General features: G+C 42.9%; 2 protein-coding genes across 2 annotated transcripts; one reads left to right on the top strand and one right to left on the bottom strand.

Moving 5' to 3' along the window:
• Positions 1-3,081: 3,081 nt before the first annotated feature.
• On the bottom strand, positions 3,082-58,930 carry LOC124551192 (myb-like protein X). Its single transcript, XM_047126181.1, has 2 exons — positions 58,693-58,930; positions 3,082-4,541 (listed from the first exon to the last, which is right to left on the bottom strand). The coding sequence occupies exons 1-2, from the start codon at positions 58,928-58,930 to the stop codon at positions 3,082-3,084; spliced, it is 1,698 nt and encodes a 565-aa protein (XP_046982137.1).
• An 8,750-nt stretch (positions 58,931-67,680) lies between these two features.
• LOC124551194 (G-protein coupled receptor moody-like) lies at positions 67,681-208,687 on the top strand. Its single transcript, XM_047126182.1, has 11 exons — positions 67,681-67,842; positions 77,814-77,981; positions 90,093-90,168; positions 98,900-99,182; positions 150,976-151,186; positions 153,743-153,896; positions 169,126-169,267; positions 171,265-171,439; positions 188,778-188,889; positions 192,903-193,154; positions 208,462-208,687. Exons 1-11 carry the CDS (start codon positions 67,681-67,683, stop codon positions 208,587-208,589), a joined length of 1,863 nt encoding a protein of 620 aa, XP_046982138.1. The 3' UTR covers positions 208,590-208,687.
• Positions 208,688-236,043: the final 27,356 nt, after the last annotated feature.

Consider the following 236,043-nt stretch of genomic DNA (forward strand, 5'->3'; position numbering starts at 1 on the left):
CTTTCGAATTCTAAAGGTGGCAGGGGTAAAATACAGGGAGAGAAAGGCTATTTACAATTTGTACAGAAACCAGATGACAGTTCTAAGAGTCGAGGGACATGAAAGGGAAGCAGTGGTTGGGAAAGGAGTAAGACAGGGTTGTAGCCTAACCCCGATGTTATTCAATCTGTATATTGAGCAAGCACTAAACGAAACAAAAGAAAAAGTCGGAGTAGGTATTAAAATCCATGGAGAAGAAACAAAAACGTTGAGGTTCGCCGATGACATTGTAATTCTGTCGGAGACAGCAAAGGACTTTGAAGAGCAGTTGAACGGAATGGACAGTGTCTTGAAAGGAGGATATAAGATGAACATCAACAAAAGCAAAACGAGGATAATGGAATGTAGTCGAATTAAATCGGGTGATGCTGCCGGAATTGGATTAGGAAATGAGATGCCTAAAGTAGTAAAGGAGTTTTGCTATTTGGGGAGCAAAATAACTGATGATGGTCGAAGTAGTGAGGATATAAAATGTAGACTGGCAATGGCAAGGAAAGCGTGTTTCTGAAGAAGAGAGATTTGTTAACATCGAGTATAGACTTAAGTGTCAGGAAGTCTTTTCTGAAAGTATTTGCAAGTGAAACATGAACGATAAGTAGTTTAGACAAGAAGAGAATAGAAACTTTCGAAATGTGGTGCTACAGAATAATGCTGAAGATTAGATGGGTTGATCATATAACTAATGAGGAGGTATTGAAAAGAATTGGAAAGAAGAGAGATTTGTGGCACAACTTGACTAGAAGAAGGGATCGGTTGGTAGGACATATTCTGAGGCATCATGGGTTCACCAATTTAGTATTGGAGGGAGACAAAGAGATGAATACACTCAACAGATTCAGAAGGATGTATGTAGCAGTAGGTACTGAGAGATGAAGAAGCTGGCACAGGATAGAGTAGCATGGAGAGCTGCATCAACCAGTCTCTGGACTGAAGAAGAAGAAGAAGAAGAAGAAGAAGAAGAAGAAGACGACGACGACAACAACACGTTCGTTGTATATAATGTTGAAATACGCGTCCGTGATTGATTCATTTCGATCATTTAGTTTTAAATAATCGGGTCCTTCCTGTTTGCCGTTTTTATGTCTAGCTCCTTTTAATTTTAAACCTGAAGATGTCCGTTGGAAACACTTGCAACCCGTCATCTGTAAAGATAATTGTGGCTGTGTAGTAAAATAGAGTCTACATATTTATTCTCTCTAGACCCTTCTTCCAAAAGTCTGTGATGAGAAATCAAAGTAATTAAGGATCACATGAAGACTAACCGACTGTCATTTTTCCCAAGCACCGTTCGCTAACGGAACAGGAACGGCGAATTTGTCAACTGTATAAAAAGCACCCTGTGTCACACCCCATAGTGTGGTTTCCGGAGCTCAAATGTAGATTATTTCACATTTGCATTGTTCGTAATGTGTCCATAAATGATGGAAACAATCTTAGAACCCATCCGAGATCAAACCCTGAAGCTTCTGATATTTCGCTCGAAAGTGGCTAATTTGTTTCTGTTGTATGGTAATTTATAGTTATATTTATGGTATTTTCTCTGTGTGGTAATGTGAAATTGAACTCGTGATTAGAGAAATAGTTAAGCTCGTATTTAAGTTCGTAAGCAATTTAGTGATTCTCGAAAAGCGATCAGCAATGCAAAAGTTAAACAGAAATGAAACATTAAAATGTGTGTACTGCAACGCTTGTGGGCAGAGTACAGTCTCTTCTGTTAAATTTGAGAAAACTGTCCTTTTAGCAGTAATACAAGCAATCTGACTTCCAGAAAAATATGAAACATAAATAACTACCAACAATGCCCTGTCTAGAAGGTACGTCACTGTTGAAATGTTAAAGTGTATCACATGTTAATTATAAATGGCCTACCTGTTGGCGCAATGAATAAACGCCATTCTGTTGTCTTCAATCCGCTGTGGCTAATGCTGCCATGCTAATTGAAAATAAAAATTCAGACTACTGGCAATGCGATGTGCAATGAATACTTTAAACTATGGAACATATACAAAAATTATCTGCAAATAAATCTCATTACTGTAATGATCATTGTCAATTAAAGTTGAGGCACTGATGACCCCATAGTTTGGTCCCTTTACTCTCCAAACCGACCAACCAATTAATGTTCTGTTCCTGAGAAACTAGGGAAAAACAAAATTACGTATGTGACACTTGAAATAAAGAGACGAATGCTGATTGATGGAAAAACAAAGTAACCAAAGTAACTAACTGTATTGACAAAGGTTTATATCACTAAGACAAAATATTTTAACACTTGGTATATTAAAAATTCACTTGTCATTAATAGTTGAAAAACGTGAACAAATTCTCTTTACTTTCATACCAACACTTATGCTATCCACCTTTGAAGAAAAATCAATAAATCACACTCTGCTATCATAAAAATCTCCAATTCTAAATCCCTGACCTAATCAACTACTACGCTTGAATGTCTCGGCAAATGGGCTATTACAGTAACTTTTGAAGTCTTCTGAATGAATTTACAAAATATCTGTCCATAAATGAAATATTTTATAAGAAAATTATCGCCGGTGTACAGCACAGCCTAAAGACATCTTACCCTATCACAAGATACAACTCCACACTCACACTCCCTCTCCCCCTCCCAAAGACTGCGTTCTACTCACAAGCAAAGGTTGTACTAACAGCCTCTCGCAGCGTAACCTCGTTGGCAGAGTGGTTGCCCAGATGCTATTGAAGCTTTACTTTTCCGCGTGATGTCCAAAATATTAACAAAATTACAATTTTCTGTATAAAACAAAACCCTAACATGCTAGACGCTTAGCGGTAGTATTACACCATTACTACTAGAACCTCATTATGTAAACTCCTGCTGCCACTAAGAGCTAAAAGTGAAATTTTTCGGACCGTGTGCTTTTTTAATTTCTCAGCTCATGATTGATCACGTCTAAGGAGCCAGCTAATCGAGAAACTGAAATACGTGTCTGCTAAACACTATGACAAACACACTAACGGAAAGGTTACCGAAGGAAACTGTCAAGATTCACGGTGCATCGATGTGATTCACCATGTGTGTGATAGAAATAACTGATGCAGTGGGTAAAACAACTCAGCTGTTTCCTTCTCCTCCTCCTCCTCATCATCATCATCATTATTATTATAATACATTTCCTCTTCCTCCTCCTCCTCCTCCTCCTCCTCCTTCTCTTTCTCCTCCTCCTCCTCTTCCTCCTTCTCTTTCTCCTCTTCCTCCTTCTCTTTCTCCTCCTCCTCCTCCTCTTTCTCCTTCTCCCTTCTCTTTCTCGTCTTGCTACTCTTTCTCGTCTTGCTACTCTTTCTCGTCTTGCTACTCTTTCTCGTCTTGCTACTCTTTCTCGTCTTGCTACTCTTTCTCGTCTTGCTACTCTTTCTCGTCTTGCTACTCTTTCTCGTCTTGCTACTCTTTCTCGTCTTGCTACTCTTTCTCGTCTTGCTACTCTTTCTCGTCTTGCTACTCTTTCTCGTCTTGCTACTCTTTCTCGTCTTGCTACTCTTTCTCGTCTTGCTACTCTTTCTCGTCTTGCTACTCTTTCTCGTCTTGCTACTCTTTCTCGTCTTGCTACTCTTTCTCGTCTTGCTACTCTTTCTCGTCTTGCTACTCTTTCTCGTCTTGCTACTCTTTCTCGTCTTGCTACTCTTTCTCGTCTTGCTACTCTTTCTCGTCTTGCTACTCTTTCTCGTCTTGCTACTCTTTCTCGTCTTGCTACTCTTTCTCGTCTTGCTACTCTTTCTCGTCTTGCTACTCTTTCTCGTCTTGCTACTCTTTCTCGTCTTGCTACTCTTTCTCGTCTTGCTACTCTTTCTCGTCTTGCTACTCTTTCTCGTCTTGCTACTCTTTCTCGTCTTGTTACGCTTTCTCGTCTTGCTACTCTTTCTCGTTTTGTTACTCTTTCTCCATACTCTTTCTCTCTTCTCCTTCTCCTCCTCCTCCTCTTTCTCCTCCTCCTCCTCCTCCTCTTTATCCTCCTCCTTCTCTTTATCCTCCTCCTTCTCTTTATCCTCCTCCTCTTTATCCTCCTCCTCCTCCTCCTCCTCTTCTTTATCCTCCTCCTTCTCTTTATCCTCCTCCTCCTCCTCCTCTTCTTTATCCTCCTCCTCCTCCTCTTCTTTATCCTCCTCCTTCTCTTTATCCTCCTCCTCCTCCTCTTCTTTATCCTCCTCCTCTTCTTTATCCTCCTCCTCTTCTTTATCCTCCTCCTCTTCTTTATCCTCCTCCTTCTCTTTATCCTCCTCCTTCTCTTTATCCTCCTCCTTCTCTTTATCCTCCTCCTTCTCTTTATCCTCCTCCTTCTCTTTATCCTCCTCCTTCTCTTTATCCTCCTCCTTCTCTTTATCCTCCTCCTTCTCTTTATCCTCCTCCTTCTCCTTCTTTTCCTTCTCTTTCTCCTCCTTCTCCTTCTTTTCTCTCTCTCCTCCTCCTCCTCCTCCATCTCCATCTCTTCCTTCATCCTCTGTATTTCTTAGATATCCCTCACCAGCAGCAACTAAATGGACAAGAGTGATCTACGAGCTCCTGCTGCAAGCAAGTGCACAGTACATACATGAGTACATTTAATTAATTTGCCGGCCTGTTGTGGTGTGCAACACGTGTAAATTTCCCCTTTGATGACTGGTTGCACCACTCGCAGTAACACACACTGTAGCACGTCCCCTGTTGTGACTCGGCCCTGCTTGTCGTCCCTCATCCGCGCGTTGCTCGCATGTCACCACACGGGAATGCCCTCTTCCCCCCGCTCCCCCCCCCCCCCCCTCTTTCACGCGGAGAGAGTTAATCAGCGCAGGAATCCTCGCAATCTCGCCGCGTGCCGTCGACCTGGCCTCCCCACGCGGATTAATTTTCCTCTTCTTTTTTTTCCTCTCCCCTCCACCCTCTCCCACGCACGTGTATGGCGTTCCAGCCCGTCCAGTCCTGGCAGTTTTATCTTCTGCCGCCAGGGGCACGCGCGTAGTCTTCTCACCTCTGCAGCGCTTACGAGTGTGTATGGGGAGTGTGAAATGCGAGTAATTTGAGAGGGAGGAGGCGTGCGCCCCGAGTTTAGGTATTTAATACTTCTGTCTCATGTTGCCGACGCTACAGGGGGAGCAACAAATGAATATTTCCTGAATTCTTGCACAGACTTTCTGAATTTGGGGTGTCAAGTGCCGTACCTATCACTGATGTCCCTCAGCGTTTCGCTATTGTTTCGAGATATCGATAGATGCCCTACTTCCTGTAAGACATACCTGTCTGCGAATATGGTACGAGGCAACTTAGAAAAAGCAAAGAGGAAAATTCTGAGACAAATTAAGAGCAACGAAAAAACTGATTGAAGCCCGTCTCGAGGAAGGTCAGTTCGAGGTCCGGCGAAAGTTTAGGAACACACGAGGCAATACTGACCCTATGACTTAAGTTAGATGACAAACTGAAAAGAAATAAAACCGACATTTGTAGCATTAGTAGATTCAGAGAAAGCTTTCGACAACGTTGACTGAAATACCCTGTTTGCGATGCTAAAGGTAGTGGGGTAAAATTAAAGCAGGCAAAGATTTTTTGCATGTTGTAAAGAAACCAGACTGGTGAAACTTCCTGGCAGATTAAAACTGTAAGCCCGACCGAGACTCGAACTCGGGACCTTTGCCTTTCGCGGGCAAGTGCTCTACCAACTGAGCTACCGAAGCACGACTCACGCCCGGTACTCACAGCTTTACTTCTGCCAGTACCTCGTCTCCTACCTTCCAAACTTTACAGAAGCTCTCCTTTCTTTCAGGAGTGCTAGTTCTGCAAGGTTCGCAGAAGCTGGCGGTTGAGAAGGAAGTGAGACAGGATTCTAGTCTTTGCCAGATGTAATTCAGTCTGTAAATTGAGCAAAAAGTGAAGGAAACCAAATCTGGAGAAGCAGTTAAGGTTCAAGGGGAAGAAATAAAAACTTTGAGATTTGCTGATGACATTGCAACTCTTCCAGAGACAGCAAAGCACTGGCAAGAGCAGGTGAACGGAATGCGTAGTGTCTCGGAAAGAGATTGTTAGATGAACATAAACAACAAATATGATAATGGAATGTACGAGGGTAATCCCAAAAGTAAGGTCTCCTATTTTCTTATAAGTACATAAACCTGTTTATTTTTACAGTGGTTTACATCAGTTTACAGCTTGAACATTTAGCTATTTTTCGACATAATCACAATTTCTGTCGATGCATTTTTGTAGACGCTGTGACAGTTTTTGTATGCCCATGTCATAGCAGCTCGCCGCCATGCTGTTCAGAAAGTTATGAACCTCTTCTTTTATCTCGTCGTCGGAGCTGAATCGCTTTCGGGTGAAATTTTCTTTTAACCTAGGGAACAGGTGATAAGTCACTGGGCGCCAAGTCAGGAGTATATACTGAAACTGTTGCAGGAGAGCAACGGTTTGCCGAGTGATGTGTGGGCGAGCGTTGTCAAGGAGAATGTGGACGCCCTTACTCAACATTCCCCTTCTCCGGTTCTGAATTGCCCGTTTGAGTTTTTTCAGAGTGATGGTACTGTCAGCGTTAATTGTACACATTCTGTATTGTGCTCCCCTGTAACAGTTTCGGTGGCGCCCAGTGGCTATCACCTGTTCCCTAGGTTAAAAGAACATTTGGCCCGAAAGCGATTCAGCTCCGAAGACGAGGTGAAAGAAGAGGTTCATAACTTTCTGAACAGCATGGCGGCGAGCTGGTATGACATGGGCACACAAAAACTGACACAGCGTCTACAAAAATGCGTCGACAGAAATGGTGATTATGTCGAAAAATAGCTAAATGTTCAAGCTGTAAACTGATGTAAACCATTGAAGAAATAAACAGGTCTATGTAAATGGTTCAAATGGCTCTGAGCACTATGGGACTTAACATCTGAGGTCATCAGTCCCCTAGAACTTAGAACTACTTGAACCTAACTAAGCTAAGGACATCTCACACATCCATGCCCGTAGCGGTCGCGCGGTTCCAGACTGAAGCGCCTGGAACCGCTCGGCCACAACGGCCGGCCAGATCTGTGTACTTAGAATAAAACAGGAGACCTTACTTTTGGGACTACCTTCGTAGTTGAATTAAATCAGGCGACGCTCAAGGAATTAGAGCAGGAAAAGCGACAATGGAACAGTAGACGAGGTTAATATTTGCGCAGTGAAATAACTGGTACTGGTCGACTTAGAGAGGGTGTGATATGCTGATCAACTACAGCACGAAAATTATGTCTGAAAAGAAGGAATTTGTTAACGTGAACATAAATTTAAGTGTTACGACGTCTTTCCTTTTATTGATTGTAGTGTAGCTGTGTACTGATATGAAACGAGGGAGATAAGCAGTTCAAAAGAGATTGCAATGTTTCTTTTTTTCATTTAGAACGTGTAATAATGCGACTGCAATGAAAAAAGATTTTCAAAAGAAATGTAGGAAGACCATACGAGAGGTGGAGAACCGAAGCTGGCAAATTGCGTAATACATGAAGCGAAGAAGTAGTAGCCTTTTGTGATGGTACAACTTCTATTATACCAAGAACGGTTTCGAATCGCCTAGAGCTTCGTCTCCGGCTGGTACACACTTCAAATGATTTAGTTTAGGATTGGAGATGTCCGGTGAGTTAGTAGCATTCATCTCACTCTAGAAAACATAATTTATGTCAATTTCTATTACAAGCTGATACTGGTAGTCCGTGTCAAACATAACTGATCTCCCAGTGAAGCTAATTCTGTCACTGTAAACCCGTACACTTTTCTTTCTGTTGTGTGGATTGTACATTAGTCTAGTCTTATTGTAGTGGATTTTTTAGACTGATCTGAAACATTCCCTACTGCATCCTACTATCAGTTGTTGGTTTTTTGTGACGGTAAATTTAAGTGAACAACTTGCAGCTGTGAAATTTTGTTTTCTGCTCGATAAAAATGCTGCTGAAACTGTTTTAATATTGAAAACAGCTCACCAAGATGACGCTATGGGAAAAACTCAAGTTTGCGAGTGGTTTGCTCCGTTTAAAAACGGCGACATGTCGATTGCTGACAAACCTCGTTACGGACAATCATCTGCTGTCCGAATCGCCGAAAATGCTGAAAAAATTCAAAAAATTCGAGGCGCGCGCGCGCACGCACGCACGCACGCACACACACACACACACACACACACACACACACACACACACACACAGACACGTGTGCCCGAGGGAGGACTCGAACCTCCGACTGGGGGAGACGCGCGAACCGTACAAGGCGTCTAAGACCGCGCGGCGACCACGCGACCTTGGACAAACTGTGTTGGTCATAAAAGACCCGATTTGTGGCAGACAGGAGACTAGTTCTTTCACTCCGACAACGCACCTGCTCACACGGCCATGTCTCTTTAAGACAGTTTTTGGCTGGAAATGGCATAGATGCGCTGCCCCACGCACCTTACTCACCTGACCTGGCTCCGTGCGACTTTTTCTTATTTCTACCAACGAGAAGGAGCATCAAAGAACACGGATTTGACAACATTCAAGAATTCAAGGAAAAAAAACTAGGAAGGATGACAAAAATTGTTCCGAACAGTGGAATCACCGGTGGGACAAATGTATCAATTGTAATGGAGAGTATTTTGAATGGGATAAACGTTGTTTTGTAAACGATTAGAAAATAAACAGCTTTTAAAAAATATTCCGTTATTTTTGGGTACCCCCTCGTAGGCGTACCCGAAATAGCTAATTACGCTGACCACTAGTGATGCCGGTCCATCTTTAAAAACACCTCTCTTCGTTTCGCTACTTACGTGTTAGCAGTTCGTAGGGTGTGCACATATTTTGGTCTGCCATGGAGTTTGCAGCCAGATGTCTCATAATCTTACGCTGACGTTCACGAATAGAAGAAAGGGGTTCCGGCAATTTTGTCTCGACGTAATAGCAGAATTAGGGTTCTCTCTCTCTCTCTCTCTCTCTCTCTCTCTCTCTCTCTCTCTCTCTCTTTTTCCTCTCCAAATGGTTCGTGCAAAGAGAGCAGCGGTGCTGACGTGTGCTACACGCTACGCCTAGTGAGTTGGTGATGAACAGCAGGCAGACGGGGGTTGCAGCCAGGCAGCTGCCTAGCTCGGGGCGGTATGAGGTGCAGCCGACTGCAGATGCAATTTTTCTGCATTGTCTCTGATTGGCGAGCCGAACGTGCGCCTCTGTGTGCTCCGGTCTGCAATTTCCAGCGCGGCTGAAAAGAAAGTGGGTGGAGTTTGGGAGCTCTGGCGTAGCAGCATTGGTGGACGGGGAGGGGGGGGGAGGGGAGGGGGATGTACGTTTGGCTCGTTAGCCAGCGATACAGCTTTGTAGCGCGGTGAAAGGGTGGGGGGGGGGGGGGGGGGGAGGGGAGCGATCTCGCCTTCAGTCCCGTAGCAGAACGAGGAACGAGAATGTAGGTCGCTGGGATCCTGGCTGCTGCAACTCCTCATGCTTATACTGCCTCCCAGTTCAAGAGACACGACTTTTCAGGGTTCCGTGACTCAGTCTCTAAGGACGGAACCCTTTTGAGGATCGCTTTGCTGTCCGTCTTTCTGTCAGTCTGTCCGTCCGACTGTTCATCTACATCTACATACATACTCCGCAATCCACCATACGGTGTGTGGCGGAGGGTACCTCGTACCACAACTAGCATCTTCTCTCCCTGTTCCATTCCCAAACAGAACGAGGGAAAAATGACTGCTATATGCCTCTGTACGAGTCCTAATCCCTCTTGTCTTATCTTTGTGGTCTTTTCGCGAAATATAAGTTGACGGCAGTAAAATTGAACTGCAGTCAGCCTCAAATGCTGGTTCTCTAAATTTCCTCAGTAGCGATTCACGAAAAGAACGCCTCCTTTCCTCTAGAGACTCCCACCCGAGTTCCTAAGGCATTTCCGTAACACTCGCGTGATGATCAAACCTACCAGTAACAAATCTAGCAGCCCGCCTCTGAATTGCTTCTATGTCCTCCCTCAATCTGACCTGATAAGGATCCCAAACGCTCGAACAGTACTCAAAAATAGGTCGTATTAGTATTTTATAGGAGATGAACCGAAGACGACTATCCGCCTTTCCCACAACTGCCATTACATGCTTGTCCCACTTCATATCGCTCTGCACTGTTACGCCCAAACATTTAATCGACGTGACGGTTCAAGCGCTAGACTACTAATGGAGTATTGAAACATTACAGGATTCTTTCTCCTATTCCTCTGCATTAATTTACATTTATCTATATTTAGAGTTAGCTGCCATTCTTTACACCAATCACAAATCCTGTCCAAGTCATCTTGTATCCTCCTACAGTCACTCAACGACGACACCTTCCCGTACACCACAGAATCATCAGCAAACAGTCGGACATTGTTATCCACCCGATCCAAAAGATCATTTATGTAGATAGAAAACAACAGCGGACCTACCACAGTTCCCTGGGGCACTCCAGATGATACCCTCACCTCCGATGAACACTCACCATCGAGGACAACGTACTGGGTTCTATTACTTAAGAAGTCTTCGAGCCAGTCACATATTTGGGAACCAATCCCATATGCTCGTACCTTAGTTAGGGGTCTGCAGTGGGGCACCAAGTCAAACGCTTTCCGGAAGTCAAGGAATATGGCATCCATCTGATACCCTTCATCCATGGTTCGCAAGATATCATGTGAAAGAAAGGCGAGTTGCGTTTCGCAGTAGCGATGCTCTTGCCGTGCTGATGCAGGGACAGCAAACATCTCTGTCTCAAGGAAATTCATTATATTCGAACTGAGAATATGTTCGAGAATCCTGCAACAAACCGATGTTAAGGATATTAGTCTGTAATTTTGAGGATCCGTCCTTCTACCCGTCCTATACACAGGCGTCACCTGCGCTTTTTTCCAGTCGCTCGGGACTTTACGTTGGGCAAGAGATTCGCAATGAATGCAAGCTAAGTAAGGAGCCAATGCAGTAGAGTACTCTCTGCATTAAGAACCCTTTTTCTCAAGAACAGTTAGACGTATCAAGTTGAAACTTGTCACCTATTGAGGTCTATGGTCCCTTGGCACTGTAAAAATTTTAAACTCTAAATCAGTTCATCCAAAAAAAAGGCCGTTTATGTCACATGGTTTGATACTCGAAAACCCGTTAATACCTATAGTGAACTTCGAGTTCACTTAGAAACAAGAAATTTGGCAAGAAGCAATGGTTCACAGTACAAGTAAAGGGAAAAATCTGCAAGTTCTCAATTTGTCATATTAAAAAAATCCTTTTTTTAATCTGTGTGTCTGTTGACCTGTGAAGAGCCCCTTCTTTTCTGGAACAGGCTGGCATATGAAGCTCAGATGTATGTAACATACTAAAGTCTGTGACCCTTTAGCGGTGTAAAAACTTCTAAGATCATTCAGTACGAAAGATTCGGCCATTTATGTCATATATTTTGAAACTCGCAAAACCACTCATCAGAACCTATAGCGTATTTCACGTTCACCTGCAATCATAAAATTTGGCAATAAGCAATTTTTCATAGTACAACTAAAGCAAAAAAATCTGAAAATCGTTGAATTCCAACTGTATCTCATAAAAAATGTCTTTTTACCATTAGAACATACACTGTATTCATCATCCGTCAGTAGTGTAACAGACGAACATTACTGCATGGAAATATAAAATGAAAGTTGTAGTCATGTCTTAGTAATTGACACACATTTTAGTAAATGTTCTACAAACTCAAGCCCCGTGCTCGCTTCTTTGTGTATGTCCTGTATAGTCTGAGACATTACTAGACAGAGTTTCCTGTGGTCTTGGAATTCCCAGGTACGATATCTCCCCTTATCTCTGCCGAAAATAGGCAAAAATCGTTGAGATCTCGATTCCCACGAAATTTGTGCGACGAAAGTTGTTTCTAATGTGAAAAACAAAATATGACAAAATGTAATGTAGTAACATATTGTAACTACTACATAATACATTTATTATATGTGTATTAAGAAACAAGTATTACAGGCCACTGCATATATCTCATCAATAAAAGAAGCAAAATACGTATGGCAAAAAGCAAACTGCCTTTCACTCACCTCCGTGAATATCTGCAAGTTTGCGAGGAACCCTCAGTTGTGTGTGTGTGTCCTACTTGGACTTGGCCTTTCTTTTATTCGTTTCATACAGTCTCATACTTACAGTAGTTTGTTGGTTTTTGCTAGCAGCAAAATCTGTTGAGTCCTTGTAGAACTGAACTAAGTAGCGTGTTACCAGAGCTGTTTGCTGTACGATAAATGTTAACTTCGTGTTAATACATGAAAATGTTTTTCAAATTGGATGACTAATTTTTGCTTTGTACCTGTTAACTGTTAATATGGATGTAATAAAATTTCAAAATGTGTACATATATCTAATTTTCAGGAGGGACTGAAAACTTTATTAAAATTTAATATATGGCCACAGTAATTGTTCAAACACAAGCAGCAATGTAAGGATTCTGACACTGACGTCGCTGTTAAGGGTGGAGTTGAAGTAGTCAGTGTGGTGCGAGGGTACGTCGATAGGTGTCTACATCTGAAATAGACAATACAGACAAGATGTGTCTAAGGGAGAAAATCAGAATAACAGATGACAGATCTATGATACAGGAGAAAGGCGCGATATGTGACGGAAATGTTACCGGGTGTTACCCGCTGCACTGGTAGCTGCTTTAAAATGACCTCTGAGAATCAAGTACTCGAACTGCGACCGCACTTTAAATTCATATCTTTTGGTAAATAATAATGTTCAAAATCTAGTCCTGGTTTCTGTTAACAATATTGGTTTCTTAACGGTCAACCAAATTATTTTGGTTAGTACTTAATCAGTAGTTACAAACATTAATGTGTAAATCCAAATGTTTGCAAAATATCAAAAAAACTATTGCCTTTCTTTTTGCATGTGTTGGAACCACTTGTATCGTACCTGTAACTTGCAGAAAATAAATTTGGATGTACAGCATTTAGTTGTGTGTTTCAATCACTTAACATGCCTCACTTAGTTTCTGACTACCCACTTTTTACATACTTTTATATCTTCCTATTTTTGTGATAACGACATTGGTAAGTTGATGGTACAGTGGACTCAATTCCTCTACCACATAACAACATTGCATGTAATGTCTGAAATAACCACAGGCGTAAACGAACAGATTGGCGTTCGTAGTATACGAATTGAGTAGGAGGAACCAGGGAAAGACTTGCAACAAGTTAAATCTTCGAGTGCGATAGCGGAGTTCGTGGAGCAGTTCACGTGAGAACGCTGTAACGGCATTATGATATTGATCCAGTCCACAATACTAATTCACCAAACACACCCAAGACGACAAGAGATTGTTTGTAAGACTTCCTGGTAAAATTTTATTTGTATCCGTGTAAGAAGCCGGCGAATGGAGAGTAGGAATCCATGCAAAATTTGTATCATATTCAAAAGTCATAGTGTGATTTGTACAAAGAATAGGACGGGTAGGATGGCTCTATTTCTACACCCGTACTCTTCAAATCACTGCAAAGTGCATGACAGAGGCTACTTTTATACGACAAGTTAAGATTTATTCCCGCCCCTTTCACAGATGGAGAGAATGGAAGAATGATTGCTTGAAAGCCTCTGTACGCATCGTAATTATTCTGATCATGTCTGCCGGATATGCAGGAAGGTGCAGTGTATTCCTTGATTCGTGACTTAATGCTGTTTCTTGAAACATTGTAAGTAGGCATTCAGCTTTCATGGGATGGTTGGTGTCTGTCTGTAGCCGTCAGCCAATTCCCGGTTTCAGCGTTTCCGTAACGGTCTACCAGGCATGAAACAATTACGTGACGATTCGTACTCCCCTTCTCCGTATTCCTTACATTTTACGCGTGATGATACAGTTAAAATTAAAGAGAAATGATTAAAATATTTTTATTTATTTAAACGTTAGCGAATGTAAACCGACTCAGTAAAATTATCCATGTTATACTAAAAATTGCCGGCCTCTGCGACCGAGCGGTTATAGGCACTTCAGTCCGGAACCGGGCTGCTGCTACGGTCGCAGGTTCGAATCCTGCTTCGGGCATGGATGCGTGTGATGTCCTTAAGTAGTTTTAAGTGTAGGGGACTGATGACCTCAGATGTTTAGTCCCATAGTGCTCAGAGCCATTTGAACCATTTTTACTAACAATTAGTGTTATGGAAACCTCTATAGATCTGTCAAGATGTAAAAGTGTTGTTTCTGTGATAAACGTTCGTTGGAAGAAAAGGGTGTTTTGTGAAAACAAAAATTTTATGGAAAATAAAATGCGGTAATGAATGTTAGTTGTAAATATACTGACTGTAACATTCGAAGGATATTAGAACATGTAATTCATTTAAACCAACTGAAATCTTAAAAGTATGGGATCCACTACAGGTTTTCGACCGCCAGTCTTTTGGATGAGCTGGGCGCGAGCACTGCGTGGGAGGAAAGAACGGAAAACCAGAGGCAGTTGCGGGCAGCGTGCGTATCGTGGCGTGCCATGTCTGCCGATGTGAGGCTTCAACAGGAAAAAAATTTGGTGTGGCAGTGGCTGACAGTTCCTGAACTCGTCTCCAGTTTACTTTGTGTCGGAAAGCTAGAACACCTGCTTTTATATGATGGCGTAAGGAGCCGATGATACAGCAAGTTAACGTGGCTACCCCCTGCTTGTGGTAGTTATAAATTAGTTCCATCCCTGGAGACGTGAAGGGACTATCCAAATCGTCACATAGCACGCAGCAACTTCAACACCGACACGACTACAGCCAACAAGGCAAGACATTTTCGTATTAACCGTATCTAGCAGTGTATTAGGATGTTACAGCCAACCCCATAGTTCGCCAAAGTTTTAACATAGTTTTGTTAGAAGTATTTGTTAGAATCATTGTCCCAGAGTCATATACCTATCCAAAGTTGTCCGTAAATTTTGTTGAATGTAAATTTTCAGTCATTCTATATGGTCAAATGATCTTAATTAATTTTGATGTTACGACAATCTTTCCAGTGTCGTTTAAAAGTAACTTGCAACAATAATTGTTTACGTTCATTCTGAAGGGACAAAACATGTGGTCCGTTTCATATGTCACTGTAAAGTTCAATTTTATAAGATTTCTTACCTCTAAATTCGCTTTATCAAAATATTAAATGTGCGCAATTATGCAACGTAAAGATGGCAGCCATTAACCCGCGAAAGAATGTCTGCATCCATCTTGTTTCCAAGTAAATTTGTTCAGACAGGAGTCATCGATGTAAATTTGCATCTGCTACATTTAAAGACACAAAGTATTGAAATTGCTCCTTCAGACCTAGCGGCCAAAACAATTTTAGTACATACAGTTTTATTTCAATAGATCTGTCGTAAGGTAAAGGTACGTACACCCGTTTACATGGGGCTGCCAAAGCTGGATTTCGTAAACCGATTTCCCAATACCGGTTCTGGGTGGTCATGTAAACACCTAAAAGTCGGGTCTGAAAATCCACTTCTAGTTGCGGGTTTTCCAATTTCGCAATCGATTTTCGCTCGCATTTAAAGACAAGCGGTTGTTCTTACGAATTTTCGGCTATTATGGATGGAGTGACTTTTTCTACAGTGAAGGATAAGTACGAGGGTAAGTCAATTATTATCCGAAAAGCAGTTATAAAATTTTATTGTAATGAAATAGGAAACTTACAAGAACATCATTTTTCGACACAGTCTCCTTGCGTTTCAACTCCCTTGGAACATCGTTGTACAAGCTTCCTTATGCCCTCATAAAAGAAGGTTCTCGGTTGACCTGCGAGCCAGGAATGCACCGCTTCTTTCACTGCTTCGTCCGAGGCAAATCGACGGCGCCTTAATGCCTGTTTGAGTGGACCGAACAAGTGATAGTCAGAAGGGGCAAGATCGGGACTATATGGAGGATGATCCAGTACATCAAATTTGAGTTTCTGAAGCGTTTCAGCAGTGTGGGCAGCAGTATGCGGAAGGGCATTGTCGTGCAGCAGCACAACACCCTCTCACAACAATCATCGGCGTATGCTCCGAATTGCAGTCTTTAGCCTGGCAGTGAGCATCTCACTGTAACGTACACTGTTTATTGTTGTGCCCCTTTCCCCATGATGTTCCAGCACTGGACCCTGTGCGTCCCAGAAAACCGTAAGCATCAGTTTTCCTGCGGACGGTTGGGTCTTGAACTTTTTCTTGCGCGGCGAATTTGGATGTTTCTATTCCATTCTCTGCCATTTACTCTCCGGCTCTTAATGTTGGATCCATGTATCGTCACTAGTAATGGTCCTGTCTAAGAAGTTGTCCCCTTCGTTACCATGGCGATCCAAATGTTTTTTGCAGATGTCCAAGCGCGTTTGTTTATGCAACTGTGTGAGTTGTTTTGGAACCCATCTTGTACAAACTTTATGAAACCCAAGTCTGTTGTGGATGATTTCGTAGGCAGAACCGTGACTAATCTGCAGACGATGTGCCACTTCGTCAGTAGTTAATCGTCTGTCTAAGAGAATCACTTCACGTGAACGCTCAATGCTTTCTTCATTTGTGGCGGTAAACGGTCTTCCGGCTCCTTCATCGTGCGTAACACTTGTGCGACCATTTCGGAATTTCTCAATCCATTCCTAGACACTCCGTTGTGGCAAAACACTGTTCCCGTAACCTACCGAAAGTCTTCGATGAACTTCGGCCCCCGATACGCCTTCTGACAACAAAAAACGGATCACTGAACATTGCTCTTCTTTGGTGCAAACAGACAACGGAGCCGCCATGATTAACAGCGCGTCAGCGATAACGAAACTAACCTAGCAACTTGAAAATTGCAAAGATATAACAACAAATAAACAAAGGATGCCCCATCAACGTAGAACGACAGTGCTACCAAAATAAACAAAAATACAACTACATTGCGGATAATAGTTGACCCACGTAGAAATATTAGACTGAAGCTGTTTACACCTCCTCTAATTGAAATAGCGAGTGTGCTGACTAAACCACAAATTGTAACAGCTGTTCTTCTCCAGGATCCATATTTAACTGGGCTAGCAAATGCACTTCAGGCCTTGACATATAAACGCAACAGCGGAAAACGGTTTCCGAAATTCAGTTTTCGGCTACCGGGTGATATATCGCATGTAAATGTAGTGATAGTTGCAAGCTGTTGGCAGCATGGGTGCAGATGAGGCCAAATCCAAGTAAGGCCACATAAAGTGTTGTGTGTGTAATAATTGCGTGGTCCACCAGTTCTGAAAAGCTAACCCCATTATTCGCACCTCGCTTTGCAGCGAAGTTTAAATCATAAATAGGTGCCATGCTAATAACAGTATTCTGTTAAGTAACATGTATCAACATTTGTTTAGAGATTGTTGGCCATTTTAGTAAACACAGTGCAATGTTGTGCGGTTTTAATGAAAATGCGGTACTGGGCCAACTAAAAACCGTATTTTTCTGAGAAGCGACACGTAATTAGCGCGGGAGGAACTAAAGTTTTTGTCCGTAGCTCGTGGTCGTGCGGTAGCGTTCTCGCTTCCCGCGCCCGGGTTCCCGGGTTCGATTCCCGGCGGCGTCAGAGATTTTCTCTGCCTCGTGATGACTGGGTGTTGTGTGGTGTCCTTAGGTTAATTAGGTTTAAGTAGTTCTAAGTTCTAGGGGACTGATGACCATAGCTGTTAAATCCCATAGTGCTCAGAGCCATCTGAACCATTTTTAAAGTTTTTTTTTCCCTTACGCGACCACCAAACTGATTCTTTCTCCGTAACGCGGCCAACGCCGGGCGGGGCGGACAATTCGTCTGTTAATTTACAGGGATTAGTACAGCTGACTCTAATTGACTCTTTGGTAGTATTTCTGTCAGTAATGAAAATTTGTTAATTAATTAGTCTTGTTGTATACCTGCCATTATGATTTTATGTTTATTTCACATTCTATTTTGTTGTTACTCGCCTAACGCAATACCATTTACTGCCTAGTTCTGGACCTTCGTTCTAAAATGTTACATCTCCGCGTGTACTGAAGTAAACACGTGGTATTTGTCCTGCTTAAACGAGCTAAAACCATGACAAGAAACTGTAAGAAGTAAGTACTAAAGTTTAAAAATTGTATGTGAACACCGGTAGATACCAAAAGCCAGTAAATTACCACTTCGATTGTAACGTTTTTCAATGCTTGCACCACGTCCTATTTCGCGCTATTACATCCCCATCATCAGGTGTGATACTGAAAATAAACAAGAGACCGAAGCTAATGACGATTTTTTACACACAGTATTACACATGAGAAAACAAAGTATCATACAACATACTTAGAAAACTTCGGTCTGAATAGATGCGGTAAAATACACAGCCATTCCACGCCTGGGTGATAAAGTGTGGTATGAACGCGAGGGCACTTAGACTTCGTGCTGTGAATTCGTGGACAAGCATAGGACGCAGTGTTCCGCAAGAGCGCATGCCGCTCCTGGAAAGGCAAAAAGGAATTCTACTGTGTTTCACGATTTACGCATAAGCTTTAAGTCACCGGGTTTCAGTTGGGAGTATTGGTACAGTTCTGTACTGCCCATGTTCGGTATGTTCCTTTACCTCTCAAAATACACTCTTAACCCTATCATGCGACTTATTTGTGACATTTTTTTTGTTCTCATGTAAATCACTCACTGAGATTGTGAACGGCCGGGCTAGTTGTCCCCGCACTGGGGCAGATTGCAGTACATCTGCCACTCTGGTTTTCCAGTTTGCTTCCTCCTCAACTGTACGCTACTCCATGCTCTGCTCTACGTTGGTGCTGCACCGCGCGTCCCGCACTCTTCCACCGCAGCGCTCGGGGTCACACCACGAAGTGTTGAGCTGTCAGGTACTCACATATAGTTAGAGACGCTGCTTGTAGGCGCATGCTGTTCTCCGTGGCACAGTAGAAGGGCACCCACAGTGGTGGCTGACGGAAGCTGTAGGTTGTGTAGTGTGCAGAGGCCAACTATTTGTAAACAAAAAGTCGCGGAACAGGCAATGTGCGTGTGTGTGGGGGGGGGGGGGGGGGAGGGGGGGGGTGTTTCGCTCCCCTCCCTGGCGTCGGGTTTCACTGCGCCGCCTTCAGACCTCGGCGGGGAACCCCGCAGCTCTTTGAACTGGCCGCCCACAGCAGAACTGTTTGTTTCCTGCCCGTTCGAAGCAGCACTTTCTCTCTCTCTCTCTCTCTCTCTCTCTCTCTCTCTCTCTCTCCGAGAGTGAGAGGACTACATTGCCGCCTCGACAATTACACCGCCCTGATCATTGGTAAAGTCGTTGGACATTAACGGTAAGACGCGAACAATAAAATACTGCACCGAGTAATAAAACAAGGTCTGACGGAAACTTTTTCCCTACTAGTGAAATATCCGATACCGCTTAAATTCCGGCCAGTTTGGTCTTGTTTCCGTTTGTAAAGTACGTAATCCATTACTGTGGGTGTTTACCAACGCTTCCAACAGTAGAGCATAAATGTTGTCGTAAATGTATTTATTTGTTTATTTATTTATTTTGGTTATGCATGGATATATTCACTTAATTTAACGATGCAATTTGAATATGTGTTTACAAAAATCCGACAGAAAATTCTATTTAAACAGGACTACAGAATTTATAAATAATTTCAACAGATTATTTGAACTTCAGACAAAACTTTTGTCACCATTTATAGCCGCGCTGGATTAGCCGAGCGGTCTTAGGGGCTGCAGTCATAGACTGTGCGGCTCGTCCCGGCGGAGGTTCAAGTCCTCCCTCGGGCGTGGGTGTGTGTGTCTGTCCTTAGGATAATTTAGGTTAAGTAGTGTGTAAGCTTAGGGACTGATGACCTTAGTAGTTAAGTCCCATAAGATTTCACACACATTTGAACATTTTTTTTCACCATTTATATTTTTGTAGCCGGCCAGAGTGGTCGAGCGGTTCTAGACGTTACAGTCTAACACCGCGTGACCGCTACGGTCGCAGGTTCGGATCCTGCCTCGGGCATGGATGTGTGTGATGTCCTTAGGTTAGTTAGGTTTAAGTAGTTCTAAGTTATAGGGGACTGATGACCTCAGATGTTAAGTCCCATAGTGCTCAGACCCATTTGAAAAGACAGACTGCGAAACTAGTCTCCAATGCGAGCTGCTGTTCCAGCAGAGGTAGTGACGGGACACCCGAAAAGTTTTAATAACCTTTGGCCAGTTAATCGCTTTTTTCCCCAGTGGAATGAAACGACCGAAAGAAACTACTCTCTGCAAAAACGTTAGCTATATGAATGTTTCTGTGTCATTCAGCGGGTTTGGTAGTCCTCTGGTGGTTTATGTCAATTAGTCGAAAGTTTCCACTGCCTCCGGCAGGAGTGTTTCCCTTAATACGCTTGTTCACTCTTTTCGGTTACATGTTTAGCCGTGTCTAGGCATGCCTCTTTCTTAGAGATAAAGATGTCTTTTGTTTCAGTGACAGGAAAATGAAAAATATATTTTCATAAATGAAGTATTTTCAACCTTTATGTATAGACTTTTTAAAATACGAAGTTTCCTATTTCTAGCAGTGCATATCAATTTTTGGATTGTTTTAAAATTTTAATAACTGGTACTACATTGTAAATTTATTTTTACATAAGTGCTATATTACTTTCGTCATTTAAATTTATTGAAGCTTTGTCTCTCTCTTCTTGCTGCTTTGCATCCGTCAACGATAATTCTCTTTTGGTAAATGCAGAGGTGGTGTGAACAGAAAACATACAGGATGTCTTTCTGTACATACAAAATTGAAATACCTCGACCGAATGAATGAGAAAAGGCTAAGGAAAGCAATAGTCCTGTATTTCTGGAAACAGAAATCACGCCGTTGACTACACACAAAAAAACTGTCATAGATAGATATCAAGGAAACTTAAATAACTGGATGAAGTTGTTTTAAGAATATAATTCGAAATTTAGAAAGCGTTCGAAAAAATAATACATTGGGACGAATAAGGACTGAAGAAAGAAAACGAGAACATGGGGAGGAGGTAAGCACTGGAAACAACGAAGAGAAAGAGGCGTGGAATTTGTTAAGTGACCTCAGTTTGTCAATAAAGAAGGGAAAAATGTTGAAACTTACCGCAATTTTTATCTGTCCTAAGGATTTCATATTTTTATCTTATGCTGTAACATGTTGAAAGGCCTAATTCGATTTTACGTACGAAAATCTGTCACGTTTTCCGTTGGTATTATTCGTTTCCTTACGTTTTCAGACATTGTGTTGTGTGTAGTCAGCGACGTGAACGCTTCACTGGCGATGAGGCAATCAGCTAAAATGAGATGTTTAACGCGAGAAATGGGTTAGATGTGACGGCAGAACCGTTTATTTATACATTGTCTTATTTCTGTATAGAAGTGTGGCCAATCTCAAGTTGGCCTTCAGTCCCCACCACCCCTATTCTCTCTCTCTCTCTCTCTCTCTCTCTCTCTCTCTCTCTCTCTCTGTCTCATTTCATCTCCAGTGGTTTCAACTGAACTAAGTCAGAGGATTTGATCGTCATAAAATTTATAATCATAAATTTTCATAGGCTGTGATTAACTACCTAAGAGAAATCAACAACATCGTATAATTCAGGTACAAAATCTGCGGTACATGGACTATTAAGAAAATCGAAGCTACATTGTAGATACTACTCGTAGTCAGACGTTCAATTTTTTGTCTGCGTGTGATATCAAATTAAATGTCATAGTACTGAGCACCTACAACAGTGACTGCACACGTAAAGTATCTGTGTTTCTGTCACGTTGCCTCGTTATTGACCATTTTTATGAGGGTTAACCGATCAGTTTTATGGTTTTACAGTTTTCACATAAAGTTGCTAGATGGGAATGGGGAATGTACGGCACCCCGGGTTTGTATCATACAGCACAAGTGGGGAGCACCTGGCTGGTCTATGCGTCCTGTCTTTGCGCCGGAAGATGGAGCTCCAAAACTAACACTAGCTAATATACATGAAGGAAGAGGTCAAAATCGTCGGTGCTTAATACTCTGTAAAGACACAACGATAAGCAGTTCTTGTGTTTACAATACTGTAAAGGACATATGGAGATCCTCTTCGCAGACTCATTTCAGATTTGACAACTCGACTTTTATCGTGTGACAGATTCTCTGCCACGTAATGTAAATCCATATTTCAATGTTTACGAGTCCTAGGCCGTGACAATATCATCATTGCTTCTGGTTGTTATTCCTAGTGTACATAGAGCGTTGTTTATTGCTCCCTCTCTTACCACGCAGTAATGACCCTTCTGTATTTCTTGCAGGTAATGGATAGCAGAAACCGCATACGCACGCACCTGCAGCGACGGCGGATTCTAGAAGCAGAAAAAAGGTCAGACTGACGAATTTACTTCTCATTATTTTCGTCGTAAAAAGTATTAGTGCTTGATATACGAGACTACATACCGATTTTACCTGCGAGTTTCTTATATGTACACAAATTATGTGACGTAGAGAGACTCCTGAGAGTGTGAAACAGACGTGACACATCAAGGAAACCGAGAATACCAGCTTGTCTTCGCGAAAAACGCCGTCGATCTCACATCCTGACAGGAATCAAAACTTCATTTATCGACACCAGTATCTGGAAAGTATCCCTAGTTTACTGAGGTGGCAAAAGTCATGGGGTAGTGACACACACACACACACACACACACACACACACACACACACACAATGTGGCGATGGTATCGCGTACACATGGCATAAAAGGACAGTGCATAAAAACTAGACGTGATTGTCTCAATGGGAATTCCGCGATCGTTCATTAAATAAAATATGGCGTTTCAGTCTTCGATCGCTATTCTTTATTTTCAGTTACTGGTTTAGGGCTAGCTGCCAATCTCCATGTCATGACAGCGAACCGTGTGTTCCGTACGGACAAGTTACTCTGTAACTACAATATATGATCTGAAGATGGGCAGCTAGTCCGAAACCGGTAATTGAAAATAAAGAATAGCGATCGAAGACTGCAACGCCATATTTTATTTAAAGGACAGTGCAGTGGCGGAGCTGTCGCTAGTACTGAGGTGCGAAAAGGTTTCGGATTATGGCCGCACACCAGGAGTTAAGACTCTCAACGCGGAATGGTAGTTGGGGCTAGACGCATGGGACATTCCGTTTTGGAAATCGTTAGGAAATTCAGTATTCCGATATCCACTGTGTCGATAGTGTGCCGAGAATACCACATTTGAGGCATTGCCTCTCACCACGGACAACACAGTGGCCGACAGACTTAACGACCGAGAGCAGCGGCGTTTGCGTAGAGTTGTCAGTGCTAACAGACTGGCAACATTACGTGAAATAACTGCGGAAATCACTGTGCGACGTATGCGCAAAGACAGTGTGGCGAAGTCTGGAGTTACAGGCATCTGGCAGCGAGTGCCTTTGCTAACAGCGACTGGAAAACCGTGGCCTGGTCAGATGAGTCGCGATGTCAGTTGGTAAGAGCTGATGGTTGGGTTCGAGTGTGGCCCAGACCCCACGAAGCGACGGACCCAAGTTGTCAGCGAGGCACTGTGCGAGCTCCAGAAACGTGTCGGCTGTATTTACATGCAATGGACGGAGTCCTCTTGTGCAACTGAACTGATCCGTGACTTTCCAATGGTTATGTTCGGCTAATTGTGAACCATTTGCAGCGACTCATGGACTTCATGATGGAATTGTTGTGGATGGCAAATGCGCCATGTAAACGGGCTACAGTTGTTAGCGATTGGTTTGAAGAACATTCTGGACAATTCGAGTGTGTGATTTGGCCACCCAGGTCACACGACGCCAATCCCATCGAACCTTTGGGGACGTAATCGACAGGTCATTTCGTACACAAAATCCTGCACTAGCAACACTTCCGCAATTACGGACGGCTATAGACACAGCATGGCCCAGTATTTCTGCAGGAGACTTCCAACAACTTGTTGATTCCATACCAATTGTAGCTGAGCACTATGCCGGGTAAAAGGATGTCCGATACGATGTCAGGCAGTATCCCATGACTTTTGTCACCTGAGTTTATGTAGCACACAAAACAAGTCGAAGAAATATCACACTGCCTAATCAATGTATAAATTAAAATGTTTGTGGGCGAAGTTGACAATACCTCCAACACAACCCGTCACCAATAAATTTTGTTTTACTGCGTTTTATTTTGCCGAAGGAGCTGCAATCTGTTTTAGGTAATAACCAAAAGAATTTCGTTAGAGTTTTAAAGTTTCGAAAATTGTCCAACGTTTTTACCAAGATTTTATGGCGAAGGTTTTAATTTGTTCACAGAGTAACTGGCTAGCCCATATTTTGCGTAAGTGGCCGGGAAGTGACATTTTCCTGCGGCTTCCTTCTAGCTTCTCTCTCGTTTTACTCATGTTTTAGTCTCTTGTATAGCATCCCACTGTCTTAACGCGCATGACCACATTTTGTGTTCACATTCGTTTCATGTGTGCAAGGGCGCTGATAACCTCTGCGATGAGCGCCCGCAAACACTTTTATTTTGTGTGTGTTGCTACTTTTGGTTCCCTTGTTGCACACTACAGTGGTTGTGGAGACGTGAGTGAAGTGGCCAGCATCACATCGTAGTTTTCACCAGACGCCTCCTGTATCTTTCGCAGCAGTGCATTTATAAATCGAGCTTTCTTTATAGTGTTACCGAGCTTTCAGGAATATTTTCGAATGTTCTATAATTTAATGTTCTACAAAACAGCTTGGAAACGATACACAGTCGCATTGTTCCGCACGCCAGCAAAAGCTCCTTAAACTATGAGTTGCGCAACGTAATAGATACAACTCCTCGAGGAAGTATATCTACTTATTGAGAAAAACTACGTAAATGTAGAATGGTTGTGTGAGTAAACAGTTTAAGCAACAAAAACTGATGTAGCTCAATAAACAAAATCAGCGAATATGAAATACGATACCAGGGAATGGAAGAAAATAATACATTTCAGTGCATTGATACAGTGATAACGCAAGACGAGTGGATAAACTTCCCAACATAATTCCTAAATTCGCTCAGTTTTCCTGGACTGTCCTCACAGAAAGTGCTTGCAAACAACACCATAGAACTGGGAACAGTAGCTGGAAAGATTGGCCGAGAAGATTAGGGAACAATATGATCGTCAATAAAGTGGTCCGTTAAACCAGTTGCGAATGTGCAAACCATCAGCTGAATTACTGAATGGCAAAATTTGTGCCGACCGGGAATCGAACCCAGATTTTGTGCTTATCTCCACTTTCCATATTCACCGCCATCCGGCAGGCGCGCTCCAATTAAAATGCCTCCCATGTATCGGAATATACAGGGTTATTACAAACGATTGAAGCGATTTCACAGCTCTACAATAACTTTATTATTTGAGATATTTTCACAATGCTTTGCACACACATACAAAAACTCAAAACGTTTTTTTCGGCATTCACAAATGTTCGATATGTGCCCCTTTAGTGACTCGGCAGACATCAAGCCGATAATCAAGTTCCTCCCACACTCGGCGCAGCATGTCCCCATCAATGAGTTCGAAACCATCGTTGATGCGAGCTCGCAGTTCTGGCACGTTTCTTGGTAGAGGAGGTTTAAACACTGAATCTTTCACATAACCCCACAGATAGAAATCGCATGGGGTTAAATCGGGAGAGCATGGAGGCCATGACATGAATTGCTGATCATGATCTCCACCACGACCGATCCATCGGTTTTCCAATATCCTGTTCAAGAAATGCCGAACATCATGATGGAAGTGCGGTGGAGCACCATCCTGTTGAAAGATGAAGTCGGCGCTGTCGGTCTCCAGTTGTGGCATGAGCCAATTTTCCAGCATGTCCAGATACACGTGTCCTGTAACGTTTTTTTCGCAGAAGAAAAAGGGGCCGTAAACTTTAAACCGTGAGATTGCACAAAACACGTTAACTTTTGGTGAATTGCGAACTGCTGGAGTTAGCTTTGTTGAACTTCGTGCTGAAGAGTCGTTGCACTGTTATGACTGACTGATGTGAGTGCATTTCAAGCACGACATACGCTTTCTCGGCTCCTGTCGCCATTTTGTCTCACTGCGCTCTCGAGCGCTCTGGCGGCAGAAACCTGAAGTGCGGCTTCAGCCGAACAAAACTGAGTTTTTCTACGTATCTGTAGTGTGTCGTGACCATATGTCAATGAATGGAGCTACAGTGAATTTATGAAATCGCTTCAATCATTTGTAATTGCCCTGTACATACTGGATCCACGAGTGCAGGGTGTGGACACACACGGCTGAGGGCGTACGGAAGTTTGGAGCTGGCCGTGAGTCTTGCTCGGCTAGCCTAATGGTAAGGCGACTGCTCGAGATAAGCGCGAAACCTGGGTTCGATTCCCGGTCCGCACAAATTTTCCAAATTTTGTCATTGAGTCATTCCATTGTACAGCCGAATGAGTCCATATTCGGAACAGCGAATACATTTATTTCGTAACGGCTGTAGTTGCTGCAGTGCGTGTTCCTTCGAACATGCGTGCTTCGAACAACATAGGGACGGCAATAACGTAGTTGCCTAGATTTAATGGAATGGACGCATACAAGCCTCTGTGCGCGCTCTAATGTTTGTCTTCGTAATCTCCCAATACGTACGTGAGTGAGTCTTCCAGTACTACTTGTTGAAATCTACACAACTAGGTTACGTGGTCTTTCTTACATTTCTCATTTGAGTTCCACGAGCCTATGTTTCTACACTTCCATCTTGTCTTGGTACGATCCTAGCATCCCGTCCCGTTCGCTGCCTGCTACCGCATCTAACTGATACATACTCTAAACACTGGGACAGTACAGTAGACTGTGTGCTCTTCTTCCTTCCAACAGAACTAACTCTGCTCTGTACGCTGCCGAGCGCGTCTGCTGCCTTGCGAAGAACGTTTCTGTCCCCCTCATGTACTGTTAGTCACAGGAACGTTTGTGCCCTTCATAGTATTGCCGCTACAAGGCTGCCGAAACTGAATGTTCCGCGGAAGAGTGGGGACACCTGCAGTGGCTCCGGCGCTTTGGGAATCGGTTGCTGTACCGGTGGAGGGAACAACAAACCATCTCGGGGGAATTCCTCGGGGAGCTACGGTGGCCGGCCCCGGGGACCTTGTTTCTCTGGGAACTGCCGCAAGTTTCTGGCAGTTACGACCCGACTAAAGAAAAGTTGGCGCAGCTCTCGGGGTTTTTCTTCGGAGGCGAAAAGCGGGCCGACCGCAGAGTACGAGCCGGAGCAGCCCAATCTGCCGAGATCTCGTCTCAGCGGCGTGGGTGGGAGGGAGGGAGGGAGGGGTCCTCCACCGGCGTGTGCAGCCCGTAGCAGTGTCTCACACGTGGCACGCGATACGCGTGCACAGCTTCTGCCAGGAGACTGACCTGCTTATCGTTCTTCTCCTCACTTAATTCTGACATAAAATACTTCAGATCGTTTGCTACGATCAAGCATAACAGTCTGCAGCCGAAAGGGGTTACTTTACCGTAAACGGGGAAAGCAATAATGTGGAAAATAAGAGACATATTTGTTACTAAATCTATTCGCTGATTTCGGAAGCGGTTACTGCACAATTGCAAGGCGTGAAAGAAGTTAAAGAACGGACCAGTGAGTACGAATTACGGGTCCTAATCCCGTAGTTTCAATAATGATGCAGTAAAGAATAATCAAAACTCAATCCCAGAGATGATGAGAGAGCTTTCGACTACGTTGAGAGAGCTTTTGACTGTGAGTTTGAACAACGTCTGTTCTGACATCCGATGAGGAATTAGGTGCTGACTGAACATTCGTCGGGAGATATTCAGAATTTAAAGAGGAGTTGCGCAATGAGATTCCACATCAGCAACAGACCATAAGGCTGTTCCCAAGCCCTTGAACTGAGAAAACGCAGAATGGATAGATGATAGTAGGAAATACTCGTAACGCCATATTCTTGTTGACATTATACTATTTGCCTCTTTTTCTTCATCAGTGTTTCGATTGGTTGGCAGCTTTCCGTGTGGATGTACCAGAAGCTAATTTACTCGTGTCTGCATACTTAGAGACTACGGCATTATGTGTAGCTTGTTTTAAAAAGTCCTTGCGAAGGTTCTCTTCGGGGTGCCTTCCCTTGGAATGTTCCTTGTAGGAATTGACATTTACGAGGAGATGGTTGTGTCCTGTTATGTGACCGATAGATTCCTCTCTTCTTTACTGTATCCTTCTCCTAATCACTTTTCTTGGCCAAATTCTTTCCAGGACTTCCTGATTGTGGTATGATCTGCCTGCCCTCTTTAAAAGGCATCTCCAGCACCACGCCTTGAATTCAACCGATTTCGTTTCATTTTTCACTGTTGTCCATGTTTCACAGCCATAACGTGCCATGCTCCAAATCCAGTTTTTAACCACCTGTTTCCTCCATTATCAACGTCGTTTGAACAAAACATTTTTTGTTTATTCGTGTACATCCTTTTGCTTCTCTGATTTTTTTTTTATGTCTTCTCCGTACCTTTAGTCTTGCTTCTACTGCAGATAAACTTCTACAAGCGGAATAGGTGAAGATTCAAAATGTGTCCCAGAATCAGTCATAATCGGACCAACGGAAAAATGCTCCTGTCGTAGCACAAAGATCGCGAATACACTCCTCATTAAAAGATTCTGACAGAAAATTAGGGGACCAGCTGGTTTAAACTTCATTCCTTCTTGCTCACCAAAAATTTCGTCACGCGAACGTATTCGAGCGCTTTTAACACAGAACATTCTATATCTTCTGGTATTACGCCTTCATAGTCGGCATCTCGCTCTCGCTGCCACTGTCTGTACAGGGCGATTCACGAAGATAAGCACATATTTTAAAACGTTAGTCTACAAATGAAACTGAAGAAAATAGTTCATACAAACATGGGTCAGCAAATGTTTACTTACGGAGCTACGGCTAATAAAACCGTTTGCCTGAAATTCAGCAACTTCCCTAATAACTGTACCAGGTTAAAGTAAAGCACTATTTCCATTTATTCTGTTATTGATCTGGTGAATCTAATAAAACATTTCCCACACCTGTATCTGCAGTAGTTTTCCAGAACGCAAAGCTTACTAGAGAAGTAAATTCGTTTACTTTCCATTAAGAATCGAGAAACGTTTACGTGATTGTTGGCAACCGTTAGTGAGTTGTTACAATCGTTTTCTTACCTTCAAACGAGTTAAGTTTTCTGTATTGCTCAGTGAAAGAACATAATAACAGCAGTGTATTTAAGCGAAAGCACATAGTAACTGTTGTAGTTTGTAGATTATTTGTGAAATAGGGATGCCTTTTTAAACTTACGACAGGGGAATACCCCGATATGGAGTTTACTTACGGCAAATGTGATGGTAAAGCTACTGCTGCAGTTAACAAATATCGCGTAAGTTATCCAGATCGGAGGATTCCGAATGCACGGACCATTAGTGGAGTATTTCCGATGTTATGGGAGACAGGTTCTCACTTAGCGTTCATAATCAGTACGAGCGCTCGATACGTGAAGACGATGATGAGGATGTTATGGATGCTGTTCAACGTATCCCGGGTACCAGTGCACGACGTATCTCTCAACCGTTAGGCATTTCACAATCTAAGTACCGTAATCTGTATCATTACCATAAACAAAAAGTGCTTCATTTACATCCGGGAGATCCTCCCCTTCACTTGCGAGTTGTGCAACTGGCAGTGGACACATTTTTGAACATTTGTCAATATATTGTGAAATTGTATGTACACTGTACAACTTCCTCAATACTGAGCTTTGTTTTTCTCGATTTAACATGAATTCTCGTGTGCCATGGTATTAATGAAAGCAAATTATCTTACACATTCATACAGTCTCAGTTAAGGCTATTACCATTGTTTTTCCAAAATTAAATTCTGTACAAATTCTGTTGAAAACTTTGTGCAATTGCCTGGAACTTAAAAAACAAATTGGCCCAAGTAGTTAATAAATTAAAAAAATTACGAAATTAGCTCTTTGCTTCTCTGGATGTTCAGGAAAGCTACTGGAGATACACGTCTGGGACACGTTTTGTTAGATTCTCCAGATCAACAAAATAAATGGAAATCGTGCTTCACTTTAACCTCGTACAGTTCTATGATGGCTTCATATTAGCGAAGTTGCTAAATTTCAGGCAAAATCTTTTATTAGCCGTAACTCCATAACTAAACATCTGCCACCCTTCGTTTGTATGAACTATTTTCTTTAATTTTATTTGCAGAATAATATACTAAAATATTTGCGTATCTTCGTGAGTCACCCTGTATGTCTCTTTCGGGACTGCCACTTTTTTTCTCCCATTAATTTACAGTGTATCCCACTACCATTACTCCCTCTCTCACTTAGGCTTAATTTTTGGCTGCAGTCCAACTTTCTTTTTACGCTGTACCCACGCGTATCCCCTATACACACGCGTTCAGTTGGCCAGCCTGGAGGGTCCATAAACCCCCCCCCCCCCTCCAGCCTGTGTAAGGTCTCCATTCATCCATGTTTTTCATTGCCACTGTCTCTTCTCCCTTTTGCATCCAATGCTTCATCCATCTCTCTTTCTCATTTACTGCCATTATCTCGCATTGACAATCAATATCTCTCTGTTTTCGACCGCGACTGTCTTCAGCCGTCTCTTTCTCTTCGGCTCCCAATTTTTCTCCCCCACCATCACTGTCTACTCGCTCTTTCTCCCCCACTGCCACTCCCTCTCTTCTACCATTACTGTCTCTCTGCTACTCTCTTTCAGCACAAAAAAAGAAGCAACGACCACGGTGGCACACACTGGACTCTCATTCGAGAGGACGACGGTACAAACTCGCGTCCGGCCCTCCTCGTTCAGGTTTTCCGTGATTTCTCTAAATCGCCTCAGGCGAATGCCGGTATGGTTTCTTTGAAAGGGCTCGGCCGACTTCCTTCCCAATTCTACCCTAATCCGATGGGATCGATGACCTCATCGTTTGATCCCTTCCTCCAAATCAACTAACCAACAACAAAATCTCGAATATGTTCGCATGCCAAGCTTTTTGGTAAGGAAGCCAGAATGAAGATTGAGAGTGTCTTTTCAACAGGAACATATTCGCCTGTTTTGCTCTCTGGCAAGAGCTTTTCTTCGTACGTTCTCTTCTTTTCCCTGCCGCACCTGGATGGGAACCTTGTATAAAACGAATTCTCTAAGTCTGTAGACATTTTATTTATACACTTTGATAAATATAAGCGACAAATAAGTACACACAATTCAAGGTTAACACAAAATCGTTTGCTTCACATTTTTTTCTGGATCTTTTGCTTATTGATTGCAGTTAATCGAAAACGTCCGACTTATGAATTGTAATTTAAAAATTAAACATGTTGTTAGAAAAAATTTGCAGTCCCTCCAGTTTTCCCATTTTTAACGACAACACTGCCGCTTTGGGCGTATTTATATTGGCGTGAAGTGCCCATTACGTAAAGACAACGCGTCGGTAATTTTTATCGGTAAAAAAGAATGCTGACTATAAACATAGTTCAGTGGCCTCAGAAACCTTGCCATGTTTTCACTTCGTCGGTTAAAATCGGATATTACGAGAATATTTTATGTGCGTCAGTATGGTATATTGTGTTAACCTCTGCATCTCGGATTCCAGCTTCCTCGAGAACAGCGGCTTAGAGAAGAATGGTAAATATTTCGACGGCCTGCCATGAATATAAATTACGGAAGTGGCCACCCCCCACAATTGATACTTATCCTTTTGCTCACGAACCGCCCATACACACAGTATGCTTTCACAAGCCGTGTAAGGCCCATTCTAAGCCGATCGGTGTGGCCGAACGGTTCTAGGCGCTTCAGTCTGGAACCGCGCGACCGCTACGGTCGCAGGTTCGAATTCTGCCTCGGGCATGGATGTGTGTGATGTCCTTAGGTTAGTTAGGTTTAAGTAGTTCTAAGTACTAGGGGACTGACGACCTCAGATGTTAAGTCCCATAGTGCTCAGAGCCATTTGAGCCTATTTAAGGCCCACTCTATACCGGACGTAATGCAAAAGAACCAACCGATTTGCTCAATTTGCCTGGGCTGGAGGCAGTGTGTGATGTTTAAATTTTGACACTCTGCTGTAGAATAGCTACAATATGTCCTTTCTTCAGATAGGTAGACAGATGCTCGCTAGGCGAAGAGCTGTCCAGAGCGCCTTGATCCCTTATCTCTGTGGCCGACAGAACCGGAAATATGACCCCCAGTCCCAAATAACCGCACATTCGAGATCAGCTTTTTGGAACATTTTCGTACCGTGCACCGATACTACAGTTTAGCGACAGTGTGGGCCATTACCGAATGACTTTCACAAACCTACCGGTTCAGCTATTATTGGCAAGATACGGTGTGTGAATAAAGCAGTGATTTCCGCTGAATCAGTCTTGACTCTGAGCGAAACTCGCTTCCCTTCAGGAACGCCGTAATGCTTGGACTGTTTTAGGAACCTACGATAACCCTAAGACAGAGATGTGCGCCGCGTAGAGTTGAATAGTAGATGACGGATAAAAAAAATGATGATGATCCTGAACATAGGATGAGTGTGCCTCTGTCTGCAAGGTATTGTTCAACAGGATTTACCGCAGACGTATTGTAGGTTCAACCAATGTTTGAGGTACTTATCTGGTTCCCGACGAGTCCGTTAGAGGCGCTGCAGTCTCGATTGTCGTGCGTGCAGAATGACAGCGTGGCGGGAGAACACGGGAGGGGGTCGGCTTCTCCAGTTCCAGCCGCCGGAGGCAGCCAGCAGGCACCCCGTGGAGCCGCCGGGAGCTGCTTCCAGTCGACCGAAGAGGTGTTTACACGCCGGAACATCTGCACTCCGTTTCCACGACTTGTTTGTAAACGCCGGACCGCAAGCGGCGCTTCGCCACCAGCAGCAAGCAAGCAGCGCTCCTAGACCACAGAGGCAGCCGCAGTGGGGCTACCAGTAGAGTCCCAACGCTACAACTACAACTACTACTACTACTACTGTGAGAGGTGTGAAACTGTAGTGTACACCACAGCATGAGCTGTCACTGTCCATCTCCCGCACTTACAAATTCTTCTCTCATACAGCTCTTTCCATCCACTTTTCCCATGTTTTCGTGCGGCGTCCTCTTCTGCGATTAGTTCGCATCCATTCCATCTCACGCCAAACGGCGCACGGCATACATGCCCCTACCATGTCCATCGTTTAGCTTCCATTGTACCCAGTACAATCGCTTCAAGGTTCATTCTCCTAGCCGGCGCTACAGTCTGGAACCGCACGACCGCTACGGTCGCAGGTTCGAATCCTGCCTCGGGCATGGATGTGTGTGAGGTCCTTAGGTTGGTTAGGTTTAAGTAGTTCTAAGTTATAGGGGACTGATGACCTCAGATGTTAAGTCCCATTTGAACCATTTCTTCACTCTCCTACAATATCATCGTTTTTAATTTTGCGCCGTAAAGTCAAATTACCGCAGTATTTCCCAAGTCCTATTTCCAGAATACTAAGTTCCTTTTAATTCTTTCAGCTATTCCTCATGTTTCTGCTCCATACGTTGTTATACTCTCTACAATAGTTGTAAATGTCGCGATGTTCATTCCTGGTCTAATGTATGTGCTCCGTAACATTCGATCCAATTGTATGGCTGCCTGTGTACTTTAGCCAATATGGTTCTTAATTTGGCTTCTACTGGATCCATTCTCCTTCCGTCATCAGGTTTCTTACGTCCTTAGTTACCTGCTGAACGTATTCCAATCTCTTATCTTCCTCTACGGTTTTTATCCTCTATAGCTCCCTGATGTCTTAAGACATTGCCTATCATCCTGTCCCTTCTGCTTATCATTGTTTTCCATATATTTCTGTCCTCATAGATTCTGCAGAGAACCTCCTCATTCCTCATCTTATCAATGCCCATAATTTTCAACATTCTCCTGTAGCAACCAGGCCTGGATCTAGGGAGGGGGTGGGGGAAACGGGTCATCTGCCCGGACGGAAATTTCACGGGATGCCAAATTCATATTCTTGAAGAAAAAAACGTTGTTTCACAAAGCGTCTAGCATCTAGCGCACGTTGGTCTATTGATTATTCGTATAATTTTAAAACGCATCCCGGATGATTTCTGAGCATTTTTTAACACATTCCAAGTTGATTTCTGAACGAATCATTAGTTTATTTTTGAATGCGTGCATAGTGTACGTGACGTCTCTGCCAGGGGAATCCCCGTCGCATATAGAAATAAAAAACTTTTCCACAGACAAGAGGACAGGGCTACACGAGCTGAGCCGAATAAAGCGGAACGGGTGAATGCCGATCGCTGTTTCTTTATGTGCCTGATTGGGTGTGCGAATGATCAACATTGTTATAATTATTAGCGAAATCCATAGATTCAGACTAACAGCGTCGAAATAAACGACTAACAGGAATAACAGGTAAGAAAGATATCCTTTCGGTGTAAGCAAGAAAATGAAATTTTGAGAGAAAATTTTTGTCAGAACGCCACACTACAAAGGGCCAGTTGTACAGTCCCTGGTTAGCAGCCGCTTAAATTCTATTCTCGAAATAGCGCTGGAAACGCGTTGTACGAATACGCAATAATGCCTAAGAGGAGAATAAACGCAGGATAAGTGAACCGGTAATTCCACAGGGTTAGCGAAATTAATCAGAGAAAAAGTTGTGACAACGGCAGGAATAGTTTCAGAATGAATGATGACAAGATTGATTGATACAGTAAGAAAAGAGAAGAAACAGGGACATCACACACATTATATGGAAGAATATGACGATTCCAAGTTTACATAAAAATTTCGTACCATTACTTTTCAATTTCATGCTTGAGAATGTGGTCCGTATAAATGAAATGTGAAACTATTTCCTAACAAAAAAATTTTTCTTGTAGTAGGCCTAATAGGCATTTGATATTGGTACTTTGTAAATTATATTCTGTCGTGTTATTTATGTAAATAACCATTTGTGCCAAAACCGTTTTGCCTATTTGGCGTGCGTTACAACTGCTGCAATATTAGAAAGGCCTATTTAGTTTATCTAGCAGAAAGTAATCAAATTGATAAACCACACCAGTCTTTGGGACTATTCGTATTAAAAGCTTTTTTCGTATTAGACAACGACATTTTGATTTTTCATGTAGCAAAATTTTGACAGAACACCAGTACCCCGACTTCACGCAAGCACATTTTAGTTGCAGAAAAATATTGTTCCACTCTTATCTTCCATTGGGAATGATCCATATGTAAACAACATAGCACTGTCAGAAATGTTAACTGTCTTCTAGTGAAAATATTAGGGGCACAATTGTTGACTTAGTGAGCTATTGCGTCTTCTGTGGTCCAGGAAATGCCCCTTCTACTGCCCATGTTAATTATCACAAACGACGTTTAATGCTTGAGAGCAACAGAAACGTCTCCAACTTAGCATTGTTCCCATAAAAATGTAAACTATTTGTGCTTACTTAACCTAAATTTGTCGTTTCTTTTGTTTACAAAAAAGGAAAAAATGAAAGGTGATACTTCCTCAGATACGAAATGTAAATGTTGTGTTCCTTAATTATTAGTTTCACGCACATAGGGACATCCACAACAGTCATAAAACAGAAATTCGTTGTTACAAGAGCAGTGATACCTGGCAATCAGTTAACAGGAATATACATAATCGTAACATGTAAAGGAGGTGACTGGAAAACAGTGTTCTTAAATTTCTATTGAACTGTCACACGACGTTTTCTCGTGATTTCTTTCTTTCTGTTCAAGACTTCATTGATAACTAGATAGTTGAAGGATTAGTAAGAGGGTGTGTATGACAATATCAAACATGGACAAGAGACAGTTTTGTCAATTATTCCAGTTCTCTGTTATAATTAAATGAAAATAAAATAAAGAAATGTATATGGATTATTGTATTTTTTACCTAGTATTTTTTGTTTTAATTTCTCTTTTATAACTCTTATTTTGAACACAATGCAATTTTAACTGATAGTTGTTCCTCCATCCTCTGGTTGCCATCGTGTTACTTTAGAAGCACCACCTTCTGCATCTCTGGCAGTTCTTTCACATCTGAGAACAGGTATTTTTATTGTGAAGGAGAGCATTGTACAAAAAAGGTAGGAACACAGTGAAATTGTTCCGTCTCCAGTTACTTCCCCCTCCCTTCCACACTGCATATAACAGGTAAAGATGATTGCACTATCCAAAATTATGCATGTAATTGATTAAGCATATCCATTACGGATATTTTAGAACCCGTGACTTAACTGAATGTAAATACATAAAAATGCAACCAGTCACTTTTTTGAATACTTATTTATTACTCCATGAACCGGTTTTCGAACCTTTTCAGGTTCATCTTCAAATAGTTTTCTGGAAGTTACATTACTATTTCTAGCATAGTGCTGGGTGCTTGCTCTGTGACAAGAAGATGGAACACGCCTTAATGTATCGCCATGAGTATTGTTTATCTGTCGACATGGATGCAAAATTTCCCGCGTTTATCGTGTAATCGGTAGACGTTAATCAGTTTGCAGTTCCAGACACGTACGCTGGGTGCGCTGCTGTAGATTTGTATTCCATAGGTGTACGGTGTAATGGGCGACGCTATAAATACGAGTGACGTACGCGGAATTAAGCACCGGGCTCTATTGTTGTTGTAGACCTAACTGGACGAGTGCGCTATTCCAGCGATAACTAACCGGAGAATAAAATGACGACGTACAATGAATTTTCATCAGTCCCACTGAAATTTACTCAGCCTCATGAGCACCGACATCTACGGCCCTGTGCAATAGACTGATAAAATTCCGTATGCATATAAACAATGAAATAAATTTTCCTTAGCTACATAGTCGCAACGGATGTAATCTTGGTATCCTGTTCTCTCCACAGTAAGTATAGAAAATATTCAGTTTTGGCGCAGCAAAGCACAATGCGGCCGTAAAATAGCTAAATGCAAATAATATCAGTAGATAAGATGATAAATGAATAACCTTGCAAATGTTCACTCAAAATACTGCATATTGGCTCAGCGCTGTGCATTGATGCCCGAAATGAAGCTGTTACAAACTTTAATACTTCTCTGATTCTAGCAAATTAATATTTTTCTGACTCTGATTGAAAAATGATATATTTAAAAAAATATTTTCATTGGGTTAAAATAAACAGGACATCGAAGAGGATGAGGTACTGATAAGGGAATATCCTAAAACCGGATGCTTCAGTTTGAAAATGGTATTCAAAATAAAGTTTCTCCTTCATAAAAACTGATCTGAAACATTTTACATTAAGTTCAGAATCAGTCAACCTCTCGACTGTTCTACAATTCTCACTTACTGTCGTAATTAAAAACACTTGGATTCTTACATGACAAAAAATCTGACATCGTTTGACGAAATAGATACCAAAATTTAACTTCTCTTTATCATGATTACAAAACACACAAAATATTTTAAATCTGGTATACCTAATTAACCTATACATTAAATCTGATGGAAGATACTTGGTTCCTACATTCAAGGGTCAGCACTGTAAAAATTAGCGAAATCCACATTTCGTTGCTGAATACGTAAAACTAAAGATACAAAATTTCATTAACTTACAAATTTGTTCCAGTTACTTTCCCTTTGAGTTACAGTACCGATTCATTACTCTTCTACAATTGCCATGGGCAATGGTAAATATTTGCTAATGATCGGAATCACTTCACTTTTTGATAATCTTACATTCTCACAAATTAATAACACACACAACATCTTTATAGATATAACTACTACCTAATATTTACTGGCTCTGTGTGAATATAAACAATATGATTCGTCCATAGACCAACGACTAAATTCTCCCAGCTAGCGACTAGCTTTAAGTCTTACTTACATCCTATCTACGACCGAGTGCAACGGCCACTGCTATTGCGCTCCGCGCGCCCCTACTTAACAATCTATTCTGCCTCTCAAGCAACATCTTTGGTTCAGTGGTGTCAAAGACACAATAATTTCTACGTGTGACAATCGTTTCAGGTCATTTTTCATGAATTACATTACAACAGTGGGCTCCAAGTACAAGTGGATCCTTCACAGGCGCTTGCCATAAGGAATGGCACCCGTAGGGATGAAGAAGACAAAAATAGTCATTATCGCGTTCACAGTGGCAATTAAACAGTGATACTTGCCGCGCTCTGTACGCCAGTGTAACAGGGTGAAAGCATAGGGTGAAGGTTATGGGATGTTGATAATTTTTAATTTTCGACCGTCCAGTTACGAATGAAAGAAACACAATCGTGCTTCATTCAGTTGTAATGAGATGGTCCAGACGTTTAAAATTATAAACGTACCGTAATATTACGCGCAACTGACGACGACAGGACTACAAAAGTTAAAGATGTTAATAGTATGACTACGTTACAGTGGGAAGTACCCTCTTGCCTGCACTTTGCAATGATTCGAAGAGTGTGGATGAAAATACACCGGTTAGTCCCCCCTGTATCCTTTCAACCTGTGTGCGTATCCTAACACTAGGGAGAGATTCGAACGTTTCCCTGCTGCTCCTGCCGTCATCAGACCAAAGTTCGAGCCCATACTCCTAAGTCGGTGAGGTCTTTCACGCAAACAACACTCAAGCCGGCGTGAGAAACGTAGGCACGAGTCTGTAGTTAAACGGAAGAGATGAGCTCTGGAAGACTAGCTAGCACGCGGAGGGGCAGCCATTAGTTAATTAGCAAAGTTTTTACGTCCCCGCCACACTTTAGCCCAAACTTGTTTCCTCTTAATTAAGGCGGGCGCGGATTCCTCAGCAAGACCCTGCGCCGAAGACGAGACTTGGGCGTTCCTGCGGGACAGGACTGCCTCAGGTGGTCTACAGGTAATCACGAAAGGCAATTCGTCTGAGGTGCTCGCGGAAACACGTGCTTCGGTGAACCATTCCCCCCTCATCGAATTTTCTCGTGCTGAGAAATTAGAAAGAGCGGTCTGTTTTATTCGGTAAAAAGTTTCTAAAGCCAAGATCGCATAAATAATTTACCAACAGATTTTGCTCTCATCTTCAGGTCTTCAAGAATTAATCTTGTAAAATGTGGTGTTCGAGTTGTATCTCTCCCCAAGTTGTCATGCAGGTAAAATGTAACACATAATGTAAAGATTTGCCACAAATAAAACATTTGAAAATCGAGAAGCACCTTGCGCATGCGTGCACGTCCATATATGTATTGCTCACAGATCATATTACATGCTACATTTTCTCTGCTTGACAACTTGCCTCTTGCTGAGAAACTTGCGCCTGCCTTAGCTAAGAGGAAACAAGTTTGGGCTAAAGCATGGCGGGGACGGTCCATCTCAAAATGAACACAATTTATGAAATAATTTTTGAACACCTGAAGATGACAGCGAATTCTGCCGAAACGGGTTGTTTGTAAATATAGAAATACTTAAGTGATCTTGGCTTTAGAAAGTTTTTACCATTTTCCCCTCAGTCCAACCTCATAAAAGCGGTATACTATAGCGATGGATTTCAGTAATATCTAGCACATGTTAACACTCTCAGAGCGTGTTGTTGTTCTACTTAAATAATTGTTTTTTCCGTTTGAACACTTTATTTTACTATCGATCAAATAATTTCGTCCCCTTTGGCATTATCAATCAATATGTAGGTAAAAATAGTCTACATCTACACCTACATTCCGCATTACATCTTATAGTGTGTGGCAGAGGATGTTTTACGCTCCACTGCCACTTCCCTTCTTTGCCGATCCAGTCACGAATGGTTTGCGGGAAGAACGATTGTTAGTGAGTCTCGAGGTGAACTCCAGTCTCTCTAGTATTTTCGCAAGATATAAGAGTACGTAAGACGAAGTAATACAGCGGTTGGCTCTACTAGGAACGTACGCTGATGCATACCGCCTCTCTTGCAGCGTGTGCCACGACAGCTGGATGAGCATCAACGTGGTGCTTTCGATCCTGGTACGATACACACTGCTTTCCTTTCCATTTTCTGCGTTTCCATCAGTCTTACCTGGTAAAATGGAAATGAGCGTTTGGCGTCGTTGGCCGGGAGGCCGGTCCGGCCGCCTTGGTGCAGCTCTTATTACATTCGACGCCACATTGGGCGACCTGCGCGCCGGATGGGCATGAAACGATGATGAAGACAGCACAACACTCGGTCCCTGAGCGGAGAAAATCCCCGACCCATCCGGGAATCGAACCCGGGCCCGTAGGACGCCAATCCGTCACGGTGACCACTCAGCTATTGGGGCAGACTTACCTGGTGCTCGTCCGAGACTGAAAACTAATATACAAGTATCGGTCAAACGAGGGTTTTGCAAGCTACGACCTCCTATATGGACTACAGTTCTACTTCTACAAACAGTCCGCAAGCTAGCCACCATCATGCGAAAGGTATCCTGTTCCACTACTAATGGAGCGAGGTATAACAACCGTCTATAAGCCTCGGTATGCGCCCTAATTTGTCGCACCTTCTCTTCGAATGGACGTTGGCGGCAGTAGAATCGTTCTGCACTCCGCTTAAAATAGCGGTTCTCTAAATTTTCTCTATGATGTTCCACGAAAAGAACGTCGCCTTCCATGCAGGGATCCCCATTTGAGTTGACGAAGCATCTCCGTGATACATAGGTGTGGGTCGAATATACCGGTAAGAAATGTAGTTGCACACATCTAAGTAACTTCGATGTCTTCCTTTAATCTGACATGATGGGGATCCCCAACACTCCAGCAGTACTAAAAAATCGGCCTCAGTAGTGCCTTTTAGGCTGTCTCCTTTATAGACGAACTACACTAAAATTGTCCCAACAAAACCAAAGTCTACCACTCGCCTTACGTCCTTCAGTCACTATGTGGTTGTTGCCTGTCATACCGCTTTCCAACGTTGCGCCTGCGTATTTAATCTGCTTGATGTCTCAAATGCCACACTACTACGTTTGTATTCGAACATTGCGGGAATGTTTTCCCTGTTCAACTGCATTAACTTACATTTCTGTACACTTGGAGTAAGCTACCACTCATCACACCAACACTTCAACATTCTCCCAGTCGTTGTCAGCGTGTCGTCCGCCTTTAGTTTCCTGTAGTCTTTTCACTTCAAAACGCTGACAGATATTTAATGGGTGTAAATCACGCAGGATTCTAACACGAACATGAGTTTGTTCGACATCTGTATGCTCTATACCACCAATATTGCTTACTATGTGATTCTTTTTACTAATGCCACCGCTCTCCCCCCCCCCCAACCCCCTACCCCCCCCCAACCCCCTACCCCCCCCAACCCCCTACCCCCCCCCCCCCCCACCCCCCACCCCTCTGAGGGTCCTGGGGTTAGAATGCGCATAGGTATTCTTGCCTGTTGTAAGAGGCGACTAAACGGAGTCTCTCACTTTTCAGCCCTTTGAGTTCAGGTCGTATTCTATGGTTTGGCCTGCCACTTTCAAAATTCTACAGAAGTGCGGCCCATATGGGGAAGGACGCCTTACGTGGTGCACGACTTGTCCATAGTGTCCTCAGATTCGATCTCCTGAATCTCTTGTCATGGCTTTGCATCTCTATCTGCGATTCAACTGTTTCGGCGAAGACGCTTTCCACGGTATGTTATATTCTTGCGTTGTCTCCTGTCCTATTTTGCCCCCATGACAGTATCGAGTTTCTTTGCGCCCAATATCCAGCACGGTAGACAGTCCGTTGTGGTGGCGTCGCCATGTACCCATTTGGCAGTAGTCCCCTGACAACACAGGGATCGCATTGCTGATGCCTGAGCTGTAAACTCCCCACGCATGCCAAGGAGTAGATGCCTGTCTTCCTGGGACATCAGGACTCCCAGCAACGGCCATCAAGCCAGTTGGCCTTTGCAGTGACTGGGGAGAGCCCCTGGTCGGAGTGGGTGGCGTCAGGGCAGATGACGGCAATGAAGCGGACTATGTCATCTCTTGCTGGTGACCGTACGGCACCAGCAGTCTCTGAGAAGGGCAAGATCGAATACAGTGCCGACAAGTATGAGCCAAATCGTTTCCCTCCCTCGCTACACCATGGGGGGGGGAACGCAGAGCTACAGAATGGAGAGAGCCGTATTGGTCTCGGTTTTTAGTCTGTAGCGGAACTGACGGGGACTCTTTTTATACCTACGAAGCCTCTGCTGTCACCCCTCTATTGAACTCCCTCAGAAGAATATGTCGCAAACGTTCCGATTTCTGCACTTCGTTTTCTAGCGTCCACAACTCCACTGACTATCTCCAAAATGACTTTATGTAAACTCAAACAGCAACAGTGAACTACAAATAAAAAAATTACATTCGATAAATAAACTCATACCAGTCGGAATACCAACAAGCAAAACAAAAGCGCTACGTACTTACGCACCACCCTAATATATTAGACTGGATTACTTCTGACGTTGCTCGTATTTGTTTGCGTTGTGACGTTAGTTGTTTACGGGTCTGTGTTCTCTTTCTGCGTATGCCGTATCACGGTTATTGGTCGACGTAGAACCCGTATAGAGGTTTCAAATTTCCTAAGACAGCGCATTTGTGCCTTGAAAATGACGCGGTGTTCATCTGTCGAAATATCGAAGCCTGTCCGAAGACGTGACCCTGCGGCATTCCCGTACTTGTTCTGAACATTTCCTACGGCGGGGGAAACCCGAGAACTGCTCGCCGTGCTGCAGGTATCGTGGCGGCTAGAGTGTGCGTCATCTGGCAGGGGCACACGAGGCTCTGGAAACAGACCGGAGAAGACGCGGGGGGCCAGGAGGGCGAGAGGCTGGAAATGAAATACCGAGCTGTCTGGAGGCGCGGGGGTCGGTGTTTGGTTGGGGGTGGTGGTGGTGGTGGGAGTAGTCGGCCGTAATCAGTGAGCCGCTAAGCGGCGGGCCGGAGATTTATCGCCGATAAACATCGCAAATCCCGCTCAGGGCGTAAGTCGGCCATTGGCTGGCGACCCCGTGTCTGCAGTGTGCGCTACCCACTGTACCTCAGTACAGCCGGCGTACAGTGAAGTGGCGCAGTTAGAGATTAGCAGCGAGCACGCGAGACAATAAATCAGACGGAGGGCGCGGGATTAGCCAAACAGCGGGAGTCTAATACACAGCCGGGCAGGGGGACGCCTATTGTTTGTCTGCGGGAGAGGGAAACGTGGAGGGGGAGGAGTCACACGAAATCTGACATCGTCTGGTTGCTGTTTCGACCTAACAAGATACTGCGTGTATTTTCATTGTTTCTCTTAATCTTGCAGTATTCAATACTTTTAAGTACGACGATTCATTAGAGCGAACCAGAAGATTAGCATTAACAAACGTCGTCGATTAAAGAGTTGAGTGAGGGAACAGCTACAACGGAAGTGGGTGAACTGGAACGCTCAGAACTGCACGACACGTTCATGCCAAAGTCAGTGGTTCTAGTGATTCGCGTGCAAAACTGCGCTTGCTACCGCGAGACACATTTCAATGATCCCCTGTTCAAGGTGTAACATACGAACTTTGGTAATGCGAAGAAGCTGAATACTGATGAAATGGGACGGAAAACTGACAAAAAGGCTGTTCGCTTCATCCGAGACTCTTCTCTTTCCCTCAAAGCACTACCATCTTTCACTCTTCTACTGGGCTGCTAAGCCTAGCGCATCGACGATTTTCTTTCAGATATTGCTCCCTCAGACTTTGAAAATCCCTCTTCGCCACCAGGTGTGTTTTCTCTCCCCATTACCCTAAAAAGAAAAAAAGAATTAACCAACAGTGTTGTTTACCTTGTATCACAAATTTTATTGTTGTTACTGCACAACCTACGTTTCAGGTTATAAGCTCATTTTCAACTACATTTCTGACACTCTAAGGTAATAGTACAAAAATAAACATTATGATAAGGCAAAGATAGTCGTAACTTCTTAATGTATCGACTATCTTTGCCTTGTCATCATTTTTATTTTTGCATTGTCATCTTTGGGAATCAGAATACTTGAAAATGGGCTTTTAACCCGAAACTTAGATTGTGTATTTACAGTGACCAAATTTGTGAAACAAGACAAAAGACAGGGTTTGTTTAGATAACTTACAATGTTTCACCAAGAACGCACAGTTGATTCAGTTAAAAAGGGAGTGTGTCTGCTTCGCCAACTACACCGTACCAAAGGTATTCGTCTCCGTCGAAGTTGCCGTTAAGGATTGCATCATAGCCCTGGAAAGTGACCTGTCTTTGGTCCGCGAGAGGTCTTTGCCTCAGACCTTCCGGACAAGTACAACGAGCCGCTCTCCACCAGCTGTAAAGCGTACGATACGAGAACAGGCAAACCTCCTTGGGAAAAAGACTATTAACTTTATCCGGTAAATTGAAAATGGATAACACATGGTGCAAAGAACCTGGAACGGACATTGATAACTTCCCAATTACTGCAGAACGACTGCCCCTAAGGAAGAAAAGGGAAAATTCCAAAGCTATCCACGAAAAAGTCGAGGAGGATACTGGGGCCACTTGAACAAAAGAAAGATACATTGAAAAATTATGAGACAAATGTGGAAAAAAGGTAATGAGAAACAGTTGAAATATCCGTAGACTACAGTTATTCACGCGTACAACAACAAAGCACGTGACTTACTACCATATTTCCCTTTGCTCAAAATAATTGCGCTATCGGACAGCAAACTTCTTCTAATGATCTGTCAGTTTTGCACAACTATTCGAAGTATGCCTGTGGGATTTCAGTTACGTGGTCAGAGCAAAGGGGAAGAGAACAGTATGCACGTCTGACTGAAGCCGCTCTTTCTCACTCAGCATTAATTTTGCACCCAAGGAGTCCAGTATATGAACCGCCACACTGTTTCACATTTTCAAACGATCATATTGGTGTGTCAGTGTCACAACCGGCCCTTTGCCAAGCAAATTGTAAACACAGTGTTCTATTTAGCTGCAAAAAGTCGTTTTTACGGCACATGCAGAAGTCTGGTGATGAAATGAACATCACGAAACTTTTTCGATTTTTTCGCGTTATAGAGCAATAACATTGCATAAAGAAATACAAATCAACTCATTGACAGTATTTTGTCATCTTTGGTGTGTTTTTCGTCCTGTTACAACAATATTTAGTTACTTGGCGCTACCGAAGATCCTCTTAGATATTGGATAGGTCACCACTGAAACGTATCTCTCCATAAAACAAGCATTTTAGAATGCGAGTGGCCAATGCCATTGTTTTTGGAATGAGCCATTTACGAAGTGTGTGAAAAAGCAATGAGACTGATTTCTTAACTACTAAAAGTTTTACTTTTTTTTTAAGCGGAAATATTATCCCCCTTTAAAGTAGTTCCCTTCTGCAGCTATATACACTGGGGGAGTCGTTCTTCCCAGTCTCGGTAGCAGCGCTCAAATGGTACAGCTTTTAACATGTCGGTCACATTCTTTTGAATGCCCTCCAGAGTCCCAAAATGACGTCCTTTTAAGAGATTTTTCAATTTCGGGAAAAGAAAAAAGTCGCGAGAACTCAAATCAGGTGAATAGGGAGGCTTTGGAACAACAGGGAAAGCCTTTCGAGGTCAAAAAATTCCTTGATGGAAGTGGCCGTGCGAAATGGGGCGTTGGTACGCAATTTTGGCACAAGTCTTTCACATGTGCAGATCTTCGGCCAAAATTCGATGTACGGTGAAATTGTTTCACACCACCCATCATCCTTACTGTTAAAATTCGGTCAGATCTCACAACAGTACTCACACATTTCACATTTTCGTCGGCTTATGAACCTGAAAGTCTCCCTGAGCGATGTTCGTCCTCAGCGTGTTCTCGGCATTAAAAGAATGATTTGTGCCAGCGAGAAACTTGTCCTCTTGATAATGAACATTCCCCATAAGCCTGTTTCAACTTTTCAAAAGTCATGCTCTTGGATTCCCCAACCTTTAACCCAAAACGTGATGGCATAACGTTGCTCTAAATTCCTATATTCCAAAAACACAACTTTACCGATGGCTCTCTCAAAAATTACGTAAGGGTTGTAAGGAGCTGAAACTCGGGCTGAGCATCTGGAACAGATGAACGCACCGATCCACACAAGTAGAACAATACAGCGTTGCCAGATCGCTCAGTGTTGTCAGTCTCATTACTTTTCTCACAAGACTCGCACATCCTACGCACATTTTCGTGTGGTTCAGAGCGTTAGACGTCAAGGATTTCCCTTTAAATGTGTGTAGAAGGGCTACGATGAGGACGACGATGGATGATGGTGATCAAGAGGAAGCGAAATGAGACACTGATGGGAAGCTAATTACTGATGTAAAGCGTTCATTTCTACCACTCAGTTGATTTAAACTGCACTTTAAAGAAGTTAAGCACAGGGACCTGATGGTATTGGCAAAGCTCCAGTGCTGTTAAGCCACGCAAGATCATATTGTACTAGTTTAGTATAGGTATAAAAATAGGTGTATAGAACTACATGGTGAGCGATCTTGACCAATTCCTACTTTACAGAGCACCATCGCAACAGAGTGGGTACAGAGATTCGTAGCAATCAGGGTGACGTAAAAGTGAAAGAAAAACCTCTTGTGATCCTAATCCAATTCTACTGGAATTTTATCCCACTTCTGAGCCTTTCTCTCATTCCCTTCAATACTTTTTAGATGTTCAAAAGTGCAGACTTAACAGTTAGAGCGATGTCGTCTGCAACCAATGCGTGCGATTAGTAGTCAGGGAGACAACCGAAGGCTTAGATTTATCGGGAGTGGTTTAACGAGACCGCCGTAAACATAAATCCAGATGCCCGGAGGGGGATTTGAACCGACGTTGCGGTACATGCGAGTCCAGTGTGCTAACCACAGCTCCACTTCATTCGGTCATAAATCTAGGGAGAGCCGCCCCCCCCCCCCCCCCCCACCGTTTGTGGAGTCCTTAGAGAGTTGGCTCGGCACGAAGCGACCAAGCAAATCTGCTACGGTCGTTAACAGGACACTGTAGCCGATCGGAAAATCTGACAGAGGCGCTAAGCATAATGGCCGAGGAGACGCCATGTCATTCTTATTTTTTTTCTGTTTTAGAAAATTGTCTCAACGTATTATAACGTTTCATACAATTTCACATAATTAAAAACTAATTTTCTACATAGAGGGCGTTTCAAAGTCTTTGCATCACACGTCCAGGTGTGATACGTGATGTCACTGTTCCGAGTGACCCTAAGTGTCCTCCTGTATTCGTTATGCCCCCGAGAGGCAGCAGGGTGTGGCCACTCTGCAGTGAGCGTATGCCTTGTGTGTTGCCTTTAATTCAGTCATCCGGTCTACGTGAAAGGAGGCAGAGAGAGTTAGGGGAAAGAGTTGGAGCTGAAAACAAATAGGTCTCCAGATCGAGATGAAATCGCAGTTCGGTTTTACAGAGAGTAATATGCGGTATTCGCCCCTTACTTAGCTTCGATTTATCGCAAGTCTCTCGCCGAGTGCAAAGTCCCAAGCGACCGAAAACAGGAAGACGCAGTTGACTCTCGATATGAGAAGGGTAAAAGAGCGGACCCGCAAAATTACTGACTGATATCCTTGACACTGCAGAATTCTCGAACGTATCTTCAGTTCGAATATAATAAACTTCCGTGAGGTAGAAATGCTTCTGTCCACAGGTCAATGCAGTTTTAGAAAGGAATCCCAGTCAGCTTGCTCTTTCCTCAGATATATATAATGTAATGTAGTGTAACTAAATCAGGTGATGCTGACGGAATTAGATTAGAAGACACTAAAATAGTAGATGAGTTTTATTACTTCGGTAGCAAAATAACTGATGATGAGCGAAGTAGAGAGGATATAAAATGTAGACTGGCAATGGCAATGGCAAGAAAATCATTTCTGAAGAAGAGAAATTTGTTAACATCGAAGATAGATTTGAGTGCTAGGAAGTCTTTTTTCTGAAGGTATTAGTATGGGGTGTAGGCAGGTATGGCACTGAAACATGGACGATAAAAAGGTTAGACAAGAAGAGAATAGAAGATTTTCAAATGAGGTGCTACAGAGGAATGCTGTAGATTAGACATGTAGATCACGTAACTAATCCTGGGGTACTGAATAGAATCGGGGAGAAAAGAAATTTATGGCACAACCTGACCTGAATAAGGAATTTGTTGATAGGACACTTTCTGAGACATCAAGGGATGACCACCGTAGCATTAGAGGAAAGTATGTGGGATAAAAATCGTACAGGGAGACGAAGAGATGAATACAGCAAAATTCAGAAGGATGTAAGTTATTCGGAGATGAAGAGGTTTGCCCAGGTTAGAGTAGCGCGGAGAGATGAAGTCTTCGGACTGAAGCCCACTGCATTATCCTCCGAACCATTGGTGAAGTGCAACAGGTAGGTTTCATGTTAGTACATTTTCTGTGAGTTCAGTTTAAAGATGTCCATCTTACTGCATGGACGAGCAGATGATTTATATGACAAAAAGTACCTCCACAGCTGTATCTTGAATGTCCGTATTTGGTCACACGACTAGTTTCGGCTGCACATTACCGCCATCCTCAGGCCCCATTGCTCCCAAAGGTGTACTTCATTTCCTTGGCGCATTTGCTGTGGGTTCCTGGTTACCAGCACATGTGGGGTAGCATTCATCAGGAGTCTATACTCGACACTGTATTGTCTCTAATGCCGTCACATGTGCCTAATGTGCACACAATGAGAACCTTACGCGATGGCGACTCCCTTTTTGTCGAGACACGATAGAGAAAATTTAGAAAAGTGGCATTTTACAATGAAGAGCCAAAGAAACTGGTACAGCCGCCTAATCTCGTGTAGGGCCCCTGCGAGCAAGCAGAAGTGCAGAGACACACCGTGGCATCGACTCGACTAATGTCTTACGCAGTGCTGGAGGGAACTGACACCATGAATCCTGCAACGGTTTCCATAAATCCGTAAGAGTACGATGGAGGTCTCTTCTGAGCAGCACGTTGCGTGGCGTCCCAGATATGCTCAATAACGTTCGTGTCTGGGAAGTTTGGTGCCAGCGGAAGTGTTTAAACTCAGATGAGTGTTCCTGGAACCACTCTGTAGCAATTGTGGACGTGTGGGGTGTCGCATTGTGTTACTGGAATTGCCCAAGTCCTTCGAAATTCAAAGTGGACATGAATGGATGCAGGTGATCAGACACGATGCTTACGTACGTGTCACCTGTCCGTGTCGTATCTAGACGTATCAGGGGTCCCGTAACGCTACAACTGAAGAAGCTCCTTACCATTACAGAGCCTCTACCAGCTTAAACAGCCGCCTGCTGACATGCAGGGTCGTGGATTCATGAGATTGTCTTCATACCAGTACATGTCCATCTGCTCGATACCATTTGAAACGAGACTCGTCCAACCAGGCATCATGTTTCAAGGCTCTGGAGAGCGAGTAAGTTCCCTCTTCATCGCGTCCAGTACGAGTTCAAATGGTTAAAGATCTGTTGACTTTATTGGCCAGGGCAGTTGTTGCAATCCACGAACAGCACGTTGCGTCGCAGTAGTGGATGGTCCCCCACATCATGAAACCTGGGATGGGACCTGTGTGTAGTGGCCGAATGCACTCTGGAACAGGCGGGTCACCAGATCTTCGGCATTTGCATGTACGTCCACCACTCACATACAGTCTATCCTCACTGAAAACTCTCCACGTGTTGATTAGCCATTCTTGGTGGTGTCACGGGTTCAGTGGTAGCGTGGTCAGAGGCACGCGTGATCGCAACTTTGCTGCAAGCAGACGTTTCCCAGTGGTCTCGGTGACACAGGAGTTGCAACATGGGCCCGGATTTCCTTCCTGAATGATGCTTGGCTGGCCACCGCCGCTCACACAGTGCGTCGATCTTGAGGTGCAGACGTCCAGATTCTGGTAAACAGATGTGGCAGTGTCCCACAGACCACTGTTAGAAGCAGCCCCACACCACCGATACAGACTGTGCCCAACGTGGGCAGCAATCCGTTGATAAGTACCGGGTGATCACAAAGTCAGTATAAATTTGAAAACTCAATAAATCACGGAATAATGTAGATAGAGAGGTACAAATTGACACACGTTCTTGGAATGACATGAGGTTTTATTAGAACCAAAAAAATACAAAAGTTCAAAAAATGTCCGACAGATGGCGCTTCATCTGATCAGAAATGCAATAATTAGCATAACAAGGTAAGACAAAGCAAAGATGATATTCTTTACAGGAAATGATCAATATGTCCACCATCATTCCTCAACAATAGCTGTAGTCGAGGAATAATGTTGTGAAGAGCACTGTAAATCATGTCCGGCGCTATGGTGAGGCATTGGCGTCGGATGTTGTCTTTCAGCATCCCTAGAGATGTTGGTCGCTCACGATACACTTGCGACTTCAGGTAACGCCAAAGCCAATAATCGCACGGACTGAGGTCTGGGGACCTGGGAGGCCAAGCATGACGAAAGTGGCGGCTGAGCACACGATCATCACCAAACGACGCCCACAAGAGATCTTTCACGCGTCTGGCAATATGGGGTGGAGCGCCATCATGCATAAACATCGTACGTTCCAGCCGGTGTTTATCAGCCAGGCTGGGGATGATGTGATTCTGTAACATATCGGCGTACCTCTCACCCGTCACGGTAGCAGTTACAAAACCAGAATCACGCATTTCCTCGAAGAAAAAAGTCCCGATAACGGTAGATGTGGTAAATCCAATCCATACCGTGACTTTCTCGTCGTGCAGTGGAGTTTCCACGACAGTTCTAGGATTTTCGGTAGCCCAAATTCTGCAGTTGCGGAGCGTGAAGTGAGATTCGTCGGTCCACGACACGTTACTCAACCAATCGTCATCTTCTGCCATCTTTTGAAACGCCCACACCGCAAATGCCCTACGCTTCACTAAATCGCCAGGTAACAGTTCACGATGCCGATGGATTTTGTACGGATAGTATCGGAGGGTACGCCTAAGTGCCAACCAAACAGTAGTGTACGAAATGCCGGTGCGACGTGCGACTGCACGAGCGCTGACTTCCCCGTGCATGGACGAACCCGCTACAGTCTCCATTTCTTCCTGAACTGTCTCAGCAGCATTACGCCTTGTGCTCGGTCGGCCACTACGGGGTCTATCGTCTAAACAACCCGTGGCTTCGAACTTCGAATTCAATCTCGCCACAGCTGCATTTGTCAACAGATCTTTACCCGTTCGAATCCCCTTCCTATGGCGAACTAGCCATGGCTGAACTAGCACATTGCCCATTCTGATGATGCAGCTTCACTAAAAGCGCCTTTTCAGGTAACGTCAACATGCTGCGACTGCTGGCGCATCTGATTCTCTGTCTCATTACAGCTCCTTTTATACACGATTGTCATGCGCAGCCACTGACGACTTGCTGTGCAGCGCCATCTGTCGGACATTTTGTGAAGTTTTTTTGTTCTAATAAAACTCCATGTCATTCCAAGCACGTGGGTCAATTTTTACCTCTCTATCTACATTATTCCGTGGTTTATTAAGTTTTGAAATTTATACTGACTTTTTGATCAACCGGTACATCCACTTTCCTACAGGCCCACAATGTGACCCCGTTCAAATGATTGAAGCTGTTCAACAGGAGTGAGTACTCGCCCATGGAGCGTGGTCGTACCCTAGTATGAATGGCGGAAACACTGCTCACCTCTAACAGTAGCACAGTTAGTGCCTGCACACAGGACCCCTGAGATCCATCTGATCGCAGATGGGCCGGCCGGGGTGGCCGAGCGGTTCTAGGCGCTTCAGTGTGGAGCCGCGCGACCGCTCGGTCGCACGTTCGAATCTTCTCTCGGGCAGGAATGTATGGGATGTCCGTAGGTTAGTTAGGTTTAAGTAGTTCTAAGTTCTAGGGGACTGATGACCTCAGATGTTAAGTCCCATAGTGCTCAGAGCCGTTTGACCCATTTTTGATCGCAGATGACCGTGACAGGTGAATGAGTAACAGTGCAGCCCCTCAGTATGTACACACCATACTCTGGCGCCACAGAACACAGTCCTGGAGGGCGCCGTAGTTTTTCTGGCCTCTGGTACTGTGTGGCTTTTCTCACTTAGAGACATGTCGATTCCATCAGTGTTGACGAACTGGTGTTGTAGAGTATCTATATTCCACGTCACGAACACTTGCGTCGCAGCCCAGCAGGTAGACGACACGTCAGCCAAACAGAGCCACTCGACTACAGCGCGACACCACCTGTTGCAGCTACCTGCTGGCTGCTCTCGCAGAACTAGCGCCGTCACCCAGGCAACGGACGCGACTTAGATGCACAACCGTATTAGGTCCTACATCTAGGCGCCATAGGCGGAGGTGCGGACCTCACCATGGTAAACTAACGCGCGCAAAAAAAAAGAGTAGTTGTCGAATCAAAAGTCTACACGGCACTATTTATATTACTACATACTAGAAAAGTCACTACCCGACTTAAGATTTAATGGTTTGATGAGATGAAAAAAAATGAAATTAATTTTTCGTTTTACACTTCTGCTTTTAAATTCCTGTTCCCTTCCTATGTTAGTATGAATTTTAGGGCGCTCCATTATTGTAGTTTATGAGAGGAGAGATAGAAAAGAAACACGTTGCAGTAACAGCTCTTCTTGCTTCCACAATGCCGTTAGTCTTCAATGACGGGTGCAGAAAACAGACAGTATTGCGATACACTGGCAGGTGTAGCCTTCATAACGATGTAATAGACATCGACAAATTCTTGTAGTTTTTTCCAATTGGAGGGAGTGTAATCAGAGTAACATTTTTATACGTATGCATTAGTATTTAAATAAACGAAAACATTCGCTCATTTGACTTTACAATTTTCTGCTGAAACGCAGACAGTGGCCGCATGACGTTGCCATGACGTAACGAGTGACTAATCTGTCAGACGCTATAAGTCTTAGTAAATGTAATACGTTTCCTGCAAAATCTCATTAGTGAATAAAGTTTCCCCAGCTTGAAGGGCTCAAAATTCATCCACGGAAACACCAAGCAAAAAAAATCTGTAGTTCCTACTGTGCAGTAAATGAGGTATGGAAAAAGCTGGGTCTCCGTAAAATTGATCTTACTTCAAACTGGAAAAGTTTTGCTATCCATTCTGTTAAGAGTCAATTTGACACGAAGCGCTGCGACTTTGAGTTTTTCGTACAGGTGTGTGATCTTAAACTGTCACGCATCGTTGGAAATAAATCGTTGTACAGGTGGAGTTCACTCTAGTGTTGTGTGGACTGTCTCTTCGCCCTAATGTTGTCTGATGGTGGTACGGCGAACCTCGCTAAACACGTGTATTTAGAACATACACTACGTCACTACTGAGTACGAGGTGCGACTATAAAATACCGGGACTATTGATATGAAACATCTCATTTCAAAAACATGCATATTTTCATCCACAATACTCTCCTTTGTCTCCACTTCGTTCCAGCCAAATTTTCCATTGTCGGCAACAGTGCTGTAACTTTTCTTCTGTGAGCTCCTTGTTGACGTATGCCGCTTTTCCTTTCGCTGCTTAAGTGGACTGAAAAGTTGTTCCTTTTAATGCAGATTTGACCCTGGGGGAATAGAGTGTATACTACGTCTGGCGAATAAGGCGGTTAGCCTAACACTGGGACACCGTGCTCCGCTGGAAACCACTATCTTGATGCAGAACCCATGACATGGTCTTTCACAATTCGGGTCTTTTTTTTCGCGGAGTTGAGTAACGACCTCAAGTTGGTAACGTTAGTTAATGGTTTCATCTTCAGAAAAACACTGAAGACAGACATTTCCATGATTATCGGAAAAAAACAGTTATCGTTGCTTTGAATCTTGATACGCTCTTTCGAGCTATTTTCGCTGTCAGTGAAGTTGGCTCATTCCAGTGCATGTATTTGTGCTTCGTTTCTGGACCATAAATAAAAAACCAAGATTCGTCCCATGCTATCACTCTTTCCAAGAAATTAGGATCATTTTCAGTGGTATTCAAAGTATTAGTACAAAGCTTCTTTCTTCCGATCCTGAGAATTTTCGGCACCAGCTTCGCACACAGATTTCTCGTGTTAAATTTATAATTTAGAATTTGCCTTACGGATTTTTTGTCAATTCTTACAGTTTCAACAATCGATTGACTACTCAGCTGAGGTTCAGATCGAATCAGGTTACCTATTTTTTCGATATTTTCATCCGCTTTCGGTGTTGAAGAGCTTTCTAGTCTCAGCCTTCTTGCAAACTCTTGATCCGCTAAAAAGCATAAGTGATAAACAGTCTTCGTCATACACTCCACTTAGTAAAAGATGGGTCTGAGAAGCAGATTTTCCAAGTTCCGTGTGAGTTTCACACTAATTCGTTGCGCAAAACAAAACAACCGCTCTTACAGAAATGAAGGCACTGCCACACTCATTTGTCTAGAGACACCAGAGATGCCGCATTCGACTGAGTTAACGCTTCACAGCTGTTGGTCGTTCATCTTTGGCGCTTGCGTATTTACTCTGTGACAGCATCAGCCACACCTCGTGTGCCGGAAGTCGGTCCATCAGTGCGAATGCGATTGCTGGTCTGTTCTCCGTTTTAGCACACGTGACACGTAGCTGTCTGTCTGCACTGGAGTAGCAGGACGTGAAGGGGGCCGCTGCTCCATCAAAGCGAAATATACAAGTCCAGCAACGTGGCTTCGTCTTCGCAATATCGCCTCAGCAAACAGGTAGCCTGTAGATGCTGAGCCCTTTGTTCTTGCTGTGAGACTGTAATGGAACTGCAAATAGACTGGCTAAAGTTCACATGTACTCAAATAATAAGTTCTGAAGTTTATTGGGATACAATCTGCTTTTTATTCTGAGTATCGCGTCGGACAAAACAGAGAACCGGTCACAGATATCGTTGGTTGGTTGGTTGTTCCGGGGAAGGAGACCAAACAGCAAGGTCATCGGTCTCATCGGATTAGGGAAGGACGGGGAAGGAAGTCAGCCGTGCCCTTTGAAAGGAACCATCCCGGCATTTGCCTGGAGCGATTTAGGGAAATCACGGAAACCCTAAATCAGGATGGCCGGACGCGGGGTTGAACCGTCGTCCTCCCGAATGCGAGTCCAGTGTCTAACCGCTGCGCCACCTCGCTCGGTCACAGATATCGTGTTGTAAAACGGACACCTACGGGAATCTCACGATAAGCAACTAATCGTCCATATTTTTTGCAAATACAATCATTGTATACCACTAAGCATCTCAGAAATTGCTGAAAACGTTTCACACATAAAGTTATTCTTCGTAAGCTCATTTGTATTATGCATTGCTCGCAGAGTGGTGATTACAAACGCGCACGGAGATCAATTCGACCGCACTGTTCGGCCCCTCTACTGAACCATAAGTGTGTCCAGCCTGAACCGTTTTGCTAGGTGGCCATTCGGTGGGAATCCGATGACACACAGTGAGTTTCGGCTCCTTCTCGTTACCCAAAATTGTCTGAAAATTTATACGAGACTGAAGTTTCGGGTGTACAGCGATAGCTGAATAATAAGAGGTCCTCCCCTATTATTATAAACAAAACCTTTATCTTTCATTGTATTCATTATGAATGAGGAGCAGGAACTGTGATTCAAACTGGCAGTTTATTTGGGAATAAATGCGCAACCAGTCGGTTTTTCGTATTTTTTATGCGATTTATCGAACCATTAACCGGTTTTCGTGCCACTGCGGAGTCATCGTCAGGTGGAGGTGCTACAGGAACAATATATATCGTGGACCAACTGCAGCTAGAGGCTGTAGTGGTGATGCTGGCGAAAATGACGGAAATTTAGTTATCGGTGACGAAACGTTTGCGAAACGGAAAGACAGTTATATTTTCGGTACTTAAGCGCACTGCAATGTGATATCTACAGCAAATCATTTCTCATACAGGGTGACAATTTTGAAATATATGAAGTAAAATCGTCATAAGTTCTGAACGAATTGCGTTAGGATGTTCAAACTGCACGCTTTCGATGCCGATAAATAAGTTTGTTATTTTCGCGACCACAACCACCACAGCCTGTAGCTACACTTCATCCGCGCTATAATTTTCCTGTGACACCTCCACCTGACAATGACCCCGCAGTGGCTCTAAAACATGTTAATGGTACAATAAATAGTACCTGAAATTTAAAAAATCGACTATAATCCGTTCATCATAAGAATAAACCCGATCTAAACAAATACAAACGCGATGATTGGTGAGAAGCCGTAGCACACGAACACTGGTAGTGTTACGCTCTTGCAACCAGGTCGTACTTACGTATTAGATCTTCTACTAAGTAACGTTGCATGAAACTTTAAGAGATTCAAATGTATTAAGAGCCATCAACGATTTTCTTAATCGCGGTTTAGCTACGTTGTTTTTATTTCAAAAACCGTATACAGTTACAGCCTCTGCAGTGCTGTGCTCTGATTCTCGCGCTGTTAATGCGCAGTATAAAAATGGCTGGGACTGCTTTCTGTTCCGCAGTGAAACACGCATATGAAATATGGTTAAAAAAGGCCGAGAAACAGGCCTTAATGTTTTTCATAAATTTTCGGAGATAATCGGCTTTGAACTTTTCGTAGCACTGCAGTTAATAACGAAAATACATTGACACTATAGCACACGAACACTGGTAGTGTTACGCTCTTGCAACCAGGTCGTACTTACGTATTAGATCTTCTACTAAGTAACGTTGCATGAAACTTTAAGAGATTCAAATGTATTAAGAGCCATCAACGTTTTTCTTAATCACGGGATTAGCCGAGCGGTCTCAAGCGCTGCAGTCATGGACTGTGCGGCTGGTCCCGGCGGAGGTTCGAGTCCTCCCTCGGGCATGGGTGTGTGTGTTTGTCCTTAGGATAATTTAGGTTAAGTAGTGTGTAAGCTTAGGGACTGTTGACCTTAGCAGTTAAGTCCCATAAGATTTCACACACACACACACACACACACACACACACACACACTCACACACACACGCACGCGCGCGCAGACACACTATAGCGCCGTCAATAGCGTAATGGGTTGTTAACCAATTTGTGTTGTTCGTATGTTGGTTCAAATCTCCACAATATCATTTTTTTCCTCGTTCAATTTGAAATACCTACATCTCATAATTATAAAACTCCTCATTATTTTTTTATGAATAATGCACGTCTCCTTGTTTGAAATTACATAATGGACTCGAAATTCCTGTTTCCATTTCAAATACAAATTCTTAATTATGGATATTTTATGAAAGACTGTTCATAAAAGTTGTTTAAATTAAGGCATCATAACAAATTAATTGTTAAGGCAAAAATGAAAAACCATATCATCTATGTTTGGACCATGTCCATCGTTTTATACCGCAGAGGTGGATAAGTATCGTAGAAACGTGAGAAACAGTCGTTTTCACAGCATCGAGTACATCATACAAATGGTGCATTTTTACATTTGCTACTGTACCATTACAATATGAACCCAACGGAACTGATTTGGAGCCAAGCTGCGGGATGTGACCCGAGAAGTAACACGGCTGTTAAGCTGCCAGTCTTACTGGAACTAACGCAGGCAGCTTCTTCACACGTCACTGCCGAACGCTGGCGGGATATAGAACGGCTCGGCTCGTCATAAAAGAAGAGGAGAAAATGCGGCGCCTGGTTGGCTTCGTCGATTCTGTTGTTCATAGGCTCGTTACCAACGTAGCAGGTGACACTTCCAGAACTGAGACGTACTTCTCTGATTCGGATAGGGAAGGAACTAAGATATTATCAGACTACTGACTGTAATTAATACCTTCAGTGGCTTCAGTATTCAACTGTACGGTGATATCCTTCAATACTCTCTTAACGTTACACACAGCTTATGGAGAAACATTACCCTGTGGTTAAGTCAGGAATTTTCATCATTCTTGTTTTTAATTACAATAGTACGTTAGCTAAAAACGATAACGTGTTGCGGTTTTCGTCAAAGGAGCGTATTGTGGGAGATTTGCAGTATATTATTTCATTCTGCTTAAAAATGACTGTGGAAGCTGTATTGCTCCTCTGCTCGTGTCTTTTTACGTGTGACCGGAGGCTAGCTGTACCAGCTGTCCAGTACTGTCCAAGTTAAATGTGCCGGTAAATCCCGTATTATCGCTAAGTAGATGTGCTCGTAACGCACAGCACAAAACGCACCCATATTATTGTACTTGACAGTACCCGAGACAACATGGCAGCAGTCCCACGTGAAACGGAAATCCAATGAGGTTCCAGCAAACGCGGAAGAATACCAAGTGTAATGTTTACACTAGGTTTATTCTTATGGCGAACAGATTGTAGCTGCAGATCTCGATTACAGTTCAGTAATAATATATGAACGAAAGTATGAGTTTTGGCGTGCAGGCAGGACGAAGATCTCCCCACGTTGTGTCACAGCAGCCAGTAATATTACTTAAGTTGGTGCAGATGGTGACGATACGCGCACTTCTAATACCGTCTGTTGTTTGTATCTCACTCCACTCGTCAGCTACTGCTGTACCTTCGCTCAGCTGAGATGCGGAACACGGGAACAAAGCTTGTGGCTTCCACAGCCAGAAACGTTACAGTGACCCATAAAAGGAAGGGGGACAAAGCGCTCGCCAGAAGCAGGTTCGTCTAACTACATATTTTATCCCACGCCTCGGTGCAGAGTTAGCTTATTTCTTGAAGGCGCATAGCTTCTTCCACCTGATTCCTTTATTCCGGACTGGGGGAAAATTCCGGCCAAAATATGCGGTCGCGCGCCGTAAAAGAAGAATCAAAAACCTCTCTCCCAAGAGTGGAGGCTGGTATTTGCGACCCCAATTCCTGCGCCGCGTGGGCCAGTTAGTTCTCACTCGCCGGTCGTGAGTGGCCGCCGACCGGAAATTGGTAGCGAAGCTCCTCCAGCTTACATACGAGGGCGGAGGGAAACCAAGAAAGAGCAGACAGCAGCTCACGCCGCGCCCTGACGTACGAGGATCCTGTTTGTCCGCCGCCGCGCAGGCGTGCCAACGTAACAGCCGGGCACTCGTCTTTCCGGTCCAGCAGAGCGGAAGGAACATCGCGCTCTCGCAGTGGTATTTTTGAAATACAGTGTTTTCCACTTCCAATTATTCTACAGCCGTAGGCCGTGCAATAAGGGAAATTCATTCTTTATTGCGCTCATTCATTCGCGACTGGTATTTTTTCGCTGTAGCGGAAGCGCTCTCTTTGTCAGAACATTGTTATCCTTGCGTTATAGAAATGGAATTTATTTCAACAGACCAATTCATTCAGTCGGAGAGGGAAAATGATGATTTTTTTGTCGTTTCCAGTGTGTGTTCTACTTCTATATTTATACTCAGCAAGCCACCCAACGGAGTGTGGCGGAGGGAACTTTACGTGCCACTGTCATTACCTCGACTTTCCTGTTCCAGTCGCGTATGGTTCGCGGGAAGAACGACTGCCGGAAAGCCTCCGTGAGCGCTCGAATCTCTCTAATTTTACATTCGTGATGTCCTCGGGAGGAATAAGTAGGGAGAAGCAATATATTCGATAACTCATCCAGAAACGCACCCTCTCGAAACCTGGCGAGCAAGCTACACCGCGATGCAGAGCGCCTCTCTTGCAGAGTCTGCCACTTGAGTTTGCTAAACATCTTCGTAACGCTATCACGGTTACCAAATAACGCTGTGATGGAACGTGCCGCTCTTCTTTGGATCTTCTCTATCTCCTCCGCCAACCCGATCTGGTACGGAACCCACACTGATGAGCAATACTCAAGTATAGGTCGGACGAGTGTTTTGTAAGCCACCTCCTTTGTTGATGGACTACATTTTCTAAGGACTCTCCCAATGAATCTCAACCTGGTACCCGCTTTACCAACAATTAATTTTATATGATCGCTCCACTTCAAATCGTTCCGCACGCATACTCCCAGATATTTTACAGAAGTAACTGCTACCACTGTTTGTTCCGCTATCATATAATCATACAATAAAGGATCCTTCTTTCTATGTATTCGCAATATATTACATTTGTCTATGTTAAGGGTCAGTTGCCACTCCCTGCACCAAGTGTCTATCCGCTGCAGATCTTCCTGCATTTCGCTACAATTTTCTAATGCTGCAACTTCTCTGTATACTACAGCATCATCCGCGAAAAGCCGCATTGAACTTCCGACACTATCCACTCCCTTGTGGCACGCCAGAGGTTACTTTAACGTCTCTCCATTGAGAACAACGTGCTCTATTCTGTTTGCTAAAAACTCTTCAGTCCAGCCACACAGGTGGTCTGATATTCCTTAGGCTCATACTTTATCAGGCGACAGTGCGGAACTGTATCGAACGCCTTCCGGAAGCCAAGGAAAATGGCATCTACCTGGGAGCCTGTATCTAATATTTTCTGGGTCTCATGAACAAATAAAGCGAGTTGGGTCTCACACGATCGCTGTTTCCGGAATCCATGTTGATTCCTACAGAGTAGATTCTGGGTTTCCAAAAACGACATGATACTCGAGCAAAAAACACGTTCTAAAATTCTACAACAGATCGATGTCAGAGATATAAGCCTATAGTTTTGCGCATCTGCTCGACGACCCTTCCTGAAACTGGGACTACCTGTGCTCTTTTCCAAACATTTGGAACCTTCCGTTCCTCTAGAGACTTGCGGTACTCGGCTGTTAGAAGGGGGCAAGTTCTCTCGCGTAGTTTGTGTAGAATCGTATTGCTACCCCATCACGTCCAGTGAACTTTCCTCTGTTGAGTGATTTCAGTTGATTTTCTATTCCTTGGACACTTATTTCGATGTGAGCCATTTTTTCGTTTGTGCGAGGATTTAGAGAAGGAACTGCAGTGCGGTCTTCCTCTGTGAAACAGCTTTGTTCAGTTGGTTCGGTGTTTCGTAAAACATTTTGCCACGGATTTCCATCTTTTAACGGGATTATTATCATTTCTTAGCTTGTTTATTTTTCGTCAAGGAGGACTAAGTCGCCAGCAGTTTAGCTAGTCGTTCTTGTTACTTTCTTGGGCAGGTTGTTGACATATTACATTACTGGCTCGCTAAGCACCTTGGGTGACAAGCTGTCATTTAAACACACTGCCTGGCAGAAAGAAAAGAGTGGAGCGCCCAGAAAAGGAGAAGGAAACGAAACGTCAGGGGTTGAGAGAGTACTTGATAATATTCCAGTGATTACAGTATCGAATCGAATGTACAAAGAACTTAGAAACATCAGCGCTCTTATCATTCTGACATTTCCCCTCTCCGGCTAGGTCACATGCACTTTTTCGTTTCAGAAGCTGTGGTGTCCCCTCCTGCGGCGAGTTGACCCACGACTGTTGTGGCTATTTTTCGGTATCTACACTGTGAGAGAATGTACTGCCGAACCGGTCCCCACCCATGTTGTGTTGGGGTACAGTTCTGGGGATCCTACTGGCCAGGGGAGTATCTCAGGGTCACACAGTCAGTTCGCAGATGCACGTATCACGTGTGGACGGGCATTGCCCTGTTGGAAAATGGCATCACTATACTGGCCCCCTTACGAGTAACGCATGGGGAGACAGGAAGCCCGTGACCTAGCGATGTGCCGTCAGCGTTCCCTCAGTCGCTGCCAGCCACGGACTGAAGTCGGACCAGGAGGCTCGTCACAGCACGAGTCGCACCGCCGTGCCTCTCCAAAACATTTGAACAATGGGAGCTGTCACTAAGTCGCCGACAGTGGTGATCCGTGTCAGCACACAGCAGTGACTCGTCGCTGAACGCATCGCGGTGCCATCTTATCGGCAGTGCGAGGTTGCCAGTAGTACCTCTCTCACAGCACCACCGCACTGCAACCCCCCCCCCCCCCAATACGTCATCAGTCCGTGCTTCGCGCTCACGCCACTGGCCCAGCGCTAGCGTTTCGCGGTCCGGTTCCCAGCGGCAGCTGGTTCGTATGCCTCTCCGACCAACGGTGTGGGATGTCGCAGAATGTCTTTTGCTCGTTCTCGGATGGCAGGCGCACATGTGTGGCCCCTCCCTGTCTTTGAGGTGCTGATAACGCTGTCTCAGAGGAGTACGCGGTATCTCCACGTCGTTCGCAGTACTGAGTTAACATCCGACGCTCTTCAGCCCTCCTTTATATACACTACCTCCCCTTTGAACAACACTAAACGCGGACAACATAATCAATTAAATAACCAATCATTTAAAACTGAGTGAATCTTCTCATTATGATAGTATTGAAGGGCGATCTGTTTTAATTGTTAAAAACGATTCAGAAGCCAAGATAGCACAAAATATTTTTTATTCAAGACAAACGGCTTCAACAGTCTTAGCTGTTAGCTGCAGTCCTTAAGTTTTTTTTTTTTTTTTTTTTTTTTATGTGAAACATGATCATTTTACGCTAAACCTTAAGGACAATACGTGAAGTGGATAAAACTCAGCACATTATAAACGTTTGTCATCGCCAAAATATTTAAAAACACACAGTACCTTGCCCAAAAGACTGTATATATATATAGAGTCGCACTATCCTCTGTGTCCACGGTGGCTCAGATGGATCGCCGGTACGTTAGCTCAGCGTGTTCGATCGGAGGATTTAGCTACCCTCTGCAATAAAAACCTGAGTGAGCGGATCAACGAACAACCTGAACGAGAGTCATCGGACGCCCGCCACGAACAAAGTCAACGAACAATGGAACAAAAATGAGATTTTTTAAAAAATGGATTGAGCGTCTGCCATGTAAGCAGGAGATCCCGGGTTCGAGTCCCGGTCGGGGCACACATTTTCAACTGTACCCGCTGACTTATATCAACGCCTGTATGCAGCTAGGGGTATATATATAATCACAGATGCTACTTGCTTGATATAAATACGGTACACAATAGCACACTTGTTTGCATATGCTGGACATCATGTCGCATTTTCGCTCTCAGTGAAGTCGGCCGCTTTCATTGCATGTATTGGCGTTTAGTTTCTGGATCATAAACGAAAAACCAAGATCTGTTATATGGTATCAGTTTTTCCAAGAAATTATGATCTTTTCAATGGTATTCAAAGTGTCTGTACAAACATTTTGAAGTGGTTCTTTTTGTTCGATCGTTTCGCACAAGAGTTTCTCATGTTAAATTGGTTACGTAAATTTGCGTTACGCGTTCGTTGTTAATTATTACAGTTCAGCAGTCGACTGAATACTAAACACGAACAGACCTAATGAGATTACCTACTTCCCGATTTCTTTCAACCGTTTTTTATATTAAAGGGCGTCCCGGACGAGAATCATCTTCAACGTTTTATCTGCCTCGTTCAAAAAGCTTGAACCACTCAAAATTCATGCACCTGATAAGCAGCCTCCGCCATACACATCTTTTAGTAAAAGGTAGGTTTCATGTGAAACTTCACGACAATTCGTTGCCCTGTTGCTACTCTTACCATTTTCCCGGCAAAACAAAATAACAGCTCTTACACAAACGAAGACGGGGGCCACACTGATTTGTCCACAGGCGCCAGAGGTGCCGTATTCGACTCGGAAGACTTCACAGCTACTGGCCGTCCATCTTTGGTGCGTGCGGACGTACTCTGTGACAGCGTCAGTCCCGTTACTTTAAACCCACACCTCGTATGACGAGAAGCTAACAAGGCATAGTCCTTCAGAGAGAACCGCGAAACCTTTGCATGTATATAGGGTAGAAATAAATTTGTGGAACATACGAGATGAAGTTGTAGGTTTCATTTCTGTGGAGGTGGTCTGTTCATAGCTATTTCATTCCATTCCATTCCATTCTGTCACACATACTGATAGGTTAACTGCTTTTTTACTACGAACAGTTAATGAGTGCTGTCTACCACTCCGGGATTGTTACCTTACTGTCTTACAGGTAGATACAGAAAAAGTAACAAAGCAGAGGTTCAGCATTAGTAACGCGTTTTTTTAGTGAAACATAAACAAATGGAGGGATATGATATCAGAGAGAGTGAGACACACACACACACAGAGAGAGAGAGAGAGAGAGAGAGAGAGAGAGAGAGAGGGGGGGGGGTTGTGCATCTCTGACGCACAATTCCGAGACCTCTCACGTTTCGAATCGACGAATACGTTGCTTCCTGGGTCTCTTACAGTGACCAATAAACCAAAAACAAGAGAAATTCGGCCGCATACAGACTGACATGGACTCTCGATCTTGCAGCGTGTAACCCATGAATGGAACAAGGAGGCAGTAGAGTGGGAGAGACGCATTAGGTACCCGTCGCCACACGCCTTACACTGGCTTCCAGGTGACAGCTGTAGATGTGGATGTAGTTCAAGCAAAGGCTCGAGAGAGCAGGAATGCTGCAGCGGTTCTAACCAAGTAGAATACAAGAGAAATGCGTCAACAAACGTATTCTATCAAAGCATGTGGTTAAGGGGGCTGACAAGCTCCGTGCAGACCTGCCCCTGGTACTTGGGTGGAATTAAGGAAGCGTTTGATGGGAGTCTGCGAAAAGAAAGCATCGCGTTTGTTACCGGAGCCAAAATCAATTGTTATCGAAATTAAGGATGCGATCAGGAATACGCGGTGAGTGACATCACAGAAAGAGGACGGCTGTTGAACCAGAACAGGACAATGGGTGAAAACACGGCGTTGACGATGAATACGCTGAAATGGCATGCGTGAGATGTGTTCACAGTTGTGGATGTAGACAGCCTTCAGCTGTGAAACGGAGTGACGACACTGACAATGTGTGCCGGACCGGGACTCGAACCCAGATTTGCTGCCAGTCGGAAGCGGTCGCCTTAACCACTTCAGCTGTCTGGGCGCGCTTCACGGTGAGATCAAAACTTTGCCCTCGATAAGAGAATGGGAAAAGAAAGACCAGTCCTGGAACGGACAGAATCTGGAAGAAGACCATTGGGAGACGACAAGACACAAGACGCAGAGAGCAGGTGAAGTTTGATGTGAACCGAGGACGGCAGCAGTGGGAGGAAGTGTTGAACAGCAGACTATGAGAGAAGAGAGATCATTTCGTCGATTGTGAATCGGTTTTTGAAAGCCTGCGACTGTGATAACGATGCGTTTGTTTATAAATAAATTTTCTGCTAGTGTCACGATTTTCTTTTAATCACACTTTACACGTCGCGTTTCGTGAAGCTATTCCCGTTTTCAAGTGTGCTTTCTCTTTGCACTACGCCATTTTTACGTAAATGTTTTCGATGTGTGAGGTTGATGCGAAGACGATCAGTGAACGGCCTGGATAAGCAGAGACGTTTCAGGAAGAAGATACGATTCGAAGAAGAAGATTATTTATTTTATTTGTCGCCATTTACAAATGACCTGCCGCTGTGTTACTAAGACAGGTCGTACGTTCACAATATGAAATTTTACGTGTGTAGAATGATATTTATTTCTTATTTTTATAAAGGATTAATAATAGTGCAGCTTTAAATAGTTATAAACTTAGAAGAAATTAAGAAACAAAAATCGTAAACTTAGCGTTTTATGAATGCACGATAGGAATTTATGAAGACAGAGAAGAATTTATAACATAACTGGTAGACATATTATGGATTCGGAACAATTTTTCTGAAATAAACAAAATTCTTACATTTCAGATGGGTAGCTAAAAGGTACTAAACATTTACGAAATTAATAGAATTTTGGAAAATCAAATTGTAAACTATAACCATATTTTTAGGAAGAATAAAAACAAGAGATAGGAAAGATGATAGTGGAAGAATGTCCCTTCACCATGTGTGAAAGACAGCGAGTGTCTTGGAATTGTCCATCAAGGCACCTACCGCCAATCACAACTCTTCATCTAAATCTAACATCTACTCTAAATCTCCTAGTAACTAAACCTTAACCTAATTTTTTTTAAAAAGCTGTTGTGTTGTTTATTTAGGGTATTTCTTCATTTTCATTTACGGTCATGTCGGGATCAGTGTTCTGATTCCATCTCGGAATCAGTGCTGCTTTCCACGCTCTGGATTCCTTCCCGCCTTTGCATATAGGCACGTTGTCTGTCTCGTACGCGGTGGTCTAGCGGTTCTAGGCGCTCAGTCCGGAGCCGCGCGACTGCTACGGTCGCAGGTTCGAATCCTGCCTCGGGCATGGATGTGTGTGATGTCCTTAGGTTAGTTAGGTTTAAGTAGTTCTAAGTTCTAGGGGACTGATGACCACAAAGTCCCATAGTGCTCAGAGCCATTTGAACCATTTTCTGTCTCGTACATACACTCTATAGATCGCTTGGGATACATCGTCAGTGAGTGTGTCTAACATGGTCCATTGGTCTTGGTCTCTGAGCATTGCGTGTATGGTGCCTTGAATATTGTTGAGGTTTAAGTGTATTGTGAAATGCCTGGGCTAGCAGGACAGAGCGGATTAGGTTGTGGAAAGAGGCCAAAATAAGTTGCTGTCAGTTGCACTCAACATACAAACTTCATTTATCAACACACAATATCACAACAAGGATGCAAAACACTCAAAACTTTAATCGATCCCCTTTCATTAACTTTAGATCGGCTGAAGGCCACACTCAAAACCCAAGACACAAGGCCTAAGCAAGAAATTGAAATACAAGGGCCGGCCGGTATGGCCTAGCGGTTCTAGGCGCTTCAGTCTGGAACCGCGCGACCGCTACGGTCGCAGATTCGAATCCTGCCTCGGGCATGGGTGTGTGTGAAGTCCTTAGGTTAGGTTTAATTAGTTCTAAGTTCTAGACGACTGATGACCTCAGATGTTAAGTCCCATAGCGCTCAGAGCCATTTGAATCAAAGTACGCGCGACGGATACTTCCTTGCTGCTCCACACCAACCGACCGACTGGTCACACACCGCACAGCCGGAAACTATATCCGCCACACCAAAGATAGTACAGCAGTACTAGTATCGATACACGCTGCTGCTGCCACTCACAGGGAGGACAGCAACATTATCGCGATAGCCGCAGGAGAAATAAAACCACAAGACTGCAACCAAGGTTTAACCCAAGACAAGGATAACTCGAGCTAGCCACGGCTCATATTGTGTGTCTGATGTTGGTATATCGTCCGCAGAAAAAGACAACGTGTTCTGGAGAGCTTCCTTCCCCTCACGTGCACGTCGACGTCTTCCTCAGACTCACCCAGTTTCGTGGGATAAGGGCCGTGTCTTGTTAAGAAGTGGAACCTACCGCGGCTGGGATCCATATGTTTTAGTCTCTCCCTTACATCGGGAAAGAAATGGTGCAGCCAGCGGCCGGTATCCCCTGTGTCCCGCTCACCTTGCCAGGTATCCATCCAACAGTTTTTTTGTTGGCGTCTCGTGTCAATTTGCACTCCAGTGATCTTTCGAACCTGGTCGCACCTTCCCACCTTAAGCCAGTGCAGAGCCGCTCTGTATCTTATCGTAATGTGTGTATTGGGTAGATTCTTAGCGCCACACAGAGTGATACAACTGAGGTGGTGCCGAAAGCTCCTGATAGCCTGCCGGCCGCTGTGGCCGAGCGGTTCTAGGCGCTTCAGTCCGGATCCGCGCTGCTGCTACGGTCGCAGGTTTGAATCCTGCCTCGAGCATGGATGTGTGTGATGTCTTAGGTTAGTTAGGTTTAAATAGTTCTAAGTCTATGGGACTGATGACGGCAGATGTTAAGTCCAATAGTGCTTGGAGCCGTGTGAACCTAATAGCCTAAGCAAGCCGCTCCTTTGACGAGGGTCCGATTTGTTAATTGGCTCAATCTGTGAACCCATGCGCTGGCGGCGAAGCTAAATAAACGATGATAATGCATCCGACGAGAGCACAGATAGAGACATCGGCGTTGTGGAGCAGGTGCGTCCTGCTGTCCTCGAGTCATCCGACCAGAGCGTGTGCCCCTGGCGCGCCACCGCCTGTCGAGTGTACGGTGGACCTCAGTGCGCACCTCCCCAGCTGTTTCCCGGACTACCTGTCGGCCGTGATTGGCCCTTCCTGCCACGTGCGCGAGCGTGTATGTGCGTGAGTGCGGCAGCCGCCGTGGGGGCGGCGTTCCCGCCGCCTGGGGCCCCCCATCCGGTGTGCCGGCCGCCCCCAGGAGGCGGCCAATCAGCGCCAATCTTTGTTCCAATCGCCGCCTTCCGGGACGCGCTGGTGGCGGAGGCTGGAGGTGCGGCGGTAGGCGGAAGGCGACGCGGGTGGCAGGTGCCTGGACAGGGGCTGTCCGTCACTGGTGGGAGCTCGCCGCACACGCCGAGGCTGGCTGGAATCACTGGCGACTGTAGCTGGAGTCACGAACGGTGGCTGGCGAGTTTACGCTTGTTCTGCGCACCTACGTCGCGCCTACTGTGACGGCCAGTGAGCGTTCAGTGGTGTTCTGGGCCCTCTGCTCAGAATGCCGTAGCTTAATGCTTGGGTTAAACGAGATCGTAGCCAGGTGTTTAGTGAATCTGTATTCCATTTGCCGCTGATGGTGGTGATAAGTGATAAATTCTGCCTAAGTGAGGAAAAGGCATAATTTGCAGCTTCGTTAAAGCGGAAGGCACTGAAAGGTCTTCCTTTCATGTTAATTTCTTAAATCTGTTGTCATTTACAGCATACATTCCAGTTCTAAATTTACTGTGGTGTTCCTGACTCTATCTGGGAGGAGACTGAACAGTGGAATGTGTTACTTTTACACATAAACAAGAACGATCTCTCACACTACTACACTTCAAAACACAGTTTATATGTAATCCATGTCACACAGTGTCATACGGAACCTACATCCGCTTTCTTTTATATACTGTATATGATAAGATACTGTCATCCCCCTTCCCTTCTGTGTGAGAGGATGAATGAGCGCATGTATTTCTAGTTGCATGCTGGATGGTAGCAGACAAGCCTGTCTGCTAGAGAACAGTAGGACCAACGTCGGAACAGCTAGCTACGCTTTCTAAAAGCAGAGAGGTTTCTATCCTTAGTATGGTCCTGTCCGTCCCTTGTCATGTTGGTATAGGAAGCTGCCTCTCTGGTCACTTCCGTCTTGTATACGGAGCCACCCTTGGTAGGAGCCCAGGTCAGTCTGTCCGCGGCGATCGTCTGAAGTGGTAAGATCTCCGGCTAAGCGCGTCTTTGCTAAGTCTGTAGGACAATCGGTTTCTTAAGTTCACCCTAACTGAAAATTTAATCACCTTTATTTCAGGTTTAGATCTAAAATATCTGATGTTATCTTAAATTGCAACGCAGTGTAATTCGAGTGTGAAGTTCAGAATATCTTCCAGTAGTTGCTTTGTCACTAATTTGTGAGTAAAGTGGAACCACGTCTTGATGACCCGTAACTCTAACTAAGATCATCAATCTTAAATGCGAATGTGCGTGAGATTATAACGTCTCGTCTTCACAGTATTTTTCAATATAACAACTTTTCTTTATGTTCAACCCACGTGGAGTGTATTTTTGTGAGACCAGTACCACGTCCTTTGACCCATCAGGTTAATAGTAAGACGATATTAACCAGTTCGAGATTTTTCTTTTGTAAATTGCGTTTCGATGTAATTTATTTTAATTGTCAAAATTATTGTGGAGTTACACTCCTTGTGTAAATCAAGTTGACCACGTGAAGCATGTGGTGTAATCATCAAAGTAGCCCTCAGCTGTTCTTTTCGGGAAGATTTCACAGAGAGTTAGTATGAATTTAGTATACCAGTGTGTGGTAATTTCATGACGGACAGGATTGCGCTACGACCGTAACTTCTTTGGGTGAAAATTGAATCGGTTGGTTGTGGTTAATTTCCTCTTGCATATGTTTCAACGTTCTTCGTGTGTTATTTTATGAATGCAGTGTTGTATGTAGTCTCCCATTCTTGGCTCCATAATTGATGTGTTCCGTAAGATTACAAACTCACATTTTCACAATCCTAAATAAGGCACCAGTTTAGTTTTGAATGAAGTTTAATATGCTGAAATTTTAACGGAACAATGATCAATGTTAAAATAAATGTCCAAATATAAACTGATTTATTTCTTTTTATTTAAATTCTCTTTTTATATATATATCACCGGTTGTCGTAAGATGACTATTAAAAGATGATAATTAATATTAGTCTGGTTGGGAATTTGGTAAGCTAGACTGGATACCTGGTGAAACAGTTGCTCAATAATGCAAGGATAACTTCCCCAGATAGCACACAGCTTTTAACCCGCTTTTATTATCTTGAATGTCAGCACCGCTTTCAGAACAACTTAATGCATCAACATTACAGCACGTGCATGCGCGTACCGCGACTGTGTCTTGGAATAGTCGACAACGCCCACCCTCGTCCGTCCGTGCATGCGCGACCCGCCATCGTTCGTGGATAGGAATACAGCTCTGGAGACAAATCTGTTGAGGTGCTACGAGAAATGGTTCAAATTGCTCTGAGCACTATGGGACGTAACTTCTGAGGTCATCAGTCCCCTAGAACTTAGAACTAATTAAACCTAACTAACCTAAGGACATCACACACATCCATGCCCGAGGCAGGATTCGAACCTACGACCGTAGCGGTCGCGCGATTCCAGACTGTAGCGACTAGAACCGCTCGGCCACTCCGGCCGCCTACGAGAAATGGTTCTTGAGTTCAGTCGAGGGGTGACAGCAGCGGAGGCAGCACAAAAACATTTGCGCGGCGTATGGGCACCGGACAGAGCACGGTAAGGAAATGATTTTCTTCTTTTAAGGAGGATCACTATGACATCAGTGATTCTCCAGGAAGACCTTCGGTGTTTCACGAAGATCGTTTGAACCTAGTAATCCATTATCATTCACGTCAGTGTATTGGAGAACTGGCAAATGTGATGACCTGTGATCATTCCACCATCGTGCGAAGAGTAAGGAGGTTCAAAAATCGGATGTATGGGTATCGAATGCTCTAAGCCAAACTCATAGAAATCAGCGGATGGCTATACGTGCATCTCGGCTTGCTCGTCATTAATAGGCTCGTGAGCAACATCGACCATTCCTATCCTCTGTAGTTAGTGGTGACGAAGGAAAGAAAGGAATGGTTGAGCCAAACAAAGGAACAACTCCGAGTACAAAGACCTGCGTGCATACACAAAGGATAATGTTACTCTTGTGGTGGAACATTGTGCGTCTGGTGTACTACGAATCGCTTTCCCGAGGTGCGACTACCACTGCCGACATTTATTGTCAACAACTGAGACGTCTTGCAGACGCAGTCCAAGAACAATGACCGGGAAGACTGCGTGGAGTGATGCTATTCCAGGACAGCGCCTGCCCACATGCTGCTACACTGACAAAAAGCACCATACAGGGGTTGGATTGGGAAGTCATTCCTCACGCACCTTACTAACCTGATCTTGGGTCGTCAAACTTTCACGTTTCTGCTCTCTATCGAACAAGCTTCAAGGAACTTTCTTTCCGGATGAAAATGTGCTCCGAACATAGCTATACGTGTCATTCGCCTCGAAACCATGCGATTTCTACAGTCGCAGACTCGAAAAGTTTCCCCAGCGTTGGCAGACTGTTGTAAATAGTGTGTGTTGTGTTGTGTTCATTGACCTTACCGGAAAACGCTACGAACTTAGGTACTAGCCCAACAGTATACGAGTTTACATAATAACATAAAAGTCTCTCTTTGACTTTGCCCCCTTGCGTTGTAAGGAAATGAAGGCTTCTGCTGTCATGGTATTAATGCTTGCCCCACTGTGTCTGTCTTTGATGCGTGAAAGACTCACAGGCGTACATGATGTTGCTCTCCAACAGTATTGCGCCGTATTTGATGACCCTGAGGAGAAAATACTATTTCAAAGTATAGCTGAATTCTAACATAAACTATATCTACATACCGCTTCAATCGTAGAAAGCTTCGGGACTGGTTTAATACGCTACTGGCCATAAAAATTGCTACACCAAGAAGAAACGCACGTGATAAACGGGTATTCATCGGACAAATCTGTCATACTAGAACTGACATGTGATTACATTTTCACGCAATGTGGGTGCATATATTTTTGAGAAATCAGTACCCAGAACAACCACCTTTGGCCGTAATAACGTCCTTGATACGTATGGGCATTGAGTCAAACAGAGCTTGGATGGCGCGTACAGGTACAGCTGCCCATGCAGCTTCAACACGATACCACAGTTCATCAAGAGTAGTGACTGGCGTATTATGACGAGCCAGTTGCTCCACCACCATTCACCAGACGTTTTCATTTGGTGGGAGATTTGGAGAATGTGCTGGCCAGGGCAGCAATCGAACATTTTCTTATCCAGAAAGGCCCGTACAGGACCTGCAACATGCGGTCGTGCATTATCGTGCTGAAATGTAGGGTTTCGCAGGGATCGAATGAAGGGTAGAACCACGGGCCGTATCACATCTGAAATGTAACGTCCACTGTTCAAAGTGCCGTCAATGCGAACAAGAGGTGACAGAGACGTGTAACCAATGGCACGCCATACCATCATGCCGGGTGATAAGCCAATATGGCGATGTCGAATACACGCGTCCAATGTGCGTTCACCGCGATGTCGCCAAACACGGATGCGACCATCATGATGCTGTAAACAGAACCTGGATTCTTCCGAAAAAATGACGTTTTGCCATTCGTGCACCCAGGTTCGTCGTTGGGTAAACCATCGCAGGCGCTCCTGTCTGTGATGCAGCGTAAACGGTAACCGCAACCATCGTCTCCGAGCTGATAGTCCATGCTGCTGCAAACGTCATCGAACTGTTCGTGCAGATGGTTGTTATCTTGCAAACGTCCCCATCTGCTGACTCAGGGATCGAGACGTGGCTGCACGATCCGTTACTACCATGCGGATAAGATGCCTGTCATCTCGACTGCTAGTGATACGACGCCGTTGGGATCCAGCACGGCGTTCCGTATTATCCTCCTGAACCCACCGATTCCATATTCTGCTAACAGTCATTGGATCTCGACCAACGCGAGCAGAAATGTCGCGATACGATAAACCGCAATCGCGTTAGTCTACAATCTGACCTTTATCAAAGTCGGAAACGTGGTGGTACGCATTTCTCCTCCTCACACGGGGCATCACAACAACGTTTCACCAGGCAACGCCGGTCAACTGCTGTTTGTGTATGAGAAATCGGTTGGAAACTTTCCTCATGTCAGCACGTTGTAGGTATCGCCACCGGCGCCAACCTTGTGTGAATGCTCTGAGAAGCTAATCATTTGCATATCACAACATCTTCTTCCTGTCGGTTAAATTTCGCATCTGTAGCACGTCATCGTCGTGGTGTAGAAATTTTAATGGCCAGTTGTGCAAAAAAAAAAATAGATAAACGCTATGATGGTGGTTTTTGTAGCTTCATGTGTTTTACGTGGTCTCTCCCTCGGTTGACTACAACGCAAAGAACGTTCATACAACCTCATTTGGGCCGCTAATGACCATAGCAATTTTGCGCCCCAAAACCAAAACAAAAAACCTCATTTGGGAATTGTTCAACTCGCACGTCACATGTAACCTGCATGTCAATTAAGTCGTCCAACATTCGACGCTTCATGTGAATTTTTGCATTTTGTCTTTTTCTGGTAGGTTCATATCGATCACACTTAATTATTTGTTTCGCTTCGAGAAAAGCCACGTCCGAGTTTTGCATTTCAATGAAATCAGGGCAGACGTCCAGATGTTGGTTTTTCTTCGGGAGTCAAGTTGTGGAGGATACACTTCACATTTTTATCTCCTTCAAAACATTCTGGAGAACGTCTCGAACACCTGATTTAGAGACGTTGCTCCACTGCGATTAGTGACGTAACACTGTTGAGACATGACGTTAACTGACTGCTCACTACTGACCAGTCGAGTGCTCGCCTATAATTGTCAGGTGTCAGTTCAAGCTGCACTCACATTCACTACGTCGGCGTCGCTTCTACGGCGGCAATGAAGTCAGTCACAGAATATTTTGGACGAACAACGTGCATGTTCTGAAAACCACTGTGAAAGTGAAGCGCGTGCCGACGCATAGTCTACTTAGCATGACACCACATGTTACGACCATCCCTCGTCCCAATGGCGTATTGAGTGCGGGAAGAACAACCACTTAAAAGCCTGTGGTGCATGCACAATCCAATAAAGGATTGTGCGTACAGTGTACACAAGGACTCTGCAAATAACTTTCGAAGAAGGGATCATAATTAAAGTGTACAAGACTTCGTATTCCGTTAGTTTCGTTTTGACCTTCGAGCAGTCGTTGGTAGGTCCGCGCCAACAGCAGATTTCCGGTACAAGTAATATCGGCCCAACGACGTTTGGTGGGACAACGCCATTTACAGCTGCGGAGCTGATTCGCTTGCTGGCGCATGTTGTGTTATCCAGGAGTTTACTGAACGTAACCTCTTCTACAGTACAATTGCTGGCTGTACAATAGATGTAGACGTCCGTCGATCTAGCCGGAGATGCGGTTCCTCCCGGTCGGCTGGTACTTCGATCGGCGGTGCAGTACACCGGCTTCGGTGATATCTTCTCGGAGACTCTGCTATAGCGGTTGCCATTAGCAGCGAACGAGGACTGGTCTGCCATCGACCGGCCGGGCCTATATAGTGAGCTGGAGCCAATATAAACCCGGCGTAGAAATCCGTGGCCGGATATGTCGCGGCGACCTGTGCAGGGAAAGGATCCTATTAATCGACTGGAATCTTCGGCGTCTTTACCTGATGTTTTCGCCTGTTTGGCTGTTGGTTTGTTTCCCTCATAGCGTGGCTGTTATGCGGTGCTGCCTGCCATTTAGGGGAACCCGATGGCAGACAGTACAGCGTACGACCGTGTAACGCGAAGTTTTCGAGAATACTGTGAGAACAGACAGATGATATTGTGAAAAGTTCCGAATCGACCCAAGGTACAAGGGAAAATGCTGATGTCCTTGGAACATCCATAGAAGCATTACTTCGGTTTATTTGCAGTGTAAACAAAATAAAAATTGAAAAAATTTCCGTACAGGACTCGAACCAAAGACTCACGGCTTACCATTCTGTACTCTTTCAGCTCTGCTGACCGATCCCAGGAAACTGTACTGACGTACTCTGAGGTGACAAAAAGTCGTGGGATAGCGATATGCACACGTACTGATGACGGCAATATGGCGGAGACACGATATAAGATTCCAGTGCGTTGGTGGAGCTGTCATTTGTACTCAGGTTATGATGTGAAAAGACTTTCGGCCTCATTGTGGCCTCAAGACGGGAATTAACAGACTTTCAAAGCGGAGTGGTTAGTTGGAGCTGGAACTTGGAACTTGGCTCTGAGCACTATGGGACTCAACTGCTGAGGTCATTAGTCCCCTAGAACTTAGAACTAGTTAAACCTAACTAACCTAAGGACATCACACACATCCATGCTCGAGGCAGGATTCGAACCTGCGACCGTAGCGGTCTTGCGGTTCCAGACTGCAGCGCCTTTAACCGCACGGCCACTTCGGCCGGCAGTTGGAGCTGGAAGCGGTGGACATTCCATTTCGGAAATCGTTAGGGAATTCGATATTGCGAAATCCACAGTGTCAAGAGTGGCCTTCCAGTAACGATCGGGAGTAGCGGCGTTTGCGCAGCCTCATCAGTGCTAACAGACAAGCAACAGCGTATGAATTAACCGCAGAAATCTGTGTGGAACGTACGATGAACGCGTCCGTAAGAATAGGGGGGACGAAATTTGGCGTCAGTGGAGTGTGGCAGCAGACGACCGACGTACGTGCCTTTGCTAGCAGCACGACATCGCCTGCAGCGGCTCTCCTGGGCTCGTGACCATGTCGTTTGGACCCTAGCTGACAGAAAATGCGTGTCCTGGTCAGGGGAGACCCGATTTCAGTTGGTGAAAGCTGATGGTAGCGTTCCAAAAAGGCGCAGACCCCACGGACCCATGGACGCAAGTTGTCAACAAGCCACTGTACAAACTGATGGTGACTCCATAATGGTGTGGGGTGTGTTTACGTGGGACAGACTGGGTCCTCTGGTGCTACTGAACCGGTCATTGTCGGCTACTCGGACACCATTTGCAGACATTCGTGGACCTCGTTACCAAACAACGACTTTATGTCACCGGACCACAATTGTTCGCAATAGGTTTGAACAACATTCTGGACAATTCGAACGGACTGATTCGGCAACCCGGATCACCCAGCACGAATCCCATGCAATATTTACGGGACGTAATGGAGAGGTCAGTTCGTGCATACACTTCTGCACCAGCAACACTTTCGCAGTTACGGACAGCTTCAGAGACAACAGTGGCTCAATATTTATTCAGGGAACTTAAGTCCATTACAGGAAGAGTTGGTGCACTGTGCCGGGCAAAAGGAGGCCCGACATGATATTAGGAGATATCCAACATCTTTCATCACTTCACTGCAAGTGTCCGCCCCCGGTAGCTGAGTGGTCAGCGCGACAGAACGTTAATCCTAAGGGCCCGGGTTCGATTCCCGGCTTGGGTCGGAGATTTTCTCCGCTCAGGGACTGGATGTTGCGTTGTCCTAATCATTATTATTTCATCCCCATCAATGTGCAAGTCGGCGAAGGGGCGTGAAATCGAAAGACTTTCATGCGACGGACGTTCTACCAGACTAGAGGCCCTAGTCACACGACCTCACTGCAAATAGCTCATGTCTTGTTCGACCAACGCCAAAAATGCTGTTTTATCTGAACTGTTAGCCACTTAGAGCTCCCACTTCTGTCAGAACCATTTCTGGCCAGACCTTACACAAAATCATAAATTTCAACCAAATCCGTAATGACGAGTTGTCGCATTGCCCTTGTAAATCCAGACAAGTTGTAAATTACGAAAAAGAAACTGCTGAGCGTTTTGAACGGTTGCTGCGTGGTGCAATTTTTTCCACTCACGCAATGGAGATCGCAGCTATCGGCGCCTGGCGCATTCCGCCACAAATGTAGAGGTTCCTCGAGAAGAACGACCCCACGAACCTCGCGTAGAAAACAGGCGCTACAGGCAGGTGGAACTCTGTGTGTGTTAATACTGCACAGTGTAGTGCAGGTTTTATATATATACCGGGTGATCAAAAGTTCAGTATAAATTTGAAAACTGAATAAATCACGGAATAATGTAGATAGAGAGGTACAAATTGACACACATGCTTGGAATGACATGGGGTTTTAGTAGCACCAAAAAAATACAAACGTTCAAAAAATGTCCGACAATGGCGCTTCATCTCATCAGAATAGCAATAATTAGCATAACAAAATAAGACAAAGCAAAGATGATGTTCTTTACAGGAAATGCTCAATATGTCCACCATCATTCCTCAACAATAGCTGTAGTCGAGAAATAATGTTGTGAACAGCACTGTAAAGCATGTCCGGAGTTATTGTGAGGCATTGGCGTCAGATGTTGTCTTTCAGCATCCCTAGAGATGTCGGTCGATCACGATACACTTGCGGCTTCAGGTAACCCCAAAGCCAATAATCGCACGGACTGAGGTCTGGGGACCTGGGCGGACAAGCATGACGAAAGTGGCGGCTGAGCACACGATCATCACCAAACGACGCGCGCAGGAGATCTTCCACGCGTCTAGCAATATGTGGTGGTTCTAGCGCGAACGCAATCCCGACTTCCAAAAATTATGCGGCAGAGGAAAGCAAATTTTTTTTATTTATTTGTGAACATAACATCGCTACAATAATACATGAAGAGAAAAATGGTATTGTGAATAGCTGGTCAATATTTCACGTAACCGAAAATCTTTAAAAAACAGAACTAAATCAAAAACAACTGAAATGTGTGACAAGTTATTCACAGAGAGCTTTTTGGTAACAATACTAAAAAAAAAATCAGAATGGAGAGAAACAAAGGGGACACTTCTAGCGAAATTATTCACTGTGCGTTGAGCGTCCTCTGATATCCGTATAAGAGCGCGACCGATAAAGTGTTGGCAAAATGTTCACTGTACTGCGGTGAACTTTGCAATCTTTGGTGACATTCCCACAGGTAGACCATGTACTGCACAGGGTCACTGAGTTGTAACTCAAAAATGACGTAGGAAGTGTGTCCCAGTATCCAGGCCACGGCGTTGCCCTTCGTTTTTGGGTGCAGTTTAAGGTCAGGAAGGATGATCCACATTGGAAGGTGCAGTCTGTCTCGGTGCACCGGGCACTCAGTGTGTCTCCCCGGGTGTTTCCCCGTCTACTGTGCGCCGCAGCTTCCGGACGCGGCCGCTAGAGGCGCGGCGGTGCCGATGCGTGCCGGTCCCCAGAGACCAGGATTTATCGGCCCCGGGCGGCGCTCGCCGGATTCCCTGAATTGTTTCGCGCCGCCCGCCGGAGCATCCATTGCCGGCGCCTTCGACAGCTCACTGGCGCTGCTGTGTGTGAGCTGCCCTCCCCCGCCTCCCCCCTTCCCCCTTCCCACCTCTCCCCTCCCCCCTCCCCCTCTCCCCTTCCCCCTCGACCCTTCCCCCAGCCCCCCTTCCCCCCTCCACCCTTCCCCCTTCCCCCAACCCCCCTTCCCCCGTCCCCCCCCTCTGCCATGTCTCCGCGCCTCGTCTACCGCTAGGCCGTCCGTGGACTGGACTGCCCGTCTTCCGACAAAAGAAACTGCACACACAGACGAGGTGCACGGCGATCTCATTGCGTTACGGGCGGTCCCAAAAACGAGAACGTTCACTTCCTACGTCCAGAGAGACGATTTTCGAAAGGGACAGACTCTTTCCAGATGTGAGGCGTGTTTCTTCGGGTGTCTGCCGGCAGAAATTTTCCATATTTCTGACGCCCTCTCTCGACAGTCCAACCAACCTGCAGTGATTCGCTCGCTCTCCGCTGGTCCAACCTGATAGCGGTCCCGCACATCTACATCTACATGGATACTCTGCAAATCACATTTAAGTGCCTGGCAGAGGGTTCATCGAACCACCTTCACAATTCTCTATTATTCCAATATCTTTCCGTACGAGCTCTGATTTCCCTTATGTTATCGTGGTGATCGTTCCTCCCTATGTAAGTCGGCGTCAACAAAATATTTTCGCATTCGGAGGAGAAAGTTGGTGATTGTAATTTCGTGAGAAGATTCCGTCGCAACGAAAAACGCCTTTCTTTTAATGATGTCAATCCCAAATCCTGTATCATTTCTGTGACACAGTGTCCCATATTTCGCGATAATACAAAACGTGCTGCCTTTCTTTAAACTTTTTCGATGTACTCTGTCAGTCCTGTCTGGTAAGGATTCCATACCGCACAACAGTATTCTAAAACAGGACGGAGAAGCGTAGTGTAGGCAGTCTCCTTAAAAAGTCTCTTACATTTTCTAAGTGTCCTGCCAGTAAAACGCAGTCTTTGGTTACCGTTCCTCACAGCATTTTCTATGTGTTCCTTCAAATTTAAGTTGCTCGTAATCGTAATACCTAGTTGTTTACTTGAATTTACGGATTTTAGATTAGACTGATTTATCGTGTAACCGAAGTTTGTAGGATTCATTTTAGCACTCTTGTGGACGACCTCACACTTTTCGTTGTTTAGGGTCAACTGCCAATTTTCGCACAATTCAGATATCTTTTCTAAATCATTTTGCAGTTTGTTTTGATCTTCTGATGACTTATTAGTCAATAAACGACAGCGTCATCTGCAAACAAGCGATGACGGCTGCTCAGATTGTCTCCCAAATCGTTTATATGGATGAGAAACAGCAAAGGGCCTATAACACTACCTCGGGGAACGCAAGAAACCACTTATGTTGCACTCGATGACTTTCCGTCAATTACAACGAACTGCGGCCTCTCTGACAGGAAATCACAAATCCAGTCACATAACTGAAACGATATTCCATAAGCACGCAATTTCACTACGAGCCGCTTGTGTGGTACAGTGTCAAAAGCCTTCAGGAAATCCAGAAATACGGAATCGATTTGAAATCCCTTGTCAATAGCACTCAGCACTTCATGTGAATAAAGAGCTAGTTGTGTTTCACAGGAACGATGTTTTCTAAACCCATGTTGACTGTGTGTTACGTTCGAACACAATATATGTTCTAAAATCCTGGTGCATATCGACGTTAACGATATGGACCTGTAATTTAGTGGATTACTCCTACTGTAATCGGTTTTCAAGTATCTGCTCAACAAGTAAATGGCATTGACCTACAGGCTTTAATCAGGTTTTGCTCTTCTAACACCACAATGCGAAATGGTAAAGAACACCGAAACGATTTAACGTCCGCACTACTAAACTGCCAATCGAGAAACATTTATCAAACACACAATCTCCTTTAAGTACATAGGTTGACTCTTACGAAAAGACAACACCAACCAGCCACTTTTTTGCTATGCTATTTATTTATGTAAATAACGCCGTTACCGGTTGCGAACCGAAAGGGTCATCTTCCGACGGCTATTTCACGTTAAGATACATTTTACATTAGCTTCTACTCTTTGTTTTCCCAAATGATGAAATTGCTTTGGGTAGTGGTGTCGTACAACCAAAACAAGATGAGAGACAGTGTCTTTTTAACTTTGTGTCTCGCAACTATTTTTAATGATGTAAGCAAATTATTCTAGTAAAGATGTTTTGGTTACTTATATTCAAAAATCCGTGCCATTACGTTCCTGTGCTGACTGCTTGGTGTAATGGCCACCGAATGAGCCACATTTCCTACGTCTACGGTACAGAGGATATTATGCCTGAAGACGCGCGAGTTGAGTTTCGCATGACAGTTGTTTTTGGAAAATACGCTGATTTCTGTGGATCAGAATATCATGCACCAGGTAGGTCGTAATGCAGTCTTGTTTTTATACCACTCATTGTCCAAGATTCGTAGTATTCGTGCACACAACAAGTGTAGAGATGCGTGTTCACCCCTTAGCTCCTAATTGAATCACTCTTAGCTCATTTATCTGCTCTGTATGAAGCTGGCGGCGGTTACAACTAGTCATAATAACATTACTCCATAATCATAATCAGCAGCAACAACACCATCATCTATTTATCGTGCTCTTTTGGGTAAAGGACTCTCGCAGATTCCCAAGTTCGTTTTTGTGTCTCGTCAGACTATCTTCCATTAGCTCCCTATATCGAGTAATGCAAACATTCTCTCCTCCTTTCATCTTCTTATATTTTGTTTATCCGTGTTTCCATTCCATCTTCAGTTTCTTATCGTTCATTATCACATTCTTCCCAAATGAACTCCAAGCCACTTTTGCCCTCTTGTTCATTTTTTAAAGTATACATCCGATTGTTTTCAGTTGTCCTAAGTATACTAATTCGTCAACTGTTTCTATAATTTTCCTCATTAGTCTCCACTATTCTTCTATCGGAATACTGACTGTACATTATTTTTGTTGTACAGTAATCAGCCCTCAGGCCTACTGTCACACCTCCTCACGTCTACATGCACATCACTATCCTGCAGTTATCACTTACGTGTCTCACATAGGCGTCATCGAACCGCCGTAAACAATTTCCTCCACCGCTCCACTCCATAATAGCACGTGGGGCAAACGAACACTTGAATCATTTCGTGTGAGCTATAATTTCTCTTATTTCATTACGATTATCGTTGCTTTCTATGCTGGTAGCTGCTAACAAAACATTTTTACATTCGGAGGAGAAAGTTGCCGATAGAAATTTCGTGGAAAGATCTTGCAACAACGGAAAACGCTTTTGTTGTAATGCCTGCCTACCCAACTCTGTTATCATATACGGGATACGCCTTTTCGTATTTCGTGATAATTCGAAACGAGCTGCTCTCCTTTGAAGTTTATGATGTCCTCCGCCTACATATCTGGTAAGGATCCCACACTGCACAGCAGCACTCTACCAGAGAATGAACAATCGTAGTGTAGGCATTCTCCTTAGCAGACCTGTTGCATGTTCTAAACGTTCTGCCAATAAAACGCAATCTCTGTTTCGCCTCCCTCCACAGTTTCATTGTGATGGATACAGTTTAAGTTGTTCGTCCTTGTAGCTGAACTGACAGCCTTTAGATTTGTCTCATTTGTCATGTAACCGAAATCTAACGGATTCCTTTTAGTAGTCTTGTGGATGGCCTCTCACTTTTAATTATTTACAGTCGATTGCCGCTTTTCGCATCGTACTGATGATGTCTTGTCTAAATCATTATGCAGTATGTTTTGATCTTCTGATGTCTTTACTAGACGGTAAACGATCAAAAATGGTTCAAATGGCTCTGAGCACTATGCGACTTAACTTCTGAGGTCATCAGTCGCCTAGAACTTACACCTAATTAAACCTAACTAACCTACGGACATCACACACATCCATGCCCGAGGCAGGATTCGAGCCTGCGACCGTAGCGGTCGCTCGGTTCCAGACTGTAGCGCCTAGAACCGCACGGCCACTCCGGCCGGCGGTAAACGATCATTTGCAAACCATCTTAGAGAAACAGTCCTCTCCTACATCTGTTATATAGTTCAGTTGATCCATCGTTTTCTCACCTTCTTGTGAATCCTATCCAACTTCTGAACTTCCCGCCCTCTTGATGTAATGGAATGCAACGCTGCAGTTGTTCTTCAGCAAACTGGTGTAGGTACATTCCATTCCCTCGTACCAGCACACATATAATTTTGTGACTCCTCTGTTAAGTGGTAACGCTCCAGTACGAACAAAGTGTAGTAACTGACGCACGAACACACAGCAGCTGAATGCGGGTAACTCACACCGTGACTGGTGTAATTGCGCGGACAGTCTTCAACACTTAAAAAAGCGGGCACTTACCCCAGTAAAAGGAATATATACTGCGGCAATCATTTTCGCCGTTTGAGGATGACGCAAAAGCATTTAACAGAGTTACGGCTGCCATCCCACGGCGGCTGTGGATTGTGAACGCTTATTGCGAGATTTATCTCGTACAGCGCTGCACTCCGTAGCCCCGTTTATGGAACTATAACAGCATTAACGTCCGGCAACAAAACACTCTTAAAGCGCCTCTCCGACCTTATTAATGTCTCTGTTTAATAGCCGCAGTTAGCGGCGTGGCAAATTTTATCACTCCCTGTGTCGTCAGTACTTCGTGGAAACTTCACATCGCTTCTCATTTCGTTCGCTACGCCTTTTTATCCCCCCTCCCCCGTCGCCCCTGTCCTAATTGTTACTGCTGATTCATTCAGTGCTCACAAGGCGTAAAGTACTTCGCCATTTAATGGGCGTGTGGTGTCCCAGGCAAAGAGGCGACAGTGTACACGGTGTCTGAAAGTTTCTGCATTGGATGTTTGCGGGTGATAGATCGTGTCGCGGATAGCAACTTCTGTTAAAGACGAAGTGTTGGCGGACGATTTCCGGTGGCGCCAGACGTCCTTTTGTAGCGGTTCCCTTCAGGGATCGAACTGCCGTGTATAAAAGAACTTCAGACGTTTGATTACTTTACGAATGATTAACATGTTTAACATTTGACGTTAAGCATGTAAGCGAGAAAAACTTCAGGGAAGGTCTCAGAGTATGCTTAACGTTCATCAGAAGTCACTATGTGCTTTCATTTAGAAATGCTGGACGAGTATGGTCTGGGTAATATTCGCGCGGCGAGATGCAATGTCTCAAGACAATACACACAGTTCCTAATACAATTCTCGTCTTGCTCTGTCAAACTTTTACCACAAGATTATATAACTCTCAATGAGTAGATTATGAAAGCATCTTAAATTATTTAAATTCCGACATTAATAACGCGAAATGAAATTTTACTGCCGCCAACTTATATTTCACAGAAAGACCACAAAGATAAGAGAGATTAGGGCTCGTACAGAGGCATATAGGCAGTCATTTTTCCCTCGCCCTGTTTGGGAGTGGAACAGGAAGAGATGTGGTACGAGGTACCCTCCGCCACTCACCGTATGGTGGATTGCGGAGTATGTATGTAGATGTAGATAATCACAGCTCCAGAATATCGGATCATCATCAGATACTTTGTTGCTGGTATCAACATTCCAGACACTAAACTATGGACACCACTCTGTGACGCCAAGTTGCGACGCAATATGTCACAGGCGCCATAATAGTAGATCGGGTCTAGGTGTCTAATCTTTCTACTAAACAGGGGAAATGAAATTACTGTTCGTTGATACCACGTGACGCTATGTTTAGCTGGTAGCCCACCGAAAGAACCGCTAGCAAGTCGCTAGCGTAATCGGTATGTCCGAATAACCCCGGATGCCAACACCGACACAACACCAAAAGATCAGATATGCGAGGGCCATGTTGCGATACGGGTACACAGCAGCGCTCCGAGTGGTCTGGCGATGAACTTCGAACTCGAGAAAATATGGCGCGATAATCCGAATTCTTGCTTTGCGAAATACTAGTACCAGATGATATTTTTCATTTTTACTTTATGAGTGGGTCTGGCAGTCTGTTGGTAAAGTCTATTTATTTTTGAAACCCAATTTTGCGATTTCGACCATGTGGCGGTGGAAATTACATGCCTGATTACGACCTCCCTCTGTTCACAGCACTCTTTGAGTTGCATCGTAAATATTGTGCACGTATTCTGCTTAAGTTTTGCTCTCATCCATAATATTGGGTAGGGTAATTGATTGCTTATTTGTTTTTGTTTCACGTGAAACAGAAGCTGGTTTCGTCGCATGTAATTTTCTGGACTCATGTCTATTGGTTACTGCTTACGAGTAAGTTTGTGAGCTGCTCGATTTAATTCCACGTATTCTGCGTTATTTTTGTTCCCATCCGCCTTTCGTACTCTCGGATTTAATGGAGGTTAACGAAGTTTTCAGCCACTTTGCTAAAATGCACTGTTCGTGCTACCTGTAAATACCGTGTGAAATCATTTGCGTAACTTTTGTCGCATTGTTCGCTATTGCAAGGAAGAATCCACTAGCCACCAAGACTACGAAGCATACTCGTCTACATCTACATCCACACTCTTGCAAGTCACTGCGAAATGCATGGCACCCAGCGCAAGAAACAACACAATTCAGAGCAGAATTACATAGACTACTGATGCCGTGACTCGGCGAAATGAAGTTGAATAACAACGCTGTTAAAACCTGCTAACATGCAGTTCTCCATTAAACGCGGCGAGAACGTACGGAAAACGGATGCAACCAAAATAAAGTAGAAGAAAAGCAATACGCTTACAACGCATTTAAATCGAGCAGTTCACTCAGAGATTCGTAAGCAATAAGAAATGCACACGGTTCCACATGGCACCATGCAACGAAAGCAGCTTCTGATTTATATGAAACAAATATGGAATCATTTACGCTACCCAATATTGCGGATACGAGCAGAAAGTAATCAAAGTATCAGCAACATATTTACAACGCAATTCAAAGAGTACCGAATACACGAGTAGGGGTAATCAAAAGCTTAGTCTGATGAAACTAGCTTCTGTCACAACTGCGTAGCGAAAACGAACATGGAACACTAAAAAATCAGTCAACAAGAAAGCGAGGTAATGGACTAATAAACTTGCAGCGCTCCAAGGGACCTGGCGGCGAACCAAGGTCGCGTTGCCGAAGTCCTTCTTTCAGTTACACCCCCCCCCCCCCCCCATGGCAACACCATCGGTGTTTTCTATCCGAAGAGTAGTCTCTCCAGTAAAGTACTGAGCTCGCTGCAAGATACAACTTTCCATGAACAGTTTACATGGAGCAAACGGGAACAAAGCCTGAACGAACGTAACTGAGGAGCGATCGGCACACGCCAGTTATTTATATATATATATATATATATATATATATATATATATATGGGGGGGGAGGGGGCTGGTGTCATTTCCTCCCACACCTCTCTCTTCTCTTCACCCCTCCCTGCGACCTAGAGCCTTTTTTATTGTGACTGCCAATTCAGATTCTGTACTGGTATTGTAAGCATAAACCAAAAACACGTCAACATAATTTTCCTATTTGTTTGTGTATATATATATACACAATAGTGAAAAGTTGTTAACAAATAGGGAAGTTGTGATTAGACTACCAGTACAGAATCTGAATTTGCAATAATAATAAAGAAGGCTCTAGGTCGGAGAGATGAGTGAAGACGAGGGAGAGGTGTGGGAGGAAATGGACAGTGAGAGGGGAGGACAGGAGAAGATGGAAAGAGAGGTGAAGGGAGAAAATGGACAGAGAAAGGAGGGAGAAGGTAATGATGGACAGAGAGAGGGGAAGGAAGGGTTGGCGGAGGAGAGAGAGAGAGAGAGAGAGAGAGAGAGAGAGAGAGAGAGAGAGAGAGAGAGAGAGAGAGAAAAGAGGGGGGGGGGACAAGGAGATGGGTGGAGGCACGGGAGAGGAGGAAATTAGGACGGACATCTAATTCCCATACGTATTAGAAACGGTTGATTGCCCTTTCCTATCTTTTCCATTAAAGGAGACTGAGCCGGCCGCTGTGGTCGAGCGGTTCTAGGCACTTCAGTCCGCAACCGAGCTGCTGCTGCTGCTGTCGCAGGTTCGAATCCTGCCTCGGGCATGGATGTGTGTGATGTCCTTAAGTTAGTTCGGTGGTTTAAGTAGTTCTAAGTCTAGGGGACTGATGACCTCAGATTTTATAGCCATTTGAACCATTTTAAGAGACTGAGCCGGAGCAAAGCGGGACCAGGTACAGGAAGTAGCACGTAACTGCTATACCGTCTTCGCGCGTGCGTCGGACTGGCGATTACAAGGAAGCTAATAATCTGGAAACACTTCTGTGTGAACGGTATATGAACATTAGGGGCATCCAGCGCTCGTCGTCGTGAGCCGAGATTGGAATTGTCAAATGAGAGACAGCAGTAGCAACGGCAGAGCGACGTTTATCGGGCTCATTGCTACCGTGGAGATGGAAGGCCGCCCGGGTTCCGCTGCCGCCACTGTGCTCTCGCCGGAGACTCGCGGCAGTTAAGCGCGGGGTGGCGGGACGCAGCCGCTCCTACGCTGGAAGGCTGACTCCCCACCGCAGTCCAGCACGACGGGGGATTCATCCACGGCCGGCCGCCTGCCTTTACTGTTGTTTAGCGCGGACGCGCAGTTCGTCCGGCAGTAAAAAGCCGAGATGTGGCCGGTCGGAACACAGAGCACGCGGAACTTGTTTCCCCGGTTTAACTGCCGCAGCTCCACTCGCTGCGTGTGTCTTGTCTGCCCTCGCTCGTAAACCTGCAAGTGCTACTTACTGTGACGTCAGCATTCAGATGACGCCCCTCCCTTCCCATTTCGCATAAACGTCTGCTCTGTTACTGTAAAAATTTGCGGTGGTGTATCGTGAATACTAAAGGGAAGTGAGTGGGAAAGATGTAAAATAAAGGAAATGTAAGCGTATGGGATATGCCGTTATTGAAGAATGGTGGGAAATAAGTTGACTGATGGATAATATTCTTCTGGGGTGTGCAGCCGGATCATAACGTCATCTTGAGACAATATTTCCGCGGTCCAACTGGCCGCCATCTTCAGGGAGAGCTGGTACACGATCTCGCCGGAACTGACTTCTTAGCGCAAGCGGCGGCCCCTGTATAGGCCGTAGAAGGCCCACAACGGTGCGCGAGGTGCCGTAACTGCCCTCTAGCGGAAGTAAACACACCGCTCCGCCAGTGGTGGAAACAGGCGAAACCGAGATATCGCTATTAAAAATTTATTCCGAACATCGAAACACAGACCGTTGTTTTTTAATGTCTGATAACACCGGGTTCCAAGTCTTACTTAAAAGATAACCTTTGTCTCTATTATTATCATACAAACTCATCTCTATGGATTCTTTTAAAACTCAGTCGCAATAGCGAGATGCAGGGGCAACCATTTGTGTCTCGTCATACAGCATTCTGTGTCCCTCGGTGAGACAGGGCTCCGCCACTGCAGATTTCTCAGGTTGAAGCAACCGTGTGTGCCGCTGGTGCTCAACACACCGATCCTGAATGGTCCGGACTGTCTGACCAATATAAGCCTTCGTGCAGTGTACACACCGGGCTTCCTCGAACCCAAGTCATCCTTAACAGAGCCAAGAAGCGCTCTAATCTTGGCTGGCGGACGAAAAATACTTTTGATACGATATCTTTTTGGAATTACTCCTATCTCCGAGGAAATACTCCCTGAAAAAGGCAGAAAAGCCACCGAGGCCTATATAGGGGCCGCCGCTTGCGCTGAGAAGGCAGTTCCTGCGAGATCGTGTACCATCACTCTCACCTGAAGATGGCGGCCGGTTGGACCACGCAAATATTGTGTCAAGATGACGTTATGATCCGGCTGCACACCCGAGAAGAATATTTTCAATTATTACGCCGGGAAAGGTGACTGATGGCAAATGACGAGGACCTCTGCAGAAACTCCAAGGAAACCAGTGACTCCAAAACACTGACTGGAAGAAACAGTTGTAAGGGGGTGCGTACTGGAAGACTGTCATCGTACTGGAGAGAGCTGTGGAGGGTAAGAACTGAAGGGGAACGTAGAGACCAGAGTACACTGATGGCAAAGAAATCACAACACCAAGGAGGAGTTGCGCGACATGAATGAGAGTTGGTAGGTGTGTTTCTACATCTGGAAGACGGTGTCCAGTCATACTTTGCGCCAGTCGCATAAGAGTGGCGCCAGTAGCTCCACCTTGAGGATGCGGGTCAGGTTTGCTTTAAATACGCGCTGTAACGGTCGTGAGCGTTAGTTACCTGTGAGACTGGACATTATGAGCTGATGTTAGTCGCGAATAACTGTAAGGCAACAGAGATACCGTTATCAATACCTCTCTGAGTTTCAGGGAGGTCGTGTAATAAGGCTACGAGAAGCTGAATGTTCTTTCTCCGATATTGCGGAAAAGCTTGACAGGAATGTAGCCACTGTACATGACTGCTGGTAGCAATGATCACGAGAATGTACGGTCGCGAGAAGACCGACCCCCGGACGGCCACGTGGCGCTACCGGTATCTGCAGCAGCAATTCGAGCAGCAGTTGGTACTACAGTGACGCAAAGAACTGTTACAAATCGGGTATTTGAATAACAGCTCCGAGCAAAACGGCCTGTAGCGTGCGTTCCACTTACCCAAACCACCGCCACTTGCCATTTCAGTGGTGTCAAGTGGGAGCTCACTGGACGGCAGGTTGGAGGTCTGTTGTGTTTTCTGACGAAAGCTGGTTGTTGTTCCGTGCCAGTGATGGCCATGAATTCGTTAGGAGGTGGCCAGTTGAGGGCCTGCAACCAAAGTGTCTGGGTGCTGGACTTACGCCTCGAGTTATGGTGTGGGGTGCGATTTCGTATGATAGCAGATGACGGTGCGGCGAAATTTGGCGTTAATGTGCTATGGCAGTGGCTGTCAATTTTCTTGATCTACATACAGTGAGGTGACAAAAGTCATGGGACACCTCTTAACATCGTGTCGGATCTTCTTTTGCCCGGAATAGTCCAGCGACTCGACGTGACAAGTCGGAAGTCCCTTGCAGAAACACTTTGCCCCGCTGCCTCTATAGCCGCCCATAATTGCGAAAGTGTTGCCGGTGCAGGCTGTTCTGCACCAACTGATATGTCGGTGTCACCAACTGATGTGTCTGTGTCACCAACTGATGTGTCTGTGTCCCATAAACGTTGGATGTTGGCCGATCTGGCTGGCCAAATCATTTGCTCTAACTGTCTAGAACGTTCTTCAAACCAATCGCAAACAACTATGGCCCTCTGACATGACATCGTTGTTTGATAAGTCCCACATTGTAACACGAATGGTGAGACCCTGAGGGCCCCACTGTGCTAACGGATACGTTAAACACACGTCCCACATTGATTTCTGCGGTTACTTCACGCAGTGTTGCTTGTCTGTAAGCACCGACAACCCTATGTAAATGCTGCTGCTCTCGATCGTTAAGTGAAGACCGTCGGCCACTGGGTTGTCCGTGGTGAGAGATAATGCCTGAAATGAGGTATTCTCTCCACAGTCTTGACACTGTGGATTGCGGAATATTGATTTCCCTACCGATTTCCGAAATCTAATGTCCCATACGGCTAGCTTCAACTACAATTCCACGTTAAAAATCTGTTAATCCACGTCGTGCTGCTTAGTGGCTTAGGCAACACCCGATTCCCTCGCTAGCTTCTCTCTGCTGTCGCTGCGAAAATACTACTGGCAGACAAAGATCACTGTGCTCGTGCTCACAACCTCTGTGGCGTTAACAATCGACTATCGACAGCTACTATTTGAAAAATATTTAGCGTACAAATATGAAATGTGACACACCCAATGAAAATAGAAAGCTGACATTACTTTCTTTGAATACCACCAATAAACTAGAAACTTCAGAGAGTATCAGCACGGAACATAGAGCCAGCACATAAGACAGAAAGAAAGAAATGAGGCTTGTGGAGTAGTCACATACTCGGTAAGGTCCATGCCATACAAGAGAAAGAAAAAGATTTCGTTCTACTACATGCGTTCAGAATTTGATACAGTGATCATTTAGAGAGAATGTTTTTGCTATTAACTCAAGCCTTGTTTATTTCTCGTAGGTCTTCCCTTAACATGCAGTAGCTACGCTCGTGTGGTGCATGAATTCGGGGCACTCTAGTTCAATTTTTCTCTCTAGCTGATGAGAAACAAGTTGGGTAACGTGTTCTGCGTGTTCTCCAGCGGGAACTGGAGGCCAGTGAGGCAGGCAGCGAGTGAGTTCCGTGTTTGTGCCAGGAGAACTACGTCTAACAGAGTTACAACTCGCCGCGTCCCTAGACGACCCTGAGAGAGCCGCGTCTGGGGACTCAACTGCAGCAGAAGGGTTCCCGCAAGGCGCGAGGGCGTCTAGAATTAGTGTGTGTGTGTGTGTGTGTGTAGATCGTTTATGGAAGCCACTCTGAGCAACAGCCCAAAACTTTTCGACCACTGAGACGTCCAATCTGACGTAATGACACAGTATCAAACACGACACAGCACGATCACTAAATATAGAGGTGAACGCACGCTTCCCACACGACCCAACGACCTAAAAGTTTCTATTAGCTTCTTTCTGGAACCTGTGGTGTTACGGGTACAAGAAAAAGTACCGTTTATTTCTTCAATATGCTTGTGCCTAAACGAGACTAGTGACGAACTTACGGAGCTAGGGACAATGAAGTAGACAACTGCAAGACTTCTGCTACCTTGGTAGCAAAATGAAACATGAGGGACGAAGAAACGAGGAGACGAAAACAGACCAAGAGGGGACCTCCCTCCGAAGAAGTCCACTGGCACCTACTTTTACATTCTTGCTATGCAGACCACTGTGTATTGCGTGGCACATGGCACTCCCTGTGATATCACATAGTAGTTGATAACACCGCATGCTGGAATTCATGCTTATGAGTTAGCAGTCAATAACTCAGTAGGCAGTTCAGTTGAAGAGGAATGGACATCTGTAAAAAGGGCAGTCACAAAAGTTGGAAAGAAAAACATAGCTGCAAGGAAGGTAAACTGCGAGGAAACCAAGGTTAGCAGAAGAAATACACTCCTGGAAATTGAAATAAGAACACCGTGAATTCATTGTCCCAGGAAGGGGAAACTTTATTGACACATTCCTGGGGTCAGATACATCACATGATCACACTGACAGAACCACAGGCACATAGACACAGGCAACAGAGCATGCACAATGTCGGCACTAGTACAGTGTATATCCACCTTTCGCAGCAATGCAGGCTGCTATTCTCCCATGGAGACGATCGTAGAGATGCTGGATGTAGTCCTGTGGAACGGCTTGCCATGCCATTTCCACCTGGCGCCTCAGTTGGACCAGCGTTCGTGCTGGACGTGCAGACCGCGTGAGACGACGCTTCATCCAGTCCAAAACATGCATAATTGGGGACAGATCCAGAGATCTTGCTGGCCAGGGTAGTTGACTTACACCTTCTAGAGCACGTTGGGTGGCACGGGATACATGCGGACGTGCATTGTCCTGTTGGAACAGCAAGTTCCCTTGCCGGTCTAGGAATGGTAGAACGATGGGTTCGATGACGGTTTGGATGTACCGTGCACTATTCAGTGTCCCCTCGACGATCACCAGTGGTGTACGGCCAGTGTAGGAGATCGCTCCCCACACCATGATGCCGGGTGTTGGCCCTGTGTGCCTCGGTCGTATGCAGTCCTGATTGTGGCGCTCACCTGCACGGCGCCAAACACGCATACGACCATCATTGGCACCAAGGCAGAAGCGACTCTCGTCGCTGAAGACGACACGTCTCCATTTGTCCGTCCATTCGCGCCTGTCGCGACACCACTGGAGGCGGGCTGCACGATGTTGGGGCGTGAGCGGAAGACGGCCTAACGGTGTGCGGGACCATAGCCCAGCTTCATGGAGACGGTTGCGAATGGTCCTCGCCGATACCCCAGGAGCAACAGTGTCCCTAATTTGCTGGGAAGTGGCGGTGCGGTCCCCTACGGCACTGCGTAGGATCCTACGGTCTTGGCGTGCATCCGTGCGTCGCTGCGGTCCGGTCCCAGGTCGACGGGCACGTGCACCTTCCGCCGACCACTGGCGACAACATCGATGTACTGTGGAGACCTCACGCCCCACGTGTTGAGCAATTCGGCGGTACGTCCACCCGGCCTCCCGCATGCCCACTATACGCCCTCGCTCAAAGTCCGTCAACTGCACATACGGTTCACGTCCACGCTGTCGCGGCATGCTACCAGTGTTAAAGACTGCGATGGAGCTCCGTATGCCACGGCAAACTGGCTGACACTGACGGCGGCGGTGCACAAATGCTGCGCAGCTAGCGCCATTCGACGGCCAACACCGCGGTTCCTGGTGTGTCCGCTGTGCCGTGCGTGTGATCATTGCTTGTACAGCCCTCTCGCAGTGTCCGGAGCAAGTATGGTGGGTCTGACACACCGGTGTCAATGTGTTCTTTTTTCCATTTCCACGAGTGTATTTGAGTTGATCGTTGAAAGAAGGAATTACAAAACTGCTCAGGGAAGTTCAGAAATACAGAAATAAAAGCCGCCGGGGAATAAAATAAACAGGGGGAGCAGGGAAGCTAAGACGCAATGGCTGCATATAAAATGTGAAGAAATCGAAAGAGAAATTAATGTCGGAAGCACTGACCCAGCGTATAGAGAAGTCAAAACAACCTTCGGTGAAATAAAAAGCAACGGTGGTAATATTAAGAGGGCAATGGGTATTTCGCTGTTAAATGCGAAGGAGAGAGTCGATAGGTGGAAAGAGTACATTGAAGGCCTGTATAAGGGGAAAGATTGTCTGATGTATTGAAGAAGAAATAGGAATCGATAGGGTAGAGACAGGGGATCCAGTAAAAGAGCATTGGAAGACTTAAGATCAAATAAGGAATAAGGGATAGACAACATTTCAGCAGAATTTCTAAAACCGCTGGGGAAGTGGTAACAAAACGACTATTCACGTTGGTGTGTAGAATATACGAGTCTGGCGATCTACAATCTGGCTCTCGGAAAAACACCACCATACATTTTCGAAGATTTCACGAGGTGACAAGTACGACAACCATCGCACAATCAGCTGAACAGTTCATGCGTCCAAGTTACTGACAAGAGTAGTATACAGAAGAATTGATAGCAAAATTGTGGATCCGTTAGGTGACGATCAGTTTGGATTCAGGAAAGGTACCAGAGAAGCAGTTCTGACGTCTCAGTTGATAACGGAAGCAAGACTGAAGAAAAATCAAGGTACGTCTATAGGATTTGTCGACCTGGAAAAAGAGTTCGACAATGTAAAGTGGTGTAAGATGACCGAAATTCCGAGAAAAATAGGGGTAAGCTACAGGAAAAGACGGGCGATATACAGTGTGTACAAGAACAAAGAGTGAACACTAAGAACAGAAGACCAAGAAAGAAGTACACGGATCAAAATTGGTGTAGGACAGGGACGTATTCTTTCACCCATACTGTTTAATCTACACATCTAAGAAGCAATGACGGAAATAAAGAAAAGGTTCAGGAGTGGGCCAAATTTCAAGGTCAAAAGAATATCAGTGATAAGATTCACTGATGACGTTGCTATCCGCAGTGAAACTGAAGAAGGAATTATAGAATCTGCTGAATGGAATGAGCAACCTAATGAAAAAGGGATATGGAATGAGAGCAAATCGAAGCAAGACGGAATTCATGAGAAGTAGCAGCAAGGAGAACAGGATTGGTGATCACGACGTAGATGAAGTCAAGGATTTCTGCTACCTTGGCAGCTAAATATCCTATGACGGGCGGGGCAAGGACGACATCAGAAGCAGACTAACACTGGCTAAAAGGGCATTCCTGGCCAAGAGAATTCTACTAGTATGAAACATAGAGCTTAATTTCAGTAAGAAATTTTTGAGAATGATCGTTAGCAGCACAGCATTGTATGGTAGTGAAACATGAATTGTAGGAAATCCAGAACAGAAGAGAATAGAAGCATTTCAGATGTGATGTTACAGAAGAATGTTGAAAATTAGGTGGATTGATAAGGTAAGGAGTGAGAAGTTTCTCCACAAAATCGGCGAGAAAAGGAATATATGATAAACACCGATAAGAAGAAGGGACAAGACGATGGGACATGTGTTAAAACATTGTAGCACAGGTATCTATCTGTAGAAGATAAAAACTGTAGCAGAAGATAGATTTTAATACATCAAGCAAGTAATTGAGAATGTCGGTTGCAAGTACTACTCTGAGATGGAAAGTTTGGGACTATAGAGGAATTCCTGACAGGCCGTATCAAACCGTTCGGAAGCTTGGTGATAAAAAAAATTGTACCGAAGTGTTGTGGCGTAGCTATGTGACCAGTGCCAAATCGCCCCAACACGACGACGCCAATGTAGTGTACGGAACAGCTACACAAGGAGCAGGTCAGGTTAAGAACCATCTATCAGAACACTCATCCCTGTAATATGTAACACAAAGAAGTTTGACACAGACTTTCACAAGACATCCGGAATATGGTCGACGGTGACGCTTACTGGAAGTCCCGTTGTAGGTTCGCTGAAGACTGCCCCATAGGCCCGTCGGGGTCGGCTCTAATATTACGCGTAGTGTGTGTATCGCTCCGTGGGCTGCGACGACGAGCTGCTCGCTAATTGGTTCACCGGGGAAGATGATGTCATCAGACGTTTGATTGGCTTCTGAAGTGGGAGTGAGTGAAGAGTGGACGCGCCTGAGAGGTAGGCCGTCGGGGACACAGTGGTGTGCGGCGGGCTGCCGTTCGGCAGGTGCCGTCCGCCAAGAGAAGTACTTCAATACAACAGACAAAATGTCCGATACTCTCATATTACCCTACATAAAAAAAACTAATAAAAAAAGGGCCGTCTCCACAGTGAATCTGACCACGGTATTCCAACGGAAGTATCTGCTATCAAAGTGTGCGCGGAGGATAGTCTGCCCAGGTGGTGGTCACTTAGTAATTAAGAGCAATGAACAAGCTGATAAGCTGGTCAGGACAGGCGCGAAGACTTCATTTATTGGACCGGTACCTGCCTAACCATCCCTCAGGCGGTGGCAAAATCAGAGCTACGTAGCTGGATCAGGAAGCCGCACGTAGAATACTGGACCAAGTTAAGAAAAACATCGCAAGCTAATGACGCCAAAGACTTGTTTCAAGAGATGTTCTGAAATCCTGGGCTCGAACAGGAGGCAGACCAAACTCGCGTTACGACTAAAGACTGGTCATGCGAACTTTATGAAACATCTAGACACGACAGGTAGAGTGAAAGAAGCCCCTAAGTGTAGACTGTTTGGCGAGAGGGATGAAACCGCGTCTCATTTAATCTGCCAATGCGAAGTGTTGGAGATCAAAAGACCCAGAATATTCGGATCCTTAATTCCTGAACGAACGGTTTTTAATAAAGAACTAATAAGGGGTCCCCTATAACTTTCTAAGGGTACCGGCTGGCTCTACAAAAATGACAGGGAGAGGAACCGCACAACACACCCAGTCAGTTGTAGCCTAAGTCGACTATTGTTCTGGCTCCCTGCACTAATCAATCCATCAGTCAGTTAATATCCTACACCGCACGATGTAAGCGAGTGACGTAAACCTGTTACAGAATGGCGGTGTTATTCCGATAGACTCGTATGAAAGGAATGACTGTGGCAACTTCGTGACTGGTCGCCGGTCACCATAGCTTTCCTGAGCACGTCTATCAGTGACCCAGTTTGTAATTTACAAAGGTATCAACTTTGCACTTGACATCAGTTCCGTCCTATGTAGATGAAGTACAGGACAAACATTTCTTGTACGTCGCATGTTGTGTTATTACAGGTTTAGGCACCTGATGCACACAAATGATATATGACAGAAAGAAGAAGCACACGAAATATGATCTACCATAAATCTTTTGTTGTACTACAACTTTCAATCTTTAGGAAATGCAGGAGCATAACTTTTCAGTAGGTTTACGAACAATGTATTCCATTAATCCTTTACTGTGACACGTCTCAGTGCAACTAAATTACGTTCCACCAGATGATGGTGGTGATAATAAAATAGTCGCTGAATAAAATGATATCAGGGTTGGAGAAAAATACGGAAACTCCGCGAGGAATCGATGCTTGCCGAAGCTAACCAAGCCTGCATGTTGTACTGTTGTGTTCGTCCTCGAATGGCTCCTGCCCAGTGTTCTCAACACGTTACACATGTCACTTTTGGTCACAACAGTGTTCTGTATAGTTGTAGGTGCATCGTGTCGGAGCTAAGCGCATTTGAACGTGACCGAGTTGTTGGTGCTCTTATGGTCGATGCTTTCCTAACTGAGGTAGCCCAAGATCGGCGTTTCAAGAATCGCCGATCGAATATTTTTACCGCAACAGGAAAACGTGCCGCCGAACCCATAAAGTCTGGAGTGTGGAGTAATGGAAGAACGTCGTCTGGTCGGATGAGTCTAGTTTCCAACGTCCGACCGAGTTTACGTCCCAAGAGTGAAACATGGCGGGGATTTGGACAGCCATATAGTGGTACTCCATGGGCTCCGTGTATACTCTGAAGGATGGCATTACTGCCAGGGATTATGAGACCAATTCAGCTGATGATGCCCATCGCATGGTACAGTATTTGTTGCCCAGTGGCGATGCTGTGTTTCAAGGTGACAGGCCCCTGTTTACACAGGTAGCGTCGTCGAGGATTGCTTTTGTGAGGACGAGGAGGAGTTGTCGCGTCTTCCTTGGCCACCAGACCCAAAAATGGTTCAAATGGCTTTGAGCACTATGGGACTCAACTGCTGTGGTCATAAATCCCCTAGAACTTAGAACTACTTAACCTAACTAACCTAAGGACATCACAAACATCCATGCCCGAGGCAGGATTCGAACCTGCGACCGTAGCGGTCGCGCGGTTCCAGACTGTAGCGCCTTTAACCGCTCGGCCACTCCGGCCGGCCACCAGACCCGCCAGATCTGAATATTACTGAGGCTTTGTCATCTGCTTTGGAGAGGAGGGTGCGAGATCGCCGTCCACCCTACCTCAACTTGCCACTATTTTACAGGAAGGTTGCTATAAGATTACTTTAAAAACCACACAGGGCCATTCTGGACTTGCCGAAGGCTGTTTCGAATCCCAACGGGTTTCCTGCACCGTACTAGGCATGGCAATGTGTTGTCTCTGGTGTGTCCATATTTTTGTCCAATTCGTGTATGTTGCAGTTTCCCGGCTGTCATGTGGCCCTTTCTATACAGAAAAAATTATATTAATATTTGTACAAAATTGTACATCACCTGAAACACTATATTTTCGTAGAGGCAGTGTCAGATGAAGTGCAGCAGTAGGGTAGTGAATGAATGTCACAACAATCTTTGCCCTTCTACAGCGACTGTAGATGAACTGCATGATGTCAGTCCATCAGGCAACGTCCAACTCCGCATCATCAATTTAGCACTTTCAATTCACTGTAGAGTTGTTTTCTAGACACCGTTTGAGGTTTGCCTTTCTGTGTTTTCCTGGTAAGAAGTAAAACGCAGTATGGAGCCCTGTAATCTCCCCTTCCTCCCTTCTTCCGTCTATTGTCCACATTAAACAGTGTCTAGTCCAAATAATTAATAAGAGAAGCCTTTTCTGAAGATTTGAGAGGAGCGAAGGTTACAATAAACCTTCAAGTTTACTTAGCTTGTCATGTTGAGACGACTCCAGTTCTTTTTGTCTAGGGGTCTGATTCTTGAAACTGACAATCTCACATCAGGTCCTGACGGTTAGTTTGAACTAAATTTGAAGACTGTTGTTGCAGCATTTTCTACATAAATATATTTTGTCACATTTTGATACATCATGCAGTATTTTGATTTTTCACATTAACAAAGCCGAAACTACATTGCTCGCACAAAAATACCTCCGATCACGTCAGACGCAATCTTACGACTCCCACACTCTGCGGCTATACAATATTCCAAAGGATTTACAATTTTTCCATTTTCTACTAGTATCTGTTATGGTATTAATTTCGATTTTTATTTAATAGACGAGTCCAGAAATCAACGCAGTAAACGTTATAGAACTGCGTAATTAATAATATAAATTTTAAGTGTGCCAATACTTCGTTATTTGAAAAGTTTCTGAAAAATACTTTTAACTGTACACTCTGAGCTAGTACTTATCGATTATAACCTAGACTAAAGTGTTATAGAAAGTAATTTCTTTTTATAAATTTTAGCTTGAAATATAACATATTGCTTCTAGAATGAATTTTCCACTCTACAGTGGAGTGTGCGCTGATATGAAACTTCCTGGCAGATTAAAACTGTGTGCCGGACCGAGACTCGAACTCGGGACCTTTGCCTTTCGCGGGCAAGTGTTCTGCCGACTGAGCTACGCAACCACGACTCACGCCCCGTCCTCACAGCTTTCTCTCCTGCGAACCTTGCAGAACTAGCACTCCTGAAAGAAAGGTTCGCGGGAGAGCTTCTGTAAAGTTTGGAAGGTAGGAGACGAGGTACTGGCAGAAGTAAAGCTGTGAGGACGGGGCGTGATTCTTGCTTGGGTAGCTCAGTTGGTAGAGCAATTGCCCGCGAAAGGCAAAGGTCCCGAGTTCGAGTCTCGGTCCGGCACACAGTTTTAATCTGCCAGGAAGTTTCATGACATATTGTGTATGAAATTATATGAAAGTTTTCAGGAAACCATTTGAGACAATACTGACCTGCCCAAAATTCGAAAAATAATTCTGGTATCGACAACTACTGTTGAGGAGCAGTAATGCTAGAGGAGGATGTGCCGTTACAGCAGGGACGGCCTCCGTGGCAGTGCCAGTCTGCTTTTACGTCCTCCTCGCACTGTCGATCACTGAGCACACTGTTCTGCTCCAGTTCTTTCGTAAAAGTTACATTAGCATGGAAAGAACACCCAGCTCCGCATCATCAATTGAGGATTTTCAATCCAGTTTAGAGTTATCTTCTAGACACAGTTTGACGATTACCTTTCTGTGTTTCCCCGCACAGAACGCAGTCCGGACCTGATTTTTTTTTTCCGCGCGTGCCGGCAGGTGCGGAACGCGACGGCGGTGTTCATCATCAACCTGTCGGTGTCGGACCTGTCCTTCTGCTGCTTCAACCTGCCGCTGGCCGCGTCGCTGTTCGCGCAGCGCGCCTGGACCCACGGCGACCTCCTCTGCCGGCTCTTCCCGCTCTTCCGCTACGCCCTCATGGCCGTCTCGCTCTTCACCGTGCTCGCCATCACCATCAACCGATACGTCATGATCGGACACCCCAGGCTCTACCCGAGGTGAGTACACAGAGACGTTCCGCATCCAGCACCTGTGGAAAACTCTGTATGACCATCTTTTCAGAGCTGGTAGCGGTACTAGGCTGTTCCACACAGGATGTCAAACACCTTTCAGGCGTCTACTTCCCAAACTTATTTTATTTGGCTACCAGTTTCGGCTGTTTACTACACTATCTTCTGGCACCTGACCGACGTGTAGGAAGATTCCATCTCGCTTCTGATGGAAACAGTGGCCAGCAGTACTGGTATTAGTAGATTTCTATTTCCTCAGGGATCACTTCAGGTTAAAGTGATCTCTTTCTCTCGCATTGCCTCTTTCTCTCTCTCACGATCATTGTCGTTCTCCCTCTCTGTCTCTCTCTCTCTCTCTCTCTCTCTCTCTCTCTCTCTCTCTCTCTCTCTCTCTCTCTCTCTCTCTCTCTCTCTCCCCCTCCCCCCCCCTCCCCCTCTCCCTCCCCCTCTCCCTCCCCCACTGTCGTTCAGGACAAAAAAAACGCTACTATGTTCGCATGACAAAATTTTCGGTGAGAATTGCGGAATGAGCATTGAGGGAGCTGATTGCCCATTTCTCTGTCAGAGTCTTTCAACGAAGAACGTATCCGCCTTTTTTGTGCCCCGACTAGAGCATTTTTCAGCTGCTTCCCTTCCTTTCCCCTCTTACAGCAAGGTGTGCTTCTTATATAAAACTTATTCTGCAGATCAGTAAAGTTTTGACAGTGTACTTACATATTTCGACACATTTACGAACTTCGACACTTACCAACAACACTTAACACAACACAACATTAACACAAAATCCTGTCCCATTCAACGCAAGCTCACTGCGCACTACTCCACATAAAAGTGCGCAACAATTTTAGGCTTCACGTACAGTATACCAAAAAATGAAGTCTCTGATTAGCAAGTGCAAAGAATTTCGTATGACAAAATTATTTTTTGTAAGGCGCTTACGCCGCTACGTGGCATCATTGAATGATGTCCAGGTGAAGGTGGTCTGTATACGCATAAAGTGCCAATTATAACGAGACTGCGCGTTATAAAGTTTTATTGGTGAAAAAATGGCAAACGCAGTTCGGTGACCCGTAACACTGGCCATTTGTTCACTGCTCCAGTTAAAACTACATTTACGCCTCAGGTGGATATGAACTGTATACTTTACGTGCATAAGAAAGGTAATTTTCAACCGCTGGATCTCGGCAACGGACAAAGATATCCAGAAAACTTCCAAGGTTCCCCGAGAACATCTTCTTAAGAACATTCGGTGCAAATTTCGACGGTCTGCCACGAAGAGATATTACAGAATTTACCATTTCTACAAACTGGTACCAAAGACTCACGGTCACACGGGAATTTCTTATGAACCACCCACGAACAAATGGTGCTTGTATAAGTCGTACAGAGCCCACCATAGGCCACACCTCATGCAAAACAACCACCCGATTTGCTCAATTTGCCTGGGGTAGATGAAAGGCGAAATGTTTAGATTTTGACCCTCTTCTATAGGATAGCTACATCATGCCCATTCTACCGACTGGTATGCTAATTCTCGCTAGACGAACGGCTATCAAAAACACTTGAGCCCTTTACTCTGCGATCAATAGACCGCCAGATACGATGATTTCAAAAATCGCATTTTCTCACCGGCCTTTTTGGAAGATATTAGTACGGCACACTTGTCATGCGCCGACACACAAGAGGCTTTTTTCTACTCGGTAGGTTGAGAACAATGCCCCAACAAGAGTAAGTCTTGAAGTCATCGTTGGACCTTAGCTGTGTTCATCCACTGAATTCAGAGCGTTTTGTTACGAGTGCCCCATTGTCCGTCGTACTCCGAGCTGTGTGAAGGTGCAGTATGGCGGTAGCTGTGTTATTCAGTATTACGAATTTGTTTTAAGATTTGACGAGTACCTGTAGTGTTCAGGACGGTCATCCACATCTCAGACTGACAGAAACACTGAGCGAATGATTTTCGATGATCATCGTGTCGCAATTGACATTACTTCCATGAGTTAAATATCAGCCGTGCTTCAGTATTTGCAGTCACCCACAAACCTTTGAACCATCGCAAAATTTGTGCCCGTTGGATGTAACCTATAGTCAACAACAAACGGGAACTTACGGATCAGTTGAAATCTCATTTAAGCCCTATTGAAGAGAATGAATAAGATTTTTTTCAGTCACATATAAACTGTATACTGATGATCATCCTCACATCAATCCCACTTGAAACGCTTCCTCCTATCTCAGAAAAGACTTCTTAACAATTAAATTCTTACCGAGTGCTAACTCCTCTGTAACGCTCTTCTTCCTGTAGATAGTCCCCATTTCATATCTTTCCAATTTCGGCTACGATCATTAATTTTGCTGTTCAAATTGCAAGTCATCGCCTACTCCTACTTCCACATTGTTTACTTTAATTCCCTCATTAACTCGTGACTTAATTCGGCTATTGTTAGTTACACTTGATCTTATTACCTCCTTCCATAGATACTCCCTTCACGACGGCCGGGGTCGCCGAGCGGTTCTAGGCGCTATAGTCTGGAACCGCTACGATCGAAGGTTCGAATCCTGCCTCGGGCATGGATGTGTGTGATGTCCTTAGGTTTGTTAGGTTTAAGTAGTTCTAAGTTCTAGGGGACTGATGACCTCAGAAGTTAAGTCCCATAGTCCTCAGAGCCATTTGAACAATTCCCTTCACCTAATTATCCAAGTGGATAGCCATCATTAATAGCATTACAACCTCAAATGCAAATCAAGCTTTCTGGCAAAGCAATACATGCGCTCTCTCTCTCTCTCTCTCGTGTGTGTGTGTGTGTGTGTGTGTGTGTGTGTGTGTGTGTGTGTGTGTGTGTGTGTGTGTGCGTGTGGGTGGGTTTGTGGGTGTGGGTGTGTGTGTGTGTGTGTGTGGGTGTGTGGGTGTGTGTGTGGGTGTGTGTGTGTGTGTGTGTGTGTGGGTGGGTGGGTGGGTGGGTGGGTGGGTGTGGGTGGAGGGGGGGGGCGGGGGGGGGGGTTGGATTTGAACCCCGAACCTCTGGCATTCGCGGACGAGTGCTCTACCGATTGACCTATCCAGGCACGAATCATGACCCACCCTTACAGGTTTACTTCCGCCATCCACCTTCCAAATTTCATACAAGTCCTCCCGCGTACTTAGCCACAACCTAGAGGATTCTGTCCAGAATGAATTTTTGCTCTGCAGCGGAGTGTGCGCTGATGTGAAAGTTCCTGCTAGATTGAAACTGTGTGTCAGACAAGGATTCGAACTTTCGCGTGCAAAAGCTCTACCAATGGCCCGCGATGAACTTAGTTTTAATCTGCCTGCAAGTTTCAAATCGGTATACACTCCGTTGTAGATTGAAAATTCATTTTGTATTCTTTCTGTCTGATCTTCAATTCGTTTTCTAAACTTCTCGTGGATATCGTATACTGCGTGTTCTATATGCGAAACGATTGACATGGGGGTGGGCTTACAACCCTGTCAGACTCGCTTCTCGACTATGGCCTTCCTTTTACGTCCTGTCTGCAACGCCTTGCGTTCTCCTCCCAAACTGATCTTCCCCCACGTCGGCTGTTACCAGTAGTTTCCATTCTTCTATAGACAATTGGTGTCGGGACTTTGCGACTATGACTTACTAAACTGATGATTTGTTAATATTCACACCTCTTGGCACCTGCCTCCTTTAGTATTGGGATTATTACGTTTCTCATTTCATCTGATGGTTTTGTGGTCATGCCACCCGCTCGGACATTGACGAGTGAACCAGCAAACTCTAGCAGCGGAGTCCTCGGCAGCAAAACTAGCGACCTCTGGCAGCGAGCGCCTCTACTACAGATAGCTGACAACTAGAGACCTCTACCAGCGGAGTGGTGAACAGCAACAGGGCTGCGAAACTTCAGCGACTTAACGTTAGTTTATATGCATCCTAGTTTCACAGCTTATTAGTTACTACGTGCTTGCATATTTCGCATGTTACAAAATAACTCTCTGCTCACAAGACGTAATGCAAATTTTATCTCTAGTGACTTTAACGCACACGAGGCGTTATATTAAAAATTATTTCCGCTTAAATTAATATTAAAAAACTCAATTTCATACTCGGTTTCAACCATTTAAAATTGAAGTGTGATACTGTATTTGATAGCAGCAGTTTATTTTTTATTCATTCCAAGTATATTGGTGATTTTAATCTGCGCTGTAGAGGGCGACGGGCTTTTTTTACATTAATCAGTACCAAAATAACTGCAGTGCATTTTGGGATCAAGATTTTTTTTAAGTAAATAACTTTTTCGCATGCAACATCAGTAGTGGAACCTTAATGGACTTGTCATTTTCTTCAAATTCGCTTATTGTAGATCAGTATACGGCTCGCAGGGATACTTGAAATATTTTCCATCCTCGGTTAAGACTGCGACAGACTGTTTCATTAAGCGCAGTTTTACGTGTGGACGTGGAAACACAATTTTTTTTCGTATCCACGAGAGAAGAGCCAAAGAACTTGTCATAGTAGTTACGATATTCACTAACCAGTGGAGCCAGTGTCAACAAAACAGTAGCTATGCGAAATATATGACTTAGTTGCTGAAATCGCCGAGAAATTCATGTATTATAAATACTGAGTTGTAATAGTAAAAAAAGGGTGAAACGAGATTAGCATTCAACACATTAATAACCACTATAATAAGCTACTTAGTTGTCAAGAGAGCTCGTTTTCATGTTATGTTATACATTTCGTTTTGCCACACAGATAATTTAAGACAAAAAACTGCTTATTCGGTTTCGAAAATCTTTGCAGTACAGTATATGAAATACGTGTTGGTAAAATCGATGATATATTCAATAACAACAGTGTAAAGTATGTAATATGTCTCTTTTTTTTTCTTTTTTTTTACAACCATTCGAATAAGCCATTTCCATTTTTTCTGTAATTTTATTTCATTGTTGTAATCCTACAGGTATTATATAGTGCGACCGATTCTGAGTGTCGTTTTAAGGGAAAAGTATGCTGTAAATATACGTTTTGCGTTCTAGTGGTTTTATAAATTTAAATCTTCAGTTGCAGATGTAAATGAAAAAATAAAACTTATAAAAATGATCGCTGTTAGCAGCAGCATAATCAGGCTGTGCTTTGCAGTTTGCTGGCGTGGTCCACGTGGGATCCGAAGCACGGACCCCACGGGGGTTCCCGGCATGCTCCACATGCCAGGGGAGAGGTGGAGGCTAGGGTCAGGGAGTCTGAAAATTCCAGCGCCGGCCGGGGATTGAACCCCGGCCCGGCTGGGGCGAATAGCCACAGCCGAGGCGCTGGAACGTTCCAGACTGTAACCGCTAGACCACCCCGGCCGTGTGTGGCTCCGGCAATCCGACACTTCCTGCTGTGTCTGTCTCTGTGTTTACACCGGGCACAGGACGGCTGCACTGCGGTTAGACGGGTTGGTTGTGTTTACCTCCGTGTGTCGGCCGAGTCGTTAGGTCCACGACTCGCTTACCTGCCTGTAGTTTCGTTTGATCGAATTCGTGGTGTGTGGCAGTAACTGCTTTTTAATTATTAAAGGTTCTGGACTGCTCTTACTCAATTTTCAGTGGTTTCTGATTTGGCTGTCTTTGAAAGTATGTCGGTAAGATGTTAGGATTCTAAAAAAGTAGGCATTGGACTTACGGTATAAAATTAGGTTTGCTGCAAATAAACTCATGTATGCGTTTGAGTCCTTCCGATAAGGCTGCTTCCAGGCGAGAGACAGACAGACATTACTGTTGTTTAATTTTTCATTGCTCGTCTTCTGTCAGTGACAAATGATAATGACATGGAAGCTGAGATGTATTTGTTCAAGTGAGCGCTTAGTCGATTTGTAGAAGGCAGAACAAATACTGTGTTAACAGGAAACGTTTTCCTGGTGCAATGCGAAAATATTCTTTATGCGGGCTCCACCCGGCTTTTGGCTTGTTTGGTCACCTCCAGGTGACAACTGAATGTCGGAGGCACAGATAAAACGACGTGCGACTTACAGTTGATGTTGAGATGTAGAATGTTTACAACGGAAATCTTGATATTTAATTAAAAACGGAAAAAAGTTGTGATTGCGTATTGTTACCTCATGTATGTGTGCGTAACTGTGTCTTAAATCAACACGGGGGGGAAATTACATTATTAAATGAAGTTTCAGTTACGCAGCTATTAAATTAATAAGTTCATTTTCATTTTACATCACTTGGCTTTAATAACAATGTATGTGTAAAAGTTCAGTATTGTTATTCCTCAGTTAAGATTCATGAACGTGAGAGACTTTGGATCTTGCTGAGATTGGGTGTCTCGATGACGCAGATAGTCGTACCGTAGGTGCAACCACAGCAGAGGGGTGTGAATCTGTGGGGAGGCCAGACAAACGTGTGGTTCCTGAAGAAGGGAAGCAGCCTTTTCGGTAGGTGCAGGGGCGACAGTCTGGATGATTGGCTTACATGGCCTTGTAACACCAGCCAACGTGGCCTGGTACCGCGAACACCTAAAAGCAATCCGAAACTACAGCCTTTATTTTTTTTTTTTTCCCCTCGATCGCATTTACCTTCCCTGTGTAACAGTTGCGGTCACTCCTCAGGCAACAACACAACTCACCGAGACTCACTACGTGTGTTACCTCATTTCTATTAAATTGAAAATGCGCAGTAGCTATCAGGTACATGAGCGTCAAAGATGCTGTGATACATATACAGCGCTTCTAGAAAAAAGAAACTTTGCATATTACTTCTAAATTTGATGCAAGCAAGCGCTTTAGTATAAACATAGGGCATTTGAGAAGACGAGAGGGAAGTAAAATGACATTTATAAATTTAAAACATAACTCACTCACATCACAAAACTGCATAGAAATAAACGTTATTTAAGGAAGCCTGTAAAAGGATATTTCTGCTGTCATTGCTACATGCTTTAAAGATATCCAATATTGTCGGATCAGTAACTTGATCTGCAGACAGGTGGTAGAGCTGTATCTATTGTGTAGTATGGAAGGAGTATGAGGCAGCTTAGTCTCTTCATTGACAATATGGTCACGGCAATTATTCTCTCTCTCTCTCTCTCTCTCTCTCTCTCTCTCTCTCTCTCTCTCTCTCTCTGTGTGTGTGTGTGTGTGTGTGTGTGTGTGTGTGTGTGTGTGTGTGTGTGTGTGTGTGTGTGCGTGCGAGCGCATTCTACTAGATTGACATTTGTTCAGTGAGGTGTTTTTCTTTTTGCTAGATGTTTATGAATATTTACCTTTTCGAGCTGCGAGGCTACCAGTAGTTATTTTCGCAATTAGAATAGTAGGGCGGCTCTTACAGACGAGGGTTGAAATTGTTGGTATGTCATAGCTTTCCTTAACAACGGAGCCTTACAGTAGCAGAGTATTGTCGTCGGGCACAGCACGACTGCGGCAGTGGCCAAGTGATAGGCAGTCACATACAGTATGCGTCGTATATTTCGTTGATTTGAAAATGTTTAAATTTGGTAACGTAGGCTCTGCCGGAGTAATAATGGTCGAGTAGTAGATGTGGTGAATGCTCGGAATAACGACCGTGTTTCGCACAATAAATATGAAGTAAAAGCGACGACTAACGCCTATTATCCCCCGTAAAAGGAAAACAAATTCCTCCTCAACTCCTTCGTGATCTTCGCTCTCGCCCAGGAGACTCTGGGAAGTATAAATTCTTAAGGCATCAACGTGTATTGCGCAGTTAATATCACAACAAATATTCTGGACAATCGTTCCACAAGAGTTCCATTATAAGTAGAGTTCGTAGCGCAGATTTTTTTCGTTTGCTGTAGTTAGAAAGTGACAGTTTTCTGATTTTTCCCCCTTTTACTTGTACTGTTAAACCTAACTTCTTTCCAAATTTCATAATTCTAGGTCAACCGGAAGTGCCCTATAGATTTTGATGACTGTGTGAGTATCAAACTATGTGACACAAACGGTTGTAACTTTAGACAGAACTGACTTAGAAGCTCATATTTATTACATAACCAAGGGCTATAGACCTCAGTATGCGACAAATTTCGAATTGATACGTCTGCCAGTTCCTGACAAAAATGGGTCGTAACAGTCTGACACACACACACACACACACACACACACACACACACACACACACACACACACAAATGGCTCTGAGCACTATGGGACTCAACTGCTGAGGTCATTAGTCCTCTAGAACTTAGAACTAGTTAAACCTAACTAACCTAAGCACATCACACACATCCATGCCCGAGGCAGGGTTCGAACCTGCGACCGTAGCGGTCTCGCGGTTCCAGACTGCAGCGCCAGAACCGCGCGGCCACTTCGGCCGGCGCACACACACACACAGTGGCCCTATATAAGAGTTCCGTTTTCATCGATTGACGTAAGGAACCCGAATACTACGAGTAAAATAACCAAGTACATAATTAGTTCATATCATTTGTCTTACAGATATTCATGATATTTAAGAAATATAAGTACAATAGTATTATTATTATTATTTTCGATTATTCCCTTTTAAGAGACCGATTGAACTTGAGTAGTCATTATTTCTTCTTCTTTCTTCCCAAATTCTCTTCATACGTTCACTGTGTTCTCTCTGGCGTTCTTCTGACCATCTTTTTCCCGTTCTGTTCTCCGTGTGTGTTTCTAAACTGTTCTCTGTTGTTTATGTTGTCATTTGTGATTCCCAGCTCTTTGATGTCCTCTTCTGTTTCAGGCATCCACTTTGTCTTGTTTTTTGCTATCTCAAAGATTCGCAGACAAATGCTCTCCGACTAACGTATCCAGGCACGAAACGTGGCCCACCCTCACATATTTACTACCGCCATCTACCTTCCAACCTTCACGCAAGCTCCCCCGCATACCTGGCGTGATTAACCCTTTTGGTAGACATCCACAGCCTGAAAGTGTGAGCGCGCGCGTGCAAAAGGTCTACCACTGGCCCACGATGAACTTAGTTTTAATCTGCCTGCAAATTCGAATCAGTGCATAGTCCGTTGCAGATTGAAAATCCATTTTCTGAACAGTTCGTATTCTTTCTGTCTCATCTTCGATTCGTTTTCTAAATTACTAGAGGATATCGTATACTGCGTGTTCTACACACAATGTGATTAACATGGGCGTGGGTACAACCGTGTCGCACTCGCTTCTCTACTGTGGCCTCCCTTTTATGTCGGGTTTGCAGTGCTTTGCGTGTTCCTTTCAAACATCTTCCCCAGGTTGGCTGTTACCTGTAGTTCCATTTCTCTACAGATAATTCGTGTCAGTAATGATTTCGTAATATTCACCTCACTGTTGGCATTTGCCTTCTTTGGTATCGAGACTATTACGTTTCTCGCGTAGTCTGAAGGTTCTGTGGTCATGTCACACGCTCAGACAATGAGGAGTGAAGCAGCAGCTGACTGGATAAGGGACCAGTAGAGACCTCTACCAGCGGAGTGGTGAACAACAGTAGACTGCGAACATTGAGGGACTACACGTTACTTCACACGATTATTACAAAAGAAATTCCATCATCGTTTCGCTGTTCATCAGTTGCCACATTTTTGTGTGTTTCACGTCATAGTGGCTAATTGCTAACTGTTATATATTTGAAATACATGCCTCAATCACTAAAATCGCTCAGAAATTCGGGAATTTTAAATACTGAGTGGTCATTGTAAAAAGAAATGGTTCAAACCATATTTTCGCCTTAATAGGTTACAACATATGAAAAGCCAGTAGGATAAGCTACTTAGTTATTAAAAGAGCTTTTTTGCATCCTTGGCGTACGTTATATATCATGCATTTCGTTCTGCCACAGCGATGATTTAAGCAAAAAATACGATGTATTCGGTTTTTTTTTTTTTTTTTTCAAATTTATCCAGTACAGTATATGAAATATGTCTTAGTACAATCAATGAAAAAATAAGTTTTTGATATATTCGGTATTAACTGTAAAAAGTGTCAAATAGTTTTTTTTTTGTTACATTGGCAACCAGCACGGTAAAGATCATACGAATAAGGAATTTCTTCTTTTTTTTCCCTCTTCCTTCTCCTTTGTAAGTTTTTACATTGTTGTACTCCTAGAGATATTATATAGTAAAATTAGTTTTGAGAGAGTTATTTTAAGAGAAAAGTATGCTGAAAATACATGTGAATTGTTGTACATACTTTTATAATTTCTTTTTCCTTGAGATATCTCGCAAAACGAAATGCACGATATTTCAAATCTTTAATTGCAGCTGTAAAGTACATAAAGAACATATTTTAAGCAAAAACAAAAAAAAATGAAATTTATTATAATCATCACTGCTAGCTACAGCATAATCAGGCAGTGTTTTGTAGTTTGCTGGTGTGGTCCACGTAGGATCCGAAGCCCGGACCCCACGGGGGTTCCCGGCATGCTCCACATGCCAAGGGAGAGGTGGAGGCTAGGGCCAGTGAGTCTGAAAATTCCAGCGCCGGCCGGGGATTGAACCCCGGCCCGGCTGGGGCGAATAGCCCCAGCCGAGGCGCTGGAACGTTCCAGACTGTAACCGCTAGACCACCGAGGACCCCGACCGTGTGTGGCTGCGGCAGTCCGCCACTTCCTGCTGTGTCTCTCTCTGTGTTTACACCGGGTCTGGCCGGCTGGACTGCGCGTAGACGGGTTGGTTGTGTTTACCTCCGTGTGTCGGCCTAGTCGTTAGGTCCACGACTCACTTGCCTGACTCTAGTTTCGTTTGATTGAGGTCATCATTTTTGCCACGCAATGTCAGTTATTGCTTTTTAATTAATAAAGGTTCTGGGTAGCTTTTACTGAGTTTTCAGTGGCTGCCAATTTGGCTGTCTTTGAAAGTATGTCGATACGATTTTAGGATTCTAAAAAATGAAGGTAATTAGAATCATGGTGTGAAATTAGCGTTATTTTCAGCAAACTCCGGTATGTGTGCGACTGTGATCATGACCTGAGTCCTTCCGATAGGACTGCTAGCAGACAAAAGAGAGAGACCGAACACTGTTCTTTTATTTTTGATTGCTCATCTTTTGTCGATAACAAATGATGTCATGGCACCAGTGACTTGTTTGTTCAAGTGAGAGCTCAGTCGGTTTGCAGAGGACATGAAAAATTGCGTTATATAGGAAACGCATTCCTGATGTTCTGCAAAATATTATTTATTTGGTTACGAACCGGCTTTTGACTTTTTAGCCACCGCAGTGACAACTGAATGTCGCAAGCACAGGTAAAATGACGTGTGAGACTAGCATTATTGATACTGAAAATACATAAAATGTTAAGGTCTTGAGAGTTGACATTTCATTAAAAACGGAAGAATATTGTAAGTGTTCATCGTTATATTTGTATAACTGAATTGACAGTGAGGAAAAAATGTCATTCTCAATTACAATTTGAGTTATGCAAGTATTATACTACGGTTGTAAATTCAGTTCCTTTAGATAATGATGTGCACATGAAATTTCAGTTTTTCATTTTTTATTTAAATGTAATGATTTCTGTGTGACATCAGAATACGACTAAATTTGGACCTAGACGAGATAGGGTGGCTTGTGCGCCTCGGCAACAGATAGGTTGGTATCTGTGGAGACGGCAGACAAACGTGTGGTTCCCGAAGAGGGGCAGCAGCCATTTCATTAGTTGGCAGTGGCAACAGTCTGATCTGGCCTTGTAATATTGGCCAGTTTCCCCGATGACGGCATCCTCTTTCACTCTTTCAACTGTTAGAGCTAGACTCTGTCTCTGCCTTGGTGGTGGTGTATCTAGTTCACAATGTCCACATGCACATTCTCTAGGGCAACTTCACAAATTATCGAGACGCACCACGCGCATTGACTCACATTAAATCCAACATGCACAGTAGCTACAAGGTACATGAGCGTCAAAGATTCTGTGATACAGATACGCCGCTTGTAGAAATAGAGACAGGTATTACTGCTAAATTAAATACAAGCAAGCATTTTAGAATAAACATAGGACATTTGAAAAAGGGGAGGGAGATAAAATGACGTTCACAGATTTAGAACATTCCTGACTCTCATGACAAAATGGCAAAGAAATAAACTTTATATAAGAAAGCATGTAAAAAGACGTTCGGATTGTGCTGCCATCACCACATTACAAATTCATTGTGTTTTTAGTGCCATAAAGACTTTCATCATTGTGGTATTAGTAACTTGATCTGTAGATGGTTACAGAAGCGGAGTACACCTTGTGGCAGCGCACTCTCTCCCTATTCTTTTTCTTTTTTAAAAAAGAAAGAAAAATGGTAAAGTGCGACTCATCTATTCGTTTATAATATGGTCGCGACGATAATTGTCTGTGTGATGGTCAGAAACAGTCTAGTAAGCTAGTAAGGGTGTTGCAGGGTAGATTGTGGTGATAAGCGGCCCGCCATACACAATTAGTGTCCGTGCTGTCGTAACTTAGGGGACTGCTCAGCCTCTGGTTCGGGTCCGATCGTTGCTACCGTTCCATGCCCAATGTTTCTATCGCTATCTTGTTGGATTGTAGGACACTAAATGAAGAACACTTTTCGCGACACCGTCTCTGGTGAATTTGCCCACGTAAAGGACCGATTGGCTGCTTTAATGCTAGTTAATTTGGAATCGGCACAAACTATAGAATCGTTTTCTTAACCCTTGGTTACTATGGATGTTGACAGGAACGCAGTTACTATGGAGGGGTCTCTCAGGCCGTCTTTCTATTTCTTTTGTATAAAACCGCTGTTTTGGTGAATATAAATTTTCCTGATTTTCTCTCCGTTACACCTCTTCGAAACAGACTTTATGGAAATTTGGTTTTGTAACCAATGCACAATTTAAAACACTCTAAAAACAAAAACGTAGCAAAATTTGAAGTTTATTTTATGCGTTGCTAAAATAAAATTTGGACTGGGATAAAGAAATGAGAGAGGGCAAAAATTGTTGGAATACTGCAAAGAAAATTCGATGTTAATTGGAAAAACTCTATCTGATAACCACAAAAGATGACAGTACACTTGGATATCTCGATTTGACAACAAAAAGTTATTTAATCGATTACGTAATGATACATCAATGATACCGAAATTGCCTAAAGAGTCAAAAGTTATCCAGTGGCAGATATTTATTCAGATCATATATTAGTAGTAGCTGAGGTTCGAGTTAAATTGAAAAGAAAAATTTAAGTGCTCGTTTTTCCCGCGTGCTGTTCGAGAGTGGAACGGTAGAGGGACAGCTTGAAGGTGGTTCACTGAACCGTCTGTCAGGCACTTAACTGGGAATAGCAGAGTAACCACGTACATGTAGATGAGAAGAGTCTTGCCTCAATCACTCCTGCCTACAGACTGTCAGACTTACTTCCCACGCTTGCTCTAGGTAGAGCGCCAATTCGCTTTTGCCACCTTATACGTCGTGTCAAACAAAAGCGCACTGACTTTTACGTAACACCCATTTCTTACATTGTTCCTAAGTGTGACCATTTCTTACAATTGTCAAATTTACATCAACATGAACAGTTTATACACACAAATATCTTAAAATAAAAAATATCATTAGAAAATTATTTAACGTAATAAACAATTTACATAGTATTTTACATACATTACTCACATGCAAAGCAAAGAACTTCAAGCTCCAGTATAGCACACTTTACATATACAGAAAAAATAGCACCAATATGAGAAAATTTTAAAAGAAAAGATTATAAAAAATTTAGATGGCCCATGAAGAAAGTGTTGAAAGTCTACTTCACTTCACAAGAGTGTGTGAAATATCAGAAGATAAAAGTGTAGCGGTCTAAGAGACCATCCATAGTACTTAAGGGTTAATGAGTATTTCTCGGCACAATCTACCCTGCAACACACTTATAAGGTTTTCAGATTATTTTTGACCACCCTTTACATTCTAACATGTTCATAGTGGTTCTGTGAGATGTTTTCCTTAACAGGCATATCGTAGCTTTCCTTAACAATAGAGGCGCGCAGTTGCAGAGCATTGTTGCCGCGTACGACAGACAACTTCACTTCGCCACCGACCACATATTGTATATGATCTTGAGTGTCCACGGCGTAGGCGGACCCATGCAGTTGGCGTCTTGCATTCCGTTGATAGGAAAATGTTTAAATTTGGCCATGTAAGTTGTACCGGAATGATAATTATTGAATATTAGATGTAGCAACGTCTGTGATCCCCGATGAAAGAAAAACATATCCTTCCTCAACTCCTTTGTGAGTGTGGCTGCGGACGGGAAGACTATGGGAATCGTACAAGGTCTTAAGACACCAACCTGTACTCCGCAACTAATCTCACAACAAATATTCCACGCGATCGTTCGACTAATGTACCATTCTACCTAGTGTTTGTACTACAATCACCACTGTCAAACTTTTACAATTGACTTCCGTCTATCCACTGTCAGCTCATCTATAAATCAAATTTTAGTAGCACGTAAGCCGCCTGACGGTCGATATGTAACTTCCGAAGAGGTGTCGGTGCTTTTTCAGTACGGCGGATCAAAACCAAATTGCTGCAGCAGAGACAGCCACCTAGACTAACACCTTGTTCCTTGACATCTAGAAGATGCTCGATAGCGTTAGAGACTGTCAACCAGTGAACGAAATACGAGTTTGTAGAATATGGAACTGGGCCTCTGATTAGATTTTGGAGTTGTTATGGAATAGAACAAGGCGTATCGTTCGTTAAGATAGAAACAACTTGTCAGTTTGCTAGGAATGAAACCTTTGGACATAAACGGAACTTCGGCTCTGCCCCAAGATACTGTTGAAGCAGCATTACATTTCACACACACTATACACATACGGCGTATTAGGGATAAAGATACAGTGACTATGTAAGGGCCGGAAGAGTAAAAAAAAAAAAAAGAAAAAAAGAAAAGAAAAAAGTCCGGATAGGCACGATTAGGTGCTTGAGTTGTAAGTAAAAAAAATTCTTTCTAAGGTGATTACTCTACCAGCTGGCTCCATCGAATGATTTCCAGGTCAGGACAACCAGTACAGCCGTAAAGTAAAGTGGCTATTACACAGAGACAGCACGTCATAGAATTTTGGAAAATGAACATCTCCTCCATAAAAATCAACATCGATTCCGCAAAACTCAGCTCGCTCTGTTCCTCCCTGAGATCCACAGTGCAGTGGAGAACGACGCTCAGGTTGATGCCGTGTTCCTTGACTTCAATAAGGCATTTGACACCGCCCCGCATTGCCGTTTAATGAAACAAAATAAGAGCTTACGGAGTGTCGGAGCAGACTTGCGATTGGATTCAAAACTTTCTTGCGTAAAGAACTCAACAAGTCGCACTTTAAACGGAACTAAATTGAAGGATGTAAGGGTAATATCGAGAGTACCACAGGGAAGTGTGATAGAACCGTTGCTGTTTACAATATATATATATATATATATATATATATATATATATATATATATATATATATATGATCTAGTAGAAAGCGTGGATTCTCTTTAAGGCGAATCGCAGATGATGCAGTTGTCTGTACCAAAGTAGCAATCCCAGGAGATAGTAAGAATTTGCACAACGACCTGCAGAGAATTGATGAATGGTGCCGACTCTGGCAGTAGACCCTGGCAGTAGACCCTGAACGTAAATAAATGTAACATATTGCGCATACATAAGAAAAGAAATCCACTACTGTACACTATTGATGACAAACAGCTGGAGAGAGAAAGTCTGCCCTAAAATATGTAGGCGTAAGTATCCAGAGCAACCGTAGGTGGAATGACCATATAAAACAGATAATGGGAAAGCAGATACCAGACTGAGATTCATCGGAAGTACCTTCATCTACATCTACATTTATACTCCGCAAGCCACCCAACGGTGTGTGGCGGAGGGCACTTTACGTGCCACTGTCATTACCTCCCTTTCCTGTTCCAGTCGCGTATGGTTCGCGGGAAGAACGACTGTCTGAAAGCCTCGGTGCGCGCTCTAATCTAATTTTACATTCGTGATCTCCTCGGGAGGTATAAGTAGGGGGAAGCAATATATTCGATACCTCATCCAGAAACGCACCCTCTCGAAACCTGGACAGCAAGCTACACCGCGATGCAGAGCGCCTCTCTTGCAGAGTCTGCCACTTGAGTTTGCCAAACATCTCCGTAACGCTATCACGGTTACCAAATAACCCAGTGACGAAACGCGCCACTCTTCTTTGGATCTTCTCTATCTCCTCCGTCAACCCGATCTGGTACGGAACCCACACTGATGAGCAATACTCAAGTATAGGTCGAACGAGTGTTTTGTAAGCCACCTCCTTTGTTGACGGACTACATTTTCTAAGGACTCTCCCAATGAATCTCAACCTGGTACCCGCCTTACCAACAATTAATTTTATATGATCGTTCCACTTCAAATCGTTCCGCACGCATACTCCCAGATATTTTACAGAAGTAACTGCTACCAGTGTTTGTTCCGCTATCATATAATCATACAATAAAGGATCCTTCTTTCTATGTATTCGCAATACATTACATTTGTCTATGTTAAGGGTCAGTTGCCACTCCCTGCACCAAGTGCCTATCCGCTGCAGATCTTCCTGCATTTCGCTACAATTTTCTAATGCTGCAACTTCTCTGTATACTACAGCATCATCCGCGAAAAGCCGCATGGGACTTCCGACACTATCTACTAGGTCATTTATATATATTGTGAAAAACAATGGTCCCATAACACTCCCCTGTGGCACGCCAGAGGTTACTTTAACGTCTGTAGACGTCTCTCCATTGATAACAACATGCTGTGTTCTGTTTGCTAAAAACTCTTCAATCCGGCCACACAGCTGGTCTGATATTCCGTAGGCTCTTACTTTGTTTATCAGGCGACAGTGCGGAACTGTATGGAACGCCTTCCGGAAGTCAAGAAAAATAGCATCTACCTGGGAGCCTGTATCTAATATTTTCTGGGTCTCATGAACAAAGAAAGCGAGTTGGGTCTCTCACGATCGCTGTTTCCGGAATCCATATTGATTCCTACATAGTAGATTGTGGGTTTCCAAAAGCGACATGATACTCGAGCAAAAAACATGTTCTAAAATTCTACAACAGATCGACGTCCGAGATATAGGTCTATAGTTTTGCGCATCTGCTCGACGACCCTTCTTGAAGACTGGGACTACCTGTGCTCTTTTCCAATCATTTGGAACCTTCCGTTCCTCTAGAGACTTGCGGTACACGGCTGTTAGAAGGGGGGCAAGTTCTTTCGCGTACTCTGTGTAGAATCGAATTGGTATCCCGTCAGGTCCAGTGGACTTTCCTCTGTTGAGTGATTCCACTTGCTTTTCTATTCCTTGGACACTTATTTCGATGTCAGCCATTTTTTCGTTTGTGCGAGGATTTAGAGAAGGAACTGCAGTGCGGTCTTCCTCTGTGAAACAGCTTTGGAAAAAGGTGTTTAGTATTTCAGCTTTACGCGTGTCATCCTCTGTTTCAATGCCATCATCATCCCGGAGTGTCTGGATATGCTGTTTCGAGCCACTTACTGATTTAACGTAAGACCAGAACTTCCTAGGATTTTCTGTCAAGTTGGTACATAGAATTTTACTTTCGAATTCACTGAACGCTTCACGCATAGCCCTCCTTACGCTAACTTTGACATCGTTTAGCTTCTGTTTGTCTGAGAGGTTTTGGCTGCGTTTAAACTTGCGGTGAAGCTCTCTTTGCTTTCGCAGTAGTTTCCTAACTTTGTTGTTGTACCACGGTGGGTTTTTCCCGTCCCTCACAGTTTTACTCGGCACGTACCTGTCTAAAACGCATTTTACGATTGCCTTGAACTTTTTCCATAAACACTCTACATTGTCAGTGTCGGAACAGAAATTTTCGCTTTGATCTGTTAGGTAGTCTGAAATCTGCCTTCTATTACTCTTGCTAAACAGATAAGGAAATGTAACTCACCTATGAAATAAGTGACTTACAAGGCGCCACACACCGTCAGGTGGCTTGCGGAGTATGGACGTAGATGTAGATTCTTGAGTACTGTTCATCTATTTGGGATCACTATTACGTAAGTTTCGTCACGGGATCATTTAGCTGGCTAGAGAGATGCTAAACATACTCCACTGGTAGACGTTACAAGAGAGGCTTTGTGCATCACGGAGAGAGTTAGTATTGAAATTTCGGGACAGCACTTTTCAGGAGGAGTCGGACAACATATTACTTTCCCGTTCTCCCCCCCCCCCTCCCTCCCCCCCCCCTCCCTCCCCCCCCCTCCCTCCCCCCCCCCCCCCCCCCGCACATCTCGCGTATTGATCAAGAGGAGAAAATACAGTGGCTTACCTGGCTTGCGGAGTAATATGTAGATCGGTGAAACAATGGTAATTGAAAACATAGTTTGGTGATCTCAGAACCCTTCCGATGACCACACAACCGTGTCCAGTTGTTCCTGCCTGCTTCACGTGCATCAGTACGGTAAATTTAAACCTTTGGATTTCGGTATCGGATAATGATATCGAAAACAGTTTCGGTGTTCCATGAGAACATTATCTGAATGACGTTGGTAAAAATTTTGACAATTTGCCATGAATAAAAATTAAAGAAGTGACCATCCCCACATCTGGTACTTTCTATACCCCCCAAAAAAACATGGTTTTTCGGGGTTACCTCAGCGACGCCCATGCAGAAATCGTGCTTGTATGAACGGTGTAAGTCCCACCCTAGACCACATCTAATGCAGAGCAACCAACCGATGTGCTCAATTTGCCTGGGCTGGAGGAAGTTTGTATTGTGACCCTGTACTGTAGGTTAGCTACAACATGCCTGTTCTTCGGATAGGTATTGAAACGGTCGCTAGGGCTTGACACCTTATATCTGTCATCTAGAGAACCCGAGATATAACAGCTTTTCTCCCAGCATTTCGGAACGTATTGGTTCCGTGCACCAGTCGATAAATAAAGAACTTTTTAGTGCTCGGTAAGTTGAAAACACTTCCCCAACAACGATATGTGTTAATGTCATTGGACCTTAGCTGCGTTTACTCGCTAAATTCAGGGTGTGTTGTCTGTCATACTCTGAACTGCGTAAAGGTTTGGTATTGTAATAGCTGTCTTACTCATTGTTAAGTTTAACAATGAATAATCGCTTTAGAAGTAGACGAGGATCTGTAACGTTCGGGTCGGCCATCAACTTCTCAAATGGACAGGAACACTGAGGCAACTGAGCGAACTTTTCGTGGTGATGGACGCGACAGAATAGACAATACTCTTCATGGGTTAAACAGTTCAATGTGTGTAGTCGTCTACGAATCTCTGTGCCCGTAAGATGCAACCTATAGACAACGTATGGATCTGCGAAATCTCATTTAAGGCGTATCGGAGAGAATGGAGAAGATTTTTTCAATCACATATAAACTGTAAATGTGACGAACCACAGGCTACTGTTTGTCATCGTCACATCAGTCCCATTTATAACGCTTCATTCCACACAAAATAATCTCGGGAATGACTTCCTAAACGTAAATTCTTATTGTATGCTAACTTTTTTGTCCTTGTCTGTAACGCTCTTCTTGCTATTGACAGTTACAATTTCATATCTTTTCTACTTTCACTACGGTCATTTATTTTGCTATCCAAATTCTAAAAGCCGTCTCCTACTCTATCATTTCCTACTGTAATTCCCTCAGTAAATCTTGATCTAATTCATCTGCTCTCTGTTACCTTTGTTGTAGACTGTGTTCACCTAATCTTTCAAGTGTGTACCCATCTCTCATAGCATGATGTCACCTGGAAACGAAGCTTTTCAAACTCCTTGGCAAATTAAAACTATGGGGGTGTGTGTGAGGGAGGGCTGTGACTCAGACCTGGGACCTCCACCATTCGCTGTTAAATGCTCGGCGGACTGAGCTATCCCGACCAGTCATCACAGCTTTACTTCCCCCACTACCTCTCTGCTAAACTTAACACGAGCTCTCCCGCACACCTTGCGGAGCTTACACTCTTGCAAGATAGGATATCTCGGAGAAATAGCTTAGCCACAGCCTAGTGGACTGTTTCCAGAATGAACTTTCGCTCAGCAACTGAGTGTGCGCGGCTGTAAAAGTTCCTTGCAGATTAAACCTGTGTGCCATACTAGGACTCGAACTTCAGACTTTCGTGTGTAAATACTCTAGCAGTGGCCCGCTAAAAAACGCAGTTTTAGTCTGCCTGAAAGTTTCAAATGAGTGCACACTCCACTACAGAGTGAAAATTCATTTTGGAAGTAGTTTGCGTTCCTTCTCTCTGATCATAAATTCATTTCTCAGATTTCCCATGGATTTAGTATTCTGCGTCTTCTGTACGGAAAATGACTAACACTGGGATGGACCTCAATCCTATGGCACTAATTTCTCAACTGTGGACTTCCTTTTATGTCCAACTGCTGCCTGGTTTCTGCTCGAGTTCTACATAACCTTTCACATCCTCTATTTAACCCCTGTTAACATAACAAAATCAAACTGTACATTCAGATTAAATTTGTCAAAAATCTTTTCTACGTCTAGAAACACTACAATGTGCTTTTGTATTTCTTCTACCAGTCTTGTAACACTTAAGAGTTTGCAACGCTTTGAGTGTTCCTTGCAAATTGATACTCGCCAGGTTCACTGCTACCAGTTGCTCCACTCTTCTACAGGTAATTCTCGTTACTATTTTGCCACAATGACTCATTGAATAGATGATATGGTTATATTCATATCTATCGGTGCTTTTCTTCTTCAGTACCGGGATAATTACGTTTCTCGTTTAGTCCGATGGTTTCGTGGTCATGTCACCTGCTTGGAAGCTGAGTGAAGCAGCGAACTCTGCTAGCAGAGTCCTCACCATCACAACTAGCGCCCTCTAGCAGAGAACGCCTGTACTACAGGTAGGGGGACCAGTAAAGACCTCTATCAGCGGAGTGATGAACAGCAATAGGGCTGCCAAAATTCAGCGACTTAACGTTGGTTTATACTATTATTACAAAACAAACTGCATCATCGTTTCGCTGCTTATCAGTTACCACTTTTTTGTGTATTTTGTATGTTATATGTATACAATATTTACTGCAAATTTTATCTCTAGTTAGCTTGATGCACACGGGGTGTTATATTCAACCTTCTTCCCCATGTAAATTAATATTAGTTAACACAATTTGACACACGGTTTTGAGCATTTAAAATGGAAGTGTGACACTGAGTTTGATAATAACTGTTTATTTTGTTATTTTTTTCATTTTAATCGGCGCAGTAGGATGAAGGTCTACCTTTTTCATTCATCAGTATGAAAATAACTGCACTGCATTTGGGATCAAGAAACTTAAACTACATAACTTTTTCGCATTACATCCTCAGTGGTAGAACGTTAATAGACTTAAATCGTTTCTTTCAATTTCACTTTCTGTGGTCTCTGTAGACCACTAGACCTCGCAGAAATACTCGAACCATTTTGCATATTTGGTTAAGGCTGTGACAGACTGTTTCATTAAGCCCAACGTGATGTTTGCGCGTGGTAATATAATTATTTTTTTTCGTATCCAAAGCCAAAGAACTTGTCGTAGTAGTTAAGATATGCGTATACTAACCAGTTCAACCAATGCCAACGAAATAGTAGCCATATGAAGTACATGGATCAGCTACTAAAGACGCTTACAAATTCGAGTATTTATATATATACTGAGCGATAGTCGTAAAACGAATCGATGAAACGGTATTTTTGTCATATTATCTAGCATTGAACATACTGAAAAGAACAAAAATAACCTAATGAGTTATCATGGAAGCTCGTTTTCATTGTTGACAGCCGGCCGGAGTGGCCGTGCGGTTCTGGGCGCTACAGTCTGGAACCGAGCGACCGCTACGGTCGCAGGTTCGAAACCTGCCTCGGGCATGGATGTGTATGATGTCCTTAGGTTAGTTAGGTTTAATTAGTTCTAAGTTCTAGGCGACTGATGACCTCAGAAGTTGGGTCGTATAGTGCTCAGAGCCATTTGAACCATTCATTATTGGCCTGTGTGATATCACACATTTCGTTTTGCCACTGAATACAATATATTTTAAGAAAACTTATCTCTATTTGTGTTTGGAAAATGTATACAGCTCAGTATTAGTAAAATGTAAGAAAAATAAAGTTTTCATATATATTCAGTACTAACTGTACAAAACCTTTATTTTTTTGTTGTTACACTGAGCATGCAAAAGCCCATATGAATAAGCTATTTTCGTTTTTTGGAAGTTCTTACATTATTGTAATCCTAGAGATACTATATAGTATGATTGATTGTGAGAGAGAGTCATTTCAAGGGAAAAGTATGATGAAAATGTAGGTTGTGTGTTCTAGGTATTTATATAAATCTTTATCCTAGAAATACCTCACTGTCAAAACGCAATTTCAAAACCTTCAGTTGCAGAAGCACATAAAAACCAAAAGGAAAAAAAAGTTGTATAATAATGGTCACTGTTAGCAACAGCATAATCTGGCTGTGTTTTGTAGTTTGCTGGTGTGTTCCACGTGGGATCCGAAGCACGGACCCCACGGGGGTTCCCGGCGTGCTCCACATGCCAAGGGAGAGGTGGAGGCTAGGTTCAGGGAGTCTGAAAATTCCAGCGCCGCCGGGGATTGAACCCCGGCCCGGCTGGGGCGAATAGCCCCAGCCGAGGCGCTGGAACGTTCCAGACTGTAACCACTAGACCACCGAGGACCCCGGCCGTGTGTGGCTCCGGCAGTCCGACACTTCCTGCTGTGTCTGTCTCTGCGGTTACACCGGGTCTGGCCGGCTGGACTGTGGGTAGACGTGTTGGTTGTGTTTACCTCCGTGTGTCGGCCGAGTCATCAGGTTCACGACACACTGGTCTGACTGTAGTTTCGTTTGATCGAATTCGTCATTTGTGTGGCAGTAACTGCTTTTTAATTATTAAAAGTTGTGTGTTGCTCTTAGTTTCCAGTGCCTGCTGGTTTGGCTGTCCCTGAAAGTACGTCGATACAGTTTCAGGATTCTAAAAAAGCAGGCATCGCAGTTACGGTATAAAATTAGGTTTATTTTCAGCAAATTCATGTACGTATGCGAGTCCTTGCGATAAGAGTATTACCAAATGAGAGCGAATACCGTTTTTTTCTTTTTCATCGTTCGCCTTTTGTCGATGACAAATGATAGTGACATCGCAGCAGAGATCTGTTTGCTCAGTTAAGCAATGATTTATTTTATAGCATGGGTTTCCCTAGTGCAGTGCAAAAATGTTCTTTATTTGGGCGCTAGACGGCGTTTGACTTAAACTAAATGTCGCAGGCACAGATAAAACGTCGTGCTACTTACAGTTGATGTTGAAATGTAGAACGTTAACAACGGGTATTTTTATATTTAATTAAAAACAGAAAGAAGTGGTAAGTGCGTTTCGTTACCTCACGTATATACAACTGAGCCTGGACATTCTTAAATAAAGGTTCAGTTATCTAAATATTAGATTACATTGTTGAATTCTGTTTCATTTTCGTCAGTAATGAATTACAATGACGTGCAAGTGAAAGCTAGCCCTTTTTTTTTAAAAAAAAAAGTAGGATGTAATGCTTTCCGTGTGACAACAATATCAAGATCTTTGGATTCTGCCGAGATGGGGTGGTTTTGTGTGTCGACGACGCGGATAGTCGTGCTGAAGATGCAATCATCCCGGAGAGGTGATTGTCTGTGGAGAGGGTAGACTGACTTACGATCCCCGAAGATGGACAGCAGCCTTTACAGTATTTGCAGGCGCAACGTTACGGGTGAATGCCTGATCTGGCCTTTTGACGTCAGTCAACATCGCCTTGCTGTGCTACTACCGCGAACGGCTGAGAGCACAGACATTACTGTACTGCCCTGCTTCCCCCCCCCCCCCCTCCCTCCCCAAGAGGTCGTGCAGCTCTCCTGTATGGCTAAATGTCGCTGGCAGCCTCTTTCTTTGTTTTAACTGGTCAGTGTTACGGTCGCTTATGTGCCTGGACTCTTGGTGGGGTTCTATCTTACCTTGCCACGAAACATTTGTTCTCAGCCTCCTTGTCCTGTGTATAACATTCACATTCTTCTAAGTGTCTTCACATACACTCACACAATAGTCTTCGTTGTCATTACCGTTCGCGGGGCATCAATACAAATTACTGAGACGCACCACGTGTTTTAACTCACTTATATTAAATGAAAAATGCAGAGGAGCTGCGAGTTACATAAGCTGCAAATATTGTGTGATACATATATAGCACTTCCCGAAGCAGAAACGTGTTTGTGCCATGAAACGAGTGCAGGACAGACATCAAATATTGTGGTATCAGTAACTTGCGTTTCTAGGCGCTTCAGTCTGGAACCGCGTGACTGCTACGGTCGCAGGTTCGAATCCTGCCTCGGGCATGGATGTGTGTGATGTCCTTAGGTTAGTTAGGTTTAATTAGTTCTAAGTTCTAGGCGACTGATGACCTCAGAAGTTAAGTCGCACAGTGCTCAGAGCCATTTGAACCATCAGTAACTTGGTCCATAGACATGTGAGGAAACCCATAATACACCTGCGGCTGTTACGTGATAGGACTGAAACTGTTGGCATTTCAACAGTTTTCCTTAACGATGGAGGCGCGCAGTTGCAGTCCATTGTCGACGGAAGCAACTCCATTTCGCCAGAGGCCACGTACATTAGTACCTTCTGTGCAGTATTCCTACGTCCTCCAAATTTTTGGAAGACCTTCCGATTTATTATAGAAAATACGAAAACTTGTGTAAATTTTCCGAACTCCCTGAAATTGTGAATTAATCTTCCATCGTCGACAGTATATGCTGCTACATAACACATACCTGTCAGTTCTATCAAAACGAACCATTTACTGCCGCTATACTGCTACGAAATTGTTTGAACACGAGGACCAGACAAGCAAACGCTGCGCAGCTGATGTACAACAAAAAGCGTGCACGGGACTGGGCAGTTCCTGACTTTCACCAAGTGACATCATAAGCTTGTGCAAAGTAGTAGAGATACGATTTCGATTCGGAGTATGAATCTGTAATGACAGTGCCCAAAAATGTAAAATATGCTACGAAATACACTCCTGGAAATGGAAAAAAGAACACATTGACACCGGTGTGTCAGACCCACCATACTTGCTCCGGACACTGCGAGAGGGCTGTACAAGCAATGATCACACGCACGGCACAGCGGACACACCAGGAACCGCGGTGTTGGCCGTCGAATGGCGCTAGCTGCGCAGCATTTGTGCACCGCCGCCGTCAGTGTCAGCCAGTTTGCCGTGGCATACGGAGCTCCATAGCAGTCTTTAACACTGGTAGCATGCCGCGACAGCGTGGACGTGAACCGTATGTGCAGTTGACGGACTTTGAGCGAGGGCGTATAGTGGGCATGCGGGAGGCCGGGTGGACGTACCGCCGAATTGCTCAACACGTGGGGCGTGAGGTCTCCACAGTACATCGATGTTGTCGCCAGTGGTCGGCGGAAGGTGCACGTGCCCGTCGACCTGGGACCGGACCGCAGCGACGCACGGATGTACGCCAAGACCGTAGGGTCCTACGCAGTGCCGTAGGGGACCGCACCGCCACTTCCCAGCAAATTAGGGACACTGTTGCTCCTGGGGTATCGGCGAGGACCATTCGCAACCGTCTCCATGAAGCTGGGCTACGGTCCCGCACACCGTTAGGCCGTCTTCCGCTAACGCCCCAACATCGTGCAGCTCGCCTCCAGTGGTGTCGCGACAGGCGTGAATGGAGGGACGAATGGAGACGTGTCGTCTTCAGCGATGAGAGTCGCTTCTGCCTTGGTGCCAATGATGGTCGTATGCGTGTTTGGCGCCGTGCAGGTGAGCGCCACAATCAGGACTGCATACGACCGAGGCACACAGGGCCAACACCCGGAATCATGGTGTGGGGAGCGATCTCCTACACTGGCCGTACACCACTGGTGGTCGTCGAGGGGACACTGAATAGTGCACGGTACATCCAAACCGTCATCGAACCCATCGTTCTACCATTCCTAGACCGGCAAGGGAACTTGCTGTTCCAACAGGACAATGCACGTCCGCATGTATCCCGTGCCACCCAACGTGCTCTAGAAGGTGTAAGTCAACTACCCTGGCCAGCAAGATCTCCGGATCTGTCCCCCATTGAGCATGTTTGGGACTGGATGAAGCGTCGTCTCACGCGGTCTGCACGTCCAGCACGAACGCTGGTCCAACTGAGGCGCCAGGTGGAAATAGCATGGCAAGCCGTTCCACAGGACTACATCCAGCATCTCTACGATCGTCTCCATGGGAGAATAGCAGCCTGCATTGCTGCGAAAGGTGGATATACACTGCACTAGTGCCGACATTGTGCATGCTCTGTTGTCTGTGTCTATGTGCCTGTGGTTCTGTCAGTGTGATCATGTGATGTATCTGACCCCAGGAATGTGTCAATAAAGTTTCCCCTTCCTGGGACAATGAATTCACGGTGTTCTTATTTCAATTTCCAGGAGTGTATAATGCCCAGTGTTAAAAAAAAAAAAAAAAAAAAACAACGGTGTTTAGCGGTTGGCCCACATGCAGCAATGTCCTTGTAATGCCTACTGCTGTGCATGTGGTTGTGACCTAAAAATTACGTCTCGGAAAAGTGATTTTGCAAAGCACGCGAGTGGTAAGAAGCATGTAATTAATTGATTTTGAAAAGGTAACCTAATCTTACCAATATGTAATCAGTCTGTGTAAGCTCAAGATTACATGATACGGTTAAAGCCAGTGAAATTCGCGTTGCCGAGCATAATTTACCACTTCGCAGTATTGAACGTTTACCTAAACTAATGCAGGCATTGCGTCCTGATTCACAAGTTGCAAAACACATTCATTGTGGCTGAACAAAAGTAGCTGGAATCATAAATATTGTTATAGGCAAGGCAATTTCCGTTAAACTAACTAACTGACAGACTTACATTTATTTCTCTTAACCTGAATCAACAGGTACGGGGTGCGTAATTAGACATTTGTGTTTTGAGTGAAGCAGACGAAAAAACTGATGCCTTTCTAAGACTGATTCCACTTACTGATGCTACTAGTGGTACATTACATCATGAGATTATCAAGTTCTTCTGTGACAATAATATTCCTTACAAAGAGAATGATTGCTTTCGCAGCGAATGGGGCGCTATTTTAGGGGCCCATCATTCCTTATACGCTTTGTTTAAGCAAGATATTCCGGAAGTGCTCATGATGAAATGCATTTGCGCCTCCACGCTTATGTAACCATTCTAACCATTCCTTGAGGCATAGAGGACCTAGCGAGGGAGGTGTGTAATTATTTCGAATGGTTCAAATGGCTCTGAGCACTATGGGACTCAACATCTGAGGTCATCAGTCCCCTAGAACTTAGAACTCCTTAAGCCTAACTAACCTAAGGACATCACACACATCCATGCCCGAGGCAGGATTCGGACCTGCGACCGTAGCGGTCGCAGACTGAAGCGCCTAGAACCGCTCGGCCACACCCGCCGGCAATTATTTCGAGTGTAGCTACAAACGTATTGGTAAACGGAAAGAGTTTCAGAACAGAAGCTGCGGATAATTCGCGTTACACCTGGAGCTGTGGAGAAAGTTGGCTCCAGAAGCCGCCGCCAATTCCAGGGCTGTCAAACTTTCGTCTCCGCGGTGATGAGATTACCGCACCTCTGATAAAGTGACGGAGGGGGGGGGGGGGGGGGACTGCCCCCTCCCCTCCCCTCCAACCCTTGCTACGGCTCGCTCGCCGTCTGCCCGACCCCCTTAATCCGCTTCCTCCCGTCCACGTTGTTCCACCACAACGAGACGAAGGACAAGCAGTTTAGTCTCTCACAACCTCGGAATTTTTCGCAATAGTATCCGTGTACAATATTTTCCCGGTGTTTAGGAGCCTCACTTTTGAGTGAAAACTCGAACTTTCGCAGGTGCTGCGCATCAGCTTCATCACGAGGTCACTGAACCGTGAGAATCGATGTCTGTCTCGTATGCGAACACCACAACACTTGGTCGTCCAGTGGTAAGTGCGGGCCTGGAAACAAAAAGGTTATGGAATCGAATCTCAGCGAGACAACGGGATATTTGAGCGTTCCTTTAACCTAGACTTCATCTCTCAACTTTGTGAAGATTCGCCAGCGTAGCTCGGATTCCAAGATGAACTGTAGGTGCCATTTCACTGTAGGGATAAGTTAGGCACACGCGAGCCACGAAGTGGCCTCCAGCTTATGAACTTGTTTGAGGCCATTGATTCACAAGTAAGTTTTCTTCTCAAGTGTAATGCGTCTACGTTATAACAATTATCACAGCCAACGCTATAACGCGAACTGCACCAATTTTGAATTCCCCCGTTACGGTTAACAACATGCGACTGGTTGATTATTAAGGTCTAATATTTGCTTGTCTCTTACATTGAAATAAGTATGTTGGGAATATAAATAATAAGAACGACGAAAATTATTCTACAATCTTTCGTGCTTGTCGTTAGTGAATTTTTCATTCAAATCTCTGTGTAGCAACCAAATATGAAAAGGTTCTACCACAAAGTCCGAACATAAAAGCACAGAACGCTATGGTATCGTTTCTATTAAAATCGCCGGCCGGTTCTAGGCGCTTCAGTCTGGAACCGTGTGACAGCTACGGTCGCAGGTTCGAGTCCTGCCTCGGGCATGGATGTTTGTGATGTCCTTAGGTTAGTTAGGTTTAAGTAGTTCTAAGTTGTAGGGGACTGATGACCTCAGATGTTAAGTACCATAGTGCTCAGAGCCATTTGAACTATTAAACTGACTACAAAGTATAATTCCCTTGATATAACAACGCCAAGACCTTCGCTCGTCTGTAAACAATCTCTGAAGAGAAAGCAACCACTCCAACCTTCTCTGAAAACCAACCCTCCCTATTATCGTTCATTAGCTGAACAAAACTGTCACACCCGTGTAATGACCGAGCGAGGTGGCGCAGTGGTTAGACACTGGACTCGCATTCGGGAGGACGACGGTTCAATCCCGCGTCCGGCCATCCTGATTTAGGTTTTCCGTGATTTCCCTAAATCGCTCCAGGCAAATGCCGGGATGGTTCCTTTCAAAGGGCACGGCCGACTTCCTTCCCCATCCTTCCCTAATCTGATGCGACCGATGACCTCGCTGTCTGGTCTCCTTCCCCCAACAAACCAACCAACCGTGTAATGTCTGCTTCTTGATGTACTTTATTGCCGTTCACTACACATCCACGCGTGGCGTGGTCGGCATATCACTCCGATTTTCCGGTGCGGACGCCGCCAGTATTCTCTCCTCTGGGTTTCTCTGAGGACTCACTGGTTACGTAAGCTGCTGCACCACGTGCCAGGTTCAATTTCTAAGATGCTCACTCTGTCTCTTCCTTCCTGTACTCTTTCATCTATTCACTATGTTTTTTCTTCCTGTCTCCTCATAACGAGACCAGTTTATTTCACTTTTCAACCTTGGCATCCTTCCATATTCAATACTTTGTCCGTAAACGCTTATTTCTTCAGCTTTTATATTATTTTTTTTCTAAATCTTTTATTTCATTTGATGGATCCACCTTGGCGTTGACTTCCTATGACACAAATATTTGAATCGCTTTGTGGTTAATCTACTCCATTGCATTCTATGTAAATGCGCAAGACGTGTTTATATAAATCGCTTCTGGTATGTTTTCTATGTTTCAATAAATTTCATCATTACTATGTAATTCCAGCGTTCCACAGTTTTTCGTGGACCTAAGACTTTGCTAAAGAGTGGTCTTTCTATTATTTCTAGATTATACTTTAATGCTAGATATTTGCTTGCACATAAACATTCTGCCTTCACTACTGTAAGCTGTAAAAGTCTTTAGTTATACTATATGACCTCCTGCGGGTCTGGGGGTTAGAATAAGCCCGAGGTATTCCTGCCTGTCGTAAGAGGCGACTAAAAGGAGTCTCACACGTTTCGGCCTTTGTGTGATGGTCGCCTGTAGGGTTCTACCTCCATTTTTCAAGATTTTTCCGAAGAGCGGGACAATTGGGGAAGGGCGCCTTACATGGTGCGTAGTGTCAATCACGCGCTGCACCCTCCAGGTTGCAGTATCGCTTTCTGCACTCTAGGCAATAATGGACTTCTTAGCTCATTTGCGCCCAATACACAGCGTGGTAGCGTACCCTGTACGTTGTAACCTCCTTAGATTGTTTGCAGATGACGCTGTAATTTTCCGTCTAGTAAATCATCAGACGATCAATTCCAACTACAAAATGATCTAGAGAGAAATTCTGTATTGTGCGAAAAGTGGCAATTGGCACTAAACAAAGAAAAGTGCGAGGTCATCCACATGGGTACTAAAGGAAATCCGATAAATCGCACAAATCTAAGGGCTGTCACTTCGACTAAATACCTAGGAATTACAATTACGAGCAACTTAAATTGGAAAGACCACATACGTAGTATTGTGGGGAAGGCGAAACAAAGACTGCGCTTTGTTGGCAGAACACTTAGAAGATGCGACAAACCCACTAAAGAGACAGCCTACATTACACTTGTCCGTCCTCTTCTGGAATACTGCTGCGCGGTGTGGGATCCTTACCAGGTAGGATTGACGGAGGACTTCGAAAAAGTGCAAAGAAGGACAGCTCGTTTCGTGTTATCGCGCAATAGTAGTGAGTGTGTCACTGATATTATACGCGAGTTGAGGTGGCAGTCACTGAAACAAAGGCGGTTTTCTTTGCGAAATTTCAATCGCCAACTTTCTCTTCCTAATGCGAAAATATTTAATTGACACCCACCTACGTAGGGAGAAATGATCATCATAATAAAATAAGAGAAACCAGAGCTCGAAAGGAAAGATTTAGGGGCTACTTTTTCCCACGCGCCGTTCTAGAGGGGAATGGTAGAGGAGCAGTATGAACAGGGTTCGATGAACCCTCTGCCAGGCACTTAAGTGTGAATCGCAGTGTAACCATGTAGAGATAGATGTAGACCACACAGGGATCGCTCTGCTGATGCCAACGCCGTGAACTCCCCACATATGCCAAAGAGTAGATGCCCGTGACCCTGGGACTCGCGGCAATGGCCATCCTGCCAGGTGGCCTTTGCTGCGGCTGGGTGGTGCCTGTGGGGAGGGCAGCTGGTCGGCATCATGGCAACAGGGCGGATGAAGCGACATGAAGCGTAGTATGTCATTTCTTGCTAGTGATCAAACACCAGCAGTCTCTAAGCGATCAAGGTCTAACTTCAACGCTAAGAAATACAACCCCAAATCGTGTCCCTCGCCCCTCCCACCCACCGACCACACCATGGGAGGAACGCCAGGCTAAGGATGGCAGCGAAGCTTATTCACCCCAGTACCTCGTATGTACGAGTGTTGATGGGGAATCTTTCTTGTCAATGAAACCTCAGTTTTTTGGGGAGCATGTAGAGGACACGTTTGGGGAGGTGGAGGGCTTGTCCAAAATGCAGTCAAGATCAAGGTGATTGTCTACTGCTGTGACGTAAAGCCATATATCCCTCCCTCTATGCGGTGCTTTAAGTGTTGGAAGTTCGGCCATATGTCTTCCCACTGTACTTCTAGCGTCACCTGTCGGGATTGTGGACTTCCTTCACATCTCAATACTCCCTGTGCCCCGCCTCCCATCTGTGTCAACTGCAGAGAGCACCATTCGCCTTGCTCGCCAGACTGCAGGATTATCCAGAAAGAAAGAAAAATAATGGAATACATGGTAGTTACTCGGCCATTGATTTATCAATTTGCAGCCCAAGACTTCTCCCATCTATCCACTGGAGAGCACATGACGACCTGTGTGGTAGTGGCCACTTCCCCATCTTCCTGCCACTGCCCCAGCATCAAGCCCATAGACGCCTGTTCAGATGGGCTTTAAACAAGGCGGACTGGCAAACTTTCAACCACTGCTGTCACTGTTCAATCTCCCGCACATGGTAACATCGATGTGATGGTTGAGCAGGACACTACAACAATTGTTTCTGCGGCAGAAAACGCGATCACTCGCTCTTCAGGATGCCCGAGGCGTAAGGCAGTCCCTTGGTGGTTGCCGGAAGTAGGTGAAGCAATTAAGGAACGTCGGCGAGCTCTACAGCGGCATACTTCCCTGGAGCACCTCATAGCCTTTAAACGGCTCCGTGCCCGCGTTCGCCAAATTAACGACGGAAGCAGGAGTGTTGGGTGAGATGCGTCTCGACCATTGGGTACCATACGTCATCTTACCAAGTCTGGGCAAAGATCTAACGTCTTTTTGGGTACCAGACCCCAACAAGTGTCCCTGTCATTAACATTAGTGGCGTGTTATCTACAGACGCAAACGCGATTGCCGAGCATTATGCTCAAGCCTCTGCATCAGAGAACGCCCCCTTCAGCCTTTCGCACCCTCAAACGGAGGATGGGAAGCAAAATCCTCTCGTTCACTACGGGGCACATTGAAGCCTATAACGCCCCATTTACAGAGTAGAAGCTCCTCAGCGCCCTAGCACATTGCCCCGACACAGCTCCCGGGCCAGATCGGATCCACAGTCAGATGATTAAACATCTCTAGTCCGACTACATCTCCTCGTCATCTTCAACCGAAATCGGTGCTATGGCGTCTTTCCATCGCAATGGTGAGAGAGCACCATCATTCCTGTGCTCAAACCCGGTAAAAACCCGTTTGGTATGGATATCTACCGGCCGATCAGCCTCACCAACTTTCTTTGTAAGTTGCTGGAACGTATGGTGTGTTGGCGGTTGGGTTGGGTCCTGGAGTCACGTGGCCTACTGGCTCCATATCAGGGCAGCTCTACCACTGATAATCTTGTGTCCCTCGAGTGTGCGATCCGAACAGCCTTTTCCAGACGCCAACATCTGGTTGCCGTCTTTTTTGACTTACATAAAGCATACGAGACGGCCTGGTGACATTATATCCTTGCCGCATTGTATGAGTGGGGTCTCCAGGGCCCGCTCCCGAATTTTATCCAAAACATCCTGTCGCTCGCGTGTCCAGGTCGGTGCCTCTCATAGTTCCCCCGTATTCAGGAGGATGGCGTTCCGCAGGGCTCCGTATTGAGTGTCTATTTTTAGTGGCAGCAGCTATCGGGCCGTCGGTCTCACCCTCTCTGTATGCGGAGGACTTCTGCATTTCGTACTGCTCCACCAGTACTGGTGTTGCTGAGCGGCGCCTACAGGGAGCCATCCACAAGGCGCAGTCATGTGCTGTAGCCCACGTCTTTCTGTTTTCTGCATCGTCGTGTGTCATGCATTTCTGTCGGCGTCGTACCGTTCATCCAGAACCTGAACTTTACCTTAATGACGATCCACTCACTGTAGTGGAGACGTATCGATTCTTAGGACTGGTTTTCGACGCCCGATTGACTTGCCTTCCTCATCTTCGTCAGCTTAAGCGGAAGTGCTGGCAGCATCTCAATGCCCTCCACTGCCTGAGCAACACTAACTGGGGTGCAGGTAGCTTTACGCTGCTGCATCTCTACAGAGCTCTTGTTCAGTCCCGCCTTGACTATGGGAGTCTGGTTTACGTCTCGGCGGCACCCTCAGCGTTGCGTTTACTCGACCCAGAGCACCACTGTGGCGTTCGACTAGCAACAGAAGCTTTTAGGACGAGGCTGGAGTCCCTCCATTGCAGGTTAGGCGTGCCGGACCTGGTCAGGGCTTACGATTGCAGTTCGCATCTGGTCCCTCTCCTCGAGGTCCACTTACGTTCACCACCATGGTGTACACCTAGGCCGCAGATTCTTCTGGACCTTTCTCATGGCCCCTGAGGACTCCGTTGACCCTGCTCTCCGATATCACTTCCTCTCGATTCTCGACATGTACTGGGGCCATAAAGTGGCATACACAGACGGCTAGATGGCTGATGGTCACGTAGGCTTTGCATATGTTCCTGGAGGATATATTTAACAGCATTCCTTGCTCGATGGCTGTAGTGTTTCCACTGTCGAGCTGGTGGCTGTATCCCCTGCTCTTGAGCACAGCCGTTCATGCCCTGGCGAGTCTTATCTCCTGTGTACTGACTCCCTGAGCAGCCTACAAGCTATCGACCAGTGCTACCCTCGCCATCCTTTGGCAGCGTCCATTCAGAAGTCCATCCATGCCCTGGAACGGTCCCGTCGTTGAGTGTTGTTTGTGTGGACCTCAGGACACGTCGGAATCCCAGGCACCGAACTTGCCGACAGGCTGGCCAAACAGGCTACGCGGAAACAGTTTCTGGAGATGGGCATCTCCGAAACTGACCTGCATTCTGTATTACGCCGCAGGGTTATTCGGCTTTGGTAGACGGAATGGCATAACAGTACACACAACAAACTGCTTCTCATTAAGGAGACTACGAATGTGTGGAAGTCTTCCATGCGGTCCTCTCACAGGGAATCAGTTGTTCTCTGCCGGCTCCACATTGGCCATACGTGGCTGACGCATGGTTACCTCTGCCACCGCGAGGACCCACCTCGGTGTCGGTGTGGCTCACAAATGACGGTCGTCCACCTCTTGCTGGACTGCCCACTTTTAGCCGTTCTGTGACGGACTTTTCACTTTCCCAGCACCCTACCTTTGGTGTTAGGCGATAATGCCTCAACAGCAACTTTAGTTTTACGTTTTATTCGTGAGGGTGGGCTTTAATCATTTGATCTAAGTTTTAGCGCACGTCCTTCGTCCCTCTGAGTCCTCCACCCTATTGTTTTCAGGGTGGAGATTTTAATGTGTGTCAGAGTGACTGGCTTCTCCTTTTTATTCTCATGGTCAGCCAACCATAGTATTCTACTCTCTTGTTTTGATCTCTTCTATATGTTTCTTGCATCTCTCTGTGATTTGCTTGTCCTATTTAGTCCATTTTAATGTTTTTGCCCCTCTGTCATTCTTGTGGTTTTCTCCTTTCTTGCAGCTGTTTTTTGTATGTCTCGATTATTTTACTCCCACCCTTGTGGAATTATTTTAATCCGAACGAGGGACTGATGACCTAGCAATTTGGTCCTTCCCCCCCCCCCCCCCCCCCCCTCTCTTTTAAACCAACGAACCAATTATACCATATGCTCTTCTAATTTTACCCATGCTTCCCTCTATAGCAGCCTCTTCCAAACCATTTACTTGCATTATCTTCCCAAGATATATAGATTTTTTAATGTTTCCCATTCGGCTAATTGCTCTTTCCAGACATTTCTGTGCATTTTTCCAAGTTCGTTAAACAGTTGTATTTTTCTGCAGGAATTCTTAAGCCGATCCCATTATGTATTTCCTGTAAAAGAATAATTTGTGTTATTGTGGATGTCGCATTTTCAAAAACTATAGCAAACTCATTTGCAAATGTGTGCCAGTTTTTTTTTCCTCTTCGCAACATTATTGTTGAAATCTTACATTCATTGAGTTCTTTCATACTAAAATCCCCCGATTTTCGTTGTAGCTCCTTAAACACGATTTTACATCATAGATACCCAGAAATGAGAGAACATATACCACGAAACTGCAAAAAAACAAAAAAAAAAGAAAAGAAACTGTGAAATGAAAACAAAACAATAACCACTGTATGGCCTATAAAGTGCTTGGCTCGTCAATCACTGTATGAGTAGGATTTCTGCGAGCTTTCAGCTGGTCCCAGTGTAGGTGTCCAGCACACACCGCAGGCCATTCCATCTCTGCAGCCGGGAGAAACCTGTTGACCTGTTGGGCGCTGTGTGCTGGTGCATTGTCATCGCGGAAAAGGGAACTATTACAAGAATGTTGAATGCAGAGCTGGTCCAGTGATCGTAGGCGCCTGTTCCTATTCCTTCGGTAGCGACGAGACGTGTCCCACGACCGCTCACGACACCAGTTGGCCCAAAATGTGCCTGACCCACTTCGCTGCCAGACTGGTGGGACTCCTTAAAGCTGAGACGTTCGTCATTGTCACCACACTTTTCTGTGACGATCACCAGACGCCGCACAAATCCTGTACTCTCCGGTGAAGGGAAGCTGACGCTGTCGATACAGGTACCAGTTCAGGTGTTCACGTAGCAAACTTCTTCGTACACGACAGTGCTGGAGGGTTCCTACTGTTATTCGCAACGATCGCCTGAAAGACAAGTCGATTGTGTTGGGACGGTTGCGTAATGGCTTTCTTGACACGGAACTCCCAGTTGCCTCCAAGAATAGCGGTGCACAGTTGTATTCTGACTGACGAATTTATGGGCCGTAATCTGCAGCCAGGACATGAAGTTGTTGAGCGCAAGCTACTGCAATGATTCAAATCTGCAGTGCTTTGTGTCTCGCATGTAACGTTGTTTCTGGGATGGCTGGCAATTCTCTGCCAAAGATGAATGTGGATGCCGGATTGCCGGCCGCGGTGGCCGAGCGGTTCTAGGCACTTCAGTCTGGAGCCGCGCGACCGCTACGGTCGCAGGTTCGAATCCTGCCTCGGGCATGGATGTGTGTGTTGTCCTTAGGTTTAAGTAGTTCTAAGTTCTAGGGGACTGATGACCTCAGAAGTTAAGTCCCATAGTGCTCAGAGCCATTTGAACCATTTTGATGCAGGATTAGAAGGTGGTTCGTGGATACAAGAACTTATTTATTGCTGTTTATTTATAATCACTGGACTTCGGAGCTGCTAAGTATCTCAGCACATGAGGGAATTGCCAGATCCCACCCGTGTTGTAGTCCCAAGGATGTATGGCTGGCCAAACGTCTGAATGCTCGAGATTATAGACAGAGATACGATGCATGGTGACAGTGGAGATTTACGTCATTAGTTCAACACTAACCACCACAGACTGGACATTACATTGCTGGCCGGCTGGCCAACGATGACTTCAGGCCTGGAAGGGTTTTAATACAGCTGCTCGCGGAAGTGTCTGCTTTTGCGTGTCACAGAAACGCTCTGCAACAGAAGCAATAACCAGAGTGGCTCCCCAAAGGCTGACCCCAGGGCATTAACAAGTGGAAAAGTGTCGCGGAAGCGTCTTGATGGTGCTGAGGGAACATGTCCGTGGTTCGTTCCTGGTGCTCCAAGCCCTGCTACAGTTCATCGCGTCACACACGCTAGTGGATAGAAGTCAGAATCGCATCGTTAGGCAATACACGAATGTGGCGGACAACCGGTCTAGCGTCAAGTAGACTGGGAATGTGCACCTTCTTAGCCTGAAACTACCGTTAGGGTCACATTGACACTCCGAACAGTGTACACAATATGTGTTGTGCACAAGTAGGCAGAAATACCCATTATTGTACGATTACATGGTTGCAGAATAATCGTTGGAAACAGTTGAATCTATACAGCGATCAAAAATTCAGTATAAATTTGAAAACTTAATAAACCACGGAATAATGTAGATAGAGAGGTAAAACTTGAAGCACATGCTTGGAATGACATGGGGTTTTATTAGAACCACCCCATATTGCTAGACGCTTGAAAGATCTCCTGCGCGCGTCGTTTGGTGATGATCGTGTGTTCAGCCGCCACTTTCGTCATGATTGGCCTCCCAGGTCTCCAGACCTCAGTCCGTGCGATTATTGGCTTTGGGGTTACCTGAAGTCGCAAGTGTATCATGAGCGACCGACATCTCTAGGGATGCTGAAAGACAACATCCGACGCCAATGCCTCACCATAACTCCGAACATGCTTTACAGTGCTGTTCACAACATTATTCCTCGACTACAGCTATTGTTGAGGAATGATGGTGGACATATTGAGCATTTCCTGTAAAGAACATCGTCTTTGCTTTGTCTTACTTTGTTATGCTAATTATTGCTATTCTGATCAGATGAAGCGTCATCTGTAGGACATTTTTTGAACTTTTTTTTTTTTTTTTTTTTTTTTTTTTTTTTTTTTTTTTTTTTTTGTTCTAATAAAACCCCCTTGTCATTCCAAGCATTTGTGTCAATTTGTACCTCTCTATCTACATTATTCCGTGATTTATTCAGTTTTCAAATTTATACTGACTTTTTGATCACCCGGTATCTGCGAGTAGGCATGTGGAGCGGTTCAAGATAGAACGACCACATAAAACTAACCACAGTTCAGGCAGATGCCAAACCGAGATTCATTGGAAGAATTCTCAGGTAATGTAGTCCATCAACAAAGGAAGTAGCTACAAAGAACTCATTTGACCTTTTATAAAACCAAACTGGTCATCATGTAGCGCGTCTTCAACTTTGTTTTTCATTCTGTATATTATTCTTGTCAGTAGCATGGATGCATGAGTCGATTGTGTCACAATTCTCGCACTTCTCGTCTCTTCAATCTTTAGAACTGTATGGATGATGTCTTTTCGAAAGTCAGATGATACGTCGCCAGACTTACACATCAACACACCAAAGTGAATAGTCGTTTTTTTGCCACTTCTCCCAGTGATTTTAGAAATTCCGATGGAATGCTATCTATCGTTTCTGCCTTATTTGATCTTAGGTCCTCCGAAGATCTTTTAAATTCTGGTTCTAATGCTAGATACTCTTATCTGGTCCCTGTCGACGTCTGATTCTTAACCACGGCTATTTTTGTGTGGTGATAACGGTGGTTCACATGTTTGTTACCGAATGTTTAGTTTCCGCTTCCCTGTCTAATGTGTAATGGACGAGCCCCTCCGTGGTAACATACGCTTACTCCGATTGGCAGCTACGAGTTTAGAAAGTGCTCAGAAAATACGCGCACACAAACTTTTCTTATTGCTTCGCATTTTCTGAATCTGTCACTTCCTTCATTCTTTCACGGATTTCCCTTGCAAGATAACCAATATTTCCCAGACGCAGATATTACTTACACCGAAGAAAAATGGGGGAGGTGTATTCTCGTCTATTTCTGCCTCCCCCTTCCCTTCGCAATCTAGACCGCGTGCCTTTTGCGGTGCCGCTGGTACCGTTTTGCGAGATTCGGCTGGGGGCTTCTTTCCTTCGCAGCGGACGCAGCACTAAAAGGCCGATAAAAATAAATTCGCTTCTGTCGCGCCGAGGGATAAATCCCCTGAGAGCGCGCGCGCGCGCCCTGATTTATGTGTTTTGATGTACTTTTCTGCCCTCACACCGCCGAAACACTTACTTCCGCCGCGAGCGAAGCCCATCAGTCGGGCTGCGTATACGCTCGCCGGAAACCTATTTCAGCTTACGTAGATCCCCTTACCAATAAAACACGCTACGCTTCTAAATACACATGGCCTGACATAAAAAGCAAAGCGATCTATTTCAAAATTACTGCAGGATAGAAAAGTCAGTTTGGTAGTGGAAGGAGCCAGGAGCGCACACACCGACAAACGTACATGTACTGTCTTTTACAAAATTTTATCACATCTAATTACAGTGGCCAACTTGAAAACAACAATAAACACCACCAAGAGAAACAATTATTTTCCTTTATGACATTCAGTATACACATTGAGCTAGATACAATTCTTTTGTGGAATCCAGTTGCTCATAACAGTCCGATCAGAACTCCCAAAATGCAGTGGGCTGTCTCAGATTGGTTAATTATGATACACAGGGAATCAGCCTCTTCAGTAATGTAAATCACATGCAAGAAAAAATTACAACACGTCTCGAAATGAAACAAGACACCTTATGCTTTGCATTCTAGAGGAAGGAGTAATGTTAACTTAGAACGAAGTAACGGAACTAAAACAAATCTTACATCGGCGGCACAACTGGATAAAATGCTACCATAGATAACCAGATTCTGCCAGTGCTTGGACAAACATCACAAAATCTCTCTCTCTCTCTCTCTCTCTCTCTCTCTCTCTCTCTCTCTCTCTCTCTCTCTCTCTTTCTCTCTCTCTCGTGTATATATATATATAACTCTAAGGGCAACAGGACACTAAACTTGAGCAGAATTATAAAGTATATTTATCTTTAAAACAATTGAAAGGAGAAGCACTTAACAAGGCAAGCGGCCTGCTGATATATGTATATTTCTCTAACAAAAAACCGAAACCAAAATTCGGGGAACCGTTTGACCACACAGTGTACCTACTCCCAGTGCAGATTTGAACAGAATGCTCAAAAACAAGATCAGCCGGTGGCCTACTTCAATCCAAAACAAAAGAAACGTCATCATCGGTCACAATATCAATTCAATTGGCTCTGAGCACTATGGGACTCAACTGCGGAGGTCATTAGTCCCCTAGAACTTAGAACTAGTTAAACCTAACCAACCTAAGGACATCACAAACATCCATGCCCGAGGCAGGATTCGAACCTGCGACCGTAGCGGTCGCTCGGTTCCAGACTGTAGCGCCTAGAACCACACGGCCACTCCGGCCGGCGTTCTAGGTAGTCATCTACACTCAACGTAACTATAACTTTAAGTATTTTATCCACCTTCAGCAACTGTAGTTGTGTGTAATGAAATAATAAGCAACCAGCTGCATAAAAGAAATTTAATTTCTTTACCGGTTTCGGTCACTTAGTGCCATTCTTCACAAGGCTGTACAGGAAAATACACCACAAATAAGAAGTCAGATAAGAATAGTAAAATTGGGGACGAAAAGTTTAAAAATGGTACATATTGACGCCTATCGCATTATTTGCGAGTGTCTGTAGTAAAGTGCATACAGCAAAATGCCATGGTCCTAAAAAATATATGCAGGAGAAATAAGTAATACAATACTGAATCCATTAACGCCATAAGAGCTCTTAGATGCATACATGTAAATCACGGTGTTTGCTAGACACATTGTCCAGTGAGTGCAGCAAGATGGAGGTTCACTGATGTTTTGGGGGGCCGACGTACGCCGCTGGTGGTCATGGAAGGCGCCGTAATGGCTGTACGATACGTGAATGCCATCCTCCGACCGGTAGTGCAACCACATTGGCGAGGCATTCGTCTCCATGGACGACAATGCGCGCCCCATCGTGCAAATGACTTCCTTCAGAATAACATCGCTTAACTAGAGTGGCCAGCATGTTCTCCAGACATGATCGCTATCAAACATGCCTGGGATAGATTGAAAAGAGCTGTTAATGGACGACGCGACCCACCAACCACTATGAGGAATGGGACAATCTGGACGGCGAATACAGGCATGCATCAGTGCAAGAGGACGTGTTACTGGGTATTAGAGGTACCAGAGTGTAAAGCAGTCTGGACCACCACCTCTTAAAGTCTCGCTGTATGGTGGAGCAATAAAAAGGGCGGAAATGATGTTTATGTTGATCTCTATTCCAATTTTCTTACAGATTTCGTAACAGAGGTGATGCAAAACGTTTTTTGATGTGTGTATAATAGAAAAAAATGGCTGAAGGAGTAAGTTCAATCATTGAAGCGCAGAGACAGTAAAAATATTCATACTACTGGTGTAACTTTCAGACCTTCGTTGGTCGGTTCTCTCACATTTAGCGAAACACGTAAACGCAAAGAGTTGGGGAAACAACCGTATAATTGTTTTGGCCGCAGAGACTTTAGTTCGACTGAAAAAACTGACGGAACGAAAAAACAATCGACTGTCCCATCTCTACATTAACTTCTCCAGTCGCTACTGACTGTCCGTATGTTGAGTATTTGGATGTGCTGCAGTGTTTGTGTGCCTTAGTTAAGCCTGCAGGGCCAGAAAGCGGAGACACACACTGGGGGTCAGTGACCCTGTGGGCGACGCCCCTGACCGCAGAGTTGCGGTTCGCCATATTTCAGATCCCCCATTGTCTGGCCTGGCCACGACCGCAGGCAGTAGGGAAGGGCCAAGGGCTGCGTAACTGACCTGCCTACCCGTCTGCCGCGATGTCCCAGCATCACCACAGTCTCGCCAACTTTGCTCTGAGCGTTAATTTTTCATATGTCCCCTAGCAATACGATATTGTCTCACCTGTAACGATGTATTCGTCATATTATGCATTGTGTTAATTACGCCACATACGCTGTAATACGTTTTATACTTACTATACAACCCAACATTTTCTTCTTCTCCTTCTTCGCGGATGGATCACTTAGGACGACGCGTAATCAACATTTGTTGGACTTCCTTTTCGCCCAGTATTCCTTCATAAACAACGAATGGGCTAGCTTTCGTTGCGTAGACCACGTATGTCGGTTAGTTTTTCTCTCTTCTTCCTCAAAACCCCGTGTGTTTGTGATTTTTCTGATTTCAATTCCATCGTGTAGTTTTGGAGACCCTAATTCTCTCAGGTCATTTTCTGTCTGTTTGTACCAGTTCGGTCTTGTAGTTTTTTTCTTTAAAAATGTATTGATTGTGCGTTAACCTGTTTGAGTCCATTCTTTCTAAATGCTCCATGAATTGTATTCTTCTCATGCGCATTGTGTCTGTTATTTTGGAGATATTTTTATATATTTCTGCATTGGGCTTTGGATAATGCACACCATCTTTAGTTCTTGGTCTTAGGATTTTCCTCATTATTTTACGTTCTTTCACTTCTAATTCCTCTTTTAGTGTTCTGTGTTGAAGGTTTAGTGTCTCAGATGCGTAGAGAACTTCGAGTTTAATTACTGTTGTGTAGTGTCATATTTTGCAGTTCCAAGAGAGACTCTTTTTGTTGTAAATGTTTTTTTGTTAATTGAAACGCTGTCTCCGTTTTCTGGACTCTTGATCTGACAGATTTCTTTTCATTACAATTTTCTGCAATCCATTAACCTAAATATTTAAATTCTTTTACTCGAGAGATGTAGTTATTACCAATTTTGAGATCAGAAGGTGCATCAGACCTTTGTTGGTCGGTTCTCTCACATTTAGCGAAACATGTAAACGCAAAGAGTTGGGGAAACAACCGTATAATTGTTTTGGCCGCAGAGACTTTCGTTCGACTGAAAAAACTGGCGGAACGAAAAAACAATCGACTGTCCCATCACTACATCAACTTCTCCAGTCGCTGCTGACTGTCCGTATGTTGAGTATTTGGATGTGCTACAGTGTTTGTGTGCCTTAGTTCCGCCTGCAGGGCCAGAAAGCGGAGACACACACACTGTCTCACCGCATCTTGCCATATGACCGTTATGGTCCAACATTTGTAAATAGTTACGACACTTAATTTTTCCGTCGGTGCCTGTCGGAAAATGTTAGTATTTTTAATGAGGAAACACTTCCGAATGTTCTGAAAAATTATATTTATGAAATAACGAACCGTCTTTCGTCTTCCTAGGCCATCTTAAGGAAACAACTGAATACTGCAAACACAGATAAAGTGGCGTGCGACTTACGCAGATATTATTTGAACAGAAGATAAGAAAATGATAACATACAGAATGTTTACAAACGAAACTATTACATATTTGTCACGTAGATATACTTTTTCAACTACCATAACTATTTCTAAGTGACAAAAAATGTAATGCTTTCTCCCTTTGTAAACACTCTTTACGTCATCATTTTCGTATCTTCTGCATAAATAATATCTGTGTAAATCGCACGTCATTTTATCTGTTTTTGCAGCATGCATCTGAAGATGACTTAAGACTCCGAAACCTGGTTCGTTACAACATAAATACAATTTCGCAGAACGTTAGGAAGCGTTTACGATTTGATAACGCCAATAGAAAACAAATATAAAGAATTGTAGGTACGCTGTTTCAGTCACTGTTGTTTATATTTTAACACCACTTCGCACTCACCTGGTCGTGCCATCATCTTCAGACGGATTATGCTGCTTCATTTGCTCCTGACATAACGCACGTGTTGGTTGTTGGGCACACCGCGCTGTGGCAGGCAGATATGTATCGTCTTGCACTGGCGCAGAAACCTTTGCGTTATTTAAAGCACTGTTCTGTACTTATGTGGCGTATCTATACTTTCTGGAAGTCTAGGCGAATACATTTGCTGTATGCTGCCTTAGCGAACTCCACTTGCTTGTCACTAGACGCTGTACATTGTTATACAATATTTACATTTGAAAGAGTCTGGTCATATGGCAAGATTTGCTTCAAAGCTGTGGAGACACATTAATATTATAGGATCTTAATTCCATCTTTTAGTACAGTACTGCGAAGTTAATTACTTTTAAAAAATTAAATTAAATTGAGCTCGAACTGAATAACTTGGTGGATCTGCTGACTTTGACAGGTATACATCATTGCTTAGAGTAAGTACATGACACTGGATGATGGACTAGGACACGGGCTAGAAGGCAGCGGTGACAGAAGAACCCTCCGCCACGTACCGCAAGGTACTCATCTTGCCATATGACCGTTATGGTCCAATAAAGCAGAAGATTTAAACATCACACTGTGGACAATGACGACCTATGGAAGGGCACGTCTTTGTCCATACCGGAACGTTGTCAGACGTTGCAGCCTCTGTTTCTCACTCCAGTTGACCTCACAAAGCTCAGCCTTCCCCGTTGCAGACCTCCCAACAAGCAAAAAATGCCTGGCAGTTCGGGGAAATGTGCGAAAACACAGTGACCCCTGCTGAACGAGTCCCTTCACTGTGCCACCAGTCTCGGTCTAAAATACCATCAACAGTACCTTAGCGTACGTGGTTTCGACAATGACCATTCTGTCTCATAATATAGTAGGCCTATTCAAATATGTAAGGTCAAATCTCCTTGTAAGTAATTTCTATCTTCGAAATTTGAGATATGAGCAAAATTACAGCTTGAACATACGCGATGAGTGTCACTAGACAGATCAATTTGGAAAACCGGCATCTGTAAAAACATATACTGACATGGCGTGAAAAGATACACATAGTAACAAAAGTTATGCATGTATCTGTGTTTCCGACCAATAGCTCAATACATTGTTAATGATACTATCTACATAAAGACCTAAAATGACTTACCTTGGGCCAATATCCAGGAACACAGGTTCTCATTAAATTGCCAGCTACATTACAAACTTGATTTCAGGTAAGGCATGGTTTAGAGTTTGAAAGACTTTTTAATAGGCAACTACTGCTACTCTATAGATGAATATCTGAACAGGGACTGCTTCCAGAATGAGATTTTCACTCTGCAGTGGAGTGTGCGCTGATATGAAACTTCCTGGCAGATTAAAACTGTGTGCCGGGCCGAGGTCCCGAGTTTGAGTCTCGGCCCGGCACACAGTTTTAATCTGCCAGGAAGTTTCTTAACAGGGACTGTTACACCAGCTTAAATAAAAATGTCTATTAGATATCGGTTTTGCCACCACTTGTTCACAACAGTTAAGATTAGGTATTTTGTGTATGATGAATTTATTAAAAGTTCATAACTACGTTAATTCTGTACATTTAGCAGTTTCAATGTACTGTAATGTATTCACCTATTTTGATAATCTCCTGGCGAACGATCAGGGTAGGGAGTATTACATTCAAACGTTTTGTGTTTTACTTTCTGACATGTTCCACACCCACGAGAATCATCTCATTTTTGGGTATATGGAACGAAAACTGAATATAATCTCTAATACTCATATGTCATGCAGGTGTGTTGCTATTGTGATTGTTCCTGTACCGATCAGAAGGTAATCCCTGACGTTGCCTGTAAATATACTCACACAGTTACAATGAGCGCTACCTACAGGTGGAACACACTCCGGTGGATTGCAGAGTTTCACTTGCGAATAAAGCAGTAGGGGCGCAACAGAGACGTCCGTGGAAGAATTAGAGCCAACATCCATCGTGCCACGCAGGTCACTCGCAGCCAATGATGGGGTGCGCATCATCACGTTACGCACAGAAGGCTTATCAACGAGGGAAGTTGCTCGATGTGTGCATCGGAGTCAAAGTGATGCGGTGCGGACATGGAATCGGTTCCAGTTGACAGGTAGTTAGTGTTCAAGACTTTAACCGCACAGGCAGTCCCTGTGGGATACGTCCACAGGACCATCGATATGAACGACTTTTCAGTCAAACGAACCGTGGACTGAGTGCTCCAGAACTGAATTCAGCGTTGGACGAAGCTACAGTGAAAGGGTCTCTGTTGGATTCCTTTAATGTTAATTTCTTAAATCTGTTGTCATTTACGGCATACATTCCAGTTCTAATTTTACTGTGGTGTTTCTGACTCTATCTGGGAGGAGACTGAGCAGTGGAACGTGTTACCTTTTGCACATAAACAAGAACGATCTGTCACAATACTACACTTTAAAACACAGTTTATATGTAATTCATGTCACACAGTCTCATATGGAACCTACATCCGCTTTCCTTTATATTGTGTACATGATAAGATACTGTCATCCCCCTTCCCTTCTGTGTGAAAGGATGAATGAGCAAATGTATTTCTAGTTGCATGCTCGATGGTAGCAGACAAGCCGGTCTGCTAGAGAACAGTAGGACCAACGCCGCAACAGGTAGCTACGCTTTCTAAAAGCAGAGAGGTTTCTATTCTTGATATGGTCCTGTCCGTCCCTTGTCATGTTGGTATAGGAAACTGCCCCTCTGGTCACTTCCGTTTTGTATCTGGAAGCACCCTCGGTAGGGGCCCACGCCAGTCGGTCCGCGGCGAGCGTCTGAAGTGGTAAGATCTCCGGCTAAGCGCGTGTCTGCTAAGTCTGTAGGACCATGGATTTCTTAAGTTCAGCCTAACTGAAAATTTAATCACGTTTATTTCAGGTTTAGATCTAAAATACCTAATGTTATCTTAAATTGCAATGCAGTGTAATTCGAGTGTGAAGTTCAGAATATCTTCCAGTAGTTGCTTTGTCACTACTTTGTGAGTAAAGTGGAACCACGTGTTGATGACCCGTAACTCTAAGATCACCAATCTTAAATAAGAATGTGCGTGAGATTATAACGTCTCGTCTTGACAATATTTTTCAATATAGCAACTTTTCTTTATGTTCAACCCACGTGGTGTATACTGTGTGAGACCAGTACCACGTGCTTATACAATTGTTTGACCCATCAGATTAATAGTATGACGATAGTAACCAGTTCGAGGTTTTTTTCTTTTCGATGTAATTTATTTTAATTCTCGAAATTATTGTGGAGCTACACTCTTTGTGTAAACCAAGTTGACCACGTGAAGCATGTGGTGTAATCATCAAAGTAGCCCTCAGATATTCTTTTCGAGAAGATTTCAGACAATTAGTATGAATTTAGTATACCAGTGTGTGGTAATTTCATGACGGACAGGATTGCGCTACGACCGTAACTTCTTTGGGTGAAAATTGAATCGGTTGGTTGTGGTTAATTTCCTCTTGCATATGTTTCAACGTTCCTCGTGTGTTATTTTACGAATGCAGTGCTGTATGCAGTCTGCCGATCTTGGCTCCATATTTGATGTGTTCCGTAAGATTACAAACTCACATTTTCCACAAGCCTAAATAAGGCACCAGTTTAGTTATGAATCACGTTTAATATGCTGTAATTTTAACGGTACAATGATCAATGTTAAAATAAATGTCTAAATATAAACTGATTTATTTCTTTTTATTTAAATTGTCTTACATATATATATATATAATCACCGGTTGTCGTAAGATGACTATTAAAAGATTATAATTAATGTTAGTCTGGTTGGCAGTTTGGTTAACGAGACTGGATACCTGGCGAAACAGTTGCTCAGTAATGCAAGGATAACTTCCCCAGATAGCTCACAGCTTTTAACCCGCTTTTATTATCTTGAACATCAGCACCGCTTTCAGAACAACTTAATGCGTTAACCTAACAACGGGACGTCACGTATCGCATCAAAGTGTTGGTAGACGATTGCATGATGCGCATCTACATTTCGGGCTACCATAGCGAGAACCGAGCCGTACACCGCAAGTCCCATGGACTCGGTTACAGATGGAAAAGAAATCGTGCAGGACGAACGCCCCAGGATTGGCGTCGAGTGTTTCTCACCGACGAAACTTGGATCTGTCTGGACCCTAATAATCTGAGACAGCCCAGTAACTTAGAACGGCTCCAACTCTGTGTTTCACACGTGCAACGAGGTGGTGGTGGAGTGGTGCATCACATGGGGCCACCGTACGCTTCTCGTTGTTGTCGAGGGATGTCTCACTGCTTTCCGTATAGGGCCGAGATTCTGCAATCAACAGAGTGGGGCCGTATCGCCAACATTTTGGTGACAATTTCGTCTCGATTGAAGATAACTCGTGTGCTCATCATACTTTTATTGTGAACACGGTCCTCCAGCGTTCCAGGATCATCAGGATGCAGTGGCCCACCTGTTCTCCGGGCAGAAGGCCAACTGAACATGACGAACTGTTTTTGTTCGTTGACAACGCGGCTTATACAGAATCGCCATTGAATAGTGGGACAATTTGGATATCTCGTCGGTGGTATGCCACGACGAATTCAAGCTTATATCCGACCGAAGGAATGTTACACCACGTATTGACGTGGCTCAGAACTACTGTCTCGTAGGAGACAGACGATTTTGTCGTCACACAAATTCTTCGAACTAATTTTATTCTGACACGCTACATATAAATTATACACTACTGGCCATTAAAATTGCTACACAAGGAAGAAATGCTGATGATAAACGGGTATTCATTGGACAAATATATTATACTAGAACTGACATGCGATTACACTTTCACGCTATTTGGGTGCATAGATCCTAAGAAATAAGTACCCAGAAAACCACCTCTGGCCGTAATTGCCTTGATACGCCTGGGCAATGAGTCAAACAGTGCTTGGATGGCGTGTACAGGTATAGCTGTCCATGCAGCTTCAACACGATACCACAGTTCATCAAGAGTAGTGACTGGCGTATTATGACGAGTCAGTTGCTCGGCAACCATTGCCTAGACGTTTTCAGTTGGTAAGAGATATGGAGAATGTGCAGGTCAGGACAGCAGTCGAACACTTTCTGTATCCAGAAAGGCCCGTACAGGACCTGTAACATGCGGTCGTGCATTATCCTGTTGAAATGTAGGGTTTCGCAGGAATCGAATGAAGGGTAGAGCCACGGGTCGTATCACATCTGAAATGTAACGTCCACTGTTCAAAGTGCAGTCAATGCGAACAAGAGGTGACCGAGACGTGTAACCAATGGCACCCCATACCATCACGCCGGGTGATACGCCAGTATGGCGATGACGATTAGACGCTTCCAATGTACGCTCACCGCGATGTCGCCAAACACGGATGCGACCATCATGATGCCGTTACCAGAACCTGCATTCATCTGAAAAAATGACGTTTTGCCATTCGTGCACCCTGGTTCGTCGTTGAGTACATCATCGCTGGCGCTCCTGTCTGTGATGCAGTGTCAAGGGTTAACCGCAGCCATGGTCTCAGAGCTGATAGTCCGTGCTGCTGCAAACGTCGTCGAACTGTTCGTGCAGATGGTTGTCTTGCAAACGTCCCCATCTGTTGACTCAGGGATCGAGACGTGGCTGCACGATCGCTTACAGCCATGCAGATAAGATGCCTGTCATCTCGACTGCTAGTGATACGAGGCCGTTGGGATCCAGCACGGCGTTCCGTATTACCCTCCTGAACCCACCGATTTCATATTCTGCTAACAGTCATTGGATCTCGACCAACGCGAGCAGCAATGTCGCGATACGATAAACCGCAATCACTATAGGCTACAATGCGACCTTTATCAAAGTCGGAAACGTGATGGTACGCATTTCTCACAACAACGTTTCACCAGGCAACGCCGGTCAACTGCTGTTTGTGTAAAAGAGATCCGTTCGAAACTTTCTCATGTCAGCACGTTGTAGGTGTCGCCACCGGCGCCAATCTTGTGTGAATGCTCTGAAAAGCTAATCATTTGCATATCACAGCATCTTCTTCCTGTCGGTTGAATTTCGCGTCTGTAGCACGTCATGTTCGTGGTGTAGCAATTTTAATGGCCAGTAGTGTACATATACCTGAAAGCAAGTTTTTGGTTTTCTGTGCTATGAATTTCGAAATAACGGGTTGATGCAAAACTTTTGTTGATGTGTGTTAAATGATGACCACTGTGGCACTCATCATTAGATTTGAAAGAAAGACAAATCAAACGACGACACATCTTGCTACTGGACAGTTTCTGACTTTTGAAGAAGAAGGTGATTACAGGTTGACCATGAGAACTTTGGTAGGGAAGGCGAATGGCCGACTACGATCTGTTGGGAGAATTTTAGGAAAATGTGGTTCATCTGTAAAGGAGACCGCATATAGGACGCTGGTGCTATGTGTTCTTGAGTACTGTTCAAGTGTTTGGGATCCGTAGGAGGACATCGAAGCAATTCAGAGGGGTAGCTTGAAGGTTTGTTACTGGTAGGTTTGAACAACACGCAATTGTCCCGGGAACTCTAATGGGAATGACTGAGGGAAGGTGACGATCTGTTCGAGGAACACTATTGAGAAAATTCAGAGAACCTGCGTTTGAAGCTGACTGCACAACGATGCGACTGCCGCAAACATACATTCCGCCTAAGGACCAGACACATGAGATACGAGAAATTAGGGCTCATGCAGAAGCAAATAAACAATCGTTTTTCCCTTGCTGTATTTGCCAGTTATGTGATTCATGTCTTTAATTTTGCTCGTAATTGACATTTCAAATATATAAATTATTTCAGAATTAAATTTGACTTCACATGTTTCTCAGCTCGAGAGAAACTGGCTGTTATCGAAATCGCGATACATACTTTCGCGAAGGTGGTGTTTTGTGGCCTGGTAATGATTTTGAGATTTACTTAGCAGTCGTCAGTGTTTCCCAACGTGAGTTCGGGGGAGGGGAGGGGGGGGGGAAGGCTTTCTTAGGCAAGAAACATTTGGAGGGCCACAAGGGAGTTCCTAAGAATTGTCATTAATCTGTGATCATGAAGTGATTAACCTCCTTTCATACCACATGCAATGACAGCAAATTACAAACTACCGACATAGAGAAAGCAGACCTCTTAAGATGTTCGGGCGGAGCTCCAGGTGAAAGGTCTGAGATGAGATGCAGACCTGCCCATCGCTCCGGTAAGGCCTGTACTACACTACCACACTTGTTTGACAAAAAAAAAAAAAAATGATCAGATATCTTTGACAACGATCTATGAACGTGGCGCAAAAAAGGGGTATTACAATATCGACATATGTTTCGTAAAATATCAAGATGGCCGACAACAACTCGTTATTATGCGCTGCAATTGCCACTACCACAATTGCACTTTGTGTGTTTGGAAGAAACGCGGCGTCAAAAAAAAGGAAACATACTTGGAGGAAGCCATAGGTATTACTTCGAGATAGTAGAAGCAAATGGAGGACGTCAAGTCTTACATAAATTACTTACAAGTGGATGAGAGTATATTTCAGAATTGCTCAGCAAAGTGGCTTCTCATATTACAAAACAGAATACTTTCTTGAGAAATGCTGTGTGTGAAGAAGACAGGCCAACTGTGACTGCAATTTTTGATACAGGAGAGAGCTACTCTAGTTTAGAACTTAGCACCGGAATAGCACCTTGCACATTAACCAAAGTAATTCCCGAAACATGTGAAGCGATTTATAAAGCACTGAAGGGGGAATGTGTGAAGATGGGCAATAAGAACTATTTTTATTTTTGAATAAGTTAATTAATGGAATTCGTGTTCCAACAACTACAAAATTAATAAAAAGTACGAAACAGATGCCTTTTTAACTTGTGGCATCCAGAGTTAAAAAATTCTTTGTTAGCTTTCCATTCTACTTTTTTTATTTTTGAGTGTGACCACATCCTCTATTCCGGCTTGCTGAAAAGCTGCCTGGATGTTTCCAGATGTAGAGGTGGATGGTTGTAGTTGTGATTATGGATATGAAGTCGCCTGCAGCATATTCCACCTGTCCATCAACACACAATAAATAACATGCATTGTGTCCCTTGCTTAACCCCCAACCTAGTCGAAGCAAGTTTATTAAAAAAAAAACGTTTCGAAGGAACACACCAACTTTGAAGCCATGGTAACAGACACACTAGAGACACAGCACATAGCTGTAGCGACGCCAGCGTTCCAATAGGTCACATTTCACACTGCAGTGAACAGAAGACGAACGACTTTTATGATCAAATCTACGGCGAGGCCCTAGATTTTCTTTGACATATCAGCTTTGGCCTAAGCAGAGAGCGTCCCCCAACGCTAGCGGTGTCCGTGTCTGCAGGCTGTACCGGCGGCGGTGGCTGGCGCTGATGGTGGCGTCCACGTGGCTGCTGGGCTTCGGCGCGCTGGTGCCCACGTGGCTCGGCGTCTGGGGCCGCTTCGGGCTGGACGACAAGGTGGGGTCGTGCACCATCCTGCACGACCACAACGAGCGCACGCCCAAGGAGTTCCTCTTCATCGTCGCCTTCGTCATACCCTGCATCGTCATCGTGGTAAGCAAGCCAACTCATTCTTGGCTACTGCGTGGTATGATCCCACTGAATAACATGGTCTTTACTCTGCAAAGGAATCTGAGTGAATAAAGACTACGTAATTAACTTTTTGTCCTCTCCCTCCACCAGTTCCTTGCCTCCCATCACCATCTCTCTTATCCTCTTTCTCTCTCATCTTTCTCCTGCCATTTTCTCCCCTGACTCTTTCCTCCTCCTTTTTCCCCTTCAGTCTCACCTTTTCTGCTTTTTCCCTACTCTCTACACCTCATCTTCCTCCGCAGTACTTCCGAACACGCCACAGCTGCCAGATTGGAATATCCTTCTTTCTGCATGTATTAGGCATCTGCCTTTTACACCTCCTCGGTTTAAACTATATCTTCCCACCTCTTCCTCAGTCTTCTTAAATATCGTCTGCCCACTGGGACATAATTCGTCATTAATTTTGGTATTCTGTCGTCTTCCATTCTTTTGACATGGCCCTTCCAGTTGATTGTGTATTCCCTAATCTGCTTACTGAGGCTTTTCTGTCCGAGTTCCTCTCTGATGTCAGCATTCCACCTTTCCAAAAGCCCGCTTTACTCTCTAGCAAAATATTTTCAACAATTCCTGGTTGTCTCTGTGTTATCGTTTAAGAATAAACTTTATACCCCATGTCTGGCATAGAGATGCCCCTACAATTTTCGCAGTTACTTCATGCTCCTTTCCTGTAAGTGGGTAATATTGTAGCTAATTTCCAGCCTTCTGGAATATTTTTATTTGTCCAGCTTCTGTTAATATAGTTGTGAAGTCTGTATTTCATTGTGGGAGATGCGTATTGAATCAGATCCGTGCTAGTTACATCACTGTCCAATGTGTTTCTATTTTGTGTCGTACATTTCGCTTCGTCGGAGTCCATTTCTGTTCCGTTCACTGCTATCCCTTTTCGACTCCTCCGCGCACACCATTTTCGTCTGGAGCTTTATTTACATCGTCTCCCGTTGCCCAAAGTTTACGATAGTTGTCCAGCCATCGTGTCTCATTTATCTTCTTTCCATTCAAGATCATTATTTTATAGACAAATTCCTGGAGATCATTTTCTTCTACCTAAATGATATCCCGGCTTTCTTGATTAATTTACCAACATAGTTCTTGAGATCATTTTTATATTCTTCTCTGTTTTCAGTTATCCTGTTGCGTAACAGTTTCAAAATCTGCCTCTTTTTCTCCTCTTTCTCAAACTGTTTACGTCACCATTCCAATCTTTGTTTTTAACTTTGTCCTAGACCATCTGCAGCTGCCTGCTCTGTTACAGTTTTAATATTTTCCCAGTCCTCCAAATGTCGACTTTCTTGTATTTTATCACTCAGTATATCGAGTCTGTTACCATAATCGTCCTTTCTGGGAATTTATTTTAGTACATATGTTTTCCATTTCCTGTACTCATGGTTTTTAGAAGCATTGTTCTTCGTCCATCTTGTTTTAACATGAACATGTCTCACTGCCATTAACAAATAATGATCTGCATTTCCCCCCCCCCCCCCCCCATCTACTCTGCCACATCTGTGCATGTTATGTGCAGCTGTTTTCTGATTGCCAAAAAAGTAAACCATCTTATCGACTGTTGTTCTTTTTCAGCCCAGGTCATTCAGTGTATCACCTTACACCGTAAAAATGTGTTTAGTATAAATGAGAAGTCTCGTGGTAATATGCCTTTTCTATTTTCCTTTCCACTGCTTCCTATATTATAGAGGGTCTTGGGGGTATAAGTGCAGATATATTGTGCTCATTGGTTTCTTAATAGTTTTGTACCCACTTCAGTGTGTTAGTTGTTTTCTTTTTTATATGCGTGCAGCACTCACATTATTTACTGTCTGGTCGTAACAGCACTGTTAAGTGGACCACGCCTTTCAGAACAGACAATTGAAGGGCTTATTTCAATAGTGGTACAAGTCCATTGCCTCGACTTTTCTGCCTATAATGCTTTCGAAATTAATGATCCAAACAAACAGAAAGAAAGGTTCATCTCTAGCAACAAGCCATATGCTTCAATATTTCTGGTATCTCAGCTGCAGATTTTTCAGCGCTCATTTAACTTTAGGACTGTGTATCTCAAAATGAGCAAAAATGGACTTGTACCACTATTGAAATAAGCCCTTCAATTGTTTCCATACTTCAGTACCTAACTTGTTGCCCAGGGAAAACAAATTTCAATGTCTCGCTCTTGCCAAACCTAAAAGCTACTACTCCTTATAGTCTGCGAATGATGTAAATACTGATGTAATGCCGTTCAGTCGCCAACAAGGGTATCTCCGGTTATACCCTAAAGACCCTGTACATTTTCAGCTGGGACGTTTCCAACTCTGGCGCCCATTGTCTCCTACACTTCTGACACACTCATTTTTATTTTGGGTGTTGACTGTTTCTTGCAACAGGTCGTAGTAGTTCTCCGAATCGGCATCGCACCTTAAACTGCTTAAGACAAATGCCAGGGTGGGTACAACCGTTTCCTTCCTGATCCTGTCCTGTAGAGTCGCAGCGGTCTCTAATGAAGTCGTCCTTGCTCGACTGTGCCCGCAGGTGTGCTACGCGCGCATCTTCTACATCGTGCGCAAGACGGCGCTCAAGTCGCGCGGCCCCCGCGGGGGCGGTTCCAGCGTGGCAGCCGCCTCCGCCAACAGCGGGGGCGGCACCGCCGCCTCCAGGAAGGCCGACGCCGCCCTCTCCTCCTCCGGTAAGTCGCCCCCACAGTCTCGCATCTACACGTTTCGAGCCTCAGGCTAATGCTACAAGTGTTCTGATAACAGTGCTCAGTTCTTATTTCTCGCAGACTGAGTTCTATTCCAAACGCATATTACACTGAACTGCTGACGCCACTTCTCACATGGCCACCGTTGCCGATGGAGCTCTCCTGTGTTTGAGTAGCAAAGAAATTTCGTCCAGTCAGTAACGTAATGTTCTTCTTTACAGTACCTCAGTCGTCACTGCTTTGTTTCACGTAATGCTGCGTTTAGACATAATGTGGGGTAAAGTACAATGACGTGCAGAACTTGAGGACAACGGCAATTTCCGTATGATGTGTCACCACCAAGTTACGCAACTCGATAAAACTTGGGCCATACCCAGAAATAACAGCTACGGCATAGAAGGAAAGATAACTGAAGGAAATACGCAATAAGACTATCAGAAATCATACTTTTATTCTAAGACAATGATCACACTAGGCAGAGAAAGTGAAGTAATATATGCGTGCGTATGATAAACTCCTTCCCTCAAAAATATCTCTCCTTCATACCTCCTCTGTGTTACCACAGATGTGACACTGATCTCATTTCTACTAAGACAGCAGGACACCCCAGATGCCTATTTACTTCCACTGCCGTACGTTCTAACCAAGTTTCACCAACCAGCAGCCTTCTACAGTTGTCCCCTGCGCAGAAAACAACACAAGTTCGTGAATCAGTTATCTTGAAGCTGTACGAAATTCTTAGTGATCAACTGGTACGATGTGAATAATTAAATGTCCGACTAGTTTGTTTACGTGGGACGCCACTCGCTTTTTGTGGGCCGAACCCGAGAAACTGCACAATTTACATTTCACTTTAGAGTCACAAATAATTTTCATTCTAGAACGAAGTAATGAACTGCGTATTTGATCTTCATCTACGTTATTACTCTGCTATTCACAATAAAGTGCCTGGCAGAGGGTTCAATGAACCACCTTCAAGCTGTCTCTCTACCGTTCCACTTTCGGACGGCACGCGGGAAAAACGAGCGCTTACATTTTTCTGTGCGAGCCCTGATTTCTCTTATTTTATCGTGATGATCATTTCTCCCTATGTAGATGGGTGCCAACAGAATGTATTCGCAGTCGGAGGAGAAAACTGGTGATTGAAATTTCACGAGAAGATCCCGTCGCAACGAAAAACGCCTTTGTTTTAATGATTGCCACTCCAATTCCCGTATCATGTCTGTGGCACTATCGCCCCTATTTCGCCATAATACAAAACGAGCTGCCCTTCTTTGTAGGTTTTCGATGTCATCCGTCAGTCCCACCTGATGCGAATCCCACACCGCACAGCAGTACTCCAGAATATGGCGGACAAGCGTGGTGTAAGCAGTCTCTTTAGTAGACCTGTTGCACCTTCTAAGTGTCCTGCCAATGAATCGCAGTCTTTACCCAACATTATCTATGTGATCGTTCCAGTTTAGGTTATTTGTAATTGTAGTCCCTAAGTATGTAGTTGAATTTACAGCCTTCAGATTTGTGTGACTTATCGCGTAATCGAAGTTTAGAGGATTTCTTTTAGTACTAAATGTGAATAACTACACACTTTTCCTTATTCATGGTCAATTGCCGCTTTTCGCACCATACAGATATCTTATCTAAATCATTTTGCAAGTCGTTTTGATCATCTGATGACTTAACAAGACAGCATCATCTGCAAACAACCTAAGACGGCTACTGAGATTGTCTCCTATGTCGTTAATATAGATCAGGAACAAAAGAGAGCCTATAACACTTCCTTGGGGAACGCCGGATATTACTTCTGTTTTACTCGATGACTTTCCGTCTATTACCACGAACTGTGACCTTTCTAACAGGAAATCACGAATCCAGTCGCACAACTCAGGCAATACTCCGTAGGCACGCAGTTTGGTTAGATGACACATGCAAGGAACGTTGTCGAAAGCCTTCTGGAAAACTAAAAATGTGGAGTCAATTTGATATCCCCTGTTGTAGTACTCATGAAGTAATGAGTATAAAGAGCTAGTTGTGTTTCACAAGAACGATATTTTCTGAAACTGTGCTGACTATGTGTCAATAAATCGTTTTCTTTGAGGTACTTCATAATGTTCGAATACAATATATGTTCCAAAACCCTACCGCAAATCGATGTTAGTGATATAGGCCTGCAATTTTAGGTACGGATCTTTCTGTGAGTGAGTGGTTGTATATAATTGCTTAATATGGAGCTTTTTTATCAGCATACTCTGGGAGGAACCTGACTGGTACAGAATCTGGACCGGAGGCCTTGCCTTTATTAAGTGATTTAAGCTGCTTCGTTACTCCGAGGATATCTACTTCTATGTTTGTCATCTTGGCAGATGTTCTTAATTGGAATTCAGGAGTATTTACTTCGTCATCCTTGGTGAAGGAGTTTCGGAAAACCGTGTTTAATAACTCTGCTTTAGTGGCACTGTCATCAGTGACTTCACCGTTGTTATCGCGCAGTGAAGGTATTGATTGCGTCTTGCCACTGGTGTGCTTTATGTATGACCAGAATGTCTTTCGGTTTTCTGCCAGATTTCGAGACAGAATTTCCGTAATAACTATCGCACTGTTCTCAACTACATGTCCAAATAACCATACACTGATAATAAAATCTTAATCCGATGCCGGCCGCGACAGAAAACATGTCTGTCCTCTGGCTGCCGAACCACTTTGTCCGCCATAAGGTTAGCCGCGAACCGAAGACCACCGAAATGCTTCGTCTGCCTTTTAGTTTAGCTGTTGTTTGTTATTCTGCTGGTTATTAATACTTGAGAAATAATGGAATGACAGCGAGAGATGCTTTACATTGAAATGTAAGTAAATACGCTGTTTAGTTTGTCTAATATTAATAACAGATGATTAGCATTTTGGCGCGCAACTACCGAAGGCAGCAGCCAATCGCGGAGAAGGACCACAATTTCGGCGGTCTTTCTCACGATACCCGTGCCGAGCAAGCCATGCGTCATCGGTACCTCACACGATATTACGTCACTGCTGCCTTCTGAACTGCTCTAAGAAGAGCTTCTATGTAGTCGAATACGGTGGCTGTAAGCCCAGAAATATTACGCCCTGAAGCCACCGCTATTTATAGTGGCCTCCTGGACATTCCAGAAGGCAGTATGTGGTCCTTAATAGGGCGGACGCCAGCGCATGCTCTGCAACGTATTCCCATACTGACCACAAGGTTGGTAAGAGTTACGTTCCTCCAACAGTGCTGTTGGGTAGTCGGTACACGTGGACGTGTCCCAATGCGCATCTCACAAGCGGTCAATGACATTTAAGTCGAGGTAACGGTTAGGCCAGTCCATTCGCTCGACGAACGATCCGTACCCAAAGACTGGAAAGTTGCACAGAAAGGTAGTAGGAATAATCCACTGAATTACACACCCATATCGTTAACGTCGATTTGGAACACGATCTTGGATGTTGTGTTCGAACATTATGAATTGCCGCGAGGAGAACGGTCTATTGACACACGGTCAACACGGATTTAGAAAACATGAAGTGTTGAGCGCTATTGACAAGGGATTTCAAATTGGTTCCGTTGATTTCTAGAAGGCTTTTGACACTGTACCACACAAGCGGCTTGTAGTGAAATTGCGTGCTTATGGAATATCGTCTCAGTTATGTGACTGGATTCGTGATTTCCTGTCAGAGGGGTCACAGTTCGTAGTAATTGACGGAAAGTCATCGAGTAAAACAGAAGTGATCTCTGGCGTTCCCCAAGGTAGTGTTATAGGCCCTTTGCTGTTCGTTGTCTATATAAACGATTTGGAGACAAAATGGTTCAAATGGCTCTGAACACTATGGGACTTAACTGCTGTGGTCATTAGTCCCCTAGAACTTAGAACTCCTTAAACCTAACTAACCTAAGGACATCACACACATCCATGCCCGAGGCAGGATTCGAACCTCCGACCGTAGCAGTCGCGCGGTTCCAGACTGTAGCGCCTAGAACCGCTCTGCCACTCCGGCCGGCGATTTGGAGACAATCTGAGCCGCCGTCTTAGGTTGTTTGCAGATGACGCTGTTGTTTACCGACTTGTAAAGTCATCAGAAGATCAGAACAAATTGCAAAACGATTTACGAAAAACATCTGTGTGGTCCAAAAATTGGCAGGAAGTGCATTAATCTTCGGTTACACCATAAATCAGTCAAATCTAAAGGCCGTAAATTCAACTAAATACCTATGAATTACAATTACGAACGACTTAAACTGGAAGGAACACACACAAAACGTTGTGGGGAAGGCTAACAATACTGTAGCAGATCTACTAGACTGCCAACACTACGCTTAGCCGTCCTCATTTGGAGTACTGCTGCCCGGTGTGGGATCCTTACCAGATACGACTGACGGAGTACATCGAGGGAGTTCAAAGAAGGCAGAACGTTTTGTACTATCGCGAAACAGAGGAGAGAGTGTCACTGAAATGATACAGGATTTGGAGTGAACATAACTAAAACAAAGACGTTTTTCGTTGCGGCAGAGTCCTCTTAAGAAATTTCAATCACCAATTTTCTCCTCCGAATGCGAAAATGTTTTGTTGGCGCCGACATACATAGCGAGAAACGATCATCATAATAAAATAAGGGAAATCAGAGTTCGCACGGAAAGGGGTAGGTGTTCGTTTCTCCCGCGGACTGTACGAGATTCGAATAAGAGAGAATTACGCTGATGGTGGTTCGATGAACCCTCTTCCAGGCATTTAAATGTGATTTGCAGAGTATTCATGTAGATGTAGAAATATCCTCTCGTTCCAAGAACTCCTCCATCCCCGCAGTGGCTGGTTCCCATCCATAAAAATGAAGTCACGGCCGAATGCAGCCCTGGAATGGCGCACTTGCGGAAGCAGTACAGTGTCACAGTAACATTGACCTGTCAGTGTACCGTGTTCAAAGACAGTACGCCCACGCAACTTTGTGCCTCCCCACCCCATAACACGTGGACCTCCGGAACGGTCATGTTCGGTAATGCTGGTCGTACTCTCACTGGCGGTCGGCGAAAACACAAAACGAACCCAGGACCATTACCAAACACTGCAGTTTTGGCGGTCCTGCTGTTACGGTGTGGGGAAGCACAATATTGTGTGGGCGTACTCACACGGTACACTCAGCGGTCAATGTTCCTCTGTTGCAGGAATGAAACCCCCATACCTGTCTTCTATCGCGTTGCAAGGCATGTTTGCCTGTGGCGATCTCACACGCTACTGAGAACCATGTCTTGGAGGCCATCATAAATGACGGTAACTAGGGTGTAATTATTGACTTTCAATAAAAGTGTCGTCCATGTTCGTCCCATTGCGTATTTCCTTCTGTTGCCTTCCGTACTATACTGTGGCAGTTCTGTCTATGTATGGTCCAAGTTTCATCGAGCTATGCCAACGTTACTGTCGTCCTAAAGTTTTGCACGCCAATGTATTTGTGTGATGTAGCGTTATGTTGTCGACGATAAATAAGACAGACAAAAAAAGTGTTTGTAAACTCTTGATATGTGGCGTTAGAAGTAATGTTGAAGATTAGATAAGAGGTAGGGCGGATAAGTAATGAAGAGGTACCGAATTTAGTGGGGAGAGGAGAAATTTGTGGCTCAGTTTGACTAAGGACAGAGTAACTTGGAGAGCCGTAGCGAAGAAATTGCGGCAGAAGACCACAACAATATTCACTGAAGCGCCAAAGAAACTGGTATAGGCAAGCGTAACCGAACAGGCAGAATATGGAACTGCGGTCGGAAACGCCTGTATAAGACAACAAGTGACTGGTGTGTAGTTGTTAGATCGGTTAGCGCAGCTCCAACGGCAGGTTATTAATTAAGGCATTTTGGTGTTATAGTCGGCGCACGAGCGATGGGACACAGCATATCCGAGGTAGCGACGTGGGGACTTTCCCGTACGACCATTTTACGAGTGTACCGTGAATGCCAGGACTCCGGTAAACATCAAATCTCCGACATCACTGCGGCCGGAAAAAGATTCTGCAACAACCGACGACGACCGAAGAGAATCGTTCAACGTGACAAAGGTGCAACCCTTCCGCAAATGGCTGCAGATTTCAATGCTGGGCCATCAAAAAGTGTCAGCGTGCGAACCATTCAACGAAACATCATCGTTATGGGCTTTCGGAACCGAAGACCCACTCGTGTGTCCTTGATGACTGCACGACACAAAGCTTTACACCTCGCCTGAGCCCGTCAACACTGACATTGGACTGTTGATGACAGCAGCAAACATGTTGAATTGTGTGACGAGTCTCGTTGCAAATTGTATCGAGCGCATGGACGTCATGAGTCCATGGACCGTGCAAGTCAGCAGGGGACTGTTCTAGCTGGTGGAGGCTCTGTAATGGCGCGGGGCGCGTGCAGTTGGGGTGACATGGCTCACCTGATGCGTCTAGGTACGACTTTGACAGGTGACACGTACGTAAGCTCAAACTGCATCCATTCATGTCCGTTGTGCATTCCGACGGACCAGCAATTCCAGCAGGACAATGCGACACCCCACATCTCCAGAATTGCTACACAGTGGCTCCAGTTTAAACACTTCCGCTGGCCACCGGACCTCCCAGACATGAATATACCTGGGATGCCTTGCAACGTGTTGTTGAGAAGGGATCTCTACCTCCTCGTACTCTTACGGATTTATGGACAGCCGTGTACTTCAGACATGTTGAGTCCATGCCACGTCGTGTTGCGGCACATTTGCGTGCTCGCGGGGGCCCTACACGATATTAGGCAGGTCTACCAGTTTCTTTGGCTCTTCAGTGTCCATAACGTATTGTTGATAACTTCCAGTCGAAACCTATCCTGGTCGATCATTACAAATGTTTCTGCAAGCGTTCTTTAATTCATAATTCGGTAGTTTTCAGAAGGCGTCAGATATTGTTTTAGTTGTAAAACGAATAAATCGTTGTCTTGGTCATGTAATACCAAAAATAAGAGGGCGATGAGTTCATTAAGATACCAAATTTGGTATGTCGGATATCCACAACTGAGACGCAAGATTAAGTAAATTAAAAAGATCGGTTTCAGTTGTACTAATGATTATTCAAACCAGACTTGGTTTAAATAAACTTTAGTACAACTGAGGCGGATCTCCTTAAATCAATCAATCAGTTCTCTAAGGACTGCCTTCAACTAGCTGAATGAATTTCAAGTTATTTCTGCGCATGCGACCACTTGATGGCGCAATATTTAGCCACAGCAGCAGGTTACCGTGACGGTAACGGTTTAGTGGACGTGAGTGTTTGTTACTGAATGATAAATAATGCCACACTGATCAACACCATCTGCAGTAGTAACTGAAACTCGGCAGTATTTTACGCTACTGATGCAAAAGAACTTTGTTACATTTGAAATCGTAGTGGAAAGCTGCTAATACGACGGGAAACTACTTACGAGAATTCCAATGTAGCCATACTTGGCTCCACCAGTGCATAAAAGTATCGATTCCTGTGCCACAGAAATTGTAGTAGTAGTTTGCAATTACTGGCTGCTAAATAGGTAGAGTTGGCACAGTCTTGCAAATATATCGCAACAAAAAATTTCGATTGTGTAATAAGCAGGATATCGAAATACTTTATCAAAATTACTGTCTACAGAATGAAGTTTGTTCACAAGACGTCTTGGTACATCCCCTTTGAATCTCTTTCACAGTTCAGACATTTCGAAATGGTGGGAACTGGAATGTAAATTCACATAGATTTATCAGTGTGTATTTGGTTGCTACAATATACAGTGACATGGGTTTTACATATGTCAAGTCAGCCTACATTTGACGCAAAAAAAGGGGTCACAATACAAGTACAGCTGAATTCAGTTGAAAATGGGGGGCCAGAGAGATAGCAGAGACAGTTTACCTAACTACTGATGCTGTTCGCACCAAACTGCAGATGTAAAAGCTTGCTTGCACTAAGCAGCACACGTGGATACCACACTCATATATGCAGAAGAGTATGTAAATGTGCAAACGAATTTCCTCAAAAGTGCACCCGTGCAGACAAATTTTTACAAAAGTGCACACATGCAAATGAATCCGCACAAAAGTGCAGCACTCAGCTCCAACACGCGCCTGAGAAGAATGGTCCGCCACCAGGTTTCGACGAAACGACGACGACAACAGGTGGTGGCGGATGCGGCAGCAGCAGCGGGGGCGGCGGGGGCCGGAGGCCTTCGGTGCGGGGGCGGGCCGCCTCCCGCGACGACTCTGGCGTTGCTGCTGTTCCCGGTACGTCTGTAGAAGACCCCCCACCCCAAACCCAGCAGAACTCTACGCGTTCCTACTGCGAGAGTGAATTCTGCAGCATGAGGCGCCAGTTACTCTTACAAGAATTAGAAAAGAAACTAGCGAAGCTCGATACATGTAGCGAAATATTAGAAAACCTTGCACGCTCTCACCAGCTTTGCATCCTGTAGCATTCATCACTATAGTTTAGGGTGACCAGATTTTCCACGTGAAAAAAGGGACATTTGCGAAAAAAAAGTGACACTAGAGGAAAAGAAAATATTCTGCATCACCTTCGTAAAATAAATAAAAACTAAACTTTGTACATATAAAAAAGCATGTATTTTAACAAGACACTTTAAAACATGCTTGTAACGGCACTGCATCAAGTAATAATTCATCGTTATTCCAAGAACTGATTATAGTTCAAAATACTGAGAAACTGATAGAATGATTTCTAACAAATGAACACTAATGTAGACGCCAAAAATCCGTCGACCGTTTAGCTATTGTATCAGGAACACTAGTACTAACTTTGTAATTATCAGAAGACCTAATATCTTACAAACACTTTGAATTGGCTAATAGCAGGTGTTAAAATGGTTTTTCTCGTCAGTCCAAAGGGAATTCAAATTCAGAATACCCTTTGCACAGCAGTATTTGTGCCTAGTACAGCAAGAGAAAAAGTCGCCAGCGTCTCTATACAAGAAGTATCTGTGCTTTTAAGTGTATGGAATGCATCACACCATCTCTTATCTGTCTCCAAATTAACTTTATCCCGTTCGGCAAGTTTCTTGGAACCAATGTTGTTCACGCATTCTATACCATCAAACAGTACATCTTCATCTATTTGAAATTTCAGACCACGAAACAGAATTTTCATTTTTTGAAATGGAGAAGTCAACTTTTTAGGAAAGTCACAACAGTGTCATGAAATAAATTGGTAATCGTTTTGTATTTTCACTGAGTGAAAATGCCTACCTTTTCCAAGTTAATTATGTAAATTTCTGTTACGGATTTTTTTTCTTTAAGTATCTGTAACTCCTCGGCTGATTCTGTATCTGAAATCGTGGTTCGTTCCAACTTTTGGATTGAATTTGAAAACATTTTCAATTGGGTTTGTATGAAATGAAGCCAAAAGAGTGACTGCGGGTTCTCAAAAAACTGTTTCAGTGATGCAGGACACTTATTCTGACATAGAAAATAAAAATTCAAAGGTTCATACATATCAGTAACTCTTGTAATTCCTGGCAACAATGACAGTCACCTAGTTCTAATATTACCTTACACACACACAGTGTAAATGTTAAAATATTTCAATATTTTATTCACTGTTTTTTTTTTTTTTTTTTTTCTATGTCACTAGTTTGAACTCCATTGTGTACCACATGGGTGGCGCAACCGACTCCTTCAATGTTCAGTTTGGAATAAATATTGTTTATTCCTGCACTCTTGTAGCCACCAAAGTTAGTATTACAGTGACTGCATAAAATACGACAATCATGTCAAATATATATTTTGTATTTTTAAAATATCCAGAATATAGCTAGCTTTTCTGCACCAATGTTCTGAAGACAGATTATTTTGCACTGAACGCCTTTGGTAGCAATGAAATTCCTAGGCAGAGACAGCACTAGCTTTAAGCCTTAAGCCTTCATGATTTGGTGGATCAACCATCGCAGACACTTATTTAGTATTCTTATTCTGACAACTTCATGCACTGCGTATGGCGACAAAACGTTCACTAAAATCGAATCGCATTCTGTCCTATAACTTGTGGATTTCTCCTCAAATAGGTCTCCAATGAGCAGACCCCACAGCCCATTGAATGGAAAGAATGGCTGTGTTCTACAAACCACGCCCCTCCTGCAGCGATACGTTTTTCTTCCTCTGTTTGTAGTTTATTCGTGCTTACAAAGGAAGTGATACTGTTAAAAGTTCTCGCAGAAACTGAGAACAGGTGCTTCTTTTTCTTTATGTGCTGCGATGTATCGACACATCCTCGATGTTCAATGGAAAAAAACTGAACAACACAATGTACCTTCTACCTTCGTTCTCGTGGTTTCCTTCAAGAAAGGGAGCTTTTGTTTCATGGTTTTCGAAAAACTATACTTTCTTTCCCGATGATAACGGACACGATTCAGTTTCACACACAGCAAAGAACAGTCAGTGGAAGCACTACAGCAAGCTTGCCAAACCCAGTGTTGAAACTGACGCCCACTTCTCATTGTTGTCTGCAACAGTCCGAAGACATCGTGTCGGTTGCAGATTTATGTCATCTGTGTAACTAAAAATACGATTGAACGTTGATAGCCCCAAACGTTCTTTAACGAAAACTTGTAATACCCGTCCGTGATTTCTTCAGTAGCAAATATCAATATGAACTGCGAAGCTCGTGCGTAACCATGACACCGAGCATGTCCACGGAAAAATCTTCTGTTTACAGCTCTTCTCATCCCGTGAGCAAAATATGCTTCTTTATTCCATCTTTGCGTTCAAGACAAAGCCAGACCCAAGAAAATGTTTTAAAAAATATGTCTATGACATTAAATTGACGTAAAAATAAATAAAAACACAAAACGAAACAAAAAGAGAGAGATAAGGTTACTGCTGATTACAAAAATCGGAACATCTGGCGTCCCGTTGAATATTTTCCTGTACAATGGGGCACGAAACGAAAAAAAAAGGACAGACCGGTTAAAAACGGTTCGTCTGGTCACCCTACTATAGTTGCCATCGCATCTTTTATTTTAGTGGCAAGTCGAGGTCAATGTCCATGAAGCTAGTACAGAGTGGAAGAAGGGATGCACATTAAGCTGAGATCTACCAAAGAGCAAGGAAACATTAAAATCACTAAAAACTAGAGACGGGCGATTTTGACAAATCACAGATGTTGATTTCGCCATCGACTTCTAAGGCTGATAATAATCGACCCTAAAAAAAAAAGAAATTAAATGACGAACTTCTAGACTGGCGTAATAGACAACGTGTAAATATATCTAATATCATACACATTCAACAATTAACATTACATATTCCACAATATTTTGGCTAGAGGCTGTAAAAATAACGTTTTTGTCAGATTTTCTCCATCCCGTATGTTGCGTCATTGACGAATAGCGTATCGTGCTTCAGAAAACAGTCGTTAGGGAGCTGAGGATGCGGCTACAAGACTAAAATATTTAGGTGTTCAGATAATAACCAAACTGGGATGGTAAATCCGTTCCTCTTCCAGTTCGCGAGTTATTCTTTTCTTCATTATAAAATAATGTTCACTCCATAAACCATATTTCGTTTCTCTATGTTCAAGTAATGTAGGACAGTAGTTTCGATAGCAGCAAGCAAGACTTTGATGGATTTGATCTCCTTCGAACATGCTAAAGCATCGTGAAAGTGTATTTTCTGGAATCTTGGTCCGAACAATGCTGATACGGTTAATGTTTTACCACGACAGCTTGATAGCAATTGCTTTTTCGTATCGGGTATGACTTTACTTTTCAGCTCCTCTCCAATGCTCTGTACTGGTTGCACACAATATATTTTTGTGATCAACATACTCATTATTTGGATTACTTTACTCTTTCCAAGTAAATTTTTAGGCAGAGTTCACGAGTAGCCACAGACACAAGTGGTTGTCAGCATGGTTGGTGCACTGACACGGTAATTAACGATATCATTAATACCGGGACACAGCTGCAAAAAAAGTCGTTCAATGATTTAGAACATTGAATTCCGTCTTATGGATACTTCTTGGGTTTAATTCTTTTCTTAGTTTAAACTACATTGCAGTACTTTTCGCAGCAGTGTAACCAACTAGTCCAGTTTGTTCACTATATTCTTTTGCTACCAAATTAAGCATGTGGGTAAAACATAACATATTATGGCTTCTTGCATTGACGTCTTTGAGATATTTCCAGAAAAAGATTCGTTAATATCATTTAAACATTTATAGTGATAGAAAAATACATTTTCTTAAAATTGGTGGTAGATGTTTTATTTTGTCTTTAACATCGATGTTTATACTGCCAACAATTGTTTCGTAAACGTCGCACGTCGTTTGTACAAACCATTCTCTCGAACACAAAGCTTCAAAAAGTCATTGTCATTAGCATCAAAACTGACTTTATTACAGAAGAAAACTGTAAAATATCTCTGATTCAATATAAAAACAGTAGTTTTTGTCATTTAAGAAGGGTAACTGAGTACAACATTTCTTTCATTTTAGTCTGTTATTCCAACACAACGATCGGTTTATCGCCTTCGATACGAAAGACTGCCGAAACAACAGCTTTCCGTATGAGAGCAGCAGAATTAATTTCTCATGCAGTATCTCTCCGCAGAAGCCTCATAGCAACTGAACAATGAAACAATGGCCCATCTGTAGCTCGCTCATTCCGGTCGGCGACTACAAGCATCTAGTCAGCGTGCAACGAGAGCAAATGCCGGCTGATACAATAAATTTCACCACTGAATTATTAAATGGAAAACAAAGTTTCATAGCTCAGAATCTGGATATAGAATACGTCCTGACCCATGCATTCTTCGCCAAATAACGAACTGAAGGTATTCATACCAGCTGTAGCAAGTTAGAGCACTCGTAGGAAATTAGGAGTAAAGTGCATCTTTCTGATGTTATTCCGAGCTGCATGATTCAAGCGATGATTTTGTTTTAAAACAAAAGCTTCATCACGACGACACGCAATGCTTCGTAGAGATGCATCTAGCTTTTAGTGACAGTCGCTACGTGTTGGCTTGAACGCTTGTCAGGCTCTCTGTAGACTCCATAGAGAACCATTTTTATGCTGTACTCGTATAGCCGCTGCTTCCAATTTTACGAAACAATGTAGCAAACGACGTCGCATAGCCGCTTTTAGTATCGCTGGAAACTAGAAGAGAGAGACATGGCGTACCATTATTAACAGCGAAAATGGACGTGTGGACTTTCACACAAGCAAAAACGAGCGAGATAGTTGCAGATGTGTGGTTAGGAGCGCCAATGTTGTTGTGATTGTGTGACCTCAGTATGAAATATTGTTCTAGTTTGTACAAATGTATTTGAAATACAAACTTTATAAAAAGAGTTGCCATTCATGTTGGCGTTTACAACATTAAACAAGAAGCACATCTTAACGTTCTGCAAAATTATGTCGATTTGGTAACGAACCGACTTTAGACTTATTACGCCATCATCAGGTACCAACTGAATATCACCAGTACAGATAAAATGACGTACGAATTACAAGGAAGATATAGAAATGTCGTGTAGTGTGTTTACACAGGGAAACATAACGGTTTTTGTTGCACAGAAATAGTTACATCAACTAAAAACGCAAACAAATCTTTCTTTAAGTAGAGAAACATTTAACAACAGGAACCAGTCAGTGGTTACAAAAACTAGTGCCTCATCTAATATATTTCAGATAATCTCGCAAAAAAGTCTCACACAACCATGTACCTGTATTACATAATATTAACTGCGCATCAATACTTTTGTCGAATAGTAAAGACAAACTGCAGCCCTTGACAGATGCAGGTACTGTGAAAAAGTGTATACAGGTCATTCAGGCATGTGACATTGGTGTAATATTCGACAATATTTATTATTTTACAAATCAGTTTTCTGCTGTTACGTAATCGTCAGGTACAGAAAACTTCAGTTGGTTCCAAACATGACAAAGGTTCATGTTTGGCTGAAATGAGAAGGATTATTTCAGTAATAAATGTGATGTATGATATTTAGATTAAATATGAGTGATACCCAGAAAGTAATGCGACGGATCTTTCTTCAACAATTCAGTATTGAACACTATGAGAATTCCACACATGAAATAATGGAGTTTTATCCACACACCCTATTTTTCCACGTTATCTCCATCCCGTTCTATGGCCTCCCTCCAGCACAAAACAAGCCCGTCAGTGCGGATAATGGGATCCACACTTCCTTCTGAAGACCTGAACCACCTTGACCAGCGACTAACTGTACTTCTATAGAGAGCAGATGCTCCAAAGACTTTGCACAAGCGTTTCTGCATACTGCCCACAGTATCTTTCTCTGCAGTGAGAAATTAAATGACTGCACATTGCTTGTAACGTACGTCACCTAGAGACACCGTTTTCAAACTGTTCTATAGTAACGCTATCTGTCGGAAACTTCGTGCGCTCACTCAGGAGACTTCAAATAATACACACGTAACATTCGCAGCATTGTTTTCAGCTGAGAAAAAAAAAGTGGTACATTACTTTATGGGCAACCCTCATATTAATGTTATTGCACTATTTTAAAATCTTTAATTTCACAGATGCGCATATTTATCTTCGTACCTCACGATGATGTAACAGCTGCAAACCGGTTTGTCAAATAATGAATGTTGTAGACTAGTGCAATAGTGTCGTGTGTTTTTCTGATTCCAAATGTTGTCATGATCTATCAAGAAACAATGGAAAATTCGGTTACATTGGAAGTTCACATTTCAGAAGAAGCTTCTCGCTTTGAGGAGGGCGTCGTTAGTGAAGAACCTGATATTCCTGCTGCCGGCATTGGAAGAGATGATTTCCAGAGACAGTTTCTGTAACAGGAATATACATCTACAGATGCTGTATGCAAACCAACATCTGATCAGTTAACAAGTTCATTTCAGTCGTAATGTATGGATGACATGTGTTTACAAAATGAGATTTTCACTCTGCAGCGAAGTGTGCGCTGATGTGAAACTTCCTGGCAGATTAAAACTGTATGCCGGACCGAGACACGAACTCAGGTCCTGAGTTCGAGTCGCGGTCCGGCACACACTTTTAATGTGCCAGGAAGTTTCGTGTGCTTACAACATTCAGTTCTCATATTTCGCAAGTATTCATTCGTAAATGTTGCAAATGTCTACATGCGATGGAAACAAATGAACGTCGAACTGTACGACTTTCGCCTGTTATCAGAGTATAGCGCTCTGCTGAATGTAGTGGTGTGATGCTTCTAGCAGCCAGGGCGCACGCCGTGCTGGAGAACGGCGCTGGAGCGGCGACGCGCTTGGAGGCTGGCTCCAGGCCACTGCTGCTGGACGTGCCGAGGACAGCCCACGAGCCCTCCTCCTCCTCTGGCATCGATGTCAGCAATGCGGGGTGAGTACACTGGTGAGAGGATTGGGGCAACAAGTTGGGGATGATTTGTTACCTAGTATACGACAGAACCAGTAAACCTTTGTTTCTTTAAAGAATTAGACTCGCATGTGTAAAACAGATTCAAGCAACTGAGTTACTGTGTTAAATATTTGACCTTAGATATTTAAGGGAGAAAAATTTCAGTCAGGTTGCAAGTGGCTAAGTGCTCTCATTCCAAAACGCTGTACGAGTAGAGTCCGGTTATTTGCGCACATATAAAAAACTTTCTAATTTTAATACAGTAGGGCAAGTATTAGACTTTTGCTTGTGAATGAGTATATTACAACAGCAGAGGTAAACAATGATTTTCCGTTTTTCATTATGACACCTGTTTTATATTGGTTTGCCTGAATCCAGAAATATTGCCATTTTGGTCTTATCACATTTAGTCTATCTAATTAAAATATCATTAAAATGCAATTGTCCACTTAATGAAACAGCAGTCCAAATATTTATTTAAAAGTAAACAGCCAGTTAGAAGCATTTAATTTTAAATTACTGCATCTTTGCAGGTACAAGTATGATTAGTTAGAACGTATCGATGGATACGTTATAATGGAGGAATTAGATACAGGTTATTGAACTAGTGCTGAGCAAGAGTATCTGAAAGAGTGTTCCAGTGCACTATTTTGTTTTGGTTTATTTGTTGGGCTGTAAGCGTGCGAAAGAGAAAGTGTTCGAACAGTCCTGATATATTGTGTTATTGTTATGATTGCCATTCAGAAATGGAACATAACCGCATATGTTAAAAGTGTTTATTTTGCTTAGTCTTTGAGGGAAACGAGAGGATCAGGGTAAATATCACGCGCCTCAGAGTGTGCAGCTTTTTTGTTGAGGAGCTATGAAAATGATCAAAGTGTAAAATAAGGCCCAGTGGTCACCAAAGAACCATCTGGATGACTGTTCATAGGGGAAAAAAAAGAAATGATGTATCCTGATTTGGAGTCTGCCACATAGTTCTGGTGTTCCTGTATCTGTCCCCCCTAAGAACCTTCAGATACTGCATTCTGAATTAAGTTCTGCATCTGATGAACTTACTTAAGATTCTGATGGGGAAGGTGTGCAAGACATGCCCCAACCCTTGTCATAACCTGACCTAAACAGTTTGGCCAGAGATCTAAATCCCCCAAAGGATGCTGCAAAACTCCTAGTTTCAAGGCTGAAAGAACAGCACTGTAGATTAGGAAGACTCTTTAGTACTTAGCTGACAATCCAAACCTCATTAACAAGTCCGATGCAGAGCACAAGAAAGATGACTAGAGGCCCCTTCATTGATTCAAATAAAATAAGTGTCATTATCTAATGACAACATTGTAGCGCCAGTCACAGTTGTTCAATGTGTCCGTCTCGAGGAGACATACGAGAATCTTGAGCTCCTACTCGAAAAAGCAATTTACAGTGAACATCAGCGGTGATTGGAAGCTTTTGTGTAGGCTATTAGGTCAACAACGAGGTCATACCAAGTACCTGTGTTAAATTTGTGAGTGGAGCAGCGGAGATAGAAAGAGCCCTTGAAAAGTAGGAGAAAGGCCCTGAAGAAATGCTCTGATTTTAGGATCCAACATCATAATGATGAAAAACTTAGTAGATACTCACCTGACCAACAAGTTTCCTCTGTTCTTAGAGGGAAAAGTCTGAGAACTACATTCCTATTACCTTTTCTCAAATGTGTTGTCTCTCTGTGAAATATTCTCTCTCCTCTGTCACAGCAGGGCGCATCTCAGATAAAACTCATTCTCTGTTCAGGAGGTCCGTCAGCAAAGCTCCTCACTCACCCCTCTCTCTTGCAGCAGACCCACTCCCTCTACAAGTGATAGTAGTAACATATCACTCGTGTGTTCAGGCATGTGATGACGCACATTATTGCGCAGATTCCAAACAAAATGACCCTCTTTCGAAGTACGTGTACCCTTCAGCATGCCTGTAATTGCGTCAGCTTGCCTAACTTGTGCCGGCAGGAGCCTGTGCGACGAGGACGACACCGCATCTGGGGGCGGGGCCGGGGTCGGCAGCCGCAGCGGGACGCCCACCTCCCTCAGCAGCCGAGGGGGCGGCAGGAGCTGCGGGGGCCGGCGGAGGCGGCGCTCCGGCAGGTCGCCGTCCGCCGTCGCGCTCAGCTCCGCACTCTGCCAGGTGAAGAGTCTCTCGGGTCCTACATCTACATCGACGCTGTAAAGTGTGTGGCAGGCACTGCTCGGTATCGCACCAGTTGTAATCAGTGTGACAAGTGCACTGTTTTCCATGTTCTCCTGACCCACTGTTAGTGCTGCCATTAGTGAGTAATTACTGCACCTTGACATTGAACAAGGGCAGTGGTCTCATTAGTGTGACTGGAACACGTACTAATACAGCTGTCGACAACTGTCCATCTCGGATGATGTGCTGTATTTTTCACACCAAAAAAATCCTCAAACCTGTCACAAATTTCATATTTCAAATGACATGACTTTCATTAATAACCGTGGGTGTGTGACATTGACAAATACTTTCTGGGAGTCAGGATATACTGCATCCAACTGATTACGTAGATCTGTGGTTGTCAGGATATGATTTCGGTTTTGCGTGAATAATGTTTTTGGCATGGCGGTGGTCATTCTGTAGGAGGTACCTCCCTATGTTTGAGCTCGGAGTGTATTTTAAAGTTCTACAACAGGTGGACGTCACTGATACTGGACTGTGGTTTTAGTTTTCTGGACGACTTCTGCTATACTCCTTGTAATTGGGTGTGACCTGTGTTTTCTTCCGATAAGTGGACCCACTTTCTTTTTTGAGGGTTATAATGTTTATTAGGGTTAAAAAGAGAACATTTTCTACATCATTTGAGTAACAAATCTTAACTTTTTTTTTTGCCATCTCATTTCACCAAAATCTGCACTGCCGACCTTAAGTGGTGGACGTGACTGAGCGCAAGTTTTATTTCGAAAGAATGAGTTTTATACTTCACTGGCTATGTGAGGAATGTTCCACAGATGATTTTCAACAACAAACCTAATGAAATACAAATGGCAGCGTAGTTTCAGCTCTCCGAGACTGCAGATGTGTGTGCAAGTTGCACTTGGGTGTCTACTGCTGACAAAGGCCTTAATGGCCGAAAACCATGATTGTGTGAATCTTTTTATTGTGCCTATCGGGGCTCAGCATCTCCGCTATATGGTGAGTAGCAGCTTTCCTTCTCTCGTATTGTTACATTCCATCCTGGATTTTTCATTGTTTGAAAAAATATCATCATCTTCACTTCATGCATTCGGCCTCTGTTTCACTCTTTTCTTTTTGTTTGTCCATCACTTCCATGGTCTTTATTGTCTTCTTCTCCAAACTGGCTTAAATTATCTTATCTAGAGACATAGTCCTTCAAGATGTTCATTCCAGTTTCTTCTACTTTCTTAAGGATGCTCAAGTCTTTCCTAATCTCGAAATCTGTCAGCTCTTGTGCACCAGTAACCTCATTTCTGTTGCTTGTGTGCGACTTTCTTCAAATTTACTTGTAACCCACGATTCATTTCAGTAAACAGGCATTAGCGCTGCCATTCTCTTGAAAAATTTCAGTCTTGTTTCTTTTCTCATTTTATTTTGTACACATCTGTTCATTGTATTATATGTATTCCCAAATTTTGCTAATTTATTCTCTATGACTCCACATATGAAATTTGTTATTAACAATCCAAACGAATTCAAAACTAATAGCAGTGTACATGGCTACAACACTAGGAGAAAGGATGATCTTCGCTACTCAAGGTTAAATCTAACTTTGGCTCAGAAGGGGGTAAATTATGCTGCCACAAAAGTCTTTGGTCACTTACCTAATAGCATAAAAAGTCTGACAGATAGCCATATAGCATTTAAAAGAATTTCTTAATGGCAACTCCTTCTACTCATTAGATGAATTTTTGGATATAGTAAGTGGGTAATTTCCCCAACCCCAACAAAAAACATAATATTTTTAATAAATATAAGTGTCACGTAATATTTTGTATGACGCCTTTTATTAACCTGACACGTTCCACACCATTACGAAGTGTTGTATTCATGATCTCTGGTACAAGTACTAATCTAATCTAACCTAATCTTAAGTTTCTTCTGGTACAGACCTCATATCCTTTGTTCACGTCATAGATTTCTACCCTCATATTTTCTTCTGCCAAGTTTTTGTCCTTTCTCCATTTTATGTATGCATCGATTTGAGATATCAGCAAGAAATGTTCAGAACATATGTCCCCTGTACACTATTGGCTCTAATACTTTGCCTTCTAATTTCTCATTGATGATAAATCTTTATAGACAGCTTCAAGCTGATCATGTATATTTATGGATATCTTTTGTGAAAGAATGTATTGGTTATCTTTAGTTTGTTAAAAGAAACAAAATCTGTAATGAATCTTCCACTGTCATAAATGACTGTGACTCCCCATCGTTCCCATGATCTCTATGATAGTATGGGGAATAAACCTATCAATATTGTTTGATGCTTATTGCCATACTTGTCCAAAACCAGTTGCAATTTGTCATAGAAATCTGTAGAATCCTCTTTCTTTCCCTTCATCAGGAGCATAAAATGCAACTATAATCCTTCCATTCATATAATTCTCTTTTCCTATCTTTTATGGATGTAAATTACAACCCTTTTGCTTGCCCTGTGTTGCTACTTTTTAAATATTTAACAAATTCTTCATTTTAAGACAGTGTTACAATTTGAATGTTGCATGAGTACCCAATGTTTTCATCTTCCCAAAATCTCTCCTTTCTTTGGCTGTGTTCCTGTATCCTTTATTCTGCCCATATTTTCCCTGTTTTCTTCCTTTCTTTTAATTCAGATTTCATATTCATAGTTTTGTTTCTGAATTTGCCTCTTTCATTTACCATTTACCTATTCATTCCTACCTCTTTTAGGTCTTATTCTATTTCTCGAAGTCAGTTCATTTTTTCAGTTGTTTACTTCATCGAAAAGCATCTCTTTTAGTCAGTTCTTGTTCATTCAACATACAGCCAGCAGCAAGTCGTACTCTTAGCTCACTTATTTGTTTCATAGTTTAATTCTAAATTTCTTTGCGTGTTTTGTGGTATTTACATAGTTTAATTCACAAATTTCTAGAGTTGTAGCTACCAATATAGTGTAAATTCGCTTAGTTGTCAGTCATTTGTTTGTTTTGAACGGCTTGTGAGATAAAAGAGAGGGAAAAAATTGTTAGGGACTGTCCCTGTTGTGTACGGATTCAGGGGGAATTGGCCACCGTCCGTAAACAGCTGGAAGCTGTGTTGGCCGTGTCGACAGGCTCCAGGCTGTTACCCTGGGCTGTGGTGACATTGGGACACCCGAGGCAAGAGCTTTGGAACCTTTAGCATCACTTGGGATCTCTGATGCCATTGCGCCCTCGGATGTCCCTGCCAGTCGGTGATTGGCAAACCGTGGTGGGGTCGCGAATCCCTGGGCGGAAGTTGTTGCTGGCCACAAGGCTGTACCCTTACGCCTCCGTAACAGGTTTGAGGTGCTGCCCACTGCTGAAAGTACTTCTGAGCCAGCAAGGGCGGCCTCACCTGTCGCGGCAGTGGCTGGTCTTCCTGAGAGGCCCGGACAAGTGCAGAGGGTGGGATTGCTTGTTATTGGGAGCCCCTTAGGGATACGGCAGCTAAGGACGGGAAAAAAGCCAATGTGCACTCCGCGTGCATACTGGGGGGAGTCATTGAAGGCGTGGAAAGGGTCCTTCCAGATGTCATGAAGGGTACAGGGTGCAGCCAACTGCGGGTGGTGGCTCATGTCGGCACTAATGACCTGTGTCACTATGGATCGGAAGGGATTCTCTCCGGCGGCTACCTGAGTTGGTGAAGACTGCCAGTCTTGCTAGCGAGATGAAGGCAGAGCTCACCATCTGCATCATCGTCGACAGGACCGATTGCGGAACTTTGGTACAGAGCCGAGTGGAGGGTCTGAATCAGAGGCTCAGACCGTTCTGTGACCGTGTAGGCTGCAGATTCCTCAACTTGCACCATAGAGTGGTGGGGTTTCGGGTTCCACTAAGTAGGTCAGGTGTCCACTACACACAGGAGGTGGCTACACGGGTAGCAAGGGTTGTGTGGTGTGGACTGGGCGGTTTTTTGGGTTAGACAGTCTCGGGAAAGATCAAAAAGGGCTTAAGTCTCCAAGCATACAGGGCAAAGAAACAGCGAGAATCCACCAAGCATCAGTCGGTATTATAGTTATAAATTGTTGTACCTGTGTTGGAAAAGTACCAGAGCTTCAAGCGCTGATAGGAAGCACTAAAGCTGTAATCGTTATAGGAACAGAAAGCTGGCTAAAGCCAGAGATAAATTCTGCCGAAATTTTTACGGAGGCGCAAACTGTGTTCAGAAAGGATAGATTAAATAAAGTAGGTGGTGCTGTGCTTGTGTAGTGAAGGTGAAATAGATAGTTCCTGCGAATTACTATGGGTAGAGGTTATAGTTAACAGCCATACCAAAATGAATGGCTCCTTCTACCAACCCTCGGACTCAGAACGGTTCAAAGAAAACTTTAATCTCATTACGAATAAGTACCACACTCATACAGTTATAATTAGTGGAGACTTCAATGTACCCTTGATTTGTTGGCAAAAATACATGTTCAAAGTCGGTGGTAGACAGAAAACATCTTCCGAAATTGTAGTAAATGCTTTCTCTGAGAATTACTTTGAACAATTAGACCTCTTAGCCACAAATAATCCTGATCTAATAAAGAGCATCATGATGGATACAGGGATTAGTGAACACCATATCAACCAAATATTTATTTAAAACAGCAGATAAAAATTCGCTTGATGCCTTCCTAAGAGAGAGTATCCATTCCTTCCAGGCTAATATGTAAGAGTAGACCAGATATGGCTCAAATTCAAAGACAGAGTAGCAACAGAAATAGATAGATTCATGCTACCTAAGTTAATAAGAGACAGGACTCATCCACCATGGTACACAAAACACTTCAGAAGCAACGAAAAAAGCATGCCAAATTCAGAAGAAATTTAGTGCGGACATCAATGCCAGATGCTTTTAACAGTTTCCACATTGAAACATTGTCTCAAAATATGGTAGAAAACCCAAAGAGATTCTAGTCGTGTGTAAAGTACACCAGTGGCAAACACAGTCACTGCACGATAGTGATGGAAATGTTACCAATGACGGTGCCACTAAATTCAGTTTTCCGTAATTCCTTCATGAAAGAATATGAAGTAAATATTCCAGAATTCTAAACCAGAACAGCTGTTAGCATGAGTGACATAAAAGTAGATATCTTATATATTGCGAAACAACTCAAATCACTTAAGAAAGGCAACCCTCCCGGTCCAGATGGTATACAAATCAGATTGCTTTCAGAGTATGCAGACACAATAGCGCCTTTCTTAGCAATCATATACAACCGGTCACTTGACAAAAGGTCTCTCCCTAAAGACTGGAAAGTAGCACAGGTCACACTAATATTCAAGAAAGGAAATAGTAGTAACCAATTGAATTACAGATCCATATCACTGACCTCAATTTGCAGTAGGATTTTGGAGCATATTTTTTTTATCTGTACTCGAACATTATGAATCACCTTGAAGAAAATGACTTATTGATGCGTAACCAACACGGATTCAGAAAATGTCATTCTTGTGCAACACAGCTAGCACTTCATTCCCAAGAAGTAATGAGTGATGTCGGCAAGGGATCCCAGATCGACTCCATATTCCTAGATTTCCAGAAGGCTTTTGATACCGTTCTTTACAAACGACGATTAATCACATTGCGTGCATATAGAGTATTGTCTCAGTTGTGTGACTGAATTCGTGATTTCCTCTCAGAGAGGTCACAGTTCGCAGTGATAGACGGTAAATCTTCGGGTAGAACAGAAGTGATATCTGGCTTTCTGCAAGGTAGTGTCATAGGCCATCTGCTGTTCCTGATTTACATATATGATCTACGTGATAATCTGAGCAGCCCCCTTAGATTGTTTGCAGATGATGCTGTAATTTACCGTCTTGTAAAATCATCAGATGATCAACTCCAGTTACAAAATGACGTAGAGAGAATTTCTGTACAGTGCGAAAAGTGGCAAGTGGCACTAAACAAAGAAAAGTGCGAGGTCATCCACATATGTACTAAAAGAAATCCGATAAATCTCACAAATCTAAGGGCTGTCAATTCGACTAAATACATAGGGATTACAATTACGAGCAACTTAAATTGGAAAGACCACATAGATAATATTGTGGGGAAGGCGAAACAAAGACTGCGCTTTGTTGGCAGAACACTTGGAAGATGCGACAAACCCACTAAAGAGACAGCCTACATTACACTTGTCCTTCCTCTACTGGAATATTGCTGCGCAGTATGGGATCCTTACTAGATAGGATTGATGGAGGACATCAAAAAAGTGCAAAGAAGGGCAGCTCGTTTCGTGTTATAGCGCAATAGGGGTGAGAGTGTCACTGATATGATACGTCAGTTGGGGTGGCAGTCACTGAAACGGAGGGGGTTTCTTTGTGGCGAGATCTATTTACGAAATTTCAGTCACCAGCTTTTTCTTCCGAAGGTGGAAATATTTTGTTGACAGCCACCTACGTAGGGAGAAATGATCATCATAATAAAATACGAGAAATCAGAGCTTGAATGGAAAGATTTAGGTGTTCCTTTCTCCCATGCATCATTCGAGAGTGGAATGGTATGAAAATAGTTCAATGAACCCTCTGCCAGGCACTTATGTGTGAATATCAGAGAACCATGTAGATGTAGATGTTCATTGTGTATTACTGTGCATTTTTTGATCAGGTTTGTGTGTTCGTATAATTTTTCGGTTGCTCTCTTAATCCCTATATCATAAACTTCCATGAGAATTTTAGGTTATATTTATTCTATCTCTGTGATATCTGATGCACAGTTTTGGTTATATCAGATGAGTAGAGTGTTTCTGGTAGTGCAGCTATTGGCAATAAATATTGAGTATTAATTGTATAAAAGTGATTGGTGGTATGGCCTTGTTCTGTTCATAACACCAACACAACAAAGAAAGGAATAAGCCCCTATCATTAAAAACATCACCATAACTGTTGATATATTCATGCAAAATTGTTTGTGGTTGCCAATGGAAACATTCTTGTATCTAGGCATCCACCTATTCATCTGAAGCAAATTGATGGGCATGAAGGAGGGTTTGGGATTCTATGGGGGATGTGTAAGGGTTTCCCAAGGTACTTGTAAAAACAGGCACGTGAGCTCAGGGAAAGTCATGGTAACCTTTTTCTTTGACTGCAAAGTCCCACTCCTGAATGCCTTCCTGGAATATGTGGACACCGTGCAAAAACCAAAGTGTAGCATCAAGTCCAAATGCCCAGGAATGTTGATGGACAGCATCGTTCTGTTGCAGGACAATGCACACCTGCATACTGCCACAGTTGTTTCACTGGGAACCCCTTCCACATCCCGATCACATCTCACGTAATTTTCATAGGCCTGAAGAAAGACGTTCATGGCCATGGATTTGCTTTGGATGAGGAGGTGCACGCCTGGGTACAATTATGGTTCTGTAGGCAACCCCAAACATTCTTCCATGGACCGACTTGTCTCACAGTGGGATGAATGTATTGAAAGCTATGGTGATAGCATTTGAAATAATACACAGTTTAGTTACTTTTTCCATCAGTCTCATTTAAATTTGACTGTACTTTATACAGGGTGTTTCAAAAATGACCGGTATATTTGAAACGGCAATAAAAACTAAACTAGCAGCGATAGAAATACACCGTTTGTTGCAATATGCTTGGGACAACAGTACATTTTCAGGCAGACAAACTTTCGAAATTACAGTAGTTACAATTTTCAACAACAGATGGCGCTGCGGTCTGGGAAACACTATAGTACGATATTTTCCACATATCCACCATGCGTAGCAATAATATGGCGTAGTCTCTGAATGAAATTACCCGAAACCATTGACAACGTGTCTGGCAGAATGGCTTCACATGCAGATGAGATGTACTGCTTCAGCTGTTCAATTGTTTCTGGATTCTGGCGGTACACCTGGTCTTTCAAGTGTCCCCACAGAAAGAAGTCACAGGGGTTCATGTCTGGCGAATAGGGAGGCCAATCCACGCCGCCTCCTGTATGTTTCGGATAGCCCAAAGCAATCACACGATCATCGAAATATTCATTCAGGAAATTAAAGACGTCGGCCGTGCGATGTGGCCGGGCACCATCATGCATAAACCACGAGGTGTTCGCAGTGTCGTCTAAGGCAGTTTGTACCGCCACAAATTCACGAAGAATGTCCAGATAGCGTGATGCAGTAATCGTTTCGGATCTGAAAAATGGGCCAATGATTCCTTTGGAAGAAATGGCGGCCCAGACCAGTACTTTTTGAGGATGCAGGGACGATGGGACTGCAACATGGGGCCTTTCAGTTCCCCATCTGCGCCAGTTCTGTTTATTGACGAAGCCGTCCAGGTAAAAATAAGCTTCGTCAGTAAACCAAATGCTGCCCACATGCATATCGCCGTCATCAATCCTGTGCACTATATCGTTAGCGAATGTCTCTCGTGCAGCAATGGTAGCGGCGCTGAGGGGTTGCCGCGTTTGAATTTTGTATGGATAGAGGTGTAAACTCTGGCGCATGAGACGATACGTGGACGTTGGCGTCATTTGGACCGCAGCTGCAACACGGCGAACGGAAACCCGAGGCCGCTGTTGGATCACCTGCTGCACTAGCTGCGCGTTGCCTTCTGTGGTTGCCGCACGCGGTCGCCCTACCTTTCCAGCACGTTCATCCGTCACGTTCCCAGTCCGTTGAAATTTTTCAAGCAGATCCTTTATTGTATCGCTTTTCGGTCACATTAAACCTCCGTTGAGAACGTCGTCTTGTTGCAACAACACTGTGTTCTAGGCGGTGGAATTCCAACACCAGAAAAATCCTTTGTTCTAAGGAATAAACCATGTTGTCTACAGCACACTTGCACGTTGTGAACAGCACACGCTTACAGCAGAAAGACGACGTACAGAATGGCGCACCCCACAGACTGCGTTGTCTTCTATATCTTTCACATCACTTGCAGCGCCATCTGTTGTTGAAAATTGTAACTACTGTAATTTCGAAAGTTTCTCTGCCTGAAAATGTACTGTTGTCCCAAGCATATTGCAACAAACGGTGTATTTCTATCGCTGCTCGTTTAGTTTTTATTGCCGTTTCAAATATACCGGACATTTTTGAAACACCCTGTACATTCCCAGATACACCACTTTTTAAGCAGGTGTTCACAGGTATCTTGCAGTTCAGCATCTCCTTGTTGCTGTCCCAATAGATGCCTGTGACCGTTCATCCTGCCCTTCTTTGATATATTCAATATCCCCCATTGGTTGTATCTGGTCTCGGTGACACACACTTGAGCAGTATTCTAGGACAGGAGCCTTGTAAGCAGTGTCCTACTAGACTGATTTCATGTTTCCAGCATTCTGCCAATGAAGCAAAGTCTGTCACCTGCTTAACATACGATAGCAGGTTGTCTTCTGAGACTGATCAGTCATCTGTGAATTAGAGGTCACTGACTGCCCTCTGCTGAGTCGACTAGCAAGTACCTCTACTTTTCAGGCTCACACACTCATATCTCGAGTGTATTATAGGGGGACAGGGCACAACCGCTGTGGTGGCCGGTGAATTGGCTGTCAGTAAGAGAGGATGGAATGGCCGGACACAGGCTGCGGATGTGAATGGTACATACCATAAATTTAACACCTACCTCTCTATAGTTGACTGACTCAGGGCATTTAATTCTCCCTCTATTGATGCAAAATCTGCACCATGGGAGGTTTCATCTTGTTCAGATACTGTCATTGTTGTTATTCTGTCAAAACATATGGAGCACAAAAAGTCGTCACATGAGAACACTAATCTCAACCTGAACAGTCTGGTTTTTTGTTTGTCTTATGTATCACTCTGCATATCCAGAAAAAACAGTCAGTACACTTCTCTCTCCTGTAGCCCCAGTCAGAAGACATTTCAAACAGTCCTTTTTACAAAACACACTGCAACTGTATCAACTGGCAAATTACTGACAAAAACACAGAACTCACTGGATGGTCTCAGATTTCTTAAGTCTCTTCAGTAAACAAATTAGCTCTGACCAACTACAATACAGAAACCTGTAATGAACAAAAAAAGACAGAGAAACTGACAATAAAGTGTAAGAAATATCTGCAACAAAGACAATATAAATAAGCATTGTAACAAGGAAATAACTTCAGTGAATGCATACACTACCTTTGAAAGTTAAATTAGACAGGTTTTTTTTATTTTTTATTTATTTATTTTTTTAAAGTAGAAGCTCTCCTTTACAGAGTCAACAGGCAACAGTAAAAGAGCGTTGACAGATATGTCCGAACAGAGGCTACCATTGTAATCATAAACCAATTATCTTTCAAATTTAAAAAAAAAAAAAAAAAAAAAAAAAAAAAGAAACTGTAAGAAAATATCTAGAACTGTTACAGAAATACAGCATTTTAAAATTTTTTCTGAAATTCGCATCTTCAAAATGGTGTTCGCAGTGTCATCTTTAGAGGCCTGTATCTTGGGGCGGGAATTTTTGTGGAGAAAACAGAAAACTACGTCTTTCTTAGTTACTCCTGAATTTTAACATACGCTAAATTCAATAACATACGAGACTGTGAGGGTAACCCCTCCTGACTAAAGCGATAACGGATTATGCCTATGGCAAACCGTCAGTAAAATGACCCTGGTTATAACAGCCCTTTATCCATGTTAGTTACAAGTTCTGCTGCTGGATGGAAGGTTGCCTGTGCCAGTGATGTAGGTGGCCATGGGCGTCCCATGGGCGTGCCGTGTGCCAGTGTCAGTGGCTCACACACCTGGCAGGCAACACAACTGCCGGTGTCAGTGTGGGTGCAGGGACCGGATGTGAGTCATGTGCTGTTGGCAATGGAAGACAGAAGCAGCTCCTAGTGGCCGCAACGATGACACACTGAGGTAGACTGTGTCAAAATCGTGGTGCCCAGCATGACCAAAGACAATGGCACATGCCCAGCCTGCGTGATTGTCTGCAAGGGTCGGACAACAGCGACAGTGTAGCAGAGCAGTGAGCATGGCCCTGGTATGAACTGGACCCCACCAGGGAGGTGAATGACAACAAAAGGTAGTCACCTAGTGGAGTGAAGGCAAATCTCAGCTCGGGCAGTGAGGTGCGCAGATGGTGGCAAGTGGTCTTGGCCGCGAAGTCGTCAGCTGCCATCCACATCTGTACAGGGGGTTATGGGAAGTATAAGTACAATATTGTGAACATTGGTACTTTAATAGGTACCCATTTCTGTGTGTCTAAGTGTTCCTGTAACACCTCGCAGAATTTAGTATCTGATGTTTTCTGCACGATTGTAGCTGTGGCATGAATTTGGATCTGCCTGTTAGTATAGACTTCCAATTTTGCATCTTCAATAGGTGACCTGCAGCCCAGTGGAAACTAAACATCTATGTCTTGTTTGTGCCACATGCACTTGAAGGTACTAACTGACCGAGAAACACAGTACTCATAACAGCTACAATTATTTGTCTGCAAATGAGGTAAATATTGATGTAATGTTGTTCAGTACAGCGTCCTCCTTCAGCAACAGAAATATATGCACTTATACCTTGAATACCCTGTACGTGAGCAAGCTAGTTAGTTTTTCTCCAACAGCATCACTCCCGCCCAGAAAACAGTAACAGGCTAGAACAGCTGAGTATTGCTGTCGGGTGATGATGGTTTTGTTTGCAATGGTTTTCTATTTTAGTCAACTCCACCAGAACTATAAGATAACCCCCAAGTCTGGCCAGTTTCCCAAACGAATTTTCTTTCCCACCCAGTGGTGCCTGCACATCACGCAGACAACCACTTCCATCTCGACAATTCATATCCCCTGGTGAAGCTGTGACCCAACACTGTTATTTATTTATTGGTCCAAGAATCAGTTTCATGCATTGTTTGTACATGTGATGTAGGACAGTGGTAAACCTAGTTTGTTTACGATACAGTAGTCATTTCGATTACATTGTTGACATGATAAAAATGCAGGTAGGTGTACTACATTGCTTCTACATGTTGTAATAGCAGTTATTAAGTGAGATAACATGATAAGCAGAATGTAAACTATATTATGAATTGACAATTGGTGAAATGAGGTTTAATTATTATGATTTTCCATAAATTCAGACAAAAATAGAAGCAGAGGTCATGCAACAACTGTTTTAACTTTAAATAATGTTGGTATGCATTTTAGTTAAGAAGGCATATGGTTATATAACATAGCTCCAGATTTACTGTGTTCCTGTGTAGGTTCATCTTCAGTCTAGTTTCATATGTGTGTATATCATAGTTGTTTGAAGAGATTTTCCTTTTTTAAGATGCTCCCTCTTGTGAAAATTAGTATTTCGTATGTATACAAGCAAGGCAGTGGCAATATTTTCAGAGTTTTAAAAAGGGGCCTGCAGGAATCCTTACATTTAGCCTTTTTTATCACCCTGATAATCTTTTTCTGTATTTTAAATGGTTTTTGTAGGCTTTGCGGAATGCCCCTCCCCCCCCCCCCCCCCCCCCAAAAAAAATTATTCTGTACATAAGTAGCAACTGTACACTGCAATGATACATTGTTAGCACTAATGAGCAGCTTGTATTTTGCGTGAGGATCCTAACAGCATATGCTAGTGAATTCAGTCTCTTATTTAAATTGTTTAGGTGTACCTCCCACTTCAGATCTTCCTGGACATGTACACCTAGAAATTTTGTATGACTGACCTTCAACACATTTTTTTCCTTCGATAGTGAAAACAGGGTTTGCAGTATGGAGGTTTTGTGTGGTATGAAAGTTAACTACCACAGTGTCATCTGCAAACAGTACAGTGGTTCCATCACGTATTTTGCTAGCCAAGTCATTTACATACAGCAGAAATAGGACAGGTCCTAGAACTGACCCTTGTGGGACTCCCTACTTGATTTTCTGCTCATCACTGTAAAAACTAAAAATGTTTTGTGTTTCATTTCTGTAATCTGCTGACGATTCCTGAGGTATGACTAGATCCACTATTCAGACTGGCCTCTAACTCAATAATTATTTAATTTACACAAGAGAATGAAATGATGAATTACTTCTAAGGCTTTACTTAGATCCAGAAATATCCCAGATACATGTTTATCATCCACTGCTTTTAATACTTCATTTAAGAAGGCAAAAATTGCTGACTGAGGTCACTTTCCAATTCTGAACCCATGTTGGAAGTCACTTATCAGCCTCTCTTTAACAGTTTTCTTAAATAATCTTCTAAGGAACATTTTTACCATAATTTTGCTGAAGCCTGAGAAAACTGAAACTGGTCTATAATTGGCAGTATCACTTTTTTCACCCTTCTTATGCAAAGGTGTTCCTTTTGCGGTTTTTAGATTATTTGAAATTACACCACTCTCAAAAGATGAATTTACTTTGTCTGTTAGTGGTTCCACAATAAATGTTGCACTGCCTTTGATAATACCATGTGGTATCTCATCGACACCCACTGAATATTTATTAGGTAATTCTTTTAGGATTCTTGACAGTTCCTCAGGTGTTGCTGGATACAGGAATAATGTGTTTCAATGAATTTTTTTGATCTGAGTGACCGGTTGGATGTTTGTCATGGTGTGTATTTATTAACTGCTGCGTTATATTTGAGAAATAATTGTTGAAAGCACTAGCAACATTTTTGGGGTACTAGTTAGTTTATTTTTATCCGTAATGAGCTCTGTATTACTGTGATTAAGTGCCCTGGTACCCATTTCTTTCCTTATAATTTGCCAGGTTGCTTTAATTTTATTCTTGGAATCACACAGTATTTTTTTTCATTTTCTAGTTTTTTTTTGCTTTTGAAATAACTCGTGTTAGTATTCTTTTGTAATATGTAATAAATTCAGAACCGGTATTATGCCTGGAGTACTCATACAATCCCCTTATCCCTTTTGTAATCGACTTCTTTGTTTTTTTAGTAGAGTTCAACATAGATGTTTTCATGGGAAAAACCATGTCAAAAAAAAAAATGTTTGAGTGGAGCCATAGACTTATGATAGTTCTCATTGGTATCATTACAGTCATACACATCTTTCCAACTTTCATCCTCCAGGAGAGAACAAAAATATTCCACATTTTTTATACTGAAATTCTTTACAGTGTGTTGTATTTGACTGGGAATTTGGTGTCCTGAAACATTCATTGCAAGAATTTGAGCATAGTGATCGATAAAATCCATGTTTACAACTTGAGTGTTGTAGGCATATTGGCACGTACTTATCAAGATCTGATCAGTAATAGATGCACAGGTAGGTGTTTCTCGAGTTGGTTCAGTTACTGTTGGACTGATGGTTGAATAATTGTAGTAAATTTATAATGTCATCTCTGAATTTATTGGATTTCGAGAAATCAATATTAAAGTCACCACATATAATTATGTTTTTCTTGGCAGAATGAATTTCTTCCCAGAGTTCCTCCATATGATTCTAAACACTTTTTCTGTCTCCACCTGGTATACACAAATAATAACTGTATTTTGCCTTGGTAGTTCAGCAATAGAGAGTTCTATATCTTTTTCACAGGGCAGTTTACGGAATATAGTTACATTATTGAATTCAATATTTTCTTTAACATATATATAAGTACCCCCATGACTCGATATTTTCCTACAAAACATGCTTGCAAGTTTGATCTGAGGAAGGTATGTTTGCTCTAAACTATCTTGTTTGAGGCATTGTTCTGTAAAGCATAGTACAGAAATATTAAATGATATTATTTCTATTTCATTTAGTTTATTGAGGAGTGACTGAATATTTTGATGGAGTAGTTTAAATTTAGGGACAGGGAGGGAATCATTTCTTCCTTGACCACTTATCTCACTATTTGAGCTAGTGTACTTAGTGATAAAAAAATCCTCATATTTTCCACGGGTGGTATTCATGGTGTTTGCTGGTTCACCATTTGTGGGTTCCTGCCTTTCTTCTGTCAAAATGTTCCCAATTTTCACTTTTTTCTGTCCATAAACGACTGCCTTGTTGCTGCATTTGATGGCTTGAAATTTGACCTAGTAAGTGTGTTGTTATGACTTTCATTGGGCTTATCTTTGGTTATAAAATGGTCCATAACTGTTTTTTTCATGAGTGGCACTTTCTATTTGATTATCCGTTTGCGTATCCATTTTTCCTGTACCGGTACTTGGCTTTTCAGTTTTCACCATGTGTATGAAAGAAGCAACCCTATTACAAATGTGAATCTTTCCTTGTTTGTTTGGATGTAAATTTCGCAGATCTCTTCCTACACACGCCCATGGCATTGTTGATGTTTTCTAACATAGTGAGGCTTGCAGCTTTGATTTTTCCATGTAGACCTTATATATCATGTCTAAGCGGTACTGGATGAATTATTACATATGTTTTTTTTGTGTGAGTTTAAGTATGTATTCCAAAGAATCTTTAATGTTCCTCTGCAATTCTTCTAGAGGTTCATCAGTGTCATTTGTGCCACTAATAATGATGAATGTACCATTGACGGAGAAGTAATCAGTTAATTTGTCTGCATTTTTCACAACTTCTTTAATTGGCTCCTCAGGTTTTATAATACTTTGCACACTGAATTTTTTGCCTAATTCGTCATGTAGTATATTCCCACAGTTTCTGCCATGACTGTCGCTTAAAACAAGAACTTTATTTCCTTTTGTAGCAGTTGTTTGAGACCTAACAGATCGTGAGTTTTCACACGAAACATGGTTACGGGTTTTCACTGCATTTTGCTTATTATGAGGTATTTGTGCTTCTAAATCCTTGATTTTAATCTCCATAGCGCTGTTTTCTTCTCGCAACACTTTAACTTCGTTCTTGATCACTTGACACCACCCGTCAGAATATGCCGTTGTTTCTGGCAGAATTTTCGACGCACTTTTCTTTATCAGCGGTTCACATTTTGGTGTTTGAAGTTCAGTAATTTCCATTTTTAGTGTACTGATACTAAATTGTAGACTGGATACTTGTTAATATAGTTTTGATATTTCATCCTTACACTTTGCATACAAGTTCTTTTTACTGGCAATATTAACATTTTTTCTGAGGAGATGCATGACATTCTTTTGCACACTATTGGTTGGCATAGACATTTTACTCAATGACTGTATTGGGCAAAGGGTGATAGAAGGGCATACATAAGTGTAAAATACACACACACACACACACACACACACACACACATACATACTCTCACTCTGCAACTCCCCAGAGGAGGAGGAAAGGGTCAGATAGTTTTTGTCTTTGTCCTGTTGGGGGTCTTCAGCCCAGAGAATGGTTTGATGCACCTCTCCATGCTGCCCTACCCTGTGCAAGCTTCTTCATCTCCCAGTACCTACTGCAGCCTACATCCTTCTGAATCTGCTTAGTGTATTCATCTCTTGGTCTCCCTCTACGATTTTTGCCCTCCAATACTAAAGTCATGATCCTTTGATGGCTCAGAATATGTCCTGCCAACCGATCCCTTCTTCTAGTCAAGTTGTGCCACAAAAATTTCTCTTCTCTCCAATTCTATACAATACCTCCTCATTAGTTATGTGATCTACCCATCTAATCTTCAGCATTCTTCTGTAGCACCACATTTCGAAAGCTTCTATTCTCTTCTTGTCTAAACTATTTATTGCCCATGTTTCACTTCCATACATGGCTACACTCCATACAAATACTTTCAGACACGACTTCCTGACACTTAAATCTGTACGCAATGTTAACAAATTTCTCTTCTTCAGAAACGCTTTCCTTGCCGTTGCCAGTCCACATTTTATATCCTGTCTACTTCAACCATCATCAGTTATTTTGATTTCCAAATAGCAAAACTCCTACTTTAAGTGTCTCATTTCCTAATCTAATTCCCTCAGCATCACCCGACTTAATTCGACTATATTCCATTATCATCGTTTTGCTTTTGTTGACGTTCATCTTATTATGTACTCCTTTCAAGACACTATCCATTCTGTTCAACTGCTGTTCCAGACAGAATTACAATGCCGTTGGCAAACCTCAAAGTTTTTATTTTTTTTTCTCCCTGGATTTTAATTCCTGTACCAAATTCTTCTTTTGTTTCCTTTACTGCTTGCTCAATGAATAGTTTGAATAACGTCAGGGATAGGCTACACCCCTGTCTCACTCCCTTCCCAACCACTGCTTCCCTTTCATGTCCTTCGACCCTTATAACTGCCATCTGGTTTCTGTACAGATTGTAAATAGCCTTTTGCTGCCTGTGTTTGACCCTTGCCACCTTCAGAATTTGAAAGAGGATATTCCAGTCAACATTGTCAAAAGTTTTCTCTACAAATGCTAGAAATGTAGGTTTGCCTTTCCTTAACCTATCTTCTAAGATAAGTTGTGAGTATTCCCTTATTATGGATACCGTTGGACCCATTGACTGCCCTAGCCTACAGTTTGTTTGTTGTTTGCAGGTGGCAGCAGTGTTTGGCAGAGGGCGCGCACCCAGCGGCAGCCCCTGCTCCGTCCGCAGATACAGCAACAACAACCTGGCCGCTGCACTGCCCACCAGCCCACCCGTCCCAGGTAACTAACGGACTGTACAGTGTCATCGTCAGCTGTTCAGGCTAATTCTGGGAATGCTGCACAGGCTGCAAGAGCAAGCTGCTTTCCAGCTGAATAAAACTATGTATCCGACCTGAACCCTAACTTGTGCCTTTTGTGGACAAGGGCTCTTACTGACGGTGCTACTAGAGCATGCCTCACAACCATCCCCCCTTAGACATGTGTGGAGGTGTAGTAGTTAGCACACTGGACTCGCATTCAGGAGGACAATGGTTTGAACCCGCATCTGGCCATCCAGATTTTGGTTTTCCATGATTTCTCTAAAATCACTCCAGACAAATGTTGGCGTGGTTCCTTTGAAAGAGCACGGCCGATTTCCGTCCCCAAACCAAGCTTGTTTTTGCATGTCTGATGACCTTGTTGTTGACGGGACATTTGAAGCACATCTCCCTTCCTTAACAACCAAACCCACAGCTTTCCTTCTGTCAGTACCTCTTCTCCTACCTACGACATATCTTCCAGGATGAGCATTCGGAGAGGAAAGAATATTGAGGATAAATGACTTAGACACAATCGAATAATCCGTCACAATTTGAGAACAGTTATGCCCATGTCTTCTGTACTACGAGGAAGAATTTTCTCTGGTTCAGAAATGTTTTCAGTATGCCTTCACAAAAATTTTTCATCTTTTTTCCAACAACATAAAATGTGTCATAGGTAGTAAAGCAAGACTAAATTTTAACCCGAAATAATTCCTTCTAGGCTATTATGACCATCTTTTATTTTAAAACAGTTAATCTGTAATTGAAAAAGGAACAAAAGCACACAAAGCTAGTTTTTAAGTGAAATTCCATGAGTAAAGCAGACAAAAGTTCACATAATTGTACTTTTTGTCGACTTGCAGTGTCAGAGAATTTTTTAAAATTATCTCAATGATTACAACATCCACCACTGCAATTTTGACCTTTTGGTCATTTTAAAATGGTGATGTGCTGAAAACACAGCAGTAGTCAACTTTAACATTAAAGATAAAAATTGTGAGGGCTTCTACAGCTCATCACATACACCATTGTTTTGTGACAGTGTGAATTTTACAGCAATTTTTGCATGTATCCAGATATTGTAGTGTGGAACAGTTTACTTTTACTGTGCATATAAAGGTGTATTTACACCTTTTTTTACTAACAGGTTATAATTCGGCCAACTTTAGGAGTAATAGGTAATATTTCAACCAAAAATGTGTATCCTGTATTTGTCATATTTTGAAGGACACAAATATAAAACATGAAATAGTTGCACAGTCAACAATGTTCGAGGTGATAATGCCACAAATCACTGTGACTCTTACTACAAAGCTTTATTTATCAGGACTGTAATAGAGAAGCAGCATAACACATTAGTCAGCTGGTTGACATAAGACACTCAAAAAGCTAATGGAAGGCATATCTTGCGATAATATGCATTGCACACTTGATCGCATTATTCAGTTTGAATACTAGCTCAGTGTGGTTCAACATGCCAAAAAGTGCTCCAACAGCACAAAGGCGCAAGGTTCTGTTCCTGAATTTGCAGAGAAGTTCTTCACCATTGATAGGGAAATATTATTTTGTAACTGTGTGAAGTTAGTGTGCAAAAGTGTTTTAACATGCAACAACAGTGTAATACTGCTCAATACAGCAGCTGTGTGAAGAGAAGTGCTGAAAATTAAGGCAGATAAATACTGTTCTTTGAGAAGACAAGTCCATCTTCAGCCATACAATCATTTGTGTGAGATGACAGTGTCTTGCAACATCTCATTGAAGTAACTGAAGAATCCACAACACACCCAATTCCAGATGAATCTACATCGAGAAAGAAATGTTTATGTGTGCACCACGAGAAGTTGCTCAACAAAATGTGGATTAGTGTTGCTGACAAAAAGGTCTGGGAGAAAACAGTGATGTGGCTGGGCATTATGTTGCAAAAGTTGAGAAGCGTGGAGAAATGTTCCTCCTAACATATGAAACTTTCAAGACTGTAAACAACTTGCCATTTTGTTTGACAAGTTTATGAATTTACAATGGCTGGATGGTGTAAGCAGAGGCAATGTTTTGTTGCTAGAGACAGGTGGTATTTAGTAAAAGGGTAAAGCAATCAAAGGGCTTCAGAATCTGCACCTGCCTTGTCCTTGCATTACAGAAGAGGTGTGACAAAAATTACTCTGATGTGTACAAATTAATTGACTGTGGGAAGAAAATCAATGTGAAAGCTCTGCTATGGGTCCATTCAAGGAACAAGCATCTTCACCCCCCCCCCCCCTCCCCTAAGATTCAGGCTGCTGAGAATTACTGTACCAAAATAAAGACAACTTTCAATTTTTGTGAGATTGACAGCAATGAATCAAGCATGGTAAAAATTGTGAGAGGTCTTTACAGATACCATGTCTGGAAAATTTGCACACAGCAGTGCCAACTTTTCAGTGGTATCAAAAAAACCTTCAGATGACTTGAAATTGGTGGTACTCAACTGTGCTGGACATTGTGCAGGGTGAGTTGGGTCTAGCCTCATTGCCATGTGCAGCTGTGCAGAAACTGAAGATAAAAAGTTCTGTCAAACTAATCTGGAACACTGCTTTTGATGTGTGGCAGTGAAAAATGCAGTTTTACTGTTTTCACTTTACATGCAGGGTTCTGTTAACTTACGTTACCCCACATAAAAAACTTCCTTATGTCGAAAAATTAACTTACCCCATCTCAAAAACTCAACTTGACCAACATTACATTACCTAACCTAACCTAAAAAATAAAACTTGACTTGCTTACTTGAAGAAAACTTAACTTGACTAACTTACCTAAAAAAAGCTTAGCTTGACTTGACATGTTTATTTTTAGGTAAACTTAAGTTGCTTACCTTAAAAGACATAGATTGTTTTGCTTACCTGAAAATAAGCTTGATTTGACTTGCTTACCTAAAAAGAACTTGCCCCCTGCCCCTTCTGGAGCCTCGGCCTCACCACACTGCCGCCCCCCCTCCCCCTCCCGAAATAAGCTATTAGTTTCAAACAATACAAAAAGGAAGTACTACCCTCTCAAGCTGTTCAGAAATGAATTTTGTATTACTTTTTTTTAATGCAACAGGAATGCTTATTGAAAAACTTACATGAAGCCATATTTTTTTTATGGTCCTATTTATGTATGTTTTAGGTCATAAATGCTTCCACATTTTGCTCTTTTTCACATCATTAAAATCCAGGCCCTAGTCATGAAATTTCATGCTGACTGCAGAGTGGTAATGAAACCTGTACTCCCCAGACTTGAAGGAACAGATAACTCTTCCCTTGTATTCAGAATTACATAAATCCACTGCAATATATGTTGGCACTTTTTTTTTTAGCCTAAATCCATAATGAATTGCACAAGCAGAACATTATGTTGTATTTATTAAAAGTTCTCTCCCATTCCTCCTGACCCTTCGTTTGTATTTCCTTGGCCTCTCTGTTTAGATACCAACAAGACTTCATTTGCAGTTACAACAATTTAGACAGGTCAAATATTGTGGTGTAGCATAAAGTTAAATACTTTGAATAAATCCTTGTAAGGAAACATACTTTGCATAAATAATGCTGAATCTCAGCAAAGATGTCTACCTTCCTCTTAAGTATGGATGCTAACTGATAACTGTGCTATTTGCTTCCCATTTGTTGTCTTTCGATGAAGATTGAAATGGAGGTAGCAGCGGGGATAGAACTACTCAACTTAGCAGACAATATTTGGAAAACCATGTAAGCTACAAACAAAGCTTGCATGAACAGTGCAACTAAACAACAGGGTTATTATGTCTGTCAGTGTAGCGTTAATACGACACCTGCTCTGTCAAGTTTTACATATTAAAAAACCAAAACACTTGTATAATTGGTATGATCCTGAGACCAGATTCAAAGCAGTATTATAAATGTAAAGTGGTTGTTAAAAATGCCTTTGACATAGTAACAGTTCCTTTAACAGTGCAGCATGATGATTTGTACATTGGCGAGCAAACATTTATGTTGCCAACAGGGAAGATGACGACAAAGGACAAGAAGCTGCTGAAAATGATCCTGGTGATCTTTGCATCATTTGTGGTGTGCTACCTGCCCATCACGGTCAGCAAGACATTCCACTCGGTCACCAACCTGCACGGGCTCAACATTGCTGGCTACATCCTCATCTACCTGTCCACATGCATAAACCCCATCATCTATGTCGTCATGAGCTCAGAGTACCGCCAGGCCTACAAAAACCTGCTCATGTGCCGTGCCTCGTCTGGAGGTAAGTATTGCTACTACTACGGGCACTCACGCAACTGTTCAGATTCGTTACCTGACATCATATTTATTACTGGCCTTAATTGTGCAATGGGTCATGTCTCGAGTTAAAAAAGAAAACTGTAGTAGGCCACTAGCAATACATGTCCTCTGTTCTTTATCAGGGTTGCCACAAGTTCTGGAAATCAGGGAAATCTGGAAAAATCTCATTTTGTCTCAGTAGATGTAATTGTTTGTTTAATGAGATGTCAGGCATCATCAATGGCTGGCAGCAGCTGAGTACATGCGCCATTTCCCTGCTCCCTCATTCTTACCGCTTCTCCTGTATCTATCTCTACCTCTCCCCTCAGCTTGCAGCCAGTACTTCTTGCCTCTAGCCTAGCAGATGCTGAATCTGATGAGAGGCAGGGAGGCGTGATGAGTGGTTTGTTTGGATGTGATTCTCAGAGGCTGTTGACGCAGTGGTAATGTGTGCACGGGTGATGATATGAATGTGTGTGTCTGCTGTCATTTTCGGACAAAAATTTAGTTGAGAGAGTGTGATTGTCTGTGGCCCAGCAATCATCTTTTACGGTGAATTACTACCTATCCTCATTATTATTGATTCTCAGAGTATTTGAATAAGTTATTTGTTGCACAGAGTGATCGCCACGGTCTCTTTTCATCGACACGGTGTCTGACTCTTTAATAGCTGGCCACACTGGTGGATTTTCGTGACGGGCCAAAGCAGCAGGCCATTTCTGTAATGGAGCAGGCCTGCTGTTTTGAAGCCATTTGTTTCCCACTAATGTGCAGGTCCTGCCTGTCGGATCTAGTCTCACCGATCTGCCTGCAGGCCAGGTCCGTTTGTGTGTGGCATTATGCAATGGATTTTCATGGGCTGAGGACTGCGGTGCTCCTCGGTAGGTCAGAGGTCAAGGTCACACGCAACTGATTTCAGGAATTGCGACTGTCTCACTGCAAGTACAGTGTGGCATATTATTTCTTGTAGTAGACTTTGGCACTTAGAAAGTAGTTTATATATTTGATCAACAACTTTGCTTCTGCCATTTTTTCTCGAAGTTCGGGGCTTTATAGAAAAAACTTAAAATTCATAGTACTGCCCATTGCTGGCCACTACATCCTCCCATCTTTTGGATAGCATATGAATCCCGTGGCGGAAGAACTTGGCGTCTTTTGTGGGGATCCATGAGTCGATTCAATTTTTTCACTTGTTCTTATGATCGGACGTGCTGGTCAGCCAGACTGTATGCCACTGATCAAAAAAGGCGGTAGTCAGAGAGAGCAACGTATGGAGAATACAGCGGGAAGGACAGGATTTCTCATTTCAACATTTCTGTGCATAGTTTAATGGGTTTTGCGACATGGGTCAAGCACTGACCTGCTGCAATATTATCTTTATGCATCTATCGCTTTATTGTGGCCGTTTGTGTTTCAGTGCTGGGCTCAAAGGCATCAGTTGCTTTCGATAATGACGTCCTGTGACTGTCTTCATCTGTTTCAGTAGCTACAAAAACGTTCTGTCTTCCATCGGCATGCTGGTCTTTGACATCAAAATCACCATTCTCAAGACGTTGAAAACATTCGCTCCACGTTCTTCCGCTAATAGTCCCCTCATCATTGGTCTTACCCAGCATTTTAAGAGCCACAGGTTTATTCACGTTAAAGCAGAAAATGGCGAGAAATGGGTGTGTAAGTTGACGTACTTACTCGAGAATAACCTTACGATGCAATCACAAATTGACTAATATTTTTATGGCATTATGTTTGCAGATGCGTTCGCTTATTGTATTACACCTATGATCAACCACCTGAACCCCACTTGCCGCTACTGCCGTCTATTGCAAAACTGTGGAAGCTAAGTTGTAGACCTAATATTAGAAAGTATGGATGATAAGAGGAAGATGAAAATTGTGGCAGTCGCTGATGGTTTGTACGCTATGTACCCATATATTTCTTGAAAGGAAAATCACATAATACCTGTAAAATAATAGATATAACACAGTCGGTAATAACCGACACTAATGAACATAGTGAAACAAACATTTTATTGGCAGGCACCTATAGTGTGCGCTTCCAGCCGGGTGGCGGTGTCTTCAAAGTGTGCCGAGGCTTTGAGGATGCCAGTCGCTTCATATCTTCCCTGTGCCTGTCAAACTCAAACTCAACCTCTCACCTCTATCTGTATCTCCTCCTCCCCTCTCTTTGTCCATATCATTCTCTCCCCTGTTCCATCTGCCTCATCCATCTCCTCGCCCTCCCCTCCTAAATCAGTCTCAGTATCCCCACACCTTGCTCATTGGCAAGTGTATCCCCTGCAATACAGTAGGCTGATATTACTCCCACAACATGCCTTTCATCAGGGGAGCCTACTTGTTAGGGCCCAGAGAACTGTTTTTTGCCCCACAAAACAGGTTGATACCGTTCCCCATAAACCAATTGCCTAGGAGGTATTGTCTTTGGTTAGTAATTGGTTGGTTTTGGGGAAGGAGACCAGACAGCGAGGTCACCGGTCTCATCGGAGTAGGGGAGGATGGGGAAGGAAGTCGGCCGTGCCCTTTCAAAGGAACCATCCCGGCATTTGCCTGGAGCGATTTAGGGAAATCACGGAAAACCTAATTCAGGATGGCCGGACGCGGGATTGAACCGTCGTCCTCCCGAATGCGACTTTGGTTAGTAATCAAAACATCCTTGGTCCTGGGTTTGAACCCCGACACTGTTTAAATTTAGAGTCAAAATCATTAGTACTGGCAGCTGCAGACTTCCAGTGTAAGACGTTGCCCCTCATTCAGTCAGTGGCCTTGTCGAAGTGGCTGGATGGGCAGACGGAGGTTCAGTACACTCTCTTGCCTTTGGAGTGGGAAATTGCCCAAAAGGTGGAAGAATTAGCAACAATCAACAGCATGAGGATGTAGAAGGCAATGGAAACCACATGTGATGTGTATTCACAAGACAAGGCCTGTAATTGAAAAAGTGTCATGATGATGTCTCCATTGGCAAAAGATTCTGCGGTAGTACCCCATTCAGATCTCCAGGAGGGGACTGCCAAGAGGAGGTGACCATGAGAAGAATGTTGAATAAACAACAAAAGGGTAAGATTGTACAAGTTGGAGTGTGGAATGTCAGAAGGCTGAACATGGTAGGGAACCTGTGAAATCTGAAAATGGAAATGCAAAGTCTCAATCTACATATAGTGGGTCAGTGAAGTGACATGGAAAGAAGATAAAGATTTCTTGTCGCACGAGTATAGGATGTATGTACAGCAGCAGAAAATGGTATAATGGGAGTGGGATTTGTTACAAATAGGAAGGTAGGACAAAAAATATATTACTGTGAACAGTTCAGTGATATGGTTGTTCTAACCAGAATTGACAGCAAACCAGGTAAACATGCGACGTCACAGTCTGACAATAGAGAGACAGAGAAAGTATATGAGGATATTGAATGGGTAATGAAAATCTAAAAAGTCATGTGGGGAATGGAATGCAGTTGTAGAAGCAAAGATTACAGGAGAATATGGGCTTGGGAAAAGGAATGAGAGAGGAGAAAGACTAATTGAACTCTGTAATAAATTTTAGTTAGTAATGGCAAATACACTGATAAGAAACCACAAGAGGAGATGGTATACTTGGAAACGGCCAGGAGACACAGGAAGATATCCGTTAGATTACACCATGGTCAGACAGTAATTCCAAAATCAGATGTTGGATCTTAAGACATAGCCAGGAGCGGACATGGACTCAGATCACAATGTTGTAGTGATGAAGAGTAGGCTGAAGTTTGAGAGATTAGTCAGGAAGAATCAATATGCAAAGAAGTACTAAGGAATGAGGAGGTATACTTGAAGTTCTCTGAGGCTGTAGGCAGTTCAGTTGAAGATGTCCATTCACCTCTAAAAAGCGCAATCACGGAAGCTAGAAAGAAAAAGATACATACAAAGAAACGAGGGGTAACAGAAGAAATACTTCAGTTGATGGATGAAAGAAGGAAGTACAAAAATGTTCAAAGAAAATTCAGGAATATAAACATACAAGCCAGTTAAGAATGAAATAAATAGGAATTGCAGGGAAGCTAAGGCGAAATGGCTACATGAAAAAAATGTGAGGAAATCAAAAACGAAATGATTGTCAGAACGGACTCAGCATGTAGGAAAGTCAAAACAACCTTTGCTGAAACTAAAAGCAAGGGCAATAACATTAACAGTGCAATGGAAATTCCACTGATAAAAATGCAGAGGAGAGAGTGAATAGGTGGAAATAATACATTGAAGGCCTCTATGAGGGGAAAGACTTGTCTGACGACATGATAGAAGATGAAACAAGAGTCGATTTAGAAAAGATAGGGGATCCAGTAACTGAATCAGAATTTAAAAGAGCTTTGGAGGACTTAAGATCAAATAAGGCAGAAGGAATAGATAACATACTATCAGAATTCCTAAAATCATGGGGGCAGTGGCAACAAAATGACTATTCACATTGGGGTGTAGAGTGTATGACTGTGGCGATATACCATCTGACTTTCGGAAAAATATTGTCCACACTATTCCAAAGACTGCAAGAACTGAGAAGTACGAGAATTGTTGCGCAATCAGTTTGAAGCTCACGTATCCAAGTTGCTGACATCAGTAGTGTACAGAATAATGGGAAAGAGAACTGAGGGTACGGTAGACAATCAGTTTGGCTTGAGGAGAAATAAAGGCACCAGAGAGGCAATTGCGACATCACGGTTGATAATAGAAGCAAGACCAAAGAAAAATCAGGACATGTTCATAGGATCTGTTGACTTGGGAAAGCTGTTCAACAGTGTCAAATGGTGCAAGATGTTCAGAATTCTGAGGAAAACAGGAGTAAGTTATAGGGAGAGATGGGTAATGTACAACATATACAAGAGTCAAGAGGGGGGAAGACCAAGAACGAAGTGGTCGGATTAAAAAAGGATCTAAGGCAGGGATGTATTCTTTCGCCCATACCGTAGACTGTATACATCAGAGAAGCTATGATGGAAATAAAAGAAAGGTTCAGGAGAGGAATTAAAATTCAAGGTGAAAGGATATCAATGATAAGATTCACTGATGACATTGCTATCCTCTGTGAAAGTGAAGAAGAATTACAGGATCTGCTGAATGTAATGAACAGAATATGGATTGAGAGTGAATTGATGAAAGATGAAAGTAATAGAAATGAAAACAGGGTTATTGGTCACAACATGGATAAAATTAAGGATTTCTCTTATCTAGGCAGCAACATAACCCATGGCCGACACAGCAAGAAGCAAAAAGGGCATTCCTGGCCAAGAGAAGTCTGCTTGGAATGATGCAGAATCAGTGATTTAAGGAATATATGGAAAACACTGACAAGACACCAGGGAATAACTTCCATGGTACTAGAAGGAGCTGTAGATGCAAAAATTTTAGAGGAAGACAGAGACTGGAATACATCCACCAAATAATTGAGGATGTAGGTTGCAAGTGCTTCTCTGAGATGAAGGGATTGGCACAGCAGAGGAATTTGTGGTGGGCACGTCAAACCATTCAGAAGACCGATGACCCCAAAAAAAACTGTTCCCACCCAACATGCCTGTTGGTCAGGCAGGGCAGCCTAGACACCAGGCGTTGGAGAAGAAACACGTTTTTCCCATGTCTCTGCTCCTATTGGAGCAAGGCTTTGAGCTCCATTACCCTTAACAATGTGAACAGCCACATTTTGCATCTAGTGTTTCTGACATATTATTTTCTCTTTGACTCATTGGAGAAGGTTCTTGTCATATCAGTGCACTCAATTTTCAGTTTCCCTTTATAGTTCCACATCTCATATGCTTTGATTCTATTCTCTCTTTGGTTTTACTGCAGTCTGTGATTCAGTTCTGTGCTATAGACGTACTTTCTCAGAAATTTATTTCTCCAAATAAAGCCCGTGTTTCATACTAATAGACTTCTTTTGGCCCGGAATGCCCTCTTTTCCTGCGCTTCGCTGCTTTCCATGTCGTTCTTGCCTCATCCTCTGTATGTTATTTTACTTCTGAGGCAGTAGAGTTACTACTCTTTGTCTACTAAGGGGCCTCCAATTTTAAGTTTATCGATAATCACATTTCTGCTCCTCTTGATTACGGTAAGTCTTTTTCAGTTTTCATTAGACTGTTTGTTCCATTCAATGGGTCCTCTAATTTTTCCTCTTACTTTTTCAAGAGTGGTGCTGAAGTAAAATCAAGAAATGAGAGTGGGAAAAGAAAGAAACAGTGACTGAGTTAGATACCCTCATCTCAATGCAGCCCAACAGCCAACTTACTTGCAGATTAAAGGATCAACTATGTTATCATGTATCTGGGATTCAACTCTAACAACCGAGAGTAGTCCATGCTTTTGGAGTTTGAGAGTGTTGCCACTAATGTTGTAATCTCAATGGGTGTGATTGTCCCCATATTGGTGTTGCGTAAGTAGATCAGCTGCATTAGTACTTGTCTTAACCTGTACATATGTTGTGCTCATGATACATGCTATGCCCTTGTGCAGCTGAACACCTTCAATTTACCTTTTGTATGCTGTTCTTTTTGCCATTCTAAGCTTAGTTCTGAAGGATGTCTTACTTTCAATATGAATTGTAAAAAATTTGTCTTTCTGCTTAGTTCCATTTTCAGAAGTAGTTTTCTACATATGGTGCAAATATAAGATATTTTGTCTATAGCATTGGTAAGTTCATCTGTGTACCACTTAATGTCCTTCTGTATAGGTTTGCTTCTACAGCTGATTTTTATAAGAGCAGAACAAGTATGCCACAAATGTAAATACGGCCCCTCTACCCCTACTTTTGAGGGGAGTCCTTCAATTTTGTTTTGGTTTAGCCTAAAATGTGTAAATCTCCCACCAGCAATACTGATAGTGTAGAAATTCCTTTCAAAGCTAATAATGATGTTAGCTACACATGCTTTGTCATGTATGGCCTTTGTATTGCTACAATATAGATTGAACATTATGAGGAGATAGAAAAAATGACTTGCTGACTCTCGTTTCCCATTCTGATATCTAAGTCCCAACAGATAGTAATTTTTGTTTTAGATTTTAGCCAATTTTTCATTATTAATCCATTTCAGAACATTGTGTGCTAATACCAGTTTTTGTGAATCTTGTATCCTCTTTAGCAAATATACCTGCCCCACCATTCCCCTCCCCCTCCATCATCCCTCTGATACCCGTACCTGAATAATTGTCACTGAGCTGTTGTTGACACTCTAGTTGTCAACTTTCCTGGTACAAATATTTCGAATATTACCAGTTACTGTGACTGTAAAGGAGTCAAATAACATGTAAAAATGAGTAGAAATACAAAGTATTTTGAGTGAACCCAACCAGCTGAAAAATTATCCTTTTGGAGTGTAAAAAAAGGCGAATAAGCATCTCTTTTAAAGACTTTTACATGAAAGAGGGAAACCAACTTCTTCAAACCTTGTGTCACCTTCCTCGTTAAAAATCTGGTAGCATGCAAACATATTCGTGCTCATTTAACACCAAACATTCAAACAAAATCCTTTTACCCAGTCTCTCTTTGTAGTATAGCCTTCACACTCAACGTCTCCCTCTCACTACCACTGCATCCTTTTTCTCCCACTGATTTACAGTATATCTCACTGCTACTGTCTCCCTCTCCTGTCTCACTGCCCCCCATCTACACAATACCTCAGCAACTCAAAAATTCTGGAGGGGGGGGGGGGGGCAACTTATTCTTTCCCCCATACTTGCGTGTTTGAAATGTCGGTCTAAAATGCACCCTTCCCTATATGAAGGGCAGCCAAAACGTTTCTGACTCCAGATAGTTACCATAATGTCTCGCACAAACACTCAGTCTTATGCAACAGTGAAAAACTGGGTGTCTGACTTCAAATATGGAAGAATGTGTGTGGAAGCTGTGCCAAGAAGTGGAATACCTGCCGCTGATGAAACAGTGACTGCAATTCACAGTACGATTTTGCAGGATCATTGAACAACACAAAATCACAACTAGAGTCTCCTCTGGGTGTGCAAATGAAATTGTTGTGGATATTGTGGGAATGTAGAACATTTCATCTCAGTGGGTCCCGAAAGACTTGAATGCACATCAGAGACGGGAGTGTGGGCAGTGTTGTGAAGAAATCATCTGCCAATCTGAAGATGGCTTTCTTGCAAGGTATGGGACAATGGATGAAACATGGGTTCATCACTTTGATCCTGAGACAAAACAACAGTCACGACAATGGCAACATCCTTCATCCCATACCCCAAAAAAATTTGGGGTGCAAAAATCAGCCAGTAAGGTGATGGCATTGGTCTTCTGGATGCAGAAGGGGTAATTATGGTGGATTCTTGCAAAAGGGTGTAACTGTTAAGGCATCATACTATTTCACTGTTTTGGAGAAGAGAGAAAGACAAAAAGGTGTGGAGTTCTTTTGCATCAGGACCACACACCGGCACCCAAATCGCCTGCAGCACTGGACACTCTGCTTGACAGGTTGGAATTGTTACGTCATCTGCCATGTTCTCCAAATTTGACTCCATCAGACTTTTTTTAGGTTTGGGAAAAGAAAAAATAGATCTCAAAGGACGACGATTTGACAACGATGATGCAGGGAACGCTTGGTTGGGCTCGGAATTGAAGAGCTTTCATTTGAATGGTTTGCAGAAGTTATGTGAGCATGCTTGCAACTGTATTAGTGTACACAGGTATTACATTGAAAAATAAATTGGTATTATCAAATATCTGTCATTCTATATTTGTTAGGCTAGAAACTTTTTTGACCCCATCCTTGCACTTACGTGTTGAAGTTTGCCAGATTCCATTGTCCCCCGCCAAAGCCTGTGTATGGTCTCAACTCATCTCTCTTTTTCACTTCCACTGTCTCCTCTCTCCATCCATCTCTCTTTTTCTTTTACTGCCACTGTCACTGTGATTCCCACTGTTACTCCCTTCATCCCTCTCATTTTCTCTTTCAGTGTCACTTTCTCTCTCCGTTTGTCTCTGACATAGTCTCCTCCCTCTTTCACTGACACTGTTCTGTGCTACTCTCTTACAGCACAAAAAGCATGAATATGTTCACAAGCAACAGAGCAGAATGAGGATTCAGGCAGCTGGTTCCCCACTTTTTTTGTCAGCATCTTTGCAACATGAGCTTGTTCACCTTTCTGTGCCTTGGCAATTTTCAGCTGCTTCCCTTCTTTTCTCCGCTGCAGCTGGGTGTGCTGCTTATATAAAGTGAATACTATAGGTTAAATCAGGATGGAATAATGACAGATCACTACTCACCATATAGCGGAGATGCTGAGTTGCAGATACGCACAATAAAAAGGCTGTTGAACAAGTACGCTTTTGGCCAAAAAGACCTTCATCAGAATTAGACAAAACATGTCAATCAGGCCCAAACCTCCTTGCAGCACCTCCCAAAAATGTTTAAATGTGTGTGAATTCCTAATGGAACAAAGTGCTGAGGTCATCGGTCCCTAGACTTACACATGACTTATGCTAAGGAGAACAAAACACACACGGGCTGCGCAGCCAGTGACACAGCGCCTCAAAACGCACGGCGCAGTACCTCCCCTCCATCCATGAAATTCTCCTATCGTGCAATTCAAAATTCCTGAATCCCATATCACAAACAACTCTTGCCCTCCAGGAACTAGAGCAGCATGCACAATGCCACCTCAAAAAACACTCGAACCTGTTCACTTCCTACTCCTACCTTGGGCTACCAATACCCACCACCTCTACAACAATCTCCTACACACACCACCCCATTTGACAAATCCTCCCTTGCAGACCTACTCCATCCTCAAAAGCCACTAACAGCACTATATATAATCAAGAACCTATAGAGACCCAAAACACAGTCATGAAACTTTCCTCCAAAAGCCTTAGCCCTACAGAAGTATCAGACCTTTCCAAAGGCCTCACCTTTTCCCCCCACTCCCAAATTCAGTCATATAGGATTTGTTAAAGATGTTCTCACCTTCTCCCGGTCCCTACTGTGGAAACATTTTTTCACCTTTCACCACAAACTCTACCAAAGACCATTGTTGCACTCTGCCTGAGTCAGTTTGCTCCTCCATCCAAGTGTGATCCAGCTAAGCTGCAACCACTGTGCTGTGTGTGTTTTTTTTTTTTTTTTTTGTCTCATTCTGATGAAGGCCTTCTAGCTGGAAGCTTACTTATTTTACAGTCTTTCTGTTGTGCATGTCTGTGACTCATCAGATCTGCTATAAGGTGAATAGTGATCTACCCTTTTCATAATATTGTCATTATTGAATAATATAGGATATTAGTTTTGACAGTGCATTTATATACTTTGACACATACAAACTATAAAGAAGTACATATAAGAGAAGGTTAACATAAAATTTTTTTGTTTACATTTTTTAAAAACTTTGCTCATCAATTGCAATTCATTGGAAATGAAAATGCTCAGCTTATGATTTGTATCTTGAAAGAGTAAATATGGTATTAGAAATATTTTACTGAATTATCAGTTTCAGATAAAATGACTATTAATTATTAAGTTCTTTTCTTTTCAAATATGTTAAAACCCTTTCTTTTGTCATTGCAGTACAGCATATTTGTATAGACATGAAGTGTTACCTAGAGACCGTGTCATAAAGTTTTATTGGTGAAAAAATGCTGACCACAACCTAGTTTGGTGACTTCAGAACCCTTGCCATTTGTTCACGACCTCAGTTAAAACTACATTAACACCTCAGACCTGATATTACCTGCATCAGTACATTAACTTTGAACCTCTGGACCTTGGTAATGGATAACGATATTTTGATGAACTGCCATGTACAAAAATTATAGAAGTGGCCATCTCCACAATTGGTGCTTTTCCATCCAAAAATCACAGGGTTTCAAGATTTTCTTATAAGCTATCTACGGTCCACCCCAGACCACACCTAACTGAAAGAACCAATCAGTTTGCCTGGGCTGGAGGAAGTGTGTAATTTTTAATTATAAATTTTTGACCCTGTACTGTACAATAGCTACAGTATGCTCGTTCTTCTGATGGATATATACAAATCATGGCTAAGGCAAATTCCATCCAAAAACACATTACCCCTTATCTCTGTGATAAATAGAGCCCAAGATATGAACCTCTGAAAAAAAATTTATTTTCATGTGTGGTTTTTTGGAACATATTGGCATCATGCACAACAACGTTTCGGACTTTGCGCACCTTGAACAGATGTAATATGTATCATTTAAATGTTCAGTCAGCACATTGTTAAAAAACATCAACTGCAATTTTGATGCTGCAGCTGTCCTGTGCAAAACAACACGGGTCAATATAGAGCTCTCATCATCAACAGTTTATAATACAGGATGATTAAAATTAAAAGTTCCAGCTTCAAAACATTGTAAAAAAAGAAGAGACTGCTGTGCAGAGTAAGGTCAAATTTGAGCAGGCTATGGTCAAGGAGAAGGGGGGAAAAAGTGAAAATTTTCCCGCAAGATGATGCTGTGAAGTGTCACAACGTAATTGGATTTAGCTGGAAATGACAGATGAATTGCAATATGGTGGTTATTATGTGAATTGTACATTAAACTAGGCATACCATGGAATGGGCATGACTGTGAGTCTGGCACAAGACATATTCAGCATCCTATCAACCATTTTCTGATACAATTTGAAATCGAGAAACAGCATATTCCACGACAGATTGGGGTCATTTTCAGAATGCATTGTGCAATGTGCATCTTCAGCTCAGCTATGTTTGTAATCGGAGCACTGAACACAGCTTTTTCAGGTAATCATAAAGCCAGAAGTCACGTGGATTAAGACCAAGTGATCAGGCTATAAGGAAATGGCTGCTGGTAATTATAGCATTTCCGAAATGCCTCTGCATCAGCCGTTTCACTGGCTGTACAATGTGGGGAGGAGCACTATCTCGCATAAAAATTATCCTACCCACATATCCATGCTGTTGAAGGGTTGGAATGATTGTGTGCAGAAGACTCTCATAGAATTTACCACTGATGGTACATGTAACAAAACTTGTAGGATTCATCTCCATGGTCCTACAGTAAAAAGATGCTGTCAACCCACATCGTACAGTCATGTTTGTAGAAAGAAGTGGCACTGGTTGGTGTGTGTGTGAATTTCTTGTTGCCCATATTCTACAATTCAGTATGTTGATATGTCCTTGGAGATGTACATGGGCTTCATCTGTTCCATGACCATTCACTGTCCATTTCCATGTGATCAAGAAATTCTAGAGCAAATGTGTGTCTTACTGTCTCATCAGCATGAAGTAACTCCTGAATGCAGATAGCAATGCCAGATGTTTCATGAAAGTTTATGCACCTTGCTCACAGGCAGCCCGCCCAGCTTGCTGTATGGTCTAATGTGCTGCTTCTCAAGCGGGAAGGTGTGCCGGTCCCTGGCGCGAATCCGCCCGGCAGATTAGTGTCGAGGTCCAGTGTGCCGGCCAGCCTGTAGATGGTTTTCCATCTGCCTCGGTGAATGTGGGCTGGTTCCCCTTGTTCCACATCAGTTACACAACATCGGAGATTGCTGCGCAAGCACTATGTACATGTACACACATACTCGTTCTACCACGCAAACGTTGGTGTTACGCTCGTGACATTCCCGGGGGACACCATTCTTGTACAAGAGCTGTACCAGCAGTGTGTGATCCTGCATTGAGAGAGTCATGATGAGCCACTTACACACAAACTCAGGAACAGCCAGGTATCCTGCATCTTTTATTTTTGCATATTCTGCCACAATTTTTGTTTCCAGAACATTTTCCCCTTCTTCGACAATATTGTATTCAAATTTGACATCATTCCAAGCAGTGATTATTTTTTACAGCATTCTCAAACTGGAACTTTCATGTCTCTACTCGAGATGATTATAATTAAACACTGAAAAATAAATAACTTATCTATCAAAGTAAAAACAGAAATGGTAACATCAGCAGTCATGAGGGTGACAGTTGTCAACTAGAGAACACTGTGGGGCAGCCGGTTTCATATGATGTTGGTTGGTTGTTCTATATAGTTTGCCATCTTTCTCGTGGGAGCCTGGTAACTAATTTTGTGGTCCGCCACAAAGTGATGGAGAACATACTGACCTTAGTTTCCAGTCTGCATGGTCACATTCTGGTCCAGTCCACTGAAATAAATGTTCTATTCTCCTCCTACTTAGTGGGATCAGGACTACAAACTTTCATTTAAAATGAAAGTTCTAGTTCATACATATATTGAGTAAAGTCTCTCACACACAACACTTTGAAAGTCACTATGTTCAATTGACAGGAAATTTTCTAATGGGAACAACAATATTTTCAGTTCAGAGGTGAACTGTGCAGTACGTTCCTACCAGATTCTTTCACCTCGCGAGTCCAGTTGTCTCTGACATCATCCGAGGCAGAGCGCGATCCGATGTTTAACAAATGTGGATCTTACAATGGCCGAGTGTGAAGTGCACCTTACTACTGCCTCTTAGGCTGTATTTGTATAGGTGCCGCAGCAGATGGCTGAGGGAACATCTGTTTACTGCCTTAACAAATGGCAGCAGCCTCAGAACGACCGCTTTCTCAGACACATAATCTTCAATAACAGTCATGAATTAATTCAGAATCTTCTTAATTTTTACATGTATTTAGGTAAGTTGTTTGAAAGCACAGAAAAAGTTTGAGCTTGCCTGAATAAAAACTTTGCCTTCTACAATTTTTATAGTGGAACTAACGGTAGATCGTTACCTCTGAACCATACATTTACTAGAACTTGCAGTAGCTGTTATTAATACTACAACTGTAAAATTTGATAGGTTTTATCATTAAAATTACAGACACTTAATCTACCACCATTGGGTATATTTCAGTTACAAAATTGGTTTTCACTTAATTACTCAAAAATTTTAAGAGATAGCTTAACATGGTCTCGTAAGTTACGATTTGTAAGGTGAACTGAAGCAGAAAACAAATTTTTACGATTCTAAGTCCAGTTTTTAATGCCTTCCATTTTTCTTAAAAAAATGTGGGTTCTGCTTGTAATTTACACCACTTATTTATGAACTCCACAGACACCTTCTGACCTAATTTTGGCATTCTAGCTTTATTATTTAGTGCCACTTTATTATTTTTTTTCTGAAAACTGCATTTTTACGGAAACTGACAAGTCTATGTACATAAAGACTTGATATTTGAAACATTATTACAATAAACTATGTTAACAAAGTTTTAAACATAAATTTTAACTTTTAATTTTATAGTTAATTGTGGTGCAATACTTACATGCTACGTGCAGACGCATTAAGGTGACAGGGCACTACTAGCAGTGAACTGGGGTTAGTCCCGATACACTCGCTCTCCTCTTATCTCACACACAATACAGTGGTTGTTTTACTTCAACACAATGTAAAGAAACTTATTTTTCTATTTTTCAACAACAGTCAACTTCAAACAAGAATGGTGAAATATGACCGTTAAAATGGAAATCGACGCAATGTAAAGTCACATCTTTGGACAGACCGTATGAGCAGCAATATAACGTAAACAAAAATAAGTCGGTGATGCATGGGTGACAATTACCACTTTTGTATTCCCAAAGAGAGTGAGCATGACTGCCAATACTCGAATGCTTATTTTTCTTTTTGGCACAGAGCAATGTTTTCTTTGCTGACCCAGGTGCAGAGCATCTTCAAAGGAAGTTATACCTCTTGTAGACTTTCTGCACCACTCCTATACTTGCTGCAAGGACACACACATGAATCACCATACTGTTATTTTAACCTGCAATGCACTTCCACAGGTTTAACACCTTCACTATTCAGAAAGATGAGTCAAACTCGAGTGCAGTACAAGTTGACAGTGGGGCAGCTATCTCTGCACTGACACAGCATCCTATTCTGTGAAGCAACGACAGGTTGCCACCTGTCGGCCATTTTTCGAATTACGAGGATAACTCCCACAAAAATCAATGGTAAAGCTTCTAGGAATTTTATTGCACTTTCAAGGTTTTCATTTGAAGCATCCTCGTGTAAACTACAGCTTTGTTAGAGGCAATGATCCCACCTTCAGACCTGTAAAAAGTGACTATTTTCTTGTCCATAGGGCTTACACTGTTGTTCTCTAATGAAGAGCTATGGTACCATTCCTAGCTTGATCCTTTTTCTTTCGAGATGGAATGACCACTGAAACAGATAGTGCAGCTTAAAATAGAAGTGAGCGAATCAGTAAAACAAGGATTCCTTTCCCCTCCATTTGGTTTTATCAAGTGCTTTGTAGTGTAACCCTCAGTAAATCTGCTGTCTGCCTCCACTCTCTCATAAATATTAGCCCGCCATTTTTGAAGGTGGAGCGACACCCGGCGGAGGCGGTTCTGGGGCGGGGGCGGGACAGCAGCCGCAGCGGCAGGACAACAACCTGATGGAGCTGGCGGCGGCAGGGACAGCCGGCCGCTGCGGGTCACAGCGAGCATGACGGTGACGCCGGAGGCCGTGGTGGCGACGGGGGCGCCACCCCCATCCCCACAGGGAGCTCGCGTCGGCTGCGGGCAGCGGCAGTGTGCGCAAGACTTAGTCGGCGTGGCCTCCCTGCAGTGGGTGAGGGACGGGCCGACGGACGCCGGCACTGCAGATGTGTCATTCCTCTGTGGTGGGTGAGGGAGTGCCAAGTGTCGACCGCCTCACAGGTCTCCATGTACTGCCAAACAGCAGAAATGGTCGTCAGTGAACATGTCACTCGTGTTAGTGTTGTACAGTTTTCTCTTCAGTTGTATGCCTCAACCTACTGTGAGAGCTGAGGGCAGTGAGTTGTTGTGGGGCTTATATTTTGTGATAAACTGTGACAGAAACACCTCTGCTTTCATGTTCGGTTGTCCATATTTTGTAACTTGGACACTTTCAAGTTATACAATGAAAGAGCTGTCCAGATCCAGTTTTGTTTATGTAAATCAACGGTAACACCAGCAAAAAGTTGGGAATAATGACTCTCACTTCAGTGTCTTTGTACACAATGTTGTTTATTTTCTTGCAGAAACTCAAGCTTTTGAACATCATCTCCATGACTTTTGACAGAAGCAACTGACTACTGTGGTGCCCTCTTATACCGCGTATACAGCTTCTGATCGGTTAGTGGACATCATCATTATTTCATTCTGTCAAAGTTTGTGTGTAGAGGCCTGCACTGGTGGTGCCACTACCCGTGTAGTGGCGTAAATAAATTGCCCAATTTCTTCGCATCAAGGGCTCCCTGTAATGTACTACTAAGATTATATAGCTGCTAACCCAGCTGAAGTAGTAGTGGCACATTGTAATTTCTACTGCCTTTTTAATGACAGAATCCCATTATGAGTAAGCAATGGACAAGAGTTTCACTGAACAGTATTTGTCACGCTGTGCTCAGCAACTGGTCGTTTCCCAAGTTTTGCTGCACTGCAGTCAGAAATGGTAGAGATGGACTGATTGATATACTCACAATCAGCCATGTATGTAGCAGGGACTGAGAGACCATGTGTGCATCATCTCATTTATCTACTGAAATCATCATAAAATAGTTTTTATGTCTCATATTCCAAGGGCCCCACCAGTTTGGCTGGATATAACACCGCAGGACAGAAGGAGCACAATAAGTAGATCGTCACACGATTGTTCAAAATTATCACATTTTTGTTTCTTTCAGACCAGGTACTTCAGATCATTAATCTCAGAATATAAAAAGATAATTCTGTGTCTGACAATTGGAATCAGGTGTGGCTGTGTTTATCAACACAATTCTCTGTTCACGACTAGATGACAAAATAAACTTTACTGTGTGCCAGATAGTAACGGAATAGGTGAACCTAATTGCCGCAGAAATTTGTGTCAGCTTTTTGGTGGCGTATATGCGATTCAGTAAACCTCCGTCATCAGCTTCTGTGAGAAATGTATGACAAAAGAGAATTAAGTTTCTCATGAACAGGGAACCAACAGCTCACCACATATTATTAGAATGCAAAGTAACAATGCATACCAAGAATAACCAAATGAGGTAATACTGTCAGATTTTGTGCTGAAATTTATCGTGCAGAAGTGACAATGGCCAAATGCAGTTTCACATTGAAGAAGTGTGGACTGTTCACCCAGTTTCCAGACCTGGAATGTAGTCACTTCCCTGAACATACACAGCCACATGGAAGGATTTGTTGGTGCTTAAGTTTTTGTCATGATGTGATGACTACTTTTGTGTTCACATTGGTTTATTTCCCTTACTGATACAGCTAATCGACATTTAAGTGTGTTTGAATTATCTGTTGTAGTTTCATATCGGTATGAAAAAAATCGCTTTATTGCACTTCCATTTTTCAGAATTATGCTCAGTGCCCTCTCATCAACAGTGGATTGATATTTATTATAATACACATATAACCATCACTGTATTCTGGAATAAACATTTTGTTTTTAAAACATGAGAAAAAGCTTAGCTGGAGTGAGCTTAAGCATTTGATCAAATATGTTTTCAAACCAAATAGTTCACTTGTAGTTTCAGTCTCATGGAAGTGTAACTGAAAGACTGACTAAATTGGCGCAGCATTGAGGACAATGATTGTACAGATCCCCATGTAGGTTTTTCTTTGATTTCCATAAATGTCCTAAGACGAATGCAGAGATTGCTCCTTTGAAGGACACATCTGATTCCCTTCTCCAGTCTCAACTTGTGTTTCATCTCTAATGGCCTTCTCCTCAATGAAACGTTAAACATTTAGGGTCCTTTTATCTCTCCTAACTGAGAGAACAGATGTTCAGGGAGACAAAATATACAAATTATAATGTACTTGTTATGCACAAGGAAATTGGTTTGATTGCTATGCAAAAATTAGGATATGATACATGTCAATATGTTCTTGATTGGTTATTTTTTTCTTCGTAGATTGTGCGGCTTTCTTTTCTAATAATCTGTAATGAAGTGTGAATACGCTGTTTAAGCAAGTACAGAAAGAATTGTGTTAGTTTGTTCTATTTCTACCATAGAATGCGATGGCGACTGTCCATTGAAATGCATCGTTTATATCTAATGTGGATGAATAAAGATGTTTCATTGTGTAAGTGCAGCATGATCACTGATGTCTTTTGAGACTATAATAAGCGTTTTACAGTTCTTTATCTGTACAAATTTCTTTGTGAAAACTGCAACTGTTTTACTTTTTACATGCATGTGAATCACATCCTACGTCATTAAACATCACCAATGTCCACTCTTAATATTTTGTAGTGAAAGTTCAAATGGTAAATATTTACAGACTAATAAAGATGTGACCCATTTACATGTGCATACCACGTAGGTGCATTCCAAGAATAATTACAGTAAGTATTTAATCTCAATGAAATTAATGATTTCACCAGTGACTTATTTTGTGGTCGATATCTCTTCATACAAATGTCTTAGTGTTTAGCTCGATGTGTATTCAGTCATAAAAGTTAGCTGTTCTGAAACATCAGGTGCAGGCTCTAGATTTTTAGGTTTCTGTTTCTTTATGGAATTGCCCTGCTCTCATCTCTTTGCTTGAAAATTACTAAATGTATGGTCGGAAGACAATTATGTGCAATTTGGGGAAAATGTATGCAGAGATGCATAAGGTAGTTAGAACAGGGTAAAATCTCTTATTTTTATATTAAGTGTGGACTGGGTTACCCAAGAAGACCAATGATTACTTACAAGTAAATAAAATTGAAAATGCTATCAAAGGAGAAGGCAAAATCTGGCATCATTACATTTGTAAAGAACTGAAATAATTGTCATTTAGCTTTTTTAAACTATGTATTTTAAGTCCTACTTGCCTCAGAAATGTGTAACATATTTTATATAACTGCAAGATTGCAAAATGGTGTTCTAAGGATGTGAGCACAGTATAAAACAAAGTCAGTTTCATCAGTGATGATGTACAACTGTTTCTCAAGATAAACATATAAAAAGACATGTCATTAATATTTTGTATTTATATATTTTGTTTTTCTAGAGTTTCTGGTAATAAAGCAGTTTGTTTTGCAAATATTTGACACAAAAAGTCTGCATGTATGATGTTCCATAGGTGTAAGGATTGACATTAATCAGTGTTACAGTTAGTAAGTCACTGTAAATATGAATGTAACTATAGACTGTAAATTTATTTAAAGGATAGTGCCATGCAATATGGAAGGTGCACCATTAATATGTATGTTATTAAGAGTTGGGAACTGTGTGATTTCACATAATTATAAACAGTTTTGCTATTTTCTGAATATTTACTGTTTTATATCAACTATTATGAATACTCTTGTAGCTTTTTAAGTTAACTAGCTATTTAGAAAACACTAAACATAATAAGTGTGAATATAAATGTACTGAACTACGCAGGTATATAAAAGAAATAATATAATTGTTTTTCATAAAAACAGTAAGTTACATTAGTAAAGTGATAATAAGTCTTCGATGGTACGATTCAAAAATATTTAATTCCATAGAAATCTGTGACTAAAGTAGTAATTTCATTATTTTCAGGTGGTAAATAATGTACACCAACTTGGCATCAAAAAATGAAATGCTGAAAGTAATATTTTTTTATTTGATGTTATGGAGAGGAAGCACTGGAAAGAGACTGAAAAATCCTTTGGCAAAAGCTTGTGGATTAAAACACTGCATTAGTCTATAGGAAAATGAATTTTGTATTGGCAATAAAAATATACAGTAAAGTGGTCAGTTCATGACAGGAAGCAATTTCCCAGCATCAGTTAGTGAAAATGAAATATCACAAATTGTATTAATGCTCATATACTAATTTTCTAGTCATTATTGTGTTTTTTTTTTTTTAATACAGATATATTTCAAGTCATTGTAAATGGGTATATTATGATTTATAGAAGCCAATTACCAAAGATCTATGACCAACTGACCTTTATACTTGTGATCCATTTTGTCTGTCAGCAATTGCTGGTTGTGTTGTTTTGCAACTAGATTTTCACTGAAAACAGTTAAAAGAAATGATTAGTTTTTTTAGATTGTAACCGCAAAACATGTAACAGATAATTACAACAAATAAACAGCCCTGGACACAGGCTAACCTCATTTACAAAATGATATAATCTGGGCACTAAACAGGAGGGCCACCCCCTAACTTCGAGTCAATAGTGTATTTTGTTACTGTCTGAAGAAACAGACTTCCTACACGTTTCAGTATGCCAGTATTTATTTCTTTTCTTTTTTTTTTCTTCACCAGTTGAATGGAATGTTTCATAATTTCTACTCATTATTAAGCCATCCGTTTACCTTCTACTGATGATCAGTACTCTTTCTATGCAATTGTTTACCAGACATCTGGCGTGTTATTGGATTCTGTTTCTGATACTTGCCATCACACGACCATTATCATTTATCTAAGGTATGATATTTGTAATATGGTCCATAGAATGAAGAGAAAAGCATCTTTCCTGTTGTATTCAATTTTTTACATTCATACAGTATTAACATCCTATAAATTTCTTAGTAGCTGTTACTTTCTCTCCATCTGATATTTCTTTTTGTGTGAAATGTTGAAGGTGATACATGGACATAATCGTATGCCTTTATGTAACAGGATTACTGTGATTGGCTTGTATTTCTGAAAGTACTTTCCAAACAGCATAAATGAGGATCTTCAGTTTATATCTCTAGTTATAATGTAGCGTTGTTTATGAATGTCTAAGCTATTTTTCTTCACCATCAGTTGTGAAATACACCTTTTTTTTCCCTACATTGTTGGATGCAACTCAGAAACAACACTACCGAACTTAAATTTGTGTCCCCCCTCCCTCATGAAATTTTTCAGAGGAAAAACTGCAAGGCAGTAAAAATAATAACTAAAATTAAACAAATGACTTACATCACTGTGGTATAAGAGTTCGAAAGAGAAATGGAAGAATTTTCTTAAATTCATCTTTGTCTGAGCATGATTATTTTTTAATGTATAATTTTATATGTCGTAGAGTTCCAAAAACTGTTTTCCAAGTATGTATATAAATAATGGATACAAGGATATAGGGTGTAGTTTAAGATCAAGCAATGTAACCAAAGGCCCAGAGAATTATTTATTAGATGTAGTCATCATGTTACCAATAAACTTGTAGTGTGTTTAATTTGATTTGCTAATATTCAGCATTAAACAGATTTCCAGCATCATATAAAAACTGACTTCAGTCACAAACTTGGTTCCAAAACATTCTCTTATGTCCATACTGGACAAACAATGTAGTAGAGAATGAGAAATTCATGTCATGGCAGAAGTACTATTCTTTCAGTGTGTGTAACATCTACACAATGGCAGCATTTCATTCAGTGGTTTAACTACCATTAAAAATGTACTGGTAATTTAAAAAAATGAAAGCTTTAACATTAAAAATAACTAAGTAGTAAAGGAGCAGTGCATTGTGAATCTGAAGTATTATTTTCCTGCATGATAACTTCCAATAATTTATTACTCAGAAACTAAATTTCAGTTTTAACTAAGGAAAACACTGAAACACTTAGCTAAAATAATGCTGTCATGAAACACTACAGATATTGGCATAAAAAAGTGTTTGAGAAGCATTAGGATGACAACACTGCCATTACAAACAGAATTTTCTTAGCAGTATACTTATCAGAAAATAGTGGGTAAAAAAAACATGTTTATGACTCTTTGGTTACCATTTCCTGTTTGCTATAGCAGTCATTAGGCACTTTAGTGCATAAATTTTTAACTTTTCTTTATGTCTTAGATATTATTTGATTAAAAATGGATGCATATTTATTTGCCATAATTTTTAGAAACAGAACATTTTATGATGTTAATTTCTTCATAAATTTTAGCTTTACTTGCAGGTCAAAGCTATATAATTGTCAATGATAGGAGGGTCACAGCTATCCAGTGTTGTGTTTAGCCATAAAATTAATTTGATTCTACTGGAGAACATACAGCTGACATTGTCCTGAAAAGAATTTTTTTTTATATTATAAACCAATTTATTTATATGCTGCACTTTTGATGTAATTTGTGTCCATTCACTATCATTCATTTTATTATACTTCAAATAAACGTACATTTACAGAAAACTAAGTGAATTACTATTATTTTCATACTACCTCTAAGAGTAGGTTTCTTACAACACTACAAGTAATTTGCTGTAAAAACATTCCAGTGAAAGAGCATGATGTTTCATTTGCAGAATTGGGGGGACTTTTTATCTAACAATGGGGAATTTTGTTTATTAGCCTCCAAAAGGCTGTCAACTGAAACTATTATGGGTATCAGTGTAATGAAACAAAGATGATGTGACTTACCAAATGAAAGTGCTGGCAGGTCGATAGACATACACACAAAATTCAAGCTTTCGCAACAAACTGTTGCCTCATCGGGAAGGAGAGGGAAAGACGAAAGGATGTGGGTTTTAAGGGAGAGGGTAAGGAGTCATTCCAATCCCGGGAGCGGAAAGACTTACCTTAGGGGGGAAAAAGGACGGGTATACACTCGCGCAAACACACATATACAGACACAAGCAGACATATTTAATGACAAGGTCTTTAAATATGTCTGGTTGTGTCTGTATATGTGTGGATGGATGTGTGTGCGCGAGTGTATACCCGTCCTTTTTTCCCCCCCTAAGGTAAGTCTTTCCGCTCCCGGGATTGGAATGACTCCTTACCCTCTCCCTTAAAACCCACATCCTTTCGTCCATCCCTCTTTCCTGATGAGGCAACAGTTTGTTGCAAAAGCTTCAATTTTGTGTGTCTATCGACCTGCCAGCGCTTTTGTTTGGTAAGTCACATCATCTTTGTTTTTAGATAATTTTTCCCACGTGGAATGTTTCCCTCTATTATATTAGTGTAATGAAACAGTGACATATGTTTGTGTGGGACAAGAGGGTATCTTTTTACTACCCTGTCTGGAAGAAGCAATCATCTCTACCTCTTCCAAAGGCTTCATCAAAAAAGGGGCTGCAGGATGTGATACCATGTTTAATTATTCAACAGACAGTCACGTTCTACTTAATAGTTTTATCAAAGTAGAAAAATAAATCAACTCTAATTCATGTAATAGGATATTCAGGCACAGGTAAAATTTATGAACCTACAGTACTGACCTGGTCCCTACATCTCTCCTCCCTTCTTCCCTTTGCACCCAACTTGTCAATGCCATCCTACCATTCTCCATAGTTTTCCTTCTCCTTTTCACCCTGCCATGTTTTCTTGACTCTTTCCATAACTCTAATCTATTTTCTAAAACATCTCTAACCTTTAAACTGCTTCCCTTCCATACTACCTTTAAACTTCTGTAGACCACCCCGTTTTCGTCTCTTTCTCGCACTCATCTCTCCTACTTTTATCACTTCTCAATATCTCTACACTACATTCACTCAACCGACTCTTCTCCAATCCACTATTCTTATTTTATTCTATTCTGATCTTGTGTTCTCGTCCATGGAACATGTGGTGTCACCACCAGACACCACACTTGCTAGGTGGTAGCTTAAATCGGCCGCGGTCCATTTAGTACATGTCGGACCCGTGTGTCGCCACTGTGTGATCGCAGACCGAGCGCCACCACAAGGCAGGTCTCGAGATACGGACGAGCACTCGCCCCAGTTGTACGACGACTTTGCTAGCGACTACACTTACGAAGCCTTTCTCTCATTTGCCGAGAGACAGTTAGAATAGCCTTCAGCTAAGTCCATGGCTACGACCTAGCAAGGCGCCATTAACCGTATCTGAAGATAGTCTTATTTGTATTATCAAGAGCGATGTACCAAAGGACTATATAAAAGTTAAGTATTCGAGGAGCTGCATACTTTTCTTATTACCATTCACTACTTATCCTGTTCCAGAATTCACGCCTGTCTGCAGTAAATAGCATGCATTTAGGCCTCCTCTATCTACAAGATGTTGGCACATTTACCAACACATCAGAACATGCACACACCCAACCACCACGATTTGTACTATCACCACTACCAACTATAGCACTGTGTGTGTGTGGTTGGATCACTATGACTGTTTTAAAGGAATCCTTACATATTTCTAGTTTTATGTTATTAATTACCTGTTATTGCAGTGTATCCAAAGTACAACACATCCTCATTAACATTTTTAACAACTCTGATTTAATATGAAATGATGAATAACTTTTTTTTTGTTAGAACTTCAGAAAAAAAGAACATCTTATTTTTGTTTATTGTGCACCTAGCTAACCAAAAAGAATATTATCTTCAATACCATCATGTTACAGTGCAGCCACCTGCACCAGAAAAACATTTGGAAAAAGCATTATCTAAAAATTTTCTTTATGTTCATAGACTTAAAAAAAATTTGCTGCTTCGGCAAGATTCAATACTTTTTCTATATGTAAATAGGAATCCATTTTCTTGAACCATGAGTACATTTATTTTATCAAAACTTGTACACTGGAATGTGCGGTGCTAAATGACACTACTGCTTTCCTATACCCAACTAAGCTTACTCATAAAATTAAGATAATATCTAGTTATATGTGGCACCCTCAGTTTCTGCACCAAAAAAAATTAATTTATCTTTTCTCTCATATCTGTGATATAACATCTCCCAATGCGATACTATCCAATGATCTATCAATAGAACTCAAATACCATGTCTAACCTGGGAAGTAAGAAAATACACTTCCTTTTAATATGTTCTTGCATATTAACATAGATAGATGCAATACCTCAATGAAGTCAGATGCAGACTTCCTACACAAAATAAAAAACTTACACACGTGTTTTTCTACAGACAAAATTGCATCTTCATAACAGTAAACCCTCCACTGTGAGTAGCCATAATTTTTTTTCTCTCAGCAGCCTCTGATATCCAGGTTCTCTCCGGTAACTCAGACAGCAGACAATAATTGTAATTAAACAATTGAAGCCCAGGAAGAAAAAATCAACAATGTAGGGAAAGACAGATCACTACTTACAGTCAGAAAAATAAGTAAAGTTGCAGACTGGCACAATTAAAGGACCCTTACATAAAGCTTTCGGCCACACACAAGCGAGCGAGCTTCATGAACATTTGACTGCCAACTACAGCATCTCGGACTGGAATGAAACTATCATGTGGGATGTAAACAGCAATCTGGAGTGGCCGGGAAAGGGGAAGGGATTGTAGTGTATGAGTGGGGAGGGAGACAAACATTGTCTGGTGAAGTGTGCAGGGACTAGAATGCCATCAGGTGCAGTGTCAGAAGGTTGTGGGGAAAAAACTGAGAGGAGCAGAGAAAGATGTGTGGGTGCGAGACAAAGAACGGGGAGGAAAAGATAGGATAGAGGGGTTGAAAACTGTTGGATCATAAGTTGAGGCTGGGATAATTACGGGAGCAGAGAATATGTAGTGAGGATAACTCCCTACTGTGCAATTCAAAAAAGCTGGTTGTGGAGGGAAGGTTCCAGATGGCTTGGATAGTGAAGTGGCCATTAAGATAAAGTGTGTTATGTTCAGCTGCATGTTGTGCTACAAAGTGGTCTACTTTTCTCTTGGCCACAGTTTGGTTGTGGCCATTCAGCTGGTTGCTAGACATACCAATATAAAAAGTTGTGCAATGATTGCAGCAGAGCCAGTACACGACGTGGCTGCTTTCAAAGGTGGCCTGGCTCCTGGCGAGGTAGGACACACCTGGGACAGGACTGGATTAGGAAGTTCTGGGTGGTGGATTGGGAAGGTTTTGCACCTGGATCCTTAACAGGGGTATGATCCTTGTGGCAAGAGGTTGGGATTGGAAGTGGCACAGGGGTGGATTAGGACATTGTAGAGGTTGGACAACAGAACCCCACTTTACGAGGGGATGGATTTATTTCAAGTAGCATGTCCCTCATTTCAGGAGACAATGATAGGTAATCGAAACCCTGGTGACGGATGTGGTTCAGTTGTTTCAGTCTGGGGTGGTACTGGGAGATGAAGACACACTCCTTTGTGGCTGGTTCTTGGGGGTGTGAGGAGGAATGGCATGGGAGATCTGGAAATAAATCCAAAACACGTCACGCACACTTTCTGATCACTAAAGTCATTATTCATCCACTGTACAACATTTTATGCATCCTAGCCAGGTGAACTACAGATCTACGTGTATTTACAAACTATTGTCCTGGCATGCTCTTGTGCAACAAAGGCTTCCTTTCTTAAGGATGAGTTACAGAAGAATACAATTCCACTGACAGTACTCAGTGAAAATAAGCATACTAGTTTACTGATTCATGGCTCTTCAAGGTGAGTGCTCACCGGGTGTGCAAAAGTGTCTGAACAAAGTTTTTAAGAAGAGCTAAAATATGTTGTTGTTTTTTTTTCAGTTTCAGTTCTCATTCTGGCATTTATGCTTTATGCCACATCTCCACCTACCTTTCAGCACCATTTTAGTGCTACATTTTAACGTTCAGCACAGGAAGATTCATGTCCCTGTAGGGTGGTGAGAAGTGTATAAGTCACACCACATGACAGATGGTCGCAGAGCTGTGTGGTGCTGGAATCTGTACGGACACCAGGAATTCTCCTGTGACGCTTGAAGCGAAGGCGCGTGACTTCCATCATTTAAATTTACTTTTTAAATATTAACACTCATCTCCAACCATGCTTTACTTGCACTGATAACTTCTTGATAATAATTTCAATAACTTTTGATTCACACAGAAAAACTAAATACAAACCTCAATATTATGAAAAGGATAGATTGCTAGTCACCATACAGCAGAGATGTTGAGACTCGGACAGCACAACAAAAAGACTACTGAACACTTACGTTTTCAGCCAGAAGGCCTTCTAAAATACCTGACTACATACATAAGCGCGTTAACGTAAGCACGTACCCACCCCCCCCCACCCCCCACCGCCACACACACACACACACACACACACACACACACACACACACACACACACACACACACACACACACACGATGTAACCACTGTCTTTGGCTGCCGAGGCTTGTTTAGTAGTCTTTTTGTTCTGCCCGTCTGTAATTCTACATCTCTACTATCTGGAGAGTAGCAATCTATCATTTTCATGCTATCATCACTATTCCATCCTGGATTTTCCGTTGTTTAAATATAAATCATAATTATTGTTGATATCAATTGGTGAAAACTATGGAACAATCACATGCTTGCACTCGGAAAGCATGCACCAAAATGTTACAACAACTCAATAGGAGCCTACAATCAGTCTCCAGAGAGGCAACACATACTTAAATTTGTCGAGTGTGATTACTAGTAAAATTATTAAAGAAGTCTCATTACATATTTATGTGCAATCTCGTATGAAGCATTTTGTTATGAGTATTCGGAAACCTTATCGTGAGTACTGACTATAGACTGGCTCTCAGAATCTTTTTTTCTTGATTTTATGGTTCTGTAAACAGATATACACACCAAGTAGCATCCCAATATTCTGTCATTTAATTTTTTAACAGCTGTGAATTCTTTCTCATTTGCTAGAATGTTGAAGCATGTGGCTGCAGAGAAGAAACAAATCACGACTATGACATTGAGACATCATTACAAGACAGTAGGTAGGGAAGTGAGCACAGACATTAATTATTTAAGTCTACCATGTTTATTGATCCTGGCACACATCCTTTTTGTGGGAATTGTTATATTCAGGAACCCATTGTGGAGTATATGAAGGTTAAAATCTGAGTTTACCGTTAGTCTGCTGATAGGAAGAACATGGAGGCATTAATTATTGCACTTAGCATTCCCCCTATTACCCTCACGACCGTTAGCAGCGCACTGTGTGTAATAAACGTGGCAGGAAGTTATCTTGAATGATGTACACTGTGAAGTGGAAACGGTGCATGAACTTCGAAAGACAATGCTCAATGTGTGTCCAGTTCTGTGGGAACATGCAGTTCCTTGTGTAGCGTGGCTAGCTGCATGCTGATAACACTGTCCCCCCTCCCCCACTACAATCTGTCAGTCACAAAGTAATTTTAATCAGAGTAAATGTGTGATATTATCTGTTATACACATTGAAGATTAGCAGATAACATTATTTTTGAGCTGTGATTTCACAAAAGAACATATTATGACATTTGTTGTGGAATATTGCAGTTGTAAGATACTGTGCATGGATGTTTATTGCCACAAGATTAATCTGATGATGGATGTAAACTGCAAGTGAAGTTGGATGAGAGAAGGTTATGCAGTCAGCTGATGACATGAGCAATTTAGAGTGCTGCAACAGTGGAGATGTGGTACCAGCAGGTGGAGGCAGGCAGACAGACAGCAACAGCTTTGATTTGGCAAAATCACCAGTGTGTGGTGGGGGTGCGAGCGAGGCTTTAAGTGCAGAAGTCAGTACGGGTACACTACCAACAGTCGACGGGGGTCTGGCTGAGTCAGCAGCTCAATGCATATGGCTCCAACTTTGTGACAGTGTAGAGGCAGAGCCCGACTTTGCAGCGATTATGTAAGTTGTGCTTACGTTCTGAATACAGAAAATAACGTTTTTCATATTTTTAGAAAACTTATCTTGCCATTTTAGGACTTAAAATTTTGTGTTCTGTGAATTACTGCCATAACAAGTAAGGCAAGATGAGTTATATTAATGGTGATCACATCACCAGTCAAGCGGGATAATAATGTGGAAAATGTTAATGTAGATGGGGAAAAAGATCTTAATGATACTATAAGTCATGCTGAATCAACAGAATTACCGAAAAGTGATGATGAGCTTACTGTTGGAACTCCAAAGACTGTGATTTTAGGGTACTATTACATGAAATGAGACAAATATCAGAGAATTTCCGTAGAATGGCCAATCTAAATAAAAATGAGTTGTCAAAAGAATTTCATAAGGAACTGAAAGCAACCAGTGAACAGCCTAATAAAGATAAGATACAATACTTTATTGTCACATAAAAATCATTCGATTGAGAACATTGGTGACTCGTCAGTCTTTAACCTAAGTTGTTATAGATTTTCCATGGAAGCCACAGGTACCCAATTTTTGGTACAGTAGCGTATGGTTTACTGTGTCAAATGCCTTTGAGAGGTCACAAAAAATACCAGATACACTTTGTTTGTTGTCAAGGCATTTATTTACTTTAGAGATTAGTTCATTTACAGCTTGTAAAGTTTTTTGTCCCTTCCTAAACCCATACTGGTTATTGAGAATAATATTACCTTCTTTATTGTACTTTTCTAATTCTATTCTATTCGTTCAACTATTGTAGAGAAAACTGGGAGTATAGACACTGGGTGGAAATTAACTAAATCATCTTGTCACGTCTCTGTCACTTCCTACCTTTACGATATTTGTTGGAAGTTCATCCCAGCCCACAGGTTTAAGATTTTTTAGGGATTGTATGATGTTAGCTACTTCCTGACATGATACTGCAGTAATGAGTTAAGACAAATTAATAAAGGATGAAAGCAAACTAACAATAAGATTGATAAAGCTAATGAGCAAGCTGATCAAATATTATGATGAATTTATACTCAATTTGTCTAAATCTAAGTTTTAAATCAAACGTTGGAAACTCCAGGTTGTAACAGTCTGAAATGACAGGTGTAAAGAACATGTTTGAAAAAGAAAATAGAGAGAGACTGATCAGCTTAATAAATTGCTGGAGAAAATGGAAGGGGAATTATCAGAATGAATTAGCACTAATGAAAATAAAATCCAGGAAAGCGATGACCAAATTACTGAACTAAAATCTAATGTTGAGAAAGTAGTAACTAAATCGGATAAAACTTCTGGGTTATGCTATAATCACAAAATTTTATTCCAAAATTACTTAAGCAATCCCAAAAAGTAGGTAATGCCAAAAGTCAGTCACATAATAAGACAAGTAAAATATTTGTAAAAATAAAATAAACTGAAAAATCTACAGCTTAAAATATTGACATTAGTAAGCAGAAATTGATTGACTATAATGCTTAAGTTTGAAATAGCATTAAGGAAAGGTTAGAAGGTTCGTATTTACAGGAAAGAATTTGAATCTTGCAGGTAATTGTGACACAATTGATCACAGCTTTTTGTATGTGCTGAAGTTCCATTAATGTTTTACAGTAAGTTCAGTCCACCCTGTCACATTTGTGAAACAATTTGAGAATACATTACCTAAATTGTGGTATGATAGAAAGAAAATTGGGTTTGCCATAAGTAGATTGGAAGGTGAAACACTGTCATGGGGTTTGAGAATGGGTTCTTCTTTCAAAACATGACAAATTTGTTAATGTTTTTGTCAGTCGGAATTGGTCAAACACTGGATAAAACAGTGTGCGTAGTGACATTTTCATGGAGAGAAATTTTGTTGACGGTGGGTGTCACTGTTACAAAGGAATCTTTCAAAATTACTGGGAATGAAATTTTTACTTAAACAGTCCTTTAAAAGGAAGGCATCAAATTTCAATTGTAGTATTAAAATTACCTTTAAGTGTGCAAGGAAAAACAAAATTACTGGGAATTTTGAACACAGTGTTGACAGCATTTTGCACATTCTTGCACAACTGGATTCATTGCCTGGCATACATCAACATAGAGAAGGATGGAGACAAGGTAACAAGGATGAGGGAGAGATGAAGAGATAATTGTAAGGATATTTTGGGGACCACCTACTATAGGTAGAAGTGGAGTGAATTGTGGAGGTTTTCATCGTAACTATGGACATAAGCAAAGAGAGGTGAGAGATGAGGAGGAAAGAATGAGACCAGATGAAATAAATAAGATGAGGGAAATGGACTGACTGCAGCAGAAAATTATAAAAAATATAAAACATTGTAACAACCATCCTGGTTGAGATTTGCAAATGCCACTTTGGGATAACTTATTGAGGTTCAACAGTGGGATTAAAATTCAAGATGAAAGGATATCAATGACAAATGAGATTGCTACCCTCACTGAAAGTGATGAAGGATTACAGAACCTGTTGAATGGAATGAACAATCCAATGATTACTGAATACAGATTCAGAGTAAACCGAAGAAAGGTGAAAGCATTGAGAAATAGCTAAAACAAGAACAGCGAGAAACTACATCAGAATTGGGGATAACAAAGTACACAACGTTATGAAAATCTGCTACCTAGGCACCAAACTAACTGATGATGGATGGAGGAAGGAGGACATATAAAGCAGACTGGCACTGACAAAAATGGCATTACTGGCCAAGAGAAGAGGGCTAGTATCAAACATAGATCTTAACTTGAAGATGAAATTTTTGACAATGTATGGCTCGAGCACAGTATTGTATGGTAGTGAGACATGGATGGGGGAAAACCAGAACAGAAGAGAATTGAGGAGTTTGAGATGTGGTGCTACAAAAGAACATCGAAAATAAGGTGGACTGATAAGGTAAGAAATGAAGGGATTCTCTGCAGAATTGACAAGGAAAGGAATAGATGGAAAACACTGACAAGAAGAAGGGACTGGATGATAGGACATCTACACTCCTGGAAATTGAAATAAGAACACCGTGAATTCATTGTCCCAGGAAGAGGAAACTTTATTGACACATTCCTGGGGTCAGATACATCACACTGACAGAACCACAGGCACATAGACACAGGCAACAGAGCATGCACAATGTCGGCACTAGTACAGTGTATATCCACCTTTCGCAGCAATGCAGGCTGCTATTCTCCCATGGAGACGATCGTAGAGATGCTGGATGTAGCCCTGTGGAACGGCTTGCCATGCCATTTCCACCTGGTGCCTCAGTTGGACCAGTGTTCGTGCTGGACGTGCAGACCGCGTGAGACGACGCTTCATCCAGTCCCAAACATGCTCAATGGGGGACAGATCCGGAGATCTTGCTGGCCAGGGTAGTTGACGTACACCTTCTAGAGCACGTTGGGTGGCACGGGATACATGCGGATGTGCATTGTCCTGTTGGAACAGCAAGTTCCCTTGCCGGTCTAGGAATGGTAGAACGATGCGTTCGATGACGGTTTGGATGTACCGTGCACTATTCAGTGTCCCCTCGACGATCACCAGTGGTGTACGGCCAGTGTAGGAGATCGCTCCCCACACCATGATGCCGGGTGTTGGCCCTGTGTGCCTCGGTCGTATGCAGTCCTGATTGTGGCGCTCACCTGCACGGCGCCAAACACGCATACGACCATCATTGGCACCAAGGCAGAAGCGACTCTCATCGCTGAAGACGACACGTCTCCATTCGTCCCTCCATTCATGCCTGTCGCGACACCACTGGAGGCGGGTTGCACGATGTTGGGGCGTGAGCAGAAGGCGGCCTAACGGTGTGCGGGACCGTAGCCCAGCTTCATGGAGACGGTTGCGAATGGTCCTCGCCGATACCCCAGGAGCAACAGTGTCCCTAATTTGCTGGGAAGTGGCAGTGCGGTCCCCTACGGCACTGCGTAGGATCCTACGGTCTTGGCGTGCATCCGTGCGTCGCTGCGGTCCGGTCCCAGGTTGACGGGCACGTGCACCTTCCGCCGACCAATGGCGACAACATCGATGTACTGTGGAGACCTCACGCCCCACGTGTTGAGCAATTCGGCGGTACGTCCACCCGCCCTCCCGCATGCCCACTATACGCCCCCGCTCAAAGTCCGTCAACTGCACATACGGTTCACGTCCACGCTGTCGCGGCATGCTACCAGTGTTAAAGACTGCGATGGAGCTCCGTATGCCACGGCAAACTGGCTGACACTGACGGCGGCGGTGCACAAATGCTGCGCAGCTAGCGCCATTCGACGGTCAACACCGCGGTTCCTGGTGTGTCCGCTGTGCCGTGCGTGTGACCATTGCTTGTACAGCCCTCTCGCAGTGTCCGGAGCACGTATGGTGGGTCTGACACACCGGTGTCAATGTGTTCTTTTTTCCATTTCCAGGAGTGTATATCAGGGAATAACTTCGATGGCACTAGATGGAGCTGTAGAGGGTAAGAACTGTAGACAGGACAGAGATTGGAATACATCAAACAAATAACTGAGGACACAGGTTGCAAGAACTACTACAAGATGAAAAAAGAGAGAGTCACGTAGTACGCAGAGGCATGGGCACATGATTAAAGAGAGAAGCAGGCAGTTGTATGTTCTGTCAGTTTGATGTGGCAGTGCATGTGAAAACATCATGATGTTCACATTGCAAAATTGGACAACTAAGGAGCAGCGAGATGACATCAGATTTCTGACTGTGGAAGAGGTTAAACCGGTTGGCATTCATCACTGATTGCTGGCCTTATGTTGGGGGAGACTGCCTGTGTGTCCAACAAGTCAGTGACCAACTGGGGTGCCCATTTCCATGAAGGCCAGGAGTGTTTGAGTGATGACCTGAGACCAGGCCAGGCAAACATGTTAATCACAGACACTCTACAGCCTACCCAAGTCCATCAACAGCAAACAGCTTTTGCTGCTCATAGAGTGATTGATTCTGCTCCACAATAAAACATCCAAAGTCTCCAAGACCACAAAAAGTGTAATGGCCAAGTTCAGGTGGGAGAAGCTTAAGCATACGCCCTAAAGCTTGGACATGTTACCCTGCCACCACCACGTGTTTTTTCTGCTAAAGAAATATCTCTAAGGGAAGCGCCTCAACTTGGACAGAGGATTGGAGGACTGGCTCTTGTCACAGCCACAGGAATTCTGGGAATAGTGAATCCTTTGGCTCATGAAACACTGGGATAGCTGTTCTCCAGGCCTTTGTTGATTATACAAAAGTAAACACTTCAATTATATCAACAGTGTTTTTTTGTACCTTTTCTTTTGAATGTCCCTCATAATTAGGAGCTCTGATGAGGTCCAGTTGAGAAGTGAATCTTAACAAGGACCAGTCAGTGTTAATTATTTAGGATATGGTGAGAGGGATGTTATTAAGGAATACTTCGTATCTGAGAAGGAAAAGGAAATTAATAAAAGCAATCAGTCCACATTGAAGGTGATTATGTGGTACACAAGTATTAGCTGTTCTAGATTCAAGAAGTGGCATTTGTGCCATTAATGATGAGCTTCATGACAAGCTAAAAAAGTGAAATCAATCGATTATTGATAAAATTATGTTAATTGGGTAGATAAAAAAAATCTACTCAACAAGTGGCGACAGAACACACACATAAAGGATTGTTGTGATACACAAGCTTTTGGAGCCAGTGACTCCTCCTTCAGGCAGAAGGGTTGAAGAGCAAAGGAAAGGGACTGCAGAGATCTGGGAAAAGGGGCACATTCTGGGAAACTCAACCTGAACTGTGGGTCAGAGGAGACTTACTGTACAGGTTGAGAAGCAAAGACTGATTGTTGGGGACTGCATCAGACAAGATTTGAAAACCTGAGAGCTTAAGGGTGGAAGACAGGGTAATATGCAAGACAGAAATTACTACTAAAACATTGTGCATGAGTTTATAAGAGTGATGTTTACGTAGTAATCTCTGTCTTGCATATTATCCTGTCTTCCATCTGTAAGCACTCAGGTTTTCAAAACTCATCCGATGCAGTACCCAGCAATCAGTCTTTCCTTCTCATCCTGTACAGTACGTCTCCCCTGACCTGCAGTTCTGGGTGACTTTCCCAGAATCTACTCCTTTTGCTAGAGCTCTCCAGTCCTTTTCCTTCACCCTTCAACCCTTCTGCCTGAAGGACAGCCACTGGCTCCAGAAGTTGCCTATTGCAACAGCCTTTTGTGTTTGTGGTCTGCTGCCTCTTGGTGAGTAGATTTTTTTATATATCCAAATTAAATAAAAAGAGTGAAATGATATTCCAGAATTGCCAGTGGAAGAGGCAAGAATTACTGGAGCCATCCATGCTGAGTAAGTTAATACTGAACTGAGCAATGTCGTAAACTGAGATTCAAGGTTGGAGATTTAATGTAAATATAATAACTCCTGTACTGTGTGTGGAATTAGTTATTGGAATCAGATTGTTAATAGTAAGTTGTGATGTGGATTTTGCAAGAGATGTTCAGATAAGTATGGGTGAGTACAAAGCTGAGCCGTTGTTTACGGGAGGTGCAATCCCAAAGAAGAAACAGGATGAAGTGCATATTAAAGGATAAAATTAATGATTACCGTGTCTGATGAAAGTTGCAGTGGAATAATGGGAATTACAAATAGCACAGACACAGAGTGTAGAGATGAGATGACTTATAATACAAGTATGTATGGCAAGGAAGATATGTTACAGAAAAATGTAGAAGGCGACTGAGCTTGAAATATGCTGATTCATGTTAAAATTAATTGCATATTGAGAAAATGTTGGTGATAAAGTAGGTCAAGTGGAAGTTATCTTATATGACAAAAAGAAATCAGTAAAGAGGTTGTTGAGGAAACATGTAAAAGTGTTTTCGGATATACATGACATAAGGAAGGACTTTATCTACTGTTTAGAGGAGAAAGAGCACAGACTATTTAAGTAGTGGCTGTTTGTTATCCCAATGGAAAAACAGGAACTCACCGACAAAAAGATTCAACATATGTTAGAATCGAATATCATTGAGAGGTCACAGTGTCAGTATTGTGTCAGTTTGTACTGGTCTTAAGGAAAGAGGAATCTGTCAGAATAGACCTGAGTGTGAGAGCAATATATGAAATAATAATTCCAAAAATGGATAGGCCAGAAATATTAGTAGAACTGGTTCAAAAATTCAATAATATTCAGATTATGACTACTATTGATTTGATGGCCAATTACAGGCACATTCTACTATCAAAGGAATATAGTAAGTACACAGCATTTGTTTACATGGGTCGATGTTCTTATTTTGATGTACTGCCATTTGGACTAAATATTTCCATGTCAGCATTTATTTGAATGTTGGATGGTGTGCTGGGAGAGAAATTGCTGTCAAAAGTGGTGTGTGGTGTTTTATGTATATGATGTGCTGATTCTGGCCAATCATTGGAAAGAACATAATGAAGTCTTACGCAAAATATTCAGTTCTTTGTCTGATAATGCTGTCAAAGTAAATATGAAATCGGAATTTGGATGAAAAGCGATTAAATTTTTGGAATGTGTTATTTCGGCACATGGCATTAGGCCAAATCCAGAACAGGTGTGGACAGTACAGGAAGCACTGGAACCCAGAAATAAAAAATGAATTAAGAGCTTTCTCTGGTTATCATTTTTATAGAAAATTTGAGAATAATCAGGCCATGAATGCTCCAGCACTACTGGAATTAACTAGAGAAAAATACCCACATGGATTTGGTCTGAACAATGTATACAAGAATTTCAGAAAATAAAGGAGACTTTTGTGAAACACTAAACCTACATCACCCAGATTTCTGTTGCCAAGGACAGTTCAAAGCAAAAATATTCCAAATAATGAGAACCCCAGAAGGAAGTGAATGAAAGACAACTAGTTTTTCAAGTTGAATGTTGAACAAATGGGAATGGAGTACCCCATGATACAAAAAGAGGCTCTAGCCACTGTGTGGGGTTTTGGCAAGTTTAAAAACTATTTGCTTGATAGAAAGGTTATAGTTTTCATGGACCATAAAGCTTTATCATTGTTACAGGGCTGTAGATTGACTCATGGTAGGCTCACCAGATGGGCTTTATCAGTACAGGAGAACGGGTGGCACAGATAAAAGTAGCCCATGCAACTATAAAGGAAATGCAGTGAAATTACAGAAATGAAGAGCTGAAATGGACTTGCCACTTATTTTCAAAGAAAAAAAAGGTGAAAAACACATTTATAGAAGATACTGAAACTGACACCCTGCAACATTGATAAACAGCTCCACATGTCTAAGCATATTCCGATACACCCGATGTACAGTTTGGATATCAATCGGGACAGCTTCATGGCTGATGTCTTTAATGTCCTGTATTGTGTGTGGATTTGTTTCTTCAAGGGTCCCCACAGGGAAAAAAAAATTACATGATGTTAGCTCTGGCAAACATGGTGGCCATTAATGTCTGCTGACAGTTGATTCCTCAGTGACGAAATCATGGACTCGTTCCACGGATACCTTACATGTGTGGCATGATGACCCAACTTGCTGGAAGAAGCTGTATTGTCTCTCATATTAAGGGAGTTGAGCACAAAATTTATCAAAAATTTCCATATACACAACTGAGTTGAGGCTAGTGTCAAAAAATATCGGTCCAATGACACACGTTTCCATTATACTGTGCCAAACACCAACTTTTTCATCAGAGAATGGTTGCTGACACACAATGTTAGGGTTCCCCACTGCCCAGTACCTTGTGTTCTGTGAATTCATATGAGAAGGATGAAACAATGCTTCACTAATCATGGATGTTATTCAAAAGCCACATAGCCACACGCAGTAATCTTCAGATTTTTTACTGTCATCCTCCCATAATCACTTCACAACTGTCACACGATATGGCTTCAGATCGTCTACTTACATGCACCTATTGGGCCAATTTACATATACACTTTTTCGCGTTTTTATAATTCTTCAGCGAATGTCTGCAATAATTTACGGTGTGCGAATTGAAGGGATTCCTTGTCATTTTACCTTCTACACAGATCCATAGGTGTGCCAATTTTTATTCAGACTCTGTACTGCTCTCTTTGCTGGTAGTCCTCTATCTGGATACTTGACCTCAAAAATTTAGCAAGTTTCCTCAATCGAATTCTTCCACAGTTCCAATTATTTCTTCCATTTAGAATGTTTTTTTTGCATACCAGAGAGAGAAACATCTAACTTCACTGATAAAATAAACTGAAATGCTGACAGAAGAATGCTAACAATCAATTATTGCATAAAACTGTCCACTGTTGTACCTGTTTACTCTATTTTGGATGTCAAAATCTTGCATTCGCATTGAAGGGGGAGGTGGGCTACTTCTAACTGTGCCACTCTTTATAATTTTGAAATAAGGTACAAACAAGAAAAGAAAAACATTTTGGCAGATGCTCTAATCTCAGTTACCAATTGGTGTGAATAGTGTCGACTTCAAAGATAACAATGGTAAAGATGTCAAAATACTGCTAATGAAAAATGTCCCGTCTGAAAGTTACGTGGAAGGAGTATTAAAAGATACGAGAAGAGAACAGAATGACGATATTTTAAAAATGATTTAAAGAAAAATGGGGCAATAAAAGCAAAGTTAAGCTACACAAATGTGATGTAGTTAGAGATGGAGTTTTGTTCTGTAAGGCCAGTCTGGAAGATTTGTCTACCAGAACTGGTAAAGGAGAATTTCATACAAGTATGTACACTTTGCACACGGTCACTATAGTGACAAACAGTGCACAAACAAACTTAAAGAAACATGCACCTTTAACAATGTGGAAGAGAGGCCATGGGAAGTGTCAGCAAAGTGTGAATTGTGCCAGAAAACCAAAGCCCTTAATCAACAGATAAAAGGGCTTATGTATAATATTATTATTATTATTATTATTATTATTATTATTATTATTACCTCTTTAGTAGAAATAGTTGCTGCTGACTTGGATATGTTCCTCCCATCAACTAAGGGAGAGCACACTTATGGGTCAGTGGCTTTGGATGTGGTATTAAAGTACATAAAAACCCCTCCTTTAAGAGAAAGTGTAGGAAAGACCACAGCAACTGTCATTAGAAAGCATTACTTTAAAGATGTTGGAAAGCCATAAAACATCCTTAGTGAGAATGGGCCTCAGTTTGGCAGGATATGTTTAGGGAAGAATAGAAAACAACTGTATATATTTCATAATACCACCATGAGGATAATGGAATGTAGTGAAATTAAATCACGTGATACTGAGAGAATTAGATTAGGAAATGAGACACTTAAAGCAGTAGATGAGTTTTGCTATTTGGGAAGCAAAATAACTGATGATGGTCGAATTAGAGAGGATATAAAATGTACACTGGCTATGACAAGGAAAGTGTTTCTGAAGAAGAGAAATTTGTTAACATCGAGTATAGATTTAACTGTCTGGAATTCTTTTCTGAAAGTATTTGTATGGAGTTAGCCACGTACGGAAGTGAAACATGGACGATAAACAGTTTAGACGAGACGAGAACAGAAGCTTTCAAGATATGGTGCTACAGGAGAATGCTGAAGACTAGATGGGTAGATCATATAACTAATGAGGTGGTACTGAATAGAATTGGGGAGACAAGCAATTTGTGGCACAACTTGACTAGAAGAAGGGATCAGTTGGTAGGCTGTGTTCTGAGGTATCAAGGGATCACCAATTTAGTATTGCAGAAAAGCGTGGAGGGTAAAAATCGTAGAGGTTGTAGGTTGCAGTACTTAGTCAAAGATGAAGCTTGCGCAGGATAGAGTAGCATGGCGGGCTGCATCAAACCAGTCTCTGGACTGAAGACCACAACAACAACCACCCATCATCAAATATGGCTGAGAGGGTGATGGCCAGGTCATATAGGGCTTATTGTGCTAAGAAACACTCTGGCTGGGCCAAGTATATAAAATATTTCAAGCACATAATGAATGAACTGCCACACTCAACCATTACCTCACGAGGTAACATCTGGCGAGAAACTATCAAATAATTTGTTCAAATATATCATATTTCCACCCAAGACACAGGTGTCACAGGATGTGATCAGGAAGGTAGCACTAGACAGATCAAAAAAGAAAGTGGAAAAGAGACAAGAAATACCTAACCACGGAAAAATATCCAGCATCAGTGCATATGAAGTCATTTTAGAATCATCTTTTCAACACTTAGTGAGTGAGCTCATCAAGCTGATGTGAAGGAGTGGTCTCTTCCTGGCTTCCTGAACATCAGCACCTTGACTGCCTTCCAAAAGGTGGGGAAGTGTTGGTGTTGTAGGTTGCCGTTAATCATTTGTGTTAAGCATTCTATGGCTTTATCTGTAAACTCCTTGAGGAAACGGTTTTGAAAGCCGTTGGTACCAGGAGCTTTCCTAGCTCAGGAGTACTTTACAGAGCTAGCACGTTCAGTTTCATTGCGCGTGGACTAGGCTATAAGTCGCATAACCTTGTGGAACGTTTGTAGTGTTGATAATGGGTCTGAGGAAACCAGACAGTGTCAAAGATGTTGCTAGAGTTCTGGCATTGCTTCTGCCTTCTCCTCTGCAGAGTAAGCAGGCTTGTCTGGTCTATGTAGAGGGAATGTCTAGTGCCACACACTGGTTAAATGTTGAGCTAGATTCCACACTCCTGGCCGTGTGGTGTCCAGCTCAGCAAGTTTTTGGCCCCATTGAGTATTTTTCAAAGTTCGTATTTTTGGCCATATGATACCCTGGGGCCTGTTAACGTGCAGTTTATACAATGGGTTCCTTGTGCACTGCCATTATCTGCTGAGACAGTTTCTCATTGAGATAAGGTCCCGTACTTCCTGGGACAGCACTGTTGAGTGTTGCCATGTGTGAGAACTGGAATGGCATCGCATCACATCACATTTTAAATTTAATCGCTGCTGTTGTGCCCGTTGATGTGGGAAGCTGAATATGCCCTAAAATCACAGCGGCACAAGGCAATACAGCTTGTATACACATTGTGAACGATTTCCTCAATTGCTTTACATTTCTTGGGGTTGATTAAAATGTAATACAAAACAAGTACCTGTGGTTCTGTCACGGTACTGTTCTGTGTATCAACAGCAAATGAACGCACATTCTATGGAGTTTCCTGAACACAGAAGACAATGATTAAAAAAAGAAGAGGATGATATGGATACTTACGAAATAGAATCTAGCGGCTGGTTCATTGTGGGATGGGTACTCTCCGACGATATAACTCCACGCAAGTCGCCATATTTCTTAGGATGGAATATTTCCACCTGATGCTGACAAGGCACCTATCTGTATAAACTGTTCACTGTTATTGACCATTTGCATTGCTGAGGCAACTGACACTGAGAGCGGAGAGACTGCACTCGACAATGAGAGCTGCGAAAGCAGTGCAAACAACAATAATCCAAAAAGTGCTTTTGAGAATGAAAATACAGAGACTTGCAAGAAACAAACTTTGTGTTAGAAACACTGTAAACTGTATGACATGGATATTTAAACTTTGAAAGGCCCAAAAATTTCAGTGAACAGTACCATATGTCTGAATTTACCATTCTTTATACCTGCATTTTCCTACATTTTTCTTTTACTTTGTTTCTAGTATGTCAGTTAATTATAATTTTTTTTTTGAACAGACAAAAACCTTCAAAGAAATGGTCCCTATCCCTGGATGAAATGATAAAAGAAAATTTTAGATATAAGTAAATTATGTACAATAAAGCCAAAAATGCAATTGTTTAAAATCTTTGTGAAATATACATATGTACCAGACATACCTGCTGTGTGCCATTATTAATAAGAACACTAATATTTCTTACAGCAGACAGGGGGCAAATATAATGTATTGCTTAAGTGTTCAAATCTTGCTGTAGGCTGATGTTTAAAATCACGGAATTCATCCTAGTAAGTGCTAAAAGTGCTGTCAAATGAGAAAGAAAACCAAATAAGAATATTTTATAGAGTATGCTGTAAGTGCCTTGAGCATAAACATTCCATGTCAAGGAATAATTATTGTGAGAGAACACACATCACATACACTGTAGACTTTTGTACATTAAAGACATCTTATTACATTAAGTCTTACGAACTCTACATTGCATTGCTTCAGCTTTTTCCCAGAACTGTTCCTACACCAAAAGTCATTTCTGAATAATAAACAACAGTTATTACATCATGGAGGTGATAAACACGTCAACTGTAATGTAACACAGCTGTACTTATAGCAAGAATACAGTTTCAAATGAAGGAAAATTAAGTTTGGTCCTTCTCCAGGAGGTGCAGTGGTTAATGCAACTGACTAGTAAGCAGGAGATCCCAGGTTCAACTCCTGGTGCAGCAAACATTTTCACTTGCTGCCACTGATGCCGCAGAAAGTCCTGATGCAGCTGATGACAATAATCCCTTCCCTTCCCTTCCCTTCCTCCCACCTCCACCTTCAATTTACATAATATATACTTATGTGTTGGTAGCTTTGGATGTGCTACTGATGAAAAAATATTCTTCTCCTTACGGAAAAGTATGGTAAAGGAGATAGCAAGTGTCAAGAGAAAGAATTACTTTAAAAATGTTGGAAAGCCACAAAACATCTTTAACAGTAACGGGCCTCGGTCTATATATTTTTAAAAATACCACCCACCATCAAATATGTCGGAGAGGTAGATAGCCAAGTTATTTAGGGCTTAAGAGACATTCAACCTGAGGAAAGTATGTAAAACATTTCCAGCAGATAATGAATGAACTGCCACATTCAACCACTGAACTTTCATCTGATGAAGTAACATTGGACAACAAACCATCACACATATTTCCACCTACGATGAGGATGTCATTGGATAAGATCAGGAAACTAATGCTGGATGGATCACAAGAGAAAGCAGCGGAGACAGGAAAGACATAACCTAGGAAAAATGGCCAGAATATTTATGGTGGGAAATATTGTGTTGTTGGGGCAAGGGCAAAATATTCAAAGGTAGACAATGAAATAATGAAGTTCTACAAGAGATATGAGGGTCCACACATGATTATTTGTGCAGCTCATGCCAATGCAATGGAACTAGCAACACGTGTAGCAAATGTGTCAAAAATTGTTTACAGTGTGGTAGATATGAAACACTTTTGTAAATAAATCATCAATTGTTATTATCACACTGAGAGATTAATTACTTTATGAGTCAAGACAGAACTAAACAGAAAAATCTGGTGTAAATATTAGTGTGATGTAACGTTAAGTTCATTATAATATATTACTAATATGGTGTGGCATTGACCGCAAACTGTGTGTGTACGATATGTTTAAAGTAAGACAGAGGTTTCATACAATGACTGCACACCACATGGACTGCTAAATTCAGTTGAGCAGACAGTAGCAGTTCTGGAGGCGTGGCCAATGATGTATGGGGTAACAAACTACCAGCCACAAGCTGACGCAACAAGGCTGCTGCAAGGGCACTCGACAGAGCAGAATGCAGGTGACACACCATTATGTGGCATGTGACAAGTTGTAAGAGGTCATTTAATGTTTACAAACGAACCAGGCATCTAGCGGG

The sequence above is a fragment of the Schistocerca americana genome, chromosome 9, assembly GCF_021461395.2.
Source record: "Schistocerca americana isolate TAMUIC-IGC-003095 chromosome 9, iqSchAmer2.1, whole genome shotgun sequence".
NCBI lineage: Eukaryota > Metazoa > Arthropoda > Insecta > Orthoptera > Acrididae > Schistocerca > Schistocerca americana.

Bases quoted from the DNA above. Each gene is read 5' to 3' on its own strand.
- LOC124551192 (XM_047126181.1), bottom strand. From the start codon at position 58,930: ATGAATTTCCCTTATTGCACGGCCTACGGCTGTAGAATAATTGGAAGT. The intron at 4,542-58,692 runs GTAAGCTGGAGG...TTGTCCATTTAG, and splicing joins GTTTCCCTCCGCCCTCGTAT to TTGCTGCTGGTGAGGGATAT.
- LOC124551194 (XM_047126182.1), top strand. From the start codon at position 67,681: ATGTGCGTGAGTGCGGCAGCCGCCGTGGGGGCGGCGTTCCCGCCGCCT. The intron at 90,169-98,899 runs GTGAGTTCCGTG...TTCCCCGCACAG, and splicing joins GCCAGTGAGGCAGGCAGCGA to AACGCAGTCCGGACCTGATT. The intron at 188,890-192,902 runs GTAACTAACGGA...TGTTGCCAACAG, and splicing joins CACCAGCCCACCCGTCCCAG to GGAAGATGACGACAAAGGAC.